The sequence below is a fragment of the Lissotriton vulgaris genome, chromosome 12 (genome assembly GCF_964263255.1).
Source record: "Lissotriton vulgaris chromosome 12, aLisVul1.2, whole genome shotgun sequence".
In the NCBI taxonomy this organism is placed as follows: Eukaryota; Metazoa; Chordata; class Amphibia; order Caudata; family Salamandridae; genus Lissotriton; species Lissotriton vulgaris.
This window is the reverse complement of record NC_141700.1, coordinates 148,363,675-148,652,032: the sequence shown is the minus strand read 5'-3', so window position 1 is coordinate 148,652,032 and position 288,358 is coordinate 148,363,675. Positions and strand designations below refer to the sequence as shown.

At 46.9% G+C, this 288,358-nt stretch overlaps 1 protein-coding gene across 1 annotated transcript; it reads right to left on the bottom strand.

Moving 5' to 3' along the window:
• Positions 1-109,193: 109,193 nt before the first annotated feature.
• Positions 109,194-244,542, bottom strand: LOC147673716 (acyl-coenzyme A thioesterase THEM4-like). The gene is made up of 6 exons (XM_086947635.1): positions 244,081-244,542; positions 204,717-204,876; positions 185,450-185,603; positions 174,466-174,576; positions 142,903-143,027; positions 109,194-114,862 (listed from the first exon to the last, which is right to left on the bottom strand). Exons 1-6 carry the CDS (start codon positions 244,207-244,209, stop codon positions 114,801-114,803), a joined length of 741 nt encoding a protein of 246 aa, XP_086803761.1. The 5' UTR covers positions 244,210-244,542; the 3' UTR covers positions 109,194-114,800.
• Between the last annotated feature and the right edge of the window lie 43,816 nt (positions 244,543-288,358).

The following is a 288,358-nucleotide window of genomic DNA, read 5'->3' as shown; positions in this document are numbered from 1 at the left end:
GGAGTAGCATCCTTGGACCTTAGTCCATCTATATTCCATGACATTAGGGGTATTTGGCGTGGTACGGTCGCAGCTCTATTGCCATTCTATCCCCAGGATCTAGGGCCCCCGTTGTGCCTCTCAGCTGGCTCTTACTTATAAAGGGGCCAGTTGACTCCAGGGAGGAGTATGCAGCTGGTAGGCTGGCGATGAACCTGCCAATCGGAGCTGATGTCAAAGCCTGGTTGCAAACAGGAGGTATGCACGGTCAAGTGCAGCACACTGATCGTTATAATTTTGTAATTTAAGGAAGAAAATGGTTACTATGAGGTGTGCATAGTCTACACCACTTTTGTAGGAACATATGAACATTGCTATATGGGAAACAACACTTACAACGCAACTTTTACAACGCACTACCTTTACAACGAAACCTTTACAACGCAACATCCATTACAACGCATGCCATTACAACGCAACAATTACAACGCATGTCACTACAACGCATACCAGTACAACGCATGTCATTACAACGCAGTCATTACAACACATACCATTACAACGCATACCTACACTATCCAACACTCACCATACTGTTGCACTCCCTGGAGTTAGAATAGTAATTTTTACCCCTACACTATCCAACACTTACCCTACTGTTGCACCCCCTGGAGTTAGAATAGGAATTTTTACCCCTACACTATCCAATACTTACCATACATGCAATGTAATGGTATGCGTTGTAATGGTATGCGTTGTAAATGTAGTATGCGTTGTAGTGGAATGCGTTGTAAAGGTAGTTTCAAAGAATTCGTTGTAATGGCATGCGTTGTAATGGAATGCGTTGTAATGGATGTTGCGGTGTAAAAAATGCGTTGTAAAGGTATGCGTTGTAAAAGTATGCGTTGTAACGACATACATCTTTGCTATATGTTTATGTCAAGAGTTTTCCTGGTGACATTTTGTTGCTTAATATTAAGTGAGCATTCAACTTTTGGTTGCATTGGCACGTTTATTTTAGGTCTCGCTACGGACTGCTTTGTGGGAGACCCTATTTTGCCAATATTGTTTAAGAAAAGTACATCAATGTAGTACAGAAAAAGTGGATTTGGGTAGCCCACTTCATCCATTCGACTTCACAATTTTTCCTGGTTTGTCATTGCTTGGATGGGCTACCTTTAAGACCATGGCAGTTAATGGATAATTATGTTGTCCCATTTGTGTTCCCATTGGGTTTTGTTGATGGGCTCAAGTACCCCTCTTCTGAGACTGCAGACAAATATGCGCAATGCATGCTGCTTCCCCACCACAGCAGTTGCCTGATTTTCCCTTTCGTTGACAGGAACCCAGACGAATTGCGTAATGTATGCTGCTTCCTCGCCGCAGCCGTTGCTTGATTTTCCCTTTCAGTGACAGGACTCCAGATGAATATGCGCAACGCATGCTTCTTCCCCGCCGCAGCAGTTGCTTGATTTTCACTTGCGGTGAAAACACTCCAGACAAACATGCGCAATGCATGCTGCTTTCCCGCCGCAGCAGTTGCTTGATTTTCATTTTCGGTGATAGCCAGAGCAGTGATCTGTTCGCATAATGTGTTTACACCAGGTTGCCGTGAAACGTGGCCCTACACCCAAGGTGAAAACTACGCCTTCTGGAATGATTATAGATTTGAGCTCACTCTCAGCATCTGCCTGGAGGATTAGAGGGGGAGTTGGTCGCAGCTTCAAAAAATGTGTCCCAGATACAGGGTCGGATTGGGATCACAATTTGGCCCGGGCAATGACAAAAAAAGTGGCCCACATTTGCGGGGCGGAGCCCACATTCGCAGGGCATGGCCCACATTCACAGGCGTGGCCCACATTCACGGGCGTGGCCCACATTCGCGGGCATGCCCTTTCAGGAAACACACAAGGAATGTAAGTGGGAGGATATTGTTCTTGGGAAGGACACAGGGCCATGGTGACAATGTCCTACAAGCTGAGCACCTGAAAATCAGACAAGTCCCTTTCTATTACAAAATTATTCCCAGCCCCTCCTGTGCAGGAGCATCTGAAAACAGTGTGGCCCCTTTCTATTACTTATTTATTTATTTAAAGGTTTTATATAGCGCTGGCTAGACCCGGAGGTATCAGAGCGCTTTACATGGGTATCAGACAATAAATTGCAGGTTACAGCTATACAAAGGTTACACAGTTATTAGAGCATGGCAATTTTATTTTTATGTAAGGTTGAGACAAACAAAAAGGAACATATAGGTAGAGGAAAATGCTGAAAAGGGGAGATATTCCAGGGAGTAGGGGGGTTAGAGCAGGGGAAGTAGACAGAGAGTGGAGGAGGGAAAGAGGAGGGGAGGGTCAGAGACACGGCATGGCAAGAGGAGTGTGACAGGGACACAAACCGGTAGGCGAGTCAAAGCTGCGCCCAAAGTCCAGTAAGCTGTGAGCCCAGGGGGAGCGGTATCATTTCCCCATCTCTGTTGCGAGAGGCTCCTGAGGCGCAGTGGACTCTCTCAGAGGGGTCTCTGAGACTCCAAGGCCTACATACTGGATCCTTCCCCAAAAAGGGGCGAGGGAGTGCTTTGGCAAGGGGTGCCATACCATGCCTCAACTGTGAGTGGCACCCTTGGTGCTGTGGACTCTCTCAGTGGGTATTCTGAGACTCCAGTGAATATAACTTGGCTCTTTCCCCAAAAAGGGGAGAAGGAGTGCTTAGTCAAAGGGCACAAATGGACAGGGGGTTAGGTGATGAAAGCAGGCAAGGGGAGATATTCTGGGGAATGGGGAGGTAGGCGCAGGGGAAGTAGACAGAGAGTTGAGGAGGGAAAGAGGAGGGGAGGATTAGAGACACTGCAAGGCAAGAGGAGGGGGAGGGTGACAGGGACAAAATTATTCCTCAGCCCTTCAGGCTAGGAGCATCTGAAAACAGCGAGGCCCCTTTCTATTAAAAAATGATTCCCCAGCCCTCCAGACAGAAGCACCTGAAAACAGCGAGGCCTCAGCTATGTGTAAATTACTCATCCCTCCCCAGCCCTTCACTGCCTCAGGGCAATGGCTTGGCAGGAGAGCGGCTATAGCAAAAACATAGCTTTTGGGCCATCCATGGGCCTGGGAGTGGGGGCTAAAGTGAAGATGGAGCAGTTCCCCACATCACCGGCCCCCATAGTTAGACCCATTCTTTTTCCCCACTATGCCCTGAATGAAGGGCTGTGGGCGAGGTGTTAAAACAAACACTTTTTCTGGGCTGCTGTGGGCCCAGGGGGCCGAGGTGAAAATGGCTCATAGGCCTGAGCAATACCTGGCCCCCTGGGAGGCCGAATTTTGCACACAATCACCCCTCCCCAGCCCACCATCAGTGATTACTTGACAGGGCAGGGGGTCAAGGAGAGGCCACAGCTGATCACTGAACTGGCCCAGTTCTAACTAAATGATCTCCCTGTGGGTTTGGTCTCCCGTACTCAGAGGGGAGCTTACAAATACAGCTGTAGGCTAACTAAATGCTCTCCCCCATCGGTTTGGTCTCCCCCTATTAGGCTTATGGGAAGGGGGAGATCATCCCGATGGGGAGATTAAAACGACGGAACACCGGAAGCTGCTTTCCTCTCCCGGTCAGTGCTCTCTGTGGACTGTAAAGGGGGAAAAACCGGCCCACAGAGAGCACTGAGACACCGGCCCTTCGGCCCATGCCCGAGTGCCCGCAGTGCCAATCCCCCCTGCCCAGATATAATTTCCTGAGTGGCTGCAGCTGGGTGCTTACATTTTCGCTTTACAATTGCAGAGGAAGAGCTTGTGACTCCACGCGGAAAGGTGTCTCGTGCAATAATTACACTCCATGCTGTTCTTGAAGCGTAAAAGGCCATTTATTAAGACAGGTTGTCAACACAATATTTCAACCAAAACATCACCTTAAACTGTAAACAACCCCCCCAAACCTTACAATCTTCATCCATTCTTCTCACTTTTTCTGCACACTTCCAGTTCCCTTCTGTGACCTCTTCCAACTCTCCATTCTCCTCCTCGCTTATCTTTCAAAATCCTCTCCTGTATCACCCGCCAACTCACTCTTGCATCCTGCCCCCCTCACCATTCACCTATTTCTCACCCCCCCCCCCCGGAGGGGTGGGTGCGCCCGTCCGAGACTCCCCACCCCTCCAAAAAACTGCATAACCCAAACCTACGCAACCTGTCCTAAACTGGCACGCTAATAAACAAACCATCCCTACCCTCAAAACTTGCAGGGTGGGTGGGTGGTCCAAAAAATGTACTCCCACCCCTGTGGTATCGGGCACAGGAAAAGGATGATTCTCCTCCCCTGGCCCTTATAACCTGCCCCTTATCCCCACCCCTTAACCCGAAAAGGCGCGTCCTTCCGTCCTATCGCACGAAAACTCCAGGGGAAGACTAGTCTGCGACTTTACTTCCCCCTGGGGCCGCAATGCTGCAGGAAGATGTCAGGCGCAGTCTGCTGGGCCTGTTGCGTCAGTGGACAGGTGGCAGACGTAAATTAGTAGTAAAATGTTGTCACAGCTATGCTGAAACTACTATTGCCTTTCTTATAGTATTCTATCTGATGCCCATAGTGTTATTCTGCACGGGGCGGAGTTTATAAAATTTGAAAGTTCTAGCTTGCATATGTGGACTCATTCAACCTCAAAAGATTTCCGACCCCCCCCCCCCCCCTCCAAATCCGTGCACCAATAAAAATTATGCTTTTCTGTCTTCTCTGCCATACCCGTAATCCTGAAGTCTGTGCGTTGTCTGAATTGCTTACAGTGCGCAAACAGACAGAGTTGTGGCTGTTGTGTGATTTCTGCTAAGGAAACAATTTTTCAGGTCTTGTGCTCCCTGAAAAACAAATGTTGTTTCATGAGCGTTCCCACACTTACTGAACACCTGTTCTAGTGTGTTCTAAGTTTGGAAGTACAGTGTGTGTGATTCACCACCGCAGCAAATACCACACAGCTGCAAACATTTTCCTACGGTGCAGAGTGATGGTTGCCAATGTAAACATGAGCAGAAGATCCTGTAATTGCGACTTGTGTTCCAAGTTTATGCACACGTCATCATTTTTACAGCCGACAGGTACATTTACATGTGGGAAATATTTTGGGAATGTCCCCCTTTAGACTAAAACTCATGTAGTACTAGGTCAAGATCATATTCACCGAGAACAGCATCTTCAGTTCCAAATGTTCCCCTCAGCCACAGTTCAAAAAAAAGGGGCAGATTTACAAGCCCCTTGCGCCTCTTTTACGCCGCCGTTGCGACACTTTTATGATGCAGCGGCGGCGCAAAAAATGCGTCATGATGCGGGGTAATTACAACGTGACGCATCTCCCAGATGCGTCACGTTGTAAAGCCCTGCACCAGAAGGAGGCGTTCCATTGAAGGGGGAGATTTCACTCAGTCACTTTTGAGCCCATGCTGCGTCAAAGCCCTGCGGCTGCTTGAAGCAGGCATGAGGATTGATGCAGCATTGTAACAATAGGGCCCCCAGAGCATTGCTTGAGCTGCGTCGCGCTTGCGACGCAACTCCAGCAATGCGCCGCTTTTACGGCACAGATGATTGACGCATCTGAGCCGTTTTTGCCCCATGGTGCGCCACATTGTAAATGCGGCGCATTCAGGGTGGCGGAGCTGCGGCGCACAATAACTGGCGCATCCCTGCTGATATGCAGGGATGCGCCAGTTATTGTAAAGCTGCCCCAGTGTCTCGCTTTTCCTGTCTGCAAAAGACACAGCTACATCTGTCTGGACAGCCCCAGGGAGGAACTTCTTAACTACTGAGAGGCTGATGGGGGGGAGTTGGGGGATGGCACATTGAAGATGTGATTTTAGCAGGTGTGCGCCTCTGTAACACCAGCTGGCCTGGTGGCTGCGGGTGCTGCCTGCCTCACATGAGACTGACTGACTGTCACCCAGCCCTACTGGCCTTTTGGGGCACTGGGCTGTTGCAGAACCTCATTTCCCCATCGGCAAGCCCACCTAGTTATTAGGACCAGATGTGTGGTCTTTCCCAATACTGATACCGAAGGATGGAGAACGCATAATATAAAGTAGCAAGCAGCCTACAAAACCCTACCACCTCGAATACACTCGTATAAATGACATTGTTGCAGATATAGTTACATTCAACAATGTTTCATTTATACCAAGCATGTACGTGTTAACTGATCTACAGCAACCTGCATCCATGGGGTGAACAGAATTTTAAAGCCAAAAACCGGGACATTTCCCAAAAGTAGAAGAAGGACGACAATTTTACTTCAACCGCGTGCACGGAATGACAGTGCTCCTTAGCAGCGAGTTACAGGAGAGGCAGTAAGAACATAAATAAAATGCCATTTTAAAGCCAGTAGCATGACTGTTAACTAAATTGCATTCTTATAACAGCTGCTAATTATCCCTGCTTTGCAAAACATTAAAAAAGGCACCTCCCACTGTTTTCAGCCGACCCTCTCTAAAAACCGAGACATGACCGGGACATGAGCTAAATGTCCTGAAATCTGCAGGCAGGCCCGGACTGGCCATTGCGGGCACCGGGCAATCCCCCGGTGGGCTGCATGGGTGGGGGCTGGTTTTTGGCCCCTGGGGGTCGTTTTTGTTACTGGGCCGTTTTTGCAGCATAGCTGCAAAAACGGCCCTGAAACAAAAATCGTCCGAAAACCGGCCGGGGCAAAGAGCGCAGTCGCACCCCCAACCCCCAAGGGGGCGGTGGGTACCGGCTGAGCACTTTGCCAGGGCCGGTTACGGTTCCCAGTCCAGCCCAGTCTGCAGGGGCAGAGGGTGGAAAACCGGGACGCCTGGACACCCTACACATCCCACATCAGGGTCGGATTGGTAAGGCGGGCAGCCTGTGGGGGTCGATGTGGGCGGTGTCTTCATTGTTCAGAAGTCACCAGCGGCCCAGTGGGTGCCTGAGTGGCCTTTCTGGAGGAAGATGGGCGTCCATTACCTCCTTTTTACCAACAGGGCAGAGGTGTCACGCCCTTTCTTTCACTCTGCCAGCCTATTAATGTATGTATGTTGAGCGGGGGCAAGGGGCCTGAGCAGAAGTGGCCTCACATGTTTTCCGATGTGTCCATTGTGAACTAATCCGTGAATTTTTTTTTCTATTCAAAGAAAACATGCCTTTGTCAGAAAACATCCTCCCCCTTTCTGTTTATAAAACTTCGCCGAAGCAGTGTTTTGCGGAAAGGCAATATGCAAAAGTGTGCCACTTTTTTTTTGCGTGCCCGGGCCGATTTTTAATCCCAATCCAATCCTGTCGCAGATAGTTGAATTCAGTCTTTGACATGGAACAAACAAAAGTACAAGGATTCCTTCTCTTACACTAGTGCCCTCCCGAATCTATCGCCGCAATAGCCTCGTTCTGAGTTTGAAATCGGACGCAAAGGTGTTCCACGCAATGTTCCGGCAGGTCTGAGTTGCTTGCATGCATAGTGTCCTGCAGGCAACACCTGGTGGACCTACTGCTTGTATAACACTACGTTAAAGGGAAAAACATGAGCTAAAAGCAGATGCAAAGACCCTTTCAGCACCTTACTCCACATTGCATGAGGAAAAAAACGTCAGACCAGGGTCAAAAAATCGACCCAATTCCAGTGCTTTAAATGGGCCAGTACTCACTAGTACTGAGTACTGGCACTTTTTCATTTTCTCCCCTTGAGTACTGGCACTTTTCCTCGAACAACGAGAGTACTGGTACTCATGAGGGCCTGGCTTTGATGCGGATGTTGTTCCGTTCATTGATCACCTTGGCGGAGCCTTCAGCTCTTAGCCACAGTGGAAGCCTGGGCGGGGCCATAAGCAGCTACTCTTGTCACCAGGACACAGTGATCGCATGTACTGCTCCGGAAGTCATCAGAGCAGAGGCGTGGCCGCACCGAGGTTAGGTTATCCTTTCTTCTAACACAGCCGGTGTAGACAGGAGGCAGTAAAACCTCTGGACGAGGGTGTGAAAGGCATTGTTCACAGTAACACAGGGCGGCAATGACGCTTCTGTGGCAGAAATCTCTATAGGTAAACTGCTGCTATTAGACTTTTTAACACAAATTCGCTCGCACATCTATCAAAAGACAAAATATTGGGCACAATGTAAAGTCAAATACTTGATTTTGTGCATCTTCAAAACACATACAAGCATTTTTTCCAGTTTAAAAGATATTGTTGCCTGCGGTGGGTATTTTCAATACACTTGGACCAGTGCTTTAAATGGGAAATTAGAAGTGCCGGTACTCACTAATTAGACTGGGTAGGTATTAAGGGGCGTGTCTGGGGGCGTGTCTTGAACCAGGAATTTAATAATAGGCATATAAGTAAACTGTAACCCAAATGCTCCGATTGTCATGTAAAGCGCTTAAATGCCCATGGACCCAATTCGCGCAAAATCAAACTGCCTCCTTGCATAAGAGGCATGGCAAGCATCAGCTTCTATGTCATACGTGCAGAGCCTAATTTGTGACAGTTTGATATTGCGCGAATTTGGGCCATGGGCATTTAAGCGATTTACATACAATCAGAACATCTGCATTAAAGCGTACTTTTTAAGACCTCTGTAAGGAAGTTGTCCAGAACCACTGGATGATGAGTGGACGTCGGAATTCGACCCTGGTTCTTGTCGGAATTCGACCCTGGTTCTTCAGTTCCACTCTCGGCACCTCTGACCATATCCTCATTCTTGTCGCTATGTCAATGAGAACCAGAGCCACAACTAGAGTCACATTTCAGGAGGGTGGGCGGGCTAGTTCTTTCAGGAATAGGCAGCAGAGATTCGGGGACTCTAAGAAGTGGTGAGAAACAACAAAGCCTCATTAAAAAGCAATCGGTCTCTTAAAGACCTGTGAAGTACTGGGGTGCGGCTGTGTGCGCGCCCCGTAAGCTGTCTCATCCCCGGGCTGCCACACGACGGGGGAAAGGGGGTGGGGTGTCTGAAGCCTTTGATCCTAATGAGCTTGCTCGCCTGATGAGAACCGAACACTGCAGTGCAGGAGCACCACCGCGCAGAAAAACACAGGCTGTGGCTGTTGCCAGCCGGAGCAGCACCTCAACACGCACCATCTGTTGCACCTACCCGTACGTCAGGGCCTGAGCCCTGCTGCTTTATGGAGTACTGGTACTCTTCTTGAGGCGAAAATAAGTTCCGGTACTCAGGGGGGAAAAACAAAGAAGTGCCGGTACTCAGTACCGGTGAGTACCGGCCCATTTAAAGCACTGGCTTGGACAGAACAAAAAGTTTGCAAGTTTGCGCTTGCTTTCACTATCTGTAACCATCGTTCTACAACTAAATTGCCTATTTGCATGCGTAAACAATATGGGATCTCCTTACCAAACTCACTGATCCCTGTTTATCGATCTTGAACGGAAGAGAAGGAGGGAAGCCCAGTGAAAATGTGATGTGCTCTTTCAACCGAGATGTTTTCTGCTAGCGCTAAACCATCTGGGCTTATGTGTCACAAGGAAGTATACAGCTGTATTTTGATCAAAGTTCAATAAATGTAGTTCATGACTAGGAACAGACATGTAACTCACATTCATGGTTGGAATGTATTGCACACTGATCGGACGGCAAAAGCAGGAAAACAGAAATATTGATCCTACTTTGCACCCCCAGGTGGTCCTTGGTACAAGTTATTTTGGTACAAGCACAGAAAACGAAAGTAATTTGTAATAAGCCCTATCTTCTGACCGGGACTTCATGTCAGTAGTCATATTTTGATTCAGAAAGATCCTCTTGCCATTTGTAATGTGATGTGAATGTCTGTTGCTTTTTTAAAGTATTTATTTCATCAACGAATACAAGAATACATTTGACATTTACTATATTAAGTATATGAGGCATATCATATAAGTTATTATCTAAATTAACATACCTGGGCTCACCATAAATACTGCAAAGTAATGTCAACAAGATTTTAAAGCAATTCAAGTTATCCAATGGAGTTGTTTTTTTTATCATGTGTACTGTGTTAAAGATAATGGTGTCTATTTTAATTACACAGAGTGTAATCCACAGCTTACAGCTGATGTCTCCCATCATCAGCCATTAAGCTACCCCGTGGACATGTTCGTCTCCACTGAGACTTCCCTTAAGCTCCAATTCCGGAATTTAACCGCCACCGTTGCGGATTCTGAAGCAACTCTCTGTGCCCTGGTCGAGGAACATCCCGGAGCACGAAACGCCACATTGTTGGCTTTCACAACCACCAGCTTGATTCCAAGGTATCCTTTTAACCCGCAACCTGATGCCAACCAAGTCCTTGAACCAACTTGACTCACTCGGAGTCTGATCAAGGCTTAAATGTTATCACACAGGCAATTTTATTGATTAGTCCTGATGATGATCCCTTTCATGTAGGAGCTGGGATCGAAACGCCGACTTTCTCACACAGTGCTACAATTTGACCATTGTGTTTATTGTATGTGGTCACTGTTGTTTTGAGCTTGCAATATTATGTAATAAGATGCAAGCCATTATTGGCTCCAAAGTTATTGCCTGATAATTTTCTTATCTCTCCTATTTTTCTACCCTTTCCTATACAATCTTTTTTCCCTCTTGTCGGGTACAGGCTTGTGCCCCTCTGTAATTGTGTGTTTTATATCTTTTGAATAATTGAATATTATCAATCTAATAAATATTCCATGCCCGGCTGGGTATGTGAATTACCTTTATAGTACTGACTGAAGTCTATAAATAACTCTTTGACCAATTCTTTTTTGCATAGGACCATTGTCTTTTGGAATCATTTTAAGTAAGGCCACCCTTCCCATCACCGGGAGAGGGAGCGTTGACCAGAACGCCATACACCCCTTCAGAGCTCTTATACAGCGCCCCACATTCCCCTCCAGCAAATCCGTGTTATCATGATAGATTCGGACCCCCAGGTAGGTGAGGCATGTCGGGTCCCACGTTATCTCCCTAGCTAACGTCGGTGGCTCCATGCATGGGCGGACCGGAAAAAGGCACGGCTTACGCCAGTTCACCTTGAGGCCGGAAAGTTCTCCATACCGCGAGAGAAAAGAAATTGCTCCCTGCAATGCTTCTCCTGTGTTCTCCAGGAAAAGGAGCAAGTCATCCGCGTGCAATGATATGTACTGTGGCGTGCTCTTGAACCTCAAACCCCGAAAGATGCATCCTGATCGTGCTCGAATCGCGAGGGGCTCTATTGCTAGAGCAAATAGCAAAGGAGATAACGAGCACCCCTGCCGAGTCCCCCTCAGGACTGGATATTGGGTGGATATCACGTCCCCCAATCGCACTCTGGCCCTCGCCAAGGAATACAATACTCTCGTCCAAGTTCCAAATTGTGTGCCCAACCGGAACCGGTCCAGTACCCTGTAGAGAAACGCCCATTCCAGGCTGTCAAAAGCCTTTTCTATGTCTACAGAACGGACCGCTGGGAACTGCAGATCATGGTGGTCCTCACCTAGAACTGGCAACAACCTTCGTATGTTCGAAGCAGTATTCCTAGTGGGGATGAATCCCGCTTGGTCCGCATGGACCAACGTGGTCATATGCGGCAGCAGTCGGGTCGCCAGTATCCGGCTCAGAATCTTATAGTCCACCGTCAGCATGGACAATGGCCTGTAAGAGGTTACATCTGCGACCTCTCGTCCCGGTTTTAATAGAGGGATAACCAGCGCCTCTCGCATTGACCCAGGTAATTGGCCTAATTCCCCGGCTTCTGTAAAGACCTCTCGCAAGCGGGGCGCCAAAATGTCTATGTATTGGGGATGAAATTCTATGGGCGATCCGGCCACTCCGAGAGTTTTGTTCCGGGCCATGTGTTTTAATGGCACTCCGGATCTCAGCCAATGTTATGCCCTGCCCCAGGAGTTTTGCTTGTTCCTCATCAGTTACGGGACAGGGACCTCAGCCAGATACACTTCTATGTCCACTCCCTCAACTCCTAGGTTGCTCTTATACAGAGACTCATAATAGTTTAGAAATCGGGAAAGCACCTCCGCTTGAGAGTAGACCATGTCTCCTGCATCTGTTTCTATCCTCATGATTGGACCTCCCCTCTGTATAGGGTTCGCCAGCCTTGCTACTAACTTTCCTACTTTATCCCCTTCTGCATGAACCCTTGCTGTGTAACCCTTGTGATCAAAGCATCGCAACCACTCAACTTCGACACTACCATTTCCTTAGCCTCCAGAAGTTCTGCTTGCAATGTCGGTTGTTTTCGCTGTTGCTTTTCTATCTCCCTCACTTTGTCCTCTGCTTTTGCCACCTCATTGAGCACTACCTGGAAAGGGACACCCGCTCTTATCCAGATTGGCACTCCCCTGGCGAAGGCCGAGTACGACGTATTGAAGACCTGTCCTCTCCACCTACGTTGCAGCGCCTGACCCTCTGTTCTAGTAAGATGGGTTTCTTGTAGCAAGGCTATTTGAACACCCCTCCTCACGAGATACGCGTGAACCTTGTGGTGCCTCGTCATTGTATTCAGACCCCTTACGTTCCATGTGATACATCGTAAGTCAGGTAATGGGCCCATTGTGTCTATCCTTCAGCCTCCTGTTTCGCCTTTTACGTGTGCCCACATCGCCTACACCCCCCCACACAATAACTCCCCAATCAACACCCCCTTCCCTCCCCCCCAGAACAGGACCTAATATCAAACTATCAGTCCCCATCCAAACCTGGTAACAACTCACACAACTATATCCTGTAGTAGCCACTACAGACATTCCTTAAGGGCAATTGAGGGGTACTTGGCACCAACAGGCGGCAGCACGCGCCTCAGGCCCCGCCACCCTCGATCCCATATTTAACTCGTTGTGTATGTCCTCCACTTCTTTGCGAACCAGTTATCTCTGCCGTCGCTGCCAGCACCCCTTGTTTATCAGCGGCTATTTGTGACAACTGTTGTTCCCGCAGGTTCTTGTTCCTTTTCCGTATTCTTTGGGATTTACACATCTGGGATGGTTTAGGCGGTTCAGATTGTCGATGGCCCCTCCGGTTCGTGCCCGCTCTATATGTTTCAAGCCATGCCCACACCTCTTCAGCTGTGAAAAAGAACTGCGTAGTGCCATCAACAATAATCCGTAACTTTGCGGGGAAGATCAATGAGTACTGGATCCCTTCTTGCCTAAGCTCTTTTTTAACTGCCAAAAATGAGGCCCTGCGTCTTTGAATCTCCTGCGTATAATCCGAAAATATCGTAACTTTGCTATTTCCCACATTGAAGGGCCCAGCCGTGCGTGCACTTTGGATCAGCAGGTCCCTATCTTTGTAGTGGAGTAGCCTGGCAACTATTGGTCTAGGCGGACTGCCAGGCAACGGTGGCCGAGCTGGGACCCTATGGGCTCGTTCAAGTGTGAAGTAGGTAGACAGCCTCTCTGGTGCCACCTCGGTCTTGAGCCAGTTCTCCAGATACGCCAGCATGTCAACTCCCTCTGTCTTCTCCGGCAGACCCACTACAAGTATGTTATTACATCGATTTCTGCTTTCGGAGTCTTCTGCCCTCTTCTCCAGTGTCGTTATTCGTTCCAGAGCGTCCCCCAATTTTATTTCCATGGCTGCGTGGGCCGGCGTCAAGTCCCGGATGGCCGCCTCATTCGTCTTCACTCTGTCCACCAGCTTAACCTGATCCACACGCAGGAGACCCAGCCCCGTTGCCATCTGTGCAATGTATTGGTGGAGGGCTTCTTTGGTTGCAGCTATAGCTTCCAAGATCTTGTCAAGGTGTTGTCGTAGCCCTGAGTCAGACATTGCTTCCTCGTGCTCCCGCTCTGCCCCACGATTGTCTTCCGACCCTGTGGCCTCATCTTTCTTGCCTTTAGGTTTCATTTCTGCTTGCGTGTTGCCACTCCGTTTATTGTAGGTAGGCCGCTAATCACGCGGTCACTCTGGTTTTCACCCCTCTGCGCAGTGCCTCAGTCGTCTTTGGCTGCACTGCTCTTATGCACCACAGTTCCCAAGTGCCCAACAGTGCACCACCAGCAGATCTTGGCCCCTATCAGAATGTTCCCTGGGTTACTCGCCACCTCAGCACGTGTGTTCTGCAGTCATCACCTATAATGCCCTGGTTGTTCGTGTCTTCCCGCGTCTGATACTGCGTATATTCTCAGGCATTACTGCTCCAGCACCATCGCCGCTTTTCCGCATTCAACGCACGCCTCAGCAGTCACACTGTCGGCACCTCAGTTGCTCTCTTGGCCCGAATGTCAGTGTTCCCTGCACGATGATATCTCCCTACAGCATGACGCAGGACCCCTCCCCTTCACGTGCAGAGTCTCTTAGCATCACAGGATATTTTTTACAAGTTTATCACGCAGTGCATGGGGTGCAGTTCTTGTTCCTCTAACCTGCTGTGTTCCGGTGCCGGACCCCACACCCTCAACATCCTCTCCTGTCGCCGCACTGGGCCTGCACTCTGTGCCTGCAGCAGTTAGCCTTGCGCTCTAGCCCCCGTTCATGCAGCGCTGCGTTCCTGCGTCCCGCTCCCACCTCCGCAGTACAGGGCCCTGGCCCGCAGCGTAGCACCTCAGCTGGCGTATCACGTCTCCTTTCTGCTTGGCGGCTGCAGCCAGTCGTCCCAAGATGCTGCTTCACTCAGGGATCTTTGTGCGTCCCAGCTAAGCCCTGCCAGGCCTGTGAGCTCCTTGGTGCGTGCGCCGGTCCCCAGCTGCTCCGCTTCAAACCAGCTCCCCGCTTCCTAGGCGGTCCACTCAGGTGTTTCTCCGCTGGTCTCGCGCCGCAGCTGGGGTCCCCGATACCTTCTTCTGCCGCCCGTGTCTGGCCAGTCTCGTACCTCAAGGGCCGCACATCAGCCCGTCCACCATTTTGACGTTCCTCTGCAGCCTGGAGATCTCGCCGGGCACCAAGATTCTTGGGTTGTCGTGGGCACACCTTCCTCCGCCGTCTCAAGAGAGCGGCTCCCTCAGCACTCCGCGCCTTTCCTGCGCTTTCGCTGCTGTCCGCTCAGGAGGTTCCGTGATGCAGAGCCCCTGTATCCTTTATGTGCTGCCGCCATCTTGCCGTTCTTCACAAAGCACCGCCACTGTTCCCGCTAGCACCTGGGTTGCGCAGGAGACTCCGATTTCTCCATACCTGCTTAGTTACCCGTTCCCAGCCTCTCCGACATGTAGAGGGCTGGGTTTTTCAGTCGGGCATATGTGCAAAACAGGATTATTTCAGGGATCGGGCACGGAGCTACCAGCTCACGCCGCCTCTCCCATCGGCGTCCAAGCCACGCCCCTGGGGCCATTCCATAATATAAATGTACTTCTCCTCCAATTGCTGGCCTCTGTATCTTGGGCCCTGCATTTTCTCTGGCTACATTCTACCTTCCATGACTGCTCTCTGCACTATGGGGTCTGCTCCTCCAACAGATACTCTTCTGAGGGCAATGCCTTTGCCTCGTAGGGCTACATTCTACTTCCAATAGTTGATCTCTATAGCTTTTGGGGTCTGCACCTCTAACTGCTTTATGCAGCCTGGCTGTGCTCTCTAAAGGCTAGGACTGCTTTGTACCTCCTATACTTGCTCCCAGTAGTGTTTGGTCTCTACCTCACATGACTACTCAGTAGTGTTGGGTGTCCACCCCTCATAACTGTGCTGTAAATGGTGGAGTCTTTGCCTCATAGGACCCCATTCTACCTCTTGTTGTTGCTCTATGAAACGTGGGATTCAGCACCTCCTAACTGCACTCTCCCTCGTCTCGCTGCTCACTGTAGCATAGGGTCTGCGCTTGCAGTGACTGCTCTCTGAGGGGCTGGGTTTTTGCCTCATATGACTGCATTTTGCCTCCTATGGTTGGCTTGTATAGCATGTGCTTCTGCACATCCTTCGACTGCTTTCTATCCGCTGTGTTGCTGCTTCTATAGCAGGGCGTCTGTACCGCCAATGGTAGTTCGCTCTCGCCATATTGGGAGAAGAAGCAGTGTTGTATGTCTATCAGGATGTCAAACCTGCAGTTTGTAAGTTGTTGTAGACTCTTTCAATATTTCTCCTAAATTAATCATAGCGTCCCCTGGTTCTGCCAGGCATGATGCAAATTGGCTTCTATCTTGGAGTAGTAATCATCTTTCATTGGCTGAGGGGGTTTCAATAAAAGTATAGAATGCAAGCTTGTGTTTCCGCAAGCTTCGCTTTTGTTTGTCACTCATGCTTTTGTGGCATTTGAACGGCAGCAAAACCCTTAGATGGCAATACATTTTTATTGTCTTTAAAAGTTTAATGGCTCTTACACGTTTGTAAGAAGAATTAATTAAATAAAAAGAGTATGCAGGTTTGCTAGTGCCAACTCTTCAATCCCTGATGGCACAGGATAATGTGCTGCACTGATAAACACTTATAAGGTCAAAAAGGCTAGACCTATTGGCTATGCCAATGCTTGTTCTTGGTGGTGACCAGCAGAAGGAAAAATACATCAGAGCGTTTTATTTAAATAGTTTGGGCATTCTGATGTCCTTACTCCAATGGGCACTACTCCATTAGCTAGTCAGAGTAAGCTCTCGGTGGCAGAGTATTGGGGACACTGTTGTAAGCATGGGCGGAAAATCCGTTCCGCTCGCGGATTTTGCGGATTTTCGGGAAATCCGCAATCCGCGAGATTTGCGAATTTCCCGCAAAATCCGCAAATCCGCGAGCAGCGGATTTTGCTCGCACTGTTCGCGTGAGTTCGCGCCCCGCGAATAAGTGCAAAATTGCAGAAATACGATCTTAGCAAAACTGAAAGTAACTACTTACCAGGTTCAAAAGTTCAGGCTCATCATTAGTAGCCATTTCCTGTAGTGCTTCCTGAGGGGCCCCTCCAGAGTTCAGTTGCCAGTTGAAACTATTATGTGACCCTGCTCTGAACCTCAGAATAGTTACACATATGCCACAAAGGTCCTGAATTACAGCTAAGGGAGACAAGCAGGAGCCAGGCTGGAAGTTAAAATCCATTAATCAGCCCCTAATTCATTATTGTCAGTTGGGGCAGGGCAGGTGTTGTAACTAATTTTGCAACAATGAAAGCACTTAGCAAGTGCAAAAGATCACTAATCAGGGCGCACTAAGGAAGCAGGTGCCAGCTAAAAAAATATTCTGTGACACATTAATCAGCCCCAAATTAATTCAGGTCACTTGAGGCAGGGAAGGTGTGCTTTGCTTTGCCGAAAATAATGTACACTGGACAACCAGAGGGTGTGGTGATGAAACAGAGGGTGGCATGGGTGGGCCAGAGGGTGGCATGAGTAGTCAGAGAGTGGCAGTGGTGACAGAGAGTGGCAGTGATGAAGAAGAGTGTCCCAAACAGGCTGGACACGTAGAAACAACAAGTTCGCGAAACTTGCGACCCGACAGGTAAGTTCGCAATTTGCGACATTGTACAAAACCCTCGCGAACTGGCAGAAACCCGCGCAAACACAAAAAAAAAAAAATCCGCAAATTCGCGAGAATTCGCGGATTTTGCGGATTGCGAATCCGCAAATCCGCAAAATTCGCGAACGCGAGATCCGCAAAATTCGCTCATGCTTACACTGTTGCCAGAAAGATGACTGTCTGCCCAACTCAAAATAGAGCGGGCTGACCATGGGTTCGGCCCGCCGTTTGTAATGGAGCACCATGAATGCCAAACTCTAAATTGACCCCTTAGGGGCTTATTTGAAAGCCCTTGCGCCACTGGCGAGTCCTTTTTAATCAGTGGCGGCTCCTCCATCATGGCACAGGAGCATCGCCCCATTGCTTTTGAGTAGTGGGGCAAAGGAAATATAAAATAATAACTTTGAGTTGTTATCACTTTTTTTTTCCTTTGCGGGTGGGCGGGACTGGTCTGCTCTCAGATCAGGGAAGGGGGGGGGAGTGGTTTGGCCACTCCTAAGTGCTCAATGACTTCTTGGCTGGCCCTCTTGGGCTGCCCAAACCAGTCATGCACACTTTCCCATTCTCCATGCAGGCTGCAGTACAGCCCGCTTGGAGAACATGCCCAGGCCCCCATTCTCAGGTTGAGCGTCAAACCAGGACGCGTTGCAGCATTGTGATTGGTCAGGGGAGCCTGGGTGCTTACCAATCACAACCCTTCATTGCAGTGTTGTGATTCGTCAGGGGAGCCCGGCTGTTCTTCCCGGCTGCTGGCTTCCTGTCCCACGAAGAGAGCAGGAGCAGAGATGCGGAACCCGGCGGCAAGGTAAGTGTATATTTAATTTTTCTTTTTTTGTTGCGCAACCCTGCATACGCGCCCCCCAAACCCACTCCCGCGCCTGCCCCCACCACTCGCGAGTCATGCCGTCAGCCCCTGCATTTAATGTGGAAAAAAGTGACGTATTGGCGGCACAAGAGGCTTGTAAGTAAGCCCCTTAGCTTTGAAGCTAAAAACGGAGAAAATGTTTGGTATTATTCACATTGCATCCCTATTGTTCCCTCAGCTCAGCCAATGCAACAACCACGAGGATTGCGCCATTGCGGCCCCCAGGGGAAGTAAAGGTTGCAGATCAGTCTTCCCCTGGGGAATTCGCTCATAGACCGGAAGGACAAGGTGTGGGGTGGGATTAGAGGGGCAATGGGAACAGGAGGGATCTGGGAGAGCTTATAAGGTGTTGGGAGAGGAGAAACAGCCTCTTCTTAACACCTAAGCACCACCAGGGGGACATAAGAAAACATTGTGGTCGGTTGGCAGGTGGTTGGGGCAGGGGCCGATTTGTCGATCGGCGGGGGGGGGTTTGTTTTGTAGCTGCGGTTTTTAGGGCGTTGTGCGGGAACGTTTTCTGGGGGCTATGGTCTCTGGTGACCTGCTATGGTCAACTGTATGCTGTGCGGGTCCGAGTGGGCGGTGGGAGGGGCTGTGGCCAGCGTGCTCATCGGGCGGGTGAAGGGCCGGCCTGCAGGTATGTGCTGGGGTCAGCGTAGGTGCTGCTGTGGTCAGGCGCATTCTGGAAATATGGCTGTGGCAAGTTTGGGGTGGGCACCCTGTTTTGCCGTCCGGCAGGAGTTTGGGCGAGGGGAGGCAGGTCCTGTTGTGCGCTTTTGCCACCTACGCGATGTTCGCTTCCTTTGTCTTAGGGGGCGGCGGCCATGTGGCACGCGTGGGCCGGTGCTGGGAGGGAGGTGGCCCCTTGGCGGGCGGGGCTCGCGATGTGACACGTTTGGTCTAGGCTGGCCGTGTCGGGGGTCGGGCGGCGGCATCTATCAGCCGGCTCTGGCATCTCTGCCCGGTAATGATAGCGAGCTGGCTGCCCTAGAGGGGAGTGGGGGGATGCGGAGCAGGGTTCAGCTGGAACATATTTTAAACAAAAGCACAGGGATCAGCTGGAACGTACTTGGGCTCGCGGGGGCGGGGGGGCTGCTGCACATGTTTGGAATATACAGGCCCCCTATCGCGAACCCGCACCACTTGGGGGGAGGGGGGCACGTGCCAGGAGACGGCGCAGGGGAGGCCCCAGGGGGCTGAAATGCAGATTCTTCTCATCCATACAGTTAACCCAGTGGATAAGTAGAAGTAGTGGTTGATTTATACCAGTTATAGTGAATGTCACCACTGGAGTTCGGCTATGCTAGTTATTGCAGGGGCCTTGTTTTGGGGATTTCTGAGCGGGAGGGCCATGGGAGGCGGTCGGGGCACACAGGGGATGTTTTTTGGGGCACTGTGAGTAGGGGGGAGGGATCGCCAGCACGGCGTGAGGCCCGGTAGTGCTCGGGCCTCATCTGGTTGGAGTGACCTGGTGGGGGGGGGACTAGGACCGGTATTGTGCCGGCAGTGAAGGGGATGCCAGCGGGGTGCACAACGGCCTCAAGACACTGGCCGGAAGCAGCAGGGGGGTCCGCGGCAGCCTGCCCCTCCATAGTAGGATTGCGCAGCACAAACATTTCAGCGTTATGGATTTTTCCGGAAGTTACGACCACAGTGTGTGACAGTTGGCATGCGGCATGGAGGTCTGCGGATGAGTAGGGGGTTTGTGGACATGGATGTGGTGGGATGCCGTAGGAATAGGGAGTGGGTTTGTGGAGTGAAAGATGCAGTGCAAATGAGATGGCGGTTGAGTGGAGTTGCCAAGTAGGGCGGGGGGGGGTTCCAAGTAATTTGTCTGTTTTGTGTTGCTCCAGGAGACAAGTACGGGTACAGGCAAGTGCGGGGGACGACGACAGCAGGGAACACCAGCGCCTGAGCAAGAGAAGGAGGTCCTGGATGGACTCTCAGGTACGGGTCTATGGATGGGGCAAAGGGGGAGCTGCATGAACGGGGGCTATGGCTGGTTGGCAGGGGTGCATTGGGCAGTGATGGATGAAAGGGGAGGCAGGTGCTGCTCCGGCAGGCTGCTGGGGTACTGTTTGGGGTCAAGTGACGGGTAGGCATGGGACTGGACAGGGGACTGATGGAGCACACCGGTTGCTGGAATAGAATGTTAGGTAATGGTGTTTATTGGCTCAGCATGGTTGGAATTCTTTGCCAGGGGTCTCGGGGCATTCTTAGAGCGAGAGGAGCGCTTGAGGGCCTGAGGTGCCGGCTGCCACACAATCGGTTATGGGTAGAATAAGTGGCAGGGGGGGTGTACACGCACTGTACCGGTCTTGCCTGCAGCTGAGGCATGCTGATATTGGGTGCCATCAGGCTGGGTTGACTTGCAAAGTAGAGATTTGGATAATCCACTGATGTGCAGGGGATCGACGGGGTTAGGAAGTCCATCTCTGTTGTTTGAGGCCATGGGTCCATGGCGCTCGATGTCGTAGGGAGAAAGCTGGGAATTCGGCGCAGATGCAGGAATTGTTCTGGGGGGGTTTGCATGGGTCCAGGGACGCCGGAGCGGGATTAGGTGGCTGCGATGGGGGCCCACCCGGGGGGGTAGGGGGGACATGGATGGCTGACACAAATGCTGCAGGTGCTGAAGACTGGCGTAAGAGTGGTAGGGCTTGAGGTTTGTGCTATAGTGTGAGACGGGTTTTTGACTGATATGCTGTTCCCCATTTATTTAAGTATAGTTTTATATAGAGGTGGCTGGACCCGTGGATATCAGAGCGCTGTGCACACATGCTGTAACGAACCAGGGTGGCGGGGTGTGTGAATCGGGTGGGGCTTTGGGGTGCAGGCGGCTTTACAGCATGTCGGGTCTGAGAGTGCTACACATGGGAGGGGGGGGGGGGTAGGCTGGGTGTCCGGCAGGGTATTTTTTCATGGGCGCACAGAGTGTGAGACCAAATGGTGCAGCAGGAGTGTACGTGGCAGGGTAGGTGTAGGGATGGTTTGGGGATGTGTAGTGTGGGGAACCTGCGCACGGAGCAGTGGCGGGAAGACTCTGTCACTGTGCTATTCTTAAGAGGTAAAAGGGACCTGGGAGTTCGTTAGTTTCCCCCTGGAGGCAGGTTTGCTGTGGTCAACGTGGAGCAGCGGATGAATGGGCAGTGCCTAGGGTGACCGGTGTTGTGGTGCCTGGCGTGCTTTGGGGTACATAATGGGGCACCTGATTCTCAAGCAGGGCGACTTTGGTGCTTTGAGGCACTGTGTGAGGATGGTTTATCTGGGTGCCTGGCATTGGGGTGGGTTTAGTGGTTATGGTTGGGGGGCAGTCTTCAAGGGCACCGAGATGATTGGCTTAAGATTGAAGGTGTAGGGCTGGGGGTGTTATTTTTCCGAAGGCGGAAGATGGGATTTCAGTTCTGCAGGTCGTTCTAGGCTTCATACGGAGGAGGGGCTGCCTACGGTGGCGCACAGTTTTGGTGTTATGGGGGCTGTTGCAGCGATGACAGACGGAGGGCCCTCGGGGGGGGGGGGGGTAGCGGCTGCAGGATTCAGGGCTGCGGGTGTCCGACAAGGTGTTTCTGTGATGACGTGGCAGATTGGACACTTGCCGTACAGGGCCTAAGGGAAGAGGGATACACTTCATGTAAGACTAATTATTCTTTTCTAATACAGGAGTTGGGAGTGGAGCAGGACCCCAGGCGGTTGCCTGGCAGGGGTGGCACATTCTCCTGGGCAGGGACCGACGGAAGAGGCGAACTAGCAAGATGCACAAGTGGAGTGGTGTGGCTCACTGGTTAGAGGCAGCAGACCCGGAAGCAGAGGACGGCCCAGGACCAGGGTTCAATTCCCGACGCGGCAGGGTCGTGAACCAGGGTCAGCGGACTCGAAAATTCTCACCTCGGTGCCTACTCTAACCAGGGATCACACTCAGCAACTCTGGGCATTAGCTTGCCTCATCTCCACAATGGCCCCCCACAAACGCCAGGGATGCCTGGTTTCACCTTGGAAATACCCAGGAGGGAACATCTCACAGGGAAAGCCAGGACGGGTTCCCCAGCGGTCTATAGCGCCAAGACGCCTCTGGGTAGCAGTGCGCTTTACAAGACACACATATTTACATTTACATTTACAAGGGCTGTACAATGATGAGGGATTCTGAGGGATGTATCTAGGGGTTTGTGGCCTGGACGGTTGACAATGTGTTGAGAAATAAGGAGTCGCCCAGATCTGAGGTTTCAGGTGGGAGACAGACGTATGCTGGGATATTGTGGGTATGGCTTTACACTATGATGCATGGAGGGGGACATGGTGCAAGGAAGCAGATAATGGTGGCGATTGGGTCACTGTGATGACTTGGGGCCTTGCAGCAGAGTGAGTCACAGGGGGGGGCTATTGACGGACGCAGTTACAGGTGAGGGGGGTTGTGCTGGGAGGGGTGGCACCTGCATGGACAGGGTTGGCCCGTCCACAAACTTTACTGGTTCCTTTGGGTGCGGGTCCTGTTGGTGGATGGTCATTCACTGGGAGGGGGGCTCTCGTCACAAGCAAAGTTTTGGCCCAAATATTCTGAGCGGTTACCACGGGATGAAGGCAGAGAGGTGGACTGGTCGCTCAACGCGAGAAGGGCACGTGTCACAAATTTTTTTCGGTCCCATCAAATCTAACTGTTTACAATGGTGGCGACCAAGAGGGTGGATGGTTGTCCATCATGAGGGGGACACTTGGCACGAATAAAGTTTTGACCCCAGAATCCTATCTGGCTACATTGAAGGCAAGCAAAAGGGTGGATGGTTGTTCACCGATGAAGGGGCGCTCGTCGCAAGCAAAGTTTGGGTCCAAATTCTTCTGTTACACTGGTTGCATGCAAAAAGGTGGATGGTTGTTCACCTCGAAGGGAGGACTTGGCACAGGATAGGTTTTGGCCCAAGAATCCTGTCTGTCTACACAGGATGCAAGCAAGAGGGTGGATGGTCATTCACCAAGGAGGGGGCGCTTCTCGCAAGCAGAGTTGGTCCCGCAAAAATCTTCTGTTACATTGAATGCAAGCAAAGGGTGGATTGTCGTTCACCACGAGGGGGGAACTTGTCACAAACGAAGTTTCGGTCACATCGAATCCTATATGTTCACAGTGGAGGTGAGCAAAAAGGTGGATGGTCGTTCATCGTGAAGGGAGTACTTGGCACTAACAAGGTTTTGGCCCGGGAAACCTATGTCTATGCTGGACGAAAGCTTACCGGCTCCAGGAGGGGTCGCAGAGACGCAGCAGACGACGTTGCTCACACCGCCTTTGCCACACAGTGCCGCTGGGTCCCTGACGTTGTGGTCGCCCCCGCCGCTGTGCAGCGCCATCGCACGGCCGCGGAGCGGAGCGGACCACAACTCCCAGCGAGCCCTGCAGCATCCTCCGCCCACTTCCTGCACAAGCGCCAGGAGGCGCTACTAAAGGCGGCAGCTCCCGGAGAGGAGCGGGGGTCTGAACGAAAGCTTACCGGCTCCAGGAGGGGTCGCAGAGACGCAGCAGACGACGTTGCTCACACCGCCTTTGCCACACAGTGCCGCTGGGTCCCTGACGTTGTGGTCGCCCCCGCCGCTGTGCAGCGCCATCGCACGGCCGCGGAGCGGAGCGGACCACAACTCCCAGCGAGCCCTGCAGCATCCTCCGCCCACTTCCTGCACAAGCGCCAGGAGGCGCTACTAAAGGCGGCAGCTCAGGGAGAGGAGCGGGGGTCTGAACGAAAGCTTACCGGCTCCAGGAGGGGTCGCAGAGACGCAGCAGACGACGTTGCTCACACCGCCTTTGCCACACAGTGCCGCTGGGTCCCTGACGTTGTGGTCGCCCCCGCCGCTGTGCAGCGCCATCGCACGGCCGCGGAGCGGACCACAACTCCCAGCGAGCCCTGCAGCATCCTCCGCCCACTTCCTGCACAAGCGCCAGGAGGCGCTACTAAAGGCGACAGCTACCTCCGCGTCGCGGACGCGCGCGGGCGGCGCCGGGCGGAGCCCGGGCAGAGGGCGGGCCGTCTAAGGCCGTCCAAGGACGACCAGGGACGGGACGGGCCACGTCTCTTTCATCATGGGTAAGCGTAAAATGGCTACAGCGGCGGCAGGCGAGGGAAATGCGAAGGTGCCTAAATACACTACCAGCATAATCACTTACTTAACATCTAAGGTGGGAGAATTGTCCACGCAGATCGCTGAATCAGAGCGTGAGCTGGGGCTTGCTTCTAGCCCTGGGGCTGCCAATTCATCTAATGTATCTGCCTCTACATTAAACTGTATTCCGCTGGAGCCACGGGTCATTATTGAGTCATGTAGACCTACTTTGCCTCAATCTGCCACAGTTCTTCCGTTCCCAGCTTTGTCCGAAACTGTGATACCAACACTTCCCTTGAGCACGGGGGGTGCTGAAAGGTTGGCAGTTAGTCAGTCTGGTCTTCAACAGCCAACTTATGTAACTGAGGAATGTATCTCGGCCCTACTAGAAAAACTGTTCACAGAAAGACTGGAATCTGCCTTGATCCAGATTGCCTCTGACATTACCGAGACTTTGAAGGATTGTGTTAAGAACCTTATGGCAAAATGTGATCGTATTAACGATGCTCTAATTTCTCGGGCTCCACCCCCTTGTATATCCACATCATCTCTCCCTGCAGTTGTGCAGGTGTCTGCCCCTAAGGGTGGGGGTCAACCCACAATCAGGTTGGCTAGCCCCCCTATAGTTACCATTGATAACCTTGTACACAAAAAAGGGAAAGTGGATAATGGAATATATATTCCCTCAACGGAGGCTGCCCCCCAAGTAATTACCCCCGCAAATCCAAGAAGCCAGCAGGAGGTTGTGGTAAAAAGGGTACCCCCAGTAAATTTACCGCCAGAGGCAACACCCTTTGTCGCAATTCTAGTTAACGTGCCAAAACTTAAAGAGGGGGAGGTGGAACAACATGATACCCTTCTTAGGGATGTAAAAAAATGGTGTAATGCTAATTGCACAGGAGAAAGCAATATTGCTGACAATATTCTGACAAGCAGAAGGGTTAACTGGGTAGGCACAAGTAAGAAAAAGGCATTGGGAGACTGTGTCATTGTTAATTTCAAATCCAGAAACGTCGCTTGTCGACTCTTTTGGGATGATTCCCCTTTGGACCCTGTAAGCAAAGGTGTCCGGGCTATGCCTCTTGGCTTTTTTTATCCTCGAGTTCAAAGTTTGAGAGGTGTGGAGAATAACACGACATACCCTAATGAAAAATCTTGGGCGGAGGATAAACTTATTTCATCTGTGGTAACTAATGATTGGGTCACTAAGCCAACTAAGGGGATCGGTTTACTTAATGCTGAAAGGAGCTTTCCCACAAATGATTTACTGTTGTCAAATAGGTTTGCGGCCCTCATTGATAGAATAGATACTGAATGACTAGTGCCCGCACATGAAAACCCGACTGCCCCATGTTTAGGTTCTGCAGAGGCCAACACACCTGAGGCCATGGTCAAAACTGTTACAGACGCCCCACTATTAGTGGGCGAAGGGCACATCAGGTTATTATCTTGGAATATTGCGGGCCTACGGGCAAAGCAGGATGACCCTATCTGGATACAACAACTGAAGGATCATGACATAGTTGCCTTGCAAGAAACTTGGTCACAAGATAAGGGATTTTGGCTTGATGGTTACATCTCTTTTTTTGTTGATGCCCAGAGCTCCATGGCGGGAAGGGACAGAGGGGGCCTGTCATTTCTTGTTTCAATTAAATTGGCAGGGAAGGTCAGAGAAATACCCAGTTCATCTCCTTTCTTCCAGTTGGTGGAAATTTGTTTGCTTGATAAGAACAAGATTTTGTTCATAAATTGTTATAACTCAACCCAAGGGGGGGCCCCCAATGCTGTTTTAGATGGCCTATCGGCCTTTTTAACGAACTATATGTCAAATCAAACCACTTTTGTTCAGCTAATTATGATGGGTGATTTTAATGTACACTTATGTAAGTTTCACTGCCACATTGTAGATGATACCGGCCCAGACCACACATCATTGCCTCACTTTGAACATAGCCCCAAGGGCGTGGCAATGGAAACTCTGTTATCATCCAATGACCTATATGAGCCAGGGTTTGAAGACCACACAATTCGAGTGCCCACGTATAACGCGAGGGGTAGCGAATCAATCATTGATTATTTCTTTATGTCCCCGGGGCTCTTACGTTATGTTTTGTTTTACAATGCTTTTGTAAGTGGGTACAGTGACCATAATCCGGTGCTGTTGGTTTTGGACACTCTCTCTGGTTTATGTAAAGGGGAACAAATGACTAGTTCTGCAAGGGACGTAAGGAGTAGTGACCAGGGAAGGCGCCTGAAATGGTGCAAGGTATGTCCGGAGGACTTTCCTGGCCAGATTGAACAACATATGGCAGTTGAAATTGAGAAATGTCGGGTTGGAGAGAGTAGGGGGGGGATGTTGTTGGTGCCTTCGAAGCTATTTGTACAAGAATAGATAAAGAGCTTACAGCAAAACCTAGGAAGGGCCCTGCCCCAGTGTTTAGGTGGTTTGACCACACTTGTTCAAAGGCTCACTCGGCACTGCTGAGGGCACTTAAACAATTGCCCAGAAATAGGTCTCTGGTGGCCCAGTTGAGAAGAGAATATGCAATGGCGGTTAAATTACGGAAAAAAAGCCATTAAAGATGAAGCCTGGGATTCTTTAATGGATTCCACAACTCTCAATCAAAGCTCCAAATTCTGGGCCATAATTAATAATCCCTTGTTTGCTAATACCAATAACTCGGACCTTGATATAAATATCCCAGAAGCAGTCTGGATAAACCACTTCTCCCATATATATGGCTCAAATGAAACAGTTGAGGCCTTTGCAATACCATACTCCTTATCCTACCCTACCAAGCTAACTTTTAGTAAATCAGAAGTAGAGTTGGCAATTCTGGGCTCTGCTGCCAACAAAGCTCCGGGCCCGGATGGGGTACCTCTGGACCTCTACAAATGCAAACCTGAGCTGTGGGCGGAGATCCTGGCTAATGTTTTTAATTGTGTACATGAGGGGGGCTTGCCAAAAACCTGGGCATGTTCAATTATAGTACCCATTTTTAAAAAGGGCCAAAGAAGTGATCCCAAGTGTTTTCGTCCAATTTCTTTATTGGATTCTTCGATGAAGATATTGGGCAAGGTCCTGTTAGCTAGAATTAATACCTGGTCCCTAGAGAATGACATTCTAGTAGACACCCAGTACGGGTTTCGTGCAGGCAGAGGGACAGAGGACCAATGCCTCAATCTTCATCTGATGATCTCGAAATACACTATTGCTAAGAAGGGTTCAATTTTTGTTGCGTTTATGGACCTGTCCACAGCTTTTGATTTAGTTAATAGAGCTCGGCTGTGGACCATGTTATTAAAATTGGGTTTGGATCCACCCCTTGTATATTTTTTGGCTGAACTACATAAGGATTTAAAAGCCTCTATTAGGATGGACCAAAAGGGGAATTGTACAGCCTGGTTCAAATCGAGTAGGGGGGTGCGGCAGGGCTGCATTCTTGCTCCCATGCTGTTCACCCTCTATATAAATTCACTTGAGAAAACTCTTTTAAATGCCACCTTGGACATTCCGCGTGCAGGGGAAACTAGAATTCCCGTTCTCCTGTACGCGGATGACGCAGCCTTGATAGCGCGTACGCCCATTGGTTTACAAAGACTTTTAAATGGTTTTAATGATTTTATGTCTTCACTGGACTTAGTGATAAATAACTCTAAATCGCACGTCATGACTTTTGGGACTGTTAAAAATAACTCTAAACAGTTCTATTGCAATGGTGACGTGATCACTAATGTCATAACTTTTACTTATTTGGGTGTGATTTTTGACTCCAGAGGAAGCTGGGTTCCCCAAATCACAGCTAAAACTAAAGCAGTTAGGAGTTCGGCTAACGCCATTTTAAGTTTTTCCAGGAGACTGGGCGGGAAACCAACTGGTGCTTTATTAAACATCTATAGGGCGAAATCTGTGGCAATAGCCAGGTATGGTTCAGGTTTGTGGGGGTATGTGAACGGTGAGTCGGTCCAGAGGGAAGAAAATAAGTTTCTTCGATCCATATTAGGGTTACCTCAATCCACAGCCACGTTTTCAGTCCACCAGGAACTTGGTCTAGGGTACATTTCTGACACTCTCCTTATGGCCCCAATTTTGTTATGGATAAGGACCTGGACCAACACCAATCTAGGCCTGAACCATAAAATTTTGGTGGACTCTCTAAAATTGGACAATTTCAATAAGATAGTTTGGCTTTCTTATATTCAGAAGTGTTCTTTGGTCCTTGGACGTCCCGATATTTTTTCGGCCCCTCAAGGCCTAAGGAAATCTGATTTGGATTGGGTTAAGCTCAACTTTATTAAAATTAAAAATATGGAGAGGGAGGAACGACAACTGACCAAAACCACGGTCAGAGCTCATTATCTGACCATCACTTCCCTCTCTATACAACCATACCTTACCACTGTCAACATCCCCTTTCACAGGTGGCTTCTGGTTAAACTCCGGTTTAATCAGATCTATATGGTGCTCTGTGATAGTCAATGCTGGTATAGGGAGGAGGACGCCCCTGTTTGTAACTGTGATAACTTTTCAGTACAAGATAATATGCACTTTATGTTGTTTTGTCATTTCTTTACTGTGCCCAGGCAGAAATACCTGGTTCCATTATTGAAGGATAAAACCTTCCAACAGGCAAAACCAGCCCTCCTGTATCTTCAACTTTTGGATTCTGCTTTGGCTATGTTTAGGGTGGCCAATTACCTTGTTGCTGCAGTTAGGATCAGGAGGAAAAGACTTAAAATTTAATACATGGGTTTTTGCATGGAAGGCTAAATTGGATAATGTTTTGTGTATTTGTAATTTTCTAAAAGCGTAATATGTACTCCTACTTTTAGCTGTATTTTTTAAATATGAATTATATGATTTTTATTGATGCTTTTTAACTTTTTAATAGTGTGATTCTGTAAATAGTACTGACTCAATGAATTTGTATTTTCTCAAGTTGTTATACTGTCACCTTTATATGAATGTAGAATGCTTTTATGATTTTTAACTAAATCGAATAAAGTGGTTTTTGACTTTGACTTTATGCTGGATGCCAACAAAAGGGTGGAATGTCGTTCACCAGCAAAGGGGGCACTTGTCGCAAGCAAAGTTTGGCCCAAAATGAATCTTGTTTGCACGGGATGCAGGCAGAGGTGGTGGATGGTCGTTCACCACGGGGGGCTCCTTTTACAGACGAGGAGTGGCTTGCAATATGTGATTTGTTTACACGGGACGCAGTGACAGGCAGTGGAGGGGTTGTTCCACGCGATGGGGGGCTCCTTCCCGGCCCCGGTTTGGCCCGACGCAATGTGTTCTGTAAATTTGAGTACAGGGACAGGTGGTGGATGGTCGTTCCCCGAACAAGGGGCGGGGGGGGGGTCCTGTCACTGACAAGGTTTTGCCCAAAAAAGGTTTTGGTTACACAGGTTACAAGCAAAAGTGGGCATGGTCTTTCACTGAGAGGGGGGAAATGTTCCCAGATATGGGATTGCCTTGGATATGTTATTTGTTTGCGCGAGACACATGTGGAAGTGGTGGCTGGTCGAACACTGGATGCCACAAGGTGGCGGATGCATTTGCTGCACAGGAACTTGGGGTTTCAAGTGGTGCTGGGCAGGTTGGCACCTTTCGCGAATGACGGTTGTCCCATCAACAGTGACTTATATAGAACATACGTTTGGGTGGTGGGTTGGTCGTCGACCGGGTGTCGCGGGGTCTGCGGACAGGAGGCGAAAGGTGCCTATGAGTGAGGGGTGGGGCAGTGAACCACCCTACGGGGGTTCCCTGGTTGGCGGTTCTTTGGAGGGGTGGTGAGTCACATACAGGCGGATCCTCCCCTCGAGGGGGAGAACGGTACACGGGTGACTGATAGCGGGCGCGGGAGGCAATGAAGGAAATTCAACAGAGGATGCTCAGAGGGCAAGTGAAGGTGAGAATGGGGAGAGGAAGGAGGTCACCGAGTGAATGAGGAAGAGTCAAACAGGTGAGATGGTTTTGAGAAGGAGGAATGGAGAATGATTCGGTATGGGGTGGGGAAAGTATATTTATTGCATTTATGTACTATGTCTAAAGGATTGCAACCTTGTCCTAATAAAATGGCCTTTTACGCTTCAAGTAACAGCGTGGAGTGTGGTTCTTGCACGAAGAAATGTGCTTAGTCAGGACGGAGAGCATTGTGGGCGTGGACTGCGTTGCTGCAGAACAAGGCGTGTTACCACTAGGAGTAAAGGATCATCATGACTGGAGCTTTGAGAGATAAAATAAACACCTAGTTCCTCACCACACACAATAATTCTTTTTTCATCCAAAACTGCAGCACTGAAACAGCCCTACTGCAAGTGGTTGATGACGCGCTGAGGATACTCAATTTGGGGGGGTCCTGTCTTCTAATTCTCCTAGACCTTTCTGCAGCCTTTGACACTGTCAATCACAACACCCTCCTCAACACTCTTCAACAGAGAATGGGCATGGAGGGTACTGTGCTTAAATGGTTTGCCTCCTTCCTCTCAGATAGATCCCAAATGATCAAAATAGCGAACAGTCTTTCATCTTCTGTGGCGGTAGGTCAAGGTGTTCCTCAAGGCTCTATACTTGCACCCACTTTGTTCAATCTCTATTTAGAACCACTGGGAAATCTCCTAAGTAAATCCGGGATCCACTATCATCTCTATGCAGACGACACTCAAATCTACCTCAAGGTTGCCTCTACTCACTATCTCTACATCCTAAACTCTACTCTCGACTCCATTCAAAACTGGATGTCAACTCATCAACTGATTCTGAATCCCTCCAAAACTGAATTCCTCCTCCTCTCCTCCTCACTCTCTCCTCCCCCGGTTCAATCATGGATGGATCAGATGAATCTACTTAACAATAAACCCATCATTGTCGACAGCGCAAAATCCCTTGGTGTCATTCTCGACAATAAACTCAATCTATTCTCCCACATCAATTCCATTGCAAAGTCTGCTCGATATCAACTGTGCCTTCTTTTGGGAATTCGTCGCTTTTTCCCAGAGCAAGACCTTAAAACCCTGGTGCAATCGCTGGTCCTCTCCAGACTGGACTACTGCAATTATCTTCTTACTGGCCTCCCCAAATCCCACTTGCCCCCCCTTAGATCTGTTCTCTTTTCAACAGCTTGTTTCATTTAAGGGGCCAAAAGAAGCGACCACATCGCACCGATGTTATCCACCCTCCGCTGGCTTCCCATCGAGGCTAGAGCTATCTACAAGACTGCCTGTATCACCCACAAAGCCTTGCACTCCTCCTTGCCTCGCTACCTGGTGATTAAACTGAAACTCTCTGGAGGCTCTAGACCATCACGTAATGCGGAAAATCTACTGCTTGGACCTCCCACTTTCAAGAAGGAAAGATCGATGGCCCAATCCTTTTCAGGCAACGCGGTGAGAATCTGGAACTCACTTTCGCCTCAGCTCCGGACCACCACCTCCTCCCAGGTCTTCAAAACGGACCTCAAAGTTCTCCTCCTCCAAAGGCACCCCCAAAAGTAATTCACGCCCTCTCTTTTATCTGAAGGAAGACCTCCCATTACTGAAAACTCTATTCTCCATGACTATGGAAATGCCTTCCCAGTGTGTTCTTGTGGTTGGAGTGTCTGCCATTCATTGCAGTATTATCCTTGTACCTGTGTTTGGTACTCTTTTGTAAAATGCACACACCACTTTTCTCTTGTAACACACTGTTTGCTACCTCTCACATTTTGTTTGCTTTTGATACTTGCACAAGTGCCACCATTGCCTATGTAACGTTTGTTCTTGTGCCTGAGTGCCTAGCATATATTGCAGTATATTACCTCTAATTGTACTTTGTTTTCTCTTGTAACCTGCACACTTGTCACTCTTTCCTCCTGTAATGCACTGTTTGCTACCTCTTGTATTTTGTTTGCTCACAATTGTCACTTTTACCTCATGTAACTTATCGTCTGCTTTTGTAATTTGTTCACTTGTAATTTTCTGTTCCTATTGTGAAGCGCTCTGACTTCTTCGGGTAAACGCATAAATAAAATAACATGCCGTTTATGAAAAATATAGCATAATATCTCCTTTTACCGCAGCCTGAGAAGGATTTTACATGCTTTCACAGCGAAAAATGATTATTATTTTTCATTTGTGATCGCATTGACCTTTAATCTTCCGCCAGACATGGCCGATCCAGGACACCATGAGTTTCTAAATCAAACAACGTTTGAGTTGTATTATGCGGAAATGGGTTATTTTTGTGAAACAGTGCCCTCCACAGACAACAATTGGAAATGCATCCGAAAGAACCATTGTGCGTTTTAATTAGGGCGTGCATTCAAATCAACGTCTACCAGGACTCATTTGGGCAATACCCGAAGGAAGAACAGGTTACTGAATAATGAGAACAACTACAGCAGCAAAGAGTAGGCAAAGAGTAAAGTACGTGAAATGGGTTACTCGGGATACTTAGAAAGAGAATGAATGTCGAGATTCAGGGGAAGATCGTTTTGAGATTACTAGATGATTCGTGACGGCTACTGTATATTAAATATGGCTTCCTGGTGTGCAGTGACTTGCATACTTATTTGTATAAACCTGTCAAGCCCTGGTAAAGAGCTAAAGTGTTTTCGGTGGAGAAACAGCTCACTACTCGTGAGGTATCGGACCAGGAGTGACAATTTACTCAGATTAATTTGGACTTCGACTCCTTCCCCAGATCGGAAAAAACGCTACTGCAGCCAGTGACATGGGTCTTGTGGGGTTTAATAACTTCGGGGATGCGTTGTGCCGCTTCAATGCAAACTCTGGAGTTAGTCGAAGTTTGCTAATCGTCTATTTTAAGAAAGTACTAAATTATGTCAATGCATTTGGATTCGTTGTGGTATTAGTTTAGTTGCAGAGTTTCCAATCAAAATAAAGTAACTTTGTTTATTTCCATTACTAAAATGTTTATGGATTTTCACAACTCCTACATTATGCTATGATTGTGTTTTAACTTGTGTATTTCAGTGGGGCAATAAATAAACGTAACTTGGGGTCACAATGTAGGTAACCCCGCCTGTAACTAATGAGCCAATGAGAGACTGAAACAAGCAAATTAATTCATGGTGTATTAATGTATTAGGTGTACGTTTTTTAGTAGATGCAGGGCAGAGGCTATTTAAAGCATGCAGAAAGCAGGCAATTGACCAGGACCCCCACTTTTCAAGGACCCCCATGAGAATAAATGTTGGAAATTGGGTTACTGGTTAAGGGGGGTAAAACTCTGCTCAAGCATCAGCCACAACATCTATCAAAGTCACAAGCAAACCTCTAATGAACCTGTGATCAACCCTGCTTGGCACAAAGCAGTCAGGCTTAACTTAGAGGCAATGTGTAAAGTATTTATCCATTACATAACAATGAGGTAATCCAGTAGACCGTAGAACCTGGGTACTGTGTGATACAGAAAGGAGTGGTCCTAATGGGTGATCTAGAGATATAGCAATTTAATTAGCCTATCCTGACTCTAAACTAGTAGTCAAACGACCCTAATCCAAGGTGCAGGGGAACGTAACATTTCTAAGTAGAGGGAAGGCCAAGAAAACAGCATTCAAGGATCGACTTGACAACAACGCCCACAACAGCAAGGAACTTTTCAACATCGTCAAGGAATTTACCAATCCCTCGGCCAACTCCAACGACATCACCCCCTCTCAAGCCCTCTGCGACTCCCTAGCCTCATTCTTCCACAACAAAATTGCAGACATCCACAACAGCTTCGACAACCAACCCGGAGACCAACCCACCCAACCATATGCTGAACATTCTCCCCCCTTGAACACCCTCAACGAGTGGAACCCAATCTCCACTGAGGACACCATCCGCCTGATGAACTCCATCCACTCAGGATCCCCCACAGACCCATGTCCTCACCACATCTTCAACAAAGCAGACTCCGTCATAGCACCGCACCTCCGAGATGTCATCAACTGCTCCTTCAACTCCGCCACCTTCCCGGAAAGCTGGAAACACGCTGAACTCACCGCCCTTCTGAAAAAACCCACAGCGGACCCCACCGAACTCAAAAATTACCGCCCCATCTCGCTCCTTCCATTCCCGGCCAAAGTAATCGAGAAAGCTGTCAACAACCAGCTCGCCGCTTTCCTCGAAGCCAACAAATCCCTCGACTCCTCACAATCTGGCTTCAGAGCAAAACACAGCACTGAGACCGCCCTCATCGCAGCAACAGACGACATTCGAACTCTACTGGACAATGGAGACACAGTCGCCCTCATCCTCCTCGACCTCTCTGCAGCCTTCGACACAGTCTGCCACAGCACCCTTTTACAACGCCTCAGAAATATCGGAATACAAGGAAAAGCACTGGAATGGATCACCTCGTTCCTCTCCGGAAGAACCCAGAAAGTCCGCCTCCCACCATTCAAGTCAGAGGCCACTGAAGTCATCTGCGGCGTACCACAAGGATCCTCACTCAGCCCCACCCTTTTCAACGTATACATGAGCCCCCTCGCGGCCATCGCCCGCCAACACAACCTCAACATCATCTCTTACGCGGATGACACTCAACTGATCCTTTCTCTCACCAATGACCCCAGCACCGCCAAAACTAACCTACACGAAGGAATGAAAGAAGTTGCCGAATGGATGAAACACAGCCGTCTGAAACTGAACTCAGATAAAACAGAAGTCCTCATCTTAGGTACATCCCCCTCTGCATGGGACGACTCTTGGTGGCCGGAAGCCCTTGGAAAAGCACCCATCCCGACAGACCATGCACGGAACCAAGGCGTTATCCTGGACTCTTCACTCTCAATGAACAGACAAGTCAGCGCCGTATCCTCATCCTGCTTCAACATTCTCCGCATGCTCAAAAAAACATTTCGCTGGATCCCCACCGAAACCAGAAAAACAGTCACCCATGCTCTGGTCACGAGCCGACTGGACTACGGAAACACCCTCTACGCAGGTACTACTGCTAAACTCCAGAAGAAACTCCAACGAATCCAAAACGCCTCAGCCAGGATCATATTAGACATCCCGCGCAACGAACACATCTCTGGCCACCTGAAAGACCTCCACTGGCTACCCGTCAATAAGAGGATCACTTTCCGACTGCTAACCCACGCACACAAATCACTCTACGACATCGGACCAGAATGCCTCAACTCACGACTGTCCTTCTACACCCCCTCCCGCCAACTACGTTCTTCCAGCCAAGCCCTCGCCACTGTACCTCGCATCAACAAGACCACCATGGGAGGCAGATCCTTCTCATACCTGGCTGCTAAAACATGGAACTCACTCCCCACTTACCTTCGCCTTACCCAGAACCACCTAGCATTCAGAAAGCAACTTAAAACTTGGATATTTGACAAGTAATCCTCCTCCCCTCCCTAAGCGCCTTGAGACCCTCTGGGTATGTAGTGCGCTATATAAATTCTTTGACTTGACTTGACTTGACTACCACAATTGCAACACAAAAAATCAATAGAGATTAATTCAAAATTGTGTTGACATTAAATACATATACATACACTTCAGTATTGATAGCGGTTGCTCCATAATGTGAACTGCAAGTGCTTGAAAGAAGGGCTTGTGCATAAGTAGAAGAAATTAGAAAGAATACAAAATAGTTACAACGAATTGAAACCATTAACAAGTAGCATCTCAGCCTGCCTGACACCCTTTCTCTTTCGATTAAATCGCTTTCCATCCATTATGTGTTGGAACAGTGTTCAAATGATTACGGTTCCTCTGTGGATAGTTAAGTCAGTCCAGCCTATAGGAATGAAGATGTCGACGTTTCGACCCAAAATAGCGGAAGGCCAATTAAAACCTTAATGACGGGTCTTCATCAGGACAGTTGGAAGCAATCTAGAAAGTGGGCGAGAATACCGGTCAATGGTATATTGAAGATGAATGTAACGTGAAGATACACTCTTCCCTAATGATCATGTTCACCTGGAATAAACATTATTCTAGTGAGGAAGTTAACTTGATTACACAGTGAATCATTTCTTGGGGATCAATGTGCTCATAGGCAGCATCGTAGTTTTAGAAACATTCAGTAGACAAGTCTGCTTTAAAAAATACACAAAAGCTAAGTTAACTGATATATATGGAACGTCTCGCAGCAGCGCAGGCGTTCGACTCTGCGGAGCCGCTTTTCTGCAGAGAGAGGAGCACATGGCGTGTTCATTGAGGTGATGCACTCTAGCTGAAATGCAGCATTCAGCTCTTGAATCTCTGAAGTGAGAGCATAGAGAAACGAAACATATGATGCATTCATTTAGATGACACACCCTAGCTGGAATGCAGCATCCAGACATCTCCGACTTGAGGCCAGCCTCGTGCACGCTGACGGTAGTTTAGTCTATGTCAGTGTAGGTATAGCTTTGTGCCAGATAATGGTCTTGACCCCCTTTATGTATACTGACATTATTCTGTCTGATTTCATTACTGAGTGGTGTGTGGTTGGTAATAGGGAGAAAGGGAGTGGAGAGGCGTAAGGCAGTAGTTATGTAATCAGCTGAGATGGTAGGCATGACATCTTTGTAAACATCCCCTAGTGTTTTTAGAGCGTTCATTATTTCAAATATTGTAGTAAAACGATGAAGGTTGAGATCCAAGGATTAGATCATGGGATTCCCATTTTCATAAGGGGTGATGTGCAACTCACAATTCTGGTATAGTAATCTGAGATAGTAAGTTTCTTTGCAGTAATAATTTTTTTGTGTTTTTTGAGACAAGAAAAAATAACTGTATATAGACATAGGAGAGTATGGACTTTGTGTAAAAAAAAAAGAGTAGGTCAGATTCAATTGAGTCAGAAACTATGGTATTAGCCACTGCGTAAGGTTGTCTGATTGGCAGTCAAGACTTGGTATGTATGGTATTTAAAGGCAGTTTATGTAGGTTGTTAACTTAATTCTGGAGTCTGATCTGATATTATTCTCACTTTGTTTTAGGTTTGGTGACCATGTTAAGACCACACAAAACGTGTAGGCTCTTGACCTTGAAAAGAAGATTTAGTATTGGAAAGCATCAATATGCAGTCATGCTGTATCACTTACCACAGAAAGACAATGTGGTAGTAAGATGTCACCTTAGGTGTTAGAGGTGTGCATCATTATGACATAATAGTAGGTAGACAGCACTCTAAGTACCAAATCAATAGGAGTGTTTAAAGTCTCTTGGGAACATACTTACATATAGGAGCAAAAACTGTTGTAAAATTACATTTGGGGCAATATCAACAAAAGTTTGGAAACATTTGCAGGATTCAAAAGCCACACTTATGTGCAAAATCACTTATATGTGCAAAACTTGGGGTTAGTTCACACAGTGTTGTGTTTTCCTTCCCTTCAGCTGTTCATCCTCATAAATGAAGTATTTTAAAGATGTGAGTCAACCTCGCAAAAGGGTACAGGCAACACATCTTATTCCCACTGCCTTGCTTTCTTGGAAATGTTTTGGCAATTTAGCTTTAAATAAAACACAGATCAATTGTTATTTAGCCTCACTCTGCGTCCTACTCTCCATTCATGCTTTCCTTTTCCAATCACTAGTGAAAAATATGTACATTTGTAAATGCACTTTGGGACGAGAAGGCCCTCTCCATGGTATATGGGTGTGTACCCCTAAATGACCGGCTCCATGTGTATCAGGAATCCTCACTGTTCTTTTTGGCTCTTGTGCCACTCTAATTTATTTTGTAGCCATGTGCCTGCTTTCCTGTGGCTCGCGTGTGGCTCGCCAGAAACTCAAGTGAGGTGAATGATAACAGGATTACCTTTAAAACTCCATGAAGACTTTGTTAGCAAGAGACTGCTGATTAGTTCTTCATGAGCATTGCCATTTGATTGATGATAGTAGTGATGGATGGTACTGCAGGTTTTTGTTGTGCAACGATGTGGAAGTTTCTTAGTCAAACCTGCCATTTTGATTGTCACACCTTATTATTACTCCAGTGAAGCTGCCGACAGCCAGGTGCAGAAACTCACACATCATTGTGTCCTCGTAACGGGTGCTCCAGTTTGGAGACAGCTCAGTGCTATCTGCTGTGAGAAGCATCACTTTACACAAAGAGTGTGTGTGGGGAGCAGCCTGTGGAGGATGAAAGAGAACCACCCGAACCAGTTCTGACAAGGGAGCCACATCCCCTATCTAGAAAATGTGTATAATAGTGGCACCAAAACCCCCTACTTTGACCAATTCCAGTTCTTCATCACCAATGAAGGGAGTGCTCTGCAGTGACTGAATGTACATTTGACTTGTGGGTAAAAAGTTAAAAAGTACCTTCTTTTTCCAAAAGCAAAGCAATGGGCTGGACATTTAAGTTAGTATGTCTGTTGGTTGATCTTTGTGCTCATGCCCCTCATACTAACTCCCTAAGAAGCCTGTGACAGTTCTCCCTCGCGACCCTGAGAGTCAGGTGTGAAAGGCTTGACTTGACTCAGTTTCCAGAGCCTCAGGGCAAATCCCAGACGGATTCACATATGGCTGGGTACAAACTGAGGTGGCCAAGTGGGCCAAAACAATGGATTTGGATAAGTAGCTCTCTGGCAGTATTATATTTTGCAAGAAAAGGTTAATTTGGATGGGTGCACAGCTATTTTGGAATGATTTTATCTGTTTTTGGGTTCACCGCAGGTGGCGTAATTACCCCTAAAAACGCCTTTATCTAACTGATATGAACGTGATGCCAATGGGTCACTGGGACCATCCCTGTGGGAACACCGATTTCTCCTCTTATGACCTCAGAGGCTTCCACACAATGTTGTACATGATTTTGAAAGTGTTTATTTTTTCTTCATAAATTTCTTTTTTTCAAAAACAGTTCATTTAACTCATTTCATTATTCATATATTCATCCTTGAGGCATCATGTGAATTGTATCCTATCCAATGCATTTCGGGCCTATATGTGGCCCTTCGTCAGGGAACAATGATGCCTGACTTTGTTCGTGTGGGGTTAAGCGCTGGTGTGGGATCTTCGAATAGAAGAAACCCGCGTTGTGCGGGCATCCAAGATCCCACACCAGCGCTTAACCCCACACGAACAAAGTCAGGCATCATTGTTCCCTGACGAAGGGCCACATATGGGCCCGAAATGCATTGGATAGGATACAATTCACATGATGCCTCAAGGATGAATATATGAACAAGGAAATTAGTTAAATTAACTGTTTTTGAAAAAAAGAAATTTATGAAGAAAAAATAAACACTTTCAAAATCATGTACAACATTGTGTGGAAGCCTCTGAGGTCATAAGAGGAGAAATTGGTGTTCCCACAGGGATGGTCCCAGTGACCCACTGGCATCACGTTCATATCAGTATTATATTTTGCCCATAAGCTTTGTTTATTTAAGGATTTGAATTACCTCCTTACAGTATCCTATGTGAGAATACGGGGGCATATTATCAAGCCTGTGCGCTAAAATTATCGCCGCTTTATCGGCCGAAAACGGCTGATAAAGCGGCGATAATGGGCTTGATAATATGCTCTATCGAATTCCAATCGAAGCACATGTTAGATGTGAAGACATCTAATATGGGCTTCGATTGGAATTCCACAGAGCATATTATCAAGCCCATTATCGCCGCTTTATCGGCCGTTTTCGGCCGATAAAGCGGCGATAATTTTAGCGCACAGGCTTGATAATATGCCCCCCAGTTTGTTAGGCTCTGTGTATTCTCAATGTCTGCATATTGTTCAGGATAACTCTGACAGTATGAGGACTTGTGGAATTCTTTTTTAGAAATGTGCTGTTGATTGATTCATCTGGGATGTTAGAATTTGCATCGCTTTGTAGATTGATTGTACCGTTTTATATTATCTTCTACAATTGTTTGGAGTCTTTTGCACCAATGGTCCTATGAGAAGGTGTCATTATCGCTTGCTAGGTCCCTCTTTCTTTGTCTTAATTAGAATGTTAAACCTGTTTCTAAGGCTATTCTTATGATCTAGGGCATGCATCAGAGTTGATTTTGTTACTGTGCATTCATTATCGAAGTAGTATATTTCTTCTCTGTTTCTTAGTTGAGGTTCTTTTTGTGGCGATTTAGGGCCTGATTTAGATCTTGGCGGACCTGGTCCCACCATCTATTTGTCAATTGTTTCACCGCCTGCCTCCTTGGCGGTCCGTCTACTCTATTTAGATGTTGGCGTGTCTATGGACGAAAGGCTGTCTGAGTGCCGCAGACACCACCAGAAATTATCACTGAGTCAACCACGGAATAGGCAGAAGTGGCTCACTGCAGGAGTCCAGTCAAGATTACCGTTGGGCCAATCACAATGTGCCTTTCCGTCGAGAAAACTCTGGTGGGGATACCTCCTACTTTGAGTTGGCGTAACTGAAGGAAATTAGGTAAAACAAAAACCTTTTTTAATGTTTCCCACTTCTGTTTCCATCTTCAATCCCATTGTCCAGGTCCTCCCTTGGCTAAGTCTAGCTGACAATGATGGTAATCAACTCTGTTGTTGCGGGTATGTAAGGTAAGCTACTTTTACACTTATCTTACTATGAATTGTGTGTGGACAGTTGCTTTCACCTTGTGTGTTTTTACATTACTCTTTCATGCAAATATTTTTATGTGTAATGCATTAGTATACATTTTACTACTTATCATCGTAAAATAAACACTCCTGTATTGACATAAAAAGAAATATATGTTGTTGTGGTGGTTGTGGGTGTTGTGCTTGTGGTACCTGTGGGTGTGCATTCAATAGTGTATATGTGTGTTATTTGTGTGCAATGCCATATGTAAAACAAGCATTGGAAATGCAATAGGGCTCGCATTAGGAAAGTTTGAGCTATTGGTTATATAAATGATTTGTTTTTTTATTTATGTGTTATTTTTTCAAATAGTTAAATTATTAGCTTTGTCATTTACAATGCCAATAGTTATAACTTTCGCAAATGTGACACCAATAGCATTTGTAATGCAACATGTTTTGTGTTTACGTGACTTAGATGTATTGATATTACAAATAACAATGCTTTTAATTTCTTTAAATAATTAATACTTAAATAATTTATATAATTTGTAATGGCAGAGGGGGAGATGTGTAGAGGGAGATCCTTATTTGACTGAAACTAGACAAAGCAAAGTGCAAGCCATGTTTTCATCACTTGCCTTGATATACAGAGCGATGCTTTCTTTCAGAGGGAACCACTGCTGCAATCTTGGTATGTGATGGGTTACTTTTAACCAAACGTTTGAGCTTTATGGTGGGATACACTGCAGGCGCGGTGCGTCCATTGGGGCGTAAGGGCGTAGCCCCACTAAGCTCCATGGACCCACCGCATCGTAACTAATATACAAATGCTAACATTAAAATAATTGCGCTACCCGCCGGCCGGGAATCCGGGAGACTCCCGACTTTCCCGGAGTGCGCGCGGGGGGGTGGGGGTTTGGGGATGGCTGGGCCTGCTGCGCAAGTGTATTTTTGGGCAGAAACTAGCCCGCGCATGCGCAGATTGTTTCCTCTGTGCAGTTCCCCTTAGAGAAAGGACCAGGGGGCGGGCCGCAGCCCCCGGGGTTAAACAGGGCGATTGGGCGAGCAGTCATGGTGCCCCCCCCCAGCCAATCCGATTGGCTGGTCAATACTAAAGCCGGGGTCCTGCAAGGAGTGCTGGACGCAGAATTAGTTGTTTCTTTAATCAATAGTCTAATCTGTAAGCAAATGCAATTTAATATATTGCTTTTGGCCACGTACATATGTCAAAGGTCGTCTGCGTAGAAATTTGACCAGTAGCGAATAGACAGCTATTTTGGACCTAGACGCACTTCCTTGGCATGGTTCTCTTTACCCTTTCAGACACACATTAACTCCGCAAGCTGAAATGACTTGAGATAGTTCAGTGTGTTAAAGCATCTGCTGCAGAAATGTGTGCGTCTATTCCAGGTCACCCGTTTATTTCACGGCACGAAGTTGTAAAAATGTATACATGACTTTGGTATGAATATGTACCATCAAAACTGCAGGGCCACACCAAAGGGGAGAGGATGTGGTCTGACGGTTAGCGCGGCCAACTTGGGTGCTGTGAAACCAGGTTCGAGCCTTTTATCGAGCCATCAAAATTTATACATTGCTTTGGTGTTAAATAAATAGATGTTTTAAAAAACAAATAAAAATGATGTTCCGACTAAGGTGTGAAATTGGTGTCGAATAAATACATGTTTTAAAAACAGTTAATATTAATCATGTATCATTGGTGCTGGAGTACAAGGTTCGAGACTGGTATTGAACACTGACAAGCTGTGTGCAAGTTATATGGTCATAAAAATACATGAATGATGGATGGATGCAGGGTGGGTGCATTAATGATTGTTGGGTGGGTGGATGGGTGCATGGATGGATGCATGCATGATGGGTGGATGCATGAATGAATGATGTATGGATGCAGGATGGGTGGGTGGATGCATGAATGAATGATGTATGGATGCAGGATGGGTGGATGGGTGGATGGGTGGATGCATGAATGATGTATGGATGGATGCATGCATGATGGGTGGATGCATGATGGATGGGTGGATGCATGAATGAATGATGTATGGATGCAGGATGGGTGGGTGGGTGGATGGATGGGTGGATGCATGAATGATGGATGCATGCATGATGGGTGGATGCATGATGGATGCATGAATGAATGATGTATGGATGCAGTATGGGTGGGTGGGTGGATGGATGGGTGGATGCATGAATGAATGATGTATGGATGCAGGATGGGTGGGTGAATGGATGGGTGGATGCATGAATGATGTATGGATGGATGCATGCATGATGGGTGGATGCATGATGGATGGGTGGATGCATGAATGAATGATGTATGGATGCAGGGTGGGTGGGTGGATGGATGGGTGGATGCATGAATGAATGATGTATGGATGCAGGATGGGTGGGTGGATGGGTGGGTGGATGCATGAATGATGTATGGATGGATGCATGCATGATGGGTGGATGCATGATGGATGGATGGGTGGATGCATGAATAAATGATATATAGATGCAGGATGGATGGGTGGGTGAATGGATGGGTGGATGCATGAATGATGTATGGATGGATGCAAGGTGGTGCGGGCTCGCTCGCTTGCGGTGCAATATGCAAATTAGTTTACGCCTCACCACTTTCAAATGTCACCAGCCGCCCCTGGGATACAGTATGCTTGGAGCTTTATGGTGGGGTACAGTACTGATGTTAGGGAGTCAAGGGCGCCCTGTTGGATGAAAGTGCTGGACGAATAAGATAACTACAGTACAAAGATGAAGTGGGCAAACATCACAGTATGTAACGTGCTTGGTGCTTTAACAGATCGTAAACTCCTTGGTTAAAAAAAGCTAAGTGCATTCAGTGCGTTAGTGGTCCCAACACCCCGCCCCCATCTGGAGAAGTAATATGACGCTGCTGGCGCTGGCGCTGGCCAACCCCACGTCTAACAAGGTGTGGGAAAGCAAATGGCTTGCAAATACAGGGAAGCAGATAAAAAGTTAAGTAAAGCAGTAAGGCGAAGAATCTGGGAAGGAAGCGGCATAGTCCACCATAATTTTAAACTCGGGGCAGACAAGCCCTCCATTATGTGAGGAGTCTCAAAGGGACACACACTCGAGTCCAGAACAAGAGAAAACAAGCAGCCGGGGGGCGGTAAACTCCTTGGGTAAACAAGAGCAGTGTGGCGGGTAAACAAGAGCAGTGTGGCGTGGAAATGGTGCTAAGAAGTGTGTTTGCAGCCAGCATCCTTTTAAATTGTCTGCTAGAAAGCTCCCAGGCCCTTCCCTAAAGAATGCCGTCCCTTGAAGTACGTGTCTGCTGCGTAGTAATAGACCGGGTTGCTCTGTAGAAGTGATGTGCCTGCCGCGCGCCCTCGAGCATAATAAAATCTACTGCTTTTTCCTCTATCCCGCAGATTGTACTCTGAAGCGGGTTTGTTCACAAATAACAGTTTGTTTGGGAAATAATGGGTGTTGCACAGCTAACGGAGAGGTATGTCCTGCCTCGTGTCTCAGTGGTAGTTGGAAATATTATTGTTGTAATGCAATGTGTGTTGTCTTTCCGAATCTCCTATCCGTACTCGACCTTTGATCCGCCTGTGCTTGAAAGCTGATGATACGCACACATTAAAATTACCTCTCAAGTTTCAACATGCTTCCACTGTTATAAATAGGCGTTCAACAACCAACGAGGGAGGAAGGGTGACGAGACACATGGGGAGCAGCAGGCCGAGCAGTGAATAATATGGGGAGGAGAAATGCCGGCCTGAGGCAGAGCACACGCTGAGAAGCTTGTTGGGAGGGGGGCTGGGCTGACTTTGATTTGGTAATGCGAGGCAGGCAGGCAGGCGGCTGGTGGCATTGTGCACGCGCTTTTTAGGGCTTGCGCTTGCGCAATGACCTAAAAAGCATATGCACTTGAAGGAATCGCCAGTGGAATCGCCAGTGGTGGTTAAACACTGGATAAGCCACATTAGAGCTTCGCCAGCGATGCGCAGAAGCGCATCAGCAGGCGAGCCCTAAAAAGGGGCATAACACAGTGCCTACATATATTTTAGAAGCTAACACAACATATATGTTTAATAACACATAAATCAGTAGTACTTACCAGTTTCCACTCAGCCGGGAATCCGCTGCTATGACAACAGCAGCCTAATGGGGTAATCTAAAAAGGCTCGTCGAAAAACCGCAGGCCTGACGGCGATGGAGTACTGTCAGTCAGCAGAGGAGTCTCCCGCACTGATGGAGGTGCGCTTCTTACACAACGGTAAACAGTCTGTTGATGTGGATAGCAGTTCAACCAGCCCATATCTAAATATGGTAGGCGATACTCAGCTTTATGGAGTACTTGTAGCCACCGCTACGTAAGGACAACAAGAGTTACCCCAATACCTAAATCAGGCCCTTTGTACACCAACCAGGGATATATTTCACCAGTCAGTTTTTTGTATGTTTTGATAAAGCCTACTGGATCTTTTTCAGCATCTAGTACTTGCGCCATGTGTACCAGTCTTTGCGTGATACAATGCAAGTCTTCTGGTACGGATTTAGGCAGCCCATCCTTACTGTTCGATGCCCATTGTAGTTTTGCTCTGTTCCTGAACTCCATTTCCATACTGATATATGGGTCTTAGGATGAATCTTTGTTGCCTCCTTTGGCCTCCTGCTGGGGTTTGGCTGCGCACGTGGTGTCGATTAGGTGCTGGGCTCCGGTGGAAGGCTGTGGTGGGTTGGCTGCTCACAGAGTATACGTCACAGGGTCTGGCACGATTACTGACCATTGTTTGACTTTATTATCACTCTTTATTTTCTTCCTTTTCAATGGTGAACGCGTTTCGGTTTCACTTGGGCTTACTTAGGACTTCCAAAATGATTGAGCATGAAGCAAAGAAATTAAAACTGCTGTTCCACATGAAAAGACAACAAACAGATCTTATATAATCCCGACCAATAGGAAACTTGAGAATTTTTTTCAAAATGAACGGCATTCAGTAAGGTGGTTTGATCAACATGGTAACGAAATTCATTTAAAAAACAGTGAGGAAAACGTGTTAATGGAGAAAGTTCCTAAAGAACGAAATAAAAGGTTTTCAAGTGTATTGAAGCGTTGCTGTAGAGTGTTTTTTTCCAGACATGAGTTAAGGCTTTTTAATGGTTTTCAGAAAGTTATTCTCTAATCTTGTAGAAGTCCTTAGGAATGTTTGCCCCAATGCGGTTAAAGCGCTAACGTCCATTGTCATTGTTCACAATTTCCACTAGACAATTCTCCTTTAGTTCATCCATAAATGTGACATTCCTTGTGGAAGTCACAATTCTCATGCGTAAGTAGCAAAACAAGAAACTTAACAACCATTGAGTAATAGCTAAGGGGCACATGCATCAAGATATTTAGGAATCACAAACGGTGCGATTCGGTAAAATCGGCCGTTTGCGATTCCTAAATACCTTTTTAGGATGCATCAAGCATTTTAGGAAAAATCGCTATTTTTAGCGAATTCCAAAAATGCGATTGCTCTTAAGGAATCGCAAATTTGCGATTCCTTAAAAGCAATGCATGATTAATTTAAAAATTGCGAATTCGCAATTAGGGGGGGGGAAATTACCACGAGGGTGAACCTCGTGGTAATTTGCGAAAAAGCTTTAAAATGCTCAAATTAGCTTGTAAACACTGTCATGTTACAGACACACATGTCCCTAGGACATGTGTGTGTGAAACATCCATTTAAAAATACAGTTCAGGGGTGCAGGGGGGGTCCTTTGGACCCCCCCCTGCACCCATGGAATGCATCAACATTTTGCGAATTCCAATTTGCGAATTCGCAATTCCCATTGATTCCTATGGGCCTTTTGGCCCATAGGAATTGCTAAATCGCAAATTGGAATTCGCATAATATTTGCGATTCGGTAAAAAATGCGATTTTTACCGAATCGCAAATTTTATGCACTTTCAATAATGCATCCTGTTTTGCGATTCCTTATTTGCGATTCGGTAAAAATCGCAAATTAGGAATCGCAAAACCGGACTTTGATGCATGTGCCCCGTACACTTCATTGAGTTTGGCAAACCTTCTTCGCTTCTTCGCACACCACTAGTTTCAATATAACCTGTGTTTTTTCAGGTTTGGAGTGTCCAGAAATCGTCCCCCTCATCTTCTTTCGATCTGATAGATGTTTCTGTGGTCAATCTTCTTGGTAGAACCAAGCTAGGGCGCTCGACCTCGGACCTGGGGATCTGGGTTTGAGTATCGGTAACGACGCCTAAAACGTCCTGTGATTCGGGGCAAATGACTTAATCTCCCCGTGCCTAACAAAAATGAATGTGTGCCCTCATGTAACGTAACTGGTGCTATGTAAAGCGCTCTGATACCCGATTCGGGTCAAGTTTGCACTATATAAAACTCTTTAAAAAAAATTAAAAAATTACACTCGATGTAAGAATCCTAACTCTATAGTCTTATAGTGCCTCGATAGGGAAAAAATCGCTGGCGACATCCTCTCCAAAAATCCTTCCTCCTCTTACCTCTTCACCCACCTCATCCAAATCCTTGTTCAGAGCATTGTGGATGTCATGGCTGCCGGAGGCTTAACTGGCAAGCAACAAAAATCGAAGGAGAGCATGTGCCTAAGGGCCAGATGTACATAGACTTCCGTTTGCGATTTCCAAATAGCACATTTTTGCGATTCACTATTAGGAAATCACAAACAGCCATGTACAGGATTGTGTTTTACACTGTTGGTGATTCCCAATGGGCAGCAAGGGGCCTGCCTCATTAATATTCATACGACAGGTCGCAATTTGTGGCCCGTTGGGAATGGCTAGCACTTACAGGGATGGTTGCCTGCTGAAGTCAACAGACCACCATGTCTGTGGCTGCTTTGTAAAGAATCCATCATTTTTATTTCAAATGCAGCCTATTTTCCTTAAAGGAAAATGGGATGCATTTAAAAAAGAAAAATCTAAAGTTTCCTTTTCATTTTTTAAGAGTAGGCAGTGGTCAGTTGGACCACTGCCTGCTCTTAAAAGATGTTGGCGCCCACATACGGAAAGGGGAAGGGGTCTCTTGGGGACCCCTTCCCATTTTGAATGGGTTACCACCTCCTTCACAGAGTTAGTAAAGTATGAATGTTTTGTGACTGCATTCTGGTCGCAAAACATTCATACATGCCCCTGAGACTCGCTATTAGGAAGAGATGCCCTTGGCATGCCCCTTTCTAATAGCGACTCGCGAACCCAATTTACGATTCTGTAATAGGTTACCAAATCGCAAATAGAGCTTTACACATTTAAAAATAACTTTTCCAGGTCGCAAACTGGCAATTTGCGAGCTGAAAAAAGCTTCATGCGTCTGGTCCTAAGGAACAAGGAGCTGCCTGTCTGATCCAAGGGATGGTGAACCTCTCAATATGAATACTTGGGACACTGCAACGGTTTGATCAGACGACAATAATGAACCTACCACCTGGACTTCCACGAGGCGGAAGCTCAGAGAGGATGAAGCGAATCACGTGACGCGAGATTCCCAGTGTGTACAAGTCAGACCCTGCACTGTGCTAAAGATGTGGGAAACGACCCAGTAGCATAGCAAGAATGCCATGGGCCCTGGTGCAAGCAAGGAATGTGTCCCCTTCGACTGCTGTTGAGGCAAGGAAATACAACAATTACATTGGACGCCTTTGGGCACCGGTGCCACTGCATCTGCTGCACCATTGGTAGCTACGCCCCTGGAACAACCTGTGACCCGAGAATTACCTGACGATTGGACGCCTGTGGAATTTAAGTAATCCTGTATGAATCCTGTGTCACAGGCACTTATGATAGGACACCTCTGGAATATGCCCGCGCCGCCACAGTAATGCACCATCTGCTATACGTAAACGGCCAATCTCTGAGCCTTTTGCATAATCCATAATCCTGTCTCGAAAGGACTCGTGCGTGCCCAGCTTGTAGTTTCAGGTCATCCTTCCCTGGGAAAGGTGCCAGCAGACTAATCACTCTTAATCTAAAAATTGGTCTTGGGCACCGCATCGCCCAGTAATGCTGAGCACAGAGGTTTGTGGCTGGGCTGCTTAAAAGGGAGGAGGGGTATCCAAAGGCTTTTTGGTCGTTTACTATTTCCAAAGATGTACTTTGGCTGTGAAAAGCCGTAAGAATAAAGCCATATGCAGCTCGCGCTACACCACACATGCATGCACGTATGACCCCATCCGCCATATCTGTTCACCTGTGCAGTTTCCTGCTTCATTCAGATTCCTCACTCTCTACACTATTTTTTTTCCTGGAGCCAGTCCCCTACAGTGTTGTCTCCATTATTATTTTTTATCCGTTGAGGTATATCATGCCATAAAATCCTTATTTTAAAACCTTGGGTCTTTCACCAGAGCGGTATCGACATACACAGACAAATATTTTTGGGGTGAAGTCATCCAAAATGAAAGCGTAAAATGGGCATGTGTGCAACACATTAACTTAGCTACTTATATCACTCTTGTTGCTGATGCAGAGCTGAGAAGGCTGCCCTATGGAGACAACATATTTAATTCTTCATTCAATAGAAGGAATTTTACTGTAAGTAGCAGAAATCCAGTACTTTACTTATTGGTCTTTGCAAGCTCAGCTGCATGGGGCAGGTGTGAGTAAACCCCTAGAAGGGTATGCCACACGGTACCATGGCCTCATCCACTGGAGTCTAACAATATTTAGCATCTTGGTCGGCTTTAAATAGTTGATTGTGCCTCCATGCAACAATGGACTCTCCAGTCTAGAGAAACATTTTAACTGAGGTCAGTCAGCTCCTCTGCTCTAGCTTCTGTACACAGGTATCCACCACATTTAAGAGGAGACAGAGATGCCGTGTTTCCCCATTCCAACCAAGCATCTTTAGTTTACTGAGCCCAGGACGGATCACGCCATTGTTGGACACTAGTAGCATAAACATAATCACGAACATCACCCTTCACGTCACTTGGCTACAAGTCATCCTTGTCCACTCTAGCACAGTGACTCTGAATATAAAATTTCCTAGCTAACGTAACGAAAAGTTTCAATTCTATAAAAAACAAGCATTTGCAATGCAATAGGTCTCGTAGCATTAAAGTTTGAGTTACTGGCATTGTAAATGACAATGCTTTGCATTATTTTTTTTTTAATTTGCAATTGGTATATAAACATTGTTTGTGAATGGTTAGCTGTTGCTTATGCTAAGCAAAGTTGGCAGTAATATAGAGTGCTAGTCTTGCTTGTTATAAGCATGCTGATTTAAAGCGCTCTGATACCTGCACCGACGGCAGGTGGTGTGTGTTCCTGGTGGAAGCGTGCACTGATGGCTGGTGTTTTATGTGCCTGGTGAATGCGTGCACAGATGGCTGGTGATGTGTGCCTGTTGAAAGCGTGCACTGACGGCTGGTGGTGTGTGTGTGCCTGGTGAAAGCGTGCACCGATGGCTGGTGGTGTGTGTGTGCCTGGTGAAAGCGTGCTCTGATGGCTGGTGGTGTGTGTGCCTGGTGAAAGCGTGCACTGATGGCTGGTGGTGTTTGTGCCCGGTGAAAGCGTGCACTGACGGCTGGTGGTGTTTGTGCCCGGTGAAAACGTGCACTGGCGGCTGGTGGTGTTTGTGCCTGGTGAAAGCATGCACTGACGACTGATGGTTTCTGTGCCTAGTGAAAGGGTGCACTGACGGCCAATGATGTGTATGCCTGGTGAAAGCGTGCGCTGATTGATAATGGTGTGTGTGTCTGGTGGCAAAGCATGCACTGACTGCTGCGGGTGTGTGTGTCTGGAAGCGTGCACTGACGGCTGGTGGTATGTGTGCCTGGAAGCGTGCACTGAAGGTTGGTGGTGTGTGTGCATGGTGGAAGCGTGCACTGACAGCTGGTGGTGTGTGTGCCTGGTGAAAGCGTGACAGCATTGTTCACAAAACATCCACGAAGCGAATTACTTAACACATATTTTTTCACAAGTGTAGTTTCGGAGAGCCTTTGACGTGGCATGGTTGTTCTTCAACATTCAATTGCTTAGTAGCTCTGGACATAAGGCCACATCTTTCACCAGGGACCGATGGGAGCAGGAAAAAACAGGCCAGGGTATACAAATTAAATTGCTCTCAATACCTAATCTAATAGCAAAATAAAAGCGTCCCACGTGAAAATCTGAAAATAGGGCAGTTTTGAACTTGTATACACACGTTGTATAAGTGTTGGCAGACGAAATGTAAAAAAAAAAATATGTGCTTTGTACTTCATAAGGCATGGGAGACGGCATCGTGCAGGCAATGTTTGTTGCAACATTCGGAGAATCAACAGTGAAACCTGTCCCACTAGACCATAAAACAAGCCCACAAACAGAGACAAAACAAGATGAGCCTGCAGTGTGCTTAGAAAAGAAGGAAGCAGGACGTGTTTGTTATTTAAAAGGGTTTAAGTGACACAGGCCAGACGGAAAAAAAACACATGCCAAAAAACTAAACATTCTGAAAAATAAAATCTCAAGAGTGTTTTTTTAAAACAGCTGGTGGGGGGCGGCCAGGACCCACCACGGTAGTGAAAGCAGGGGCACCGAGGACATCATATACATGTCAGCTGCATTGGGACACTCTAACCTACACTGCATGCTTACATCACAATACATATAGACTGCAATTCTGCACTGCGTTAGAGTCATACGAGCTCAGCTTGCTCACATCATGAGACATGCATATCGTATATGCAAAAAAACATAGAGCACTGCATGCTCACTGTATAAGACAAACACAGTACAAGTGGTTAATGCATCTTACATTGCATAGTTACAGTATGAGGCTTTTATACTTCCTGATGTGTGCACCTCTCAAAGTATCTTTAGGAATAAAGGAAAGCAACAATGTACCTCAGACACTTTGTTATACTTTGATTTATGTATCACTTGATACCTCTCACGAGGCACTAAATCACCTTGGTTGATGGGTCGGACGCTACACCCTAGGTGTGCTGAGTTGGAAGCCTGTCGAGTTGGAGTGTGGTCTGTGTGTGAAGTGTACTTGTGCAGTGTGTGATCAGAACATATTGAAAACTGCATATGAATACACACACATCATAAATATGCTTTCGACTTAATTACAAATATCCTCACAAATGAAAACATGCAACAAGAGACGATCCACAAGAACCATGAACTGTTTGCGTTGTGACGTGTACAACAACGCATTATTGTAATGAGGGAGAGCTTAAAACTGAATACACTCGATAACAGTGAGCGATAAGAATAAAAACTCTTGCTTTGGAGTGTACACATCTCTTACTAACATGGCAATAGTTAACTTGACAGCTGCCTGACGGTCATCTTTCCTAATGCAGGCGCCCCTGTACACAGAGTAGTACAATGCACTACTCCGAGAAGTTTACTGAACTGAAAGCGGCATTTTTTTCAGTCACCACAATGAGTGTCCGGTGTAGGAGACCCACACACAAATGTGCACAGAACATATTCTTAAAATAACGCCTACCACAGATGAATCAGAAGTTAGAAATGTCTAGTAAGTACGGCCCCACACCAGGATTCATTTCCCACGCTCAAAACAAGCGCCTTTGGGTGACCCTCCAGGCACCAACTTTTCGTGAAGACTGAGTCAGGTAGATACTCGCAGAACAAGTATACTGGAGTTACAGCGAATCCAGTGCACTCGCATCCCAAAAGGGGCCGGATGTTGTCTTTGGTTCGGTCTCCTGGTTACACACTCGTTCCACAACTGACACATGTACTGAACTTAATATCCTTTTACACGAGCATCAGAGGGCCAAACACAGCATGGATGCAGAGGAAAGCCAAGGTGAATGTGCAAAGGAATGAATCCGAGCAAAGACAAATCTTAGTAACAAGTTGTACCAGCATCCTTCGGCGTGGTTCCACGGCTCGTTTGGTGACATCACGGCGGGACCGCCAACCTTGACCACGACCCATCCCGCAGCTACGTGTCGGGGTCCAGTAGAGTGAATGTAAACCTTGGCCGAAAAAATGGCGGCCGCGGCTGGAAACAGGAGTGCGTCCTCTGGTTTGCAAGCGTCCGGCGGGTCAGGCTCCGGGAATGCGAGTGGTGCCGAGCCTGGAGGTCATGCTGGCCTCCGCGATCCTGGCGGTGGTGGCAGGGAGCCGCCCAGAGCTGACTGGAGGGGCAAGCAGCTGCGTAAAGTGCGGAGCGTGGACTTGGATAAGCCCGAGGGCACCGCAGGGATGGACCCTACAGATGCCCCGCTGTTCTTCCTGTCCGGTGGAGGCGGATTCCAGCCCGTGCTCCCGCAAGCCGGACGTAGAGCTCAGGAACTCGACACCGAGGACTGCGCCGGGGGTCCGGCTCTCACTGGAAGGTAAGAAGCGAGCGGCGCAAGCAAGTCTGCTGTGGCCGGGGAAGCATGTGGCTAGGAGGAGCAGACAGTGTGAAGTGCTAAAGTAATGTCAGTGAGCGGCCCTGATGTGGCATCGGACAGTGTGAGCTGCTCATGGAGGCTCGCATAGACTGGGAAGAGGGGTCACATTGTGGGGAACTGAATCGTGGTTGAAGAGCGATGGGTGCTGGAGGGGAGAGCAGACAGTGGGGACTACTTTGGGGTACCGTACTGGAACACGGAAGAAGGGTCGGACAGAGAGGGGTACTGAAATATGTACGGACAGGGTGATAAAGTGCACGGGATGAGCGTGAGGGAAGATTCAGGCGGCGGAGGGGGGATGGAAAGTGAAAGTAAGCAGCAGGCTTGCAGTGGAGACAGGAGATGGGTGTGCTCGTGCTGTCTGCGCACGGCCCGCGCCGATCCGATTCCTGAGCCTGCGCGTGCCCATCTCCTGTCTCTTGGGAAGCAGAGCCGGTAACAATAGGTCTCTGGCGAAACCGCGCTTTCGCGCGATAATCGCCACGAGACCTCAAAATGGAGGCATGGATTAGGATTCTATTTCTCCACTTTAATATATCCAGCAGCCATTAAACATCATGTAGATCTCAACATTAAACTTTATGTCCCATGAGTCATTGGGGCAAAAGAAACAAAAACAGTCTATCCAATCCAAATGCCGCAGTTTCTCTCAACATTCTCTGCAGACGCTCTATCCCCCTCTTTCTTCCTCTTAGGGGTGTTCAGCCCCAATTACTATGATCCTCAGTTCTATCATTTACTTAATGCTCGCCTCCATCAGAGGAGCGAGTTGCCACACATCTGCGGGAGAGATTTCAACTGTGTATTGAATACCAACTGTGATCGCTCAAGGGCCCCCTGGCTTTACTCTCATTAGGGATTAATTCTATGGGAGACTTCGTTCGGGATGGTTTAGTGCATAGTTGGGAGACAGTTCGGGAATGGCCTAGCACACCAACAGCCCTTACTCGATTCCACTATCAGAGTCAGGCACATGCTACAAGACTTGCCGGCGGATTACTTGTTTTAGCCCCTGGACGTGGCAGCATTGTCCCACCTAATGAAGGAGAATGCCCCACCGGACTAATAGCGGAACTTTATGCATTTGCGCAGGAGGCACGTAGGCCTGGACTGACGAGGCTGGAGCGGCAAAGGGATTTGGGCAGGAATATTAGGGAAAAACATTGGCAATATTGCTGTGCTGTAGTTGTCAGTCTCACTAAATGGAAGACATAGATTGATACATTTCAAATACATTAATTGAGTATATTACACCCCAGGACTCTTGCATAGGTATGGCTTCCGAGATTCCGCTGAATGCCATTGTTGCGGCAAAAGAGTGGCTGGATTCACGCACTTTGCCTGGTTTTGTGCCAGTGTGCCTGAGTTCTGGCATACAGTTTTTAACAAATTAGAAGCCATCACGGAACTCACCCCCATGTTGGCGTTGTTGATTTATGATAGAGAAATAGACAGGGAGATTAGGTGACTGGTCGCCATTTGACTATTATTAGCTAAGCGACAAGTTTTAACGCGCAATTGGATGTGTACAGCAAGCTACTTCCTCCCCAGAGTCGAACCAGGAACCATTTGGGTCCATATCAGACTTACCTGAACTGTACGGAAACAGGAGAGACTGAAGGTGAGATGAGGTAACTACAGAAGATGCGCGATGTGCTGGGAATGCATAAATCAAAGGTGATAGCTTTACTTCATTTGTTCATAATGATATCCATATGCCATGGGGGTTGTGACTTCTAACTTAAAACGTCAATCATAATTTGTTGTTATCTAATGAATACTTGTATTTCTATTACATAATATGTACGAGTTACTCTCAGAAGGCCTGAAACGCCGATCTTTATGTCATTCACCCTGACGTACACCATACTGTGCTTTGTTTTTTCATTGGCCTGTGGTGTATATTTTAAAACTGTAATTGTATAATGTATGCATAGCCCAGCCTGATTGTATGCTTTATATGATTTTTATTATAAATAAAATTTAAAAAAACAGACTCTGTTCCTACAACTGTATTATCCCCAAGGTTTATCAAACAATGTGCCAAAATACAATAACTTAGACATTTCTAGTAAGACAAGACATCATCAACTATTCATTGTTTGCATGAAACTACAGCTACATTATCTGAACTCATTCTTACTATACCATTATATTATGTCAGGTGGGCATACCAATGTAATCAGAAGAGTGTGGGTTAATCCTCGTCTCTTGTCCTTAATACAATTGAAAATTTCGGTTTCGATAGCTAGGAAATTTTTCATTCTATGTCAGGACTGGAGGTGAGGATTAGGCTAGTTTAAAGCTTTTTCAGATTTGAAATTGGTTTGAAATAAAATCTTTTAAAAGTAGAATCTGAGGACCAGTCTGCTGCATTGAAAATGTCCTCCAATCAAGCTCCAAATGAAAATGTTTTGGAGACCATGGCCCCTCACACAGAATAAGCTCAGAACTGGGAGATATGGATACCAGCTTCTTGCATGGTCCATCCGACCCACCTGGCAATGGTAGGGTAAGAAACCGCTTCATGAGGTTTAGTGAGAGCAATGAGTAATTGTTTTTCACCCCGAGAGCGAAGATCTTCTGTCATAGACTCATAAGCCTTTACCAACCTAGCAACACATAACTTTGAAACATCTGGTAAGACTGGGCATGACACAATTTTTGAATTACATTCGCCTGGAAATGTGAAAAGTCACTCCATCCGGAGTGAATATTCTACCTGTTAAATCCAGGGCTCTCATATCCGAGACTCTTCGACAGGAGATCAAACACAACAAGGTGGCTAACTTTGCAGACATCTGTTTCCTTGACAGGTACGTATTTGAAGGCCATAATTTGAACAGATGTTTAACCTTATTAATTTCCCATAATTTAGAATACCTGGTTTTTGATGGAACAGACAATCTAATACCCCTCAGAAGTTTACAGAACAAAGGATGCTCCCCAACTGTGTGCCCGTTTATCGGCGATTGGGCAACCGAAATGGCCAATCTAGAGGTATTAATGGACCTATAACCCAAGCCATCAGTAGTTAAGGCAGCCAGAAAATTCAAAATGTGGACAACGTATGCCCCAAGTGATCCTGTTGCCGTTGAGTACACCAACCCAACCATTGAGATCAGGCAGAGCGGTATCTTTTATTCAACCTATCTGTCCAGGCCTTGGCAAGCAATGAAGCAGTCTCTCGTGAAATGCCTGGTACTTTTCAAAGTTCCTGATAATCTTCCACGTCATGAAACAAAGGGAGCCTGCTAGAACTAGGTGATAAGGATTTCCTTGGCGATCCCAGAAGAGACCCAGAAACAGTAGAAGGATTGGAAACTCCCAAGAAAGTTCCATCAGAACTGGAAACCAGACTTGAGACCTTCAACTCGGGGTGATTATCATCAAATCCTCCCGTTGTCTCCAAATTGGGGAATTGGGGTGGACAATCTCATTTTCATCGTGAATGGTGGGAACTCATACCCTCTCTCTTCGCTCCAATCTTAGAGAAACGCATCGGTCAATTCTGCATTGGAATCCGGTCACCAACTGCAGTATCGGTCCAACTGATGATCCAGCTGAGAGGCAAACAGATCCATTGTGAAGGGACCCCACCTGGTTTGAATCTCTTGGAACACCAGTGGATGTAGTTTCCAGAGACCAAAATCTGATTGGCTAGGCAGTATTTCCAAAAGGTTCGAGACAACTCTGAAAGGGTCTTCAATCCTTTTCCCCCTAAATGGTTGTCCATTTTGAGAAGATCACAACATTCGGCCTTGTTTTTGTCCAACACTTCACTGGAAAGGAGCCTGCCATTGGCTCTGTGGATGACCATTTTCCTCCTGTGGAGTATTCCCTGCAGCGTGCTCCCCACCCCGAGACACTGGCTTTCGATTGTATCACAAGATTGCATTGGGAGCCAAAAATGGCATGGTCATTCCAGGCTTCCATATGGAAAACCCACCATTGCAGTTCTTTCTTTGCCTCTTTCTAGAGGGGAATGGATTGGAAATAGGTGAGACCCCATTGAAGAGGGAAGATCGTTATGTGTTGCAACTCCTGGTAGTAAGGTGGCCTGAAAAAATGGCCTGTATCGAGAATGGAAGAAGACCTTTGATGCGGGCCAGTTGATGCAGGGAGGTCAAAGGTCTAGACAGGGGTTTCCTCAGTGTGTGCTTTATTTTGTTGAGTTTGCGTGATGGAAATTTTGTTGAGTTTGCGTGATGGAAGGCTCAGGGGGGCTTTACTAGAGGCACCACAAACTCCAGAAATTGCAAGGTTTGGGATGGAATCAGGGAAGACTTCTTCTCGTTGACCACAAAACCGAGAGACACCAACAGATTGACAGTCATCTGTAAATGGTTTGACAAACGTTCTGGACATTGATCTAGATGGTTAGTCTGGCACCGCAGACTCTCAAGTCCCAAACCACAAGATTCAAAATCTTGGTAAAGCACCGTATAGTGGTTGATAGACCCAAAGGAAGAAAAGTGAATTTGAAAATCTGTGACTTCCATTGAAACTGCAGGAAGCGTCTGTGAGGGGTAAAGATAGGAATCATGAAATAGGCGTCCTTCAAATCCAAGCAGACCATCCAGTCATTTGCCTGCTATAAATCTCTGAGAAGATGGATACCCTCCATCTTGAAGTGGCGGTAAACCAACCACTTGTTGAACTCTCTCAGATTGATAATGGGACAATGGTCTCAGTCCCACTTTGTCACCATTAAAAGGTTACTGAGAATACCATAGGGATGTAAAATTGTTGGGACAATCGCACCCTTCTCCAACAGCTGAGCAATCTCTAAGCCTACTAACTCAGGTCGCACGAGAAGGATAAGGGTTTTGGTCTGTGCGGTTGGGTTGGAGAAACATAGAATTCTATTGGCAATCCCCTTCTGTTTTGAAGAACACAAGCATCTGAGGTAAGAGCCTCCCAGATGTACAAAATTCCACCAACCTGCCTCCAAGTCTGATCCCCTTGAATGTTTGTACACTCGTCTTGAGGGGTATTGTGGGTGCCATTGCCTGTGGAACCTCCTCTTGCACTCCGGCATCTGGCATAGCTCCTGGTTGGATAGAAATTGCTGATCCTGGATGAGTCCTCAATAGGTGTAGGAACCCATAGTGGAGGCTTGGTGGAAGAACGACCTCCAAGCGCCCACCACCACGACCGGCAAACACACAGGGCGTAAAAATCCTCTTAATAGATGTCTGGGCTTTTCTCAGATATTTACGAATTTGCCCAATTCACAGATAAATGGATCTCCAAAGACACTCCCCTGTGCTATGGGACCCGCTTCTGATGTTGATAACTGTGCCAGTTTAGGGTCTATTTTAATCAGGAGGGATCTACGCCTTTTCATAGAAATCGCACAGTTGGCTTTTCCCAGAAAGATTTTGGCTCTCTAAGCCCAGCTTTATAAGGCTTCCTGGGAATCTAGGGAACCGTATGCTTTGGCATCTTCAGCCATGTCCAGCATCTTGTATAGGGGCCCTGCTACATCCAGTAACGTATCCTGGCATGAGCGCCAGGAGGGAACTGTTCCCTTCTTGGGGTAACAAACGAAATTCGTCAAAAAACGTAGCCATCTTGGCATCCATTTTGGGAGTGAGGGCCACTTTGCCCTTCAAGGAAAATCTAGGACACTCGGTCCAGAGACAACTCAGTACTTCCCTGTGGTTTCCGTAACCGACCCATTATATAAAAGGCCACCTTAGCTTCTGGGGACCAGTCCGCAGAGCACAGATGTCCAACATGTCCAAATCTGGCTCTTGGGGAGATGCATCTGTAATGGGCTCTTTTTCTGAGGGAAAGGGATTACCAGAAGGACGCCAGGGTCTGCTGGAGTCGCCGTCTCCATCAGAGGCATTGGGAGACTTGGCCCTGTCTCCAGGATCTGGGTTGGGGGAGAGACTTACCGAAGACCTAGAAATCTGAGAGTCCATAGGGGGAGGTTGTGAGTCCATTAAGGCCTTCTGGAGGCATGCAAAGGCGTCTAGATCAACACCTGGGTCGTCTGCACACTTGCGCTTACGCAGTCCCCCTAGCAGCCGGATGACCGTACCGCACACTCAGAGCCTGTAAGTTAATGAACCGTCCGCGGAGTGAGCACGTTCCCGCGCTGTAAAGGAAAAGACAATTACGTTCAATAAGCGACACCAACGTTAGAGGCAAACTTCACAGTTTAATTATTGATAAGCAACGCATGTCTTAGCCACTAAATGGTACAGAAAACAACATTACAAACGCAGAGGTAAAAACACTTAGCTGAGTCTGCTGGAGCAGTGAAGAAAGAGGGGGCTAGAGCATCTGTACAGAATGTTGAGAGGAGCTGCAGCATACAGGTTGGATAGACTGTTTTCTGTTTCTTTTCCCCAGTGAATCATGGGAAATGAAGTTTAATGTTGGAACATACATAATGTTAAATGGCTGCTGTAAATAATGAAGTGAAGAAAGTTGAAGCCTAATCCTCACCTCCTGTCCGGACATACAATTGGTGTGCAGTCTACATCTCAATTCCTATGTTTTGGTCCACATTATTATAATCTTACAAGACCAAGAAATCTGTCTTTTCTATTTCCTGTGATCAATTATAGATAAAAAGTATTTCTTGTGGTAGAACATTCCATTTGCACGAGGGCCATCCTTTGAGGCTGCAGAGGGGTGTTTACACCTTTAGCCAGGTATGGCAGGAACTCAAACGGGATCAAAATGATAACTGAGTAGAGTGGGTTTCTCCAAAACTCTTTAGGATGGTAAAGTTAGCTGCAGAGGTACTGGCTTTTAGGGCAGGAGTATTCATTTAGTCTGTTGCTTACTCTGCTCTTCATCTACCACCTCCTGTGATCCAAAGGAGGCACTCCTCAGGCCAGCACAGCTCTTTACAATCACTTATAAAAGACTTTTGCCCAGACAAACCCAGTATCGGGGCCTCCTTCTCAGTGTCTAAGGAAAACCATTCCATTTGCCAACTTGTGGTATTGTTTGGTGTTTCTGCTCCTGTTACACCAGAAGGACACAGATCAAGACACAATCCACCAGGACAATGCCGACAGAACCAGTAGATTCAGGCTGGAGTCTTAAGCATTACATTAGTGTGCTTGTGTTGTTAAGAGAAGGTGGGCTCGTGGATTCACCTTCATAGCACTGTATCCATGCCAGTTGTCGACTACAAATGGGAATGCATGCTATCTGTTAGTTGGCTGAGGGCTGCAGAGAAGTGTGTGCACTATAGCAGAGTAGTAGGTTACAGGAAAAAGTATGGAAAGGCAAAATACAAACCCATCTTGTGTGTACCACTCTAGGTACCCTACACGTCCACTCTTCCAAGCCTTCTGTGACTCATTATGCAAAAATAGAATTTCATACTGTACTTATCGTTAAACTGCATAGCCAGGCCTCCCCTATGTGGTGCCAGCAATATACCATCAGACCCAGGAACTACATATCAATTTTCTGGCCACGCCTGCTGATTTCGGGGTGCGACTTTGACAGGGTCGCTTCTCTGAGCATACATGCCTTGCTGAAGAGGCCAGCTGGGCATTGTAAATGGAGATCTTGAGCAATAATAAAAAACAAAAAATGAATCCACAACACACCAGGACAAGGGGATGCAAAGGTGGAGCCTCAAGCACAATGCAGCGGACTCCTCCTCCTTTGACACTCATCTGTATCTCAAGACACCAGATAATAACCTAGTCCAGTGAGCAGTCAGCAGCCCCCACTCACATATATCCCCAGTTCAACTGAGATATGACATATAAATGTAGCAATTGGAGTGATTGTGCAATCGATCTATGGTTGTGGACTCTTTGAAGCGGTTTCTCTGGCTAGTGTGTCTTCCACTATGTATCACGCTCTTCAATTTTCTGTTGCAACTGGATTCCTCTCGTATTGACCCCTGAACCTCTCATACCATACCTAAGCCCCTCTCCTGTTCATTCCTGCCCTGACATGGTCCTTTCTTCATTACCCTTTCATAATCTCTCCCTATGTAACTGCACATCAGATGCCTGCAGCTAGCTACCCCAATGCACTATCAAACAGCCTTGTGAAACCCCAGTGTTCGGGGAAGACTGCTCCATCCACATGCTGGTTTCCCATTCCTTTCATCTTGCACCCTTTCAGTGATCTCAACTGATACTTTTCTGTCTCTTACCTGTCCGCTGTGAAATTTGAGAAATGTCATAATGCTATCAAAACTGCCAACATAAAGTGAGCATAATGGAATCTGCACGCACAAGTCACAGTCTGTGCTTCCTTCCTGGCATCCTCACAAAAAGGGCAGTGGTCTCTCCTGGCTTCTTTGAGGACATCATTGAGACAATTAATAATAGCACCATTCTTTTCAAAACCTGTAAGTACCATTATGATACATGAAAGTTGAGCAATGCCTTTGGTCATTCACGATTTTATAGTTCAGAGGCACTGATTTGTCCATTAAGCGGTTCAGGCTCAGCGCGTTGGTTGGATTATAGAATGATCACGTTTTAATGAATAGAGGTGCGTTTAAAAGCGCAACATCAATTGAATATTCAGCAGACTAATCACTGTGATTCCCTACCACCGTTATCGATCACAGATGGTTTCAACGTGAACTTATTCACCATAAGTACATAGAAAAACCCTTGGACATTGTGGATGTTAATTTGCTATCGCCGACCAGGTGAGAGTTTTAAAAGAAATCGTTTTCAAGGACTCTGCATCTCCAAGAAGTGCACCGAATAGCCAGGACAGGACATAGCCCCTGACGAAGGTAAAGTTAATTCCCGAAATGCATTGGGCATTGGGCGGTAATACGAGGTGGTGGCAGCATTCGTTACCCGCTCGTGAGTTGGGGCAGACTGTGAGTCATTCTCTAATGTGGATTTCTCTTCTACTTCTTACCTTTGCCGCCAGCTGATTTTTAAAATTCTAATTGCTTGCACTTTTTAAAATATCATTTTAAATCTTTGTGTGCTTGGTGACATTAACGTATCTTTGTAACGCTACTTCCGCCCCAGTCCACCACGGCTCTTTGTGCCGTTTGTTGTGGAGGGCAGGGCAGGACGCCATCTTGTGTGAGTCCCGGATCCCGGTGGGACCGTAGGCAGTGGTCTAGCTGGTGGAGGGGCTTGGGGCATAAATTGACAGGCAGCGTGGGGCCCGATGCTGTAATACGAGGTGGTTCAGAAAAGGGGGTGGTGATGGACAGAGTATCTGAATTAAACAGAACACTCATACCCAGTCAACAGATCAGGGCTTGATCCATCACCGTTTTTTAGCTCACTGCACCATCCCAGCTCAGAACCTGGCTATATGCAAATTAGTCTGTCCCTGGCCCAGTGCATCATGGGAACAGGGCAGACCAAACTACCAAGCCAATTCTTATACTGGGAAGGAAACAAGCTTCCGGGGACCGGTTTCTGGCATTACAGCCGTCTTCGGCCTGGCTTGCTTGAATCCTGATGGTGCAATGAGCAAGGGACTCACATCTGAGTATAACCTTCCACGCTTATGGTGGACAAAACGATTCAGAAAAGGGGGTGGTGATGGACAGAGTATCTGAATTAAACAGAACACTCATACCCAGTCAACAGATCATGGCTTGATCCATCACCGTTTTTTAGCTCACTGCACCATCCCAGCTCAGAACCTGGCTATATGCAAATTAGTCTGTCCCTGGCCCAGTGCATCATGGGAACAGGGCAGACCAAACTACCAAGCCAATTCTTATACTGGGAAGGAAACAAGCTTCCGGGGACCTGTTTCTGGCATTACAGCCATCTTCGGCCCGGCTTGCTTGAATCCTGATGGTGCAATGAGCAAGGGACTCACATCTGAGTATACCCTTCCACGCTTATGGTGGACAAAACGATTCAGAAAAGGGGGTGGTGATGGACAGAGTATCTGAATTAAACAAAACACTCATACCCAGTCAACAGATCAGGGCTTGATCCATCACCGTTTTTTAGCTCACTGCACCATCCCAGCTCAGAACCTGGCTATATTCAAATTAGTCTGTCCCTGGCCCAGTGCATCATGGGAACAGGGCAGACCAAACTACCAAACCAATTCTTATACTGGGAAGGAAACAAGCTTCCGGGGACCGGTTCCTGGCATAACAGCCGTATTCGGCCCGGCTTGCTTGAATCCTGATGGTGCAATGAGCAAGGGACTCACATCTGAGTATACCCTTCCACGCTTATGGTGGACAAAACGATCCAGAAAAGGGGGTGGTGATGGACAGAGTATCTGAATTAAACAGAACACTCATACCCAGTCAACAGATCAGGGCTTGATTCATCACAGTTTTTTAGCTCACTGCACCATCCCAGCTCAGAACCTGGCTATATGCAAATTAGTCTGTCCCTGGCCCAGTGCATCATGGGAACAGGGCAGACCAAACTACCAAGCCAATTCTTATACTGGGAAGGAAACAAGCTTCCGGGGACCGGTTTCTGGCATTACAGCCGTCTTCGGCCCGGCTTGCTTGAATCCTGATGGTGCAATGAGCAAGGGACTCACATCTGAGTATACGAGGTGGTGGCAGCTCCTCGTTACCTGCTCGTGAGTTGGGGCAGACTGCAAGTCATTCTCTAATGTGGATTTCTCTTCTACTTCTTACCTTTGCTGCCAGCTGATTTTTAAAATTCAAATTGCTTGCACTTTTTAAAATATCATTTTAAATCTGTGTGTGCTTGGTGACATTAACTTACCTTTGTAACGCTCCTTCCGCCCCGGCTCTTTGTGCCGTTTGTTGTGGAGGGCAGGGTGCCATCTTGTGTGAGTCCCGGATCCCGGCGGGACCGTAGGCAGCCGTCTAGCTGGGGGAGGGGCTTGGGGCATAAATTGCATATGCCCGCCCGGACGCGTGCAGCGAGAGCGCCGCTGGCGCGCCGAAGGAGTGCGAAAGGAGAGCCCGTCTGCGCCCGTCCTCGCTCAGGACGCGCCCAGCGCCAGTCTCCCTGCCCGTTTTTCTACTCAGCTGATGGCTGTTAAGATAGGGTACAGTCGTAATGAGCTAATGGTGCTAAATTCAGCTAAATGTCGAGGGGACAGACACTGGGAAGCTGCTGATTGCACCTCCAAGGGCTACCCTTCTTGCCGTTTTCGCTTCCACCCCGCCACAGCTGGCCCTGTCCCGCAAATTATCAACCATTCCACGATTTCAGCTGTGTTAATCAATGCCCGGTCCTTGGTTAAACATGCGGCTGATGTCTTTGAGCTTCTGGCAGATGTCCAACTTGATCTACCCTTTATCACGAGACATGGGTAAATGGTTCCTGTGCCCCGGTGGTGGAGCTCGCCATTCCCAGAGGCTTTAAAATTATGTGGGCGGACCGCTCTGTGGGGAGAGGAGGCGGAGTTGCTGTGGTATTTAGGGATAATTGGGCCTTTTCCTATGAGCCCTCAACAGATCTGGGTGAAGGGGAGGCTCTTCATTTCTCTCTTGCTCTCACCCCTCAATTTACGTTGGCAGGTACGCTGGTGTACTGGCCACCAGGATTTGCAGGGCCGTTTATTACTGCTTTGGAGGACGTGATTGTGCCTCTCTCACTGAGGTTTCCTAAGTTTCTCCTTCTTGGGGATTTTAATATCCATGCAGACGTTCTGGACTCTTCGGAATCAAGATGCTTAGCTGACTCCCTGAATCTTGCTCAGCTTAAACAATGGGTTAAGTTGTCTACGCATGTCGGGGGGCACCTACTTGATCTAGTCTGCTCCAATTTTAGCATTTCTCTGTCCTGCCCTGAAAGTGTGACATGGTCCGATCACAATTTGATCAGATTTTCCTGGCCACTAGATAAACCCGCTGGGGTCTGTGCTATCTCCCCTAGCGCTTACCCCTAGAGGATTATTCTATTTGCACTCTGGGATACTTTATCCGGGAGCCGACCACTCTTGGGCTCTGAGGTATCAGATGCAGTGCAGAGTTTTAATGCCTGGATTGGGAGGGGGCTGTGTCCTCTATGAATCAGGGCTCTGGTCATAGAGGGCATTCTACCCCCTCTAAGCCATGGTTTTCTCACGCTCTGCGCGAAATGAAATTGGGCTGTAAAAAACTTGAACGGTGTTGGAGACTTGGCTATCAGCCCGCTGCTAAGACAACTCTCTGTGCCGCCCAGAGAGAATATTATGCTGCCATTAGGACAGCAAAAGGCATCTATTATGCAGGAAGGATTGCCAAGGCTAATAATAACAGCAAATACATTTTTGCCATCGTTAGGAGTTTCCTCTCACCGTGTGCTGAGCAACCTCTGTTGCCTTTCTCTGAACAGTTGTGCGAGGATCTGTCCTCTTTCTTTACAGATAAAATAGTGAAGATCCAGGACAGCCTGCGCATAGCATGCCATAATCAGAGGACCTTGCCTTTGCTGCCCTCTTTGCCTTCCCTTAAGTTCCCCAACTATCAATTTGGGGAATTTTCTCCCTCCTGAAGCGGACATACTGGCCGTTTTGAGGTCCATGAAATCTGGGTCTCCCACCGATCCGTGTCCGGCCCGTGTGGTAGGAGGGGTGGCAGTAACGGTATGTGCAGAGGTTACTCAGATTGTTAACCTCTCCTTTACAACTGCTACAGTTCCCATTTGTTGGAAGCAAGCCAAACTATTGCCACTTTTAAAGAAATCAGATCTGGACCCATCAGTTCCGTCTAACTATCAACCTATTTCCCTGCTAGCCAAGGTTTGTGAAAAAATGGCGTTTCGCCAGTTGGACGCTTTTGTGGAGGCCTCAAATGTTTTGCACCCTGCTCAGTCGGGCTTCCGTGCTGCTTATAGCACTGAAGCAGCACTGGTAGAGATGGCAGAGGCTATTCGGGAGTGCCTGGACGGAGGCGGCAGAGGGGCATTGGTTTTGTTAGCCCTATCTGCCGCCTTCGACACGGTGCCCCAAATCCGCTTCTTCTCGCCAGGCTGTCTGCTATCGGCATCACTGGTTCCGCCTTACAGTGGCTGACATCATTCCTGAACAATCGGACCCAACATGTGTGGATGCCGCCATACACGTCCTCTGCCAGGGCACTTTCTACGGGGGTGCCTCAGGGGTCTACTCTTAGCCCCCTGTTGTTTAATATTTACTTGACCCCTTTGATTTTCCTGGCAGAGCAATTAGGTGCAACAATAATTGCCTATGCCGATGACACCCAGCTTTTGTTTACTTGGCCAAGTGATAATCTGGACACCTCCGGTGTCCACCTTTGTCTCTCATCGGTCTTTCGTTGGCTTGCATTTGCCCAACTGAAATGCAATGAGGAAAAATTAGAAGTCCTCCTCTATGGTGATTTTCCTACTAACTTTAGAGAACTGCTGTGGCCACCGACGCTCCTTGCCCTAACTCCATGGGTAGCCCGGCAAAAAATTTGGGAGTGTGGTTTAGTGAAAACCTTAAATTTGAGCACCACATAAAAAAATTAACAGGCGTCTGCTTTGGCACTCTCAAAGCCTTACGCAGATTCTTTCCCTTGCTCCCGAGGGAAGCCAAAGAGTCAGTGTCACATGCCCTTATCCTTTCTCGGCTAGACTACGCGAACGCTCTGTTCATTGGCATTCCAGCTTACCTGATCAAGTGTCTTCAGATCATCCAGAATGCAGTGGCTAGACTTCTTTTTAACATCTCGAGGAGGTCCAGCGTACGGCAATATTTGCGTAGTCTTCACTGGCTGCCTGTGGCTCAACGGATTCTATTTAAATCTCTGGTTCTTTCTTTCAGAGCCACGCATGGTCAAGGTCCTCATTACCTGAGAAAGCTGCCTTAGGTCGGCCAACTAGTGTCGGATGGCCCTTCCACGATTCCAGCGCACTCGGCTAGGCGGTCAATCTATCTCTGTAAAGGCAGCTAGAGCTTGGAACGCACTTCCACTGCACCATCGTGCCAAGATATTTTTGTCTTCAAAAAAGCACTAAAAAAACATCTCTTTACCATGGCATTCTAATATCCATTTCCACCCATTCTGCCTCTCTGCACGAGCTCGGTCCTGGATACTCTAGAGTAATTGAGCGCCCTATAAAACTGTTTATAACATAACAGGACAACAATCAATCAATCAATCAATTAAAATACTTGTAAAGCACTCTACTTACCCGTGATGGTCTCAAGGCAGTGTGGGGAGGGGGTGCCGCTACTACTCGAAGAGCCAGGTCTTGAGTAGGCTTCTGAAGGTGAGCAGGTCTTGGGCAAGCTGTAGGTGGGTGGGGAGGGAGTGCCAGGTCTTGGCAGTGAGGAATGAGAAGGATCTGCCGCCAGAGGTAGTTCGCTGGATGCGGGGGATGGCGGCGAGGGTGAGGCCGGTGGAGCAGAGCTGGCGGGTGGGGGTGTAAAAGCTGTCTGCTGTTCAGGTAGGCTGGTCCGGTGTTGTGGAATGCTTTGTGTGCGTGGGTGAGGAGCTTGAAGGTGATCCTCTTGTCGATGAGGAACCAGTGTAGGTCTCTCAGGTGGGGGGTGATATGGTTGCGGCGGGGGACATTGAGGATTAGTCGGGCGGAGGAGTTTTGGATGCATTGGAGTCGTTGTAGGTGTTTGGCCGGGATTCCTGCTTAAAGTTCGTTGCCGTAGTCCAGCCTGCTGCTGACAAGGGCCTGTGTCACTGTTTTTCTTGTTTCGGTTGGGATCCACTTGTAGATCCTGCAAAGCATGCGGAGGGTGTTGTAGCAGGAGGAGGAGATGGCGTTGACCTGCTTCGACATAAGGAGGAGTCGAGGATGAAGCCTAGGTTGCTTGCGATGTCCGTGGGTGTTGGTGCTGCTCCCAGCGTGGTCGGCCACCAGGAGTCATCCCAGGCGGAGGGGCTGGGTCCGAGGATGAGGACCTCCGTCTTGTCCGAGTTCAGCTCCAATCCGCGATGGCCTTCATTCCCTCGTGGAGGTTGGTTTTGGCGGTGTGCGGGTCCTTGGTGAGGGAGAGGATTAGCTGGGTGTTGTTGGCGTAGGAGATGATGTTGAGGTCGTGCAGGTGGGCCACTTGGGCGAGGGGGCCATCTAGATGTTGAGCAGCGTCGGGCTGAGGGATGATCCCCGGGGTACGCCGCAGACGATGTCGGTGGCTTTGGATCGGAAGGGAGGGAGGCGGACGCTCTGGTTTCTGCTGGAGAGGAAGGAAGTGGTCCAGTCGAGGGCCTTCTCTTGGATTCCGGCTTCTTGAAGGCGTGTCATTAGTGTGAGGTGGCATAATGTGCCGAAGGCGGCTGACAGATCCAGGAGGATGAGGGCTGATGTTTCGCCGTTGTCTAGCTGGCGCCTGATGTCATCTGTGGCGGCGATGAGGGCTGTCTCAGTGCTGTGGTTTTGTCTGAATCCGGACTGGGACGGGTCTAAGATGTTGTCCTCGAGGTGGTGGGCCAGTTGAGTATTGACAATTTTCTCGATGACCTTCGCCGGGAACGGGAGCAGGGAGATGGTCCGGACGTTTTTGAGGTCCGCGGGGTCCACCTTGGGCTTCTTGAGGAGGGCGCTGATCTCAACGTGCTTCCAGCTTTTCGGGAATGTCGCTGTCTCGAAGGAGATGTTGATGACCTTTTGTAGTTGGGATGCGATGGCTGCGTCTGCTTTGTTGAATACGTGGTGTGGGCAGGGGTCTGACGGTGAACCGGAGTGGATGGAGTTCATGATCTTGCGTGTCTCGTCGTAGTTAACGATGGACCAGGAGGTCAGGTGGTTGGTACGGTTGGTGTTCGCAGGGGGGGTTGTGGTGTCTGGCGTAGTCGGGGCAGTCGTGGTGTTGAGGCTGTCGTGGATGTTGGCGATTTTGAGGTGGAATAAAGTGGCCATTGAGTCACACAGTTCTTGTGAGGGCGGGATGTCATTGGCGTTGGGGTTGGAGAGTTCCTTCACGATGCTGAAGAGCTCTTTGCTGTCGTGTGCGTTGTTGTCCAGGCAGTCTTTGAAGGAAGATCTCTTGGCTAATTTGATGAGGTGGTGATGTCTGCGGGTGGCGTCCTTGTGGGCTGCGAGGCTGTTCGGTGTGCGTTCTTGGAGCCAGTTCTTTTCCAGTTTCCGGCATTCATGTTTGGAGGTCTGGAGCTCTTCGGTGAACCAGGTGGCTTTCTTGCTGCTGTGGTTGTTGGAGGGTTGCTTGAGTGGGGCGAGGGTGTTGGCGCAGTCGTTGATCCACTGTCTGAGGTTGAGGGCGGTGGCATCTGGGTCGGTGGGGTCGGTGGGCGGGCTCTGCGTGAGGGTGGCGGTCAGCTGGTCTTCGGTAACTTTGCTCCAGCAACGACGGGGTAGCTGTTGGGTGCAGTGGTGGGTGGTAGGTTTCTTGAAGGTAAAACGGATGCAGAGGTGGTCGGTCCAGTGGAGTTTGATGGTGTGGTTGAAGGTGGTGTGGGTGCTTGTGGAGAAGACTGGGTCAAGCGTGTGGCCAGCGACATGGGTGGGAGCGGTGATGAGTTGTCTGAGGCCGAGGTTGGCAAGGTTGTCGATCAGGGTGGCGGAGTTGGCGTCGTTGTTGTTCTCGAGGTCGAAGTCCAGGTCCCCCGTAGTTCGTGGAGGTGAGTGCGTGGGTGCTGGCCAGGTCGGCGATGGAGTCGGTGAACTGTGCCCGGGGTCTGGGAGGTCTGTAGACGAGGGTTCCTCTGAGGGTGGTGTGGGGGTCGGTGTGGATCTGGAAGTGCAGGTGTTCGGCGGTGTTGAGGGTGTCATCTGCGTGAGCGGAGACCTTGAGGGTGAACTTGTGGGCGATGGCTATTCCTCCTCCAACTACGTTGGTGCGATCTCTGCGAGTGATCTTGTAGCCGTACGGGATGGCTATATTGATGTCGTGCGCCGAGGAGTCCTTCCACCAGGTCTCAGTCAGGAAGACAACGTCTGGGGCGGAGATGTCAAGCAGGTCCCAGAGCTCAACGGTGTGTTCGCGTGCGGAGCGGGTGTTGAGGAGTATGCAGCGAAGGTGGTTGGGTTCAGTCCTTGGATGTTTGGTAGCTCTGTCCCAGGTGAAGCTGCAGATGCGGCAGGAAAAAGGTCAGTGGGTGCGTTTCGGGGCGGCCTGGAAGCAGCTGTGGTCTCATCCGGTGTTGAGTGGGAGGAGGGCGCTGGCGCCGTATCGGAGTCTGACGTCCGTGGGGTCCAGGGGTTCTGGCGCAGGACTCGTTCCAGGCGCGGACGGGCACAGATGGGCTTGCCTCTGGTGTGCCTCCGGCGCGCCAGCAGTGCAGCCGCACAGCGGCCGCCGTATACGGCGGGGAGAGAGGATCAGGAGGGAGCGCAGCGGCGAATGGACGGCGAGAGGGCGTGGCCGGAGGGGAGCAGTGGCGGGAACAGCAGAGGGATTACAGAAGAGAAGGGGAAGGGGGGGAGACGCGCTGGACGCAAAGGGAAAAACCACTAAAACACAATTACGAAATACAGAAGGCACAAAAGTTCAGAGTTACAGCAGCGAAAAAACGGGGCAACAGTGACCCACAACCAGGGGCACAGTGCAGCAGTCAGGCAGCAACGAGCAGGGGGCACAGCAGGCGCAAACTCACAGCGGAGCGGCAGCGAGAGGGGAGAGGTACTGGCACACAGGTGGAGCTGTGCGGCAGGAGGGGAACGACCTGGCCTGCAGGCAGGGCCAGGGGTCCTTTACCTATACGTACAGAAATCCGGGTTAGACTCTCAAGCGTCCACCCGAAATTATCAAAGAGACTCAAGTATAATAGGCGCGTGCTTGCATGCTAGTTAACTGATAAATGGCTTGTTCAGAAAGGACCACGTAAGGGATAATTGGACTTTTTACAACCCCAACAGCTTACTCGCTCAGCTGCTATATTATACATTTTTGCAACTTACAGATTCCTCTAGGGGGACCTGCCAAAGTGCTAAAAGTGTAACCACCTATTTAAAGAGATTCTGTGGTAAATCTACACAAGCATTTTTCAGCAAATGGGCATTCTTCTGATAAAGACGATTAAGTCCTAAGGAAGGCGTAAAGCAAGCAGAATACGTATCTATTAGTTAGTGTGGCCACCTATAAATATTGAGGGTAACATAGAGCAAGGTCAATAACTTGAATTTAGCAATAAGATCTCTAATGGTCTGACAGAACTCACAAAATCTTGCCGGAAATATGATTCAAGTGATTAAGAGTCTGTGAACCGCAAATCTCCATCAGTGGACACAAATTATTGAACCCCTCTTAGGGATACCAAATGTCATCAAGGACTCACAGATCCTGTCCAACGTGGGCGTTTCATTTAGAAATTTGATTTCAAGTATGTTAGTTCAGTTGGACTAGCTAAAGAGAACCAGCAGAAGAACTCCATTAATGTACTAGGTTGGTAACCAAAAACCTAGGACATGAGTACCGCGTGTTTGGGGGCAAGGGGTGATCTGGTGACCTTCACCAGTCTACCTTTCCATACGGATGCCAACCTGCCCAACTTTAATCAAATCTTCAAAACCCATATCTTCTTAATATTGGCTCTTTTAAAGAATTTTATGCTTTTTTGATATTGCCTTGACCTAGAGCCACGAATCCTTTAAAAAAGAATGGAAAACAAGATAGAAATCTGAGACGGGTGTTACCCATATTCAGTTCAGCTTATTTTCTAACACCCAACCACGCCCCTGCAGTGAGTCTGTGCTCAAACATCACCTTTGTCCACATTATTTACCTCACCTGTAATGCACTGAATAATTTTCAGATCTACTGCTCTACTTCATATTTTCATATTTAAAAGGATAATCTTAAACTTTCCTGTCAGCTGGGATTTCTCCTGTGAGTTTCTTCACGGCAGTACTGTCCAAAGGCAATGGGATTTCACATTTATAAAGCCTAAATGGAGGATTTCTGTGTTCAAAGTGGGTACTACTGCGGCCAGAAGAACAAGTCAGAAGATGACCCTCATTTGGAGTATGACAACTGCTTTTATCCACATTATGATGTACTCAAATGTGACATCTGACAAGGCTTCTCCTCTAGAGGCGAGAACAAGAACCAAGAAAGTCATATATTTCAAGTCCAAGCATGTTGGGGCTAACCAAGGAAACTGTTCGAGTCTTCTAAAGATTCATCTTCTGTAAAAGCTTCAGATCGATGTGGCCCGAGGGGATGGAAACTGCTAAAGTCTAGGTCCAACCAACCTCTACTTCATCATATGTTGGGGTACACTCCCACTCTGACCTTGAGTCCATGCACTGCTCGACCTTATCAAGGAATCCCCTTTGAGGCATTGGCAAATACCATGCCCCCAATTTTGAAGTCAGGGTCAAAATCTTAGGGGCAGATGTATCAACATCCAGATTTGCGATTCTCAAATAGTGATTTTTTAGAAATCGCTATTTGAGATTAGCAAATTGGTATGTATGAGGAAAATCGCATTTTTTTTGCGATTTCTTAAAATTCCTCAATTGAGATTAGCAAATTGCGAATCGCAATTAAGGAATAATTTCCCATTCATTCCTATGGGCCAGGAGGCACATAGGAATGAATGTGAAGTATTCTCAATTTGCGATTCACAATTTGAGAATCGCTAATTGAGAATCATTTTAAGGATCCAAGAGTGTCATAATGACACCCTGATGCACCTCTGAAAATCACATGTGTGCGCAAATGGCGCACATACGTGAGGGCATGTATGTGCGCCACATGGCACCTTCACAAATGCAAAAAAGTGCTTTTGTGAAAGAAATCGCAAATTACCACCAACTTCAAGTTGGTGGTAATTTGCGATTTCTTAATGAGAAATCTCACAACTTGGGTGCTTCATACATTGCATTTAAATTCCTTTAATGAAATCCCAAAATAAGGAATCGCAATTTTGCGATTCCTTATGTTGCACTCAAATTTCCTACATACATACCATTTAGCGAAAATGAGTTCGCAAACGCCGAAATAGCTTCATAAATATGGCCCTATGTCCCTTCTCGCCTAATAACAGCTTTAATGTTGGTTTTACTAGCTATGAGGGTATTTTGTTCCGTATTGATGCCTCGGACTCTCCTGCCATGGACATCAGACCTCTGATGTCATGCACTCATGTACAATTTTCTAAATAATATTGGTGTTTTTAGATGGCATGTTTTTCATTGATCCATGAATGTATGTGTTTTTTACTATTACTATCTAAATGTCTTTTTATTGTATGTCATGATGTTTATATGGTCATATTTGATGATGTATGTATTTGTTTTTAATATATATTTCTTTGCTGTAGCTCTTTTGAAGCTTTTATGATTTCAATTGAAATTGAATAAAGCTTACTAGTGAATGAACGATGTACTGCTCTCTAGATGTTAAGCTTGACTGGAGGAAGGAAAGATTATCCAAATCAGGTGATTTTCTTTTTATCCTTAACAGAGAATAGAAAATAAATAAATAACTCGAGGTTTAAAAAACATCTTAGAGAAAAGAAGGAGCAGAAGAGCGCAGTGAGCAGTAGGCATTGAAAAAGTATGCTGTCCTGAAAGAAGTGTAAATCTACTCAGCCATCACCCTTTATCTTCCACGGATATCTTTCAGGGCATGCTGATACATGTGATGGACTGCATACTGACCTCTAAGCAGGACATGAAGAAACCATTGATATATACCATTTGGGATCCCATGTTGTCAGTTTTTACCAGAATATGAGCCACTCTTTTCGGGAAAGAACCTTTACATAGCATGTCATTACAACACAGCCATTACATTGCATGTCACTACAACGCTTGTCACTACAACGCAGGCATTACAGCGCAAGTCATTACAATGCATACCATTACAACGCATAGTACCCTTGAACTATCCTACACTTTCCCTACTGTTGCACCCCCTGGAGTTAGAATAGTACTTTTTACCCCTACACTATCCAACACTTACCCTACTGTTGCACCCCCTGGAGTTAGAATAGTACTTTTTACCCCTACACTATCCATCACTTACCCTACTGTTGCACCCCCTGGAGTTAGAATAGTACTTTTTACCCTTACACTATCCAATACTTACCCTACTGTTGCACTCACTGGAGTTAAAATAGTAATTATTACCCCTATACTATCCAACACTTACCTTAAATGCAAAGTAATGTTATGCATTGTAATGGTATGCGTTGTAATGGTATGCGTTGTAAAGGTATAATGCAATGTAATGGAATGAGGTGTAAAGGTAGTTTCTGAAAATGCGATGTAATGGCATGTAATATAAAAGAATGTGTTGTAAAGGATGTTGCGATTTAAAAACTGTGTTGTAAAGGCTTGCATTGTAAATGTATGCGTTGTAGCGCCATACATTCCTGTTTTCATCTAAACATACAATTGAGAGGATCTGTTCAGCAAATAGATTGACAACAGCTTGAAATCAATTATATCAGATACAGTGAAACAACCAACCCACCTATGCCCTTTAAATACTAAAGTCAAATTTGTGCAAGAACAAAATTCACCCCTCTGTTGCTGTAGCCCCATTTGCTCCCCACTGCAGCATCCCTAGAGAGAGCAACAGAGGCTGAGATTAGATATTGAGGTGGAGTTAACTTTAAATCTCTCAACATCTCACAATTTTCCATGCAGTCTGAAACCTTTGGTAAGCAGGGCAGGTGACTCCTATTTTGTCTCAAATTGAGATGAAATATCATTGAATAAGTGGGGGATAGACACCTTGTCATCATAGCTCATTCTGGAATTTATGGTAAAGCTTCGACGACTACCACTGGCTCAACAAACTGAATCCACAATGCATCTTCAGCAATTGTAGATTGAGCGCTGCTCCCTGGTTACCAAGGAAACAACAGAGGCCTTCCCCAGAGAGAATCCATGGGTCTACTCCAGCTTTTCCCGATGGAGGGGGGCGCACAGGATCTCAGTCCCATTGTGAATTTAAGATTTGTTAATATATTTTTTATTTTAAACAGTCCTTCAAGAAGATCACCTTTTTGGAAGGGGAGCTACCTACCGGAAGTTAAGGTAATGCGACAGCTAGAATTAACAAGCATTTGCAATGCAATAGGTCTCGCAGTATTTAAGTTGGAGCTTTTGGTATTGCTTTTGATATTGTTTTTCACAATCTATTGTAGTACTCCTAAATAATTTTTCCGTTAAACAAGAAAAGGTAGTAGTGTCCAAAATGGAAAAGTCCGCAACATTCATTGGAATATTTTAGATAGTCATAAAGATGGAAACGCATTATATAAATAGACAAAGTCAAATTCTAAAATGGTATATACTGGGTGCTCCAGAAACTCAAGGCGCCTACTACCTGGAGGCGCTATATTGATGTACAAGAATGTACAGCCAAAAATAATGCTTTGTATAGGTGAGGTTCTAATTACAGCACTCCAAATAATTAAATTCTTTTAGTCTTTATCTGCGCATTGCACAAATGAATATATATACTATTGTCAACAGTAGGGTCAGAAGGTAGGGTAAGGATAGTGACTATATTCACATCAGCATGTAGGTCAGGTAGCTTGACCGGTGAGACCACTGAAATCAATGGTGATCAGGTTTTTTTTGGAAGGTATGATGGTGTTAAAGTCTGGGAGTCCCAGTGCTTAATTTGAGCCAGTGGTAGTGGAGCCCACCAGCACTCAACTATGGGCTCCAGAACTTATCTTCCCTCATTAGGTACTGACCAGGAGCCTGAGAGGGGAAACACAGAAAAGGATGTGAAAGACTGAAAAAACGGCAATAAAGGAAGAAAGCAAGAACCTGCAAGAGTGAAACAAAGGGGCAGAGAGTGGCTCAAAGAGGCGTGTGGTAAATTCAAGACTATGAAGCCTTGGTATCTGGCACGCCGACACTGAATTGCACTGACCGCGGACTTCTGAGCAGTGCTTCAGCACCGGCACACATTATTTACCAAATTAAACACTGACTATGGGATGCATTTCAATTGGTTGCAGGTTAGATGGGTCCAAGGAAGGTGACACCCTCCCACCCACACACACCTCCACATGTGGGTGAGTTTAAAGATATGTATTCGTGGACGATAACCAATCCGAAAACATGAGTCTGTCCCATGCATGCTAATAGACGCGATTCAGGCTGCAGACTCCGGATTTTTTTAAGCCAAAAATGGCTTTATTTTGGCAGTTTCATGCCTGAAATTGAAATTGTCGCTTCTTCAGTAGAAGTCAATATGGGCAATACATTCTCCCAATTTTTTTTTATCTCCAACTTTACTCTTCAAAAATGTTGCTGTCTCCTTGGCAGAGTTAAAAATTCTCCTTTTCACAGATGTTATCATAACTGAAGACACGTTGATTGGCTGTTTCCTTCTGAAATTGTCTCTTCTTCAGTAGAAATAAATTGGGGAAATACTTTCTCTCAAATATGTTTTCTTTATTTTTCAAATCTCCCACTTAACTCATCTACAATGCTGCCAGGCATGCTGTCCTTGGCAGAGTAAAAAAAATCCTTTTTGCCGATGATATCTAACTTAAGACTCATCGAAAAGTAAGGCGAAGGCAACTTCCAACACTTGGAAACACAGGCCGGTTCGTAGCAGCAGAGAGAGAAGCAGACAAAGCTGGCAGACATCGATCCGAGCTGCACAGCAAGGGGGGGGGGGGCGCGGGGAGGAAAATTAAGGGCCGAGCGAACACTTGTTGCAGTGTTTCAAAACCCGACAACAAACCTCTGGCTCTGGAGGCAGAGCATCCCGCCTCCCGGGTCCTTCTTTTACCACTACATGTCCCACCCCCCCAAACCCCCTTCTCGTACCCCCAGTCCACAGTGTGACTTTGAAAGGAAAATTACTAAATCTTTCCTAGCACTTGAGAAATGGCGGCCACAGACCCTCGACTCTTAAAGACCCGAACTGCACCCACACTCTCGCGGATCCCTGCAACGCCTCTACGCTCTTTAACACTCATTTGTCGCTATTCTACCAGCCCCAGAACTTGGGAATTCACAGCAGTTTCTCGCCCCCTCTTGTCCTCTGGAAGCCCCTAGACACGCCAGCCTCCTGCTGACGTAGGAAATCCCCTGGACCCCTCAGCCCATCAAAGCGCTGGACCTACAACAATATCCACACATCCATGGCACACGTCACAGGACGTGACCTCATGAAAGGTGGCTTGCACCATCTGACTCATTGCCTCCCCTCACTCACCCCTTAGATACGACTGCCTCAGAGAAGCCAGTGCATGAGCAGCGTTCTGTCTGGGATTCGATCTCGCCCCAGAGAGGCCAAAGAGTGAATGTGTAGCTCCTTTTGCTCCAGTTATAGCGCACCCAGTAAAATAAGTGGGGGGACGCCGTCCACCCGCGTGGTACCCCGGCTCAAGCCCTGCACACATTCCCTCAACTCTACTCCGTCATCCCCGGTAGCCCCTCAGATCTTTTAACAGCCCCTGGCCCCTTCACCTCTCCGATTCCACCCCCACATACGTCATCTCTTACCTGCCGCGACGAGAGCTTCAGACAGTAGAGACAAGTTCACCAGAAATGTGGGCATTGTCCGGATCCATGAACGGCAGCTCTCCGTGGTGGGGGGCTGAGAGGGGGGCACTGCTGAGGAGGGAAGGATACACCGGTTTTCAATCGATATTAAGAGGTAGTGAGAGATATATATAGCACTAGGCATCCAGGCATCCTTTCCTTCAGTTCGACGACGCAAGACATCCAGAACCCCAGTTTACCACGGCGCCCGTCTCTGCCTCGGTATGTATTGCGATTTAGCCCAGCATGCGGAACAACTATAGCCTAATAGAAGCCAGACTTTGACCATTCTCAAACCTTCCCTCCCCCCTCCCCTCAGTTTTAGCTTTTTCCTGGCATTTCTCACCCGGACTCTAACCTATGTTTTAGGTCTGCTATTGTCCCGAGGCCTTTCATCATTAAGGAAGGACACACTTCAACTACAGAATTCCAACTATACGCGGGCGCCTTATACCTATTAGGTATGTAGTGTTACTTAATTTAGGAATCAAAGTAATAGAATGATAGTAATAGCCGGGCGTCATTAAATATTTTCTCACCTGGTTGCCTCTATGAAAACCCCTCTTACCCCACCCTTTTCTATCTTTGCATTATTTTAGACTGCCATCGCCTATGGCACTACAAACAAACAAGATATGAGGCCATAGAAACCCAGACAATATTGGACTGTCATCGCGTTTCTTCATAATCTTTATACGAAGTTACAGCCACTCATTAAGAAGGTAAATAGGCTAACATACTATTTATGTCACCACTCTGGTAGATCTCTTATCCCCCCTACTGGTAAACATTCGACATGACCTCTTCTTTATTTCAGTGTTGTATATCCATTGGCACGAACTAAGTATCTCTGCAAATCCTTCAAGAATTGTATCAACAAATATACTACGGACAATAGCAAGGTACAGACATCATGATTAACATTGACATGTCTCCCTACATTAAGAATTTTTCTCTACCACCAAGTACTACTGATATCTGTTTGCAGTCGAGATGTAGAGTCTAATATAGAAAACCGTGCATTCAAACAATTACATCTATGCTGAATAAATAGGACGTTAGTCAAATAACTACTTAGTAAAAAACTGTCTTACAACATGAGAATATCAGGCAATGATATATTTAACTAAGAATTGAAATATCGCTTTAACATAGGTAACTTTTCAACCTATCGCTATTTTCTACCTGTCGTTTGGCGACTTCCATATCCTTTTACCATATCACGCTACATAATGGCTGTTCTTCTTATTTAGTGATGTGCAGAATACGGTGCCATCCAGTTGTTATAACTTCCCTACGAAATATATTCAAATAGGAGAATACCATTTTTCTATGTAAGTAATTACAATCAAGCTACTTACAACCGTTAGTGTGGTCAATATTCCAAATGTTTATTCTTACTTAATTTGGTGACATAAAATGACAATCTTAACTACAACCTAATTATAATTATCAGTGTAACAACCATTTAGGCGTTTCCTTTTCTTTTTCATTCTTCTATTTTTCTTTATATTCTTGCTAATCTCTATTATGTCTATGAATTCTATCATAGAGCTATTTCTTTGGTATGCCTTTGTTCACCCTTCAGTGCTATCAATACTCAAAGATATTTGGTGAAATACAACCAATACATACTAAGGATGTAACTGTCTCAAATCAATTATGTTTAGTACATCTATATATCAGACAATAGATCATCCTATGTAAACATAATAATGTTTTCTGTACAATATGTAACTGCTCTTTGATATAGTATTAGGAGACATCATTCGAATCAGAGTTTAGACAATTTATGTCTAGTATGTATTTATATGAATTAGACCTAGGCCCAAGGCTCCTACATGGTATTTATAATTATAGTATGACACCACTTATGTACCAGTTTGTGTGACTTGATTTTTATATGTTTTTCAGTGTATGTCCTTGTCCTAAATGCAAATGACGGACTCCTGAAGAAGGCAATAGCCGAAACGCGCGTAGAGTCTCCACCCACCGCTTTGCTTACTCCACTAGCCCAACCTATCATCCTAGTCATTTGTACTGTTTTCTGTTTTCCCCTTCTTTTTCGTGTTTTTGATTATATGTAGATACTTCTCTGGAATCACAATATGTATGTTATTGAATTTTTAAGTGATCATATGTATTTTTATAAATGAAAATTTTCAAGAAAAATGAAGAAAATATTTAAATAAACCACAAAAATAATTTTTATATATAGTATGCTTTGGTTCTATTAATTTGGTTTCATGTCACAACATTCATCTATTTAGTTCATTGGTTCTCTTGGGCTTTTTGGCTTAAATATTAAGTTCACTACTGTTCGTTCTTCCCCAAAAAAAAGAGGAGGGAAGGAGGGCCACAGACAAGGGAGTGAGAAAGAGGGAGGCAGTGCTGGCAGAGGGGGCCCTGATGATAGAGTGACGCGGAGGGGTCACTGCTCACGTCACGCGGAGAGGGGACGCTCTCGGGCTGGCCCTTCTGTGAGAGTGGCGCGAAGAGTGACAGTCCCAGCAGAGCAGCTCTCTTAAGGTGGCCGCGCTGCTGCGCCAGCCCCGCCTGCTATGGGATGTGCAAAGCCCATAGGATCCTGTGCCGAGAGAGGGAATGAGGGAGAGGGGAGGGGAAGTGTGCTACAACTTCTGGGAGGCAGGAAACATGTGTAACAACAACTGCAGGGGGAGGGGAGTGGTAACAACTTCAGCCACAGAGAGAGAAGCGAGTGATTCCAGAAAGTGCGTGACAACACCAAGCATAAGTGTGGGAAACAAAAACTCTAGATGCCGAGAAAGGGGCAATGCATGCTAAGCGGAGTAATGTCTACATACAATACGCCAGATAGAGAGGTTTGGAGAGTTTAACAGACTTACAAAAAAGGAATATTACACCATGGACTAAATCATGGGTACTCGCCAACATTTCCTGGGGGAGGGGGCGCGAAGTACTGTACAGCAAACGCGATCGCGTGCGCGTTTCAAATCGCCTTTAACAGACTTACAAAAAGCTCTGATGATGCACCTCAGGCACGGGCTCACAGCTGTTATTATTCACACTGGCCAATCCTAATAAGGCTGAGGATACCACAGAGCCCAAAGACTCAGTCTGTGCCACCCTATGAGGAAGAGGAATGGATTGGAAGGAGCAAGGTCTAGTGGAGAGCCCTACCGATACTCCCTGAGTAACATGTGAGTAAACAGCTGTGTACCGATTGGGTCATTGCCGGTGTGCATAAGCAATACGGCTTCCCCCATATGCAACGAGAGGGCCGTTGTGACTTGAACTGTATTGCGAGTACCATGTGGGAAGCACCAGGTCCACATCGCCGCGTTGCCGTCACCCGGTATACCAGACAGTGCCACCTCTGAGTTATTTGTTGCCAGGAGTGTCAAGACTTGTAATGTCCTTAATAGGCTACCCCATATGCCAGGAGCGGCAGCCGTGCTGAAGGCGACTGCAACAGAAAAGTGTGAGCTTCAGCAAAGAATATTGCATCAACCCCATATGCCAGAAGGGGCTGGCGGCACCTGACTGAACCACCAGGATCGCGAAGGGGTCTGCCTGAGATGTTGCAGTCTTGCTGGGCTCCATTCAGGAGCCAGAGGATCGAATTCGCCCTTAAGGGAAAGAGTTACATACCTTATCTTTGAGGAGAGGTCATCCTAACGGTGGGACAAGCCGGTAGCATGGCTTGAGGGGAGAGAGCCCACGTCTGCTGGCTCAATTTTCCGTGGGACGCCTGACTTTGCCAAACAGTATACAGGCTTGTGAGTGCCCGCGGAGAGGGCACTCGCCGCACCACTGGAAGTTTTTATACCACCAGAGCACACAACAAACGCATAGTTTTCAAAGACGGCGGCTGCCTCCGCAGGCCACGCAGAGCCCCGCTCCGTTTTCTATGTTCATTCCGGCCCGGCTGCTATGTATGGTAATGATAGAGGAAAGCAGGAAGTAATAGGCGGAGTCCCCGCTGCACGCTGGTCGATGGGATCGCTGGAGGTCCTCCCCCCCCCCCCCCCCCCCCCGGATGGGAGACAGCCGGGGTGAGCTGCGGCAGCGCGCAGGGCCATAATTTAAGGTATTTATTTTATGACTGTAAAGCAGGAACCATGCCAGGCGTCAGAGCACTTTTCATATTTATTCCAGCGTGGGGAGCTATGTGACCCCCTCAGGGGAAGGGGGAATGCCTGTATGTGTGCGTGTGTGTATGCGACAGCGGAGGGGTGGGGGGGACGTTTCCCCGTGCGTGTATGTGCGCTTGTGTATGTGTGTAATGCTGTGTGTGCATGCGTGCAGGGGGGGTGTGCCTGTGTATGTATGCTTCCCAGGAGACAGCCACGGCCAGCGCGTTCGCACGCGCGTGGGCTGCGCCGATCACCTTTTGCGAGATGCGCGCGGCCGGCACTGTCTCCTGGGAAGCACAGTCAGCAACAAAAGATCTCTGGCGAGACACAGCGCTGACGCGCTGTGTTTTCGCTACGAGACCTAAAAAGCAGGTTTTTTCACTTCTCAGTTCACGAAAGATCAACCGGTACCTGAATTTGAAGATGGTCCCCTCTGGGTTGCGATCTTCATTTATGGTTTTTACACCAGTGACATCTATCAGCCAGGAGCTCCACAACTAGCAATATTTGGAAGACTTGATAATGATCTCATAAAAAAGAAGCTGCGAAAGCTGTGCAAGCTTGTCCATTGCTCTCCTAGCAATTGCCTTCCAAACGTCAGCCAGATAAAGTATTTATTTCTAAAAGAAAATTATTTAAAAGGGGAGGGAGGGATGAGATTGCTTTTTGACTGTAGAGTCTGAACTAGGAATGTAGGAAAATAAGTTCTGACCTATGGATTGCACATTAAGTGCTGCACAGACCATTAAAATATTTTTTTTTCACAACTTGTAGCCAATGTAGGATACTTAGTGCAGGAACAAAGACTAAGACAATAAGTCTAGTGAAACTAGAGCAAAGGGGGCGTTATGTCTTCAAACCTGTGAGGAAATGGCTTCCGGATATCAAATGATTTCTACCTTGCTGCTTAGTCAGACAGCAGTCTTCTATTGCAATACCCTAATAGCTACTGTGGCCATCTCTACAAAGGTAATCGCGGATGTTGTTTCCAGTCCACACATTCATTTGAAAACCATGTTTATAATGGGTGTTGTTATCCTGCTCCCGCTGAACTGATTAGACAAACAGGCCTGAAAGAACAAGTTACTTACCTTCGGTAACGATATATCTGTAAGAAACAGTAGTTAGTATTAGATTCCTTACCTTAGAATATCCCCAGGCGTCAGTCTGGATCCGGAAACTTTTGCGTAGCAGTTCCCCTTGCGCGTCTGCAGGCGTCCCCTGCGGCTCCGCGTCCGTCATCGTGATGACGTCGCGGGAGTATATAGACGCCGCCTCCGCGCGCTGACGTCAGTTCTTTGTACACAGCTTTTCCGCGCCAGAACACGCAGAGCCATGTAAGAACCAACCCTGGTGCCAATTGAAACTAGGGCCCTGACAGGGATGTCCTTAACCCTAGGTATCAGTTCGCAGAACGGGGAGGATGGGTGGGGCGGTAAGGAATCTAATACTAACTACTGTTTCTTACAGATATATCTTTACCGAAGGTAAGTAACTTGTTCATCTGAAAGAAACAGGTTAGTATTAGATTCCTTACCTTAGAATAGATACCCCAGCAATACCAACCCCGGTGGTGGGTCTGCGAACCAATACAATCCTACACCAGAAAGTCCTGGAGGACAGAACGTCCAAAGAAGCCATCCCTCCGGACTTGACTGTCCAGGCAGTAGTGCCTCGCAAATGTGTGCAGCGAGGCCCGTAGCCGCCTGGCAAATGTCCTGCAAAGGGACTCCCCGGCCCAGGGCAGTAGTAGCCGCCGTGGCCCGAGTGGAATGGGCCCTCAGCCCAACAGGAGGCTCCTTCTGAGCCAAAGAATAGCACGCTTTGATGCACAGAACGACCCACCGAGAGATGGTCCGTTTATGCACCGCCCGTCCCTTCTTCGCACCCACGTAGCCAAAAAACAGTTGGTCATCCACCCGGAACTGGCGTGTGCGATCCATATAAAATGAGAGCGCACGTTTTGGGTCCAGACGATGGAGCCGATCTTCATCCTTTGAAGGATGCGGAGGCGGGAAGAAGGAGGGTAAGGTGATGGACTGCCCGATGTGAAAAGCAGAGACTACTTTGGGCAGGAAAGAAGGTCTAGTTCTCGGAACCACCTTGTCTGGATGAATGGACATGAAAGGAGGTTTGACAGAAAGAGCCTGGAGCTCACTCACTCTCCTGGCAGAGGTGATGGCAACCAGGAAGGCCGTCTTTAAAGTCAGGAGACGTAGAGGACAGGAATGAAGTGGCTCAAAGGGAGCACACATCAAGAAGGTTAGAACCAAGTTCAAGTCCTACTGAGGCATCACAAACGGAACAGGTGGATACATGTGTGTGATGCCCTTCAAGAATCTTGTTACAATAGGGGACTTGAACAAAGAAGGTTGATCAGGCAGCCTCAGAAAGGCCGAAAGGGCAGAAAGGTAGCCCTTGATAGTGCCCAGAGCAGAGCCCTGCTGGGCAAGAGAGAGAAGAAAGAGGAGAACCTCGGAAAGAGGGGCAGAAAGAGGGTCCACAGCCTTTGCTGTGCACCATGCCACAAATCTGTTCCACCGGCAGGCGTATACCGACTTAGTGGAGGGACGCCTGGCTGCCAGAATTACATCACAGACTTCAGGAGGCAAGTCAAATGGCCTCAACTGTCGCTGCTCAATCTCCACGCATGGAGGTGGAGGCTGGACAGGTTCGGGTGGAGGACCGTCCCCTGCTGCTGCGACAGAAGGTCCTCCTGAAGGGGCAGGCGGATCGGGGGACCGACTGACATGCTGAGTAGCTCGGGATACCAGTACCTTCGAGCCCAGTCCGGAGCCACAAGGATGACTTGGGCCAGGTCGCGCCTGATCTTCTTCAGCACTCTGGGCAGAAGTGGTATAGGCGGAAAGGCGTATAACAGACCGCAACTCCACCTGCGCCGAAAGGCGTCGCCGTCCGAGTGCCGTCTTGGAAACTCCAACGCGCCGAACTGATGACATTGCGCGTTCTCTTCTGTGGCAAATAGATATAACCAAGGCTCTCCCCATCGCAGAAAGAGGCCTTGCACCACATCCGAGTTCAGACGCCATTCGTGATCCATCGAGCACCGACGGCTGAGTTCGTCCGCCCTGGCGTTCAGAGAACCTGCCAGGTGTTGAACCATCAGAGTCACGCCCTGATGTTCCAGCCACTGCCAGAGGCGTAGAGCCTCCTGGCACAGGGTCCACGACCCCACCCCGCCCTGTTTGTTGCAGTACCACATGGCGGTGGTGTTGTCCGTGAACACCTGCACTACATTCCCGCTGACAAAGGGGAGGAATGCCTTCAGTGCCAGACGAATCGCCCGTAGCTCCAACAGGTTTATATGGAGCCGGGACTCCACCGGAGACCAGATGCCTCTGATCTCCGCCTCTCCCAAGTGGCCTCCCCAGCCCTGGAGGGACGCGTCCGTCACAACAACGTGCTCCGGTTGGGGAAGGGAGAGGGATCTGCCTCTGACCCAATCGCGGTCCGTAAGCCACCACTGCAGTTGTCTCGCAGTGCCCTCCGAGATCAGGACATGGTCGGACAAGTTGCCCTGATGCTGGGCCCACTGAAACTTCAGGTCCCACTGCAGAGCCCGCATCCGCCACCGGGCGTGATGCACCAGAAGGATGCAGGAAGCCATCAGTCCCAGCAGCCGCAGCGTCAACCTGACCGAAACCCGGGATAACGGCTGAAAGATGGGAATCAAAGCCTGTATATCCTGGACCCGCCGTTCCGGAGGATAAACCCGAAACTGCGCCGAGTCGAGAACCGCTCCGATGAAAAGGAGCTTTTGAGAGGGACACGGGTGTGATTTCGGCACATTGATGGAAAACACCAGCTCGTGCAGGAGGTCTGCCGTCATCTGAAGGTGGTGGACGACTGTCTGGGGCGAGCCCGCCTTCAACAACCAGTCGTCTAGGTAGGGGAAGACTGAAACCCCTAACCTTCGCAGATGGGCTGCGACCACCGCCATCACCTTTGTGAACACCCGTGGGGCGCTGGTAAGGCCGAAGGGGAGCACGATAAACTGAAAGTGCTCGTGGCCTACCGTGAACTGCAGGTAAAGCCGGTGGGCCGGCAGGACGGGGATGTGAAAATACGCATCCTGCAAGTCCAATGCTACCATCCAGTCTTGCGGGTCTAGAGCAGCCAAGACCTGAGCCAAAGTCAACATCTTGAACTTCTCCTTCTGGAGGAAGCCGTTGACGTTCCTTAGATCCAAGATAGGACGTAGGCCCCCTTTGTCCTTCTTGGGCACCAGAAAGTAGTGGGAATAGCAACCACGTCCTACTTCTGGCCCAGGAACGCGCTCGATGGCCCCCTTGGCCAAGAGGGCCGTAACTTCCTCCTGCAGAAGTGTCAAGTGGTCCCCCGACACACGGTGGTTCTGCGGTGGCATGGCTGGAGGAGTGGTCTCGAAGGGGAGGGAGTAGCCCCTTCGGACGAGCTGCAGCACCCACCTGTCCGATGTTATTGTGCGCCAGTGGGAGAGGTGATGGCGAACCCTGCCACCCACTGGCGTCACATGGGCCTGAAAGCACGGACTAGGAGGATTTAGTGGCGGATGCTGCGGGGGGAGGTGTGGTCTGACCTCGCCGCTGTCCCCGACCGCCACCACGGCGGTTTCCAAGGCCGCCTCCGCGTTGATAAGTCTGTTGCGGCGAGTGGCTGGCAGTACGTGTGGGACCGCCCCTTCCTTGGCCACGAAAGGAGCAAAACGAACCCGTTTGCTGGCGCTGGGTCGAGAGACCCAAGGACTTGGCCGTGACCCTGGAGTCCTTGAAGTGCTCCAGCGCGTGGTCCGCTTTGTCGCCAAACAGGCGACTGCCATCAAACGGCATGTCCATCAATGCATTCTGGACATCTGCCGAGAAGTTGGCGGATCTCAGCTAGGCGTGGCGACGAATCGCCACCGTCGTGGACATCGCTCTGCCCAGTGTGTCGGTCGTATCAAGACCACACCCGATGGAGTATCTTGCTGCGTCTCGGCCTTCAATCATAGCCTTGCCGAGCTTAGCCCGTACCTCCGGCGGGCATTCAGGCAGCAGGTCCGCGACCGTATCCCACAGAGAGTGGGTGTAGCGGCCCAAGAGGCATGCGGTGTTGCAAGACCGCAGTCCCAGACTCAGGGACGAGAAGACCTTCTTACCATACTGGTCGTACCTCTTAGATTCCCGGTCGGGTGGGGCCGACGGGAATGCGGTCTGGGAAGTCGAGGCCTGGATCACCAGACTCTCAGGGGTGGGATGGGTGGACAAGAACTTGGGGTCATCCGTACACGGACGTTGGCGTCTGGCCACGTTCCTATCAACAGGCGAACCTGAAGCGGGCCCGGACCACGTGCCCAAAAGAACGTCAGTCAAGGCCTCGTTGAACGGCAGCAGTGGCTCCTGTGGGCATGACTGCGGTTTGAGGACCTCAGTGAGGATTTTAGTCTTCACGGCCGCGACGGGGAGCTCAAGGTGTAAGGCCTTGGCAGCCCTCATCAACACCACTGAATAAGCTGCCCCCTCCTCCGAAGCCACGGAAAGAGACGAGACAAAGCCAGGGTTGGGGGAGTCATCCAGACCACTGGCGTCACCCAAGTCACCCGTCCAGTCCACTTGTACTGACACTCGCGGGTCAGAGGGTCCTCAGACCCCTCCCAATCCTCTCCGTATTCTACATCCTCACCATATTCGGAATCAACAATGTAGACCGGCTCCCCGGGGTCCACAGGCCCCATCGGCGTCGGACTCGGCGTCGGGCGACGCCGGTCCGACTCCGCGTCCGGAGTCGGAGAGGGAATGGGGGCGGCGCCGCCCGGCGCCGGGGAACCGACGCCGCGCGGGGGCGGCGCCTGGGGCAGCCCCGATGGAATCGGCGCCAGAGAGGCCGTTTGACCAGCCGGCGTCGATCCAGAAGGCCCCTGCAGTGCCGGGGCCAGAGCCGTCGGCGGCGCCGGGGCCGGAGCACCCGACGGCGTTGAGGCAGGAGCACCCGACCCGCTAGGGCCCCCGGACGGGACCACAGGGCCCGAAGGCGCCGTAGGCCCCGTTGGAGAAGACAGATTCCTCATGGCCATGAGGAACTCCTCTATCTCCTCAGGCGTCGCGCCTTGCCCAGGGACCGTAGGGTATGGAGCAGGCCGCGCCGGTGGCTCACGCGGAGCCGCGGGGGTGGGGCCACCCGAACCCCCGGCCGCATCGCGCGAGCGTCGGGGGAACGCGGGGGTACGATGACGCCCCGACTTCTTATGTTTCTTACCTGAGGAACCAGAGGAATGGTGACGACCCCCGGAGCGCTCGTGACGGCTCCGCGACCGCTCCCTCGAACGCTCCCTTGACCTCCGGCCGGACCGGGACCGCTCCCGACGCAGGGCCGACACCCAGAGCTCGAGCAGCTTGCGGGACCGCTCTAGCTTTATTCGTCAAGGCCCGGCAATCGACGCAGGCGTCCACATCGTGGTCGGGGCCCAGGCACCGGAAGCAGAGTCGGTGATGGTCCGTGACCGACATCGTGCGGTCACAGTCATCACAGTTCTTAAAACCAGGCATCCTACCGGCACCGTAGAAGAATCAAGGATTCAAGAATAAAAAACTTGGTCAAAGACCGGAGTACTGCACTTCTCGGATCTGCGCTAACTGGCGCGGAAAAAAGAAGAACTGACGTCAGCGCGCAGAGGCGGCGTCTATATACTCCAGCGACGTCATCATGGTGCAATGTCTCCAGATGTTAGTGAACCGGGAGGAAAGGACCAGAATTTCATATCAGAGTCCATTTCTTACCAGAATATGGACTAGACTCCATGGGCCGTATTACACATGGCTGCGCCGGCGCTAGTTGTCGCTGTGCGCTAGAGTATGTGCCCGACCGCATTACAGAGAATCGGTTTGTAATGCGCTGTGATGTTGGGCGCAGACTTTGAGCTCTGTGTTTATGTGCGTTTGCGTCTGTGCGCATATTGTACTAGCACGCAAACGCACATAAACACAAACATACTCTGGCGCACAGCGACAACTAGCGCCGGCGCAGCCATGTGTAATACGGCCCTAGGTGTCTGTTGCAGCTGCAGCAGACACCTCTTTCAGAGGAAACAGAACTTACCCGTAGAGCGTTCTCACTCCGGGTTCCGGGTTCCTGATCTTTAGCGGACTCTCTGCACCACAAAGAGGTTTTGCAGTCAAAGGCCACCAGCTGGTCCTCCAGGCCCATTGAGCAGGCAGTTACTCAACATAGAGCCCGATTACGAGTTTGGAGGTGCGCCAACCTCTCTGCACGTTCAAGTGGTCAGATTCGATGATGATTCCTGTTGCACCGCATGGGGTGACACATGTGGTATTCAGGTTTGTTACAATGATCTGCAGCATTTCTCATCAAACTTGCAACCAGAAGATATGCACATTTGATGGAGCCCAGTAGCAGGGGTTTTGCATCAAAGGCTGCGACTTGTTCTAGATGTTTTCAATTATGGACATTAGATTCGCCTTGCTGATGACATGGAAGCAGAAGCAGCAGCAAAAATGAGCACAGACATAATATACTGTTGACTTTCAAGAAATCATGCAGTATTTATGAAATTCTGGAGAAAAAATATAAAATGTAGTGTTACAAGTATACCTTGTTGCATTTCTATAGCACACAAATATGGGTTGGGATTATCCTTTTGAACAGCTGTCTTGAGTGGAGGAAAACGTCTTGCAGTGATGGTTGTAGGTTTGGATTTTTGTTTCTGACTGTACTGGGAACTCACCCTAGGCCCGAAGCCTGTCCTTGACGTGCTGTAGCAGCAATGAGACACACTCACACAGTATCATGGTGTGAGCTACAGACCAGGTACGGTCTATACCCGTTTATTACACAGCCTCCGGCCACGCCTGTCGAGAGGATGTACAGGTGCAGTTGCAGGGCATATCAGAATCGCTGGGGCGGTGCTTGCTGATTGTTACATCCCCCCCCCCCGAAGTTGGCATTGGACTTTGCTGTCATACTTGGCATGCAACGCTTCTGGGTCTTTGGCTCGGGTTGAGGTTGTACCGTTGAGGACAGGAGCAGTTGTTGCAGTTTTCAGACTCCTGGTTGCACTGGGAGGTGTCGATAACATTGTTTCTAGGCATGTTTGGCTCAGAAGTAAGAGTGCTGGCAGTTGGCTGTTTGGGGGCTGCCTGCTGGTACGAACCATCCCAATCACTCTCTTGCTCCTCAATTTCTGGAGTTGGCTGTGCTGGAAAATCCACTCTTGGAACCATGACACATTTATGGCGACTGTCTCTTGTCCCTTTTGAGTGGTGACCATGGTGCCATCTGAGCGGATGACTGTCCGTGCGCCTGGTTCGTATGGTGTTCAAAGCTTCCATCTGGGTCTCATGTCCCTTATCAGGACCTGGTCCCCGTGTGACGGCATCCTGGGCTTCAGCTGGGACATAGAGACGTCTATCCTGGAGAAACTGGAATGGTGTCACACCTATGTCCGTTGAGCATAAGGAATCACGGTGACTGTTGTGTGGTACAGTGGAGAGTTCCTCTGTATTCCATTAGGAACTTGTGCATGGTCAGCTCTGGATTGGCGCCTTCTGCAACAACGATTCTCAGTATTTTATTCAGGGTGCTCATGAAGCGCTCGACTTTGTCATTCGCTTGTGGCCGTTGAGGGGTCATTCAGCGGTGTCTGATCCTCATGTTGTCGAGTAGCTCTTTGAACTCTGACCCCTGGTACGGCAGGCCATTGTCTGCCTTTATTTCTTGCAGTAAGCAAAACAGTGCAAAAGGCCTTTCCAGCACTGGGGCTACGCTGGCAAGCCGTTGAGTCTCTCACTTCGACGATGGGGTACTTAGAGAAATTGTCGACCAATACTGCTGTAGTGTGTCCATCTGGGAAGCTTTCAAAGTCTAGGTTCACTTTAGACCACAGAGTAGTGCTCAGTTGCTCTGTGAGGATGGGCACCAGCAGTTCTTGGAAGCTTGTGATCTGACATAAGGGACAGCGTCTCGCGGCCTCATGTAGGCAAGCTTCCAGCCCAGGGAACCACACCTTTGCCCTCATCCTGGACTTCACTGGCACGGTCCTATGGTGGCCTCCATAAGCTAGTGCCGGTACCTTATCTTTCAGACTTTTGGAGATGACAATGCGTTCCCCTCATAGCACAAGACCTTCAGGTGTGGTGCTCAGTTCATCATGCACTCTCCACAGTTCTATCAGGCGCTACCTCTCTGGGCAATGCCAGCTGGTGGCATCTCTCAGGAAGTTCTGCCAAGAGTTTCATTGGAGAGCGTCTATGACTTTTACTACCACTGAGTCGGACGTTGGGCTTCACTGATTTCCTGGTGGCTAAGTGCCTGTAGGGACGCACCTTGCGTCACTATGCTGATGTATTCTTCAGCGGCATCCCAGCCGTTGTGATTGTTGTCAGCATGAGCGGGTGGATTGTGGCAGAGAAAATCAGTCAGGTTGTTAGCCCCAGGTTGCTAGATTACTTCCATGTAGTGGTGTTGCAGCTGGATGGCCCAGCATTCAATCCACAGGGAGCAATGCCCACTTGCTTGGTTCCACCTCTTGGATGAGTATGGCTCCAAGGCCAACTGGGCTGGCATCAACCATGAGTTCAGTCTATCTCTTAGGTTTGAAGTAGACTTTGTTTTTTTGCTGAGTAAGACTTCTTTCACTTTTCAGAATGCCTCTTCCTCCTTCTAGCCCCACTGCCATGGGGTGTCTGTCTTTGTCATGGCTTGTAGGGGCTCAGCGATGGCTGCCAGGTTTAAGAAGAACTGGCCACAGTAGGTGGCCATGCCTTTGAAGCTTTGTACCTCGAAGACTGTGGTCGGTCCTGGGGTTTGTGTGATGGTGTGTGACTTGCGGGAGTCAATCTGTACTCCCTGTTGGTTGAAGACGTATCTGAAAAATTTGGTTCAGAATGAAAGAACACTTTTCTCTGTGGAGGTTGATACCATGTTCTGAAAGTCTCTTTAGCGTCGTTCATAAGTGCCTATGGTGCTTTTCAGCGGTTGCAGAGTGGATTAGCTTATTGTCACTCACATTCATGACTCCTTGTAGACCTAACAGCTTCTCCCTGATGGTATTTTGGAAGACTTCTGCCGCCGAGGATGTCCCAAGGTTCAATCGTTTATTTCTGCGCAATCCTAGATGTGTTGAGAATGTGGTGATATACGGCGTTCTTCTGAAAGAAGTAGCTGTGGTATCCTTCATTTAGATCTAGTTTAGGAAACACCTCAACCCATTCAAGTCAGCAATGGTGTTGTCCATTGTCGGCGTGATGTGCCGTTCCTATTTGATGGCTTGGTAGGGAAGTCGCATATCAATGCAGAATTGTATCTTGCCAGGCTGCTTTGGCTTCTCTGCAATAACCACTGGGGACACCCCCAGTATTGGGTCCCATACTTTTTCGATCACTCCCAAGCTTTTGAGTTTGTTTAGTCCCTGTTCTACCAGTGGCCTCAGGTGGAAAGGCACATGCCTGTGGTGGAGGGTTATCAGACAAACAGATTTGTCGATGTGTAGCTTGATTGCTTGGGCCTTCAGGCACCCAAGCCCTTGGAGCAAGTTTGGAAAAACTAGTCCTGGGTCTTTTGCTATGTGGCTGCAAATGATGGTATCAGCTTCTTTGTCGACGACGTGGACAGTTGCTGTGACCTTCGGATTTTGCGATTTTATCGGTATCGTCATTTTTCCTTTTAACAGGATTGGGGATTGGCTTTCATACGTGAATATTCTAGTATTTGTTGATGCCAGTGGTGGTCTTGGTATAGGGTGCTGATACTGCTGGATACCCATTACATTCACTGATGTGCCAGTGTTGAGGAGGGCCTTGATGTTAGATCCTGCAATATCAGCAATGCAGGTGGGCTGAGGCCGTCTGTGTTATTTAAGGTCATTTGTGAATGAGATGAGGAATACATCATCCAGCGAGGAGTCCTCCTGACAGTGTCAATGCATGAGGACAGCTTGACGGAACTCAGGGATTCAGGGTTGTCGATGGATAGTTGTCTGATAGACGTAGTTTGAGTTTTTCTTCCCCATGTACCTCTTCCTTTAGAGCTCCCTCTGCAGACGATGGCAAAGTGGTTTAACTGGCTGCATTTGGCCCATTTGCAACCTTGTGCCGGGCATTCATCCAGGAGGGGTGCACCATGGCTACAGTATCCGCTGTCTGGCCATGACAGAGGGGGCATAGACATCTTGGCCTTCCTTGTCTTGGCATCAGTGTGCACGGTGTCTGCTCATTCCACCTTTATAGTGGGGGTACCCTTTGGTTGTTGTGTGATCGCAATGTCAATTTCAACAGCTCTCACTGCAGACAGACCGTGAGACCTAGCCAGGATCAGGATATCATCTAAGCTGATATTGGATTACTCATCCTCATCCCAAACTCTAAGCCTGGCCTTGTCGCTCTCCAGCAGCAATGAGACACACATACACAGTATCATGGTGTGAGGTAAAGACCACATGCGGTCTCTGCCTGTTTATTATATAGCCTCCGGCCATGCCTGGCCAGAGGAGGCACAGAGTGCAGTTCCTGGGCATATCACCAGAGGCAGTGCTTGGTGATTGTTACATTACCCAATTGATAGACTGGCAAAAGAGATGTTTATTAGCACAGTACATGTTGCAGTTCACCGAGAGGAAATAAAGTGAAAAACTATGTTTCCAAAGGAACAAAATAAGATGTTTTTATTTTAGGCAGATTGTTTTCAATCTTGGAAGTTGTTTCGCACAAAAAATTTAGGACAAATGAAATTTAAATAGCTTTTACTGCTTTTATTGAATGAAAGGGCAGTTTTAAATAAGGAAGGAAGTACTACTGCTTTTCTTACCAGAACTGTAATAATTTAAAAAACAAATGTAATTTTTTAACAAAAAAATTGGTAGTTATCAAATTCAGAACACATATATAATAGGCATAAACAGCAACACTTTATTTAAGAATTAACAGATTATTTAGTTTGTGGTGATCAAAATGCCCACTGTTACCTGGTATATTTTAATCATCGTTGTATAATATACTGAGAACACTGTTTGCTAAATATCCAATAACACAGATTATATGAACCGAATATGGTTTTATCTTTGGGAGTGGTTTTCTTATGGTGAAACAGTACCATGATAAAAAACAAAATTGATAAATGTAACTTTTTTTGTGAAAAATACTATTTTTCCATATGATACGTCCCAGTACAGGAGCTGCCACTGTACCGAAATTACGTCGGGCGGGAACGATTCTGCATAAGCGAGAATTTAAAACATACACATCCTGCTCCCAGTTTCCAGTTTCGGGACCTAACATGAACAGTTGGCAAGATGTAACTTTGGTCTGTAGAATTACATACTGACGGGTGATAGTTCACAAGGTATTGTGATTAGGTCTCCTCGGTTTTCTAGCATCATGAGGTGTTGGGCACCTCTGAAGAAGGAAACACAGCAGGCGTAGGCTTTAGAGGTAACTTGTTTTAATGTAGCTTCTTCCGTAGAGACCTCATCCTCCAAACAGCAGCAACAACTGACCAACTATTCAAGTGATACCATTCCTAATAAGAACATTCTGCTATGGAACAGGGAGCCTTGGAGGCAAGGATGAAACAGGATGACAAGCATGAAATGGGAGTAGGACACCACATCAACTGTTGGAAAAACGCTTTAACTTGAGCTCTTCTACCTTATGATGTAGATGTATCTTTGGTTCTGCTTCATTGAACACTGAAGTGGTCAGAAAGTTTGATGGATTTCTATTCAGGTGAAGCGGTTGTCTATCTCTTATCTGTTCAACATAAAAGTTTAACAGCATTTGTTTTTAACAAACAGGACAGGTAAACTATGGCCCTGTTTGGAGATGATCTGCACGAGACAACTTAGAACCCAATTCAGCAACTCTTATTGTTTATAATCAGAACTGGTCAACTACGTTTAGGAAAACTGATCAGGGGAATCTATCGTTTTTAGGGCGAGGCCTCCGCCACTGCCGCAGGCAGTGGGTGGAGTCCGATTCCCTCTTGTAAGGAGCAGAAAAGCGCTTGTAAAATGCCAAACATTCCATTCTTTTTTAGGTTTAAAGCATTTTTATTAAGACAAAAAAACATGGGGGAGGGGAATAGGAGGTTAAGGTTACATACAGCACAATAAAGGAAGAAGTGCATCTCGGGAGCGTTGGCGAGAAGTAGTCCGGTGGTCCAGAAGAAAAATACAGCAAATGTAAGGCAAATAAGCAATCTGTGTGACACTCGCGTGCACCTCAACACCCCATCTAAAGCCGAGCGCGGATAGCCATCAGTGACTCATCAAAGCACAACCCAGTCCCTTCGATCCCCCACCCCCAATAAAAGAAAGAGAAAGAAAACAACACCCCAACTCCCCCGTCCAGTGGCCCTGTACTAGTATAACCCGCCCCAATCAGCCCACCCCCCATCCCCTAAGATCCTGTCCCCGTGCAGTCTAATCCACCGGGGTCGTCGGTGGCGTCAGCCTAAGAAGTCGAAGGTACCTCGGGCAGGTGAGCTCCCGGAATTCCGTGGACAGTAGTGCTAGGAAGGGTTGCCATAGCTCCTCAAATTGATCTACATCCCCAGCCACTGTAAGCGACATCTTCTCCATTCCCAACACCTGCCAGAGCCTATGCAACCAACCCGTAATGGAGGGGACAGTGGTGGTGCGCAGTGGACAAGAATGTTCTGGACCGCTGAGCCCAGCGCAATTGCAATCTGTCTACCCCTGCGGGACTTCAACGGATACATTAGATCATTGGGAAGGCCTAACAAAACATACGCTGGGATGCGCGGCAGCTCAATCTCAAAGTGCTTATCCACCTCATCCAAAACCTCCTTCCAATAAGCGGTCAGCACCGGGCAAGCCCAAAGAATATGTGAGAGGGTTCCCTCCTGTCCGCATCCCCGCCAGCACCCCTTGTCAGTGTGTCTATGCATTTCATATAGCCTCTCCGGGGTGTAATACCAATAAGTAGACACCTTAGTAAAGGTCTCCGTAAGTCCCGTGTGATATGCAGAGTGCCGTGCCCGATATGCAATTTTGTCCCACTCCTTATGGCTGAGTGTCCTACCCAATTCTCTATGCCAGCGCTCCCTCCCCGGGTTATAATAGTGGAACGTCGGGGGCTGAAGGAATTTATACAAATCGGTAATCAGCTTGGCATCCGAGGTCCGAGTCACCAACCACCGCTCATACGGTGTGATTTGGCGAGCAGCGGTGTCGCGCACCTGGGGTTGGAGAGCCCAGTGCCGGACCTGCATATAGCGCAGTCTGTCCATCTCCGTCAGGCCGAATTCCTGCCGAAGTTGTTGAAACGGAATCACGCCTTCCGGCCCGTAGATCTGGAAGAGCGCCCTACAGCCCGCGCTCACCCAGTGGGAGAAGGCTCCCGGCTCCATCCCTGGGGAGAAGTCCGGGTTACCCACTATGGGTGTGAACGGCGAGGGGAAGGTGGTCAGGTCATGAGCCTCGCAAACTGCATCCCACACCCTCAGGGGGACCCGCGTAACAAAAGAGGCGTAGAGATTAGCAGGGCGATGCGCGCGGCGTAAGAACAAAACCTCTTGGAGGGTGCGGCCCGCCACCGCCTGGTCTTGAAAAAGCCAGTGTTTGTCAGACTCCCACCTGCTCCACTCCACCAAGTATCGCAGTTGCGCCGCCTGAAAATATTTACGGAGGTCCGGGATACCAAGACCCCCCGCCTCCGGAGCAAGCGTGGAGAGGACCCTCTTCATCCGCGGCTTGCGGCCTTGCCAAACGAAGCGGGAAATGTCAGCCTGCGTTTGTCTTATCCAACCCACAGGAGGTTGGAGAGGCAGAGCGCGAAAGAGGTACAGGATCTGGGGCAGCACCGTCATCTTGACCGCCGCGATGCGACCCAGCCAAGACAGAAGGCCCTTGTTCCAGCTGCCAAGTTCCTCCTTGATCTTCCTGCCGAGGGAAGTGTAATTGGCTGTCACCATCTCAGGCAGTGTGGGCGCCAGCAGGATCCCCAGGTATGGCACCGTAGACGAGGACCACTGCATGGGGAAAAGGCGCTGAAGGTCCCTCCTGGTATCCGCCGCCAGGGACACATCCAACGCCACCGACTTGCTCATATTCATTTTGAAGCCCGCCACACGCGCAAAGGCGTCCAGTTCCTGGACGCAAGCAGGGAGCGACCTCCTGGGGTCGTCTAGGGTCAGCAGGACATCGTCCGCGTAGAGGCTGACCGTGTGGACATATTGGCCCATCTTGACCCCAATAGCGTCCGGGTTGTCGCGAATCCTCTGAGCAAACGGCTCCATGTAGAGGGCAAACAGAAGCGGCGATAGGGGGCAACCCTGTCTCGTGCCGCGTTCGATAGCAAAACTACCGGAGCTACACCCATTGACCCGCACCGACGCCGAAGGACGTTTGTAACAGTTGAAGACCATGGTGCGGAACTTCTCACCGATACCCAGTTTCCTGAGAACCAGCTCGAGGTACGGCCAATGAACTCTGTCGAAGGCCTTCTCCGCATCAACTGATAGCAGCATCCTCTCCCCCGGGATCCGCGAGGCCTTCTCTAGTACATGCGTCACACTCTTGGTGTTGTCAACCGTCTGTCTACCGGGTACGAAGCCAGCCTGGTCCGCCTCCACCAGTCCCGGTAGGTGTAGACCAAGCCTGGACGCTAGAATCCCCGTATATAACTTGAGGTCGACATTTAAGAGCGAGATGGGCCTGTACGAACCACACAAGGCTCGGTCCTTCCCGGGTTTCGGGATGACCGATACCGTTGCGTTCAGGAGGTCCGGTGGGATGGCGCCAGGCTCGGAGAATGAATTAAACAGTCGAGCCAGGATTGGGGCGACAGTGTTGCAAAAGGTCTTATAAAATAAGGATGTGTAGCCATCCGGGCCCGGGGCCTTACCATGCTTCAGTCGCGCTATAGCGGAGATTACTTCCTCAACATGGATGTACCTCTCCAGATGGTTCGCCTGGGCGGGATCCAGCACCGGGAGGGCCACTGACTCCAGATAGTCCTCGGCGTCTCGCGGCGATGAGGGCTCCCCAGCATACAGCGCTTCGTAGAAGCTGCGAAAAGCTTCCGCCACCTCTGCGTCACCAGAAACAACAACCCCATCCGTGCCCACCAGTTCCTTCACGACACTACGCTGCTGTGCGACCCGGAGCCGGTGGGCTAGGAGCTTACCACACCTGTCCCCCCCCGAGTAGAAGGCATGCTTCAGGCGAAGAGCGGCATACTCCGCCCTATCAAGATCCAGTGCCGACAGGAGCTTCCTCGCCGCTTTCAATTGCCTCCAAACTCTCAGAGCCCCTGTGCGGCGATGGACCTGCTCAAGCTCCCGGACCTGCGCGGTCAGTTCGTCCCTCTTACGTTGCCGTTCCTTATTTTCGGCTGAGGAGATGGAAATAAATTCCCCCCGGAGGACCGCCTTCAAAGCCGCCCACTGCGTTGCTTGGGACGTGTCGGAGTTGCCATTATGAAGCAGATAATCCTGTATGACCTCCCCTATGCGCTTCACAACAGACTTTTTATGTAAAAGGGTATCGCGAAGACGCCACGTCCCCCGAGAGGGAGAGGCCACCGGCCACTTGAAAACGCCGGAAACTGGCGCATGGTCGGACAGAGACAGGACCCCAATGTCCGCCGCTGTGGCGGCAGTGCACATTGGCCCACTCATCAGGAGGTAATCCAGCCGCGAGTAGGTGCGGTGCGCATGGGAAAAGTAGGAGTAGTCCCTATCAGTGGGGTGTATAGAGCGCCAGAGGTCGTGCAGATCCATCTCCACAATCCGATCCTTCACCGCACGGGAAAGTTCCCCCGTCTGCGGGGAGCGTTGAGCCGACCTGTTCATAGCAGAGTCGAAAACAATGTTAAGGTCTCCCCCCCAGGATAACATGGCGGTCGGGAGAGGCAGTGACGTCTACCAACACTGAGTCCAAGAAACGATCCTGGTGATCATTCGGGCTATAAACTAAGCCAACCGTAAAAGCTATCCCCCCTAGGCGCATGCGATATGCAAGGAGCCTCCCCTTCTGTTCAGCATGCTTGTACAGAACCTCCCCTCTAAAGGAGCTCGCTAAAAGAATGGCTACTCCCGCAGTCTTGTTCGCCGCCGAGGAGAAGAACTGAGTGGGGAACTTGGCAGAGCGCAGCCTATGGCAATCCCGGGACAGCAAATGAGTCTCCTGCAGGAGGCATATATCCGCCTGTGTCCCCTCCAGCAATGAGAGGATCGCCCTTCGCTTCACGGGGTTATTCAGACCCTTGACATTAAGGGTCACTACCTTTAAGGGCAGCATTCCACCCGGGGATCAGAAACGCTATGTAGCAAGCAAGGGATCAGCAGGCGGGGCGCATGGGTCAGGCGCGCGGGAAAGGCCAGGACAGGCCAAGCGTGGGCATGGACAACATCGGGCGGTACCTCCCCAACAGCAAAACAACCTTTACACCCTCCCAAAACACACCCATGGCAACTAGCCAAATACAAACTTAAACACCCCATTGTCTCAGTCAAGCCCCAAAACGGGCAAGTCCGTAGAAAACAGCAAAGTGGACGTTCAGCCACTCACCTCCATCCGCTTCCCCCCCGACCCCCGGCCCCAAACCCAGCATCGTGAAGGCTAAGAACATCTCCCCCCGGAGTGAATTTAGGCCGTCAAGGCCACGCCGTTGGAGTCGGCCCAGTCCCTGGCCGCCGCCCTCAAAGCATCAGCCATGTCCGCCCTGATAGTAGGGGAATCAGGACGCCCTGCACTCGCTGGCGACTGTCTCCTCGTTGACCTCCGTCGGCTCCGTCTCTCTGGGCGCCTCCACGACGGTGTAGCTCCGTCCTCCTCTGTAGCCGTGAGCCCCAGGACCCCACAGATGTCTTGTAGGGAGCGTAGCTGGTGCAGCACCCCGTTCCACCTAAAGATCAGACGGAAAGGGTGTCCCCAGGAGTAAGGCGTCTCGTGTTCGCGCAGAAAGTCAGTGGCAATCCTGAAGGACCTGCGCTTCTGCAGCGTGATGGCGGACAGGTCTTGGTAGAGCGCTACAGGCCGCTCCCTGAAAGTTAGAGGCTGCTTCTTTCGGGCCTCCGCCATGATGCGTTCTTTCAGCGGGAAGTCGGGCAAGAATGCCAAAATGTCCGGTGGGGGCGCCGATGACTGGCGCTGTCGACCAACCCTATGCGCTCTGTCAATGCGGACAGGAAAGTCTGCATCTTCCCCCAGGATCTCTCGGAACAGGTCCTGCAGATAGGCCACCAAGTCGGCCCCCTCGTCCGCGGATGGGACCCCACGCACCCGGATGTTGTTCCGCCGGGACCTGTTCTCAAGGTCTTCAGAGTGGGCCTGGAGCTCAACACATTGCTCCCGGAGGCGGAGAACGTCCTGTTGAAGATGGACTATCTCTTCGTCCCGGCGCTGGGCCGCCGTCTCTACTGTTTCAACTCGCTCGCCGAGGCCCTCCACCTCCCTGCGCACTTCACGGACCTCACTGGCCACTTCCCTCTTCAGCGTTTAAAAGTCTTCCTTGAGGGAGCTAAACAGTTCCTCCATAAAGGACCTCGTGACCGGCGGCTCGCCCCCAGTCGCATCCGCCGAGGCCCGGGAGGACCCCGGCGACGGCTGTGCTCTGTCCCGCAGCTGCTGGGCCCTGCCAAGCATATCCGGCAGGGTACGGTCCCCCTTCCTCGAGCCGCCCCTCCCAGTCATCGTAGTCGCTGCAGTGGACGAGCGGGCTCAGGTCCGGCCGCCTCAGGGTTGCCCGGTCTCCGGCGAGCGCCAGATGCGGGGACCGCTCCGCAAGCAGGGGTGCTGCGTCACAAGCGACAAAATGGCGGACCAGTCCGGGCACTGCCAGTCGCGGCGTCCAGCCAGGGCGGCGACCGGGAGCCAAAGCAGGGGTCACCCTTCAGCACGTCCCACAGGAAGTTAGTATAGTAGCGGAGGCGACTGCAAGCACCCGCCAGCCAAGGGCACCGATGGAGGCTACCAACACCAGTCCCTCGGGGACAAGATGGCGGCAGGGCGGGGCCGGGTAGAGCGGCCCGGGCTGGCGACACCGCCGGTGCCCCCCCGGAACACAGCAATCAGAGAAGTTCCGCAGCCAATGTCACACAGTTTCACAGAAGGGCCTGAGTGGGCCGATCCCAGCATTGAGGCCCCCGGTCGTCGTTCACGGGGCCGGGGCCTGCACAGCGCAGTGTGTCGCCGTCGCTAGTCGGGGGGCCAAAGCGCAAATCTCAAATCCAAAGTCTTCCGTGCCGCCAAGACCCCGCTTGTAGGGCTCCGCAATCCTCCGACACGCGGCGGGTCCGATCCTCTCCGGGTCGTCAGCTTTCAGCACCAGGCCCAGCTGAGGCGTCTGGACAGCACTGCAGTTCGCTCCGCCTCCCAGGCTCTCCTCCGTTCCACGATCTTTGACCAAACTTTTGAGGTGCTTCCTCCGAGGCGATTAGGGCCGAAGTGACATCAATGTGCGCGCCAAGTACTCCGCCACCCTCCTCTCACTCGCTGAGCATCAGCGGGGGGAGAGAAGCGCAAGAAAGGGGCTCGAGCTGAGCCGGGCCGGAGGAGCTACGGGAGGAAGCGTCCGCTCACCCCGCCATCTTGGCCACGCCCCCTCCATTCTTTTTTTGCCATCTGGATGGCAATTGGGCCTCGCATGCCTGTCTTTTTAGAAGACAGCACGCATAGGCCATTTGATGTAGAGTTGGTTAACGTCCTGCATTTTCTGTTCGTGCACGAGCAGCAGAAGGCCATATATCTTCAATTATCTCGTAGTCAAGGCCGAGATAATTGAAAACATGCCTGCAGTGGCGCGCCGCGCGAGGCCGAGGCTTTTTTTTTATGATGTGCGTTCACAGGCAGCTTTGGGGAGGTGCGATTGAAGTGCAAAAACAAAGCACCCATATCTGATGCAAGGCCTGAAGCAGGGATCGCTGCTGCCACGTGGCAGTCTTTGCACTGCAAACAACCACAGAACGAACAGAGAGGAGGTAGATGACTGCAAACCTTCTCAAGACATTCAGGTGACAGCAAGTTATGATTCCCTCATGAAGAGCTCTCGTATAAGCTGAATGACCGGTGCACTGACCTGCTGCTTGTACACTGAGCTCTGTCCCTTGCTGCTTTCATGGAGACGGTGCGGAGGGGAAGGCTGAAAGGCATTATGAGTGCAGCTGACCCCGCCTTGTGCTACTCACACACAGGGCCATGAAGAGAAGGATTCAGGGCTCAGAAGCATCTGCAGCAGAACTGTCCAAATGTGCCCAAACCCCCAAGTGTAGTGCGAGCGAGTGAAGCATGCATTTAAGGAAGAGCGGGGAAAGGTTAGTTCGGTATCTTCGTCCTGGAAAGGAGCTTCTCTAGGTTTAGTAACAGGTCACACATTGGTCACCAAACAGATAACAGAAGTGATGAATGCATTGTATTGTAATTGGTTTTGTTTGTAGTGTTTACTACCCCTGAAAAGCTCTACACGTGTGTAGCATGCTACAGAGGAGCTTAAGGCGAGTGATTGCAGTCTGGTGAAAATAAACATAATTTTTTTTATTTTTATACATTGCTAGCAACAAAAAAAGCCACATATATAAATGCTAAAATGATTTTGGGTATTATTTGGGGAAAAGCTCCTTTATATCTTAATACTTGAGCTTTTTAAAAAATAACAAAAAACTTCATAACTGCTGATTGACTGCAGTGGCCAGTCAGCCATAAGAAAGCCATCTTTCATGATTTCGAGGACCTGCTTATTTCAGAAAGTCCTCATTGTGTAAGGCAGAGGCATTGTGGACATGGGCAGGAAAAACAAACAGCATTCGTGTGCAGAAAGAAAAAAAACTTCCTGCTGGTCAGGGTTGTTGACTTTTTTTTGTTTTGAAGAAAAAAATGACTTTAAGGGTTTCTTTCTGCAAAGGAAATTGATAATGAAGACCGGCCAGGGCAGCTAGCTGGCATTTGAGTTTTGCTAAAAGTACAACCATTGTACCTTGTATGTCATAGTATGGGCATCTGTCTTTCAATGGAGGGTATAGCCTCCGTCAACATGGAGGGCTGGCGGGTTCATCATATTAACTCTTTCAGAAATGTCCTTTATTGAAGTTTGCAATACTAGAAGTAAAACCTTTCAAAATACACTTTTCATGTAAGAGGCAACCATACACAGCACAAAAGGGGCCATGTTCGAATTGTATCGAAGTCTGTGAAATACTGTTTAGGGGGTTTCCAGAAAATAGAAACTCTTGGTCGTGAAAGGTTGGGTTTTGGGAATTAAAATGTTGTGATGATTCATTATGTTAGGTCTAAGCTGATTATTGCATACGGTCAGTCGGTCACATCATCCACCTTTCATTCCCGCCAGGCAGAACAGATAATTGAAATGATTTCACTAACAACAAAAATATATTATTGTTTCAATTCCAACCTTGACTCCAGTGATGTCTTCTTTAGGTGAAGAAGCTCTCCATGAATACCTCAAGACTAAAGCTGTAACAGTGGAGTACTAAGTCAACTCTCCAATATGCACATTGTCTTTCACAGACCATGATCGAGATGATTGAGATTTTTATTTCACTCCAGTCAGCGCTTAACATGATCCCCGGGATTTTGTTGCCTGAAAAAATGCAGCAGTGGTGAATCGGACTGCAGAATGGAGTGACAGTGAGTGCAGAGTGACAGTGAGTGACAGTGAGTGCAGAGTGACAGTGAGTGCAGAGTGACAGTGAGTGACAGTGAGTGCAGAGTGACAGTGAGTGCAGAGTGACAGTGAGTGCAGTGAGTGCAGAGTGACAGTGAGTGACAGTGAGTGCAGAGTGACAGCGAGTGCAGAGTGACAGCGAGTGCAGAGTGACAGTGAGTGCAGAGTGACAGTGAGTGCAGAGAGTGCAGAGTGACAGTGAGTGCAGAGTGACAGTGAGTGCAGAGTGACAGTGAGTGACAGTGAGTGCAGAGTGACAGTGAGTGCAGAGTGACAGTGAGTGCAGAGTGACAGTGAGTGCAGAGTGACAGTGAGTGACAGTGAGTGACAGTGAGTGCAGAGTGACGAGTGACAGTGAGTGCAGAGTGACAGTGAGTGCAGAGTGACAGTGAGTGCAGAGTGACAGTGAGTGCAGAGTGACAGTGAGTGACAGTGAGTGCAGAGTGACAGTGAGTGCAGAGTGATGAGTGACAGTGAGTGCAGAGTGACAGTGAGTGCAGAGTGACAGTGAGTGACAGTGAGTGCAGAGTGACAGTGAGTGCAGAGTGACAGTGAGCGCAGAGTGACAGTGAGTGCAGAGTGACAGTGAGCGCAGAGTGACAGTGAGTGCAGTGACAGTGAGCGCAGAGTGACAGTGAGCGCAGAGTGACAGTGAGTGCAGAGTGACAGTGATCGCAGAGTGACAGTGTGCGCAGAGTGACAGTGAGTGCAGAGTGACAGTGAGTGCAGAGTGGCAGTGAGTGCAGAGTGACAGTGAGTGCAGAGAGTGCAGAGAGTGCAGAGAGTGCAGAGAGTGCAGAGAGTGCAGAGTGCAGTGAGTGCAGAGTGACAGTGAGTGACACTGCGTGCAGAGTGACAGTGAGTGCAGAGTGACAGTGAGTGCAGGGAGTGCAGAGTGACAGTGAGTGCAGAGAGTGCAGAGTGACAGTGAGTGGCAGTGAGTGCAGAGTGACAGTGAGTGCAGAGTGACAGTGAGTGACAGTGAGTGCAGAGTGACAGTGAGTGCAGAGTGACGAGTGACAGTGAGTGACAGTGAGTGACAGTGAGCGCAGAGTGACAGTGAGCGCAGAGACAGTGAGCGCAGAGACAGTGAGCGCAGAGTGACAGTGAGCGCAGAGTGAGTGAGTGCAGAGTGACAGTGAGTGACAGTGAGTGCAGAGTGACAGTGAGTGCAGAGTGACAGTGAGTGCAGAGTGACAGTGAGTGACAGTGAGTGCAGAGTGACAGTGAGTGCAGAGTGACAATGAGTGCAGTGAGTGCAGAGTGACAGTGAGTGACAGTGAGTGCAGAGTGAGTGCAGAGTGACAGTGAGTGCAGAGTGACAGTGAGTGCAGTGAGCGCAGAGTGACAGTGAGTGCAGTGACAGTGAGTGCAGAGTGGCAGTGAGTTCAGAGTGACAGTGAGTGCAGAGTGACAGTGAGTGACAGTGAGTGACAGTGAGTGCAGAGTGACAGTGAGTGCAGAGTGACAGTGAGTGCAGAGAGTGCAGAGTGACAGTGAGTGCAGAGTGACTGAGTGCAGAGTGACTGAGTGCAGAGGGACAGTGAGTGCAGAGTGACAGTGAGTGACAGTGAGTGCAGAGTGACAGTGAGTGCAGAGTGACAGTGAGTGCAGAGTGACAGTGAGTGACAGTGAGTGCAGAGTGAGTGACAGTGAGTGTAGAGTGACAGTGAGTGCAGAGTGAGTGCAGAGTGACAGTGAGTGCAGAGTGACAGTGAGTGCAGAGGGACAGTGAGTGCAGAGTGACAATGAGTGCAGAGTGACAGTGAGTGCAGAGAGTGCAGAGTGACAGTGAATGCAGAGAGTGCAGAGTGACAGTGAGTGACAGTGAGTGCAGAGTGACAGTGAGTGACAGTGAGTGCAGAGTGACAGTGAGTGCAGAGTGACAGTGAGTGACAGTGAGTGACAGTGAGTGCAGAGTGACGAGTGACAGTGAGTGCAGAGTGACAGTGAGTGCAGAGTGACAGTGAGTGACAGTGAGCGCAGAGTGACAGTGAGCGCAGAGTGAGTGAGTGCAGAGTGACAGTGAGTGCAGAGTGATAGTGAGTGACAGTGAGTGCAGAGTGACAGTGAGTGACAGTGAGTGCAGAGTGACAGTGAGTGCAGAGTGACAGTGAGTGCAGAGTGAGTGCAGAGTGACAGTGAGTGCAGAGTGACAGTGAGTGCAGAGTGACAGTGAGTGCAGAGGCAGAGTGACAGTGAGTGCAGAGTGACAGTGAGTGCAGAGTGACAGTGAGTGCAGATGCAGAGTGACAGTGAGTGCAGAGTGACAGTGAGTGCAGAGTGACTGCAGAGACAGTGTGTAAGGGTGCACATTGTGTGAGTGTGCAGAATGAGTGTGCAGGATAAACAGTGTGTGACTATGCAGGGTGACATTGGGAGTGTGCGGGTGAGCAGTGTGTGAATGTGTAGGGGCAGTGTGTGAGTGTGCAGAAAACACCACACACACATAACACACACACAAACCACACACCTCACTCTCTCAACACCACACACTCGTCACCACTCACCACAACACACTCACCACCACACTCACTCCCCAGGCTCACCCCCACAGACTCACCACCACACACTCACCACTACACAGAAAACAAGACACACAACAACACACCCCCAGCCGTCAATGAATGCTTTCACCAGGCACAAACACCAACAACCATCAATGTACGCTTTCACCAAAAACAAACACGACCATGCATCAGTGCCGCTAAACACCGACGCACACAACAAACAATGTCAGTGCAACTTTCACTAAACACACACAAACACCAACAGCTGACAGTGCACCAGCCACTCTTTCAATTGGCACAATCATCAGCAGCTGTCAGTGCACATTACCATTTACAATGCCATTATCTCAAACTCAAACAAACCCGAGCCCTAATGCATTCCTAATGCTTGTTGCTTTCTAGTTTTCAGCAGTCCATAAAAGTACTGTGTGGAGACTCTAACCTAGGTTAGCCTAATGTTTTTCAATTGCTTATTAATTTAACTAACCAAAGGAACAAAATAAGATGTTTTCATTTTAGGCAGATTGTTTTCAAGCTTGGAAGTTGTTTCGCACAAAAAATTTAGGACAAATGAAATTTAAATATCTTTTATTGCTTTTGTTAAATGAAAGGGCAGTTTTAAATAAGGAAGGAAGTACTACTGCTTTTCTTACCTGAACTGTAATAATTTAGAAAACAAATGTAATTTTTTAATAAAACAACTTGTAGTCATCAAATTCAGAACACATATATAATACGCATAAACAGCAACACCTTATTTAAGAATTAACAGATTATTTAGTTTGTGGTGATCAAAATGCCCACTGTTACCTGGTATATTTTAATCATCGTTGTATAATATACTGAGAACACTGTTTGCTAAATATCCAATAACACAGATTATATGAACCGAATATGGGGCATATTATCAAGGGGGTTTATCTCCGCTTTATGACTTTAAAAGCCAAGAAAGCGGAGATAAAATTATCTCCCTATTACCTAGCTGTTGCTAACACCAGTTAGCGACAGCTAGTAGGAGATAGCGACCATCTTGGGCCCCACTTTGCATGTCAGTGATATTTATCACTAATGACATGCAAAGTGGCGTGCCAAGATGTTAGCGACTGGAAACAGTCGCTAACATCGCTATCTCCTATTACCAACTTTTGGAGATATTCGCGCTAAGCACGAATATCTCCAAAAACTAACGCCTGCCCCTGAGCAGTTCTTAGCCATGTTATCCAATGGTAGGTGGATAACATGGCTAAGAGCATTAGCTCGGTAATGCATGAATATCGCTGACTTTTCAGCTATATTCATGCATTTTGGCCGATTTTTATCGCTTAGGAGATAAACCTTGATAATAGCAAGGTTCCTAAGCGATCAAAATCGCCGCAGCTCGGCGATAAAAATATTGCTGCTAAGCCAACATAGCGATAATTATCGCTAGTTGTTGGTAATATGCCCCATGGTTTTATCTTTGGGAGTGGTTTTCTTATGGTGAAACAGTACCATAATAAAAAACAAAATTGATAAATTTAACTTTTTTTGCGAAAAATACTATTTTTCCATATGATACGTCCCAGTACAGGAGCTGCCACTGTACCTAAATTACGTCGGGCGGGAATGATTCTGCATAAGCGAGAATTTAAAACATACACATCCTGCTCCTAGTTTCCAGTTTCGGGACCTAACATGAACAGTTGGCAAGATGTAACTTTGGTCTGTAGAATTACATTCTGACGGGTGATAGTTCACAAGGTATTGTGATTAGGTCTCCTCGGTTTTCTAGCATCATGAGGTGTTGGGCACCTCTGAAGAAGGAAACACAGCAGGCGTAGGCTTTAGAGGTAACTTGTTTTAATGTAGCTTCTTCCGTAGAGACCTCATCCTCCAAACAGCAGCAACAACTGACCAACTATTCAAGTGATACCATTCCTAATAAGAACATTCTGCTATGGAACAGGGAGCCTTGGAGGCAAGGATGAAACAGGATGACAAGCATGAAATGGGAGTAGGACACCACATCAACTGTTGGAAAAACGCTTTAACTTGAGCTCTTCTACCTTATGATGTAGATGTATCTTTGGTTCTGCTTCATTGAACACTGAAGTGGTCAGAAAGTTTGATGGATTTCTATTCAGGTGAAGCTGTTGTCTGTCTCTTATCTGTTCAACGTAAAAGTTTAACGGCATTTGTTTTTAACAAACAGGACAGGTAAACTATGGCCCTGTTTGGAGATGATCTGCACGAGACAACTTAGAACCCAATTCAGCAACTCTTATTGTTAATAATCAGAACTGGTCAACTACGTTTAGGAAAACTGATCAGGGGAATCTATCGTTTTTGCTTTCTAGTTTTCAGAAGTCCATAAATGTATTGTGTGGAGACTCTAACCTAGGTTAGCCTAATGTTTTTTAATCGCTAACCAGTACGTTGAACACTGAGATTAGTTCATTTAAAGCGGTTTCTGGGACTGTCCTGTCTATTCCTTAGTGTTGAAATAGCATAAACATTGCAAGTAATTTAACCCCTTCCATGCTCATGAGGAACCCCAGCCGTCATGCACTACGGTGCTCGTGTGCTGATGACGGCTGGGGTTCGTCACGGCCCGCCCCTGTTCGTGCTGTTTACAGCACAGCAGGGACATCGCGGCCGCATCGTAGGGGTTAAGACCAGAATGACACTTAGCTTACATGTTGGTCTGTTGGCTGTGTAGAAACCACTTTTCTTCTCACCGAAGATGAGACGGACCAAATTGAAATTAAATTAGAAAAAAAGAGGGACACATTGGTGCCCTCAAATTCCCAAGAGGAGCATGTTACAATATGGAAACTTGATCATAACCATCATCTGTGTATGGAAGGAAAGGCATAGCTGATAGGTGTAGAGTAGAACGCAAATAACCCAACAGGCATGCCGCTTTGTGCACCATCGATGTGAATGGCTCTTTTTTCTTTACCATACGCCATTAAAAGAGAAATGTGACAAGAAAGAAGTAACAGGGAAAGCCTCCAACTCTTCAATGCTATCTCATGAAAGACTAAGGACACGTACCAGTTGTGACCTTGCTGACATCGATCATTAGTCAGAGAAGAAAATATATTATGTTGCGCTTATTAAAACATGAATTCCTTCTAGGTGTGTCAAACACCCACTGCTGACACTGATGGGTAATCTGCAGTTCATAAATTTAAACCCTAGTGAGACCAAGTCAGCCTTTCATCCACCTGAGACAGAAACACTTCAGACCTTGAAACTGGGTAACAGGACATCTTCTCTCAGGTATTACAATCACTTTACAAAAACAAGCAGACCGAAAACAAGGTACTTTTGCAACATTGTCTTCCTAACTTTTGTAACACAAAATCACCTAACTAAACCGCATAGCTTGGTGTGACAGTGCAACCTTGTCAGAGTCAGGCAAACTACCCGCAGATATTTCTCAACAACATATTAGGATTCACTTTACAACAGATGGCTGCACAACTCCGATCTGGTGTGTTGAGGTTGATGTAGAGCTTGGTGGTAATAGAAAAAACATTCTATATGCAGAGGAAGTGCTGAATACTTTGTTGGATTTTCTCAATTTGCAGAAATAGTCATTAAAATCCCTTAATATAGCAGGTTGTAAGCAACAAAATATATTACAAATATATTACACCTATCAAAATAAAATACGTGTGTTAACTATGTTGCACCCATCCTGTTTCGTTACAACAAACATTTTTCTTCCTTTCTTCTTAACAAATTTACATAACACCACACATACAATTTAAGCAGGGACAGGTACATTCCCAATTCTTAAAATAAAATACAGTTTTCCTCAAAGTCTCTTCATTAAACTTTGCAATTACATTTTCGCGGAGTCGAACAGCGTCATTTTCTAAACACTTTTCAAAGTACCAGTTCATAATTTAGTAACAGATCCAGAGATGGGTGTGGGAATCAGGTTCTTGCTTCTTTGATTTACCCACTGCTTGGTGAGTGTAGGACCTCCAGGCAGACTGTCGGCTCCACAGTCTCCAGAGGCCCCTACTACTGCACTTTTGCCCCACATTAACAGTTCAGATGCATCCTTCCTTTCCACGTCTCCTATACAAGTGCCTATAATGTGCACAAGAGCCTAGTCAAGAAGAAGCAGCGCGGAGAAAGAGTTGCAGTATCACAGAGGGGGTACTAAATTATGAAAATGCTGTCCCAAGCTCATACCCGTGGCATGCATCTCTTTTGCGGAGAAGTCGGCTGATATGTATCGAGCTAGTCCTCTTACGTAAGTGCAAAAATTAGTTAGAGAAGTCGCGAATGTGGTCTGTTTGTTCTCCTTTAAAAAACTCTATTTGCGCCGGATGATGTCTGGGTTTTGGAGACGCCTTGAGATGATTCACTTTGCAGTGCAGCAATAAACAAGGCAATTTATTCATTCAAGTTATTAACCCCAGAGCACTGCCTTACTTCCTACCACGTTTGTTGCAGCCTATTAAACCACAACCTTAAATGATAGCTCCAGAGGGAATGAGTGATGTGGTGAGGGTAAAAATTGGATTATTACTTGGGGTACGCGACTACCCACCTCAAATAATAATCACAACTCTTGTTAGAGTGAACCCTTAAAGTCGCTAAATTAACCTGAGCTTAACCCCCGGTAGGTAGGACACAGAGCAGATAGGCTTAACTTTGGACAATTAGAAAAAAAGTAAACAATTTAATGAGCAAAATGACACCAAAATGACAAAAATCCAATAGGGGGAAACGGAGATATGATTTTTTTCAAATGTAACTCTAATAGCGCCACAAAGTGCCAATAATAGCCAATGGTCGCAGTAGACTGGAACCTATGAGGCATTACAATGGAACCCTGGTCAGATACACCCAGTAGCTTGGTCCCAGTGAAAGTCTGGAAGTCAAAAAAGACACTGCCACAACTTATTGTGATAATAGTTACGCCTATGAGCTAATGGATTTTTTTGTTATCATGAACAGGGCTTCTAGTAGAAATAATTTGTTTCACAAAAGACTGTATTTTTTAAATTATGGCAATTAAATTAAATAAGGGTTAACAGAGCCAAAAAATTGGGGAAAAAAATCAAAGTCCTAACCCAAAAAGGGACGTAGTCATTTTTTTGAGGAAAAAGCTGACTCTGTGGGACAAATCTGAAACTGAAGCCACCGCTGTTGAACTGCTGGTCAGATACAGGCTGGTCCCACTGACACCCTAGAGATTTTAAAGTTTTATCTTGAAAAAGTTTCTAAGTCCCATACAGAAAGGGGCTTTGTCATTTTTCTGAGAACTGGAGCCTTTCAAGGGGGTGAATCTGAAATTTCATCCCAACCAGTGGAAATGCTGGGCAGGTGCTTGTCAGAGTAGGCCCCCTTCCCTCTGGCTAAGACATTTTCAAACTTTTCCAAACTTTTTCTTTGTGCCCAAGCAACTACAGAAACACACTTCAAAGCCTCCCGTCCTGTCCTAACCCAGACCTAAGGGATGACACCTAGAAACACTAAGAGTGCCAGGCAAAGTGCACCTGCAAAGTCCAGGCCAAGTTTCAATTGCCACTGGTCAACTGGGAAATGCAGGGAACAGGACTCATGCAACTTTTTGTGTCCCTGCGGTCTCACTGGAAGCCAGCCAACGGGCCCTTGGAGCCCACTTCTTTGCCCATGACAAGATGCGCTGCAGGTTTTGCATTGCAGCAGTCAGGCTACTCAGGGTAGGCTGATACCATGTTTGCATTTCCTCTATTGTGGATGGAGTAATCAGTGCAGCAAAAAGAGGGTCCAGCAAACAGAAAAGGCGGATTTCCTACTGTCTGGAATTAAGATAACATGCACTGCCCATGCAAGCACCACTAGAAAAGGAAACACCAGGTGCTGATTCATGAGACTATTGTATGTTGTCAGATCAAACAGAAAAACAAGGGTTAAACCCTCCTGAAATTAGGAGTTTTCTTTCTCAGTTTAAAATAATAAACAATCTTTTTAAGGTACCCTGGGTATGGTGTGATATAGAATAAACTACAATAAATGCTTGACATAATATCCTCATATGTTTTTGTGGTCATTATGCTAGCCACCTCACTGCAGTTGAAACACTACCAAAATATTTTGTAAGTCCTCAGCCAAAGCCCCTCATAGCCCTGCATATCAATCCGCTCTGCATGTCTGTGGGGGACAATGAACTTCACCATGAGGCAATGGCAGTAGTGAGCTACATACCTTCAATGACAAAGATCGTGTGCCACATTCCATAGATTAAAATAAGTTACAAGGACTGGCAAAGCCAACAGGTCTCTCGTTTGGGACCGATTAGCTTTGCCACTGCCTTTTGGCGATGCGGCACAGTACTGGGGAAAAGGAGCCTTTCTTGCTGATGCACATACCTCACCATGCATGCACGCCTCTACGAAATTGCTGGGGCACCATTTTTTTAAATCTACCAATCTGAGATTGCTCTGTGAATAAGAACAGCATGAAAATGAAGCAGCACAAAGGTGCTTCAATTTAATTTTTTTAAGCAGAGCAGTAGGCAGAAATTTGATGCCTGGCTCTAGAAAAAAAATATTATTAAAAAAACAAAAAGACAGTGTGGCTTTAGGGGCATCAGCGGAGGAGCTAGTCGGAAGAGCAGATTGGGTGAGGAAGGTAAAAACAAAGGCAGGGTCGGGAGGAGGGGAAAAGCAGCGCACAAAGATGGGAGCAACACGGAAGGCAGGGGGAGACGCACACGAGGGCGAGAACAACACAGGAGCAGGTGGCAAAGCACACCAGGAAGAATGCAATAAGGAGAAGCACAAAGATTGGAGAGAGAGAAACACGGAGTATGACGGAAAAGAAACACATAAGGGAGACCGGTGGACACATACACTCGCATAGAGAACCTAACCAAAAAGAAAAAAGTAGCACCATAAACGCGAGCAATGGAAGGGCACAAGTCAACCCAATCAAGAGGGGTCTAAAGAGGCTATATATAGTGGAGGGACAAATACAAGATTGACAAGTAAAACCAACAAATAAGAAGCAAGAAAAGGAGAGGAGCAATAAAGCCAATCAACGGAAATGAATGATCGGACTCTAAAGCTCAATTAGGGCTGGGTCCGCTCCGCCCACCGGCGCACTGCCAAAGCAGTGGTTGGGCCACCCACCAAATTAGGAGTTTCCTCCTGTCTGGCGGTCTTTATTTTGGCATTCCTATAGTGGTACCTCTAAAAACAGGCACTGCAATGGGAATGCCAAAAACAGTTCCTGCATGGCACGAACTGAAAAGTTCATGCCGTGCAAGAACTGGGGTGCATGCACACAGGGGGCACATGTGTCCCGATGCATGCACCGCAGGGCGCAGACCACATGGGGGTTCCTGCAGGGCCCCCTTTGTTATCACAGCTCCAGGATTTTCATGGAGGAAGAATCACCATGATAACCATGGCTGAGAGGAAACTTGTAATATGCTTGGCACAATCACACGTGTCCCGCCAAATATATAGCTTCCCCTGACTGCTGCAACACTGCCAGGGAACGTCAGTTCCCTGGCAGCTGCAGTGGGGCAATGACAGTCCGACCGCCCTAATTGTTATAGGGCGGGCGGGAGACTGCCGCAACCATGCCCCCATGAAAATGGCTGTCCATGGACCGCCAAACTCATAATCGACCCCTTAGTTCTTGGTAAGCACACTCATAGGTCTTCTCCAATCAGCCATCTTGCGTTGTCTGGCAGGCTAGGCCCAAAAAGCAGGTCACACTTTAACCTGGCGATGAAAAGCAAAGTAATTCAAAATTCTTAAATAAGAACGCAACCATCTTCATTATGTGCTGCTAAAATGCTTCCCCAAAGGAATGGTGTAATTGACATAATTCTCAATATGCTGATTTCAGATAACAAGGCTTTGACAACTAGAGCTATTGTCTTCAATAATTTCAAAAGTGTGAGACTAAACCAAATAATAGTTTGTTGACCTCAACTCAGTTGTTACCCTGCCTTATAGGAATATAAATAATATAGGGTGCTAGCTACAGTAGGTTTGCTCGCAATAAATAAATACTAGCAGTACAAAAACATTTTTAGAAAAAAGTGTAAAAACAAACATACAACTTCATTTTTTTTACATAAAAATGGTTTAAACACTGATGAAACATGATGTTCAACATTTTGGAAATAGGAAAAATTACTATCCCAAAAAATAATACAGATAACAATACTCATTGAACACTTCTTTTGATTTCAGGCTTCCTGGCTATGAAAAAAATATGCACAGCTCCAGAAGCCACGCTTCCCAAACCGGCTATATGGATGCTCCAGTCAGGAAAAGACAAAGTTATCCCAACCTTCCATCTACAGACCCCAAAGAAGATTTTGCCACTGCCAATGTGGGAACTATATCAAAATGTTAAATGTGCAGACACCCATTTTTCCCTTCGTGTGGCATTAATACAAACGAGTGAAACATAATAATTGTGTTAGTTTCTACGGAGGGAAAAGAGAGACATCACAGTTACCTGAATATCAACTGTATCATTAAAGAATATAGCTTTCATTCCTCTCTTTCTGATCCCTTAGTATTTACATCTACACTGACACTACTTGTTTAACCCGTTGCTTGCTTATGACGGAACAACGCCGTCATGAGCCACAGGCGGCCTGTGCTCATGACGGCGTGGTTCCGTCATGCGGCTGCCGCTCCTCCCACGCAGCATTAATTCCCCGCCTGTAGAGGTGAATTAATGAGTGGGCGGGGCTGTGACGGAACCACGCCGTCATGAGCACATGCCGCCTGTGACTCATGCCGGCGTGGTTCCGTCACAATTCGCGCCGCAGCGAAGGGGTTAACCCGAGCCCAAAGCACAAACCCACCACCTGACTATTAGGCACACACAGGTAAGCAAACGCAGGTATGAGCTGGGAGGGTACCAAAGGCTAAATTGTTCAACAAGCTATACCCACAGATACACTAAGATGATTCTTAATTGATATGCAGTGTGTAAAGAAAAACTCTCATGGAAGGATAGGTGACAGAATACATTTAAATCCAAAAGAAAGTAACTAAGTGCAGCAACAGCAGGGAGGTTGGATCCATGGCTGGTTGTCGACTTCAAAACAGTACATTTCTTTCTCTTTTTCATCCAGTTGATGCTGGCTGCAGACAACAGAAGTTCTGGTTACCATTTCTGAAGTCTAGGGATCCAGCTGTAAGGGGCTGTCCTCCCCCCTCTTCCAACTGAGTAAGATGAACAGAGCTTGAAAGAAAAGTAAAGAAAGTAAGTGTAAGGACAGAGAAGACAATAAGTTCAAGAGTTAAATTAGGAACGTTTGCCAATGGGACACACGGATCATTCACTATTCAGCTTCCTTTGCATGCTACTAAATGATAGCCTTGAATCCTAGACTACACGAACCTTCTTTCTTAGAATAACGTGGGCCGTTGACAAAAGTCAATGTGGAACTGATTGCTGAAGTTCATCTAATGTCTACTTGTCTATGTAAGCTGAAAGTTATGATACAGTAAGTGGACTGTGTGCGATAACAGCATTCTAGGCCAAGGATTGGCATTACTAGTTATATTTAGGCTGTCCGGTTTTAGGTTTACACCTATAATAACTGATAAAACCCCACCGGAAGGGAAATAACCCTCACCAGTGTAATGATATAAACACTGAAAAAACTCCTGCACAACCACAAACTAAATGCCATTTAAAGGAAGGACAAGTAGAGGGAAAGAGTCATTTGTATTTCTTCCTGAAGAGGCCAATACAATGTAACTTTGTTATAATAGGTAGCAGTAAGAAAGACTAGGCAAGCATTATTCTGTTTGTGTTTTGTTATTTAGGGATGTCTCTAAAATATTGTTTCTTCTTCCTTTTTTCAGTTTTGTGGTTTTTGGTCTAAGGATACAGGGGTTAGAAGCCTGTTTTAGGTGTTGTTTATTTATTTTATAAACTGTAGAGAATCAGGAAATATCAAAATCATATTTGATTTTTTGGCTACATTTGAGTCTTTCACTGATAGGAAAAAATTAGGTTTCATGAGAATCTTTACCAATATGTACCATCACATTTACCCAAAGAGAATGGGTAAAATCTTTCATTCATGAGCCCCCTTTTCAAGTGAGTCAGTATTGATAGTAGGTGAGTTGCCAAACACCCCAGGCTTTAAACATTCAATGCAAGGTATAGAGACAAGTATATGTGAAAAGAGTGCAATCACAGCATCTGGGATACTGGTGAAAATATGGCATCAAACTTTTGGAAAACATGGAAAGCAGTGTCACTTGGAATGTTGCTGCAAACAGTTCAAACAAAGTTCAACAAAGATTGGAGTGATTTTGTTGTTATTTGCAGTGACTCAGCTACGCCCATGAAAAAGTTGTGTGATAACCTGTCACAATCGATACCTGAGCTTAAGTGCTTCCCTGTAAGAGATCCTTGCCACTTGGTAGATGTTATGCTGAAAGCATCTTTACAATCTTCAGAGTTAATGAAGAATGCTATTGACTTTTTAGTCCATTCTGGTGCACTGTTTTGTTATGCACAGAAACTAAAATGCTAATATTTCAAAATTTTGCGCTTTGTCTGGCATCAAAGAAAGAGTCATCCCAACTGTGTCACTTAGCTGGTGGTTCTCATTCCTAGAGGCCATGAATGCTACATTATCCATGTGGCAACTGTTTACAGAACATTTTGCTGAGTAATGATGACAAAGGCAAGAAATGTGAGGATCTTCGATCACATATGGATAGTGATTTGAAACAAAGTACACTCTACTGCATTCTTAGATTTTCACAGGAAAGCATGACTGCTGTAGTGGACATAATACAAAAACTAGAGTCTGAAAACACCCTTGTCTACCAAGTGTTCAGCATAATTGGTGTAGATGTGAAACATCTCCTTGAGAGTAGGCTAGGCGACATTTTAGTGGCTTAGGCACTGCAACATATTCCATGTTAGAGTGCTTGCCACTTGGTAAGCATAGAAATGTTGAGGAGCAATTCAGAAACTTTTATTTTACAATGTATGAAAAATAGCCCTTCACCAACCATGGCATTTGAAGTCATTAAAGCCTCATTGTAGTACTCTGCACAAGTTATAGAACCCTTCTGTAAAGGGAAATTTTCTCAGGAGTTTTCAAAAGTGCTGCCTCATTTTTTACCTCAGGTAGTTACAATAGCAATGGTCAGAGTCTATCGATTCACTGGAACATCAAATGTTAAACAAGCAATTAATCAGGTATGGAACAAAAAATTGTTACACCCAAAGTGTGCTACAATATTTATTCATTACTTTAGCACAATATTAATCGAGTACCCAGCTCAAATCAATGGGTACCTAGATTTAAGAAGTATCAATACATTCAAACATCAAAAATACATCATTCAATTACGTCATTGAATCATATATATGCCTGTGGGCATTGCTCTCATATAGATATAACACTTTAGAGCTTCATATGGAGGAAAGAAACAAACATTTTTCACCAAATATTGACATTTGCGACGCGCTCAAAGTGATAGAAATAGGGAAACAGTTAAGTGGGATAGGTGTGATGGGAAAAACGTGAGGACTGGGTAAAGGTGGTTGTGACTTTGAAACAATCACAGTGGTATAAAATAGGCCCTTTACAGTCTGTAGTTCGATCTGTAGTTCCAATATGCTCATATACATAGGATCCGTTTTACTCCGTTAATTAGTCCTATGATTAGAGAGTGGATGTAACCTGGTCTACGTTTCGACCCCCTGGTTAAAGGGTAGATTTTGTCCTCATGCTGGGGTCTTCTTCAGGACAAGGAGGAACAGGAGCGCCTATGGATAGTAATTCTTAATGAGTGTATCATGTTGTAAAGGGACTTAAAAGCACACTAAAGGAACATATCAAGGTTGAAGATTGCTTACTTTATCAGAGGCCCTTAGGTGGCCATTGTGGTGGGACCGTCAAGGGTTCCTTTCTTTTCAAGTAGTGATCCCGCAATCATCTGAAAGGGGAGTATTAATTACTAACAGAGATTGTTTTGGCGTGTATACGCGTTAATTATCTAAAGATCCTAAAGGGGTGCTTACTGGGATAGAAAGCCTTCCATCCAAACGGTTGTTTCTTCTCTTTCAATGGTCACAACTAGACCGACGTTTGTGCGGTAATGATTCACGCACCCCACGCGGTTCTAGAGGGGAATGAAAGGAAAAGTAGCCAGGTATTAATGGCAAGTGCCTAGGTAATTGGGATGCACAATGTTATGCCAATGGTGGTAAATATACAATGTTAGCCCATTTTTAAAAAATCAATGGGGAACCCCATAGGTTGTGCATATAAGCCCTGACAAACAGCGTTGGTCATGAAATAAACAATGGGAGGCAAAGTTACGACCGCCGCGGTCATGTAATCGTGAAAAATGGAGACCGAGTGGTGTCTCCGTGAACACTGTTACAACGGCGAGCGTTGATTGTACAACCGGGTCCTGGAATAGCTCACCGTTAGATTTGACAGACGTTGGTTCCTACACGATGCTTCATCCTCGCTCGAAGGGCCGTGTGTGATCAGCCGCGAGGTGCAGCCGCCGGATACTTCCTAGGGGCTCGTCTGCGTCCAACCAATCAGAGGGCATTACCGTTAGGGAGCGTGTGGAAACCTCCGCTGCTCGCTGATTGTGTTAGGGACTGTCGGAAGGGATTAGTGTCGACTTTACTGACAGAGTGTCAGTTGCTGGTTTGGAATAGTTATGCTAAAACGGTACATAGAGTATTTAGGGTGTATTGACACAAAGAGATTCCTGATTACTGTTTACTGGAGTGAAGCAAGGCATCACCACGTTGGGATGCATGTGCCTCAGTGGACAGATTCTTATAGGAGTTGTACAGTAGTTGTCTTAGGTAAGAAATATGAAAAAGTGAAGCATCACCTCGTTAAATGCATAAAATCAAATGCTTGTAGGAGTGGTCATACCATATACTTTGTACAGTAACAGTCTTAAGCAAGAAATAACAGGTAACATTATACAGTGTGTCTCTATCGCAAAAGTTAAGCGGTAACTTAAGCTCTTACAAGTAGGGAACCCAAGTATGAGAACAAGTAAACAAAGTTATTTCCACATCCCTGCATGTATTATACCTTTCAGCTGAGTAGTGCCATTTGTGAAAAATTGGCATCCTGTTCATTAAGGCCATTTTGGACAGAGTCAAAGGACTGCATCCACTTGCATTCACGTAAATTCATGATTGAATCCAGGTCACCACCCCGGGCCCCAAGTGTGATCTTCTCAATGACAACCCATTTGAGAGATTCAGGTGTGTGTGCCATTGTCATAAAATGTTCCACTAAGGGTGCTCCTGTAGTTTGACACCTTATCCTACTGCAGTGTTGTAGTATCCGTTTTTTTTACCTTTTGTTTAGTCTGTCCTATGTAAATGTGCCCACATGGGCAGAAAATGGCATAAATCACTCCCTGGCTGTTGCAGTTGGTCAGTGTCTTCAGATTGGTAGTTAGATTATTGTGCGTAATCGCCTTAGTTTCTATACACATAGCGCAGGCTTTACATTTGGTGCACTTGTAGTTGCCCACTACAATGGGGAGATTCCACATGGTTTGTATACTTGGTACCGGAGGGGTGTCAAGCAATGAACGGACAACGTAGACCCGGATGCTTTTTGCTCTTTTGAATGCATGCATCGGAGGGTCCGGTGTTTCTATTGTCTCTGCTACAATGTGCCAATGTTTATTGATTATTTTGCGAAATTCATTACTCTTACTACATTATGTAGTGACACAGATCATCTTGTCTTCAGGTGGTGCACGGTCTTTGGGTATCAATAGGGTTGCTCTATCACTGAACCAAGCTCTCTTGCGGGCTCTCTTGACCAGTCTCTTGGGATATCCTCTATCCATTAATCGAGAGATAAGTTCATCACACTCAGCAAAGTAGTCATCCTTCAAGGTACAGTTCCTCCGGATACGGAGGAACTGTCCGAAGGGAAGGTTGTCTCTTAAAGCCCTGGTATGATGGCTTGAGTATCTTAGTAATGTGTTACGTTCTGACTGCTTCCTATAAAGTGTGGTATATAGTAGTCCTTCCTGTTCCTTAATACTAAAGTCCAAGAAATCAATAGAGTGGTTGCTGTTACTACTGGTGAATTGGATATCTTGTGATTGTGTATTCAACCATCGGATGAATTCATCAAGGTCTTCCTCCTGTCCACTCCAGATCATCAAGATGTCATCGATGTATCTACGATATTCCATGATTTTGTTGGCAAACGGATTATGGGGTGAGAGAATATGGTCCTGCTCAAAATCACTCATGTATATAATTGCTAGGTCCGGGGCGAATGCTGCCCCCATCGCCACTCCCTTGCATTGCATGAAATACTTGTCCTGGAATATAAAAAAGTTTTTGGTCATTGCGATCTCCAAAAGATCAATCAAAAATTCTGTAGGTACCTCCGCTGGTTGTGGCCTAGTAGACAATGCTCTTCGTATAGTTGTTAATGCTGGTATCTGTGGGATACTCGTGTAGAGTGACACGATGTCCATTGTTACAAGGAGTTGGGTGTTCCTATCAAAGGGTCGTTGATCCATAAGGTTGATGACCTGCATTGTATCCCTCAAATAGGTGGGGGTTGCCTCCGCCAAGGGTTTAAAAAAAATGTCTACATATTTACAGAGTGGTTCCAGGAGGGATCCACACCCTGAAATGATCGGTCTTCCCGGTGGTTTGGTAGGGTTTTTGTGAACCTTTGGTAGCACATAGATGGTAGGGGTGCGGGGTTGATCCACATTTAAAAAGGCATATTCTTTTTCAGTCAGAAAACCAACATCCTTAGCTTTTTCAGTCAACAATTGAATTTGACGCCGGATCTCCATTGTGGGATTCATGGCTATCGGCCGATAGCTAGCCCCATCACATAATTGGGAGTGAATTTCTTGTCTGTAGTCATCAACATCCATGATGACTACTGCTCCCCCCTTGTCGGCTGGCTTAATAACCAATGTTTTGTTCTCCTTGAGTTCTTCAAGGGCCGCTCGCTCATTTTTAGTGATGTTATGTTTCACGTATTGCTTAGTAGTGCAAGTCTTGAGCACATCCCTGAGTACCAGACTCTCATAGGTCAAGATCCGATGATCGGTCATTGCAGTGTGAGGAGTGAAGGTAGAGGGTGGTCTTAGGTCAGTGAATGATCTATTAGCGAAGGGAGTTTTATGCATGAAGAAGCTTTTAAGTCTTATCTTGCGAAAGAATTTTGTTAGTTCAGTTTTGAGGTTGAACAAATTCGCATGGATGTGGGGACGAATGATAAGCCTTTACTTAGGATCTTCATCTGGTCTTCTGACAGTGTTTGGTTGGACAGATTCATGATAGGATTCTCTTTAATCACCAACGGTAGGTTTTTCTCCTGGTGTTTATCTCTCCGTGGTTGTCCTGCTGGAATCTCACCTGCTTGTTGCTGTATCCCTGTTGTCTCGAATCGTCCCAATTCCGAGGGTTTTTGGGATTTTGGCCTCTGGTCGGGCGTCTGTTCCATCCGCCTCCTCTCCCACGGGGGGGCCTCCAAGAGCTGTCCTCTAAAAAAGGCTGTTGTTGCCTGCTCTGTGGGTCCTGGGGCGGTTGATACCACTGGTCTTGATTCTGATAGTTCCCACTGGTTCCTGCTCCCTCGTTGTCACTACTTCCACTGTAAGAAGAATCTGTGAAATTCGTATACCTTCTGCCCCCACGTTGGCCACCTCTATATCCTCCTCTTCCCCTATTGAAAAAGCGGCCCTGATTGTCTTGCTTGAAGTAGTCTTCAGCCAAGTATGGATATGTTTTTTTCTTATTATAATATTGAATATCTTTCGCCAATTTTTCAAGTTTCTTGTTTTGTGATTCAACGTCAAAGTCCTTGAGAGTTTTGTTCAATCTCTCAAGTGTTTCCTTGGCACTTGCAAAGGCTGAATGGCTCGTTATTTCGGCTCTTAGGTCAGTGATTTCTTTGGTTAACTGTTCAACCTGGTCCCGTGCTGTCTCTACCCCTAGCACCATCCAGTGGCGAGAACAGTTATTCGCTACAAAGCTGAACCCCTCTTTAAATTTCGGATTGTCCACAAATATTGCTGGTTCATTACGAACCTGTAGGCCTGTTGGTATTACATTCGCTCTGAGGTACCCTGTGAGGAGATGGCCATATAGTTTGGTACGCACAAGCTTCTTTTCTAGCCGTTCTAATTTGTTGATTTTCTCGTTGAGCGAGAAATCAACAGTGGTGGTATTTGTTGAAAGGAAAGCAGACCCAGTGTCACCCCCAATAAGGTCTCTGATATGGTCTTCACTATAAGAAAGGGTTTCAGACTCAAACATGATATAGCCCTCAATCTAAACAAAAATGCATGAATGCAAAAATTAAATATGAAAAAAACCCTCGCAAGACAGCTCTTGCACATAGAGTGATGAGTTACAATGGGGTACACCCTAAGAACTCTCTGACCCGGGTCAGTAAAGGTAGTTACAATAGCAATGGTCAGAGTCTATCGATTCACTGGAACATCAAATGTTAAACAAGCAATTAATCAGGTATGGAACAAAAAATTGTTACACCCAAAGTGTGCTACAATATTTATTCATTACTTTAGCACAATATTAATCGAGTACCCAGCTCAAATCAATGGGTACCTAGATTTAAGAAGTATCAATACATTCAAACATCAAAAATACATCATTCAATTACGTCATTGAATCATATATATGCCTGTGGGCATTGCTCTCATATAGATATAACACTTTAGAGCTTCATATGGAGGAAAGAAACAAACATTTTTCACCAAATATTGACATTTGCGACGCGCTCAAAGTGATAGAAATAGGGAAACAGTTAAGTGGGATAGGTGTGATGGGAAAAACGTGAGGACTGGGTAAAGGTGGTTGTGACTTTGAAACAATCACAGTGGTATAAAATAGGCCCTTTACAGTCTGTAGTTCGATCTGTAGTTCCAATATGCTCATATACATAGGATCCGTTTTACTCCGTTAATTAGTCCTATGATTAGAGAGTGGATGTAATCTGGTCTACGTTTCGACCCCCTGGTTAAAGGGTAGATTTTGTCTTCATGCTGGGGTCTTCTTCAGGACAAGGAGGAACAGGAGCGCCTATGGATAGTAATTCTTAATGAGTGTATCATGTTGTAAAGGGACTTAAAAGCACACTAAAGGAACATGTCAAGGTTGAAGATTGCTTACTTTATCAGAGGCCCTTAGGTAGCCATTGTGGTGGGACCGTCAAGGGTTCCTTTCTTTTCAAGTACCGTATTTTCCGGCGTATAAGACGACTTTTTAACCCCGTAAAATTTTCTGGAAAGTCGGGGGTCGTCTTATACGCCGGGTACCAAATTTTATGGTATGTTTTCATGCGCTTTTTCATAGCGAGGACTTCACTCGAAGGTGTCAGACCGCTTCACAATAGGAAATAACAAGAAACAACACACCTTATGTTAAAAAATACAGCCACCGGCACTGGCAACGTCCACACCCAGCCCCCGCGCCATGAATTGTGCAAGTATCGAAAGCGAGCGTTTTTTTTCATAGCGAGGACTTCACTCGAAGGTGTCAGACCGCTTCACAATAGGAAATACCGTATGTAACAAGAAACAACACACCTTATGTTAAAAAATACAGCCACCGGCCCTGGCAACGTCCACACCCAGGCCCCGCGCCATGAACTGTGCAAGTATCGAAAGCGAGCGTGTTTTTCATAGCGAGGACTTCACTCGAAGGTGTCAAACTGCTTCACAAGCGAGCAAATGGCGCCATGAGTCTTACCTCGACTGCCGCTGCCGCTGTACACGCGCCTCCAACCGCTTGCACATCCCCAGGCAGACGAGGCAGCAGGACGAGGCAGCAGGACGTCAGAAATACGGTATATGGTAACGGGCAGCCAGCGCCGAAGACGGCAGCGGCCGGTGTGTTGACACGTTTGGCACGCGCTCCTCTCTCCTTGACATGGGCGTGGGCATAGAAAGGGGACTGTAGAATGTTCCCGAATGTTCCCGAAGGCAGTAGAGCACTTGCCGTGATTGGCTGGTTGTTGCGAAGAGGAAAGGCAGTCTGGTGAGCAGATACCGTATTTGCCGTACTGTACATGTGGTGTTGAAGACAGTTTCTGCACCTGTTCATACTGTACAGCACCAGTACATCCAGTGCAAATGGGTGACAGTCAAGAACCCGGCAAGGCTCCAGCAGCACATCTAGTGCAAATGGCAGACAGTGAAGAACCCGGCAAGGCTCCAGCAGTACCGGTACATCCAGTGCAAATGGCTGGCAGTCAAGAACCCAGCAAGGCTCCAGCAGTGGCAAGAAGAAGGAAATATGAAGCCAGTTACAAACTTAAAGTTGTGGATTTTGCCACGGAACATAATAACTGTGCTGCTGCAAGACAATATGGAGTGACAGAAAAGATGGTTCGGGCCTGGAGAGCAAATGAGAAAGCATTACGGAGTATGCCAAGGGGTAAGTGTGCATTAAGAAGAGGCACCCCACATTGGCTAGAACTCGAAAAGCATGTAGCAGACATGGTGGCCGAGCATCGGCAAAGCGGTTATGTCGTGACCCGAAATAAAATCCGATTGGTTGCACTTCAGTGGGCCAAATCTAACCCAGATCTCTGCAACAGATTTAAGGCCACTGTATCCTGGTGTACCAGATTCTTGGGAAGGCACAATCTGGTATTGCGGCAAAAGACAAAAATTGCCCAAAAATTACCTGCGGATCTTGATGCCAAAATGCATAGCTTCCATCGCTACGTTATTAGGCTGCGCAATGAACATGGCTATGCGCTAAGTAGCATCGGAAATATGGATGAAACTCCAATGAATTTCGATATGATTGCCAACAAAACTGTCCATCAAAAAGGTGAAAAGACAATTTTAATAAAAACAACAGGACATGAGAAGTCCAGTTTCACAGTGGTACTAGCATGCACAGCTGATGGCGCAAAGCTGAGACCAATGGTTATTTTCAAAAGAAAAACAATGCCGAAACTCAAGTTTCCTGTTGGTTGTTTTGTGCATGTGAATGAGAAAGGATGGATGGATGAAGAAGGGGTAAAGCTATGGCTTGATAATGTATGGAGCAGGCAACCAGGTGGACTTCTACAAAGACGTAGTCTACTGGTGTGGGATATGTTCAGGGCTCATTTAACTCCAAGCACCAAGCAAAGGCTGGCAAGACTAAAAACAGATGCTGCAGTTATACCTGGAGGATTGACATCGTTGGTGCAGCCACTGGATGTGTGCCTAAACAAGCCATTTAAAGATCGCATCCGAGAACAGTGGAATGAGTGGATGGTTAGCGGTGAAAAAACATTCACAAAAGGAGGAAACATGCGTGCTCCACAGTTGGATGTTTTGTGCACCTTTGTTATAAAGGCCTGGAACGACATTGATGCAGAAACTGTAATAAAGTCTTTCAAGAAGTGTGGCATATCAAATTCATTAGATGGTATGGAGGACGACTATTTGTGGCAAGGTGAAGAGGATGCCGAAGAAGAGACCACATCATCTGATACGGAATTGGTACCAGATCCATACGATGACTGCCTTACAGATGTACCACAAGATCTCATTGACTTACTTATGAGATCAGATGACGAAGAGGAGGATTTTGAAGGCTTTTAAAGGGAACGTTGTAAATCCTGTAGAAATCGCTTGGATTTATGAAAAGTTATGGAAAGTTTAATCCACTTGCACTGTTTCATGCACTAATTTATGTTTACTGTACCGTACATGTTTCATGACAAACAGGTAAATTCAGAAGTGAAAGTTTTTCATATGGTTCTAATTAAAAATATTGCGAGTAAAGCAAGATTGTTTATACAACCAATTTGTTTGAGTTCAGTCTTTGAGTTTGTAAAATAAACGCTTACCATAGGTAACACTGTCCACTGATAAAGCCTTACTGCTCACCCACAGGGAGGAGGACTAGAATCACTAATACGGTAAGTTCAAAATACCGGTACATTCTCGGAATGGCTATGCAGGACTGCGTTGGACTGCGCTGGAAGTGGGGGTCGTCTTATACGGCGAGTATAGCACAAAACCTAAATTTTATCAAGCAAAGTAGGGGGTCGTCTTATACGCCGGGTCATCTTATACGCCGGAAAATACGTGATCCCGCAATCATCTGAAAGGGGAGTATTAACACCTTGGCTGCTAGGCGTTTTCCCCTCCGGTGCTGACTTTTGATTATTTCCATTCTTTCATGACGAGCTCAGCTCGTCATCAGCACAGCTCAACTGTGCATCATGACGAGCTGAGCTAGTCATGAGCATCGAAAGGGTTAATTACTAACAGAGATTGTTTTGGCGTGTATACGCGTTAATTATCTAAAGATCCTAAAGGGGTACTTACTGGGATAGAAAGCCTTCCATCCAAACGGTTGTTTCTTCTCTTTCAATGGTCACAACTAGACCGACGTTTGTGCGGTAATGATTCACGCACCCCACGCGGTTCTAGAGGGGAATGAAAGGAAAAGTAGCCAGGTATTAATGGCAAGTGCCTAGGTAATTGGGATGCACAATGTTATGCCAATGGTGGTAAATATACAATTTTAGCCCATTTTTAAAAAATCAATGGGGAACCCCATAGGTTGTGCATATAAGCGCTGACAAACAGTGTTGGTCATGAAATAAACAATGGGAGGCAAAGTTACGACCGCCGCGGTCATGTAATCGTGAAAAATGGAGACCGAGTGGTGTCTCCGTGAACACTGTTACAACGGCGAGGGTTGATTGTACAACCCGGGTCCTGGAATAGCTCACCGTTAGATTTGACAGACGTTGGTTCCTACACGATGCTTCATCCTCGCTCGAAGGGCCGTGTGTGATCAGCCGCGAGGTGCAGCCGCCGGATACTTCCTAGGGGCTCGTCTGCGTCCAACCAATCAGAGGGCATTACTGTTAGGGAGCGTGTGGAAACCTCCGCTGCTCGCTGATTGTGTTAGGGACTGTCGGAAGGGATTAGTGTCGACTTTACTGGACAGAGTGTCAGTTGCTGGTTTGGAATAGTTATGCTAAAACGGTACAGAGAGTATTTAGGGTGTATTGACACAAAGAGATTCCTGATTACTGTTTACTGGAGTGAAGCAAGGCATCACCACGTTGGGATGCATGTGCCTCAGTGGACAGATTCTTATAGGAGTTGTACAGTAGTTGTCTTAGGTAAGAAACATGAAAAAGTGAAGCATCACCTCGTTAAATGCATAAAATCAAATGCTTGTAGGAGTGGTCATACCATATACTTTGTACAGTAACAGTCTTAAGCAAGAAATAACAGGTAACATTATACAGTGTGTCTCTATCGCAAAAGTTAAGCGGTAACTTAAGCTCCTACAAGTAGGGAACCCAAGTATGAGAACAAGTAAACAAAGTTATTTCCACATCCCTGCATGTATTATACCTTTCAGCTGAGTAGTGCCATTTGTGAAAAAGTGGCATCCTGTTCATTAAGGCCATTTTGGACAGAGTCAAAGGACTGCATCCACTTGCATTCACGTAAATTCAGGATTGAATCCAGGTCACCACCCCGGGCCCCAAGTGTGATCTTCTCAATGACAACCCATTTGAGAGATTCAGGTGTGTGTGCCATTGTCATAAAATGTTCCACTAAGGGTTCTCCTGTAGTTTGACACCTTATCCTACTGCAGTGTTGTAGTATCCGTTTTTTTACCTTTTGTTTAGTCTGTCCTATGTAAATGTGCCCACATGGGCAGAAAATGGCATAAATCACTCCCTGGCTGTTGCAGTTGGTCAGTGTCTTCAGATTGGTAGTTAGATTATTGTGCGTAATCGCCTTAGTTTCTATACACATAGCGCAGGCTTTACATTTGGTGCACTTGTAGTTGCCCACTACAATGGGGAGATTCCACATGGTTTGTATACTTGGTACCGGAGGGGTGTCAAGCAATGAACGGACAACGTAGTCCCGGATGCTTTTTGCTCTTTTGAATGCATGCATCGGAGGGTCCGGTGTTTCTATTGTCTCTGCTACAATGTGCCAATGTTTATTGATTATTTTGCGAATCTCATTACTCTTACTACAGTATGTAGTGACACAGATCATCTTGTCTTCAGGTGGTGCACGGTCTTTGGGTATCAATAGGGTTGCTCTATCACTGAACCAAGCTCTCTTGCGGGCTCTCTTGACCAGTCTCTTGGGATATCCTCTATCCATTAATCGAGAGATAAGTTCATCAGACTCAGCAAAGTAGTCATCCTTCAAGGTACAGTTCCTCTGGATACGGAGGAACTGTCCGAAGGGAAGGCTGTCTCTTAAAGCCCTGGTATGATGGCTTGAGTATCTTAGTAATGTGTTACGTTCTGACTGCTTCCTATAAAGTGTGGTATACAGTAGTCCTTCCTGTTCCTTAATACTAATGTCCAAGAAATCAATAGAGTGGTTGCTGTTACTACTGGTGAATTGGATATCTTGTGATTGTGTATTCAACCATCGGATGAATTCATCAAGGTCTTCCTCCTGTCCACTCCAGATCATCAAGATGTCATCGATGTATCTATGATATTCCATGATTTTGTTGGCAAACGGATTATGGGGTGAGAGAATATGGTTCTGCTCAAAATCACTCATGTATATAATTGCTAGGTCCGGGGCGAATGCTGCCCCCATCGCCACTCCCTTGCATTGCATGAAATACTTGTCCTGGAATATAAAAAAGTTTTTGGTCATTGCGATCTCCAAAAGATCAATCAAAAATTCTGTAGGTACCTCCGCTGGTTGTGGCCTAGTAGACAATGCTCTTCGTATAGTTGTTAATGCTGGTATCTAAGGGATACTCGTGTAGAGTGACACGATGTCCATTGTTACAAACAGTTGGGCAGGGATGTGGAATTCCTATAGCCCGACGCCCAGGACATATTGTTTGGGGTCAAGGGCAACAAGTTTTAATGTGTATTTTGTCCTTGGGACAAGTAGGTCCAACCTCTTACAGCACAAACCCTTTGGCTGCCAGTTTGCAGTACCACATTAAGAGTCAGGGAAGGGCACTGCCTGCAGTTAGGTTAATGTTTGTGTGCATATGTTAATGCTGTTCAAACTTTTATTTATGGTTCATTAATTGAAAGCCTTTAATATTAGGGTGAGCGCTCTAAGTAAATGTAAGTTCTTACTGCACTACTGACAGTGATTCTAGTATAATAAAAATGTGTACACACGGTTTCAAAGTTTAGCAATATGAGGCTATGCATAATGCTCTGATTAGATGCGCATATTAGCAGAAGCTTGAAAGCAACATTAATGATTCTTTGCTTTCAATATAAAATGTTCCTAAAAAAATGAAAGTAGGGGAAAAAATATTTAGCTAAACTGCTGTAAAATTTCAGGTACCCTTTCTTTGCAGAATCATTTAGCAAAATGTGTTGATGCATGCTAGTATTTCCCCCAAAAATTCATATTGCAAAATCAGTGTAACCAGTTTCAATAAGGTTATGGGAAACAAAAGTAAATCAGCATTGGCAAAGCCAGTAGGTCTGAAATTGGTGGTCGGCCTTTTAGTTTTGGCAATGTGTGACTTGTTTTGGCATGGTTTTTGTAAAACCTTATTGATGTGATAGCTTCCAGGCCCTCACAATTATAACAAACATTGGCAAAAGCAAAAAATAGTTTTTGTTCTCAAAAAAGCACACACTGCCATATTAGTTATTGGCACTGAACAAAACTACTCTGTGTGCTGATATGCTCCTTGTAAAAGAAAGAATGCTGTCACCACAGTGAAGCCAGCCGATACAGAGAGAGAATTTTGATAAACACAAACGGTCATGGTTAACACCAGACCAAATTAGGGGCCCAATTATTAAAGAAAGTCTCAAAAGAGCACCCTTGAATTAAGTGCAGCTATGTCTTTCGTTACTTCACAAGAATTTACAGAAGTAGGGCAAGAAATTGTACTCCTAGAAAATATTTGTGAACTGCATTTTAGCATGAGCAAATATGCATGTATAGATTTGCTAAGGCAAAAACCTGAGTGTTTGCAACTTCATTTTCCCTCCAACCACTTTTTTCCCAACTCTGAAAAAAGGTTTACCTCTGCCATTGTCAGGAGTAAATTTCCAACATTTCTCAGTATGGGAAAATATTAGAGAAGAGTTGTTGAAAACCCTAAAACATGCAAGTTAGTAGGTTTGCATAAACTCAAAAGGACATTCCAACCCTGGATCTATTGCTTGCCACTACCTTCAGTCCCAGTATGTAGATCTGCGGAAACATGGCAATATAAAGGGAATGCTAGTATTCAAACACTACTATGGTATGAGCCCTGCATAATCGGAGAGGCTATATGAGAGCTCTTATAAATTGAGATTGGTGCCATAATGTGTTGCTGGCTCTACATGGCAACAGAGGAACAAGTGGATTTTGTTACAGGACAAGTAGATTCATGAAGCAACTTGCCCCATGGACAAGTAGATATTTTACTAAATTCCACACCACTGGTTGGGTGTTCCTATCAAAGGGTCGTTGATCCATAAGGTTGATGACCTGCATTGTATCCCTCAAATAGGTGGGGGTTGCCTCCGCCAAGGGTTTCAAAAAAATGTCTACATATTTACAGAGTGGTTCCAGGAGGGATCCACACCCTGAAATGATCGGTCTTCCCGGTGGTTTGGTAGGGTTTTTGTGAACCTTTGGTAGCACATAGATGGTAGGGGTGCGGGGTTGATCCACATTTAAAAAGGCATATTCTTTTTCAGTCAGAAAACCAACATCCTTAGCTTTTTCAGTCAACAATTGAATTTGACGCCGGATCTCCATTGTGGGATTCATGGCTATCGGCCGATAGCTAGCCCCATCACATAATTGGGAGTGAATTTCTTGTCTGTAGTCATCGACATCCATGATGACTACTGCTCCCCCCTTGTCGGCTGGCTTAATAACCAATGTTTTGTTTTCCTTGAGTTCTTCAAGGGCCGCTCACTCATTTTCTAGTGATGTTATGTTTCACGTATTGCTTAGTAGTGCAAGTCTTGAGCACATCCCTGAGTACCAGACTCTCATAGGTCAAGATCCGATGATCGGTCATTGCAGTGTGAGGAGTGAAGGTAGAGGGTGGTCTTAGGTCGGTGAATGATCTATTAGCGAAGGGAGTTTTATGCATGAAGAAGCTTTTAAGTCTTATCTTGCGAAAGAATTTTGTTCGCTCAGTTTTGAGGTTGAACAAATTCGCATGGGATGTGGGGACGAATGATAAGCCTTTACTTAGGATCTTCATCTGGTCTTCTGACAGTGTTTGGTTGGACAGATTCATGATAGGATTCTCTTTAATCACCAACGGTAGGTTTTTCTCCTGGTGTTTATCTCTCCGTGGTTGTCCTGCTGGAATCTCACCTGCTTGTTGCTGTATCCCTGTTGTCTCGAATCGTCCCAATTCCGAGGGTTTTCGGGATTTTGGCCTCTGGTCGGGCGTCTGTTCCATCCGCCTCCTCTCCCACGGGGGGGCCTCCAAGAGCTGTCCTCTAAAAAAGGCTGTTGTTGCCTGCTCTGTGGGTCCTGGGGCGGTTGATACCACTGGTCTTGATTCTGATAGTTCCCACTGGTTCCTGCTACCTCGTTGTCACTACTTCCACTGTAGGAAGAATCTGTGAAATTCGTATACCTTCTGCCCCCACGTTGGCCACCTCTATATCCTCCTCTTCCCCTATTGAAAAAGCGGCCCTGATTGTCTTGCTTGAAGTAGTCTTCAGCCAAGTATGGATATGTTTTTTTCTTATTATAATATTGAATATCTTTCGCCAATTTTTCAAGTTTCTTGTTTTGTGATTCAACGTCAAAGTCCTTGAGAGTTTTGTTCAATCTCTCAAGTGTTTCCTTGGCACTTGCAAAGGCTGAATGGCTCGTTATTTCAGCTCTTAGGTCAGTGATTTCTTTGGTTAACTGTTCAACCTGGTCCCGTGCTGTCTCTACCCCTAGCACCATCCAGTGGCGAGAACAGTTATTCGCTACAAAGCTGAACCCCTCTTTAAATTTCGGATTGTCCACAAATATTGCTGGTTCATTACGAACCTGTAGGCCTGTTGGTATTACATTCGCTCTGAGGTACCCTGTGAGGAGATGGCCATATAGTTTGGTACGCACAAGCTTCTTTTCTAGCCGTTCTAATTAGTTGATTTTCTCGTTGAGCGAGAAATCAACAGTGGTGGTATTTGTTGAAAGGAAAGCAGACCCAGTGTCACCCCCAATAAGGTCTCTGATATGGTCTTCACTATAAGAGAGGGTTTCAGACTCAAACATGATATAGCCCTCAATCTAAACAAAAATGCATGAATGCAAAAATTAAATATGAAAAAAACCCTCGCAAGACAGCTCTTGCACATAGAGTGATGAGTTACAATGGGGTACACCCTAAGAACTCTCTGACCCGGGTCAGTAAAGGTAGTTACAATAGCAATGGTCAGAGTCTATCGATTCACTGGAACATCAAATGTTAAACAAGCAATTAATCAGGTATGGAACAAAAAAATGTTACACCCAAAGTGTGCTACAATATTTATTCATTACTTTAGCACAATATTAATCGTGTACCCAGCTCAAATCAATGGGCACCTAGATTTCAGAAGTATCAATACATTCAAACATCAAAAATACATCATTCAATTACGTCATTGAATCATATATATGCCTGTGGGCATTGCTCTCATATAGATATAACACTTTAGAGCTTCATATGGAGGAAAGAAACAAACATTTTTCACCAAATATTGACATTTGCGACGCGCTCAAAGTGATAGAAATAGGGAAAGAGTTAAGTGGGATAGGTGTGATGGGAAAAACGTGAGGACTGGGTAAAGGTGGTTGTGACTTTGAAACAATCACAGTGGTATAAAATAGGCCCTTTACAGTCTGTAGTTCGATCTGTAGTTCCAATATGCTCATATACATAGGATCCGTTTTACTCCGTTAATTAGTCCTATGATTAGAGAGTGGATGTAATCTGGTCTACGTTTCGACCCCCTGGTTAAAGGGTAGATTTTGTCCTCATGCTGGGGTCTTCTTCAGGACAAGGAGGAACAGGAGCGCCTATGGATAGTAATTCTTAATGAGTGTATCATGTTGTAAAGGGACTTAAAAGCACACTAAAGGAACATGTCAAGGTTGAAGATTGCTTACTTTATCAGAGGCCCTTAGGTGGCCATTGTGGTGGGACCGTCAAGGGTTCCTTTCTTTTCAAGTACCGTATTTTCCGGCGTATAAGACGACTTTTTAACCCCGTAAAATTTTCTGGAAAGTCGGGGGTCGTCTTATACGCCGGGTACCAAATTTTATGGTATGTTTTCATGCGCTTTTTCATAGTGAGGACTTCACTCGAAGGTGTCAGACCGCTTCACAATAGGAAATAACAAGAAACAACACACCTTATGTTAAAAAATACAGCCACCGGCACTGGCAACGTCCACACCCAGCCCCCGCGCCATGAATTGTGCAAGTATCGAAAGCGAGCGTTTTTTTTCATAGCGAGGACTTCACTCGAAGGTGTCAGACCGCTTCACAATAGGAAATACCGTATGTAACAAGAAACAACACACCTTATGTTAAAAAATACAGCCACCGGCCCTGGCAACGTCCACACCCAGGCCCCGCGCTATGAACTGTGCAAGTATCGAAAGCGAGCGTGTTTTTCATAGCGAGGACTTCACTCGAAGGTGTCAAACTGCTTCACAAGCGAGCAAATGGCACCATGAGTCTTACCTCGACTGCCGCTGCCGCTGTACACGCGCCTCCAACCGCTTGCACATCCCCAGGCAGACGAGGCAGCAGGACGAGGCAGCAGGACGTCAGAAATACGGTATATGGTAACGGGCAGCCAGCGCCGAAGACAGCAGCGCCCGGTGTGTTGACACGTTTGGCACGCGCTCCTCTCTCCTTGACATGGGCGTGGGCATAGAAAGGGGACTGTAGAATGTTCCCGAAGGCAGTAGAGCACTTGCCGTGATTGGCTGGTTGTTGCGAAGAGGAAAGGCAGTCTGGTGAGCAGATACCGTATTTGCCGTACCGTACATGTGGTGTTGAAGACAGTTTCTGCACCTGTTCATACTGTACAGCACCAGTACATCCAGTGCAAATGGGTGACAGTCAAGAACCCGGCAAGGCTCCAGCAGCACATCTAGTGCAAATGGCAGACAGTGAAGAACCCGGCAAGGCTCCAGCAGTACCGGTACATCCAGTGCAAATGGCTGGCAGTCAAGAACCCAGCAAGGCTCCAGCAGTGGCAAGAAGAAGGAAATATGAAGCCAGTTACAAACTTAAAGTTGTGGATTTTGCCACGGAACATAATAACTGTGCTGCTGCAAGACAATATGGAGTGACAGAAAAGATGGTTCGGGCCTGGAGAGCAAATGAGAAAGCATTACGGAGTATGCCAAGGGGTAAGTGTGCATTAGGAAGAGGCACCCCACACTGGCTAGAACTCGAAAAGCATGTAGCAGACGTGGTGGCCGAGCATCGGCAAAGCGGTTATGTCGTGACCCGAAATAAAATCCGATTGGTTGCACTTCAGTGGGCCAAATCTAACCCAGATCTCTGCAACAGATTTAAGGCCACTGTATCCTGGTGTACCAGATTCTTGGGAAGGCATAATCTGGTATTGCGGCAAAAGACAAAAATTGCCCAAAAATTACCTGCGGATCTTGATGCCAAAATGCATAGCTTCCATCGCTACGTTATTAGGCTGCGCAATGAACATGGCAATGCGCTAAGTAGCATCGGAAATATGGATGAAACTCCAATGAATTTCAATATGATTGCCAACAAAACTGTCCATCAAAAAGGTGAAAAGACAATTTTAATAAAAACAACAGGACATGAGAAGTCCAGTTTCACAGTGGTACTAGCATGCACAGCTGATGGTGCAAAGCTGAGACCAATGGTTATTTTCAAAAGAAAAACAATGCCGAAACTCAAGTTTCCTGTTGGTTGTTTTGTGCATGTGAATGAGAAAGGATGGATGGATGAAGAAGGGGTAAAGCTATGGCTTGATAATGTATGGAGCAGGCGACCAGGTGGACTTCTACAAAGACGTAGTCTACTAGTGTGGGATATGTTCAGGGCTCATTTAACTCCAAGCACCAAGCAAAGGCTGGCAAGACTAAAAACAGATGCTGCAGTTATACCTGGAGGATTGACATCGTTGGTGCAGCCACTGGATGTGTGCCTAAACAAGCCATTTAAAGATCGCATCCGAGAACAGTGGAATGAGTGGATGGTTAGCGGTGAAAAAACATTCACAAAAGGAGGAAACATGCGTGCTCCACAGTTGGATGTTTTGTGCACCTTTGTTATAAAGGCCTGGAACGACATTGATGCAGAAACTGTAATAAAGTCTTTCAAGAAGTGTGGCATATCAAATTCATTAGATGGTATGGAGGACGACTATTTGTGGCAAGGTGAAGAGGATGCCGAAGAAGAGACCACATCATCTGATACGGAATTGGTACCAGATCCATACGATGACTGCCTTACAGATGTACCACAAGATCTCATTGACTTACTTATGAGATCAGATGACGAAGAGGAGGATTTTGAAGGCTTTTAAAGGGAACGTTGTAAATCCTGTAGAAATCGCTTGGATTTATGAAAAGTTATGGAAAGTTTAATCCACTTGCACTGTTTCATGCACTAATTTATGTTTACTGTACCGTACATGTTTCATGACAAACAGGTATATTCAGAAGTGACAGTTTTTCATATGGTTCTAAAAAAAAATATTGCGAGTAAAGCAAGATTGTTTATACAACCAATTTGTTTGAGTTCAGTCTTTGAGTTTGTAAAATAAACGCTTACCATAGGTAACACTGTCCACTGATAAAGCCTTACTGCTCACCCACAGGGAGGAGGACTAGAATCACTAATACGGTAAGTTCAAAATACCGGTACATTCTCGGAATGGCTATGCAGGACTGCGTTGGACTGCGCTGGAAGTGGGGGTCGTCTTATACGGCGAGTATAGCACAAAACCTAAATTTTATCAAGCAAAGTAGGGGGTCGTCTTATACGCCGGGTCGTCTTATACGCCGGAAAATGCGTGATCCCGCAATCATCTGAAAGGGGAGTATTAACACCTTGGCTGCTAGGCGTTTTCCCCTCCGGTGCTGACTTTTGATTATTTCCATTCTTTCATGACGAGCTCAGCTCGTCATCAGCACAGCTCAACTGTGCATCATGACGAGCTGAGCTCGTCATGAGCATCGAAAGGGTTAATTACTAACAGAGATTGTTTTGGCGTGTATACGCGTTAATTATCTAAAGATCCTAAAGGGGTACTTACTGGGATAGAAAGCCTTCCATCCAAACGGTTGCTTCTTCTCTTTCAATGGTCACAACTAGACCAACGTTTGTGCGGTAATGATTCACGCACCCCACGCGGTTCTAGAGGGGAATGAAAGGAAAAGTAGCCAGGTATTAATGGCAAGTGCCTAGGTAATTGGGATGCACAATGTTATGCCAATGGTGGTAAATATACAATGTTAGCCCATTTTTAAAACATCAATGGGGAACCCCATAGGTTGTGCATATAAGCGCTGACAAACAGCGTTGGTCATGAAATAAACAATGGGAGGCAAAGTTACGACCGCCGCGGTCATGTAATCGTGAAAAATGCAGACCGAGTGGTGTCTCCGTGAACACTGTTACAACGGCGAGGGTTGATTGTACAACCCGGGTCCTGGAATAGCTCACCGTTAGATTTGACAGACGTTGGTTCCTACACGATGCTTCATCCTCGCTCGAAGGGCCGTGTGTGATCAGCCGCGAGGTGCAGCCGCCGGATACTTCCTAGGGGCTCGTCTGCGTCCAACCAATCAGAGGGCATTACCGTTAGGGAGCGTGTGGAAACCTCCGCTGCTCGCTGATTGTGTTAGGGACTGTTGGAAGGGATTAGTGTCGACTTTACTGGACAGAGTGTCAGTTGCTGGTTTGGAATAGTTATGCTAAAACGGTACATAGAGTATTTAGGGTGTATTGACACAAAGAGATTCCTGATTACTGTTTACTGGAGTGAAGCAAGGCATCACCACGTTGGGATGCATGTGCCTCAGTGGACAGATTCTTATAGGAGTTGTACAGTAGTTGTCTTAGGTAAGAAACATGAAAAAGTGAAGCATCACCTCGTTAAATGCATAAAATCAAATGCTTGTAGGAGTGGTCATACCATATACTTTGTACAGTAACAGTCTTAAGCAAGAAATAACAGGTAACATTATACAGTGTGTCTCTATCGCAAAAGTTAAGCGGTAACTTAAGCTCCTACAAGTAGGGAACCCAAGTATGAGAACAAGTAAACAAAGTTATTTCCACATCCCTGCATGTATTATACCTTTCAGCTGAGTAGTGCCATTTGTGAAAAAGTGGCATCCTGTTCATTAAGCGGTACAAAAGGGGGTGGTGATGGATGGAGCATCTGAACCAATCAAACACTCACACCCAGTCAACAGATCTGGGTTTAATCCATCACCGTTCTTTAGCCCACTCTGCCACTCTGTTCATTAAGGCCATTTTGGACAGAGTCAAAGGACTGCATCCACTTGCATTCACGTAAATTCAGGATTGAATCCAGGTCACCACCCCGGGCCCCAAGTGTGATCTTCTCAATGACAACCCATTTGAGAGATTCAGGTGTGTGTGCCATTGTCATAAAATGTTCCACTAAGGGTGCTCCTGTAGTTTGACACCTTATCCTACTGCAGTGTTGTAGTATCCGTTTTTTTACCTTTTGTTTAGTCTGTCCTATGTAAATGTGCCCACATGGGCAGAAAATGGCATAAATCACTCCCTGGCTGTTGCAGTTGGTCAGTGTCTTCAGATTGGTAGTTAGATTATTGTGCGTAATCGCCTTAGTTTCTATACACATAGCGCAGGCTTTACATTTGGTGCACTTGTAGTTGCCCACTACAATGGGGAGATTCCACATGGTTTGTATACTTGGTACCGGAGGGGTGTCAAGCAATGAACGGACAACGTAGTCCCGGATGCTTTTTGCTCTTTTGAATGCATGCATCGGAGGGTCCGGTGTTTCTATTGTCTCTGCTACAATGTGCCAATGTTTATTGATTATTTTGCGAATCTCATTACTCTTACTACAGTATGTAGTGACACAGATCATCTTGTCTTCAGGTGGTGCACGGTCTTTGGGTATCAATAGGGTTGCTCTATCACTGAACCAAGCTCTCTTGCGGGCTCTCTTGACCAGTCTCTTGGGATATCCTCTATCCATTAATCGAGAGATAAGTTCATCAGACTCAGCAAAGTAGTCATCCTTCAAGGTACAGTTCCTCTGGATACGGAGGAACTGTCCGAAGGGAAGGTTGTCTCTTAAAGCCCTGGTATGATGGCTTGAGTATCTTAGTAATGTGTTACGTTCTGACTGCTTCCTATAAAGTGTGGTATACAGTAGTCCTTCCTGTTCCTTAATACTAATGTCCAAGAAATCAATAGAGTGGTTGCTGTTACTACTGGTGAATTGGATATCTTGTGATTGTGTATTCAACCATCAGATGAATTCATCAAGGTCTTCCTCCTGTCCACTCCAGATCATCAAGATGTCATCGATGTATCTACGATATTCCATGATTTTGTTGGCAAACGGATTATGGGGTGAGAGAATATGGTTCTGCTCAAAATCACTCATGTATATAATTGCTAGGTCCGGGGCGAATGCTGCCCCCATCGCCACTCCCTTGCATTGCATGAAATACTTGTCCTGGAATATAAAAAAGTTTTTGGTCATTGCGATCTCCAAAAGATCAATCAAAAATTCTGTAGGTACCTCCGCTGGTTGTGGCCTAGTAGACAATGCTCTTCGTATAGTTGTTAATGCTGGTATCTGTGGGATACTCGTGTAGAGTGACACGATGTCCATTGTTACAAGGAGTTGGGTGTTCCTATCAAAGGGTCGTTGATCCATAAGGTTGATGACCTGCATTGTATCCCTCAAATAGGTGGGGGTTGCCTCCGCCAAGGGTTTCAAAAAAATGTCTACATATTTACAGAGTGGTTCCAGGAGGGATCCACACCCTGAAATGATCGGTCTTCCCGGTGGTTTGGTAGGGTTTTTGTGAACCTTTGGTAGCACATAGATGGTAGGGGTGCGGGGTTGATCCACATTTAAAAAGGCATATTCTTTTTCAGTCAGAAAACCAACATCCTTAGCTTTTTCAGTCAACAATTGAATTTGACGCCGGATCTCCATTGTGGGATTCATGGCTATCGGCCGATAGCTAGCCCCATCACATAATTGGGAGTGAATTTCTTGTCTGTAGTCATCGACATCCATGATGACTACTGCTCCCCCCTTGTCGGCTGGCTTAATAACCAATGTTTTGTTCTCCTTGAGTTCTTCAAGGGCCGCTCGCTCATTTTTAGTGATGTTATGTTTCACGTATTGCTTGACGGTCCCACCACAATGGCCACCTAAGGGCCTCTGATAAAGTAAGCAATCTTCAACCTTGATATGTTCCTTTAGTGTGCTTTTAAGTCCCTTTACAACATGATACACTCATTAAGAATTACTATCCATAGGCGCTCCTGTTCCTCCTTGTCCTGAAGAAGACCCCAGCATGAGGACAAAATCTACCCTTTAACCAGGGGGTCGAAACGTAGACCAGATTACATCCACTCTCTAATCATAGGAAAAATTAACGGAGTAAAACGGATCCTATGTATATGAGCATATTGGAACTACAGATCGAACTACAGACTGTAAAGGCCCTATTTTATACCACTGTGATTGTTTCAAAGTCACAACCACCTTTACCCAGTCCTCACGTTTTTCCCATCACACCTATCCCACTTAACTGTTTCCCTATTTCTATCACTTTGAGCGCGTCGCAAATGTCAATATTTGGTGAAAAATGTTTGTTTCTTTCCTCCATATGAAGCTCTAAAGTGTTATATCTATATGAGAGCAATGCCCACAGGCATATATATGATTCAATGACGTAATTGAATGATGTATTTTTGATGTTTGAATGTATTGATACTTCTTAAATCTAGGTACCCATTGATTTGAGCTGGGTACTCGATTAATATTGTGCTAAAGTAATGAATAAATATTGTAGCACACTTTGGGTATAACAATTTTTTGTTCCATACCTGATTAATTGCTTGTTTAACATTTGATGTTCCAGTGAATCGATAGACTCTGACCATTGCTATTGTAACTACCTTTACTGACCCGGGTCAGAGAGTTCTTAGGGTGTACCCCATTGTAACTCATCATTTTTTACATCTTCAATAACTCTGGGTGCATATGCACCCAGTTCAACGTATATATCGCAGAACCTGTCGCAGAGAATCACAATCTTCAGGTGCACCAGTATTGGCATGGAAAGCTATGTCAGTGGCCAGAGTTAGAAAATGGTATACTTGCTAATTTGGCGTGGCCGGTCTCAAGGGCCTTTTCACAGATAAAAGTTTACATGGGAAGGAAAGAGTGAGTGTGCACGACCAAAGACTCACTGAAGCATTGCATGGTATACTATGATGTTTGTTTTTTAAACATGTATTTGGACCTCATTTACACTGTACATACATGGTCTATATACCATGCACTATCAGTGCAGAAAGAAAGTAATAGTAAAAGCAAAAAGTTCCATAAACACAGAAAAACACTGTTTCTGTAGTTTTTAATGGCACGAAAATGTGTAACCACTGATAACCACTGTTTTTTTAAGGTATTGAAATAAAAAAAAAAGAAAACACAGAACCCCCCCCCCCCCAGAATTTACCAAAAATAGAAACTGAAAACAGGAAAGCCTAGTTATATTTGAGAGAATAGCAGTCATTCTTCCAGCTTATGATTAAAACACTCAACAAATTGGTCCCTCTCCCTGGCTGTTTTTGACCCCGGGGATCGTCAACTCCCGGGGCAGGCACAGCAAGAACGGAGGATGGGAGACGCCGGCCCACCCTCATGGAACAATTAATGGCACTAGGACCACCACCACCCAGGGCCGGATCCCTATATCCCGAGGTGCCCACTCTCCGGAAAAAGTTGTTTACTGTTGCTTGCCGGGAGCTTTGACAGCTCCCACCAAGTGACAGCAATCAGTAAGTTTGCTCCCAGCAGGCGAGAGCAGGAAAACTGCTACCACTGTCAACAGATAAAAAGATTGCTCACGCACACAGGGAGCAGCATTTTTTGCTCCTCCCTCCGTGCATGAGCAATGTCGGCTCCCACTGGATTCAGGGAGCTGGCAGGGACTGTGGAGGCATTAAGGCTCCCCTAGCAGTACCTAACACTGCACATCTATGATGCATTTCAAGCACATGCATTTTGTAAACAGTTACACCCATTAGCTGGACACCAGGTGTGCAAAACTTGGTAGAAACGTAATATGGTACTTGCCCGCCACTATGCTAACTATAAAACAAACTAGCACACTCATTGGATGATGTCATCAGTGATGTCATTTGAGATGTTAAGAGTGATGTCATAAATAATGTCATAGAACATGTAATGAGGTATGTAACATGTGAGGTCATAAGCAGTGCATGGCGGAGGTGCAAGTTATAGGTAGCTCTGCTAACTATAACTAGTGAGTTTATGTGTTTTGTGCTTTACTGGAGAGAACTCAGGGCACAAAGTATCTCTGGAATTCAGGGAGTGGGCGCTGCTCTTTTCTGGATTTCACCTTTTAACACCCGTCTGCATTAGGTTAACGGAACAAGCAAATGTACCCATGAATCAACAACGAAGGACCCGTGAATATTTTGCAGCATCAAATAAGCCATTTATTCTAGGATTAAATGTGATATTGAGTGTAAAGATGTGGAATGTAGCTAGAAGTCTGACCAACAAGCCGAAAGCAAGTGCTCTAATCCCAGCTTCCATAATTAACTAAAATACTGTGTGTTCCTCGACAATTCATTGTATCTTCATATGCAAAAAGTTGTAAATATGTGCAGTGCAGATGCGCAAAAATAACTGAACTGATTGTAGAGTGAAGCTCTCTGATGTTAACTTGTTATTTGTAATATTTCCCTGCTTTAATTATTTTTTCTAAAAATGTTTTACATACATGTGCTTTTAAGGTTTGGATTTATGAACTGAATAAAGAGTTAAAGAAAGACTACAGTCAATTAACTACCTGAACTCAGCCGTGCCACGTTTCTGGCACCCTCCAGCTTCAGTCAAGTCTGTCTATCTCTCTCCATTCCCTACTTCGTGAACACCTTGAGCTGGGACAGGGCAGCAGCAAAGACTGCTGATGTGTTTGTGGTATTACCAGGAGCTTCCTCTCAGAAGGAGGACATTTAATACCAGCATCACACTGGCAAAATGGAGCGCTATGGACATAAATCACACGTTACAGTGGTCATTCAAATACGTGAATATGTATATCGCCGCTCATAGACTGCTTGCTGCTGACATAGGACATATATGTGAGCCAAAGGTGACAAACTCCAGACAGCTTCTGTCTCAGCAATTCATTCTTCAGGCGTTGATAAGCGGGCCTTCATTTTGTTTTTGTTTTTTCGATCCCGCGAGAGTCTCACGCGATCGCTGTATTTTTTTGCTGGGCTGTTTTTTTTTATTTTGGACCCAAAGGGGGTCGCTCTGGGTCCCCTCCATGGCAACCTAGGGGGGCAGGGTATTTGCAACCTGCCCGCTTTTATTATTTTGTTTGATAACAGTTCAGAACAGGGGACTAAATCTTCGGGTCCTGTAATGGCTGTCAGCAACATTTTTCTCATGTTGCTGGAAGCCAATCAGAGCACTCACTCTCAAGGAAGTCTGACTCCCACTGGAGCAAGGGGGCCCAAAGGTAATAAAGCTCCTGGGGCCAATCTGAATGGTCCACTTTTAAATTGGTGCTCCTGCAAGACTTTCTCGAGATTCCTGTGGACCCAACTGTCTAAATATACAATTATTTTTTACCCTACATTTCTCAAAAACTACTGAACGGATTTACACCAATTCACAAAAAGTACAATTAGTGGTGAAAGGCCTGTTACACTAAAAGCAGTGCGACTCTCTCAAAATGTGAATTTCTGCCTTGTACAGAACACACACACATACATCTAGCCTCTTGAAATGCTCCAAACAGTGCTAACCATCCTTCATCGCAGTTTATAACCTGCACTAAGTGTATCATGGACCGATGTGTGAATAAGTGTACTCTTCCTACTATCCTCGCACCAAATATTGGAAGTGAAGAGAAACAAGGGGAGTGTGTATGCTGAAACAGCAATCAGCTTTCAGAGCCAGGCCAGGGTACCCTCAAAGTCTGCAAATAGCGAAGAGGAGCAACTTGATTGCCTTCTTACCACTGGCCTCGTTATGGAGGATGGTGCCATCTGCACTTTTGACTTGACAGGAGAGGAAGATCTTCTTCCCTTCAGTTTTTTCTATCTTGCCTTCTACCACGATCACAGAGCCTAGAGGGATCGGGCTGGGAAAAAAGGAAATAAGAGGTTATCAAAAGACACATGGAAAGAAGGCCACAAAAAATAAATGTAAGAAGCAGGCGAATTGCCTTTCGTCTTCAAGCAGTCAATTTGTGGCCACATTTTTATTTGTGATGCACATGTATTACATTGATATTGTTACATTATTCTGGAATACAACATCTGTCAATAGATGATTTGCATGATTAAGAGACAAAGTGCATGTCCTGCCTGGAATCCATAATGCTACCATACCTCAAACAACTAGATGAGAACAAGCAACCAGGGTATTGAAGAATCAAGAAACACGTGGCAGCTTTTTGGAGATGGATAAGATCCTTTCCAGCCCATTTGTTACTCAGTAAGGGCAAAATCACAGGATTTGCCATTACAAAATGATTTTTAGATTTACTAAAACACTTTGCAATTTGGTAACATGTTACTGAATCATAAAATGGGCTTAGAACAGCATACCAAATCACTATTTGGAAGGTGCGTGCTCAGAGTATTCTTTCCATTCAAAAACATCTTATGGTATGTTTCAATTTCTTGGCACGGAGTTGAGTGTGTAGCACAATCGCAAAAGAGAAGAAATCCTTTGGGGACCACTTTCCCTTAGCGGATGTATTTTAAAGTTTTTGGGGGACCAGGCAGTGGTTCAATGGACCACTGCAAACTCTCAAATAAATTTTAAAGAAAGTATAAACTTTTCTTTTTATATGCAGCTTCTGTATCTGCCATGGGTTGAATTCTGAAAAAAGTTTACTTTATTGAAACGCAAACATGGGCATGTTTGTCTGCTGACCCATGGAGACCACCATCCCTGTGATGCCATCCAATCACCCTGAGTCTCATTTTGCAAAATACTGTTGAGCCATCATTCAAACTTGATGTCACTTTCCTTAGTGAAGTCCCTCTTAGAATGTAAGCGCCTGTATTTAGAGTGAGGTAACTGAATGTTAAGACTGAGTAGACTCAGAAGCTTAAATGGAGCATGGTTACACTGAGCCCAGTATTCAATAAAGAATGAAACAACCTGCCTGCAGTCTTGGATTCACTGCTGCACCAACACTACAAGCGTTTGGGAACGAGCTTGACGAAGCTGAATACTGGGCTGATTCCCACATTGGATTACCTGCAGTTAGTGGTTGCTGTGTGCCACATCAACTTCATCACCATTTTGGAGCCCTATGGTACTTTAATCTTGAATTGATTGGTTGTGAAGGAGGAAGGTTTGGCAGACATGCTTTGCGGGTGTTGTGTGAGTTTTGTTGTGAGGTGCTCCTACACAGGTCACACAGCAAGACCCCCTGAAGGAGGCCATTTTAATGACAGTTTCCTCTTATTCAGACAGATCAGGCAGACTTCCTTTACCATTAATTGAAGTCGCTAAGGATTCATGGGATGAATTTAATGTTGCATGGATGAGTGTTGCAGGGAGGGGCGCTATTACCGAGAAGACGTGGTGTGTAGCCAATTAGTCTGATGAAGATCTTAAACTGGTCAAGTTAGGAGCCATGAATGGGTGGCTGGAGAAAGATTCATTAAAAAGAAATGTGTGTAACTTATGGGGTGAATGAATGAAATGTTGATGAGAGGTTCTAGAATTATTCAACCAAAGGATTTGAGGACTAGGTGTGTACAATTATGTGGCAAGGGTCATCTTGGTATTGTCAAGAGTATGAGAAGAGTTAAGGATGTTTGCTGGTGGCCCGGAATGGATACTGAAATTGAAAGGGTGGTGAGATAATCCTTTAATTGTTCTAATGTAGGTAAGTCACAGATCACCTTAAAGCCTCCTTTATGTCCCGTTCCTGATACTGAGATGGCCTGGGATGTGTTAGGTATAAATATCATAGGACCGATTGTGGATAAAGATGGAAAGTGCATTTATATTTTGGTTGTTATGGATTGTCCTTCCAAGATCCAAAAATACATTTTGTGCGGTGTTGTGATGCAAGTGCTGTGGTTTTATGGATGGGAACTTCTTAAGAGAAGATTTACTTAATAAGAAGATGATAATGAATAGCGGTGCCCAATTTAAAGCAGAAGGAGTAGAACAATGTTAATGCACAATGGAATTCAGCCCAAATTCACGTCAGTTTAACATCCCGAAGGAAACGCTGAAGTGGAGAGATTTAACAGTGTCATGGAAGGTGTTTTACAGATGGCGAGAAGTAGAAGGAAAGATTGGAGAATGGAGGTAGGAAAAATGTTATGAATGTCCAGCATCACTTGTACGGTCACAGTGTATAAGTATTTACTATCATTAGAGGACAAGTTCCATTGACAAATTATAACTTGGATTGTTTGTCAGGGTCAAGGTTTATTTATTTTATTTTTATTCATAAAGTTTTACATAGCGCGAACAAGATCTCGAAGGATATCAGAGCGCTTTACAAAAAGGGTGGAAGGAAGGACATAAAAGCAATGCCAACATCAAGTAAAAATACAAAAACAGGAAAAATCGCATAATTACAAGGCAAATTAGACAGCAAGAGTAATACAGTAAACAGGTATATAGCAGCATCAAGTGTTGGTACAATGGATGTAGGATCAATAGCTTCGAGCAGGTGAACCTAGCCCAATTAAGGTAAGAATGTATTCATTAGGAATCTTTTGGCTTCCAGTTTGAAAGCAGTAGTTGAGGAGATTTTGCGTACTTCCAGTGTAAGAGAGGTCCAGATCTTTGGGGGAGCGCCAGAGAAGGCTCGGTGACAAGTTCTCTTTTTGCTAAGGATGAGTTGTTGCAGGAGGAAAGTGTTAGCGCTTCTTGAGGCTCTACCACCACAGGATAATTCAAGCTTTTGCGCTAGGTACCTGGGAGTTTTGAGATGCAGAGCTTTGGGCGCCAGAACAGCAATATTTAACTGAATTTGAACTTCGTAGGGCACCATTTAAGAGATTTTAGGACTGGGGATATGTGTTCATTTTGTTTGGTACCAGTCACCAATCTAGCCGCAGCGTTCAGTGATGCCCTTAGTGGAGCCAGGATGTATTTGGGAAGGCCACAGAGCGTAGCGCTGCCGTAGTCAAGCCTCGGCAAGACAAGCGCTTGGACCACCTGCTTGAAATCGGTTTGTGGAAGGAATGGTTTGATATTTCTAAGTGTCCTCATCAAGTGATTAGATTGAAAGAGTGATAACCATATGTGGTGATTGGAAATATTGGTAAGGCACAGGAAAGTTATAAACAAACCCATGGGGCAGGAGATGGTTCAAAGAGTGCATTTTTGGAGGTTAGTGAATGGGTAAGTGTAAAGAAACGGGGAAGGACTAGAAAAGGTGGCAATGCCATTTCTAAACCATTACAGGTTAGGGAAATGTTTCTTAAATCCTCTAAGCTCAGTGGTGAGCTTTCGACACACGAGCAGCATTGCAAAGTGCAGGAAGCAGTCAGTGTGTGTTGAACATAGTCTGTTGGATTCAGATTGCAGTGGTAAGCGAAGGTAAACTTGGTTGGGTGAAGAGGAAAAGAAGTGTGTGGATGAAGTAGAGAGAAGCTGAAAGATATAAACTGGTGAAAGGATGAGAGATGAGTGGTCAAGTTCACCTAGAGATGTGGTGGTTCAAAATACATGTGCCCACAATATTAAGTGTCTGGGTATCTGAATTATTTAATTGGTTAGGAATCTAAGATCTCAAAGAGAACAACTCCAAACTTATATTATGGTAACAATTTAATGGTCTGACCTAATGTTTGATATTCACATTCTGTAATACTATGCATGTGTTAATTAATGTTTTAGTTTTAGCTAGCTGCATAGTTTATTCAGGGGAAATATTAGTTGTTCAACGTAAAAGGAAAAGATGTGATGTGTCGATCATACTTAGTTGATGTCACCATTCTTGGTGATGTCACTCTTAGAATGCAGACGCATGTATTCTATGAGATAATTAAATGCTAAGGCAATTTAGATTAAAAACGTAGGTGGAGCATGTCTGCACTGTACCCAGGTTTCATTAAAGGATGAGGTAACTTGCCTGCAGTCTTGAGTTTATTGCTGCACCAACACTATACATACCTCATGAATATTGATGAGTTAGATTGGATTGTGACCCACTACAATTCAGAATGTTGTGAACAGACCCATTAGTACATGGGGGCGTGGCTTGGACGCCGATCGGGATGGCGGCGTGAGCTCGTAGCTCCGCGCGGATTCCCGCTAATTCTCCTGTTTTTCGGGACCCCAGGCGACCCGGAGAAGACGTTCCTGCCCTCTGAAGTGTAGGGGGACATCTGGACATAATCGGTTGATTGCTGGGGGACTGCTGGCCCCGAGGAGATCGAGGAAGAGGCGGCCGAGGTGTAGACCAGGGTGTGAAGAAAATGGCGGCGAGGAAATCGGATGGTCCCGAACTACAGCCCTGAGTCCGGCTGTCGCCAAGCAGAGAGGGACCCTGCACCCGACTGCCCGACGCACTGGGATTGGCGGCGCGAAGCCTTGAGACCGGGGGACGCTGCCCGATTCACCCAGGGGACCCGGGGCCCTCGTCGGCTGCCGTCCCGTGACTCATCCTCCCCCCACCGGACTAGTGGGGGTGACGGACCGGAGCTCATCCGCCTGGTCATTGCTCCTGAGACCATTGGCGGTGACATTGTGCTGCCTGGTGCCCGGTGCTCGGCACGGGCCCACGAGAGCGCCCCACAGACAGGGTGGCCGGACTTGTGACGCAGCGCCCTGACATGGCGGCGATCGGAGGGCCGACACCCGGGAGCCGCGAAGGGGACTCGGCGACATCGACCCGGTTGAGTGAGAGTCCCTCCCCGGAGCTTGACCAAGAACAGCGGCTGAACCGGCGCTTGGATGCCATCCTTGAGGCGATCACCTCCACCAAGGAGGCGTTACATAACGACATTGCCCAAGTGGCCACGGGCCTGGGGCTGCTACGTGCGGATCACGCGAAGCTGGCGGATCGGGTCAAGGATCATGACCAACTGTTGCTGGACCTGAAGCCCTCGGTGGTGACCGCGGAGCACAGGATTACAGACATTTTGGCCCGGCTGGACACTCTGGAACGGAGGGCGGAGGATGCCGAAGGCCGCAATAGGCGGAACAACGTGCGGGTCGTAGGCCTGCCGGAACGGATTGAGGGGGAGGATGCGGTGGCCTATATGGAGAACTGGTTCCGCACTGTGGTGGCGCCGGAGGGGCTTACTCCATTTTTCACTCTGGAGCGAGCCCACCGGGTGCCCGCTCGCCCGCCGGGGCTTGGCCGCCCCCCCCGTCCAATGGTGGTGCGGCTCCTCCATTACAAAGACCGAGACCTTCTCATCCAGCGGGCCAGGATGTCGGGTCCTTATGGGGTGGAGAACAGCAAGGTGACGATATTTCCGGACTACACGCAGGCGGTCCAGAAGGACAGGGCATCGTTCCTTGCTGTGAAGAAGGAGCTCAGGGAGGAAGGCATTCAGTACTCCTTGCTCTACCCGGCCAAGCTGCGGATTATCTTGGATGGCACCACACACTTTTTCCAAACTCCGGACGAAGTTTGGCACTGGCTTGAGTTGTACAGAGCGGGGACGGACAGGACACACCAAAGTAGGCGAGACCAGCCCAAGCAGCCCCGGGTGCGGCAGTCACAACGTATCAGGTCCCGCAACAGGCGCCAGCGGGAGAAGCGGGAGGCCCAAATGGTGGCGGAGAAGAGGGACGCACTCGCGGCGACGGCGGCCATTACAGGGTCGCAACAGAATAGTGAACGAGCCGAAACGGACTCGGGAGGAGAGGGCAGCAGAACAGGAGAGGAACTTTCGGAGGCAGAGAGCCAGAAGGGGCCGTCAGTGACCCCACAGACTTCGGATAATATTATCTGCGGCTAAGACGGACTTTGGTCTTGATCGGGACTTCATGGTAGGGTGATATCCTGTTGCCGGGTGGGGGTACGGAGTGTATCTGAGGGGATGAAGGGCGGACGCGGGCTCCGCTGGCTGGGGTCGGCGGCGACTCACCCCCCCTAGGCCCTTAAGGCCGACTGTGGTGGAGACCACAGGGTAAGTGTGCGAGTAGTTGGTTCAAGGTTTGGATGGGGGCGGCCATTGGGTTCGTATGCTCTGTCCTGGGGAGTGGGGGTTGGGGAATGTTTCAGTTTTGGGGTTGTTGTTGGGGGGGGGGCAACTGCATTGGGGGGGTCATGGACCGTTGGAGTGTGAACTGGACTGTACGGACTTGGAATGGGGACATTACCTAATTTGAAATGCCTAACGTGGAATGTCCGGGGGCTGCGGACTATGGTGAAACGTCGCAAAGTGCATGCATACCTGGTACGCAGGGGGGTTCAGATAGCTATGCTCCAGGAGACTCACCTCACTAAAAAAGAGTGCGCTGCCTTGCAGAAAAGATGGCGGGGCCAGGTTTTTGGCACCACTTATTCAGCGTATGCCAGGGGGGTCTTGATCTGGGTGAGGGCGGGGATCCCCTTCCAGGTCCTGAATCAGGTAATAGATCCGGATGGCAGGTTTGTAGCGGTGGAGGGGAGACTGTATGGACGGGATGTGGTTTTATGTTGTGTTTATGCACCTAACACTGACCAAGGCCGATACTTTGATGGCCTCTCGGGGTCCTTGGCCTCTTTCCTGGCGGGTCCGATAGTATTAGGGGGGGACTTCAATTCGATTACGGATGTGGCTCTGGATAGGTCCCATCCCCCCCTGGTAGACTCTCCTGTGCGCAGGCTGGCCGCGCACAGGAAGGACTGGCAAGAACGGTGGGGGTTGCTGGATGTCTGGAGGGAGAGGCACAGGGGAACCAGGGATTACTCCTTTTATTCTGCCTTACATGATTTACATGTTAGGATTGATTCGGTGCTTTGTGGGGGCTCCCTAGCACCATTGATCACCCATGCTGAGTACCTTGCTAGGACGATATCTGATCATAACCCCCTGTTGGTGCATATTCAATGGCAGAGGGAGCGCTCAGTAATTCCAACATGGCGGCTTCGGCCGGAGACGCTAGAGGATTCTGTGTTCGACGATGCGGTCCGGCAGGGCATTGATAGTTATTTTGGTGTGAACGACGGAACGGCGACGAGCAGGTCTGTTGAATGGGATGCAATGAAAGTGGTGGTGAGAGGGGTGTGCCTGGGTAGGTTCTCGAATGCTCGAACGACTGTGCTGAATGACCTAATGAAAGCGGAGGAGACTTTGAGGGACCTGGAACGCCGCAGGCCAACTAGGCCAGATTTACAGGCCCAGTTACTGGACGCGAAGGAAGTGGTAGCCGCGGAGACGGAACGCTTGAGATGCTATGATTACAGGCAGTACATGATTAGGGCGCACGCAGAAAGGGACAAGGTGGGTACCCTCTTGGCCAGATTAGCTAGCCCGGAACTTAGGGGTTGCCCGATCCTCAGCATTATTGACGCACAGGGAGAGATGGTGTACTCTCAGGCAGCTGTAGTGGACCGCTTTCGGGGTTACTATGAGGAATTGTACCGGAGTCAGCTGGGAGTGGGGGTGCAGGACATCGTGGAGTACCTGGGGGAGAGGCCGCTTTCGGTCTTGGACGAGGGCGACGCGAAGGACCTGGGTAGCCCGATCACGCTAACGGAAATTCGAGTGGCTATCAAACATATGGCCCGTAACAAGACACCGGGGGTGGACGGACTCCCAATCGAGTTCTATCAGCACTATGTAGACGCTCTGGCGCCCAGGCTGCTGGTGGTATATACGGAGGCCTTCGAGAAGGGGGTGTTGCCTGCCTCCATGCGGGAGGCCTTGATAGTACCACTCCTCAAGCCTGGCCGGGATGCCGCGGACGTGAGGTCTTATCGCCCACTGTCCATGCTGACGGTGGATTACAAGATCCTGAGTCGCATCCTAGCCACTAGACTGGCTCCGCACATGACGGGCCTGGTGCACAGGGACCAGGCCGGGTTTATACCCACGAGGAGCACGGCGATGAATATCCGCCGCCTAGTGGGAATAATGGACGCCATCTTGGAAGGGGAGGGGTCGCCAGCGGTACTGTCCGTGGATATTGAGAAGGCCTTCGATAGTTTGGAATGGCCTTTCCTGGATGGAGTGCTGGAGCGGTTTGGCATGGGCGATGGGTTTAGGAGGTGGACGAGGGTCTTGTATAACTCGGCGACGGCGAGGGTACGATTGGGCGGCCTGGTATCCGCCGCGTATCCGGTGGGCAGGGGAACACGACAGGGATGCTCTCTCTCCCCTCTATTGTTTGCCCTGGCGATGGAACCCTTGGCGGTCCATGCGAGGTCCGGCGACCGTTACGCGGGAGTAGTGGGGGATGGGCAATGGCATTATATATCGCTTTATGCGGATGACCTGCTCCTGTACCTAGCAGACACCTCGGGGGCATTGGTCGGAGCGATGGCTCTGCTGTCCGAGTTCGGCCGATTGTCGGGCCTTAAGGTCAATTGGGCAAAGACCTGCGTGTTTCCGCTGAGAGCGGGATCGCCAGCCCCTAGCAGCGACCTGGGTGTGACGTGGGAGCCCTCTTGCATCGTCTACTTGGGTGTCCGCATCTACCACTCGGCCGCCGACCTCCTGGAGGGCAACATTGGCCGTTGTGTCCGGTCACTGCGGGGTAGCTTGTCTTTCTGGTCGACCCTACCGCTGACAGTCCTGGGCAGGATAGCATTGTTGAAAATGGTGGCGCTCCCGCGCTTCCTTTATTATTTCCGAACGCTACCGGTTTGGATTCCCCAGGGGGTGTTTAGGGACCTGCGGTCAATGATTATTGGCTTTCTGTGGGGGCATGGTCGTCGCAGGGTAGCCTTGAGCACGCTCCTTCGCCCCAAGCTGGAGGGGGGCATGGCTGTACCCGATCTTGAGCTATATTACTTAGCGGCGCAGTTGCAGGTCCTAACGCAGAATGTAGCCAGGGTGTTCCGGGGGCCGGAGGAAGACCGGGGTCGGGGGATACAGCGCCACGTGCTGTCGTACATCATTATGCAGCAACGGCTCGAATTACGGGCCCTCACCATGGAGGAGCGGACGCTCCGGCTGTGCTGGCAGAGGAGCCTTCGGAGAGCGAGAGCATCGCGGCCTTATGCCCCGGAGATCCCGATCGGGATGTTGACAGCTTTGCCGCACGGAGGGGACTGGTCCCCGCTGATGGATTGGGAGGACGCAGGGTTGCAGGTGGTGGGTGACTTGTATATAGATGGGGCGTTGGCACCGTTCGACGTGCTCCGGGACCAGTTCGGACTGCCTGAAGGGGGCTTCCTACTGCACGCGGCTATAGTGGCTGCCGTGCAAAAGCACTGGAAGGAGGGGCTCCTGGAACCCGCGACGACTATGGCATGCCAATATGTGGTGATGGCGGCTGGTACATTCAAAGCTGTGACGTGCCTCCATAACAGGATGCTGAACGATGGGCTGGAACCACTCCATGGGCTCAAGGCTAAGTGGGAGGAGAGCGTTGGCCGGCCCATACCGGATACGGCATGGGGCCATATCCTGCGACGCACGTGGAAGGGCACTAGGAATGCGCGCTTTCAGCAGGTCCATTTTTATGTGCTCCATAGGGCCTACCTGACCCCAGAAAAACTACAGCGGCACTTTAGGGTGCCGGATGCCTGTTGCCCCCGGTGCTCGTCCCTAGGGGCGGACATGGACCACTTGTTTTGGGGGTGCCCGCAACTGGGAACTTATTGGGCGGAGGTAGGGGACCTCCTGAATGAAGTGACTGACAGGGAGGTAGACTTCGACATGGCGACGTGTCTATTGCTCTGGTTCCCACATACTAAGCACACCAAGGTGACCAGTAAATTTATAGATCTGGGTCTGATATTGGCTCAAAGGGAAATATCGTGGCACTGGAAGGCCAGGGGGGGTCCCTCACTGCGTAGGTGGAAGAATGAGTTGCTGCGATGGTCTGACTGCGAGAGCGTGCTCCGGATGAAGCAAGCAGTGAAGCTGGGGAATGAGAAGGCTCTGGATGCAGCGCGTGCGTGGGAGTTAGTGGTACAGGCTCTGCGGGATGCTTTGGTTGAGGATGAAGACGGCGAGGACTAAGCCGCTGGACACCGCGGGGCGAACACAGGAGTATGACATCACGCACTGTAGTGGAACCATCCAGTTCATTAGAGCGAAACACGCACCTTAGCAGTTGCCAGGGGGGGGGGGGGCGTTGGGGGGGTTAGTTGTAGGGGGGGTTGGGGAGGGCCGGAAGCCGTTGGAGGGTTGCTGGTGGAGGCCTGGATCCACTGGGACTGGGGGTATTGAGTGGCGGGCGGATTGAGTGGTTGGAACGGCCTGGCACGAAGGCCCGAATAGCCTAGAGCAGGCCCCGATGGGGGCGATTACGTTGATATCTCGGAGTTGGCTGACGGGACTGTTGTTGCGGGTGGGGGGGTAAAAGCAGATACTTAAAACGACCTTTCGCCAGGGTCCCAATGGGACGTACACTGTGTTGTGCTCCTCCGGAGCGATCTGATATGCCGCCCGGCCTCCGGGATGCGGGCTGACTGGCTGTGTACAATTGTGAACTGTTACTAGTGGGAGGGGCCCACAAATGTACTGGCTGATTACTTTCTCCTGCTGTTTATAACTCTGCAATAAAAATATATTTAAAAAAAAAAAAAAACAGACCCATTAGTACATAATCTGGTTTGCAATATTGATTTCCATGAGCAAAAAAAAATAGAAAAAATAAATACATTTGGTGAACAATATGTTACCATTATTGAGTATGGAAATTCCTTACATCAGGCCCTTGGTGGGAAGCCTAGAAGAGCAGAATCTATTTATAAAAGTTATTCTACAGTGGTATAAGACAGCTTGGACAGTCTATTAATGTAACTTCTAAAGTGATCAGAGCTTCAACAACTATTTCCAAACCTCCTGGTGTGAGCTGTACAGATCAAACGTACCCCAAATTTCAAAGTCAAGTTGAGGCTTGCTGGCAGTCTCATAGTTTCATTATAATCATCAAGGCAAGGTCTAGAACTAGGTGCTTGACTGACGAGCAGCTCAAAGTCCAGGGTCCCTTTCTTTCCTGACAGCTGCAAAATCCACCGAATGTAGAAATGTCACTACACCCCAAACAGATCAATGTTTCTAGGGGTAGTTATGATGAAACTGTCAGGAGTGCAGAAAGAAAACGATCACTGGAACTTGAATCACTTTCAAAATTCTTTCACATTTTAAGGACATAGGTCAAGCACCAAAAGTAAAGAATATGCACATCACTAGTCCTCCCATGTCCCTTCATCCTGTTATATATATAACAACTTGCAGTTTCCAGGGCCAAAGTCCTTTTGATGAAAGGTATTTTGAAAGCAAAAATAAAGCGGTTGTTTACACCAGAAACATTTAATGACTTATCAGCTACTTCAGGAACAAATAATCTCTGACGAGGACTCAATTTTGTTATTGGACAGTTTTCATGTTAAGTTCTGGTGTTAGAAGAAATACTTTTGTCTAAGGAGTGGGCAGAGTAGGACAACTAGACAAGTAAAGTAGAAGATGTGCTGCCACGGTCGGTTTTAATAGTATAAACTAGTTAATTTGATTCAATTTTCATCTGCTCAGTACATAGCAGAAACACAAATGTTGGTTAGTCAGTTGTCAACTGGCTAATTGCTTCATCAGGGCTTCAATAGATATGGAAGAGGGAGCCAGTAGACTCATAGGCCATGGTGCAGCTCCAGCAAGATATATTATGTTTGACAAGGGAGGGTCATCAAAGAGCATCAAGGTATTGTGAGCCTCAGTTTTCTGGTTCCATCTTTTTGGTTCCCATACCCAAGAAAAAATGGAAAAAGAAAGTGCCACTGGCAAGTCAATTGGCTAAGAATAGATAAAGACTTTGAGGTTCTCAAGCGTGAAGACAATGTTCTATTCAACAGTGGCCTCAATTACCTGTCAGAGTGAGGTGACCTTGGGAGAACAGTACAGGTAAGGAGACGGGTGCTTCTCAGACGCGGCCTCCACAAGGTGCATTTCTTCTCCTAAGCGACTACAATTGATCTAAAATTCCTTCAGTACACAGCTTTCAAGTTTGCGTGGAGTAAATGTCCACAACCTTTGGAATACCTAACTAACGACAAGTGGGCCACAGCCACAGATACAAACTCTACAACCTGTTTAAAAAAGGTAATTAAAGAAAAATAACTTCTCCTCATCCACCTTCCTGCCCCAGCAAATCTCCGACTCCGATATGCAGAGCTAACTTACAACTGGGTTCCTCCAAGAGGATCTTCAACCACCATTGCACAAAATAACTATACAGGAAAGGATATGGATTTACTTGTGGGTCGCATGCAGTTGCATTTCTTAAAAAATAGTGGAAAATGAAAAAGTGACCCTTTAATCTGTAAACATGTTGAATTAGTAGGGGTCATATTCTGTCCTCTCTAGAATTGGAAATTGTGTATTTTCACATTTCAACAATGCAACTACACTGTAAGTCTCAGATTTAAAATACAGGCAGCCGGCTGTTATTCTGTGCAATATCATCCTGGTTGAAATCAGTGGCAAATGTATTCAACAAAAATATAGCCGGTGTGGTCACTGTAAGAAATTGGGTTCTTCCCCCAGGTAGCTTGGCACAGAGCAGTCAGGCTTAACTTTGAGGCAATGTGCAAAGTTCTTGTGCAACACTTCAAACAGTAACACAGTGAAAACACACCACAAAAGGATTGCACTCCAAGCTAAAAAAATAGTCATTTTTAATTAATAAAACAAGACCAAAACAACACAAATCCAATTAGTAGAACCGAAGACAAGCTATTTTAAAGATTTTAGGGAAAATAGAGCCAAAAAGCATAAGGTGCCAAATGTAGATCTCTGGTCACAACAGACCGGGACATAGTCATAAGTACAGGCTGATTGCGATGGAGCAGGACCAGCTACAGGGACCCAGCTATGCCTGCTGAACAAAGTTCTGGTCTGCAGAGTGTTGCGAGGATCCTCGTTGTAGATGCGTTGAGCAGCTAATATAACAGTTTTGAGGTGTGGCCAGGCTACAATGCGAGGTGCAGCGTTGTCATTGAGGATCCCATTTAGTGCTTGCTATGTGAAGTCCAGCTTCGAGGGTGCGTTGCACAGTTGGGCGATGTGTTGGTTCCGAGGAGCTGCAAGACTTTGTAGGAGTTTGGTATTGACGCCGAGGCAGCAGTCATCGAAGGATGTGAGGAACTGCAGCAAGAAAGTATCGTACAGCGGTGGCTCCGAAGAAGCTGTGGAGGCGTTCCAGGTCTTTGCAATGAGTGCAATCCACGCAGCAGCGGAGATGCATCAGTTCTGCCTGGGGTTGTGCCGCACAGCAAAGGAGAACCTTTGGTCCTTCTGGGTGCACAAAGGCTGGTAAATCACACTAGGCCCACTTTGAAAGGTCCAGAACGGGTGTGGCATCACTTTGCAAGGTAGACTCACTTATTGCACAGTCCAGGTGCAGCGTTGCTGGAAGCCTGTTATGGCCCAGAGGCTTCAGATCAGGAGGCCAGTCTACTAGCTCTTGGAGTCACTCTGGGGTTCTCTGTTCAAGAGATGCAGGTCCAGGCCTTCTCAGCCAGGCAGGCAGGAGGGAGAGTCGCAGGTCAGCACAGCAGGGCAGCAGTTCCTTCAGGTCAGCTATTCAGCAGAATGGCAGTCCTTTCTGCAGCACAACAGTCCTTCTTTCTGGCAGAGTATCCACAGTTCCAGAAGTGTACTGAAGTGTTTATGTCTAAGGTTCAATATTTATACCAAATTCTCCCTTTAGAGTAGGAAAAAAGTGCGCAGGTGGCCTGGCTTTCGTGCCCAGGCTGCAGCCTTTTGTGTGAAGCAAAGACAATAAGGTGATGGACGGAGCGATGAAACATTTCACACACTCACCCCCAGTCACTATTAGATTTGGGTTAAATCCTTTATCCTTCTTCTGCTCACTTCACCACCCCAGTTCAGGCCCAGTCATATGCAAATCAGTCTTAACCCTGTTCCCATGGGAACAGTCCAGCCCGAACTGCAAGGCCAGTTCCTCCCTGAACCAGGCTAGATTGAATCCAGTGGCAAAGTGGGCAAGGAACCCACGTCTGGGCATACCCTGCCAACTTACGGCGAACAAAGCCAATGCAATAAGATGATGGAGGGAGCAATGAAACTTTTCAGACACTCACCCCCAGTCACTATTAGATCTGGGTTAAACCAATCATTGTTCTTCTGCTCACTTTGTCACCCAAGTTCAGACCCAACCATATGCAAATCAGTCTTGACCCTGTTCCTCATGGGAAGAGCCCAGCCCAAACTGTCAGGCCAGGTTCCCCCTGGACCGGAAACAAGCATCCTGGGACAGGATTGGGGTAACACCCCTCATCAGCCAGTCTAGCTTGAATCCAGTGGCAATGTGAGCACGGAAGCCAAGTCTGGGCATACACTGCCGCAGATTCATTACCTTAGAATTATCCCCAGGCAACAGACTGGATCTGACAACAAGAAGCTGCTGAAAAGTTGCGACAAACTGATAAGAAAACTGATGATAAGAAAAAGTTTGAAAATGCATTAGCTGTTGTCGATAATGGCATGACCACATTGTTTACTCGTATTTATTCATTGAATTACATTGCGTCATCTGCATTTGATAATATACAAAATGACATGTCTGCCCTTTTATATAGTCAAAGTCAGTTAAGATCAATTCTGCAATTGAGTTGGACATTGCATTGTTTAAAACCAAACCGAGTGCTATGGAAATATCTAAATGCAACAGAACTGTTTTTTCCTTATAACTTGTCACGTATGCCAAAGGGCATAGTAAAGAAACAGGCAACTTATCCTATGCTCAATATGCAATGTTTACAGAAACTGCCTTAAACTGTTGCTGAAACACCTTCAGATATATGGTTAATCCATGGTTTCATTTCTTTCAGGATTTCTGCGTTTCATTTCTTGTCTTGTCTGAAACACTTTTAAGTAGGTAGATCTGAACGGTTGGGCTGTAACTTTCTGCAGGACACCTGGTTTCTTCCTTTCGCTTATAAATTGTAGGAAAGCAGGATCTGCTTCTTATGGTTACCCCCACTTTTTGTTTGATGTTACACTGTTTTTGACTAGTCTGACTGGGATCCTGCTAATCAAGACCCCAGTCTATCTGCTTTCTCCTTTAAAATGTTATGCATGTACTTTGGTACACTCCAGATTGGATACTGGGGTAACCTTGTCAGTCCCTTGTATATGGTACACATGTACCCATGGGCTGAAGGATGTATTATGCCACCCATGAGAGGTCATTCAAAATGGAACTAAAGGCCTGCCATTACAGCCCGTGTAAGCTGGTGCTTGCACCTCGTACTTTAGATATAGGTTTACTATATCTATAGGTCACTACACTTAAAACCTATCAGTCACCCCTCTAGCACGCCTTGACATACTGAAGGCAGGATGCTGGGTTTTTCGTGAGAGGGTGCCCCTGCATGAGCAAAGCCCCTCTGCAGCCTTCGGAGACCATTCTCCCGGGTTGTCGGTGATGCAGCCCGACATATAGGTAGAGGCGCATTATAGGCTCCCATAAAATGCTACCTAATAAACCGCTGCAACAAAACATGTCGTGATTGGTGTCAAACACCTTGGAATCATACCTCCAAAAGGGTTAACCGATGTGGGAGGTATGATTTCACCCCTCTGAAGCGACCTTCTTGGGGTCACCGGTCTTTCGGGTACCAGCCTTCTCGACCCAGGCAGCACAAAAAGGTTTCTGTCGACCAGAGACACATTTCTGCCCTCCTGCTGCTGAGTCAAGCTCGAGCAGAAGAAGACAGGACAATAGGCATCCTGTTTGTGTGACAACCTCCCAGACAAGATTTAGTGTATTGGGGCTGGGTGGGTGCACTTCCAAAGTGCCTGAAACGCTGCACCTGGGGCACACTTGGTTCCCTGTGCATAGACCAGTTCAAACCAGTCCTAGGAGCGGTTGGCTCCTGCTCTGGCACGAAAGTGGAAAAAGGACATGGGAGTATTCTCCCCACTGTCCTGACCATCCCCCGGTAGGGTTCGCTGAATCTGTCTAACCCTCTCCCGTGGGTAAAAAAGGGCTTGCATATCTGTAGGATCCTAGATGCGATGTGGAAAAGATTCTGAACAAGAAACCACTGAACTTCGACTGTCTGGACACACTGGACTTCGCTGTACTTCGACTAGGCCCAACTTAGTCTTTCTCTCCGTCCAAAGCATCGTCTGTGCCCGTGCGCCATCCAGGCTTTGTGCAGATCCTGTGGAGCATCAAAGACATCTGAAGTATCTCCCTTGGGGCGAAGGAGTCACTCACCTGTATTTGCAGGCATTGTAACACAACTAACCGGTCTGCTGATCATGAGCTCCTACGGACTCCGAAGGCTCCAGCAACACAGGAGGTGGATTCCTACATTCTTGGAGGTCGAGTTGGCCGCTCACCGAGTTTGAGGCCAGTATCCCTTGTGGGGACCGCATAACCCGAACCCTTGTCCACTGCGTACTTTTGCCATTGCACACGCTTGGTGGCATTCCCAAACTAAGTGCATTGGACTATTGATAGTCACAACCTCTGCGCACATTTCTTACAAAGGACTTCGGCCTCCTCGCACTCTGTGCCCTACAAGCTATGACTTTATGAAACTGCTAGAGGTCCCCTCTCGACTCCTATGCCTTCAACCTGTGGGTCCATTTGAGGGACAACACTTATTTTCTTGGGCTCCAGGCCTGCCCTGACTCCCCTTGCTGTGCTGAATCTCCTGGTCGATGCTGGGCAAGACCATGACCTTTCTCGACCTTCTTTGTGGGTTGCCGCTGCCAAGGCTTGTTGGTGCTCCTGCCGGACCCGACCCCTCAGCATTCAACATCCTTCGTGGTACACCTCGTATCCAGCTCCTGGTCGTCCTCGACGTCTCCCGGTCCCCATGGCAGAGTCAAGGTCTTCTTCACACCTGAAGCATCCGACATCGGTGGGAATTCGTCTACCGAGCCCCTGGTCACTCCTGAGTGACACAGACTTTGTCCCCTCTGCTTTCAGGTTCCTTCCTTCAAGAATCCGCCTGTGGGTGCCACTGTACACGTTTCTTCTTTCAAGCAGTGCATTTCTTTGAAGGCTCCCATTGAGAATGACAGAGGGTTCCAAAGCCACTTCGACCCTATGCAGCCGGCTACCCTGGGATAGGTAACTGGTACTTCGGTATCCACGGGTGGGGTGGCTCTCCAACCTTATATGTTCTAAAGGGTTTCTTCGTAATCCACTGGGAAGGGTCCTTAAACACTAAAACTGCAACTGCGACCCTCCCATTTAATTGTACGTAGCACACGGTCGTGGTCTCCCACTGCACCCGTCCTCTGTGGGGTCCCTACTTACTCACCTTGGGTGGTTCCTTGGGGTCCCCTCAATTCTACACTCTCTAGACACTGTCTTGAATCGGGTCGTGGTTTTTATACCACTATTTTAGTATATGGTTTGGGCTCCCCATGGAGCCCACTGTGTATTAGTGCTACTTACGTTTGTTTCTGTGCTACAGTATTGTGTCCTTTCTGTTTATCTGCATGTAGCCGATACTGGGCCCAATGTAGGTCAACATTTACCGACCGGTAAATGGCTATTCTAGATGTAGATGGCCTATTTTACCGACTCGGTAAAATACCGAATCGGTATTTTTACCGATTCGGTAAATTGGAGATGTAGGTGGGACTCTACTGAGTCCCACAGGCCTTACCGAATCGGTATTTTACCACCCAATCCAATTGGGTGGTAAAATACCGAATCCAGGTGTGCATGCACATGTGTGCATGCACACCAGTGCCATGTGACACACAGACATGCCCTTAGGGCATGTCTGTGTGCCACATGGCACACGTGCCTGAATTCAGGGTGCTAGAGGGTGTCAAAGTGACACCCCCTGCACCCCTACGCAAAAATCGGTATTTACTGAATCGGTAAATACCGATTTGGTAATGACCATTGATTCCTTTGGGCTGCAATGCCCGTAGGAATCAATGGGCTTTACCGATTCGGTATTTACAGAATCGGTAAATACCGAATCTTTACGATTCGGTATTTACCGAATCTGAAATACCTACATTTCCCCCCTTCTAATTTACCACTTCTTAAATACCGAATCGGTATGATTCGGTATTTTAGAAGTGGTAATTTAGAATTACCTACATCGGGCCCACTGTGAGGTATTCAAAGTGTGTTATAATAAATACATATTTTTATGACTACTCTGGTTCTCCTTTCATTTAACCAATACATTAAGGTTGCATTCAGGTAAAACAAGCTGCTTAACATTCCTTCAAGACTAAGCCTGAATGCTGCTCTGCACAGCTACCACTTGGATAGCTTTTTAAGGTTATCTTTGACCTCTTAAATCACGATAAGGGTTGCTTGGACTGGTGCAAGGTGCCCACTTTAATTAGTGGACATCATATACCAGGCCAACTTCTCACAGAAATGTATGAATGGTGACAAGAGTGTTTTTTAGTGGGGATCAACTTGGATTTCCTTGAGCCATTCATTACTTGGTAAAAAGACAGCACTGCATGGAGCATGAATTGCGTCCAAGGCCAATTTGACATGTTATTTGAAGGGAGTTCCCATCCCCTTGATCAAGCTACTTTGTTAGTTACTTTCTGATGGAAGTTTCTTGATTCTGAGCAACCAAGGTTGCCGTCGATTGAAGCTAGGTGTTCCTTACAATGTTTCCAAGGTCATGACTTGCTGTATGAATGTATTATATCCACCTACACACACAGCTGAGGAACTTATCTTGTGGCCAACAGTCCTTATTTCTAAAATTAACTTTAATAGGTTAAGCCGGCTAAAAGCCTTATTGTTTTAAAAAAAGTGACACTAACATTTGACTGAGAAACTGTTTGACCCCCCAAGTTGCGCTGTGTTCCTCAGAAGTACAATCATTGTTGGCACTTTGCCACTACATTTTGGTGAACTTGTGCATCGCATTTTGAATGTTCCAAACAGTGCTGGAGTTGTGCACTTTTTAAAAACGATGGGATCTGGATTTGTTTCGGCATTTCAGACTGTACTTGGAGTGATTCTGTCTTTTATACACTCACTCTTTTCAAGCATGTTTTGGAGGCATGCTAATGGTATGATTCCTGTTGATTGCTGTTTTGGTTCTATTTGTCTTGTCCCGCAATAGATGTTCCACAACAAGGCCAAATGGTGATGGAATTGCCACATGTCCGTCTGTGCCATGAATGCATTGTGCAGTAGTTTAGATTCTTTTTGTTGCTGGAATTAACCGACAATTGGTCTTTGTCTTTCTGGCTCGTGTGGTTTCAGAGTGTACAGTCTGTGTTTAGCTGCATCTGGTGCTCCTTGAAATGAGCACTAGACACCTGCCTTGTAATGCAATTGGTGGAAACTATGGACATGAATTTGCTGGTGGATCCATTGAGGGTGCACCCCTGGTGCTGTCCTATGTTGCTGCCAAAATGCCTATTATGAGGTACTCGTGCAAGATTGGATGGATGCTTCTGCTTCAGGATCTATGGCATCTAGCTTCTCGTCTGCGGCTACACTTCGGGAACCCCTGCCTTTGGCTTTTGCTGACGAGGCTGGTACTGACCAAGTTGGTTCTGTGGAAGATGCCTTCAGGCTAATGTAGATCGGTCGACTGCAGATACAAGTTCCTTTCGGGACCCAAATGACTTTCTGGACTTGGTGGACCTTTCCGGGATAGCGTTCTGTAGTACGGATGCCTCATAGACCCTTTGAAGTTGGCTTTTTTTATTGATTTTATTTTTTGTAGTTTGCAGGATTTTTAATTGCCATTTTTTATAGCTTTCTATTGTGCTTACATTATTAAAGTTTTACATTTTATAATGCTATGCCTTTTAAATGCCTTTTGATTAACTAGCATTTAGTGAATACGACTTCTTTCAGACCAAGGGGAGGGTGTGGCATGGCGCACATGTATTCTCCATTTTAGATTCAACTCCTTAGGTTGATATCTCTTTCTTGTGGTGCACTTTTCCACACCTTTCTGCTAATGCGTGAATGTGCTGTTTGTCCATCCGGGAATAGACACTGATGCCCTGTAGGCTGTACAGATAGTTCCAGAATCATACATGAAGAGCACAATGCAGTTGTTTTCCTTTCTTTCTGTGCTCGCTAGGAGACAGTTAATTTTAGCTAGACAAAACCAAATGAGCTGCTATGAACCTCTGCATTGTTGGATAAAACAGCGTTTTACGATATAAAAGGCTTCGGTGCTACGGCTCATTGAGAGGAACATTTCCATGCAAAGATTATCATGAAACAGCTGCAGACTGTGACTGAACTGCAGCCCTTCTGACTCTCACCTCCATCCTACTAAGGAAGATAACCTGTGCACTGCAGCTGTCTTCTTGATACCTGAGACCAAGGTATGAGGTTTAGGCTATGCCAATTGATGTGGCAGAATGGTGCTCTCTTTAGTATAGTATTAGATACAGATACGAGTAAGCAAACTGTAGTAAGATTACTTTTCCAGTTCGGTCTTTGCTCCGTCATTAGCAACAATTAACATGGTTGAATTGTTCATATTGTTTACCATTCTACTGAAGATGATTACAGTAACATTTCTCACGCCTCCAATAATTGCAGCTCATGCTTTTTATGCAAGAATACAATTATTTCAATAAATCTTTGAAAATGTATTGTGGTATCTTTACGGTGTTTACCTTGGGCATACAAGAGGGGCTAAACGAAAGGGTTGGATCTGTTTCCACACATTCTTTGAAAATCAGAGTATCATGTTCGAGGTTGCCAACAACATCTGAGAGGTGTGGCGCAGCGGCTGACTCCGGAGCATGGGTTAACTGTTCGATCGCCGATGGCAGCTCAGCTCAGCATCATAGGACTCTGGGCAATAGCTGACTTAATCACTCCAACGGCCATCTAGCACCTTGAAACCCTTAAGGGAGTGATATGTTTGTGTTTTACAAATAGAATTTATTTATATTATTACCCTGGTTGGTTAAGGGGTTGGGTGTGGTACTGTGAACTAGCCTAAACCCCTCCATTCTCACTGATGGTATATGTGGGCTAAGATTCTATACTATAAAGTTCGTTTTGGTGTAATACACCGACCTACTATATTTGTAGGAATGGTATAACAATTCTCACTCAAGTCCTGTCTGCCATGGACCCAGGAGACTGGATGATGGTGCTGGACTTGCAGGATGCATATTTCCACATTCCCGTCCTGTCTTCCCACAGACCTTACCTGCAGTTCACAGTGAGCCAAGAGTACTTTCAGTTTGCCATGGTCTCATTTGGCCTTACCAGTGTCGCACAGTGGTGGATGCAGCTCATCTGCGGAGATCAGGGGCACCAGTTTTCCCCTATCTTGATGACTGGCTGTTGAAGGCGGGCTCGCCGCAGGCAGTCGTCCCCCACCAACAGACTACGGCGGACCTCATACACTTGCTAGGGTTCCCTATCAAGGTGCCAAAGTCACACATACCTCCCTCTCAGAGGCTCTCATTCATCAGAGCTCTTCTGGACACGGTGCAGTTTCAGGCTCATCCTCCTGAACGACAAGTCCTGAATATTCAGGCTATGGTACCAATATTTCAGCTACTATCCTGGGTTTTGGTGAGACTGACTCAGAGGTTGTTGGGCCTCATGGCCCCCTGTATCCTGCTTGTGGCACAAGCCCACTGGCGTATGCGGGCTCTGCTGTAGGACATGAAGTTCCAGTGGGCACAGTATCGGGGGAATCCCTCCGACATAGTCTAGAATTCGAAGGGAACTGCAAAAGATCTGCAGTGGTCTTTAGCGAACTGCAATTGGGTCAGCGGCAGACCCCTATCCCTTCCCCAACCAGATCTGACAGAGTTGACAGATGCATTACTCCTGGGATGGGGCAGCTGTCTGGGAGAGATGGAGATCAGAGGCCTCTGGTCTCCGGCGGAATTCGGACTCTACATCAACCTACTGTTGCCCTGGACAATCCAGCAGACATTGAAAGCCTTTCTACCCTCCATCAACAGAAGGCTAGTGCAGGTGTTCACGGACAACACCACTGCCATGTGGTACTGCAACAAACAGGGAGGGGTGGGTTTGTGTAACCTTTATCAAGAGGCCCTGTGCCTCTGGACATGGCTGGAACATCACAGCATTTTCCTGGTGGCTCCACACCTGGCGGGCTCTCTGAACACCATGGTGGATTAACTCAGCTGGAGGTGCCTAGTAGATCATGAATGGCATCTCCATCGGGAGGGGGTGCAAGGCATCTTTCAGCAGTTGCAAGACCCTTGGTTAGATCTGTTTACCACTGCATAGAACGAGCAATCTCAGCAGTTCTGCACGTTAGAGTTTCCAAGGCGGTTCATGCTGGGAGACTCTTTTTGTCTTGAGTCGAGCTCAGGCCTCCTGCATGCCTTTACACTCATTCCACTCCTGTCCAGAGTTCTCAAGAGGATCAGGAATGACAAGGCCCAAGTCCTACTTATGGCTTCAGAGTTGGCTCAGAGAGCTTGGTATCACAAGCTGTTGAGCATGGCCATCGGTCCACTCTCTTTCAGCTGCTACACAACTGTCCCCTCAGGCTTCTTACTATCAAGACGGCTTTCCTAGTGGCGATAACATCTACCCAGAGGGTGAGTGAGCGCCAGGTCTTTTAATCTAAGCCTCTGTACCTAACCATCTTCCCAGACTAGCTGTTTCTTCGCACAAGAGTTCCTTTCTCTCGAAAGTTGTCACTCCCTTTCATGTAGGCCAGTCCATCACCCTGCATACCTTTTATGCTCCACCACATCCCTCTAAGGAAGAGGAGCAACTCCATCAACTGGACCCAAAAAGAGCATTGTTGCTCTACCTTGACTGCACAAAAGATTTCTTGGTGGATGAACAACTCTTCGTGGGGTATGTCGGAGCCAAGAAGGGGAATGCTGTGCAGTAACGGCCCATCTCCTGATCGAGCTCTGCATTAAAATCTGGCATGCACTGGCCAAGAAGCAACCCCCTGAGGGTTTGCATGTCCTGGAAATCTGCCTGCAAGCAATGTGGGCTTCTCTGTGATTCACCAAGCACTACTGGCTGGATGTTCAGGTCCATCGAGATGGGCAATTTGCCCGTTCGGTCATGCAGGACTTTCTAGAGTGAATTAGTTCCCCAGGCCCACTTCCGGGGAGGTATTGCTTGGGTATCTATTCTAAGGTAAGGAATCTGCAGCTAGAAGTCTCTATCTGATGATAAAGTTGCTTACTTTCGGTAATGCCTTGATTTATTGGCAACTGAACTTCCACAATGAGCCATACCACTTACATTGGCTGTAGATTCAAATGTATTTTGGATGGTACAAGGTTAAAAACATTGAAGGAATTTTAAATAATAGACAATCCATCAACAGATTAATGGACATATATGATTTTGTTGACTGCTGGCATTCTCTAAATCCCGATGACTAGAGCTCCACCATCTACTCTTATCCACATACAAAATATTCCTGAATCTATTTATTTCTTACTTTTAAGCTTACAGTCCATTGATTCCGACATATCATAAAACTCTCTGAAATCAAAATCCCCTTGTACCCCAACTCAGTCTGAGGATTCCACAGAGAGTAGCTCCCAAATGGACCTTTGAGAGACCCTTGCTATTAGGGCCACAGTATGTAAATAATGCAAGATTGGATTCCACATTTTTTTTACAACAATGTTGAATTGGCTGATCCACATTTTGGGGGTCATTAGGATCGCGGACGGACTTGAGTCCGTCCGCGACCCCAGAGCATGAGGGAACGTCCGCATGGGCTGCGGCGTTCCCTCTGTGCAGATTAGGATGTGACCGCCAGGGTGGCGGTCACATCCTCTATTTTTAACATTGCGGCGGGTGGAGCTTCAAGCTGCACCCGCAGCAATGTTAAAAATGCATGCACAGCATTTACGTGCACAAAGCGGCAGGCACCGCGCGGTGCCTGCTGCATTGTGCACGCAAATGCAGGGTGGTACCATAGGTACCCCCCATGTGCACCCCCCACTACACCTAGGGGGCCCACAACGGGCCCCCGCAGTGCAGTTACACATGCTTTTCCACGGCGGAAAAGCCGCCGCGGAAAAGCATGTTCCCAAGCACATCCTAATCTGGCTGACGGTGTCTGAGAGACACCTTCACCATTTTAGTGCTTTTTCGCCGCGGTTGTAAGCCAGCCGCGGCGGAAAAGCTGCGGACCTAAACCATGACCCACCAGCCATCCTAATGTGGCGGTGGGTCCTGGTGGGTCCGCAGAGGATTTTTAGCATCCTCCGGGCCGGCGGTGGCTTCCGCCGGCCCGGAGGATGCGGAAAATCCTCCATCCTAATGACCCCCCATGTCTGGAATGCTGTCAAAGCCGGCATTCGAAGAGACTAGTTTGAGCAACCAATCAGAAAACAAAAGGTTGTCCAAGCAAATTTCCTGTTCGGTGCTTGGGCTAAACCTGAAACAGGGTTCCCTGTAGATCGCTCTATTTCTCACGGATATCACTCGGCCCAGGAGGATCCATCCTGGCTTCTTAGACATCCATCTAATCAGAGAATTATGGTACAGCCGGCTTTAGCCTTGCAAAATATTGATTTTATCCCACTGAAAAGAGGCCAGGAAACTTAACGCTTGTGGTAGGCATATTTCTCTTCTTTTAGATCTGCCCTGTGATCTCTGAACACGACTTGTGTCCTCGCCAGCGTCTCCCACACCTTGTGGGACTCAGTGGCATGCCTCTTCTCCTTCCTTCCAGAAGAAGCCCTGAATGCTCTTGTTCTATTGGTACAAGATGGGCAACAACCTACCAAACTTAGAATCCGCTGTGGTATGGATGCCAAGGATTCTGTTGGTCGGGCTATGACCTCTTCCATAGGTCTACATCAGCGTGCATGGTTGCGTACCTCCAGGTTTTCGGAATTCTGTGCAAATTACTTTGATTGACATTCCTTTTAAAGGCACCTCCCTTTTAGGTGTGCATGCTGATTCGGCTTTACGTCAGTTCAGGGATCGCGGTACTGAGTCTTAACTCCGTTGTTTGTACTAGGTTTTTCAGGAACAATTTGTTTCCCCTTGTTAGTGTCCTATCAGCCTTCATAGGGCAGACTACTTCTTTCCCTTCCAGGGTTACAACCAGGATGGTGTTCCTGCTCGCTGCAGGTGCTTTTCTACTATTTTATGCTGTCAGTGACAGGTTTAGTTTCTAGCCATCTGAAGCATATCTTACTTTGCTGCCTCCTGGGAGCCTGTTTTTACAAGTTTGCTGCTTGACTTTTTTCCTACCTGAGTCCTTACTCTATGGCGGGTATTCTGTTTATGTTGTGCTGATGCACTGGAGTCCTGTTCCCTGTTTTTTGGGGGCCTTATTTTGTATGGTTTATGGGCATTTTGTGAGCTATCTATATACTTAGTATCCCTTATATCGATTTCAACGTCATTGTTTCCCTAGTCCTTACCTCCATATGGGCCATAGTGGTACCACAGAAAGGCAGACTCTTTGCCCTGGGTTGCTTTCGTTCCGGTCTACGACCTTCTTTGTGCTGGACCTTCTCTTTGTTCTGGTTTGCTCGGTGGGACACACCGATTTTCTGCTACTTATCTTCTGTGTTCCTATTGGATCAGGTCTAAGGTTCCACAAGTCCACTTCCACCTTACGGTGTATTCACTTTCTCCAATGCCCTTGTGGTGAAGTGGGTATCCTAGTACTTTTAAGATACTTCTTTGAAATCTGTTCACTGTTTATGCTAGCACATCTAGCATTGGTGCGGTTTTATCCCAGATCCATGGTGGAATTGAGAAGAATGTAGCCTTTTCATCGTGCTCTCGAACGTAAACTGAGAAGAAGTGCTCAGTTACTGAGCACGAGCATTGGCAGCAGCTTGGGTGGCGGAATATTTCAGGACATATCTGTGGGGTGTGAACATCATAATGATGAAAGATCATGAACCATTGATGAAAGTCTTAACTCCTGGTGAGGCCAGAAAAGGGTCAGCCAGATTCGCAGCTCATTTATAAGAAATCATGTATTCAGTACAACACATTCTTGAGTGGCGTAATGCTCAAGCTGATGCCCTTTCATCTTTATCAGTGGATTGGAAGCTGGTTGATGGTGAGGCAGTACGCAATTCCAAGGAGGGAGACGTTGCATGCTATGGAGTAAAATGGTAAAATGGGTTAGAGAAATGATAGAAATGAAGTTTTGCAGGATGTTCTTTATGATTGTGGGGACTAGAGATCGGAGGGAGCCCACTGTTGCAGTGTCGGTGGGACCATTTGTCAAGTTAATGGATGAATTATCTGTCTGCGAAAGGAGTGCTTTAATGAGGGGGACAGATTTATACCACCTGAGAATCTTCGAAAGAAAATTATCCAGTTGGCACATAAGGGACATCTGGGACAGACTGTCTCAGAGAAGAGTGGAGAATGTTTGGTGGCCGGGGGTGGACATACAAACCTCTTAATGGGTGGAAAGGTGTCCGGTGTGCACGGCAAATGAAAAACTACTTAAAGCTGGTGTGCAGTCTGAAATGGGTCATATTCAGGATCCAAAAGAGGTATGCATACTGTTTGTCTGGATTTTAATGGCCCTCTGGCAGGTGTGAGCCAAGATCGGAGGTTTGCTTTGGTGCTAGTGGATATTTATTCCAAATAGTTGGAGGTAATTTCCATGAAGAATATTTCTACAAGAAGTACCATTGCCAATTTATGCAAGATTTCTAGGAGGGGTGGTTTCCCTCATACTTTGATGACCGATAATGGCATCCAACTTCTTCTGAATATAAGGATTTGAATTTACGGAGTTTGTATCCGCTCATGGTATTAACCATTACCGTACCACCTTTTATAACCCGCAAGGCAATGATATTACAGAAAGAATGAATCGCATGGTCAGGGGTACCGTACAGTTGGCAATGCATGGTGGTATGGATCTTTCTGTAGCAGTCCAGGAAGATGTATTGGCTCATCATACCACTCTCAATATGGGTCTCAACAGATCCCCATTTGAGGTTATAAGAGGAAGCAATGCAAGGATTAATAGGTTCTGTGTTGTTGGAATGCAGGGAGGAATGATGCGTACCTCGAAAAGGGTTTTTAGAATCTAAGATTCTTAAAGGTGATTGGGTGAAGGTCAAGGATGGTTATGTTGGCAGAGATATATTTAAGTTTAGGGGTTCGTTCAAGGTCAAGAATGTGTGCGAGTGGTATGGGGTGTTGGAGAATGGAAGCAAGTGGAACTGACGCAGAGCAGCTTTGTACCAGAAGGGAGGTGAATGTAGCAGATCGGAGGTGGAAAGTGATGAGGGTTGTAGTGGCTTTTTGCTGGCAGGAGAGAGAGTAACTAGTTCTATCAACAGAGAAGGACAGTGGACTGATGGGGCTAATGGTATTGTATGAGCTATGCAATATAAGAGAATGGATTGTCGTTGTGCGAAGAGACAGAAAGAGTCATTCATATCTGCAGGATTATGAGTTGGGTTCAGCTTGAGTCTTGAACACTGTTCTTTTGGTTTGTACTTTTTATACTTTATTTGAATATTCCACAGCCTTGTTTTCTTCCTGTACACTTCTTTCAATTCTTTTGAGAAAATGCTTATGTTTATAATTTGTTTAGTTATCTTTGTTGCATTTATTTACAGCTCTATGCACTTATTGTTTATTGTAAAATGAAAAGGGTCAGATGTGTTATAATTGAGATGTCAGAACAGAACCTTGATTTCAAAGTTCTGTAAGAATATTATACTATGAAGTATAAGCAGTTTGTGCGGAGGCTGGCGTGGATGAAGTTCCACTTCAGTGGCCTGAAATAAAGAGCTTTAAAGGGTTTCATGTGTGTGGCCCGGCTTAATTTTCACATTAACATCTTCCTGGTCACCACTAAAGCTGCCAAACAGTAAGGGATGCTTCTAAGGTTTAGGCCACAATTTAACAGTGGGAGGCACGCTCAACCAAGCACCCCAACTAGGGCTCCAGCACAGTACAATAGTCAAAGGCAGTTTCAACCTCACTCACCTTGCCAGTACTCCGGTTGTCCATTCCCAATTGGTCAATTGGTTCTGTTACACATAGGAAACTCTATCAGCTTTTTCTGCTTCTCAAAATAAAAAGGACACCAACTGTTCTGGACCCTGATGCCACTTCCAAAGCAAGAGTAGAAGGGAAAGCAGAGGCAGCAGAACTTACACTTCTTATTGTACTTGCGTCTTCCTAAGTCCAGATGCACACTAAAGATGGTGGTGGTGGGGTGTAATGTGAAGTCAGTTCAATAATACACAGCAGTGACTGGTGGCATCCTCTAACCAAATCCCAAAATTATTCCCAAAGACAAGCCTGCCGACTACTTTTCAGCAGTTCCTGCTCGTCTTCCTACATAAATCCCAAAGTATCCAGTGCTCGTAAACTCCACCCAAAGCCTGCCCTGTTGAAATGAGGATCTTCCCCACCAAACCTCCCCTGATGGGTTTTAGAAAGGAATTCTTCCCAACTGTATGCAGTGACAGGAGGGTTGAGAAGGGTCCTAGTTTAAAAAGCTTAAACATTTCAACGCTATTCTCACACTAGTACCTACTTAGAGCAATAATAATCCACATTTGTAAAGCGCGAACAATCACCCGTAAGGGTCTCTAGGTGCTTGGGGCCGTTGGGAAGATTAAGCAAGCTATTGCCCAGAGTCACATGGTGCTGGGCTAACCTGCCGCCGGAGCCGGGGATCGAACCGTGATCCCCAGATTCCAGTAGACATCTGAGCAGAGGCCGGACATCCTGATCCTACCTAGAGCAAACATCTGAGCTGAGGCGACCCATCCTGATTATCTGTGGTGCCATCTGTGTATCTCGCCACTCCCTACTCCTAAATTTAAGGGCAAGTGTCCAGTGATTACTCCCCCAGTGGTCCTTCTAGGAGAACCACCTCTATTATGTCTGATCAGAGAGGGTCTTTTCACCTCATCAGCATACAGAATACTGGCACTTGAGGCAAAGGAAGCCAGCTGCACAAAATTGGCTTTTATAACATCACCCGTCCATTAAATTTTGCAAAAATCTACATTAGCTAATGGAATAGATTTTTAGTGAATAGTAAACAAACTTTTAATTAACTTTCCTGTAATTTCCTACACGGAATTGTAAAAAAGTGGCTTTTGATCACAAGTAGGCTTTGTGCGTATGTGTTCAATTTTTAAGTATAGAATGTCTCATCTGATATTAATGCAGGGGTTGCTTAAATCGGGCCAGAGCTTTAATAATTAAATTCACAACCATGTTTCCAATGATATAAGGGTCTGATGGTGAGCTTTACTATGGCATTAGCACAATTTTGTGCAGGCTTTTAGCACCGGCACTCATTTTTGTACACCGGGGTTTATTTTTCATTATCACTTTGACACAGAGTAATAGACAGAAAGAGAAACTGAAGGCAGGGGTTGCAGGAAAAAAGGTGACGAAGCGAGATAGCAGGGATGAAAAAGAGCCAGCAAGGTTGAAATATAGAGAAAGGGAGTGTAGGGTTGTGGAGATCCCTTGACTGAAGTTTGTAGGGGTGGGGTGTGCAGCTTGTTCACTTGCAGCCAGTGCAAAAATCATAAACATTTCACCGGACCTATAGGTCTAGTGACTTGAATATTCTACTCGAAATAACTACTATACTTGACCCGTAAACAGGTCTCAAATTGTGTGATCCTAAGCAAATGTTTTTTATAGAACCACCTTTTGTTCAATACAGGAGAGCGCCTTCAAATATGTCACTTTGGTATTTATGTTATACAAATAACCCTTTGGCTTGATTTAACAGACAGAACATTTGCTCGAAGTATAATAAAAATCTAGTCCACATACAGGATACACATGACCCCTGGCTTGCCTCTTTTTCACCAATTGCATTGTCTCGATGGCGGAGGTAGGAATGTTTCTGAGTTCATGTTTAAAATCTCACTAACAATAAATGTATAACTAAAGCGTGATGTGATTGCACACTAACATTTACAAACAGTACATTTTCCATTGAAATGGCCACAAACTTTCCCAATAGCAGGCGGTTTTACTGATAAAACTATATAGAGTATGTATATACATTAATCTGTAGCAATAGGGTTTCAGCAAAAATATTTATCATTTATTTTACATTCATCATGTAACGTATTTGGATTTGTTTTCATCCTATTACATTTTCTTTAATCATGACACAGAATTATAGAAAATGTGCTTTCATAACTACTGAAATATATTTTGAAATGTGTGTACAGTTCATTTACAAGCAATTTAAATGTTTCGTGTTAGAAGAAAAACTGTCATTCTTTTTGTACGCCATGACAGTCAGACAGTTTACTTTACAAATTGTCCAACTTTACTGTAGGTGATAGAAAAGTAAAAACCAAACCTCCAGGAAAAAATAAGCAGCAAATTGTAAGACATGAGCTGACATTTGACCTTTGTGTCTGAATGCAGAGAAACTGTGACAAGATAAAAACAAGACTTAAAGACTTATCTATTGTTCATTCAGTTTCTGAGTGAACCGATCATCTGTTGTGTGTCATCTCACCAGAACAGTCCAGTAAAAACCTGACTTGCTGTAGGGAGGGGCCAAGTAGATTTCTTGAGGCCTGACTTGGTGGAATTGCACCTGTGCTCTTCACAATGTCATAGTTCCATGCCTTCTGCATCTGTTGGCCAAGGAACTACTTATAGAAAAGGGATGGGCACATTGATCTCAAAGGTGTAATGTATGAGTGAATGTGTTAGAGAAAGAGGGCTGGGGTCACATTGATCCCAAATGCATGGATCAATGTAAAAATGCAAGAGGGAAGGAGAAAAGCATACTTTTGTAGGGATTCTATTATGGTGTAAATGTAAATGTACATGTATTTATATAGCGCAAATCACTGACCGAGGTCGGTATCTAAGCGCTTGCTTTGGGAACCCGTCCTGGTATTCCCCTGTGAGAAAACCCCGGCAGGGTATCCGCAAGGTGAAAGCCAGGCATCCCGCCGCGAGGGGCAGTTGTGGAGATTAAGCAAGCTATTGCCCAGAGTCGCAGAGTGTGAACCCGTGAGTCGAGAAGGCACCGGAGCGAGAATTATCGAATCAGTGGAATTTTTTAGCCCAAGACCCGCCGAGGCGGGGAATTGAACCCTGGTCCAGGGCCGATCTCAGCTTCCGGGTCTGCCGCCTCTAACCCCTGAGCCACACTTCTCCTGACGCATAACTGCATATGCTGACTTGTGTTCTACAAAGTGCAAGCATTTGTTAGGGTTTTAATGACTGTAGCAAAACAGACTTCGGTATGCTGTGACATACCGAAATTGGACATGTGTCTCACTCCTGACTTGCTGTTCGTCAGTTTTATTTCATATCTCCTTGACCCACTATCTGTTCCCATCCTACTGACCCTCTGTGATTTTATGAAATATCTGCTCTAACCCCTACCACTTCCCGCTTTCCACCCCAGCCTTAGCTATCCTACCTCACGTGTAGCTTCTATGGATGGTGCATGAACTTAATTTTCTTGTAAATAATTGAATTACTCAAGGAGAGACAGCGTTGTATGGCAAAACTTTAAAATGTATAGATACACTTACTTTTTGTAGTTAATGTTGAGGTTGGCTGTCATCACTTTGCCATGGATTATGAGAGCACATGTGCCAGCTACTATATCTATAACTGTTGCAATGCAGCCACCGTGCATCATGCTGAAGGGATGGAAGAAAACAGCAAAAATCAACACAGATCCATTTTTAAGTGAAAACTCAATGCACACTTCAACTACTGTTCTTCTAATTTCATCCCTATCCTTTAGTCCCACAAATGAAGTTTTGGCTTTAAGATCCTCACTCCCCAGCCTCTCACATTTACCCCTTGAATCATTTTGGAGTCAGCAAATAGGTTCCGCTTGAATCGATTTTCTGCTTCTTAAATACATCAATCATGACCCAGGCAATCAAATTTTATTTTTTTTGACTCTGTGAACGATCCCTGCTGTCTATCAAATAGAGTACCAACTCCTATAACAAAATGGATGAGGGCAAGAAAGGACGGACTTCACAATCTAAAATGGTTGTGCACACACCGGAGGGCTATACACCGGATGCTGCAGACAACGACAAACGTAAAGATGAAACAAGGTCAATGATAAAATATGCAGGATTGATCGGCTTGGTTGCCCAAATCTACTGTCAAATTTTACTTTTCTCACTGACCTGTCAGACCAGCACTTGCTCGACCTGTAATTTTAAATGCAGTTCTGATAATCAGACCAGGCTATGAGAATCCACATTTCTAATAGCCGGTGCCAAGAACAGACAGAGGTAGAGAACACAACTGCCTAAACTACCCCAGTATCTTGAAACTAAAGGTTAAATCCCATGACAGTTAGATGAAGCCTACCAAATATATTTCTTGCTCCACATTAAGACACCGGTCTCAAAACTTTTTTAGACAGTTGATAAACATACGGAAGCATAGTGAACCTACAAATACAGGAACCATCTCCAGAAAAAGTATGCCTCTCTCATACCATAACAAGCAGAAACGGATCAAGGATACAACTTAAATTGGTCTGATTAACAGCCCGCTATGTCTGGCTCACAATCCCCACACCTCACCCGTTCAAACTACCCTTCTTTTCCCAACTCGCCACGTTTGCACCATCATCAGGAGTACTTGCTATGCCCAGAAGTCGAATTAATTCTTTATCTAATGGAGCATACTACTTACTTCTGAAGAAGGTACACCTGAAGTGATCCAGCAGTTAGAAGCACCTTTATATAATGAAAATGGCTTGCTTGGCTGGAAATACATGCTGAGACAAAATCAATAATAGCATCAACTTCAAGGATGTTTTGAGAGATTCCTTCATGGGAGGGAACCTTCCTCATCCATATGTAAACAATGTGGAAGATAACTATTGAATCTACTGACTAATGTATTAGCAAGGATCTTGGATCGATAGATTTCTCTTAATTGAAAATCATCACACGTTTCAATCCCTGCGATTAAGTATAGATGGCCTAGCCCACTTTTTCAATAGAAAATTGATAAACGCACACACTTTATTTGTCTTCAGGTGATAGGATTACCATTCAATGAATGGGACCTAATAATGCTAAGCTTAGAAAAAGAAAATACCAATGCAGCTTGTCATCTCTGACAGCATTGACATAAGAGGATGGATTAACGATTCGATGGATCTTCTTTTGCTGGAAGATATATTTCCTTCTGATCCTCAAACCTTTAATTGCTTTATGATCTCACTTTCTTGCTTTGTGTAAAATCCGTTAACAACCCAGGCAATAAAATTAAGAATTCACCACCAAGGAGGAAGCAGAGCCGGGGTAGGTCTCAAGGCAGACGCTGCTTCGCGTCTGAGACACTAATAGGTGTTTCGTTCTGCCGTATCCTCTTGGGGTCCGATTCGGCCCTATTGAGGGTTGTTTTCGAGGTCAATGTACAAGTGCACTTAGTTACCCGATGTTTGTGAGCTCACTTTAGCACTAAACACAAACTACTGAATCAAGTCACTGAGTAGTGTAGGTTAATGATATTAGGTCCTGAAAAAGTGCCATTTGATCAATTTTGGACAGGCATTGGCAAGAAACATGTTGACCTCATTATAAAACGAATCACTCACCTTGCTCATTAGGAACATTGTATCCTAAATTGAGCACCACATCTTTTAAATAGGGTACTGAGGTTTATTATTACATTTTTCTTATATTGAGCATCACTATACCTATTTTAATACACTTTTGGTCACCACACTACACACACAACATAACCCACATACCTACACCTCATCATACGGCAAAAAAAAAGATCTCCGGCAAAAAGACCCCTAGTGAGTGCCCTTTGGGCATTGCAGTACCGGCCCAACGAGAAGCTTGCCCAAGTGATGAACCATGACACCTCTCGGTGTGTGAGGCCACTTGCTTCTACCTAAGCCTACTATTTTAATCTGAAACACTACAATGTCCCCCTTCTTCCAAGAGGAACTGCACACCCCTGTTTATGAAAAGAATCTTAGGATCCAGCTTTAAGGCGTAGACATATGTGTACAATCGGTCCACAAGTCAAGAACACATTATTAGTGAGGGTGTGGCCTGCACTAGAGAGCATGCTTGCATCCTAGCAGTGGAGCTCTGTTCTCAGCAGAGGCCCATGCATAAGATGTTGGCGGTACAGAAGTCCCCTATGGGCCCGGACTACCAACACTGACACTGAGGCTGGGATGTTTGGGGTGACCCCAGGTAGGAGGACCAAGCTGCTAAACTAGATCTGCGGCATCATGCGTAAGATAGCGGCAGTGCAGAAGTCCATCAGCAACATGGGCTACTTGTGAGCCATATGGGTAGATCATGCTCCTGCTGTCGTGACGGCAGAGTAGCCTGCCAGTTCGGCGAACCATACACGCTCCTAGGGTAGAAGGTTTACCTGAGACCCCACCCTCCTCCTCCCTCCAGAAGTGGACCTGAAACAAAGCTACACCATTTTAGGAACATGCAGCGCCTGCGATGGAAGAGGAGGTAACCATAAATACATGGCAGCCAACTCCAGCAGTAGCAGTGAGACCCATATAGCCTGAAAACCGTATTGCTTGCTTGATGAGACCCTGATTAAAAAGGCACTCACCCGTACTACCAACCATTTATTTTAGGTTCTGGATGGAAGATCGGTTCGAGGCATGGGAGCATCTTTTGGAGATGTCATCACATGCAGAGAGGGTGAACGCTGTGACTGTTAAGAGGCACAACAGGGAAATGCACAATACTACATTATAATTACATATTTTAAACATGACATCTTTTTCTAAAAGATTACTTTCTATTTCTTACATGCCTTGCACTTACACTATAACTTACTTCATTCTGCAGGGAGGACACTTCTTAGGAAGCATAGTATCAAATAATTTGTATATTTTGTACAAGGCTAAGGAACACTGTGCACGATGCCCTTCATTTAATTGCACGGTTAGAGACAGCTCTGAGTCTCAAGACAACAGTTTCAGCATATTGCACCTTTGCAATTGGGTACAGTGTTTTTGTTATACATCTGGGCTAACTTTGGCAGAGGAGTACTTCAGCGTATATTATCCTGAAATGAAGTGCCAGAGATACCGCCTGCTGACTTTAGCCTCCCGCTGATGCCGGTAGCCTGTTGTACACCAGACAGGCTTCCCGAAACATCATACACAAGGGGTTTGACAGAGGGTACTCCCACTATGCTCTCAAAAGTATATGTAGGAATAGGATAGAAGTATACAAATGAATGCATATTAATATAATTATACTAAAACGTTATAATGTTTGAACTATTTATCTTTTTCACAATTCTGGTTACCTTGCTTTGTTTGATCCTGTTATTAATTGTAGCTCACACATTTTACAGAAGAATACAATTGCTTCAATAAATGTTTGAAAACCAACTTGTATCTTTCTTGTGTCATCCTTTGGGCATGTCTGAGTAACAATGAAAGGGTAAATCTGTTTGCACGATTTCCTTGGCGAATTAAAGTGGTCATGTTCCGAGGTTGCAGATCCCACCTGGTACGCTGGTCAGTTTAGGGGTCCAGATGGCGCACTGAGAGTTAGCTAGGAATTAGGCCGCAGACTCTGATAATATGTGTGAAATCATTACCCATATTTTGACGGTTATATTGTCCAGATATACAGTCCTACTTAACTTGTTGGAACCATATAAAATTACTAGGCACCAGGCAGATGCAGCTCTTATACGTGCTGCACCATAAAGCACCTACATTCATTAAGGCACACTGAAGATATTTTTGAGGAAGGGAAGGTGCCTGCATTGCCAAACACGTGCAGGGAGAAATTGCAGGGCTGTGGATGCACTGCCATATGGGAAAGGAGAACCAGAGCGGAAATATAGGGATAACAAATGCCAAGCATAGCAAATTGCCCTTCGATACACAGAAACCCGGAGAAACAAGACAGGAGGTGGAGGCTGTGTTTCACTGCAGTGGAATGCAGGGAACTCCATGCGTTCTGGGGAATATGCATGGGATGCCTTAAAAAATGTATCTCATTATTTTCTGATGACTTGGTGTTCCATATTAAACATTCAGACACAAATATTTCTCCACTAATCAGAGAAGTTTTGAGAAATGGCAATATGTCCGGTCTTAATGTAAAAACTAGAGCAATAAATATTCCTGCTGACACCACATCCCACAAGACCCCAGCTGAATTATCCTCTGCTTTTTAGAAATGACTCGGTGTGACACCTGTGGATTAGAATCCACAGAAACCATGAGGTAGTCGTAAGGGAGAATTATGGCACCAAGTTTATCGGAGTGTTCGAGCAAATAGAAAAAAAATTACCAATATCAATGGCCAGCAGAATAGCCCTAATAAAGATGATTGTCATACCCTGGTTGCTGTTCTGTAATACACGCCTTCAACCTTCCTCAAACAAATAAGGTGTGCCCTGATCATGCTCACCTGGGCGGGCAAATAGCACAGAGTATGGTGTCATATATTAAGATTGCTTTATGAAAATATCCGATATAGGTCTTTTTTAGTATGTCGCATCAGGGCAACATAACAAATATTAGTTTGGAACTGGGAGGATTCTCCCATATATACAAGTTGAAAGTGAATTAGTAGACCTAGTCCCACAAGAAAAAACAATTTTGGGGAATCGAAATAGATCCACTGAACAGATGAACCCTGAAGACTGATCGGTGGGGGATTGGTACAAATTAGTGTTATACTATAAAGTGGACAATATATACTCACCTGAAATTCTATTAATTTGTAACCCTAAGAGATAGGCAACATTGGAGATTGAGGCAATCACAGTATGATAAGCTTGAGACCACAAAACTTGGGCAGTTATATCAGAATAGTAGTTTACTGTCTCTTCACAAGTTGAAATCCATTATGGAGGTGACAAGCCTTGATATATTGTAATATATATTGTATACTACATAAACTTAAATAAGACGCTCAATGATGAAACAAACCAAAAGAAGTTAATGCTGGCGCAGGGAGCATGAAAGTGAGTTTCAAAGTTATACAGAGATGCTTGTAACTTTGGGAGACAAGTCACTGTCGATAAATAAGGAATATTGCGTCTACGAATATGGAAAGTGAACGAGGAGAGAAATTCCAAAACTGCTGGGCCTACGGCTAGAGATAGGAGCCTGTAGTTCATGACCTGAATACCTATTTTATTACTGTCTAAAAACAAAATAAAGTGTGAAAAAAAGGCAGAGAACATTATTGACTCAAAGACAACCCCAATGCAGTGAAGAATGGCCATAGGCCATAAATGGAGTCTGCCTGATGGTTCTGCTAATAGGGTTCTGGATTCACATCATATGCCTCCGAAGGTGTAAGAAGTTGGCCTGGTATATGCTGTCCACTAATTAAAATGGGCACCGTGCCCCAGTATAAACGACCCTTATGTATGAGGTCAAAGATAACCTTTAGAAACTTATCCTAGTGGTAGCTATGGAGAGCAGCCTTCAGGCTTAATCTTGAAGGAATGTAAAGCTGCTTATTTTACCAGAATATCAAATCCTGAATTAATAAAATGAAAGGAGAACCACACAGTAGTTATATAAAAATATGTATTTATTAATATAACACTCTCTAGTATCCTCTACCAGAGGATAGAGCACTGAGAACACAATACGAGATCAATAGAACAGTTGGAAGTAGCACAATACACAGTGGGCTCCAGGGGGAGACCAAACCATATACTAAAATAGTGGTATAACAATCATGACTAGAGCACGTAGAATCGCTGGGACCCTAAGGAACCACCCGAGGTGAGTAAATAGGGACCCCCCCGGAGGACGGGTGCAGTGTGCTGACACGACCATGGGCTCCGTCCAATTCTATAGGGAAGTCACGGTTGTAATTTTACAGTGTAAGGACCCTTCCAGGAGGACTTGGAGAAAACCCTTCAGAACATAAGAGGTTGGAGATCCACTCCACCCGTGGATACCATAGTACCAGAGTTACCTATCCCAGAGGAGCCGGGTGCACAGGGCTGCAGTGGGGTCGGAAACCGCAGTCATTCTCTATGGAAGGCTTCATAGAAGTGCTGCTGCCGTGAAGGTGAAAAGGGTCAGTGGGAATCCAAGCCTGAATTCTGAAAGGAAGGAACCTAAAAGCAGTGGTGACAGAGTCTGGGTCACTCAAGAGTGACAAGGGGCTGGGTAGACAAATGCCCACCAATGTAGGGTGCTTCAGGTGCGAAGGAGGGATGCTGGACTCTGCAGCCACAAGGACCAGGAGACGTCGACGAAGACCAGGAGTCAGATGGGAGCTGTACCACAAAGGATGTTGAGTGCTGCGGGGGTTCGGTGTCCGGCTGGCGCACCAACAAGCCTTGGCAAAAGCAACCCACACAGGAAGGTCGAGCAGGTTACAGTGTGGACCAGCAAGGTCCAGGGGACTCACCAACCAATGGGGAGTCAGGGCACGTCTGGAGCAACCAGGAAAGCCCAACAGGAATCAAGATGACCCTCAGGCCGAATGACCAGGAGTCGCAAAGGGATTGCAAAGTACCAGCCGTCGGAGCACTCAGTGCGAGGAGGCCGGAGTTCTTTGGTGCAAATACTGCTCAGGGTCAGGACTACACGGAGTCCAACGCACAAGCTCGGGAATCGCCAACAAGCATATGCAACTGCAAATAGACGCATTGCACAGGGGTTCGGGTTATGCAGTCCCCACGAGGGATACTGGCCTCAAACTTGCTAAAAGGGCAGCTCGACCTCAGGGACCTCTGTAACCTACCTCCTGTGTTGCTGGAATCTTTGGAGTCCGCCGGAGATCAGGAGCAGCAGACCGGTCAGTTGCGTTCAGGTGCCTTCGTTTGCAGGGCAGTGACTCCTTCATCCCAAGTGAGATTCTTTAGTTGTCCTCAGTGCACCACAGGTCTTGCACAGAGCCTGTATGGAGCAAGGGCACAGACAAAGCTTTGGACGGAGAGGGGGACGAACTCTGTCTGAGTCGAAGTCCAGAGTGTCCAGACGGTCGAAGGTCAGTGGTTTCTTCTTGTAGAATCTTGTCCATGTAAAATCTAAAGAGCTACAGTCAGGTAAGCCCTTTTGTACCCACAGGAGAGGGTTGGATAGATTCAGGGGACCCTCCTGGGGGAGGGACAGGACAGGGGGGAGGTTACTCCCATGTCCTTTGTCCAGTTTCGCGCCAGAGTGGGAGCCAATGGTTCCCAGAACTAGTTTGAGTTGGAATATGCATAGGGACACCAAATGTGCCCCATGTGCAGACTTTCAGGCACTCTCAGAGTGCACCCACCCAGCCCCAATACACTAAATCCTGTCTGGGAGGTGGTCACACCACCCTGTGAAAGGATGCCTATTGTGCTGTCTTTCTCTGCTCGAGCTTGGCTCAGCAGCAGGAGGGCAGAAATGTCTCTGGTCGGCACCATCCATTTTGTGCGGTCTGGGTTGAGAAGGCTGGCACTGAATGGACCAGTGACCCCACAAAGCTTGCTTCAGAAGGGTGGAATCATACCTCCTACACTGGTTACTGGTGTGGAGGTTTGATTCCAAGGTGTTTCTATGCAGCCATTTTTGAGATAGCATTTACCGTGAGGTTATAATGCACCTCCGCCTAAATGTCCAACTGAGTCACAGACGACCCGGGAGAATGGTCTCCGAAGGCTGCAGAGAGGCTCTACTCATGCAGGGGCACCCTCTCACATAAAACCCAGCACCCTGCCTTCAGGGTTGATAAGGCCTGCTATAGGGGTGACTTATAAGTCTTAAGTGTAGAGACCTATAGATATAGTGAACCTATATCTAAATAAGTGGTACAAGCACCAGCTTTCACAGGTTGTAGGAGCAGACCTGTAATTCCATTTTGTATGGCCTCTCATGGGTGGCATAATACATGCTTCAGCCCATGCAAGGCCTCTGGGGTACCTATGCCCTGGGTACATGGGTACCATATACTAGGGACTTATAAGGGTACCCCAGTATTCAATCTGGAGTGTACCAAAGTACATGCATAGAAATGTAAAGGGGAAAGCAGATAGACTGGGGTCCTGACTAGCAGGCTCTCATTCAGACTAGTCAAAAACCAGCAAAACCATACAAAAAAGTGGGGGTACCCATGCAGTCAGATCCTACCTTCCAACATAACACCCCCCCCCCCCCCCCCCACGGATGGAGTTAAGGCCCACTTGCCCAGTTGAGAGTATATTTTCTAATTGGCCATATAGGCCATATAAGGAAGGTCCTGCACTAGCCTGGATACTTCCTGTCTTATGGACCACTAAGGAGTCAGGGTTTTAAATTCTCTCCAAAATATGTATTAACTGCCAGTAATTTGGTTTGGCAAAAATAGGCTGGTGGGGTGCCTGAGTATGGAAGTAAGGCAATAACAGGGTTGTTCTCAGCTTCCTTAGAGCACTGGGCACCATAGAGGCCTTTCTTTCCATGACGGAGATATCTGGCCCTAGGGGTCAACCTCTGGCTGCCTAATGCTGGGGGTTGAGTCCCTCTGGTTGGAGCACTGGGGGGCCACGGAAGGTTTGGAACAACTTTGTCCCAGGTTTTCCTTTGCACATCAGAGTCCATCTGGGGGATGTCACTACCTAAGGGTAAGAGAGATCCCTCAGAATGTTGAGGAATATTCACCTGGCAAGTGCTACTAGACTGGGTGTCCCTAATCTGATGATGAGGGGGTTCCTCTGGGCAGGGGGGGCCTTAGGGGTCCACTGACACCCCTGACCTCTGCAGTCCAAGGCTGACTGAGGCTGGGTAGAGAGGGGCAGGATACCTGCTCCAGACTGGGCTCCTCCATGGAAGGGTCCCCTGCCCTTGGTAGTTCTGCCGGGACAGGCCTGACCACCTCCGGGGCAGTTCCTTCACAAGGGGTATGATCTGTTCCCTGAGGAAGTTGACCCTTGCCTATAGTCTGGGGGAAGAAGCCTGATCTTCATTTCCTGTGCTCTCTGGTGGACCAGTGTGGACCATTATTTCAAGCTCCACTACTCCAAAAGTTTGCTGGGTTTGGACTGAGGCCCTAGGGGTGCCACCAACTCTCTCAGGGGGGGCTTTCATCTGTAGATGAGCCTTCAGCTCTTCTTCAGCCCAAGTTGAAGTTTCTAGATCCTTACCAATAGGCAATCTACAGGCAAGTTTGGGGACAATGTCACTCTCTTTGGACCAGTGACCCCTCCCCAGCTGAGATTGACTATGACCAGGGGACGATCTGTCCTCACACCATCAGCATTAGTCCCCTGGTACTTAAATTCATGTAAAAGCTGACCTGGGGGCACCCGGGTTCCTGTCACCATGATGACACTAGCCCCTGTATCCCTATAGGCAACAGCTTTCTGGCCATTGATCAGAGGCTCGTGTCTATACTTGCCCAAGGAAATGGGACTGACAGTAAAAGTGGCACACCCCATGCCACCATCACAGACTAAAGTGGTCTGTGTGGGGAACCTGGCTAGACCAGGTTCCACCCCAGTTCCCCAAGAAAACCCAACTAAGATTTTGGGTGCACTACCACCACTTGGGGGATTACTGCCTGTAGTACCAGGAAGTGTAGAAGTAGTGTTTGGAGGAATATTTTCCTTATTGCTGACCTTAGGACAAATGGCATCATTTTCCTGTGGCCTGGCTTCTTACAGAAAAAGCAATAAGGTTTCTTTTCAGGGGAAGAATGAGTTTGGGACCCACTCCCAGAAGAGGATTTTTGGAGTTCTTCAGAGGACTTAGATTTTGACTTATCCCCACCTTTCTCTTGGGTCTTGGAATAATCTTTCTTCTGGTCACCCCCTGTTTCTTTTGGTTCACCCTGGTTCTGCCCCATTTATCTGCCTTCTTTCCCAATTCTTGGGAAGAAGTCAGATCCGAGTCCACAAGGTACTGGTACAAAACCTGGTTTTGACAATTATTAAGGACATGCTCCCACATAATCAAGTTGCACAATCTTAAATAGTCATGCACTTTGCTGCCAAGTATCCAACCTTCCAGAGCCTTTGTAGCACAATCTACAATATCTACCCAGTCATGAGTCTGTGCTTTCTGGGTGTCCATGTACTTAATCCTGTACTGTTCAGTGGTTAAGCCAAACCCATCAATTAGAGAACTCTTCGGGAATTAATATTTTTCAGCATCCTCTTCTCTACCTTTGTCAGCAAAGGAGAGCCACAAGATAGCTGCCCACTGCTCTTGAAGGACCATCTGTACTTTACAGGCCCTCTCCAAAGCAGTTATCCATTTATGGATGTCATCCCCAACATGGTAGGGAGGGACAATCTTGCTCAGGTTCCTATGACCATGCGTATACTCCTTAATCCTAGGACACTGTTGTTGCCACCATGGGACTGTAGTCCCAATCTTTTCCTAGCTGATATAGAACTAGAAATACTCCTTCAATTTCCACAGCACCCAAAATAAATTAAAAGAAAACATAGTGAACATTAAGATGAGATTTACAGATTAGAATAAAGAGTACTTAAACCTTTCAGATGAATGTGTAGTAAAAGAACACAGAACAGAAAGCAATTTGTAATTAATCACCAGGACCCAAGACATAGCATGAATCAGATTCTACTTACGAGGGTGGCCCTTCCAAGTACGGGCCTATCTGGAACACTCCGACTACTCTTTTTTCTTCACGGTTCAGAAACATGGCATATTCCAAGCCAGCTCCTTCTAAATCCAGGTTTCTGGTGTAGAGACGTGTGTTCCGTACCTCGGTTGGCTTAGTACCTGAATAGAGAAAGTGAAATGAGTCATGAGTATGTGGCTTGTATGGAAGAAAATGGGAGTAGTTGCCTAATCTGACTAATTTGGGGTTTTAATAGTGTACAATTGCTAATGATTCACAGATTTTGAGATTGTAAACTATTTGTTTTATCGGAGGTAATTGTGTGATTCTGTAATATTTAGTTTTTCTTTTTATGTATTTATTATTTTAAGAATATGAATGTATTTTAGGATTGTATTTGTATGTCTCTTTTATGGTCTCTTTTTAAAGAAATAAAGTGTTTAACTGAGCCGAAGTGATTACAGCGCACAACAGTCATCAATTGGAGCTATTTTTTACTTCTGAAAACTAGGTTGCACGTGATTTAAACAATTCTTTTGATTTTTATAGAGTGGAGAGAATTGTCACCCTCACCCTTTCCAACCTCTTTAGAGGGTGTTGTGATTTTGTGACCAGTTGGGAAAGGATGCGGCAGGAGGGAAGCCAAGGAATCGAGTTTGCGCAAACTCAACTTTTTGTGAGGCCGCTTCCTGCTCGTTAGTCTGATTGGGAATGGTCGTGGTCTGGACGCCATTATATGAACACTAGGTTGAGGCAGTCAGACACACAATATACTGATAGCACTGCAGGTTGCTGTCGGCATCAGGACTTGTGGACGTGGTGTGCGGTGTTCACCAGGTAAGGCAAAAAATAAATTGACAGCTGCAGGGCCCAGGCAGGCCAATTTTATACTTGTAATTAGGCCAGTTTGGGGTCTTATCACATGGATGGATGTCAGGGAGGGTGGCAGTCGGGCATGTATTAATTTAAGTGTGTTAAGTGGCCCCGAACAATGTCGCCCTGTGCGTCATGCTGCACCTAAGGCTACTAGAGACCCATATCACTCCTAAGGCAAATGGCCGAAGGACACTCCCACCCCCTCTCCGCGTGCAGGCCTGTAATGTACATGAATAACGTGCCTGATGCATGGTGTACCATATATGTAGCGAAAGGCACATGTTCAGGCATGGTGCAATTTGGCAGCAGTCTAAACTTCTTGGTCCCACCAGCATGGGATGAGCTCATGTGTACACTTATTGGTCGCAGCTGCATGAGGTGACATGGCCACACTTCTTGGTCACAGCAGCACACGATGAGTTATACTCACACTTCTCTTGTCACAGCGGCAGAAAGAAATGCAAAAAGAACAATTGATGGACGGAATGCTGAACAATGTCAACATTCATCCCCAGTACAGTGATCTGGGCCTAATGTTTTTTGCTCACCATGCCAATCCAGTTTGGACCCAGCATATGCAAATCAATCTTGAGCCTGTTCCCCATGGGAACAGTTAAGCCCGAACTGCCAGGCCAGGTCCTCCCCCTCATCAGCCAGGCTAACATGAATCCAGTGGCACATTGAGTACGGGACCCACGTCTGGGGATACCCTTCCCACTTTGGGTGACAAAAGCCAAAACAAATGATGGGTTGGCGTGGTAAGCAAAAAAACTATGGATTTAAACCAGATCTTTATGACTGGGGTAAATGTTTAAATTGTTCAGGATTCTGTCCATCATTTGTTCTTTTTGCTTCTCTCGTCCCAAGTGGGAAGGATATGCCCAGAGGTGGGTTCCATGCTCACTGAGACACTGGATTCAGGGTAGCTTGGCTGATGATGGGTAATACCCCGAAACCAGTCCCAGGATGCTTATTTCAGGTCGAGGGAGGACCTGGCTTGGCAGTTCGGGATGGACTGTTCCCATGAAGAGCAGGATCAAGACTGATTTGCATATGGGTGGGTCCAGAGGGGAGTGGGGAGCAAAAAAAAAACAGATCTTTGTGAATGGGGGTGAATGTTTACATTGTTCAGCATTCCGTCCATCATGTGTTCTTTTTACTGACAGCAGCAGAAACAGCTGCAATTCTGTAGTTCCAGACTGGAACCACCACTCGGAGAGTCTGATGCCCACTGATACCAGGGCAAACAGACTGTTCTCCTCAGCCCCCCAACCACCCACCCCAGAGCCAGGGTCTTTCTACTTCTAACTCTTCCTGCAAATTTACACCTTCTGAAGGGATGGCATGCTGAGTTGGCTAGGAGCCAGGCTGCTTGCTGAAGGAGAGCGGGCTCGTCTTAGCCAACTCAGGGCAGTTAAACAAATTCTTCCAGCAAGGCAATATTTCAGGTGATATCCCCACACCAGTGGGAAGTTGGTGATCAGACAGACACCAACTCTAGTTGCACAGTAGTTCTCTGAGTATGCTGTGGCGCACTCCCTTCCTTGGTCATAGAGGACTTGTAACGGGGACTACAAAGGGGACACTGGCTCCCACTTGTATAGAGTAAAGGCAAACAGGAAATGCTGATCCACTGCCGTCAACTTCAGAACACGCTTTGGACGGATCTGTTTTCAAGTATCCTTTTCAGGCAGTTCTCCGGATATAGTCTTTGCGTTAAGCGACGCTCCTCACAACAAGGTAGTCTCCAGCCTGGATCATCCATAACAGAATCACAAAGAAGTGTGAGCCTTCTGCACCTGGCCAACATCAGCCATAAAGATCTGTTCTCACCTATAGTGTTCTTTTCACTTTGAACAGCAGACTAAAGTCCCACTTTTCTCCCCCGCAATCTACTACATGGCAGTGCTATGGAAGGACTGATCACCAGCTCCTCTGAGGCAAAGGCCTAATTGCATCTCTAATGAAGCCCTGTCTCCTCTCTCCGCGCTTCAGGAATGTTAACAATACACTTCCACTATCTGGGAAATCAACTTCCCCACCTACTTGTGCGCAGGGCCAAGGCAGGCCAGTGCATTCAAAATGGATAATAAAAGCCACCATTTCTGTGGCTCAATCACACATGCAATGTATGTACCATGCAGACCACAAATGCAACATGTGCAAATTGCATTTTGGAAGTTAGTCCTAGCATGTTGGTTAACACAAAGAAGCCAAACTTTACATGAGTGAGTCTGTAGTCCTCCACTCCAGGGATACAGATAAAAAAAACTCAGACCACAACTACGGAGTCACAAAACAAGGTACGCTGCAGCAATATTTTTATGTACTTAACCCATAACAGGGGCAGTAGTTCACTCTCAGTGCAATAAGGGCCCACTTGATGCACCCCTACAGGTCGGGGGAAGTCCAGAACACTAATTGTGACAAGAAAAATGCCTGGGCCTATGCAAACACATTGGATATGTGTGAGGCTAGGGCCAAAACCAAAAACTAGGATACTAATACTCGTGGCCAGGCACTCATGGCAGGGGAACATGACGGTGTATCATGCTTGAGAAATGTCCATCCCAACACTACCCACAGGCGTAGTCCAGTCATTCAGGAAAAAATACTGATTTTGTCCAATTTTATGGCAAAACCAAAATTATTCCCAAACACTCCAAACATGGAAAGAACCTTGCAAGAGTCCCATCGATATTTATCATACAGAGGAACACTTCCTCCACATTTATGCACTGATCCCATGTCCCCCTCAGTCCCTTTGACCAGCACATTTAACACACCAGGGGCTTTATCACTACGGCAAAATACAATGGGCCCTGTTGAGCTGAAATAGGGCACACAATTCTGTTGACTGGAATTCTAGCTAATGGGTTGATATAGAGCTGCACAACCCAGAAGAGGACATTTGGGTTAGAATGTACAGAGATTCTATTAAATCAAATTCTTGTTCAGCCCCAGGAATACTAATAATTTAATTCCGTAAGTGTTTTGAGGTTTGACATGCTATTATAGAGCTGTTGATCAATTGTCCAAAACCCTTGCAAGGATCTCCGTCACGATTATACCATGGGTGATTAGTCTATAGGAAGCACAGTCATCCACTGGTTTACCAAATTTGTGAATAAGCACATAAATGTCAGTACATAAGTCTTTCAGTATACAGTATTCTTTAGGCGCTCAAATAAGTTTAGAAAGTGTCCAGATTTTTTACTAGGGAGTCTATCAAATAGTTCTGCTGGTGTCCATTTGACCTTGGATGCCTCCCGCCTTTCAAGTAGGAATTAGGTGCTGGTATCTCTTTTTTTTAAAACATATTTTTATTAGAAAGTATCAATAAAGCACATCGCTGGGTGTATTATCCATTTCATCCATAATACAACGATACATATCATATATCAAACAAAAGTGTACGCATTACAGCAATACGTGATTTACAGCATGTACCGCACATTAGCATGTGTACAAACTTGGATATACCCAGTATTATACCTCCTATTTGTAAAAAAATAAAAACCTGCGGGTCATGCCCATTCTTCGTACAGGGCTGTAAGGATATACCTCAGGCTAAGCGCCCAGAACCGAAAAATACTACATTAGCGTGTTACATAGCATAAAACTTTTGAGATAAACAAAAACTCACTGATATCCCCACCCACTCCCTCCACCCGTAGGCTCAGCAACAAGAAATTGTCCAATCATATATTTAGTCCAGCTCAGCGTAGTATTTGATATATATACATTTTAGTATTCTGGCCCCCGGCAGCTACCCATTATAGTTCACAGGACTCTATTGCAGCCCAAGTGCTGTACAACTTATGCTCCATCAGATCACGCTCTAAGGGCAGTACTCTAGTATGTCTACAGCGTCAAATTCCTCCATCAACAAATTCCATTCCATAGATATAGGTGTCTTACGCAACCCGCGTTGTTCCTCTCTTTTCAATTCTGCACATTCCGACCTGCCCCAACACATTAGTTCTTCATACCAATCTTTCAGTGTCGGTGGTCTAGCAGCTTTCCATTTCATTGTGATATTACGTTTGGCCAAAATGAGTGCTAAATTATTAAATTTAGTGACCGGTCTACCTTTCTTCCCTTTGGGGCCCAGCCCCAACAAATAGTATTCCATCTTGTTGTTATTCCTCAATGGAGCTATATTTGTTAAAATCTCCCAGACTGTCACCCAGTAGTGTCTTAGTCGTGGGCAGTTCCACAACATGTGTAGCAGATCCGCCGCTGGAAATTGACAACGGGTTTCTCGACACCTTTCTAGGGTATTCCAACATCGCACCCCATTCCTTGTCACTGAGCGCACGGTCTATGTCCACGTCCCACTTAGCACGAAGAGGTTGGAGAGACGCGACTGCACGGATGCCTTTGTATAGCCTTTTCGTTAAGTGTCGACAATTACCCATCAAATGTTGAATTGTGATCAATGTGTGCGTGGCTGTTTCCACACCCCCAGGGCCCATTTAGTACGTATGTAGTGAGAAAGACGTGCGTGTAAAATAAACAGCATGTCAGGTGCTCCGTGTTCTTGTATGAACACATTGTGAGACATCAGGTTACCCTCTCTGAAGAAATCACCCACTGTGGTCACTCCCACATCTTCCCATGAGTGGGGCTCCCCAAAAGAGGTACAGTTGGGGCGTACGGGGTTACTATCTTGGCGTATCTAAGGGAATTTCTCCAATACAACAACGCAATGTTCAAAAGATGTGGCGCCGTTGGTGGAATCTTCCTATTAGGCAACATCAGTGTATGTATCTCACCCCTCTGCCAGTCTAACTGTGTCATGTCTATTTCCTGCAGATTCCGCCCCGACAGCCAGTATGCCAGCCACTGCAACTGACTCGCGTAGCAGTAGGCCTGCAGGTCAGGGACCCCCATTCCCCCTTGTTTAGTATCTAGATGCAATTTTGTAATTCCTATACACCGTCTGCCCCTACCCCAGATTAACTCAATCAATAGAGAGGATAGCAATTTAAACGTCTTGGATGGCACCATTATGGGTAAATTGGTGAAAACGTACAATAACCTAGGGAGCACCACCATTTTGGCAATTGCCAATTTGCCTGCCACTGATACGGGTAGGGTGATACAGAATTTTATTTAGGACCTAAGTGATGTAATAGCACAATTTAGATTGCCTTCTAGAAGGTCCGTTGTATCACTATATATATGTATTCCTAAATATTTGAAAGTGCTAGGTGCGATCTGAAACGACCAGGTCACAAAGTCCTGCGAACCATCCGCAAAAAAGTAAACATAGGATTTGCTCTTGTTGATAGATAGGCCAGATAGTGCTTGGAATGCGGCAAATGCAGAAGGCACTAAGTTCCTGAAATATAATATTAAATCATCTGCATATGCAGTTACAATATGTGTAGTAGGACCCAATACTATTCCCCTGTGACCTGCAATAGAGCGCAATTTCTGTAGTAGGGGTTCTAACGCCAGGATAAACAGTAGAGGTGACAGTGGGCATCCCTGTCTGGTTCCCCGTGCAATCTCATATTGCTGCGAAATGTCTTCCTGTTCACGTCCGCGCCGTAGGGTTCATATACAACGACCTCACCCATTTTATGTATTCTTCTGGTATGTCAAATTTGGACAGAACGTGGAACATATACTCCCATTTCAGGGAATCAAAGGCCTGAAGTAGGTCCAATGAAATACAACCTACTGCATCTGCTCGCTGAAGTGTATGGGTCATTATTTGATGTAGCCTTCTAATGTTAAGAGCTGTGTTCCTGCCTGGGACGAACCTGCACGGATCGCTGTGTATCAACTGCAGTATGTACTGACAAAGCCTAACAGCCAGTATCTTGCTCAGAATTTTATAATCTACATTTAATAATGAGAGGGCCTATACCCTGTCATGTCAGTGCTATCCCGACCCGGCTTTAACAGTGAAACCACTGTCGCCTGCAGCGTGGTATGGGGAAGGGTGCCAACTTCTAAGGACAACTGATACAATCGCTGCAGGTGGGGCACTAACAGATCAACGAATGTTGCATAAAATTCAATGGGCAGTCCATCCCCACCAGGTGACTTATTACGAGGCAGGCTATGAATCGCTCTTTTTATTTCCATAATGGTCACTGGGTGTCCCAGCTCCTCTTTGTGTGCCTGCATCAGCTGTGGGAGTTATAGACTATCAAAAAATGCATCAAGTTCTGTGTCCACAATGGCATCCGGTCGGATGTACACACTTTCATATTATTCCCTGAAGGCCTCATTTATGTCTAGTTGCGTACATACCAGAACACCCTTTGTATTCTTAACCTCTAGAACGGGAACAACTGGTGGAGAATGTTTAATAATTCTAGCCAGTAGCCGTCCTGCCCCGTCTGCCACTGCATGTTGTTTCTGCACATAAAGCTTATAGTCGAAAAGCCTTAAATCTTCCAATAGTTCTGCATGTCGTATGTGAGCTTCTTGCAGCTGCCCCCTATGTGCCTCGTCTAATGTAGCCATCCGTTCCAACCTCCCCAAAGTATTTTCTATGTTAGTAAGCTGCTCCTACTCTTGTACTGATCGCTACTCCTCTCATTACGGTCTTGAAGGCGTCCCACTCTATCTGTCTGGAGGAAGCTGTATTCGCATTTTTTGAGAAGTAATGAGGTATTTTGCCCCATTGCAGCATAACCTCCACCGGATTATGATCCGATAATGTTTTCCCCAGGTGAGCAGGGTCACTAGCTGTGTCCAGTAACACAGCAGTGCAAAATATCCTGTCAATTTGAGTATCTAATTTGTGCATTGGGGAGTAGAATGAATATTCCCTGTCCCTCGGATGTGTTGCCCTCCAGGTATCCACTATCCCCCGCCCGATTGCCCAGTTTTGTGGTACCTCCGCTAGTTTTCTACTGGTTGTGTTATGCAACAGCGGGTGTGACCTGTCTAGCTCTATATTTAGTACCACATTAAAAACACCCCCTATCACCCATGGATAGCCCTCCCAACCTATCAAAAGTATATTTAAAACCTCTAAGAACTTGTCTTGCTCTGTGTTCGGAGTGTAAACAATTCCCAATACAATGTGTTTCCCATCAAGTAACCCATGTATTAGAACGTATCTGCCTTCTTTAGCAATCTTCTGCTCTATTAGTTTAAAAAGGCGTACCATTTTTTAGCCATATCGCGGCCCCCGAGCGAAGGCCGAATATGATGTGAAGAATAATTGCCCTCTCCATTTCTTGCTTAGTTTCACTGCCTCATCGCGATTTAAATGAGTCTCCTGGAGAAACGCCACATTCACTTTCCGTCTTTTCAATTGGGCTAGCAGTCTATGTCTTTTCTCGACTGAGCCAAGTCCCCGAACAGTCCAGGAATTGTACTTATAGCTATCAGGGCGTGCCTTTAGGGCTTGTGCAAGGTGGCCACCTAGGACCACAATAACTACCGAGTTGGAACAGTGTCATATTAGCTAAAGCTGAGCCCACTAAAACAATAAAACACCCCAATACTCGGGTCCCCCTATGAACAGCAGAGGACCAAACCATAACTAACAGCTCAACCGGAACTCTACTGAAACAGTGCCATAGTGCGGTCGCCAAGAGGGAGGGGGGGGCAACCACCACAGTAGTATTGGTCATATACCTTGGTCATGTACTGTACCTTGTTCTTGTTCTCTCCTTTATAGTGTCCAAGTACAGCTAAGACATGTCCTACAGCCCAAGAATGGATACCCTCAGGTCTTTCACAAAATCAGAAAGGTCCACAGACCCTTCATACATTCTTGAGCTATCCAAGGACATACAATAATGAATACTGGGCTGTGCAATATCTCCCTCAATGGTCAGACATCAGCCAAGCAAATCATTGATCCATAGTGTCCATCAATTCTCCTGTCCCCTTTTCTAAAGCAAGGAAATGATTTAACCTGCTCTGCTTCCAACTTCATATAGTTACTAATGAGAGATGATATAATGAGCCTTAGCCTCCAACTCTATCACTGCCTTTTATTCTGCCACCAATGCCTAAAACAGTTGGTTCAAATCTGTCACTCTGCTGCGTCCCTATCTGTCCTAATCAGGAATTCTTTCAAGACTATGGCTTTTGCAAATCAGACTTCTTTCACAAAGATGTTCTGGTCTGATTTTCTTCTCAGTACACTTTTGTGTGCATTCTCATAACACAGCCAAACATTCCACTGAGCCAAAATTATATACAAAGTAATATGCATTCATTTTTTCAAGCCACCCATTAATTTCTCATCTCTCAATTACCATGTATCAAGATGCAATTCTTCTCGTCTTCTAGTTTTTAGGTCTGAATTGTCAACACCAAAGGTGAGTGATCGGATATCCCTTTTTAAATATCTACCAAACCCAGCACACTAATATATTGCTCTCATTTTATCAGCCCTCCAAACATGGGTGAATCCTAAAGGTCTTCCTAGCCTTTCCTTCATCCATGCCTGGATGAAAGTTCCCGCCAATGTCAGTCCTCTCCGATATTTCAAGCAACAAAGATTTTGGCCTCTCTAAAATCTGACCCTGTAATTCGGGAAACGACAGATACTGTTATTACATACTTCCCATCACCTTGTACCACTCTGAGAATCAGTTCACGCTTTGCCCATTGGGCACACCACAAAACTACAAAGGAGAATTGAAACACGAGATAAGCCTGTGTTAGAAACAGGGGTCTCTAGTTTGGCAGTGGTATGCACCATGTCCAAGTAGGGACCCTTCCTTCTAGTCAGTGTAAGTGAGTTACACACCCAGGATAACCCCTGCTCACCCACTTGGTAGCTTGGCACGAGAGCAGGACTATCTCAGAGGCAATGTGTAAAGCATTTGAACACAAAGCACACAATAACAGTGAAAACATTACAGATGGACACCATACCAGTTCAGAGAAATAACCAATCTTTATCTAAACCAAACAAGACCAATAGTGCAAAAATCCAACATACATAAGCAAAGATATCACTTTTGAAAAGGTTTAAGCACATTTTCCAAAGAACTCTATGGGTGCGTCGATTTTAGCACAAAGTACCTTTGATGCAGCAAAATCCAGGATGAAAAACAGCCGCAGAGGAGGGAAGCTTTGGAAAACAGAAGCAATGTGTCGATTCTTCACTCCCAGGGCAATGGAGCGTCAGTTCTGCTGCACACAGGAGAAGCATTGCGTCGATTTCTTACTGTGAGGAGAATCAATGTGTCGAATTCCAAACAGCAAGCCTCAGCTCTTTATGGTGTTGCGGAGACTTGGTGCACAGGAGCAATGCATGGAAAAATCAAGCCATGCTGGGCCGATGCGGCTGCGAAAAAGGTGCTGTGTCAATTTTCACAGCAGCGGAATGGTGGTGCATCAAATTCCTTCAGCCGCAGAGCAGGGCCTTCATCGAAGTCTGAGCGGGGGTCTCGGATGTTGGAAACGAGGTGCTCAGGACTCGGGCTGCGGTGATTTCTCAGCCACATGCCAGGCACTGCATTGATTTTTTGGCTGCACAGAGGCGAAGCGTTGCTTTTTCAACCGCACAGCAAGCTTGCGGCGGGAAAAACAAGCGCAGAAGGGTGGTGCCTGGATTTACAGTCTTTTAAGCAGCAAAACCACCTCCAAGGGCCCAGAACTGGAATTGACACGACTTGGCAGATCAGAACTCCCAGCAGAGGAGTTCAAGGGCACTGCAAATGAAGTCTTTGATGGCCCTGAGACTTTCATCAGGAGGGAAGCACACACAAGTCCTTGGATAATCTTGATATCAGAATAAGACAGTACAGTCCAGTCCTTCCTGCGCCCTAGACAGAAGCAGCAAGCATCAGGCCAGCACAACACAGTAACAAGCAGAGTGGCAGTTCTCCTGCTACAGCTTTTCCAGCACTTCTTCTTGGCAGAATCGTCTCTTGATCCAAAAGTGTTCAAAACGTGGGGTTACATATCCAATACTTATACCCCTTTCCGCCTTTGAAGTAGGCATACGTCAAAGGATAGTCTTTGCACAAATCCTGCCTTGCCCTGACCTGGCTCCAGACCCCTACAGGGGTTGGAGACAGCACAACCCTATTCAGGTGTCAGTGACAACTCCTCCCACCACTCTAGCTTAGGAAGGCCCAACAGCATGGTGATGGGCAAACAGGATATGCAGGGCACACCTCAGCTCCCTTTGTGTGACTGTCTAGAGTGAAAACACAAACAGCCCACTGTCATTCTAAACCAGACGTGGATTCCACAGGTCGGCAGAGGCGCAGGATGGTAAAGCAAGACATTCTAAAATTCTAAAAGTGGCATTTTCAAACACACAATTTGAAAACCACTTTCACAGAAAGATGTGTCTTTAAATCCTAAGTTCAGGGAACCAAACCTCCAAATCTCTAGTTCTTCCCAATTGACAGTTACACTTGTAAGAGGTTACCAAGGACATTCAATGATAACCTAGGGGAGAGATAGTCCTTACAATAGTAAAAAACGAATTTAGCAGTATTTCACTATCATGACATGTAAAATACACCAGGACATGTCCTACCTTTCACATACACTGCACCCTGCCCATGGGGCTACATTGGGCCTACCTTAGTGGTGTCTTACATGCGATAAAAGGGAAGGTTTGGGACTGGCAAGTGGCTGCACTTGCCATGTTGACATGGCAGGTTAAAACTGCACTTGCAGACACTGCAATAGCAGGCCTGAGACATGTGGGTAGCACAATCAGTGCTGCAGGTCCACTACTAGCATTTGATTTACAGGCCCTGGGCACAGACAGTGCACTTTACTAGGGACTTACCAGTAAACCAAATATGCCAATCATGGATAACCAATCACAATCATATTTTACGAAAGGAGGCATTTGCACTTTAGTGCTGATCAGCAGTTGAAAAGTCCAGTCAAAAATACAGGAGGCAGAAGCAAAAACCATGCCAAGGATGCCAGACCGAACAGCCTTTTTTTGCCAGAATTTGGTATTATCTACCTCCAAAGAAATTACAGATGAATCCCACTAAATGAGTTTCCTTTACTAGACCTACATCAATGTCTTTGCAAACTAAGCATGTATAACCACGCTCTACTTTATCCAGCGTAAAAGGGCTTTCACGTTCCAAGATTCCAGTTTTAACTCTTTCATCTTACAGGTCACAGGTGTTATTTCAGGGGATGACCCACCAGTTCAAGTCATATTATATGCAGGCACAAGGTATCCAATAACCCAGCCCTGACCTAAGCCAGCCCATGTTCTCCCTACAGTATAGCACAGTGCTGTTTGTTGTTGATTTCAAACTACCCTTGAACACAATGCCCTTAGTGCACTTAAAACATTTCAACCTTAGATAAAGAGAAGCATGATTAAAAGTCAATTTTATCAATCAATTGGAGAAAGAGGATCAGAAATAAAGGAGGAGAGGTAAGACCTTTATCCTGCTAGCCACTACAAGTCCCAAAACATGTCAGTGCACAGTGGTCATAGCATTGGTGAGTTCGCGTAAACTGTCACCTGCTTACAGTCCTCAATCCATAGAAAGATTTGGACACTATCCCACCCAGGTGGAGAAGTGTGGCTCACTGGTTAGAGCAGGCAGACCCTGAAGCAGAGGTCAGACCCGGGACCAGGGTTCAATTCCCGACGCGGCAGGGTCTTGAGCTCAAATGTCCATGGACTCGATAATTCTCGCTTCGGTGCCTGACCTAATCTTGGGTTCACACTCTGCAACTCTGGGCATTAAGCTTGCTTAATCTCCACAACGGCCCCCCCGCGGCGGGATGCCTGGCTTTCACCTTGGGGATGCCCTGTAGGGGCTATCTCACAGGGAAAAGCCAGGACGGGTTCCCAAGGCAAGCGCGGAGATACCCCTTCGGGGGTCGATTCAGGCGCTATATAAGAAACATAATAATAATAATAATAAAAGCATCACGCTTCTGAGATCATTAATCTCACCCCCCCCCCCCCCCATTTGATCTAGAATTTCCCAGTACTGTGGGGGTTGAGAGCAAGCAAAGTCATCAAAGTTGGTACAGATAGTACAGTAGAAGTTGGCCTCCTCTCCACTGATCCCTTGGATTGCACCTCTTGGAGACTGGATTTAATATCAGTACGTAATCTCACCCTTTGCTAAGTATGGCGCTTACCCAATTAGCCCCTCTCCGCGGTTTACAAAACCTCAAGCCAGTCCCAAACTTTATTAGATTTCACAAAGTGCTATGTTTCACCATCAAGAAGTATCCATAGGGAGGAGGAGCTACGCCAGCAACCAAGATGGCCGCATAAACTCCCGGCTCCGCCGACCTCCGCCAGCAGCTCGTATATCCTGCAAATTATCCTGATTCCACACCGAACTCCCGTATGTATGAGGAGTAACTGACTCTGAAGGCGCAATCCCGAACTTTCTATCATATCGGGTGACAGAGATACGCCGGGTTTTATTCTCGGCCTACTCCGGAGCGGAAGCCGGGGCCTCGATTTCCAACCCATCCGGGCTGGAATTGAACAACATCGGCTTTGAACTCTGGGCTTTGTCCGGTCTCCCGAACGGAGATATAATCTTCCTGTTTTTGACGGCGATTTCATATCCTGCCTGCAACACACACGCTACGGCGTGTCATATCGTTTGCTGCGGCCCCATATCCTACGTCCGGAGACACAGTGAGCTTGTCGTGGGATTAAAGACGGGAGCCCTGATCAGCGGCAATGGAGTAACGTTGTGAGGTGAGAGCGCCCGTTGCTGGTGTCCGCTCCAGATTTGCTTGCTACCCCGGAGAAGCCGGCCTCCGGGGCCTGCATCCTGATCTGTGGCCTGCGAGGGGAGATGGAGGAGACGGAAGACTCGCCCCCGCTGCACGCCGTAATGGCGGCCATTAGAGCACTCCACTCACAGATCACCGTCAACTACCAGGCGCTGTCGGTAACAATGGAGGATCTTTTCCGGAGACCGGACAGTGGCTTTTTGCCACCATTGCAGCCAGCGTTGGCGCCAACGGAATATCGTATATCCGACTTCGAGGTCCCCGTGCAGACGCAGGATCCCTTTGGCGCTGCGGATTCCTATCCTACGGATCGCACGCCCATGAAAATTGTCTGCGTCCCCTGCTTGAACCCTGTCTCATCGAATTTCACTATGGACAACCTTGACTGCCTTACCAAGATCAGCTGTGACTATTGGAGAGTTTTATCATTCTGCCACGCTTTTCCTCGCCTGCTTTGTGTGGATCGTGAACACTTATCCTTTACTTGGATTGTTCGTACTGACTTGAATCTTCATGCAAGCATTATCGCTCTCACTGTTGCTGGGGCCTGGGTTATAAGTGCTTCAGTGAACATTCGTACTGGCCAGGGTTAACTTGTGGGGCTTTTCAGGATACGGGACAACAATTTACTCTGCTGTTGGGATTGTGACCTGTTAACTGCGGGAGTCGGGTGGTATGTTTGGCGCTTCCCCGGATTGATAGTGTATTTCGCTGCATTTATTTTGAACTTGTTTCCGGGGGTCGCATCTGGTGGGGGATAGGGGAGTCCGGGAGTGTGTTTTTCTGTTTTTCCTCCTCCGCCACTTTCTTCTTTTAGGGATGCGTTTGGGTGACAGGCACGCTGCTAGTGGGTTCGGCCGTAGCCATTGCAGGGGTGCAGGGTGGTGGGGGGATTTGTTACTTTGCCTTTGTTTTGTTCTATGGCCCCTTTTTCTTCTTTTTCTTCTCTCTTTCTCTCTTTCCGGTATTCCTCTGGGCGACAGGCGCACTGCTAGTGGGGTAGGCCGTAGCCATTGCGGGGCAGCAGGGTGGGGGGTGTGAGGGGGGTTTGTTATTTTGCCTTTGTTGTGTTCTATGGCCCCTTTTCTTTTTCTTTTTCTTGCAGGGCCCGGTAGCGATGACTTTCGGTTTCATCCTGAAGTAGATGAGTGGGCGGGGTCTGGGGTGGGTGGCTGCGATGATAGATAGGTAGCTCTGTTCTTTACTCTTAGTGAACTAACTGGCGCTTGCATTTATATTGTTGGTCTATTTTGATTCACGACCACTTTTAACACCTACCCACATTTTTGTACCTCCGAGTGTGTAGCTCCGGATATCCTGTATTTTCTTCTTTATCTCATTCTTGGGAGGGAGGGGGGGGGGGGGGGGGGTTAAATATAAAATGAAACCTTATTCATATCCTTGATTCGAAATGTTTCCGATACACCGCCTATCCTTTAACGCTGCCGGACCCATGGGTTGTCGGCTGAATAGCTGTGTTATTGGCATTACTGATCCGTGTTGCATACATGTGGTACCGGCCCCTGCTGTTGCAGGGCTACTTTTGTATCTTGTGTTGAACGGTATAATAAAGGTTTAAAAAAAAAAAAAAAGAAGTATCCATAGGTATGCGGGAACTATGTGATATACTTCATTCCTCTGTCTACCTATTTCCAATTAAGTACATCATAAGTCCTCCACTAGTGCTTACTGCCTGTGTAAAGTTTGGAAAAATGAAGTTACACATTTTTTGGGATGAACGGGCCTGCTGATTACCTTGCCTTCATCCCAATCGATGAAATTGAGGAGGCATGCTCTGAAGGCCCTCGCGAGGGGCAAGTGGTTTTGAGGCAGCACCAGGGCTTAATGTATCCCCTCGATCTAAGACAAAAAGCAAAAAGACTTCTTGGTATTAAGTATTTGGTGGAGCGGAGACACAGCAGACCTGCCCCAGATAACGACCCCCTCACAGCAAGTGCTGCCGTCCAAAAAACCTCCCTATATTCTGATGGTGACCATGGCTGATATATGAGCAGATTTACTGTTGGTGTGGGGACCTCAGGAGCAGAGCCTTACACCCCAGTAGCATCTCTTTCTTGTGGGTCCTCAGAGGGACTCAAATGGCGCACCCCTTGATTCCATGCCCACTCAAATTAGTTGTTTTAGCTCTATGTTGCCTGGTTCTGGATATTTAACAGAGATCCTCACGATATCACTCTCCTCTACTCAGAACGAGTAGGGTCACACCTATCTGGAAGGGCATGGGGGGGGGGGGGGGTGGACAACTGATAACATATGCGCAGGGCTGTCTAAATTTTTTTTTTTAAACATAGTTTTGTACCACTACCGCCAACGACTGCCAAAAGTTCTGTATTGATCAGTTTAAGTTAGAAATAGATAATGGAACCATGAGTCAATGTAATAAGTCTGTAATACATTAATGTTTATTTGGATAGTGACTACGGATAAGTGCTCGGTTGTTTATGGGCGAGATTATCTATGTCAACATGTGATCTGTATTATGTTTTATAAGTGATATATCGACCAGAAACGTTATACATTTAACACCCATGTAAAGTACCCAGGGAGCGATGACGTGTACCACAAATTTGCTATCCTCCTCGGGCAAATGCCAATGATTTATACTGTATATGTGCTTGCAGAAATGTCCTTAATATCAAATGGTCAAAAAAAAGTATTTGGTTGTCAACTTTTCCACAAATAACTCTTTCCACAGACCCTACAGCACTCCCAAAATCTACACACAATTTTGTCCAGACCGTTGTTCTGCATCTAGCTCTTAAGCATCAAGGTATTTACAAGGAGTGATGTTACAGTCGCAGGTTAACATCCTCCACACTTTACACTTCTTCCTTTCCACTGTGTCCACTCGTGAGATTTTCTCGAAATCTCTGCTTAGCACTTTGACGTTGATAGCCATTGTATCAACCTTCTGTTCAAGCACATTATGAGTATCATGCACAGCAAGCAATACATCATGGAGAAAAGGTTCTGGGTCTTCTTATCTGACATTCTGCCCAGAGGCCAATCAGCAAACCTTAGTCGATAGCCTGTCTGGTAAGAGTACAAAAAAAGGCACATTGGTTGTGTGTTCTGATAGTGTGAATACATGTTCCTTTAGCGTCAGATTCATCTATTTGGTGCGGTGGGCAATAGTACAGGTTTAGGGGCGTGATCGCTCCATGCCTGAGAGAATTGCCACTGCTGTTTATCACTCACCCAAGCCAGAGTCAGTGAGGTGGAAGGATCTCTCTATCAAGTGGCTCATCACCTACCCGGTCCGCTGCTGCCTGCACGTTCCCTGAGGTCACATCTTGTATGGTAACCCACCTACACCAGCGTAGCAGACCTCCTACTCCACTACAATAATGTCCTCATGTTCCACATTACCCTCTTTGATGTCACTGCTCGGATTGGTGTCAGTACAACGCAAAATATTACATCGCATTCCGTTAAAACTGAATTTTTACAACGCAGGATCCATTACATCGGATGCCATTACAACGCATGGCATTACATCGTAAGTATAGGTAAGTATACCTTTTTTTTTTAAATGTTATTAAGTTAATTTAATTAATTTAATTAAATTAAATTAAATACATTTTAAAATAGCCATTAATTTAATTTAATAAAATAATATCTATTTAATAAATGTAATTTTAATAAAAAATGGGAATAATTAAATTTAATTAAAGTAATAAAATTAACTTAAAGTACATATTTTTATAATTTATAATAAATTAAATTAATTGAAATAATTTATTTAATTTAATTAATTTAATTTAAAAATGTAATTAATGAAATAAAATTAATTTAATTTATTAAATATATTTTAATTAATTTAAAAATGGTAAATAAAATTTAATTAACCCAAAACACAAACCCCTGTACCCCAAAACCCAAACCCTGCCCTAAAACCTAAAAACACCCCGTACCCCAAAACCCAAACCCTGCCCTAAAACCTAAAAACACCCCTGTACCCCAAAACCCAAACCCTGCCCTAAAACCTAAAAACACCCCTGTACCCCAAAACCCAAACCCTGCCCTAAAACCTAAAAACACCCCTGTACCCCAAAACCCAAACCCTGCCCTAAAACCTAAAAACACCCCTGTACCCCAAAACCCAAACCCTGCCCTAAAACCTAAAAACACCCCTGTACCCCAAAACCCAAACCTTGCCCTAAAACCTAAAAACACCCCTGTACCCCAAAACCCAAACCTTGCCCTAAAACCTAAAAACACCCCTGTACCCCAAAACCCAAACCCTGCCCTAAAACCTAAAAACACCCCTGTACCCCAAAACCCAAACCCTGCCCTAAAACCTAAAAACACCCCTGTACCCCAAAACCCAAACCCTGCCCTAAAACACCCCTGTACCCCAAAACCCAAACCCTGCCCTAAAACCTAAAAACACCCCTGTACCCCAAAACCCAAACCTTGCCCTAAAACCTAAAAACACCCCTGTACCCCAAAACCCAAACCCTGCCCTAAAACCTAAAAACACCCCTGTACCCCAAAACCCAAACCCAGCCCTAAAACCTAAAAACACCCCTGTACCCCAAAACCCAAACCCTGCCCTAAAACCTAAAAATACCCAAACACCCCAAAACATATACATCAGTACCCCAAAACTTATACTCCTATACTCATACTTATTTAAAAAATTACTTACACGAAATAAATATTTTTATTTATAATTAATAATAATTAAATCAATTATATAATATTAAATAAAATAAAAAAAATTATATACTTACCAATACTTACGATGTAATGGTATGCGTTGTAATAGCATCTGCTATGTAATGCCATGCGTTGTAATGGCATCCGATGTAATGGATCCTGCGTTGTAATAGCTGCGTTGTAACAGCATTACGTTGTAATAGTTGCGTTGTAAGAGTAACATACCCACTGCTCACTTCTGGGGCAGGACTATCACTGGAGATCTCACCCCACTCTCTGCCTGTCCTGCTGTGTTCAAGGTTACCCCTCATCCCCCAGCCACAGATCCTTATCCCACCATCATGATGTAATACCTCTGCGTCCATCTTGTTCTCTGTAGTCCAATGGCAGCGAGACAAGGATGCTAAGGAGGGACGTATGAGCCCATCCATAGCCAGGAAGATTATTAGCAGCCACTGGGCTGTAGTACCACTGCCAGCCGCAGACTCCTAGGCAAATTGTAGATGCTCCTGCGTCCCAATCACAGTCTCCAATCCGGCTACTCAAAGAGCCAGCCAACATCACAAAACCCAGCACAGGCCCTAGCACTTGGTGCAGATGTGCAAGACTCATAAACTTGTTTCCCCAAAGGTCTCCCCAGGTCGGAAGGGTGTCTTCCACTGAGTAATGTTTGATTAGGAGTAATGTTTGATTAAATAAACATAATAATTCTATTTTAGCGTTGGGTACAGTTTAAATCCTGGCTTTGTTATACCTAAGCACCAAAATCCAGATTAAGGAGGAGACTGGAACTTGTTTGTACTGATAATTTGGTAACAAAAAAAAATATTGAAGGCTAGTTTTGGTATTGCTGTGGTCCACACATTTGAGATCAGGAAAAAATTATTTCTTATAATAATGCAGCACCAGAATGATTTCTTTGAGTCAATCAAAAATTTGGCCTTGACAGATATTCTACCTTGTTTAAGCTATTCTATGAAAGAACACTTGTAAAAATCAAAGCACCATTTTCTACGTACCCGGCATATGGAGGACAGTAGCGTTGTACGACGGAATCCTTTCCCATGACCCACTCTTTGTCATCTCCATAAACTTGCTATAGAGGGCCATCAGTTCCTTTTTCCAGCTGGAGTTGGGGAGGGAAAAATCCCTGCGAGGGTCTGCGTATGCCGATGAAGACTAAAAGTAAAAACAATGATTTACTGTCTTACCAATTTACAGCTGTGGGTAAGCTACCTCATTCCATTAGCTCTAGGCTCTACATCAACCAGTTTCCAACATGGCCCTATTTCCTTAGGGACTAAAAATCCTTTGCAGTCATGTTTACAAATCCATTTTGATATATCACTCTGTGTCAGTCTTTCTCTACAAGTGCAACAATTATTATCATTTAACCCTGTACAAGGTCAGTGTTGGGATGGAAAAGTCCTCTGGTGGCGATGGACATGCATCGTGAGGCACAACTGTACTGCTATCTTGATCCGTCAGGGTGATTTTTGTAGTCGTAGGCAAACACGGATCATGCGTTTGACAAATAAACAAAGGCATGTGTCACAGATTGCGATCTTGTTGGACTGGGAAGGGCACAGAAAGCACTACCCTCATAGATTTGGAAGGTTAATACCTTCACCAAGAGTTAAGCAGCACGCCTGAGGTGGTGGCAAGATACAGTGTAGTGATCAGTAAGAGTGAACAGGTCCTTTTTAAGCTGTGTCAATAGAGTGAGGCCTACAGGCCCACTCACTTTTTGAAGTTCCGCTGCTCTGTGCTTAGCTCACCCTTTGGCCTAATTTAGTTACATGTGAAGTGCTATGCAGCGCAGGAGTGGTGACTCTGAGTTAGATGTAGGTGTGCCTTGAAAGGAGAAAAAGACAGAGATAAAGCAATGCCGTGCGTGCATGGTGAGTGCATGTACTGGGTCTATGTGTACTTGTGAGGAGTACAGTATATGAGGGGTACAGTCGTGTCCAGAGTACGCATGGTGAAGGAGTGCGCTGGGTGCATGCAGGCCCGGACTGCCCATAGCGGGCACCGGGCATTTCCCCGGTGTGCCGCAAGGGTGGGGGCCGGTTTTAGATTTTGTTACAGGGCCGTGTAACATAATCGGCCACCCTTTGAATGTGACTTTGGAGGTATCATTCCATTTTGCTAGAACAGTTTTGACTGCTGTAGTTAATAGGAAGTCCAGGAGGTATCTGTCCTGTTGTGTGGCTACGTCAGTTGTGATATGGGCCGTGGTAGTTGTGGCGAATGTTCAGTCTAGAGTGCAACCTACAGTTTTGTTGATGAAGTTGAGCACCTTCCCCCAGAATTTGCTGACCTTACTGCAGTGATTGATGAGGTGTGCAAGGTCACCTTTTTCTGTGTCACAGTTCCAGCATCTGTCATTATCTCTCAGACCTATCGATGCTAGACGCGCTGGTGTCCAGTATGCTTGGTGTAGTAGCCAGAATTTCGTTTGTGCCAAGACCGGCGATATCATGTTTTTCGAGGGGGCTGCCCAAAAGGATTGTAGTTATTGTTCAGTGAGTTTGGTACCTAGCTGTGTTTCCCAGTAGTTGGTGTTTTTGGCGTTGAGTCTGGTGGATATAGGGCGGAGGAGTTTGTACAGTTGTGAGACCTGGTGGCCCGTCTTGTTTATAGTTTCCATGTAATGGAAGATTGAGGGTTTGTGCTTGGTTAGCTTTGACTTGGATAGGGCTGTTTTGATTGCCGGAAAATTGATAGTTCTATGTCTGGAAGAGCGTGTTGTGCTTTCAGGTAGTTGAAAGTGTGGGGAGACTCTACTGTTTCCAACTGCGCTGGAAAAGAGAAACTAGGCTTCTCCATGACTTTATGTCCAGGGGCTTGCCTCTGTATTTGATCTTGGAGTTTGCTCAGAGTGTATCCCATTGCGAGTTTCTGATGCTGTGCTCAAGCTTCTGATCTACTTTGAGCAGCGCTTGTCTTGTGATTCTAAAGATAGGGTTGTTTTTTTGTGCCGGCTTGTTGGCAGTGAGGAGAGTTAAGGGGTAAGTGTTATTTAGAATGGCTCTCTCAATAGAGAGCCAAGTTGGTGTTTATGGCTGGTTTGGGAGAACCCAGTGCATTCCTTGTCTGGCTATAAAGGCTGTCTGGAAGGTTCTCAGGTCTGCTACGTTGAGTCCCCCAAGCTTTTTCTCTAGTCTGAGTTTTTGGAGGCCTATTCTAGGTTTCTTATCTCTCCATATGAATTTGTTTAACATGCGGTCTATCTTTATGGGGAATTCATCTGTGAAAGCCATGGGAAGCATTCCTGTAAGATAGTTTACAATGGGCGTGATCATCATCTTCACTGTATTCACGAGGTGATGAACTTGGGTGACCAGGATTCTAGTAGACCTTTGATCTTATCTAGTGTTGCCTTCTCATTTTGCTCCAGGGTGATTCTCAGGCTTTTCCCGAATTGGATGCCTAGATATTTGGCAAAGCTGGGTTGCCAGGCCAGCCCTGAGGTTCCTAATATCTCTTTAGTCGTGTGGATGTTTAGGGGCATGCATTCTGATTTATCTCTATTGAGCTTATATCCTGAGTTTTTAGTGTACGTTTCGATGGTGTGCATGAGTGCTGGTATGGATTGGGTGGGGTTTTCCGTTATTATGAGTAGGTCATCCGCGTAGGCTGCAAGTTTGGCTGTAGTATTGTTAATGGTTACGCCCGCTATATTTCTGTTTGCTAGAATGTCCCTAATCAGGGGTTCGAGTGCTAAAAGGAACAGCAGTAGGGATAGCGGGCAACCCTGTCTCGTTCCCCTTTCAAGGTTAAATTGGGCCGATGTTGTACCATTTATAACTATCTGTGCTTTGGGGCACTTGTACAGAGCCATGAATTTCTTTGTGAAGCTATCTCCTAGGTTGAATGCACGCATGCTCTTTTCTAGAAACTGCCAGGATACCCTGTCAAAAGCCTTTTCTGCATCTAGCGTAATTGCTACCGCAGAGTTATATGAATTGGAGGAGTGCTCTATTATCTGGCAGAGGAGTCTTGTGTTGTCGTGCGACATGTGTGTTTTCAGGTATCCTACCTGAGTGCTGCCAATCAGCTGAGGGAGCACTTTGTTAAGTCTTGTGGCTAGGATTTTGGCGTATAATTTGCAATCTAAGTTTATCAGTGATATGGGTCGGTAGTTTTTGGGCCATTGTGCGTCTTTGCCTTCTTTGGGTATTACAATTATGTTGGCTTGTGACATCGATTCGGTTACTACCCCTTCTGTGCCACAGTGGTTGAAAACTTTCGTCAAGACTGGCAGTAGCTGGTCTTGAACCGTTTTGTAGAAGGGCGTTTCCCCCTGCTGAAAAAGAGGTTATTCAGATTTGTCCTGTGGGGAAGCGTGAGTGTAGATGTCAATAGCAATGTCGCTTTGGATAAGGTCTAGAGCATGGCTTGTAGGTTTGGTTTGCAAGATATTCTTGAGGAGGGCATCCTCAGTGATGACATTAAAATTGCGCCAGGATTATTTGGATTTGCATATCTCATGTTGGGTTGGATGTGCATCATGATCAATGAGCGATTTAACTTTTGCATCAAAGAATCGTACACATTCATCTGCTTTCTTTGGAGGGTCATCAGATTTGAAGGTTGAAGATGTGGGGGGCTTCTGGTGGTTTTAATTAGGTCAAAGAGTGTCTCTGGTCTGTTCTTGGCAGAATTGAGGAGGGTTCTAAAGTGATTTGACTTTTCACTAATGATATGTTTGTGGTAACGTTATCTTGCATATCGGAGGTATGCAAGATAATTGAAAGAGTGTGATTGTCTCCATTTCTTCTCCAGGATTCTTAGACCTCTGCTTTTGTTTTTTTGTTTTTTATAATATGTTTATTGGTATTTACATGATACAGAGAACAAAGTGACATACACAAAAAAACATGTTTTCGGGCATTCACATCGGACAATCCGGCTTTTGGTGGTAATATTGTTCGAGTCAAGTTCATCGGTTGGTTTTAAGGTCTTCACATGACTGCACCTCCTTCTTTCGCACATATAACATTGAACATTTAAGTTATCTCTGATGGTTGCGTGTATAGATGATACATAAAACGTACACAGAACATAAAGTTGGTGGGTTGCTTGTGTAGTGACAGGTCGTTAGGTGGGCCTGGAATTGTGTATAGCTGATTAGGTTCAGGATTTTTGTTCTTCATGGTGGTTTGTATGGGCTTAGAAATGGGTCTAGTTTCGACCACATTGCTCTGTTGGGGTTCTTCCATGGTGTGTGTCTGAGAGCAGGGTTGTCCGCTCCTCTGAGAAATGTCACCCAGTTCAGCCACCATTTAAATGTGACTTTGGAGGTATCTTTCCATTTAGCTAGAACAGTTTTGACTGCCGTTGTTAATAGGAAATCCAGGAGGTATCTGTCCTGTTGTGTGGCTACGTCAGTTGTGATAGGTTGCCGTGGTAGTTGTGGCGAATGTTCGGTCTAGAGTGCAGCCTACAGTTTTGTTGATGAAGTTGAGCACCTTCCCCCAGAATTTACTGACCTTACTGCAGTGATAGAGGAGGTGTGCGAGGTCACCTTTTTCTGTGTCACAGTTCCAGCATCTGTCATTATCTCTCAGACCTATCGATGCTAGACGCGCTGGTGTCCGGTATGCTTGGTGTAGTAGCCAGAATTTCTTTTGTGCCAAAACCGGCGATATCATGTTTTTCGAGCTACTCTTTTTCAGCCAAGGATCCGTTTCTGATGCCCTCAAAACTGGTCAGGCAATCCAATTACTTAAGAAACCCTCCACTAATGTGAATGACCTTAACAACTTCCACCCTATCACCAATCTACCTTTCCTCGCCAAAATCATTGAAAGATGTGTAGGCGAGCAACTCACCCAACACATCAAGGACAACAAAGACAGCTGTGGAAAGAGCAACTGAATGTATTTATGCGATGTGTAAAATGGCAACTATGAAATGAGCAACCTTTAGATTACTATCTATTAAATCCTTCTGGCTGTCAGGCCGATGTAGGTGGGTATGAACTTGGGTCTCGTCAAGGGATAACCGAGTTAATAGGAGAAAACATGATTGGTGGCTTACTTGGAATAGCCTCTGTCCAGTGCAGTGTCCCATTTGTGGAATAAACACCTTGGTCCACATACCTGCATGTATGCAGACGCATCGAGAGTCGGAGAGGGCTTCAGAGTTTGACTCATCCTAAGCCACTAGAGTGACCACTGGAGCACTCACTGTTCCTAGATGCCACCTACTGCTTTGGCAGTTTTTGGCACATCGATTGCGGAGGATGGATACAGAGGGGTGGTAGGGGATTAAAGAGTACAGGCTTTGTGCTTTGAATGATGAGGTGAGCAAATACTGGTTGCCTCCAATAGACAATGTAAATTCAAATACAGTGACAAGAACTCAATAAAAAGATTTTATCGGGGGCGTGGCCAAGATGGCGGGGTGAGCGGACGCTTCCTCCCGTAGCTCCTCCGGCCCGGCTCAGCTCGAGCCCCTTTCTGGCGCTTCTCTCCCCCCGCTGATGCTCAGCGAGTGAGAGGAGTGTGGCGGAGTACTTGGCGCGCACATTGCTGTCACTTTGGCCCTAATCGCCTCGGAGGAAGCACTTCAAAAGTTTGGTCAAAGATCGAGGAACGGAGGAGAGCCCGGGAGGCGGAGCGAACTGCGGTGCTGTCCAGACGCCTCGGCTGGGCCTAGTGCTGAAAGCTGACGATCCGGAGGGGATCGGACCCGCCGCGTGCCGGAGGATAGCGGAGCCCTACGGGTGGGGTCTTGGCGGCACGGAAGACTTTGGATTTGAGACTTGCGCTTGGGCCCCCGGCTAGCGACGGCGACACACTGCGCTGTGCGGGCCCCGGCCCCGTGAACGACAACCGGGGGCCTCAACGCTGGGATCGGCCCACTCGGACCCTTCTGTGAAACTGGGTGACATTGGCTGTGGAACTTCTCTGATTGCTGTGTTCCGGGGGGGCACCGGCGGTGTCGCCAGCCCGGGCCGCTCTGCCCGGCCCCGCCCTACCGCCATCTTGTCCCCGAAGGACTGGGGTTGGTAGCCTCCATCGGTGCCCTTGGCTGGCGGGTTCTTGCAGTTGCCTCCGCTACTATACTAACTTCCTGTGAGACGTGCTGGAGGGGGACCCCTGCTTTGGCTCCCGATTGCCGCCCTGGCTGGGCGCCGCGCCTGGAGGTGCCCGGACTGGTCCACCATTTTGTCGCTTGTGACGCAGCACCCCTGCTTGCAGAGCGGTCCCCACATCTGGCGCTCGCCGGCGACTGGGCAACCCTGAGGCGGCCGGACCTGAACCCGCTCGTCCACTGCAGCGACTACGATGACTGGGAGGGGCGGCTCGAGGAAGGGGGACCGTACCCTGCCGGATATGCTTGGCAGGGCCCAGCAGCTGCGGGACAGAACACAGCCGTCGCCGGGGTCCTCCCGGGCCTCGGCGGATGCGACTGGGGGCGAGCCGCCGGTCACGAGGTCCTTTATGGAGGAACTGTTTAGCTCCCTCAAGGAAGACTTTCAAACGCTGAAGAGGGAAGTGGCCAGTGAGGTCCGTGAAGTACGCAGCGAGGTGGAGGGCCTCGGCGAGCGAGTTGAAACAGTAGAGACGGCGGCCCAGCGCCGGGATGACGAGATAGTCCATCTTCAACATGACGTTCTCCGCCTCCGGGAGCAATGTGTTGAGCTCCAGGCCCACTCTGAAGACCTTGAGAACAGGTCCCGGCAGAACAACATCCGGGTGCGTGGTGTCCCATCCGCGGACGAGGGGACCGACTTGGTGGCCTATCTGCAGGACCTGTTCCGAGAGATCCTGGGGGAAGATGCAGACTTCCCTGTCCACATTGACAGAGTGCATAGGGTTGGTCGACAGCGCCAGTCATCGGCGCCCCCACCGGACATTTTGGCATTCTTGCCCGACTTCCTGCTGAAAGAACGCATCATGGCGGAGGCCCGAAAGAAGCAGCCTCTAACTTTCAGGGAGCGGCCTGTAGCGCTCTACCAAGACCTGTCCGCCATCACGCTGCAGAAGCGCAGGTCCTTCAGGATTGCCACAGACTTTCTGCGTGAACACGAGACGCCTTACTCCTGGGGACACCCTTTCCGTCTGATCTTTAGGTGGAACGGGGTGCTGCACCAGCTGCGCTCCCTACAAGACATCTGTGGGGTCCTGGGACTCACGGCTACAGAGGAGGACGGAGCTACACCGTCGTGGAGGCGCCCAGAGAGACGGAGCCGACGGAGGTCAACGAGGAGACAGTCGCCAGCGAGTGCAGGGCGTCCTGATTCCCCTACTATCAGGGCGGACATGGCTGATGCTTTGAGGGCGGCGGCCAGGGACTTGGCCGACTCCAACGGCGTGGCCTTGACGGCCTAAATTCACTCCGGGGGGAGATGTTCTTAGCTTTCACGATGCTGGGTTTGGGGCCGGGGGGGGGAGCGGATGGAGGTGAGTGGCTGAACGTCCACTTTGCTTTTTTCTACGGACTTGCCCGTTTTTGGGGCTTGACTGAGACAATGGGGTGTTTAAGTTTGCATTTGGCTAGTTGCCATGGGTGTGTTTTGGGAGGGTGTAAGGGTTGTTTTGTTGTTGGGGAAGTCCCGTCCGATGTTGTCCATGCCCACGCTTGGCCTGTTCTGGCCTTTCCCGCGCGCCTGCCCCATGCGCCCCACCGGCTGATCCCTTGCTTGCTACATAGCGTTTCTGATCCCCGGGAGGAATGTCGTCCTTAAGGGTGGTGACCCTTAATGTTAAGGGTCTGAATAACCATGTGAAGCGAAGGGCGATCCTATCATTGCTGGAGGGGACGCAGGCGGACATATGCCTCCTGCAGGGGACCCATTTACTGTCCAGGGATTGCCATAGGCTGCGCTCTGCTAAGTTCCCCACCCAGTTCTTCTCCTCGGCAGCGAACAAGACCGCGGGGGTAGCCATTCTTCTAGTGAGCTCCTTTAGGGGGGAGGTTTTGTATAAGTATGCTGAACAGAAGGGGAGGCTCCTTGCATATCGCATGCGCCTAGGGGGAATAGCTTTTACGGTTGGCTCAGTTTATAGCCCGAATGATCACCAGGATCGTTTTTTGGACTCAGTGTTGGTAGACGTCACTGCCTCCCCCGACCGCCATGTTATCCTGGGGGGAGACCTTAACATTGTTTTCGACTCTGCTATGGACAGGTCGGCGCAACGCTCCCCGCAGACGGGGGAACTTTCCCGCGCGGTGAAGGATCGGATTGTGGAGATGGATTTGCACGACCTCTGGCGCTCTATGCACCCCACTGATAGGGACTACTCTTACTTTTCCCATGCGCACCGCACCTACTCGCGGCTGGACTACCTCCTGGTAAGTGGGCCAATGTGCACCGCCGCCACGGCGGAGGACATTGGGGTCCTGTCTCTGTCCGACCATGCGCCAGTTTCCGGCGTTTTCAAGTGGCCGGTGGCCTCTCCCTCTCGGGGGACATGGCGTCTTCGCGATACCCTTTTACATAAAAAGTCTGTTGTGAAGCGCATAGGGGAGGTCATACAGGATTATCTGATTTATAATGGCAACTCCGACACGTCCCAAGCAAAGCAGTGGGCGGCTTTGAAGGCGGTCCTCCGGGGGGAATTTATTTCTATCTCCTCAGCCGAAAATAAGGAACGGCAACGTAAGAGGGACGAACTGACCGCGCAGGTCCGGGAGCTTGAGCAGGTCCACCGCCGCACAGGGGCTCCGAGAGTTTGGAGGCAATTGAAAGCGGCGAGGAAGCTCCTGTCGGCACTAGATCTTGATAGGGCAGAGTATGCCGCTTTACGCCTGAAGCATGCCTTCTACTCAGGGGGGGACAGGTGTGGTAAGCTCCTAGCCCACCGGCTCCGGGTCGCACAGCAGCGTAGTGTCGTGAAGGAACTGGTGGGCACGGACGGGGTTGTTGTTTCTGGTGACGCAGAGGTGGCGGAATCCTTTCGCAGCTTCTACGAAGCGCTGTATGCTGGGGAGCCCTTCTCGCCGCGAGACGCCGAGGACTATTTGGAGTCAGTGGCCCTCCCGGTGCTGGATCCCGCCCAGGCAGATCATCTGGAGAGGGACATCCATGTTGAGGAAGTAATCTCCGCTATAGCGCGACTGAAGCATGGTAAGGCCCCGGGCCCGGATGGCTACACATCCTTGTTTTATAAGACCTTTTGCACCGCTGTGGCCCAAATCCTGGCTCGACTGTTTAATTCATTCTCCGAGCTTGGCGCCATCCCACCGGACCTCCTGAACGCAACGGTAACGGTCATCCCGAAACCCGGGAAAGACCGGGCCTTGTGTGGTTCGTACAGGCCCATTTCGCTCTTAAATGTCGACCTCAAGTTATATACGGGGATTCTAGCGTCCAGGCTTGGTCTGCACCTGCCAGGACTGGTGGAGGTAGACCAGGCTGGCTTCGTACCCGGTAGACAGACGGTTGACAACACTAAGAGGGTGACGCATGTACTAGAGAAGGCCTCGCGGATCCTGGGGGAAAGGATGCTGCTATCAGTTGATGCGGAGAAGGCCTTCGACAGAGTTCATTGGCCGTACCTCGAGCTGGTTCTCAGGAAACTGGGTATCGGTGAGAAGTTTCGCACCATGGTCTTCAACTGTTACAAACGTCCTTCGGCGTCGGTGCGGGTCAATGGGTGTAGCTCCGGTAGTTTTGCCATCGAACGCGGTACGAGACAGGGTTGCCCCCTCTCGCCGCTTCTGTTTGCCCTCTACATGGAGCCGTTTGCTCAGAGGATTCGCAACAACCCGGACGCTATTGGGGTCAAGATGGGCCAATATGTCCACACGGTTAGCCTCTATGCGGACGATGTCCTGCTGACCCTAGACGACCCAAGGAGGTCTCTCCCTGCTTGCGTCCAGGCACTGGACGCCTTTGCGCGTGTGGCCGGCTTCAAAATGAATATGAGCAAGTCGGTGGCGTTGGATGTGTCCCTGGCGGCGGATACCAGGAGGGACCTTCAGCGCCTTTTCCCCATGCAGTGGTCCTCGTCTACGGTGCCATACCTGGGGATCCTGCTGGCGCCCACACTGCCTGAGATGGTGACAGCCAATTACACTTCCCTCGGCAGGAAGATCAAGGAGGAACTTGGCCGCTGGAGCAAGGGCCTTCTGTCTTGGCTGGGTCGCATCGCGGCGGTTAAGATGACGGTGCTGCCCCAGATTCTGTACCTCTTTCGCGCTCTGCCTCTCCAACCCCCTGTGGGTTGGATAAGACAAACGCAGGCTGACATCTCCCGCTTCGTTTGGCAAGGCCGCAAGCCGCGGATGAAGAGGGTCCTCTCCACGCTTGCCCCGGAGGCGGGAGGTCTTGGTATCCCAGACCTCCGTAAATATTTTCAGGCGGCGCAACTGCGATACTTGGTGGAGTGGAGCAGGTGGGAGTCCAACAAACACTGGCTTTTTCAAGACCAGGCGGTGGCGGGCCGCACCCTCCAAGAGGTTCCGTTCTTACGCCTCGCGCATCGCCCTGCTAATCTCTACGCCTCTTTTGTTACGCGGGTCCCCCTGAGGGTGTGGGATGCAGTTTGTGAGGCTCATGACCTGACCACCTTCCCCTCGCCGTTCACACCCATAGTGGGTAACTCGGACTTCTCCCCAGGGATGGAGCCGGGAGCCTTCTCCCATTGGGTGAGCGCGGGCTGTAGGGCGCTTTTCCAGATCTACAGACCGGAATTAGTGCTTCCTTTTCATCAACTTCGGCAGGAATTTGGCCTGACGGAGATGGACAGACTGCGCTATATGCAGGTCCGACACTGGGCTCTCCAACCCCAGTTACGCGATACCGCTGCTCGCCACATCACACCGTATGAGCGGTGGTTGGTGACTCGGACCTCGGATGCCAAGCTGATTACCGATTTGTATAAATTCCTTCAGTCCCCGACGTTCCACTATTATAACCCGGGAAGGGAGCGCTGGCACAGAGAACTGGGTAGAACACTCAGCCATAAGGAGTGGGACAAAATTGCATATCGGGCGCGGCACTCTGCATATCACACGGGACTTACGGAGACCTTTACTAAGGTGTCTACTAATTGGTACTACACCCCGGAGAGGCTGTATGAAATGCATAGACACACTGACAAGGGGTGCTGGCGGGGATGCGGACAGGAGGGTACCCTCTCACACATTCTTTGGGCTTGCCCGGTGCTGACCGCTTATTGGAAGGAGGTTTTGGATGAGGTGGATAAGCACTTTGAGATTGAACTGCTGCGCTTCCCAGCGTATGTTTTGTTAGGCCTTCCCAATGATCTAATGTATCCGTTGAGGTCCCGCAGGGGTAGACAGATTGCAATTGCGCTGGGCTCAGCGGTCCAGAACATCCTTGTCCACTGGCGCACCACCACTGTCCCCTCCATTACGGGTTGGCTGCATAGGCTCTGGCAGGTGTTGGGAATGGAGAAGATGTCGCTTACGGTAGCTGGGGATGTAGATCAATTTGAGGAGCTATGGCAGCCCTTCCTAGCACTACTGTCCACGGAATTCCGGGAGCTCACCTGCCCGAGGTACCTTCGACTTCTTAGGCTGACGCCACCGACGACCCCGGTGGATTAGACTGCACGGGGGACAGGATCTTGGGAGATGGGGTGTGGGCTGATTGGGGCGGGTTATCCTAGTACAGGGCCATTGGACGGGGGAGTTGGGGTGTTGTTTTCTTTCTCTTTTTTCTATTGGGGGTGGGGGGATCGGAGGGACTGGGTTGTGCTTTGATGAGTCGCTGATGGCTACTCGCGCTCGGCTTTAGATGGGGTGTTGAGGTGCACGCGAGGGTCACACAGATTGCTTATTTGCCTTACATTTGCTGTATTTTTCTTTTGGACCACTGGACTACTTTTCGCCAACGCTCCTGAGATGCACTTCTTCCTTTATTATGCTGTATGTAACCTTAACCTCCTATTCCCCTCCCCCATGTTTTTTGTCTTAATAAAAATGCTTTAAACCTAAAAAGATTTTATAAAAAAAAAATACAGTGAAAAAACTGAAAAGGGTGTCATTTAATGCTGTGGCACGTGGTGATTAGGGGGTTCAGGGAATTTTTGTTTTGGGCTTGATGTCCTAAAAGTGGCTAGAGGGAAAAGTTGTTGCTGCTAGTGATAGATAATACAGTGCAGTTGTGTTTGCAAGAGGTGGGTAACTTAATGAGGAAGAGATCTCTATCTGATGTAGTAGTCTAGCCTAAAATAATACTAAGACGTCTAGGGTTGGAAGGTGTGAGATCGTGCTTGATGACAAAACAGAGGGCTTGGTGAGGTGCAGTAAGAATTTGAGAAAGGGACAAGAAAATATAAATATTACTGTAAATCGCTTATATTGGGACAATAATGGAGAAGGTTTAGCTGGGTGCTTGGCAGAAGTATGTGGTAGTACATCTAGGTAGTTTTCAAATTGTTTATGAGAAGAAAGATAGTGGGTTTTGCAGACAAATGGGGAAAAAAGATGGAGATAGATTTGTTGGGTCATATATTGGCATAGTGTTGCATTCACTGAAAACATCGTGTTCCACAAACAAATGTATGTCTCTTTAGGATGTAGTCTGATGCAATGTGTATATAAACGCTCACTGGTGAATCTGGCAAAGCACATATTCACTCTGTGTGACCCAGCAATGGTGGAAAAGTACCATGTTCAATTTCGGGCATTTAATTATTGGTGCATGAAGTTGTAAAAGAGTTATGCAGTGAAGCTGTAAAGCATTTCGAAAAGGGATTCATAGGCTTTTAGTGCAGACACCTTTAGAATTATGATACGCCACCTGAATGAATTGGTCTTTTAATGTAATACTTAATCTGAGCATTAGATTGCTTACTAAATGTAATTATATTTACCACATATGTAACTCATGCAACTGCTACTTTGACAACTATGCAAAGCTCTCCGATACCTTCGGGTCAAGTTCGTGCTATATAAAACTCAATAATTGAATTAAATAAATAATCTTCGAGGCAAAGTCAAGATTGCATCACCGAAACAGCACTGCTACAGGTTATTGACAATGCTTTGCAAGACTTGGAAACATCCTGCTCTATCCTTGCTAATCTCTACATTGAACAGCTAGGAGCTTAATTAAAAGAGGCCGGTTTCCTTTATCACCTCTATGCGGAGGACACTCAACTCTACCTCACAGCGTCCTCTGCAAACAACATCTCACTACTTGCCGCCACCCTCAACAAGTTGGGTGACGTCTCATCACCTAAAATGGAATCCCTCTAAAACTGAATTCCTTCTCATCTCTTCCTCAAAAGCTCAACCTCCAGTTCAATCATAAATGGATAATCTAAACAGTAAACCAACCATCATGGACAGTGCCAAATCCCTAGGTGTTATCCTCGACAACGGACTACACCTCCAAATCAACACCATTGCCAAGAATGCACGCTTCCAACTACACCTTCTCCTGGGGCGCCTGCGTTACATTCCTGAGCAAGACCTGAAAACTCTTGTCCAATCTTTGGTTCTGTCCAGACAGGAATACTGCAATTCTCTCCTTGCAAGCCTCCCCAAGATCCAACTATCTCCTTTGAATTCCATCTACCACTCGGCTTCATGTTTCGTCTACCGGGCCAAAAGAAATGACCTTATCACACCTATGCTGCTAACTCTAATCTGGCTTCCTAATTACAATCGAATTATATATAAGACTGCTTGCATAAGCCCTAAAGCCATTCACACTTCCACCCGACGCTGTCTAGCAAACAAACTCAAGGCATTGGGAGGGTCTAAGCCTTCATGTAATGCTGAAAATCTGCTGCTCAACCTCCAATTTTCAAAAGGGAAAGGCTTATGGTGCAATCTTTCTCAGGTAGTGTGATTAGAATTTGGAACTTGCTACCTACAAACTTCACACCACAACCTCTTTCCAGATCTTCAAAAATGACCTTAAAACTCTTCTCTTACAAAGACATTTTTCTCAATAAGACTCCTCGCTGAGCTGTCCACCACGCATATGCCCTCACATTCAATGGTGTGACACTGACTGTCTCATGACACCCTCCAGAGCTATAACGACCTTCCGCTTCAACTATGGAAATTTATAATATGTTATAAATCGTTTTAACTTTTCTAAAGATGTTATTTGTAATGAATGTCATTCTTAAATGAATAACTCTCACCATGAGGAACCATAGCAGCTATACATATTGTCACCTACTATTTTGTTACTCTAAATTCCTCATGTAACGCTCATTCGCTCCACTGTAAAGCGTTCTGACACCTCTGGGTAATGTTTGTGCTATATCAAAACACTTAAACAAATAAAGCCGGGTCCCGCCGAGCCCCTAGCAGCAGATACACCAATGAAGCCAGGCTTACATGAGCTGTCAGAAGCTCCTGGGCTAGGAAGCAGCAGCTATTAGACACCAGCCCATTAAATGCTGCAGAGCATCGTAAAATTGAGATTCCTCACCATAAGAGACCCACCAAGACAACCCACCTAAAGACATGCTGGCCCGTCAAACAAGGGGTACATGATCCCTCAGACAAGTGTACAAGCCATACAGACTGCAGGTGCCTTCAGGAATCCTGCAGGTGGCTGACAGCGATCTCTGGGCCAGGGGATGAAAACCTTTGTTGACACAGTGAGTCTCCGCCCATCCAGGCTCCTCCACTGTCGAGAAAGAACAAAAAGAGTCTTAAGAATTTATATAAAAACAAGGGTAAAAATGATCCAGAAATCTTCTAAGTTAACTGATGTAACTATGTAACAATGTTCTGAAACTGCATCCATTCTCGTGTGAAGTGCTCTGATACCTCCGGGTCTAGCCAGCACTATATAAAACTTTTCAAATAAATAAATAAGTGCCAGTTGTATAAGAAAATTTCTTTCCAGCTGCGGCACCTAAGCAAACGGCTCCACCTACACAGAAGAATAACTTGGGAAAAAATACGGCTAACAAGGAACCAATTCTTGAAGGCTACACCAGAGTGTCTTCCGATAAGACAGACGCCACGAAAAGGACTAGCCTCAAATTTGCCCCGACACCTACCACACAGCCCCCCCCCCCCAGGAATTTAGCGTCCATTCGTCTAACAATAAGCAGGTAGTCGTTACTCAAACAACAATAATCGAAGGTTACGCCAGGGGCACGTCCCTATAATATAGATGCTTCAAACAGGTCTACCTTCACATTTGAGCTTGCACCCACTATTCGTTCAGCCCAGGAAACTATTGTCAGTCCTCCTGATGACAAGCAGCGAGTCAGCACCCAAACAGCATTTGAAGCACCCCCGGCAGTTTGCCGAGTTGAGACCGCCGCGCAAGCAGCAAATACAATCACAGGCAGCGGACACAGGCCTAACAACAATACCAATAACGATGATAATGAAACAAGCTCAAACGGGATCCAACCGAGGCAGAGTCTGGCCCCTCCTGTCCATAAACTAGAGGCCCCAGAGCCATCTAAAAAATCTGCAAGATTCCAGACAATATAGCATACTGTCTACCAGCAACTTCTTGACCTATGCTTACCTCTCCAAATGGGATCTATTTAACAGAGGGAATGGGATTTGTTGGACAGGCCTCGTGAAGGGGGCAGCTCCCTCCCTGCATGATAAGGACCGAACACCGGCTCTCCCGGTGTCACCAGAAGAACAACCCCGGCAACCCACAGAAGCAACCCGCAACCCGTCCCCAACGGGACGCCTGCTCCCGAACACCCCGACATCGGCCGGCCCGGGCCGCCCTCAGCAGCATTGCCCCGGCCCAGCCGCCATCTTGGACACTGCACCACGAGGCCGCGTGGCCTCCGCTCGACCCCAACCCTGGGCCTGGCCAGGCCCCGACATTGAGGCACCACCATCCACCCAGGAGGTGAAGAGACCACTTGGCAGGTCAATGGGAGAAAGGAGTGTCGATGGCTCTCCCCCGCCAGGTGCCGATCGCCCCCAGCCTCCCCGGGCGCTGGCTCCACCCCCCTGCTGGGTGTCTGGACTCCCTCATCCCGGACCTCCCGACCTCCAAGAGCGAGGGTCCGGACATCAAAGGAGGCCAGACCTATAACTGGGACAGCTCCAGAGCAGGAAGGCAGTTGTATCCTGGAGTCGAGAGACACGTTGAAGAACTCATCCTTGACGGACTGCTGGCGCTGCCACAGCCCTGCCCTGTGAATCATCGTTCCTGCCTGCTGGCGCTGCCGCTGCCCTCTGCAACCTACACCTTCGTCGGGACCTGCTGGCGCTGCCGCGGCCCATCCTTGTGAACCATCGCTCCTGCCTGCTGGCGCTGCCGCGGCCCTCTGCAACCTACACCTTCATAGGGACCTGCTGGCGCTGCCGCGGCCCATCCTTGTGAACCATCGCTCCTGCCTGCTGGCGCTGCCGCGGCCCTCTGCAACCTACACCTTAGTCGGGACCTGCTGGCGCTGCCGCGGCCCATCCTTGAGTGAACCATCGCCTTGCCTGCTGGCGCTGCCGCGGCCCTTCTCCAACAAGACTTATCATCCTAGCCTGCCGGCGCTGCCGCGGCCCGACCGTCCAGAACTCCGAGCTCGAGGATTGTGAGCTACCCATCTTGCCACCCCCCGTACCAGACGGTACCAAGACTGTCCCGCTACCCTTTCCCCTTCAGAGACTAGAATTGAGAGGACCCTCGTGTCCTGGCCTCACTGTATCGCTGATAACCTTGCTTCAAGAATCGTATATAAAAAGTGTTGACCTCATCCTTGTGTGGTGTCCATCTGTGGGGGGGAAGTTACTCGTCTGTACGATCGCTGGAGACGGCCCTCACTGGAGGCCTCTCCCCCTGTCCTCGGCCGACCCTCCGGGTCCCCGTCTAACATTGGTGGCCAGCGGCGCGATCCGAACCAACGCGTAATCGTACAGAGAGTAACTCACCCCACGACTCAACCACAATTACAACAAAAGAGAGCGGATCCACAGAAAAATTCCAGATGGAGAAACTAGAAGAGTACAACCACAGAGAGCTAAAACAATTTTGCATAGAACTAGGCATTGCTACCACAGGACTGAGCACGAAAGAAGACTTCAAAAAGGCCCTAGAATCTTGGGCAGAGACGGGTACGACCGTACCCCAAAACCAAAACCTCGAGGCGCCAGAAACGAGCACCACTCCGACAGAAGGAAGGAGATCGGGTCTCTCCCCGGAGGAGATCCGAGAACGAGAGAAAAGCAGACTCCATGAATTAGAGCTGGCACGACTTCGGTTGGACGGAGAACTGAAATTGGCGGAACAAAAGATAACATTGGAACACTTGCGGCTCCGAGAGGAGCGGGAAGAGAAGCAAAGACAAAGGGAGTTAGAAGAGAAAAAAATGGCCTACGAACATGAGCGCAATCTAGCAGAAATAGAGCTTCAGAAACAGAATAAAGATCTCAGGGTGCCCGAACACTCCTGGCACTACAGACCCTAAAGTCCACATCCCCAAGGATGTCATCAGAGAATATTATCGGAACGACGATATCCAGCAATGGTTCAAAGCCTACGAGATAGCCATGACCTCCCACCGGATTTCTCGAAGTGACTGGGGAGCCGGGTTATGGGGGAGGTTCGTCAACGAAGGGCGCAACGCCCTGCTACAACTCCCGGACCATCAGATGACCTCCTATGACCACATGAAGGCTGCCCTCCTCACTCGATACGGACTCACGCCCGAGATGTACCGCCAGCGGTTCCGCGACTGCAAACGGATCCCGGGTACAACTTGGGTGGAGTACGTGAACTTTTTCAGCAGAGCATTCGAGGGGTGGATCAAGGGCAGCCAGGTAACCACCTACGAACAACTCTTTAACCTCATTGTGTGGGAGCACCTCTCCAACAATTGCTTCGTCGAGCTCAGACAGCACCTCCTCGACAGTAAACTGACTGAACCTCGGCAACTCGCCGCCGAAGCTGACCGATGGGAAAGCACTCGAGTTGCCCGAAGCGGGCCCAGCGAGCCAAACAGAACCAACCAAGGTCCCCATCGCCCCCGAGGAGGAGGAGGCCAGGGTCGGGGCAGAGACGCCGTCCCGGCAGCTCCCGCCAGCAACACCCCGCCCCCGGCCGGCAGGGGAAACCCCCCGATGCGTCCAGGGTTCCGAGCCAACGTTACTTGCCACCGGTGCCAGCGGACCGGTCACTATGCCAACGACCCTAATTGCCCGAAGAATCAGAATCTTATACCCCGCCAGGTCGCTGCCGCCACCCTGGGAGAAGAGCCAGCCCCAGAGGATTATGAAGAATACGAACAGGAACAGCCCGAGTGGGAACCAGCCGCCATGTCCCTGGTCTGCCTAGGGGAAAGAGACATGATTCCACAGGCTCCCCTACCCGCCAATACGAGAAAATACAGCCAGTGGGTAAACATAAATGGGCGCAAGGCTGAAGCCCTACGCGACACCGGGGCCAGTGTGACGGCAGTCCGCTGTCACCTGGTCACCCCGGAGCAGATCTTGCCAAACGTCCTTTGCCCCGTCCGATCAGCCGACAACTCAGAGAGCCTGTGTCGGATGGCCTGCGTCCCCTTCGAGTGGGGAGGAGTGTCCGGTATGCTGAAGGTGACTGTCCGCGATGATGCCCCAGTGGACTGCCTCCTGGGAAACGACCTCGAAAGTTCCCCCTGGGCAGCCGTTGAAAGAAGGGAGCACCTGGGGATGTTGGGCCTCCCTGAGTGGGCCTGCGTAACGACCCGGTCCATGGTCGCCCGCGCCATCTCCAGTCCCGAAGAACCCAAGTGGCCAGAACCTCCTCCCCCGATCGTCCCGGAGGGAGTCGCCCTAAGCACCAATCCCCCAGAACAAAACGACGAAGGGTCCGTTCAACTCCAGGACCTTCCCGAACTGGCCCAGTGGCGTCAAGAGGGTGGTCCCACCCAGGAACAATTCCGACAAGAACAGAAGACCTGTCCCTCCCTCGGGGGACTCCGGCAGCAAGCCCTCGCCCAGAGCGCAGGAGACACCGCAGGGGCCCACTGGATTTATTGGGACAATGACCTGCTCTACAGCGAACAAAGAATTGCTGAGCTGGGGGCCAGTCGGGTGCTGGTGGTGCCCCTCCGCTTCAGAGACTTCCTTTTGAACTTAGCGCACGATGTCTCCCTTGCTGGACACTTGGGACAAGACAAAACCTACAACCGCCTGGTAACACACTTTTACTGGCCCAAAATGCGAAATGATGTCTCCAACCACTGCCGGGCCTGCCCCACCTGCCAGGCCAGCGGGAAGAGCGGCCGAAAGATCAAAGCACCCTTGCAACCCTTTCCCGTCGTCACCACCCCGTTCGAACGGGTGGGAATAGACATTGTTGGGCCCTTAGACCCCCGAACGGCCCAGGGGCACCGGTTCATCCTAGTCCTGGTGGACCACGCCACCCGGTATCCCGAGGCCATTCCCCTTCGGAGCGTGATAGCACCCGTGGTAGGCCGAGCCTTAATGGGGATCTTCTCTCGAGTGGGCTTCCCCCGGGAGGTCGTCAGCGACAGGGGCACAAACTTTATCTCAAAATACATGAGGTCTCTCTGGCAGCAGTGCAGGGTCACCTACCGGTTCACGACCCCTTATCACCCGCAAGGAAACGGACTGGTCGAGCGGTTTAACCACACTCTCAAGGGGATGATCATGGGACTGGAAGAACCCCTACGCCGCCAATGGGACGTGCTGCTCCCGTGCCTCCTCTTCGCCTATCGAGAAGTTCCCCAGAAATCCCTCGACTTCAGCCCCTTCGAGCTCCTGTACGGACACCCCGTCCGGGGCCCCCTCAGCCTGGTCAAGGAAGGATGGGAGATGGCCCCCCAGAAGACCCCCCCGGTCGTCTATAAATATCTCCTGACCCTCCGCAACCAGACCCGGCGATTCAGGGAACTCGCCAAAGCCAACCTTGAGGCCAGTCAGGAGGACATGAAGAAATGGTACCATCAACATGCCTCCTCCATCGAGTTCGAACCAGGCCAGCAAGTATGGGTGATGTCTCCAGTCGAACCCTGTGCCCTGCAGGACAAATGGACAGGACCCTTCAAGGTGATAGAGCGCAAGGGCCCTGTCACCTACCTAATAGATATGGAGTCCCCCCGGAACCCACTCCGAGTCCTCCACGCCAACAGACTCAAACCCCACTTCGTACGCTCGGAGCTCAGCCTACTAATGGCGACAGATAGTGGGACGGAAGAAGACTCCGAGCCCCTCCCTGACCTTCTGAGGACCCGTGAAAAAGATGGCTCAGTGGAAGGGGTCAGACTCTCCGAGGCCTTGTCCCCGGAACAACGCCAAGACTGTCAGGCTCTCCTACTACAATTTGCGAACCTGTTCTCCCTCACCCCAGGGGTCACCCCCTGGTGCCTTCACGACGTGGACACTGGGGATAGTCCACCTATTCGACACAGGGCGTACCGAGTGCCAGACCGGGTGCGCACCTGCATCCAGGACGAAGTCTCTAAAATGCTGGCCCTAGGAGTGATCGAGCCATCCGACAGCCCCTGGGCCAGCCCAGTCGTACTGGCCCCCAAGGCTGCCGCCACGGGCGTCGCCCCCGAGCTCCGGTTCTGTGTAGACTATCGGGGCCTGAACGCTGTTACCCGAACCGACGCTCACCCCATCCCCCGGGCGGATGAGCTGGTTGACCGCATGGGGGCTGCCCGCTATCTGAGCATCTTCGATCTAACAGCAGGCTACTGGCAGATCGGCCTCACCCCCTGGGCCCAAGAACGATCCGCCTTCTCTACCCCGGATGGCCACTACCACTTCAAAGTGATGCCATTCGGCATGAAAAACGCTCCAGCTACCTTCCAGCGACTCGTGAACCAGGTATTGGCGGGCCTCGAAGAATTCAGCGCCGCCTACCTGGACGATATCGCTGTGTACAGTCGTCACTGGGCAGACCACCTTCACCATCTCCGAGAAGTCCTGCACGCCCTCCAGCAGGCCGGCCTCACCATCAAAGCCAGCAAATGTCAGGTTGGCCAGGGGTCCGTGACCTATCTCGGACACCAAGTGGGGAGCGGTCTGGTGGCCCCCCTTCAGCTCAAGATCGCTGCCATCCAGTCCTGGCAACCTCCGGTCACCCAAACCGAGGTCCGAGCCTTCCTAGGGCTCACCGGATACTACCGGCGGTTTGTAAAGGACTATGGCAGCATTGTGGGGCCCCTCACAGAACTCACCTCCAAGAAAAACCCCAAAACCGTCAACTGGACTCCGGACTGTCAAGTGGCCTTCGAGAAGTTGAAGGCTGCCATGTGCACCGCCCCCATGCTCCAGGCCCCCGACTACAGCCGGGAATTCATCGTCCAGACGGACGCCTCAGATCATGGCGTTGGGGCAGTACTCTCTCAACTAAATGCCGAGGGAGTCGATCAACCAGTGGCCTTCATCAGCCGACGCCTGCTGGCCCGAGAGCAGCGCTGGTGCACCATCGAGCGGGAAGCCTTCGCAGTGGTATGGGCCCTCAAGAAACTCCGGCCCTACCTCTTCAGTACCCATTTCAGGGTACAAACAGACCATAGGCCCCTGCAATGGCTGATGCAGATGCGGGGGGAGAACCCAAAACTGTTGCGATGGTCCATCTCCTTGCAGGGGATGGACTTCACTGTGGAGCATCCCCCTGGCCAAGACCACGCCAACGCGGACGGCCTGTCACGCTTTTTCCGCCTCGGCGAAGAGAGTACCCAAGAAGATGGGTGACTCTCCCTGCCTTCAGCTGGGGGGGACGCATGTTGGACAGGCCTCGTGAAGGGGGCAGCTCCCTCCCTGCATAATAAGGACCGAACACCGGCTCTCCCGTTGTCACCAGAAGAACCACCCCGGCAACCCACAGAAGCAACCCGCAGCCCGTCCCCAACGGGACGCTGCTCCCGAACACCCCGACATCGGCCGGCCCGGGCCGCCCTCACCAGCATTGCCCCGGCCCAGCCGCCATCTTGGACACTGCACCACGAGGCCGCGTGGCCTCAGCTCGACCCCAACCCTGGGCCTGGCCAGGCCCCGACATCGAGGCACCACCATCCACCCAGGAGGTGAAGAGACCACTTGGCAGGTCAATGGGAGAAAGGAGTGTCGATGGCTCTCCCCCGCCAGGTGCCGATCGCCCCCAGCCTCCCCGGGCGCTGGCTCCACCCCCCTGCTGGGTGTCTGGACTCCCTCATCCCGGACCTCCCGACCTCCAAGAGCGAGGGTCCGGACATCAAAGGAGGCCAGACCTATAACTGGGACAGCTCCAGAGCAGGAAGGCAGTTGTATCCTGGAGTCGAGAGACACCTTGAAGAACTCATCCTTGACGGACTGCTGGCGCTGCCACAGCCCTGCCTTGTGAATCATCGTTCCTGCCTGCTGGCGCTGCCGCGGCCCTCTGCAACCTACACCTTCGTCGGGACCTGCTGGCGCTGCCGTGGCCCATCCTTGTGAACCATCGCTCCTGCCTGCTGACGCTGCCGCGGCCCTCTGCAACCTACACCTTCGTCGGGACCTGCTGGCGCTGCCGCGGCCCATCCTTGTGAACCATCGCTCCTGCCTGCTGGCGCTGCCGCGGCCCTCTGCAACCTACACCTTCGTCGGGACCTGCTGGCGCTGCCGCGGCCCATCCTTGAGTGAACCATCGCCTTGCCTGCTGGCGCTGCCGCGGCCCTTCTCCAACGAGACTTATCATCCGAGCCTGCCGGCACTGCCGCGGCCCGACCGTCCAGAACTCCGAGCTCGAGGATTGTGAGCTACCCATCTTGCCACCCCCCGTACCAGACCGGTACCAAGACTGTCCCGCTACCCTTTCCCCTTCAGAGACTAGAATTGAGAGGACCCTCGTGTCCCGGCCTCACTGTATCGCTGATAACCTTGCTTCAAGAATCGTATATAAAAAGTGTTGACCTCATCCTTGTGTGGTGTCTATCTGTGGGGGGGAAGTTACTCGTCTGTACGATCGCTGGAGACGGCCCTCACTGGAGGCCTCTCCCCCTGTCCTCGGCCGACCCTCCGGGTCCCCGTCTAACAGGATTAAATTGTGCTCTACCTTCCCAGGCCTGGAACATTTCAGCTTGAAGGATATTGATTCGGTTGCATTCACTTCTTGGGCACTGGTGAAGAAAACGAACGTTCAGAAATATTTCCCTTCAGTCCATTTCAGTGCAGGGTTTGGATGAAAACAAAGCACAAATAGCCCAGTGTGGCATTAAAATAGTGAAGCCTATTGAAATGCGATATCCAGAAATCTTTACGCTAGAAGCCTTGCCAGTAGATAGAAGCCATCAAAATAGGGCAGGATCCATTGCCAAAAATGCAAACAATCAGTCTTCTGACCGTACTAACACTAATCGCGGCTAGCAAAATCCTACTGTGACCCCAGGAGAAATGCCAACTAATTCCCATTTGTCAGAAAAGGGAAGAGTATGTACAGCTTATAAACCAAAAATTACAGACTGGCCTTTGCTCCCGGGCGCTCTAAATCAGCAGCCCTGGACCATACGCCTATAAAGTTAAGGATACACTTGCTCTATGCTCTTGGAATATAAAGGGGCTCTCAGTAGCGGATGATAAATAAAGAGGCCATCTCAAACCTCAGTAGGAGGGATATTGTTACACTCCAATAGGCCTGGGCACTCAATACATAATCCTGGCCTGATTTTACATCTTATGAATTTCCCTCAAATCAGTATAAACAATATAGAAAATCTAGAATGTCTTCACCTAACTGGACGTCTTTCCAATTATTATGCCACTCTTCAGCCTCCTCGTCTCATAGAGGGGTTGATGTTCTGGTTAGTAAGAGGTTTGAGGCCCAACTGGATCAAGTGGCTGCAGATCGGTCGGGTAGATGGGTGGTGGCTCAAATTTGTATTAATGATGAGAGGCACTCTTTAGTTCCTTCTTATGGATCAACTTTAGCTGACTCCCAGCTATTGTACGAACTGTCTCTTCAGTTGGCAACCATGCTATAAACTTGATAATAGGTAAGGACTTTTAACTTTATTCAGAATTCAGAAGTTGATATATGTAGTGGAACCTTCCGTCAGTGTAAATTTAAGACGAGGAGAAAAGTTTATATTTATTTATAGGATCTATAGGATCAAAGAGGAGCCTGGTTTGGTACAATCCTGGCAAGTTTCTATCCAAAGACGAGGCGCTATACTTTTCTTTACCTCTCGGTATTGCTCTGTGTCGAGGATGGACTTCTTCCTATTCTCTGGGGATATTCCAGTTCCTGCTTCCTCAATTATATTAAATTCTTTATCGGACCATGCTGCCATAAGCTTAGATTCAGGTTTCGCCAATAAGGTCCCCTCGTCTAAACTTCAGTCTTTTAATAGAGCATTATTTACTGATGAATCTTCATTGCACAAATGGAGGCGCAGGCATCTGTAATTTGAGGAAAATCAATGCACTTCCTCTTTAGATAAAATCTGGGAAGCTTTTAAAATAACTATGAGAGGAGAATTTTCCACTTTTCAAAGTTTTTCCAAAGCGTTATCTAAAATGAAGTTTAAAGAAATGTCTTCAGATCTTCAATTTGTGGACGCCGAGCTTTTCTCGGTGCTCAATGATTTACATTTTAAGGAGAGAGAGAGGGCAAAGCATAAGCTGTAGTAGTTGTTGTTGTAGACGCAAATTATCAATGCCAGAGCTTATGAGCAACAATTATATGAGGAAGGAGAAGTGGAAAGCTGCTAGCTTGGTAGGTTAGAGCCCAACAAGCCAACAATGTTGCAGATAAACTATGGGAGCCATTAACCAGCTCCTTGCTGAGGGAAGCCTTGTTAATTGAGGGTCATTTCATCAGCATTTTGCAACTATATATGCACCTGCCCAACCTTTCCATATGAGAGATATGGGCGGTTTTTAGATGCTATTTCCTCCCCAAGATGTTGTGTTAAGTGACCCTAAACCATGTCAATCCTTTAACATTATTAGAGATAGAGACAATGGTAAGAACTTCGTCAAGAGTGAAGGCATCAGCAGAAAATGGGTTTCCTGCAGGATGGTATCAGGTTTCGAATTCTGAAGTGAAAAACCTGTGATGGCCTTTTTTAATACAATATTGACGGGCGACTTCGTGCCCTCCTCTTTTAGTAAAGGCCTGCTTAAGTGCTTTCTTAAGAAAGACAAAGACCCGATGGATATAAAATCATTCCACCCAATTATGCTGCTGAATACAGACTATAAAGTCTTAATGAAACTTTTAGCAGCTAGGCTGGCTGAAGTTATGCCTTTTTTAACTGAGAAAGACCAGTCTGGATTTATCCTTGGACGTCAACTCTACTATAGTACACATTATTTAACGGAAGCAATTGAATATTTTAATCTTACTAAGACTCCTGCAGTGATCTTGTTTATTGACGCTCAGAACACTTTCGACCTTGTGAGCTGGGATTATTTGTTTTTGGTAATGAAGGCTATGGGATCTAGGTTTCAGCAAGTGCACTTCTTTATAGTGCATAGAGCTTACCTTACCCCGGGGAAGATCCAGAGGTATTTCCACGTTCAGGATGCAGCGTTCCCTAGATGCCTGATGCCTGATGTGGAACTGGACCATATGATGTGGGATTGTCCGAAACTAGGGCTGTACTGGCCTGAGGTGGGGGCGCTCCTTACTGAAGTTACTGAACAGCAGGTGGAATATGACATGGCGACGTGTTTGCTGCTCTGGTTTTCTCAACGTCTAAAATAAAAATCACTAGCAAGTTCATTGATTTAGGCCTCATTTTAGCCCAGAGGGAAATAACCTGGCACTGGAAATCGAAAGAAGGCCCGTCTAGTAGGAGATGGGAGATTGAACTTTATAAATGGGCCAGCAGTGAAAGTACATTCAGACTCAGGCACGCCACTCGAACAGCAAATGAAAAAAGCCTAGCAATGGCACGGGCGTCGGAGGAACTAGTGCAAGCTCTGAATAACTGTCAAGAAGGAGAAGAGGACTAGGGAGGGAGGGCACTGAATAGAGTTCCATGGGATAAAGTGGTAGATGAGTGATGATCCTTCGGGTTTCTTATGATTATGGTTAGATGTACACATGAACAGCCCACACCAGAAGCAGTTGGGGGTGAGGGTTGAGGGTGGGTAAGTTGGGGACTTAACGTGGACATATGGGATGACTGAATGCTTCTCACGTCATTTGTTGCCCTTGTGATGTTTAACAGATAAATGTGTTTTCTATAGTTGGGTATAGCACACTGAGTTTAATATATTGGGACACTCCTACGGAAGAGGTTGAGTGGTTGGATAGGGCTACCGAGTTGTGCTAGCACTGACATTCGGCAATTACCTATTAGGGCTGTGATAGGTTGAACGTTAGAACTGGGGAGGGGGAGATATAGAAAAGCAGATGCAAGATTGTCCTGCCGCATAGATGCATTGGTTTTCTACTTTTATGTTTCTGATATTTTCTTAGCTATCGCCGCCCGGCCTCTGGGATGTGGGCTAAATGGCTGTAGGATGCTTAATTAACGACCTGTGGACAACGACTATTAAGGACAGAAATGTCGGCACAAGTGTTTGTGTATTTTAAGATTCTGCAATAAAAACACACTTAAAAAAATGAAGGCTATGGGATTTCTATTCCAGTTCACAAGGTCAATTGTAACATTGTATCAGGGCTTGTCTGCTGTAATATCTCTAAGAGTAAGGTTCTGGATTATTTCCAGAAGTCCAGGGACACCAGGCAGTGCTGCCTTCTTTCTCCAACTCTTTTTGTCCTTTTTACTGAGCTCTTGGCTTGTTGTATACGCAAGAACCTGGGAGCGAGAGTGGCGGCTCCGGGCATATTGCAACTTAAATTATATGTGGAAGATCTTGTGTTATATTTGGCACTGGAGAGCAGGGTGCTCCAAGAATTGTTTGTTATTTTTCCCAAATGTCAAGGTTTACGAGGTATTGTGTCAACATCTCCAAAACACAGATCCTTCTTTTCAACACTGATGCTTTTGCCCTACTCTCGGATTTGCAGAATATATATCAGCAAAAACCAGAGAAGTATTTGGGCATAAATGTTTCTGAAAAGTATGAAGATCAATATGATTTAAATTACTCTGCCTTGCTCGGTAAGGTTCAGAATGTGTTGGAATTGTGGGGTAAGATGCCAATTTCAATATTTGGCAGAGTAGCTTTAGTTGAAATGCATATCTTGCCCTTGTTACATTTTTTATTACATCAATTCCTTGTGTGCTTCATAATAAACTTCAACAATGGCTGAACAGACAGATTAGTGGTTTTAAATGGAAAAAAAGAAGTCCACGAATGAGTATGATGAGGCTGACTCTACTGATGGATTAAGGAAGGTTAACTCACCCAGATTTCAAAATGTATTATTTGGGCAGCTCACCCACATTTCAGAATTTATTATTCAGCTACCTATTTGCTAAATTGCACCAGGTATGTTGATTTAGCTTAGTGCAAAACTTTTGATAATTCTTTCCTCCGCATTAAGTGTGAAGTTATTTTAATTTGTTTGCATCCCAATTTTCCCCAGGAAAAAAATCCAAAAAGGTCAGGTATCGTATGCTTTTGGTCTTTAGAACTAGCTGAAGCAACTTTTTCGCTGGCTACAAGTTCCTAATATCCATGCTGAGACTCCTGTTAAATGTTTATGCTCCGATGAATTGCTTTATTTTATTTATTTATTTTCGGTTCTTATATAGCGCAGGAATTCGATCTCCGAGGAGATATCTCCGCGCTTTGTTTTCCGAAAGCAGGGCTAGAACAGTAATATCTGTATGGCATTGCTAGGGTTACTGAGTAGAGAATAGATACGTCTTCAGACATTTCCTAAATGCGGAGAGGTTGGAATTTAGTCTAAGAGTGAGGGGTAATGAGTTCCAGAGAGTGGGGCCTTTGTATGAAAGGGCTCGACCTCCCTGTCTTTCTCTTTTGATCCTGGGGATCTGGAGCAAAGCTTGGTTTTCTGAGCGTAGGGTTCTACCTGGTTGATAAGGTTTGAAGATTTCAGTTAAATATCTAGGGCCAGTTCCAAACAAGCATTTATGGATGGTACAGCATATCTTGAATTTTACTCTCTGGCGAATGGGAAGCCAGTGTAGCTTGTTTAGTAAGGGACGAGAAGGAGATCTGGCAGGGGCATTGAGAATCAACCTAGCAGCCGTCGCTTGGGGTCGCTTCTACATTGGAGAAGCGTAACCTGGGGAAAGTTGGGATTGGATGGGCAATGGAGTTTTGATTCCTTTGGGAGCTGCTCAACTCCTTTTTCCGATATTCTTGGGGCAGAATAAGCTGGAATATTATCAGACTGTGTCCATTTTAAGGAAATACCAGCAATTGCAAATCGCAATAACCCGGGGCAGTGTGGCTCTTTTTTATCATACGTAAAACTACACTAAGCAGAGCCAATTGGTAAAATGGCTGAATTCAGAGGGAGACAACTTTCAGGCCCAGTTTCGAAGTATGCAAACCAAATGATCACAAGATAATAGGGTGAACCTAGCCCAGGACCAATGGCTGGAAGCCTCATATCTCAGTTCAAAAGTCTTACGAACCCTAATTTTCGTAAAATGCAGCTGTATACCCAATGGAAGGTATATAATACACCACAGCACTGTTACAAAAATGGATCATCAACATATCTGACCAAAGTCCTAGATGCTCTGAATCGTGTAGAGGAGTCCAAATTGTCTGCTAATGTAACAGACAGAAAACGTTTTGGGAAGATGTGCTGAGATGGTTGTGGGTTTATTTGGGGATATCATACTCAGTTGATGTGAATGCCGAATTGATAGGTTGCTCAAAGCATCCAGGCATTGTAATAACCGCTGGCGGTTTATTGCAATGTTATTGGCTAGATCGAGAATTACAGCACTTTGTAAGTCTGCTTAACCACCTAGACTGCAAATGTGGCAAGAGAAAATTAATACATGGCACTTTAAGGAGCTGCTTTATTCAAAGCAAGTTGGGAAAGGCAGACGCTTTGCTAAAATATGTAAATACTGTGCTCCATTTTTCGAGACTTGAAGTAAGATGGGAGTACAGGGGTTGGGATAGGACCAGCTTTAGCTGTTCCTTGCAAAGCTTGCAATGTGTTATTAAAAGTTTGTAGTTGAGGATCATTGGATGGTATGCACACATATTTGCTACCCTGCACTTGGCACTTTAGATTGGCATACATGACACTTTAGAAAAAAAACTTTTACTTTACACTTGGAAATTCTATAACTGGCATTTTTGAATAGGCAGAATTGTGGCTATTTATAAGGTTAGACTAGTTCTCTTACTGATACAATCAAAGCACTGGGAATTGCCCTGATTATCATTCTGAATTATATTTGCACTTTATTCTGCTTGCACTTTACACTTTAAATTCTGAAAACTGTATTGATGTCGCTACGGAAAATGTTTCTAGGCCGTCTATGTATTAAGATGTATTGTAGCTTTCTTATTCTTTGTGAACGCTTTTTTTTGGTGCACTGCTGATATTTGAATCTGTATCCATCTGCGAATCCATCAGAAACAGAAATAAAGAATCTTTTCTAAAAAAAAAAAAAAACTACACGTAGTCATGTGAACCAGAAACAGGAGGCAGGCATCAAATGGTTAAGGCAAGAAAATGCCAACTTTAAAAAAGTGCCCCTTTATGAGTTGTGACTCAACATCCGACTTTACCATGAAACAGTTTTAAACTGTGGTTTCTTAAGACACCAAACATGACTTTCCTACCTGTTCTGCCCATTCCAAATCAAACGTTATCACATATTAATGTAAAAAGGTAACCAAATGTTATCCTATGGAAGAGGTAGGCCTTGAAGTAGTGAAAAATATATTTTAGAGATTTTCATTTAAGAGTTTTTCACTACCAGGACATGTAAAAATTAAAAGTACATGGCCAACTTTTTAAATACATTGCACCATGTCCTATGGGTTGCTTGAGGTCTACCCTTGGGGTGACTTAAATGTTTTTAAAAGGAAAGTTATGTGGCCAAAACTGAACACACAGACTGCAATGGCAGGTCTGAGACATGTTTAAGGCCTATTTAAGTGGGTGGCTCATTCAGTGATGTCGGCCCACTAGTAGCATTTAATTCACATGCCCTGGGTACATGAAGTACCACTAATTTCGCTATGCCTGAAGTAGAGAGCACAAGCACTATAGCACTAAATAATAGTGATAAAGTGTGCAGATCAGCAAACCTAGGAGGAGTAAAGCACAAACATTAGGGGACGACCGCCGTAAAGCTGACAGTCTAACAGATCTCTATTGCATATTTTCATCAAATAAGCTCCTTTGAGGTAGTTCCAACAACTGTCCTCACTCATGCCATGCTGGGGTGCCTATTGAACACTCCGAATTCTTGTCTACAGAAGATAATCCTCCTTGGCATCAGTAGCAATTAGAACCAATCAAGCAGACAGGTGGTTCATGGAGAACCAAGACAACCTAATTCCCTAGTTGGAGCAGTGCTTGGAGCAGGAGGAAGAGCTTTCTCCTACATCGCGAACAAAACCTGGAACGAGCTCCCACTCGACATCAGGCTCGCTGCCTCCCAGAGCATCTTCAGAAAGTCACTCAAAACCTAGCTTTTCGGCTGAATGGAGCTGCTCAACCTCACACCCCCCCCCCCCCCAACCGCCTCCCACCCCCCCGCCAGCGTCTTGAAACCCATGCGGATGAGTAGGGCGCTTACGATTCCCTGACTGATTGATTGAGGTGTCTCTGACAAGTCGATCGCAAACCTATCAGTGACTCACAGAAACCTTCAGAGTATCTCCCAGCCTTATGTTAAGTTTTTTACTAGGAACTGCAATAAATAAGTGTTGCATTTTTCTTTTAAAGTTAAGGAAAGGTTATGGTTATGCTCACTTACTTCATTATGAGACTGCAGATAGCCAAGCCTGAGAATGAGCAGTGCGCCACTCAGATTTATAACCCATATGGGTCACAGAGGTTTAGAACTGAAGAACTACGGTATTTAACTCTTATGTAAAAGTCATAATCAATTCACTATTGGAGCACGACAAAAAAAGTATGCATGAATGCTTTTAAATTTCTCCCTTTTCAAAACAGCAGGCATCTTGTTCCCAGTGGCTGGTAGACACATTGCCATATTTATAACTGAAAAATAAATTCATTTTCTTTTAAATGGGAGAAATTTAAAGTGAAGAAATAGGTTTCTATGAAACATTGTCTAATGTAAGCCAATTAAGTCCTTTAATGTTTTAAGAAGCATATTTCTTCACTTTAATTCCTCACATTTAAACAAATGACTATTTTCCTGTTATAAGCATGGCACCATGTCTACAGGCCACTGGAAGTAATAAGCCTGCTGAAGACACTTTGACATGGGAGAAAATTACAATGATGAGTTTTATGTAAAGCATATAAGCATAAAGTCATCTCTTCAGTTGAATTTTCTCTCATTTCAAAGTGTCACTTTTACACACAGCAGGCATCTTGCTTCCAGTGGCTGCTAGACACACTGCCATACTTATAAATGAAAAATACAACCAAATTTAAAGTGCAGAAAAATGTTCCTTATTACAAACATTTTCTGCAGAACATTTTTTTGCCCTTTAAGTTTCTCCCATTAAAAAAAACAATGGTTGTATTTTGACGTTATACATGTAACGGTGCCACATATGGTGAAAGGTATGTCCTGTGCCAGTACATATGGCATAGGCTCTATCATCCATACACATATATCCCACTCATTCACACACATGTTCATAACTCCCCACAGACCATGCACTCACTGACGCACATGATAGTCCTATCATAATACCCCTAGTCACAGTATTTTGTTCAAATGATAGTAGCAGGCTCCATGGACATTAGGTTTAAAGTCAATGAAGCTGGCTAAGGCGGTGCCTGGTAACAATGCGTGAGTTACTTGGCCTGCAGTAGCTCACAACGATTTTCACTGATCATAAGTAGATCTCACTACAGAAAAGGTTGGAGACGCCTGGCCTAGAGGAATTTCCCTCTAAGAGCATTGGAAATTGACATGCCCTAACCAATGGTCGTCCTGGATTGCACAACTCGAGGATGCTGCTGAGGCATTAGGGGCATCCTCATTTACCATCCGCATTAGTGCAATATAGAATTCCCACCTCGACAAGGAAATAAGAAATGCGAAAGCTGAAGACAAATTTGAATAAAGTCTTGAGCACAATGCTGTAATACAGGAGGCACTCAGTGCATCAGAATTAACATCAAATCTCTACAATCAGAATACCAGAGAAGGATTAAGGTTAAAAAAGAAGGTAGATACAGAAATCAAATGGGTAAAACTGCATGAAACAATAAGAATAAATGACTCTAAGACGTTTTGGTGCTTGATCAATGCATGACAGCGGAAAAGCTCTCCCAAGAAACAGCAAATATCACCCAAGCCAGCTGGGCAAAATATATTGAGAAACTTTCCATTGAATGTGTCCCAACGAGTTCAACATCAGCTCCGCCTTGCCTTGAAGAAAAGGACAGCAATACCATCCAAGTAACTATCAAGCCTGTAGAAGGCAATTTGTCTCTTTAGGTCTAGTAGTGCCTCTGGCCCTAATAGCTTGCCGACCTCCATCATTAAACAAGCACCCAATATGTGGGCAAAAATTAATTCCATTCATTCAAACAGGCTTTCAAAAGAGTTGTAACACTGAGGACAACTTTATGTCTAACACATTTTATAGATGAGACCATGATGAAAAAAGACAGATTATTATATGTGGCATTTATTGACGTTGCCTCTGCCTTCGACAACGTGTCTAGAGAAACATAAAGGGCCAAATTAAAAGCATTCGTTATTCCACCTTCTCTGCTCAGTGCCATAAATGCACTGTATACGGACACTTGGGTCAAAATCAAGGTCAGTTTAAGCTGGGCCACATCCAGTAAAAATCCATTCCAATAAATGGCAAGAACCAGGGTGCATTCTCGTCCCATTGCTATTTAACCTGTACCTGGCTGGCTTGAAAGACCGTTTGAACTAGGTAAGAGTCTTCCCTCCCAAACTAGCTGGTCGAAAAATCCAAGCGCTGCAATGTGCGGATGAAACAGTGCTTGGGCAAGAAACAAATGGCCAATTTCTGTCAGTTAAACAACTTGTCTATCAATGTAACCAAGACGAAGGCTATGATAATTGGACGTAAACTGATAAGGATTGGGTCTTGGTGAATCCAAAAGAACTCAATCAGGAAAGTAGCATCTTATAAATATAGAGGATTATAGCAGGCTAGATGAAAGAGTGTAAATCGCTCCATATATTAAGGCCCAACAATCGTCCGCCAATTCCCTGCATTGGGCATTTTGTAAACTGCATAGATCTCTGTAGTGTTCCGAGTTAATGAAAGTCGTAACCGACAAGTTAATGCCGACAACACCATACGGCACACTAGTCTTTGAGTAGGCTGGCAAATTAGCTAGACAGAGTTCAAATTAATTATTTTAGTAAAATCTTGTCCCTACGGAATTGTACTACACGTGCCCAATTTTGTCTAGAATTTAATCTGGCAAGACAACACCTCCTATTGAATGCTAAGTTCCTGTCATACTCCTTAAAACTGAAAAGAAACTTTTCCCTGGGACACTAAAGCACCTCCTTTTGTCTGTCACTGCACAGGAGGATTCAGCATAGCAACGGTATTTGAAAACCTTATTGAACAACCTACAAGCATGAGCTATAGGGTATGCGCAGCTTCCAATGAAGTGTCTGTGAAACTTTTGTCAAAGCAAGAAAGAATTATCTCAGAAAACCTTGATAAGAAAGCTTTGAAGGAGAAATTCCATGGTAGCTGGGCCATTAATTTGTAAGTCCTGGGGGCCGTACAGGTTTATCTATCACAGCAAACAAGGAGATGATGGACGGAGCGCCGACCTTTTCAGACACTCACCCCCAGTCACAGATCTGAGTTGACTCCATCATCGTTCTTTAGCTCACTTCGCCACCTCAGTTCAGCCCCAGCTATATGCAAATCAGTCTTGACCATGTGCCTCATGGGAAAAGTCCAGCCGAACTGCCAAGCCAGGTCTTCCCTGAACCGGAAACAAGCATCCTGGGACCGGTTTCGGGTTAACACCCCTCATCAGCCAGGCTAGCTATAATCCAGTGGCAAAGTGAGCAAGGGACCCACGTCTTGTCATACCCTGCCAACTCAGGGCGAACAAACCAAACACAAGGAGAAGATGCATGGAGCGCTGAAACTTTTCAGACACTCACGCCCAGTCACAGATCTGAGTAGAATCCATCATCATTCTTTAGCTCACTTCGCCACCTCAGTTCAGACCCAGCAAAATGATATTCAGTCTTGACCCTGTGCCTCATAGGAATAGTCCACACCGCACTGCCAAGCCAGGTCTTCCATGAACCGGAAACAAGCATCCTGGGACCGATTTCGGAGTAACACTCCTTATCAGCCAGGCTAGCTTGAGTCCAGTGGCAAAGTGATCCAGGGACCCACGTCTGGGCATAACCTGCCAACTTAGGGCAAACAAAGAAAACACAAGGAGATGATGGACAGAGCACTGAAACTTTCCAGGCACTCACCCCCAGTCACTGATCTGGGTTGTATGCATCATCGTTCTTTAGCTCACTTCGGCACCTCAGTTCAGACCCAGCTATATGCAAATCAGTCTTGACCCTGTGCCTCATGGGAACAGTCCAGGCCAAACTGCCAAGCCAGGTCTTCCCTGAACCGGAAACAAGCATCCTGGGACCGGTTTCGGGTTAACACCCCTCATCAGCTAGGCTAGCTTGAGTCAAATGGCAAAATGAGCAGGGGACCCACGTCTGGGCATACCCTGCCAACTTAGGGTGAACAAAGCAAACACTATCTATCACAGCCCCTTGTAAGGGGCTTAAAGGAGCAACTGATGATGCTAAGATTTGGGTTGATCCCTTGAAAGCTTACTGGTGTGGTAGGAGGGGGAGTGATAGGGAAAAATTGTGCACATTGTGTCCAACAAGGGTAGTCTCTCACACATGTTGTCTGTGTTTGTCAATTGGTATTTCCTTATAGAAAATTCTGGCTTTGTCCCACTTTTAAAACCTTGAACACCTGCATGTGTATGGAGGCAGTTGAATGCTGCTTAAAGGGGGAATGCACCCAGTTGCCTGCAGGCTTCCTGCAATTCCTAAAAATTGCAATATCCACTCTTCAGGCTGCACTGAAAGCCTGAGGTCTCTCAGGTGCCAATACCGCTTCTGCCACTTCAGTGCCTTGTGGCATGTGGGTTATAGGGAATGACCATTGACTTCTCTCTTTGTGGTAGTAGCTAGATGCCCCATTTAAGTCGCTAGATGACGCAGGGATGACTGAGCGACTATATCTTAAAGAGACGTGAAGCATCAAAAAATGACAAGGGGTTGGGGGGGTACTAGGATTGATGAAAACTCTCTCCTAGTGAGGAGGTAGTCAGGCTCCCCCGTCAGCAGCTAGGGGCTGCAGAGATTATGTTTACTGTGCCGTACATAGCAAAGAAGCTCCTGGTAAACAGTCCATAATATCCTCCCACGGTGATAGCACCCAAGTACCCCCTTTTCCCACTATGGCATATAGGGACATTAGTTAGCATTTTATTAAGCACGTTAATTGGCAGCACATCTAGCACACATTCTGCCCGAAACCTACCGAACACAGAGAAGTCTCTTTCATGAGACTTGTGGCTGCTAAGCTCCACATTATATATCCATCTATGGGATCTTTGGATGGCACTAACGGCGGCACCTTAAATTGTGCCAGGAAGCACTTTTAACTTGCACTCCAATCAGCACTTTTATTGACAGTCCACACAGCAGCTATTCCCCTCGTACTCCAGAGAGTGCAGAGATTTTCCTTAAGAGACTGGTGCTACATGTATTGCACTTTAAAATCTCTGCACTAGTTGTTAAATGCTTTTCACCCTTTCGGTTGCTTTTAGATATGGTCCTATTTGAGCACGGCACAAGTCCTTAAAAAATAAGTGGGGAGGGTGGGGCCTAACCAAGTTAGGCAGTATATGCAAGTGACATCATGGCGTGTGACATCACAGTACATTACATCACGAAACATGACAACGCACATAACATGAAAGTAAGTGGCATCACAACCCATGACTTCACCAGAAGTGACATCAGACCCTAAGACCTCACACATATGTTTTAGCAGGCCTAACATGAGTACATTTGAGCACATTACAATATTTAACAAATGGAAATTTGTGTTGAGGTTGTGCCAAAATCTGGGCCTCAACTTACACATTGTTTTAAAACCCTGTACCACATAAATTGGCAACAATTAGATACATGGCAGTAAACCTGTTCTCCTTAATTAGTTACTAAGTCTGCATTTGATGGGGTTAAGGCACCTGCTGCAGAGGTCTTTGTGTGCCAACTAAGGGGCCTATTAGGATGGCGGACGGACCTGCTTCCGTCCGCCACCCCCGAGGTGGAGGGACCGTCCGCATGGACAGCGGCCGTCCCTCCAGTGCAATTAGGATGTGACCGCCACCCTGGCGGTCACATCCTGTATCTTTAACCTTACGGCAGGTGCTGCTTGAAGCAGCACCCGCCGCAAGGTTAAAAATGCATGTAAATGCTGGGGGGTACCATAGGTACCCCCCATGTGCACCCCCACCCCCGACACCCTGGGGGCCTGCAATGGGCCCCCAAACACCAAAGAACACATGCTTTTCCATGGCGGAAATGCTGCAGTGGAAAAGCATGTTGCAATGCAGATCGTAATTTGGCTGACGGTGTCTTGCAGACACCTCCACCAAATAGCCCTCCACACCCCGCGGATCAGCGGCGGACGGACCTGCCGTCCGCCGCTGGTCCCACCGCAATCCCACCGTCATCCTAATCTGGCGGTGGGTGTTTTCTGTGGCCGCGGCAGTGAATCTGCATCCTCCTGGCCGGCGGTGGATTTCGCCGGCCCAGAGGATGCGGATTCACTGCCATCCTAATCGGCCCCTAAATCTGACGGAATAAACAACAGTAATAATACTCTAGAGGTTAACTTATTTGCTGGATAGATCTGTGTTTTGTCTAGTCTCACTTTTGAATCAAAGTAACATAGATGGTTATTATATCTTCAGCAAAGCACATTATGTAGCTAGTAGATTTTTATTTTATGTAAATGGATAAGTGGGTTACTGCTTTTAAAACAGATCCTTTTGTTACTTAAAGTTTATAAATTGTAATCCTTCTAATATGGCACAATGAGCTATAAAGGACATATGGATCCTTCATCTTGCAACCCTCACTGTCTTATGTAATATATCCTGTACATTGATTTACACACACATGAATTGTTGTCAATGTATAATCTGTACATATGATCTTAAGTGCTCTGACACCCTGCACTGGTATAAGTAGTGCTAAAGCAATTAAAACAAAATAGTGGTATTTAAATTGTTATTTGTGTAAATACTGGGCCAGTGCAACACATCTGACATTCTTACAGTACATGCATGTCTTATATACAGGGGCTAAACAAAGTGAAAATCATGCCTCTTTTAAGAACATGTGAAGTGACAGGCTGTACGCCTTTGTTTCCCCTCCATTTCATTTAGGTGTGAGGTTCCCCATAGCTCCAAGCCAGACTACTCAAACAAAAGGAGGCTTGATAGGCCCTTAATTTAGCCCTCTGTTATGGGCCCTGCAGAATCTGATAACCCTTCCCCGTCTACACATCGTTGCTCCGGAGGAAAGCCGCAAACATTCAGGCGCTGCAAAATGTGTGCAAAAGAACTGGAATGGCATGGTGAGCAAAAGAACGATGGATTCAGGCCCAGATCTCTGTACTGGGGTGAATGTATGACATTGCTCTGCATTCGGTCCATCAATTGTTGTTTTTGCAGTTGTCGCCCCGAGTGGGACGGGTATGCCCTGACGTGGGTCCCGTGCTCTCCATGCCACTGGAGTCAAGCTATACTGGCTAAAGAGGGGTGAAACTCCGAAACCGGTCCTAGGATGCTTCTTTCCAGTCCAGGGAGGACCTGCCTGGCAGTTCGGACTGGACCGTTCCCATTGGCCACATGGTCAAGAATGATTTGCATATGGCTGAGTTCAAACTGGAATGGCATGGTGAGCAACAAAAATGATGGATTCAGGCCCAGATCTCTGTACTGGGTTCAATGTATGACATTGTTCTTCATTCTGTCCCTCAATTGTTGTTTTTGCAGCTGCTAAATGTGTGCCTTTTTCTGCAAATCCCACCCGAACATGTTTAGCATATTTCTGTGGGGCCCAACCTCTTGGCAAGGCAGACGGCTTCCACCCACTGAAAAGACTAGGTAGTGAGTGGGTAGACGCCGTCCATCCATGTGTACCCTCGACTTGTGCCCAGCATTTGAGCCTGATAGCTGGGCCGCCTAGGTCCACAAAGTATACCCTTGGGGGGCCAGCCGCACATGCAATTTTTCACAACACCTGGAAACTGCAGCTTCTCTGTGCAGGGTTCATTCTTTTCGCTAGGTGAAGGCTACCACCAGGTGGTGCTTCCCCTTCAAAAGCGTCTCTATCGGCAGCCTCCAAGTCAGCCTTAAAGTAAACAGGCGTGCAGTTAACAAATGTTGAGATGTATAGCAACACAGGACCAATTTTATCTGCTAGTCTAAAGTTTCCAATGAATGATCAGCCAGTGCAGCATTTGAGCAAAGGATCTCTAAGTAGCCCTAAGCCATCTTAAGCCATGATGCGTTTGTGTGTCAATCGTAAAGGTTTACATTAATACATGTTCAACCATATGTATACTGTAAAGTTTTTACAAATGTGTCGGCATATCATAACTTTAGCTGCCTGCGTTTTTACTAGTAATTATTTTTTAAATGTCACAGTTTTATGTTCCCGCTTTTAACATCAACCCCGCAGCTGGTCAATCATGCTTGCTTGTAAAGTTTTTATGAATGCTTAGTTGTATCTACATTTTAGCTGTGGCATTTGAATAGTAATGCTTTCTACAGTTGAGCAGTATTATATTTTACAGTTGTTAATCACCAACCACACTGCAAGGCTTAGAAGATCTGTGAGGGCAAGTGTCGGACTAATTGGCTACTGTAAAAATTAAAGTATGTAATGCATTATTGGTATTCTAGCAGTGGTTGGTTAATATTCTAATGATTTTGTGATAATTGCTCAATAAAATCTAAATCTACATGCAATCTAAGAATGGCAGATGTATCTGAATACAAGAGTAATCATACCAATAACCATGTACCTAGCACCTACAATAATTCTATATTAATGCCCAAATGTGTAATTGTGTGTACCCTTCGCACAGTGAACATTTAAGAAAAAGAACAGGAATTTTGTAGAGATAAACCTGTAGTATGCAAGACACTTCTTAGTGCCAGATCGTAATTAATTAGCCTGACAAGTCTATATTTAAAAAAAAAAAAAGTAATCTGTGTCCTGCAGGTAGCCCACTATATCATTTAAGGATGAATCAACCCAGAGACTAACGCCCACGGATCTCTCATGCAAATGCAATTTCTAGCATTGAAAAGAAGGTACTATAACCAGGCGAGGAGTAGGTAGGTAGCAGAGATATGCAGATCGCTGAAGCAGAAAGCTGGGCATACTCACTCACCATCAGTACGCGTGGTTGGCAGCTGCAGGGTGCCTTCGTCCTTTCCACAAGAGGGACGGCTGTGGCTCTGTGAAGGCGAAGGGTGACCCGGCACAGCCCCGGGAGCAGTCGAGCAGAATTTCGCAACATGACTAAAAGTACAGCTTTTCCGAATATGAGGCGGCTCTCCTCAAACAAGGTGTGACTGGCTGCTCACTGCGTGCTTGGATGTCATTTGCTTAGAGAAGGGATGGGAGGTGAATGAAAGTAATGGAATGCAAACAGACTCTTTATAGGAACAGACTGTAAACGATACTAGTCAGTTTGCATAGATATATCACGTAATGCCAAAGAAAATACGAGTTTTGAAATGAAGGATTTGGCTGCAGGTGTCCTGGGTGCTGTCATAAGCAGTTCCTTTCAATGACAGCCACACAAAACATAGATAGTGTGTCCTGAAGCTGCAGCGGCGAGAGACGGCTCACAGCACGTGACGAGCTGCCGGCAGGACAGAGCTGACCTCTTGTAGGGGACGTAAGGTGGTTTAAAAGGGTGGCGCTCGTGCGTCGATGAAGAAAAGCACACGACATAAAGAACGTGGATCTCGCGCATCGATGAAGAAAAACACATGACATAAAAACAATCACCTTTTAAAAATACATCAAAGTTTAAAGACAACAGAGCTACGACAGTAATTAATGTAGTCAGTAGAGGGTAAACAGAAAACTGAAAAACCCTCTGAAAAATATTTGCAAACTTTCGATAATGCTATATTAGATCGCGCACAGAGAAGTCCAAGATGGCCGCCTGATTTTCAATGGCTGCCGAACGGAATCTCCGGGTTGGTGAAATGCTAGTTAATAAGTATAGAGGGGAGCTATTTGGTAGGGGTTCTGTTTTCAAATCCCTTTGAACTTGGAAGGGGGCTCGCTTGAGCTGAACATATTTGCTGAAGGAGCTGGGCGAGCTAACACATCAAAGCGGAAGAGTTGTTCCAAGGGTCTGGATTAGTTCCAAGAGTCTGTGCAAATATTTTACAGAGAGGCTGTGATCTTAATACATAGTACCAATATCGGCAACACTCCCCATCCCTCCCACAGCAATACTTCAGAGAAATAATCAGACACAACACATTTTTAGTGGAGAAAATTGCTGCAGGTTTATTTGTATAACAAATATGCCAACATGGTGGGCTATCTTACGGGCTATCCCAGGGCAGGCAGCCCTTCGCCGCCTGCCCACCTGATGAGCCAACCTACCCGGTGGCCCTTGCCAACCAGTGTTTGTCGATTTGGGGGAGGGGATAGCTCCTCCCACTGGCGGACTGCCAGTCCACCCCTTACTCACGCCCTCCCAGCTCAGGGGGGCAGAGCATTGCAGGCAACCCCCGGTTGCTCAGGTCCACAACTGCCCGAAGGACTAACGGGGCGCCGTCGCTCCTCCAGGGTCCAACGCGAGGACCTCCCTGGGGAATTTTGGCTTTCACACCCTTACTGTGCTCCTGCAGAGGGTACCCTTCTGTACCTTACAACCTCTGGATTGCCCTGTGACTCTGCCACAGCACTGGGTGTGGCCACCGTCACCCCAGGGCCCCCACCAAAATAGACCTAGTTACCTACCCCCTGCTGATTCCAAAGCCTCCCCCAGATAGCAAAAATAGGTCCATTCCCCCTTTGGACAGGTGTATCCCCTCTGCATCTAAACACCCTGTGGACTTGGCGTGCAGTAACCCATACAGGATAAAACTAAACCACTGTTCTCTGAATATACACATGGCGCTGTTCATCCTCCTGCGCAAGGTCTCCATGGCTTCCCCTGAACACGCCCCCTGCCACTCCTGGCGGGAGGTTAATTCAGACCACCATAATTCACTGGTCCCCAGTTTGATGCTCAACTCACACCTCTGTGTATAGCGCTTGTTGGAGCATGTCCATCGAATTAAGCCAGTCAACAACCTAGGTGACGCCTTGCCCTCCCCAACTTCTGCTATTATTCCTAGGAAATATTTTTAAATAATTTGTAGCGCATTTGTGCTTTAACCCACTTTTGGACCGTAGCACACTTGTTGGATGACAGCTTCCACAACCTGCATGGCTGCCAGCTAAAGCTATAGGGCAGGGGAATTCACATATGTTTAGTGTCACTCAACTCCATGGTACTCGATTTATCGACCTCAGAAGAATGAAATGCTGAGTGGACCTACCCGGATCTGAACTTGTGACCAGGAGGTCGAATACAAGTCCTAAAAGTTCTGCCTGTTAACTTCAATCCCAGGGCCGATTTCTGTCCTCTTAACCCTTACTTGGCCATGCCTGAGCTACAAACCCACATCTAAAAGGCCTGCTAACCACCCGACCCTAAAAATGCAGTCCCAATGGTGACTGACAACTCCCAAGGAAAATGTGCATAACTGAAGCAACTGGAAGCATACAATCCCTATGATCAGGGGACATGGAGGCAACTTATGAGTAATGTACCTGCACCCTATTCCGTTTCTGGCCGCACAGTTCGATGACATTGCCAACCCCAATCCCGGGTGAAATAAACAACAGCTTTACTGCTACCAAAGTGACAGTTGCTGGTGTTAATGATGGTCCAATACGGCACCGATGCTGTACTATAGCCTAAGATCGACCAACAGGGTGTGATCCTGTGACATGATGTAGGTACCACCACCGCCACACCCCGCATGTGACTCAGCCCAGGTTTACTTTGCCATGACCCCTCCTAAGTCCTTAGAGATCCCCATAAATCACCTGCAGTGGCCAGGTGGCAGGCACCCCTACGGGACCTGCCAGACCTATTTGCTCACCAACTCTTTGCTGCCTAGCTGCACTCCCTGCTGCAGGTGTCTTGTTGCAAACCCTACTTGCCCCTCTTGCCCGTAATGATTGACCTCACTGCAGATGCGTGGTTACCTCTCATCGGGGTCGGTAGAACGTATAACCTGTGTCCTGTATGTACAATATATGTGATGTTGTGCAGGAGTAGAGGAGTCAGAACCTAATAGTAACTGTGCATAAGACGTGTGCTAGTATTCAAAACTGTGACATACAGGTTATGCATGGCATGTGCTAGTATCCAAAACTGTGACCTATAGGTTATGCACGGTGCTGAGCAGCACTACTTGGCCCAGCTCATCGACCTTACAAACCTAGGAAGCAACCATAGCTGGTTACCCCCAGATCCTTGCCTTGCACACCTTAACCCACGGAGCTCTCTTCCTACACAACTGACACCTCTGCATTCCTCCTCCGGATGATGCTCTTTGTGTTTCATGTTTGCTGGCTTACTGCTAAGTTTCCCCTCTCATGCACTGCTATATCCAACCGCTTCTCTACTTTCTCTGACCACAAGTTAAAGGATAATGTAATCACCAAACCCAATGTAACCAAAATTGCAAGCCGAACTTGTCAGGGGACATTCAACCTCCATCCTTAAAGCGCAGCAAACTTGGCAATCGAAAGTACAGAACTCACAAGCCTCTATATACTCGAACTCGAAGTGTGACAAATGAGGCAATCCAGGCCCCCAAGGCTAACAGGATGGCTTGGGCAGAAGGCAATAGTCAACAACGACTTGACTTACTCAGTGCCTGTTGTAGTGGTCCTCTCTCCAAGCCAGACAGTGCCACCTAGTGGTAAACTGTCAGCAACGCCGGTGGTGACAATTAACTGACGGTGCCTATTGCACCAGAAAACCACCTAGTCAGACTTAAGGTGAACTTGCTACTGAGATCGCAGTGGTGCGCCAATGCCGCACTTACGGAAGTCCAAACTTGACTTTCTCACCTTGTGGGTTAAAACAAGGTACAAAATTGATAAGTGCGTACCCCGTGACTAACTAGACGGAGCAAAAATGGAGCCCCCCGCCGTGTGCAAAACCCATTTTGTGTCACATATGCTGATCATCATGAAAAAGAAAAGATAACCTTGGAAAGATCAGCAAATCAAAAGGGAGAGAGAGGACTAGGTAAGCCAGTCCGGGTCCCCTGGTTATATGTAGAGATATCAATATAGGACTAGCTATGTTGTGTTAGAGGAAACTCAGAAGGTATATCTGTGGGCAAACCCTTAGGTTTGGTCATGAAGCCCTCACACACCAACCTAGTTGGTGTCATGCTTCATCATCGGGCCCACCACAGTGACACCGAATGTGTCCCGGGTGTGCTGCGACTCCAGATTACTGAGGAGCTGGTATTCTTACTGAGTGTGCAGTGTTGGTGAGAATGAAGGTGAAAGGTTTTAAAAGCTATACAGGTGGTCCCAGTTCCCGAGGGTAAGAGGTAAATTTAATACCTGGGCCCCTGTTAGCAAGATAAAAAGGCTGTGGACGATGTGGAGTATATTAGGGGCTCCTACGTCCTTGTGGTCTACATGTTTCAGCCAGGCCTTTTGATTAAAACTGGCTTTCCTCAGGACCAAATGAGTATGTGTGGGTGAAAATAAACTATATTAAGTGAAAGTGTGTGGTAAAAAAGTGTTGCACTCGCTAAGGTGCCGTACGTGTAAGAGGGGGATTCCCTCTGCTTTACTGTACATAAAAACACAAAGACAGTACAGACATACAAAAAGAGTCATTGAGAATGGTATTAACCAAAACACAACAAATAGCCGGCTTCTGGTGTGCGTGAGCGACCTAGAGCGGCAAGTAACAACGCCATGAGTGTGCCATGGCTAAGGTGAACTATGGCGGTTAAATATTAAACGCAGTGGCAGTGGTGGGCTACACAGCGAAACAGGCATAGCGTGAGGTACAGGTAAGTATGGTACATAATTCCTCACACTTGCTACTTGCTGTTAAAGCCTCATGGGTCACTTGGCAGGGAGGGAAAGAAGATCCTAAATGTTTGTAGAGGATTACAGTTAGGATAGTACCTGTGGAGAGAAATTGTTGCTTACCCAGAGCGTTGTGCAGAGATCAAGCTTACTCACGGTATTTCCGATCAGCGGTTCCTGCGACCTATCGTCCTGCTCCAGTGTCCCGAATGAGCTTTGCCAGAGTCAGGTATGGGCTTAAATAGCCGGTTTGATTGTTATCACCTGGAGAGGGGAGAGGGCGCGGTCGCGTTTCCTTTTTAGAGCGCGGGCGCTGGGAGCTAGCGGTCTGCGTGTTGCGCATGCGCGATGTGAGGTTTCCAGCGCATGCGTGGTAGAGGTGTGTGCGAGCGCTATCCATTCGCGCATGCGCCATGGTACCAGGACTAGGTTAGCATAGGTAGTGGCATGTGCGCGCGAGTGCGTGCGCAACGGGAGCAAAAAGGGAAAGAAACCCGTGTGGGTCTTTTAAAGTTTAAAAAGCAACAACAGCGATTGCAAGGTATATAGGCAAAGAAGGCAATTACAGAGTAGGGACAGACCACGAGTCTGAGCGCAGACAGGGATACTGACCAATACTTTACATAGGAGTGTTTATCTCGCCAGAGCATTCCACGGGATGGAATCATTGAGCCCCTCTATATGGGTACTTTTGCATCACGTGTGTTGAGATACTCAGCTTCTTGCTTTGAGATGTATTCTGCGTCAGAAGCCTCCTGTACTAGTTCTGTGATCTTTTTTTGTAGATCTTTGGATGGGTCTCTCAGTAATTTTCTATAGTTACGAGTGTCGCTTAATAGTCTGCGGCATTCGGTGTCATAGTCGATTTTGTTCATGATGACTATCCCTCCACCTTTATCTGCTGGTTTGATTATGCGGGTAGGGTCATTTTGGAGTTTTTTGATGATCTCCCTATCTTGAAAAGACAGATTGTTGAAATGGTTTTGGGGTTGCAATTTCTCGACTTCTGAGTATACTGCCAACTCGAAGGTACTGATCTCCACTGGCACGGTGGCAGGTGGTGGAGTGAAGTTGGATTTGAGTTTCAACCCAGTTTCATTAGTGGTTTCTGAGTCAAGAGGTTTCTCCTTGTTTTCGAAAAACGCTTTTAGCTTTAGTTTTCTAAAAAAATCACCTGTCGCTGTGGCTTGAGATACATAGGCATGACGACCAGGAAGGTTAGAACCAGGATGACTGAACACAGGAGCACCATGCGCTGTGGTAAAAACATCAGCAAACTGACCCAGCACTTCATCGTGCAAAATCACACCCCGAATGATTTCACCTGGACGGTCATCGAACAATTCGCACTTTCAGCTTGTGATGAGAAGACTCTGCTCACCAAAGAGCAACGCTGGATTTACCGCCTTTCTACCCATATAGAGGGGCTCAATGATTCCATCCCGTGGAATGCTCTGGCGAGATAAACACTCCTATGTAAAGTATTGGTCAGTATCCCTGTCTGCGCTCAGACTCGTGGTCTGTCCCTACTCTGTAATTGCCTTCTTTGCCTATATACCTTGCAATCGCTGTTGTTGCTTTTTAAACTTTAAAAGACCCACACGGGTTTCTTTCCCTTTTTGCTCCCGTTGCGCACGCACTCGCGCGCACATGCCACTACCTATGCTAACCTAGTCCTGGTACCATGGCGCATGCGCGAATGGATAGCGCTCGCACACACCTCTACCACGCATGCGCTGGAAACCTCACATCGCGCATGCGCAACACGCAGACCGCTAGCTCCCAGCGCCCGCGCTCTAAAAAGGAAACGCGACCGCGCCCTCTCCCCTCTCCAGGTGATAACAATCAAACCGGCTATTTAAGCCCATACCTGACTCTGGCAAAGCTCATTCGGGACACTGGAGCAGGACGATAGGTCGCAGGAACCGCTGATCGGAAATACCGTGAGTAAGCTTGATCTCTGCACAACGCTCTGGGTAAGCAACAATTTCTCTCCACAGGTACTATCCTAACTGTAATCCTCTACAAACATTTAGGATCTTCTTTCCCTCCCTGCCAAGTGACCCATGAGGCTTTAACAGCAAGTAGCAAGTGTGAGGAATTATGTACCATACTTACCTGTACCTCACGCTATGCCTGTTTCGCTGTGTAGCCCACCACTGCCACTGCGTTTAATATTTAACCGCCATAGTTCACCTTAGCCATGGCACACTCATGGCGTTGTTACTTGCCGCTCTAGGTCGCTCACGCACACCAGAAGCCGGCTATTTGTTGTGTTTTGGTTAATACCATTCTCAATGACTCTTTTTGTATGTCTGTACTGTCTTTGTGTTTTTATGTACAGTAAAGCAGAGGGAATCCCCCTCTTACACGTACGGCACCTTAGCGAGTGCAACACTTTTTTACCACACACTTTCACTTAATATAGTTTATTTTCACCCACACATACTCATTTGGTCCTGAGGAAAGCCAGTTTTAATCAAAAGGCCTGGCTGAAACATGTAGACCACAAGGACGTAGGAGCCCCTAATATACTCCACATCGTCCACAGCCTTTTTATCTTGCTAACAGGGGCCCAGGTATTAAATTTACCTCTTACCCTCGGGAACTGGGACCACCTGTATAGCTTTTAAAACCTTTCACCTTCATTCTCACCAACACTGCACACTCAGTAAGAATACCAGCTCCTCAGTAATCTGGAGTCGCAGCACACCCGGGACACATTCGGTGTCACTGTGGTGGGCCCGATGATGAAGCATGACACCAACTAGGTTGGTGTGTGAGGGCTTCATGACCAAACCTAAGGGTTTGCCCACAGATATACCTTCTGAGTTTCCTCTAACACAACATAGCTAGTCCTATATTCAACCTTGGAAAGATGCCACACCCGCTTCAGTTTAAGGAACCTCACTAAGCACAACTGTTTACCATATGCCTATCCCTAGAGAGGTAATAGTAATGAGCTTAGCTGGCCGAACCGCGGCTAAACTTCATTAAATGTTGAGTGCACTCAGGCCAGTCAAAAGTAAATGTAGACCCATAGTACTGCTGTGCAAGATCCTAAACCATTGGCTCTCCATGTTCCCCGTCCTTACCGAATAGTTAGGAAGCTTGCCAACTGAGGTTGCCACAGCCTGTGCCAACCCACCCTTCACCCCGAAATCTATCCTGGCCCTGCTTAACAGGTAATTATTGCTACCAAAGTCGAAGGACTCATTTTACCGGCATTAGGAGGGTGAAAGGCCAGGGGGGGCGACACACTATCTGATGAGATGGCCTATTAAATGGATGCCCCGGAGTAAAACCCCATATGCCCCATGCTTATTGGTCATGTGAGCAAGAAATGCCACCTTGCGTGCGGGGCTTGCTAAATACATTCATGCAAGTAACATTATTAATGCCTTAGCAAAAAACAACCAAAAGGATGCATGCCCCTGTCGCCAATCACCTCTGTATGCTGTGCACAAACTCCCAGAGGTCTCAGGCATATCCCATGCAAGATAAATAAGGACACAGAAGATCATTGCACTCTACCAGTGCCACAAGGAACGCGCTCAACTGCCAGCATCATCAGGAACGAAAGGTGGACCCTAACAGCAGGGCCGGCTATAGCACTGGTGGTCCCCTGAGCGACAATGTATTTTGGGCAGGCCCCGCACCCCCATGACCACCTGCACAACAAATTCCCTGCACTACCAAATACCCATCATATTAGTTTATGGTGTCACTCATAAAAGTGAAGTGTATCGGAGCACTTTACATTACACACACATTACTTCATCATGTGTAAATCATCAATGTATTGGAAACGTTACATCAGCCAGAGTGGTGGAATTTCTAAGTCATCCATTCTGATAGGCAGTAAAGTTAGGGGGAATTGGACCGGAGAAGCACAAACTCCGACTTTAATACGTAAGACCATGATAAGGTATTATCCTTAATAATTGGAATTTATTTCTGCCCCATTCGACAGTTTGTACAACATTAGGATTCTGAAGGTCTGGGGGAAAAAGCAATACGCTCTAATCTATACTTTTCTGCATTTCAGTTCTTTGATGACAGTTAACCGCTCACTGTTTATTATTAGTATTTTAACGTACAAACTAGAAGTAACAAAACAAAGTCTCTTATGAAAGCAGTAACCCCCTGACCTATTTATGTTGTGTTCACTTCGTGGGTTGCATGATACACATTCTTTGCAGCAGGCATAATAACCCTCTGCACTACCTTATGATGACTCAAAACCTCCCCAGTCAACACTCCCACTAGACAAAACTTCCTTATCTCTCCAGGAAGAACAACAATCACGGAGTAGGCTTAACATTTTTATTGTTGGCTGAAATATGCTTGAGGTCAGGCACGCTGCGGAGAGTGCATTTACACAATATAAACTAGAAAACAGTCCACAGCTGCATCGCAGTCCTGTGAGTAAACGTGCACCTCCCTGTCCAGGGTGCACTTGCCCTGCAGAAACAGCTTTCAAAATGTCTTGTCCTGCAACCCTATCGTAGCCCCTCCGTGGAACACACGCTTGAGGAGACCTAATCATCATGCCAAATTCAATAGTCCGAATGCGACCGAAGGTGTGGAGCACTTTTCAGGCCGGCCCGCTGTCCCTAGATAGGGCTGCGACGAATTGCGTCACCCAAGTACTGTCCCGCTGGACGTCCCAGGCGCAGCCGAGCAAACGCGCTACCCATCCGGGCACAAGAACGGCAGAAGCAGTACCCCGGTCGGTGGTGGCCTCTCCTGGGCAACCTCCACCCATGTGGTCCCTCCATCAGAAAGCCCCCGCAACCCATGCGCTCAGTAGGAAGCCACAACCAGACTGGGGCTGCTCCCTCCGCACACGCAAGACCTCCGGAGTCCCACCGCATAACCCAGGCTGGTCAACCATACAGCTCACAGGAAGGATGGGAGCGGACAAACTAGCTTTGTCCGCTCCCGAAGGGCTGCGTATTGAAGGCCCCGCCTGGCTGTCCCCCCCATCGTAACGGTCTAGTCTGGCCTGGGCCCCCATAGCCCACAAAGCAGGGGGGCCCCACTGCCACCCGCCCTGGAGAAGACCCGGTCCCTCCGGTGTAATAACTGCATTAACAGTAGCATGGGGTACTCAACAAAGGGAGATGCCGGGGATCGAACCCGAGGCCTCATACATGCAAAGCTTTCGCTCGACCACTGATCCCGGGCATGAAGCTCCGCCCCCAGCGAACCTCTCGACAATTGCGACTGAGCATCAGGTTGCTCGTCGCCTGAAAAACCGCCTAACAACCCGGCAGACGCAGCCTCTAGGCCCCAACCGGTCGCGATGAGAGGCTAGCGCCGAGCAACTCCCGCCACACCTACATGAGGCACCACGGGCCAGACGATGATCAAGAGTTGGGGCCCAACATACTGCCCAGATGTGTGGTGGGGGCTTAAAGTCCCCGCACTCACTGATTACGTCACTCACTGATTATGTCACCAAAGACGGCAATCGTGCTGGCCAGCGAGGCGTCTATCCTCAACAGCATCACCCCTGAGGCCCAACAGGCGCAGATGTGGGAAGGGGGAGGGGCGTGCTTGATGCTACGGAGAAGAGCGAACTCGCTCCTCAACTATGGCTGACCATGCAGGCCTGCGCGACGGAAGTTGGACCCCTTGCCCGACCCCGTTCCCAAAGCTCGCCACAATTCACCCGCCAGTACCGACCCCCGTGGACCTCCAGTGGTGGGCTGGACCATCACTTATAACTAGGCGGGGGTCCCAACCCGTATGGCCTGCGTGGTGGGACCCGGGTTGTGGGGATGCACTTCGACCAAATGCACAACCATGCTCCCCACTACATAGGCATGAATGCCCTTCCCACACAGGGCCCTCCCGGCCTCGCACAACTCTTGGCGCCCTTTGCACATACCCTGCCGCTCCACAAAACTCTTGCTCCCATCTGCCCACTTCCCGAGCCCCGCCAGGAGGCTGTGTCCACCAAGGCTGCTCTCACCGCAAACCCGCACGCAGACAGGCTCGGGGACTGGAGACAACAAACACTCACCGGGTTACCCGGGGTCACGAAAACCCAACGCGAGACCAGGACGAGCCAAACGGCGTTAGGGCAGCAAGAGAAAGAGGGTGCTCAGTGGGCGGGAGAGGTATAAGTACCTCTCCCCCTGTCCTCTCCTGCCCAGAAGTGATGCAGGCCTGGGGGATCCTCAAGGTTCCCCCCAACACCGGGAGGCTAACAGTGTGCCATCCTGTGGCACTAAGTGGGGCCGCCCTCTTAGGAGGACCCCCTTCATCGGCCCAGGGCAGCACTGCAGAGCTAACAACTTTGAACTGGGGAGCAAGTCTCGGCGTCAACATCCAGTGAGTCTGGGCAAATCATTCAATCAACCGTGCCCGAAAAAAGGAATGTGTCCTTGTGTAATGTAACTGTGCCTCTTGTACTCATGTTCATAGCTGCCAAGGTTTCAGTGTAATTATGAGTGACATTCGACGACTATGAGTGACTTTTTCTCACGCGAGCAATCCAGCAATGAAGAGGAGGGAAACATATATACATAGCAGAAATGACACCCATTTGAGCAACTAGAAGCTCTAAGAAGATCTTAAAATGCTTCAAAGCACAGGAAATGGAAAGGCACAGTGGGTCCCAACTGTACCAAACTGGATGAGGGGCTCCAGCGAATATGATCACAGCTGCCTGCTAATAAGTTAGCATAATTACTCAGAGTCACTACCATAGCTGCCAAGTTTTAACTGTGGTTATGTGTGACATTTCTATGTCTGTAGCGTGCTTATGTATGACATTCTAATGCATTGCGTGTGCCTTTTTGCGTGACACTTTACCGCCAGCTGAAAAAAGCAGTTACGTCCATGTAATGAGGTTTATCTCACACAATGTTGTGTTATGGAAGGGGCTTTAAAATACTTACAATCCTCCTGCAAGGTGATTAACCTGTTTAACATAAGCCCCAGACATTACCAAACTAATTCCTGCAAGTCTCCCTCTGACCTCGGCCTTCTGTCTATACCTTTCTTCCTCGGTCATACCTCTTTCCATTTCTTCCTTTCACTGATTATCTTATCCAGGTCTAGCCTTTTCCTAGGGGCACCATTGCCTGCTCTTACCAATACACTTGGTTCCCCTCTCCTTACTCATCTGTGGTTCTGTTTTCTCATGATGACTCGTGCAGGCGCCAGTTCCTCTTTCCTTGACGCCTACTCTGAAATATTTCACTACTGTTGTTTTTAGGTTGATCATCTTTAGTGTCAGTCAGTCAGTCAGTCAAAATACTTTATTTCGATAAATCAATATCATAAAAAGACAATAGCACTATACAAAATTTACATGTTCTAAAATACATAATTTATACAAGATAAAATCACAATTGATTTACACAGTCAGAATATTTACAAAAGCATTTAAAAATGTTAGTCTTTAAAAATACATTAAAAAAACATTAGAAAAGAGGTCAGTTAAATAGGAATACAAAGTAACATACATATTAATTCTCACATGTCATTCTCGATCAGTAAACATTCCCATAATGTAAACATAGTACTTGCTTTCATCCACTATAAAACAACATTATAGGGGTTATTGGTCATCTTCCTATTCTTAATCCTAGCAGCTCCCACTAAGAAACTGGCAACATGAAACATAATCCTAGGGGTCTGCAATAATTGTAGAAACAGAAGTGCTGGCTTTACTTGAATAAACCCCGCCTCCTTTAGAATAGGGATCAGATATTTCGCCCTTATGGCCGTGTAGTGACCACAGAACATCCTTAAATGCATTGTATTCTGGGTGGAAAAATTGTCACAAGAACACGGCATTGCGTTTTCAGGGCTACTCCAAGTTGGAAAATGACCAAGGTTCAGGTGGATCAAATTAAAACGAAATCGAGTTAAAAGGACCCGGTGATATGGTTGATTCACAATAGTTAAATACAATTCAGGGCCTTCTTGTGTACTCATAATGATGTTAGCCCTCACCGTAGGTTTTTTTAATTCCATTTGTTCCCTCTCCAGGCTTAGCATTTCTCCCATTGTACCCTTAATCAAAGCAATGTCCTTTTTAGGTTTCGCTGGGGGGCGGAGCCGTTAGGCTCCTCCTCCAGAGAAATCTGTAGTTTCTAGTATGGGTGACTTGAACACGCCTCTCTGCTTCATTGGCTAGCTCCATAAATGGAGGCTAGCCATTGGAACAGAGAGGCGTCCGTCAATGCCGGACCAGACACGGGGGCGTTCCCGAGATTCTTTGGCTTTTGCCGACGTCACGCGACGCCGGGAACGCCCCCGTGTCTGGTCCGGCATTGCCGGCACCCGCCTTCCGTCGTCAGCGTCTTTCCTCCCCCTTTCCCGCCCCCTCCCGCTTGTTTCTTGGTGCCCGCCTTCCCGGCCGTCGAATCTGTTCCTTCGTGCTCCGTCTCTCCTCCCCCTTTCCCGCCCCCTCCCGCTTGTTTCCTCATGGCCGCCTCAGCGTCTCTCCTCCCCCTTTCCCGCCCCCTCCCGCTTGTTTCCTCATGGCCGCCTTCCTCCTTCCCCGCCCCCGGAGCCCGGACACAGACTCAGCGCGGCGGCTGCACTCCACCCGGACCCGGCTCCTGGCCCCCTCACCCTACCGAAACGGTTCCAGCAGGTTTCTGGGGCCCAACACCCCCGTCCAGCAGGTAAGAACGGCACCCCGGGAGGGAGGCGGGGAAGAGACTCGACCCCACTTGCTTTAACATTTCCGTATGCATTCTATCGTTTACCTTTTCAGCAACATGGAAAAAATGTGTTTTATTTCATGGGAGTAAAGTATACCGAATTCACGCTGGTTTCTCTTTATGTTTGCGAGAGCTCCCGTTTCAACCTGCATCTTTAAAAAAATGGAAAATATCGAGAGTGCGGCAGAAGTTAAGAATATGCGGCAGCCCAGTAGATGTATTGGATTACTTTAGAAAATGTTGTTTCTGCTATCTTTTAATGTGTTTACTTTGTCGTCCCGTGTCGCAGATACAATTTTGCGCGGTTGTGCCTCAAGACACAAACCAGGCAGGGCCAGGCCCTCTCCATTTCACTCAAGTCGCCACGGGCTATAATTTGCTTGGCCCTGAAATTAACCATTTTGCATTACCAGCAGCCTAAATATTTTTCTTAACTACTGCTTTTCACCTGAAATTTAAGACCAACCCCGTTTTTAAATTTAAATGGCCACCCTCGCAGCTGTTCAGTTGTGCAGCCACAGACGCAAACACCGTGCCACGCGCCCAAATAATAGCCCACCTCACTTGTAGCACCGCGAGCCTTTTGCCCTCATTGATGGAAGAGGCGCTGTACCTGGGCACATCCTGCCGAGCTTGGCACTTTGGAGCTCTCACTGGCACCTTGCACGCGCTCGCATGACTTAACACGGCTACTTCCAATCAGCAATGTTTGCCGATTAATAAATAATTGCACTCAGTCATTGGTATGGAAGGAATTATTGTGTTCAAGGTTACTACACGCAGGTTTAGGTTACTTTACAGGTGACCCAAAGGTGTCGCGTCCCAGACCCGGTTGCATCGACTACTTCATTATGTCTGGGTGCTGTGGTAAGGAAGGGGGAAAACGAGAGCTCGTTTCTTGGCTTTTGAACGCCGTTTCTGGTTCCGTGGAAGTGCCTATGGGCGGACCTGCGAGGATGGCACAGAGAAACCTCTGTTTGGCCCTGAAGTTCCACTGAGCTTGGAAGTGGAGGAGGGGCGATCCTACGCGTGAAGGGATGGCCGGAGGCCCCCATCCTAACTGGAGGGGATGTCCTGGCCAGGAGGACTCTCTGAGAGGCCGAGGTTTCCCGGATTTCCCACGCCGGCCTGTTGAGGATTATTGCGCCCCCCTCGAAGCATTGGATGGCACGAGGATGAGAATCGGCCCGCTGATGGGTAGCGAGATGGATGCAGCGCAGGCTGTAGACGGCTTTTGGGGTTCCCTTTACACCGTCCTATGGTGAGTGAGGTGGAACGGACAGGGCCCGGTGGGTTGGTAGGATCCCTGGGCTCCAGAGAGAAGGGTGATGTTACCAGAAGGCAGAAGGATTTGGAGGGGTCCCCCCGGGACCCCGGACGGGTCTCGAGGAGGTGCGACTGGGGCTAGCCGGACTTGCTGGGTTCTTCAAGCCTCCAATGGGAAACGAGGAGGGCCAGCCCCGGAGACACCTCGTTGGATTTCGGGGATACTCAGACCATCCAGCAGGAAACAAGGTGAACTGTTGGGGGTCTGCTGTACTTCTGGTTGAGATAAGCCAGAAACTCTGTACTTTTGCAGTTGTGGACCCCCGGGGTCCTGCCCACGTGAAGAAGAGGACCCCCAAAATTTCTAGGAGAGAGCAGGTCCTGGGCAGGGGGTTCTGGGTGCTGTGGGCGTTGGTGCTTCTGCTGCCTCGACAAGCAGGTGTCCAAGCTGGCAACGAGACTTTCTACTTTGACCGGTGCAAGAAGACGGCCTCCTGCGAAGCCTTGAAGTACAACGCCTGCCTGGGGTCCCACCTGCCATACGGCCTCACCTCCACCGCCCTGGCCCAGAAGTCGAGCTCCCAGGAGGATGCGCACGACAAGCTACTTCTCTGGTCAGGTGAGCCTCCCACATCAGTGCATGCATGGCATGAGTTGTCAATAAGGCCACAGCTGCTGAGTGACCTCATACCACGTGTGTCCTTTTAGCCAAACCCAAGAAAAGCTTGCATGCTGGGACTTGTAGGCCCTTACTGTGTGCATCTTGAAGGCTGCAGGCCCGAATCGCTCTGCTGGCCCACCTAGTCTCCTATGTTTCAGAAATCGAGAATGATTGCCAATGAGAGTTATACCAGCAGCTTTTTGTTGGATGCACTTTGAGGAGCGAGCAGTGTCACTACATGTACTCATTATTAGAAGTATGTCGCCTAAAAGGCAACAGAACCAATGTTGTGCGAAACAATATTTGTATCTGTGGGTGCATTGTGCTACAAAACAGTAGTGATTAGTGCCCCTTCACGTGGCTCTCAGATATACCCAAATTTAGCCCAATTCGTCCACTGCATAGCCAGATCCACAGGCCCTCATTTTAACCTCACTCACAGGGCTTCCTTCGTGTTGCTTGTTATATTTGAAGTGGATTTTGAGCCGATGTACATCTAGCTCTTTTGTTTCACCTTCACACAGTCACTGGCCGCTTTGTAGAAGGCCGAGATAACATTTTTGTTCTGCTGGCATAATCTGACATACTTTTGATAAACTCATGTTGCACCTGTTATGAAATTTCCGAAGTTATGCAATTACACCACATTGCTCAATATGCCCCTTGATTTTACCTAAAATTTGTAGTAAGGGCCCTAGATGAATATTTATCCCTTGGTATAATGTATACTTTGAGTTTCTTACCCCAAACATAGGCCTTTATAGTAGAAGACATGATTTATGTGCCTTATTTATAGGTTTTGGTGCACTGATGTTATTGCGTTTATGTATAATGTTTAGAGTTCAGAAATCGAACTAGTGTTTTAATAATGCCAATATAGATTTTTTTTTTAGTAAGTGTGCAGCATGATTCGGTTTTAGTTTTCCTATTATTATTTGCATGCAACAAATTATTTAGGAGTTTGTTGAGCATAATTGTGTTTTGGCCCTGCACGACGTTCACTCTTGCCTTTTTTTAAGCTTTCTGAAGCTATTGGCATTGTAAATGATAATGCCATTTATTTATTTATTTTCAAAACAAACACATAAATAAAAATGTTGTCATTTACAATGCCAATAGCTCAAACTTTTCAAAAGGCGAAACCATTGCATTGTAAATGCTTGTTTGTTATAGACTCCGGGGAGGAAAAAAGCTCTGGTCTCCCTAACTTGGCAAAACTGTCTTTAATGCTAGCCCCAAAATTTTGTTAGATCTATCTAGCTGTAAGCAGTCTTTTAGAATGATATGGTTAAGGGGAATTTCCTGATTCAACCAGATCTTCAGCCATGCTAGAAGTGGGGCCATTTTTATCATGTCTGAAATAAAACCTACTCCAAGTTCAGTGTGGATTGTATATGATGGAGTAGACTGTGGTACAGAGAGAATAGCTCTTAAAAAATTATTCTCTGTAGTCTGTATACTATCCAGGGAACAGTACCCCCAAATTGAACTACCATATGTGGCCACTGCAAGGCATTTTGCTTCATAGATTTTCATTAAAGTTGCTATTGACCTTGCCCCCAATTTTTTCGAAAAGCCCTGTAGGGCGGAAGATGTTCTTGCAAGGTAAATGTTTCTGTTTTTTAACTGTGGTCCCCAGTTCCCTCTCTCATCAAAAGTGATCCCCAAATATGGGAAAGTGGCTACTCTACAAAGTTCTTCTTTGCCACAGGTAAAGGTTTTTAGGTTCTTGTTCTTTATACTCCTACCCATTATCATGATTTGAGACTTCTTGGCGTTTATCTTGAGGTCCAGGGATCCCATAAAGTTCTCAAATACATCCAGAAGGCGTTGTAAACCAACTCCGGTCCGCAAAAGCAAGACGGCATCATCCGCGTATAGGAGAACTGGAATTCCAAGTTCTTCTACATGCGGAATGTCGAGGGATCCTCCTTTAACGCGGGTTCCAGGGCATTTATGTAAATGGTAAATAGGAGGGGTGCCAGGATGCACCCTTGCCTAACACCCCTTTCGGAGTTAAAGCGACTAGTACAGCGACCGTCCGAGGTAACCCTGACGGTGGCTTGAAGGCCAGAGTGTAAATCCACCAGGAGATTTACTAAAGCCCTGTCCAGACCCATATCAAGTAGGATTTGCCACAATTTTGACCGGTTAACAAGGTTGAAGGCTGACGAGAGGTCCATGAACCCCAGGTACATGGACCCCTCCTTGGCCCTGGTATATTTATCCACTATTAAGTGCAAATTGAGACCTTGGTCTAACGTGCTCCTCTTTGGTCTAAATCCATACTGGACATTTGATAGGACCCCTTTCTCATTCACCCATTCAATCAATTTAGAAAAAATAACCCGACCCAATATTTTCACAGACGAATCAATCAGTGAGATGGGTCTATAACAGGAGAGAAACATGTTGACCACACCAGGGGGTTGAGTTAGAGTTCTGTACACTTTTATGGTCTCTAGTTCCCCTCTCACCCTTTTTTAACCAGGGAACCAGCCACGTTAATAAAATTCAGTGTGGACTGTTTTACCCTTTTTACTTTCACTCACGTTTACACTGACTACACTCCTCTATCTCCTCACTCACACCCACCATCGGCAAGGAACTAAAGAACCCCGCTAAAAGAGTACCTGTGGGTACTCCGGCAGACATTGCAGCGCCGGTCTGTTGAGGGGCAGTGAGTCGATGATGACACTGGATACCCTCCAGTAAGGGTGTGTTTCACACCTAATACTCTGGGTGTATGAGGCTCTCCAAGTTCCGACTAGGGAACCCTTCCAGTCACGGTATTAACTATACCCACCCTTATCTCCACGCATTCACACCATCTCTGGGGAACTTTGTACTCTGCTGCTAGCTCGACTTTAGGACATGTACACTGGACCCCTTTAAATATCGTCCTCCTCTGTTCCCTTGTTGTTAAAATCTCAGCGTGGGTTTGTCCCACGGAACCACTTGGGTTACCTCCGGCTGTATATAGCTGTGAGGCCCACCGGGTACCTCGAATTACTTTTTTGCATTTGAGTGTACACAATAAAATTCCATTCTCTCCCCCCTACCCTATCCACTATTCCCACCGACTCTATCCCCTGGTTGACTGTCCCACCATGGAGGACGTCCCGGGTATTAGTTTCGATGAGGAAGCTATAGCCGAAGCCTTGAGATCTACACCCTCACTCCTAGGAACATCAGAAGCAGCCACCACTGGCTCTACTAATGACGACTGGACAATACTCACCACCCTGAAAAAGGAATGGTTGAGAATTACCATACATGGACTAATGTGGACCGAGTACCTGAGAGTTAACATCGCCCCCCAGGGACTCATAGTCAACCTTTTCCCCAGGATTTTCCTTGAGGACAATCAGTTCAAAGGAGACTGGTGCCAGGTTTCCTGGAAGTGTACTAAAGACCTACTTTTCTTGATTGTCAAAACAGCTAAAAGACTGGCAGATGCCCTGCTAGATAAGATCACAGCTATAGAGACAACAATGAAGGCAGCTGTTAATAAAAACTCTAAAACAGCCTTCTCAGCCAAACTCGCAGAAATTAATCAGGAAATCGCAGACAATCAGGAATTTCTCCTCAAACAGAAACTGTCCAAACTTGAAAAAGACGTAGCAAGGTTTGACAAGGAGAAAGTCTATCCCTACCTTAAGGAAGGATACACTAATAAAAAAAACGGATACTCCTCTGATGAGAACTCTGGTACGGACAGTCGCAGGGGGTCCTCAGGTAGTGATTCCAGTACCGGTAATACCTCTAACAACAACCGTTACCCACGCCGTCCAAATTGGAACCAGGGCTTCCACCAAGGACCCATGTTCCATGGACCCCCTCAAATGCTGCCCCCTTGGCAATATCCCTTCTATCCGCAGGGACCCCCACAATTCTACCCCCAGAACCCTTTTCACGACAGAGGTTGGGGCAGAGAAAAAGGGCGCAAGCGGAGCGGCACAAGAGGGGTACAGTGGCAAGACCAGCCATCGACATCCGCCCCGATGGAGACCAGGAGTGCAGCGAGAGGGAGAAGAGTCTAGTAGTGAACCTCTCCAAGAGAACTCTCACTCCCATTGAAATGGCGATTCTTGAAAAGGGCTTAGGGTTTGTCCCTACCCCCACCCCGGACAGCTTCACAGAAATGTGCGAGATTAAACAACTCTTTCGCAAAGTTCGCCTTACAGCTTACTTTCAGGAGCAGCCATCCACTGATAAGACCGATACAGGGCTACGCAATCCCTCTACTTTTACCCCCACAGATGGGATGGTTCCCCCAGAGGTACTAACATTTGAGAAGGCTGTACTTAAGTCCTTGGAGACTAAACCAAATTCCAACAGTTTCAACAACCTGAGCAGAGCCGAAAGACAAGCAATCCTATCCCTGGGTAATGACACTTCCATCGTCATCAAACAAGCTGATAAAGGGGGAGCAACTGCCATACAAGACGCCATTGATTATGACACAGAGTGTAAGCGCCAACTAGCTAACACTACCCACTACAGACCCCTCCCAGCAGATCCAACCAACAGACTAATCACAGACATCTCTAGTCGCATCATTGAAGGCGAGACTAATGGCTGGATCTCTAAACATGAGGCAGAGTTCCTTCTGACAACGGACCCAGTGGTCCCCTATTTCTATACACTGCCTAAAATTCATAAAGGGACCAGCCCAGTGCCAGGGAGACCCATTGTCTCGGGTATTGGCTCATTACTTGAGCCATAATCAAAGTTCTGTGACGTATTCCTTCAACCTATTGTAAAGGAAATACCCTCCTTTCTACAAGACACAAGAGATGTCCTGCGCCTCATAGAGTCGATTGAAGGTAGAGAAGAGGTGGACCTATTATTAACGCTTGACGTGGAAGCCTTATACACTAACATTCCCCAAGCAGCCACACTAGAAGCCGTAGAATCTGCCCTCATGCAGCAGGAATGGTCCTCACCTACCCCAATATCATTTATCATGGCCTGCGCAAGTATCGCCCTGACGGAAAACTACTTCCAGTATGGACCACAGATGTACCATCAAATTAGGGGTACCTCTATGGGTTCGACTTTTGCTCCTAGTATTGCCTGCATTTACATGGCGGCCTTTGAGAACCAGATTATCTACCCTGACTCGAACCCCTTCAGACAACATCTTACATTATGGCGTCGTTATATCGACGACATTTTGATATTTTGGATGGGTGACCGAGAGAGCTGCAACCAGTTCTGTACCTGGATCAACCAACAGAACCCCTATTTGAAATTTACAGGTACCATGTCAGAGACAGCCCTCCCCTTCCTTGACCTCATGATACGGCTAGGACCAGCTGGTCTGAGCACCACTCTGTTCCGTAAGGAGACAGACAGAAACAGCCTCCTTCTGTTCAACAGTCACCACCCGAGAGCACTGCGCGAAAACATTCCCTTTGGCCAATTCTTGAGGGTCCGTAGAAATTGCTCGTCAAAGGATGACTGTAGGCAAGAAGCAAAAACCTTACAACATAAACTACTTGACAGGGGTTACCCCACCAAACTAGTACATGACTCCAGCAAGAGAGCCCTTAACAACCATAGGGAGGCCCTCCTTGAAGTACACCAGAGAGATCGTGATGACCTAATAACGTGCGTCACTAGTTTCACCCGAAACTCTAACTTCATTAAAAAGACAGTGAACAAACACTGGGACATTCTCAACTCAGGGGGCACTGATTTACCTAAGCCGAGGTTCGCTTTTAAACGCACGGCTAACCTAAAAGACTCCCTGATTCATACACGTCCTAAGAAACAACCCGGTGCTGGACAACGGACACTGTGGGACCTTCCACCTGTTGTTGGACACTACCCCTGCGGAGGCTGTGCGGTCTGTCCCCAGACCAAGCAGTGCAAAGAGATCCAGTTAACAGAATCTTTCCTGTGGAAATTGAATAGACATACTAATTGCAACAGCTCTAAGTGTATCTACCTTCTCATTTGTCCTTGTGGCAAATTTTATGTAGGGATGACCATGAGACAGGTGAAGCTCAGAATAACGGAGCACAAAAGCAACATTCGGTGCTCAAAGACCCACACGAGATTGTATGAACATTACCACCTACACAACCACTCTGCTGACAGCATCCAATGGCTGGTGCTTGAGTCCCAACCAGGCATGAGCAAGCAAGCCTTTTTTAGACTTGAACAGAGATGGGTTCACCGCCTCCAGCTAGACACAATAGGGCTCAATGACGCTATTCCTTGGGCGACCGTCTCAAGATAAGACCCCGTACCTAACCACTCCGTCCCGGTAGCATGCCCGGTGCGTACCCCCAAAGACCGCCCCCTAGAAAATCATCCTTGGCCAGCGCGTTTGGGCCACTTTACAACCATACTCAGTCACTGACTGCCATTTTAACAGACACTGACTGTGATTCTCCTCCCGATACAACCATTCCATCAACAGAGGCTCAACTTCTCCCATCACTACCGACTGCATGAGTACCATTCAGACACTACCTCATACCCCTCTTATAATCTGGTGGCCTCTCGCTATCTGCCCCATGAGCCTTTACCTTCGGCCCACTAGAGGGACTTCTCATGAATCTTTCTGAATAAATGAGGCTTCCTCATTACCTGACGCATAGGCACACTGCCCTGCTTTTCATTTAAAACCCACAATCCCCGCTTCACTTAGGCTCCCTCATTACCTGATCAGGCAACACTAGAGGGAAACCTCACCCCTGATACCAGCACCCCCGCCGAGATGGCAACCAATCTCCACCACCTGTTTGCAGTTACAGGGCTAGACCTCTGCACTGGGCTAGTACACATGCAGCACGCGTGATACACGCTAGTCGGCGGTTCTGCCTTGCCCGTTACTTATATTTACATTTATTATATTTACTGTACGGGCGCCCGCCCCTTTGCTCCATTCCCCTGCCACCTTGGGGGATTCTCCCCTAGCAAAATATAACTCACACTCCTTTCACGCTCCTACCAACATGGCCCCCTCTTCGAGCCGTCCGTAAATGTAAACAGTACCTGGCTAGTGGATCAAGTTTGAGCACGCGCATTAGGCGCGAGGGACGCGCCACTAACGCTGCAACTCCGACGTCATCAGGCTTCCACCTTCATAATGGCGGACACCGGTGTGAACCCTCACCAGCTGCTCTGCACCCTGACCAGGTGCCGCGAGCGTGAGGGGTAGGTGTTCCGCCGTTCCAGCGCCTTAATCAAGGTAAGCTTGTTGTTGTTTTTTCCAACCCCGAGCCTCTTGTTGTAGACGTGAGCCCAGCGCGAGTTCCCATACTCGGTGATGTTTACACCGCTTCGACCATACCCGCTGCGAGTCCCCCGAGTCTTAACACAAGTTCCCTTTGCCCCGTTAGGCAGTGGCCTTTCACCTCATTCCACACCATGCCCATCCCTGCCTGCACCTTTAGCAGCTCCCTAGGAGGTTGGTTAATTAACGTATAGATGAAAGGGCAATACCTGTGATTCTATCGGCCTCCTCCCCTTGTGGGTTCAGTCTTTTCCCTGCCTCTCTCTCCCCTTCCCTCTCTCCCCCCCCTCCTCCCTTGCCCCCCCCTCTTACCCCACCAACCTCAACGGGTACATTCCACCAGCAGTAGGTTTTACTCGACTTAAGCGACATGTGAGCACCACACATGGTTAGCCCGACATTCTTTACTTTTACATTTATCAAGAATGTAGTTCCCCTCACGGAGTGCCTCATCTCTATGGTACCGGTCTCAACCTTGTGTTGAACACTTACTGATGCGTTGTGAACCTAGCATTACTCTAATGCTTGCCCTATGTTAGAAGTAGTGGGGTTCCCTCCTACAAATATCCCTCATTCCAATTCATTGCGTGATTCCTTCCGGCCAGTGACTTCTATTTTAGGGGTGTCACCATTGAGGCCACTCTCCCCACCAGCTTACAGGGCTTTATCTTCCTGATTCTTTATCCCACCTTAAACTGCTGGTCCAATTGCCAACCCTGACCTCCCTTCCATACCCAACAGGTTCCAGTAACCTAATAGCGCTGGCCTCACGGGAGTACGCTGCGAGGCCTTATCCAATTCCCCTAGGGTAAGAACATGCTCGCTTTTTTCTATGATTGGGTGTTTTTATGATAGGTTTTGGCTTCACTCCTTAGTTCTGTTTTTAGCGCACGATGGTCACCCTCCAGTGTGAGATCCACCTGCGTCATATTTAGAAGGGATTTTGCAACCACATCTTGGTACAATTACTTTCCCTTCACACAGAAATACCCCCGTCACCCCTCACAAAGTGGAGATCTGTCACCATAGTCACGATATACCTTGGGAGCATAAAAGTCACTGATGTTATATGTGACTTGACCTGTTCTTTCTTTGTTAATCCTTTTTTCCCCTACCTCTAGGTCGCCTAAATAGAGCAGGACCCCGTGGCCCTCTTTTTCTCCGACTGAGAGAGGTTGTATTTACCTTCTACATAATGAATGAGCATTTAGTTCATATGTGTTTTTCTGTGTAGCACTGTATTTAGGTCCTGACTAATCGCCGTTCGGCAAGAGAAACATGTTGACCACACCAGGGGGTTGAGTTAGAGTTCTGTACACTTTTACGGTCTCTAGTTCCCCTCTCACCCTTTTTTAACCAGGGAACCAGCCACGTTAATAAAATTCAGTGTGGACTGTTTTACCCTTTTTACTTTCACTCACGTTTACACTGACTACACTCCTCTATCTCCTCACTCACACCCACCATCGGCAAGGAACTAAAGATCCAACTAAAGAACCAAGGAACTAAAGAACCCCGCTAAAAGAGTACCTGTGAGTACTCCGGCAGACATTGCAGCGCCGGTCTGTCGAGGGGCAGTGAATCGATGATGACACTGGATACCCTCCAGTAAGGGTGTGTTTCACACCTAATACTCTGGGTGTATGAGGCTCTCCAAGTTCCGACTAGGGAACCCTTCCAGTCACGGTATTAACTATACCCACCCTTATCTCCACGCATTCAGACCATCTCTGGGGAACTTTGTACTCTGCTGCTAGCTCTATAACAGGAGGGGTCTTGCCTGTTACCCTTTTTATAGACCGGGATGATGATGGATTTTTTCCACGAGGCCGGGATGTTGTCATGGGGTAAAGCATTGAAAACGTTACATAGGATTTTTGACCAGAATTTTGGGGCACATTTAAAAACATATGCCGGGACCCCATCAGGGCTAGGCGCCTTGTTTTTCAGGGTCAGATCTATTGCCCTTTCCACTTCTGCAGCCTCAAAGGTTACAGCAGTGCCCTCGACGTTATGAATAGTGACCTCAATTTGCAAGTCATTGCTAGTTTCTGAATATATTTTACTAAAATTTTGAATCCATCCCTCGTCTGGAATGTTTGCCTCAAGAGGGGAATTCTCCTCACCCGAAAATAATGGCTGATTTATAATTTTCCAAAATAAACCACTATTTTTAAGGGTTTCTGGGTCAAGTAGTTGGGCCCAAGCTACGTCTTTCAGCTCCTTTTTTCTATCTAGGATAGCCTTTTAGGTCTCGGCTCAACGCGCGGAAGCGCGTCTCCGCCGAGATCTTTTGTAAGCGACTATGCTTCCCAGGAGACAGTTTCAGCCACGCGCATCCTTCGAGCCGATTTGTAACTGGAACGTGCGCTGTGGCCAGGCGCTGTCTCCTGGGAAGCTCAAGCACCACACACGCATGCGCATACACACACACAAGCGCCTATGCACGCACGCACATACATACATACAGAGACACCACCCCTGACACATACACACACATGCGCACACACACAAGTGCACCGAGGCCCCCCCTCCCTCCCCCGCCGTCACCGTCGCACACATACATACACACATGAGCATACACGCACACACACAGACACACAAGTGCACCAAGCCCCCCCAGCCTTTTGGAACTTACCTGGCCAATGTCGGGGACTCTGCTCAGCACGCGGCGCCCAACCTCCTGCTGGCGCGGCCCCGGGGCTCCACACCGCTCACAGGAGCCCCGGGCGCGAGACGCATTTTACTCCGCCTGCCTCCTCTTCCGGTCTGGACGTGGCCCCGCCCCCGTCACAGGCGACCGTGCCTGACTTCCGGGGCGGCCGCGGCGGGATTCCGGGGGCATACTCAATTCTATATTTAAAGTGCCTCCTACTGTGTAATGTGACAGGCGGCCTGAAATTATGTTTTGCGAGACGTTTTTATGATGTAAACTTTTAAAAGATCTCTTTGAAAGAAGAATTTGCAGACTAAACAAAACGACGGCATTGGAGACAAACAGGAAATGTACCAGAATTTTAGAAACAAAAGACGAAGTATGGAACGAAATAGTGACAAGGAAAAAGAACAGTCTCTCACAAAAGTATGCAGAAAACGGTGAGACCTATTAAATGTAGCTCTCAGGCTCACTGCAGTAGTAATCAGTTGCAGGAAGGTATTTGCAACTTGTGAATGAGCATAGCAGCATGAATCATACTTATTAATAACCATAAAATATGGCGGACGGCGCGATACTAAAGAATCATTGTAAAGTGAGTGCAGAGTAGTAATGCAGAGTAGTAATGCAGAGTAGTGAGTGCAGAGTAGTGAGTGCAGAGTAGTGAGTGCAGAGTAGTGAGTGCAGAGTAGTGAGTGCAGAGTGGTAATGCAGAGTAGTGAGTAGTGAGTGCAGAGTGGTATTGCAGAGTAGTGAGTGCAGAGTAGTGAGTTCTGAGTAGTGAGTGCAGAGTAGTGAGCGCAGAGTAGTGAGTGCAGAGTAGTGAGTGCAGAGTAGTGAGTGCAGAGTGGTAATGCAGAGTAGTGAGTAGTGAGTGCAGAGTGGTAATGCAGAGTAGTGAGTGCAGAGTAGTGAGTGCTGAGTAGTGAGTGGTGAGTGCAGAGTAGTGAGTGCAGAGTAGTGAGTGCAGAGTAGTGAGTGCAGAGTAGTGAGTGCAGAGTAGTGAGTGCAGAGTAGTGAATGCAGAGTAGTAATGCAGAGTAGTGAGTGCTGAGTGCAGAGTAGTGAGTGCAGAGTACTGAGTGCAGAGTAGTGAGTGCAGAGTAGTGAGTGCAGAGTAGTGAGTGCAGAGTGCAGAGTAGTGAGTGCAGAGTAGTGAGTGCAGAGTAGTGAGTGCAGAGTAGTGAGTGCAGAGTAGTGAGTGCAGAGTGGTAATGCAGAGTAGTGAGTAGTGAGTGCAGAGTGGTAATGCAGAGTAGTGAGTGCAGAGTAGTGAGTGCAGAGTAGTGAGTGCAGAGTGGTAATGCAGAGTAGTGAGTAGTGAGTGCAGAGTGGTAATGCAGAGTAGTGAGTGCAGAGTAGTGAGTGCTGAGTAGTGAGTGCAGAGTAGTGAGTGCAGAGTGCTGAGTGCAGAGTAGTGAGTGCAGAGTAGTGAGTGCAGAGTAGTGAGTGCAGAGTAGTGAATGCAGAGTAGTAATGCAGAGTAGTGAGTGCTGAGTGCAGAGTAGTGAGTGCAGAGTACTGAGTGCAGAGTAGTGAGTGCAGAGTAGTGAGTGCAGAGTAGTGAGTGCAGAGTGCAGAGTAGTGAGTGCAGAGTAGTGAGTGCAGAGTAGTGAGTGCAGAGTAGTGAGTGCAGAGTAGTGAGTGCAGAGTGGTAATGCAGAGTAGTGAGTAGTGAGTGCAGAGTGGTAATGCAGAGTAGTGAGTGCAGAGTAGTGAGTGCTGAGTAGTGAGTGCAGAGTAGTGAGTGCAGAGTAGTGAGTGCAGAGTGGTAATGCAGAGTAGTGAGTAGTGAGTGCAGAGTGGTAATGCAGAGTAGTGAGTAGTGAGTGCAGAGTGGTAATGCAGAGTAGTGAGTGCAGAGTAGTGAGTGCTGAGTAGTGAGTGCAGAGTAGTGAGTGCAGAGTAGTGAGTGCAGAGTAGTGAGTGCAGAGTAGTGAGTGCAGAGTGCAGAGTGCTGAGTGCAGAGTAGTGAGTGCAGAGTAGTGAGTGCAGATTAGTAATGCAGAGTAGTGAGTGCTGAGTGCAGAGTAGTGAGTGCAGAGTAGTGAGTGCAGAGTAGTGAGTGCAGAGTAGTGAGTGCAGAGTAGTGAGTGCAGAGTAGTGAGTGCAGAGTAGTGAGTGCTGAGTGCAGAGTAGTGAGTGCAGAGTAGTGAGTGCAGAGTAGTGAGTGCAGAGCAGTGAGTGCAGAGTAGTGAGTAGTGAGTAGTGAGTGCAGAGTAGTGAATAGTGAGTGCAGAGTAGTGAGTAGTGAGTGCAGAGTAGTGAGTAGTGAGTGCAGAGTAGTGAGTGCAGAGCAGTGAGTAGTGAGTGTGCAGAGTAGTGAGTGCAGAGAGAGTGTGCAGAGTAGTGAGTAGTGAGTGTGCAGAGTAGTGAGTGCAGAGAGAGTGTGCGGAGTAGTGAGTGCAGAGTAGTGAGTGCAGAGTAGTAATGCAGAGTAGTGAGTGCTGAGTGCAGAGTAGTGAGTGCAGAGTAGTGAGTGCAGAGTAGTGAGTGCAGAGTAGTGAGTGCAGAGTAGTGAGTGCTGAGTGCAGAGTAGTGAGTGCAGAGTAGTGAGTGCAGAGTAGTGAGTGCAGAGTAGTGAGTGCAGAGTAGTGAGTGCTGAGTGCAGAGTAGTGAGTGCAGAGTAGTGAGTGCAGAGTAGTGAGTGCAGAGTAGTGAGTGCAGAGTAGTGAGTGCTGAGTGCAGAGTAGTGAGTGCAGAGTAGTGAGCGCAGAGTAGTGAGTGCAGAGTAGTGAGTGCAGAGTAGTGAGTGCAGAGTAGTGAGTAGTGAGTGCAGAGTAGTGAGTAGTGAGTGCAGAGTAGTGAGTAGTGAGTGCAGAGTAGTGAGTAGTGAGTGCAGAGTAGTGAGTGCAGAGTAGTGAGTAGTGAGTGTGCAGAGTAGTGAGTGCAGAGAGAGTGTGCAGAGTAGTGAGTAGTGAGTGTGCAGAGTAGTGAGTGCAGAGAGAGTGTGCAGAGTAGTGAGTGCAGAGTAGTGAGTGCAGAGTAGTGAGTAGTGAGTAGTGAGTGCAGAGTAGTGAGTAGTGAGTGCAGAGTAGTGAGTGCAGAGTAGTGAGTGCAGAGTAGTGAGTGCAGAGTAGTAATGCAGAGTAGTGAGTGCTGAGTGCAGAGTAGTGAGTGCAGAGTAGTGAGTGCAGAGTAGTGAGTGCAGAGTAGTGAGTGCAGAGTAGTGAGTGCAGAGTAGTGAGTGCTGAGTGCAGAGTAGTGAGTGCAGAGTAGTGAGTGCAGAGTAGTGAGTGCAGAGTAGTGAGTAGTGAGTAGTGAGTAGTGAGTGCAGAGTAGTGAGTAGTGAGTGCAGAGTAGTAAGTAGTGAGTGCAGAGTAGTGAGTAGTGAGTGCAGAGTAGTGAGTGCAGAGTAGTGAGTAGTGAGTGTGCAGAGTAGTGAGTGCAGAGAGAGTGTGCAGAGTAGTGAGTAGTGAGTGTGCAGAGTAGTGAGTGCAGAGAGAGTGTGCAGAGTAGTGAGTGCAGTGTAGTGAGTGCAGAGTAGTGAGTAGTGAGTGCAGAGTAGTGAGTAGTGAGTGCAGAGTAGTGAGTAGTGAGAGTGCAGAGTAGTGAGTGCAGAGAGAGTGTGCAGAGTAGTGAGTGCAGAGTGAGTGTGCAGAGTAGTGAGTGCAGAGTGAGTGTGCAGAGCAGTGAGTGCAGAGTGAGTGTGCAGAGCAGTGAGTGCAGAGTGAGTGTGCAGAGCAGTGAGTGCAGAGTGAGTGTGCAGAGCATTGTGTGCTGTTGAGTGCAGAGTGCTGTGTATTGGCAATGTTAATGACAATGCCATTTATTTTTGATTTAAAGAAAAAAAAAATTCATGAGCAATGCCAATAGCTCTACCTTTAATGATGCCGAGACCATTGCATTGCAAATGCTTGTTATATATGCTCCTTAAACTAGCTATATGTGCACGTTTTTTTGGCATAGCTTTCAGGGCTTTAAGTAAGTCTCCATGAGATTTGGAGCATTTTCTGTCAAACCACCTTTTACCTTGAAGCGGCTTCTGGCTTGGACCAGCCTGTAGACTATGATTAATTTCTATACAAATGTTATCAAAAGCAGGAATAACATCTTTATTTTGTGTCCGATTTGCTAGGCATATTGCCACTTCATCCTCTACCTTAATCAATACCTCTTGCAAGAATGTTTCAGGGACGATTTTTGTCCATTTTAACCTTTGCCTCTGATCTTTAACGGACACATTTAGTCCCCCTCTATGTGTCACCGTTTTCAGTGAGAGTAGGTCTGAGTACTTTAATTCCATTAGAACAGGATTATGATCACTAAAAACCGAAACCTCTGTATTGTAGTTTAAAACCTTACACAACAAAAAAGAAGACATAAAGATATAATCAATAATAGTGCCATCATCTTTACCCTTAAATGTAGGGGACCTAATTTTACCATCCCCGCAACCTGACTCATATAGATTCCATCTCTAGTGATAACAGTGCTTTAAATGGGCTGGTACTCACCGGTACTGAGTACCAGCACTTCTTAGATTTACTGAGCCAAGTACCGACACTTCTCCACTGTCAAGAAGAGTACCGGTACTCAGGGTCGGATTAGTACGTTGGGCACTGGACTGGTGCCTGAGGGCCAGCTGTGTGCTGTTTGTTTAGCAGCATGTTGGTGGGCGTTGCCGTATGTATTATTCGGCTGTGGCAATCAGCCCGATGGGGCCTGAACAGCCTTTTGGAGGCCTGCTGCAGGGGAAAGAGGGCATCTGCTCACTACCTACCCAGATGGACCCTCTCCTTGTCCTCATCACCTGGCTGCCAGGTATCGATGCTGGGTCCGTGGAGGAACGCACGCACAAAGGGCCATTTTCACCCCTTGGTCTCCCACTGGAGTCTGAGTGTCTTTCACATGACTCACCTGTCCCTGCGATTCCACCCCACCCACTGGGACATTGAGTCCTTGATGGGCGGGGATGAGGTGGTTAAGATGGGTTAAGCAGCCATCTGGGGCCCAGGTGAGGTGGGGGAGGTCAACTGGCGTTACCATTGGAGGCCAGTATTGTTCTTCCCCTGACCTCTACCCTGGCGGACTCTGCACATACTCTGGACCCTGAAGTGTTCACTGTCTGAAACTGCAAGCTCTCTGGTGGGGGGCCTCCTGCCTAGGGGAGAGGAGGGAAAATGGGGGTGAGTGAAGGTGAAGAGTGTGGGGGGAGGAGCAGAGAGTTTAATGTAGGAAAAGGTAGAGAGGCAGAAGCGGTAAGCGCAGACAGAGATATGGAAGGCATCCAGAGGGTAACGGAAAGAGATAGAGAGGCACGGAAAGGGCAGATTGGAAATAGAAAGAGTGATGTGAGAGCGTGATAGGATACAATTGGGGTAACAAGAGTGGGACAGAATTAGCTACAAACGGGAGAGAGGTGAGTGCGGGCGGGATCTCCAGCTTAGAGATGTGAAAACCGAGAGTGTGGGTTTTAGAGGAACAGAATCAGGAGGTATTTGAAACGAAATGCGTGAAATGCTTGTTTGTGTGTGTGCACCCTTGAATATTGAGGGATTGCGCCAAATGCAACCAAGTAGGAACATTAGAAATATTATGATATTAAGAAGCTGCAAGTATTACAAAATAAGAAAACATGATAATTTGGTATTTCACTTCATTTTATATAACGAGTTAACACATTATCTTTGGATTGATATATTTCTCACATGTTTAGTTCTGTCCTGCAAAAAGGTGTAAGTGCCAGAGTCTCTCTCGTCCTAGAGCACCTTATTAGCCTGAAAGTGCCAAAAGTACTGTTGATAGCTTGGCTCATTCAGGGTTTTAGTTGTTAATCTGCACAATGGAAAGTTTGAGACCACTATCCGGGACAATGGAAGGACAACATGAATACTCAATAGAAGTGTTTTTGTATCATGTCTAACTCCGCCTCTAACCCCGCCCATTAGCCATGCCCATAGCTCAATTTAATGAGAACCTGCACTTATTTTTTCCCATTTAAAGCACTGAGTGATATGTTGGTATATGTAAGAGTGTTTTTTTAAATTTTAGTCCTGTAATGCAGTATTTCTTGTGTAAAGTACTCTAATGCCCTTCTGTTGTGCATTCCAAATAACTTTCGTGCAGTAGACAGGTCTCCAGCAGTATATTTTAGATTTTGCCACTAGAGGACAGCAATCGACGCATTTTCTTTCTACACTTACTTTCACTTACTTAGTCTTTCGTAGTAATCTATGACATATTGTTGTTTTGCTGTCTAAAATGTAAGCAACACTAGTACAAAGCAGCATAATGTTGTTTAACTATGTAAATGTAAGCAACACTAGTCACTAGGCAGCGTAACATTGCTGAACGGCTAAATGTAAGCAATACTAGTCATGAAGTGGCATATAAAGTCAGTCTCAGACACCGCACAGCATTTAGTGCAGTGCGACCACCGCAGTAACTTGAAACCGCCTGCTTTAGTTCACTCAGGCTCCGTGGGTATAGGTGGTCAAGGAGCTAAAAAGTGTGTGATAATGCATTTTAATGCAGTGATGCGGACAACCACTTTAAAATGCGTTAGTCTAACTCTTGATGCGTGGTACGTGGCGGGGCTGGGTATTCTAATAAAATTGACTTGCATAGGTAGGAGAGAAGTTTCCTTTATTCTTCACAAAAGGAGGTCAGAGCCAGTGACTAACGGTCCATGACAGCAGTTTCACCAACATTCTAGACTCTAGCAAGTGAGGGGATAGGGTTGCAGAGAAAAAGGAGGTAATGAAATAACGTAATGAGAGAAGATAAGCAGTACACAGATAAATAGCGAAACAACCACTTAATAATGCTACACATCCTTGTTCTTGGAGAAACAAAATCAATAATTTTGGAAAAAATTTCCAAGATGGCAATTTCACATGTGTCTCTCTCCTTACTTGCTCAGCCACTGAACTGTTTCTACCATCCTGGGTTCAGTCTCTGAGGTATTTGATATCTGGCTCCTATTGGAGTCCGCAGACTGGGCACCTGACTTCAATCCAATCAAGTTTATTAGTTTAGCTTTACAAAAAAAACATACAATAAAACCATACAGTATGAATATGAATTAAAAAAAACTAATTTGTTGAATCACTCTGGTTCATTCCCCCAATGATACAAAAAGGTTATGAGTAAAAAAAACACTCCCAGGCACAGGAAATAGATATAGTAAAGCCGAAACACTGATCTCATTCAGAAATAGAATTATTTAAAAGGAACTTATGAAACCTTATGACAGGCTAGATAAGTGCTGCGTGCATGCAAATGTTGTCTGGATAAGATAGACTGCTCAAAAATACTTCATGAATAAATATGAAAGCTGTATAAGATGTACAAAAGTCCAACTGTGCAAAATACAAGTAATTGATAAAACATATGTATTTAAACAATAAAGTTGAATAGTGCTGTCAGGACTGTCCGTTTACCAGCTAGGCAGAAGCGTTTCTCCACAGTCCCTACACTAAAGAGAGTATTAGGGGTTAGCCCGGCTCATTTAAGCTGGAGACAGTTGGTTGCTAAAACATTACCACAACTCAGATTTGGCATGTTGCTGCAGCGAGAATTCCAACATGGCGACCGAACACAGAACAAAGTTAGCGTTCTAGTGTTTCGCTTTCTTGAAGGAATCGTTTGATAATAGTGTTCGCGCAGCTGAAGCGCGTTGCACTTCAACCGTCGTTTGTTGCCTGAAGCAGCGTTTTTCCAGAGTTCTTCGTATTTCCCTGACAGGATATTGGCGAGAGTTGTCTTCGCTCGAATTTTCCTGTATTCCCCAGTATCGAGAAGTCTGAGGTCAGTTGCGGTTTCTCTTGCCACCTCTGAGGGAGAAGTCAGGTATATTTTTTCTTCTTTTTGACTTACAGGATACCTAGCAGCTTATTTTCACAGCAGTTGCTATTCCTTTGTTCTGGAGGGTTCCAGCAATCCTGAAGTGACTCTGATATAAAATATTGATATAAAGGAACAATTCCTCTCCTGGTTGTTTTTTTGGAGAAATAGTGAGACCGTTTTCGTTTCCTTTTATATTGAGTCAGGCCAGACTATTTCTAATTTATGGAACTCAACCAGAGGAACTATTAGAAGAGCAATTTGTGCAGAACTTACTGACTGAAGTACTTGGCAGGTGCAATAACTCTCCATTCTCCTTTTGGATAAACCAGCTTTAATTAACCAGTTGCACTCTCTCTACTTGTCTTCGAGTAGGTATAAATGTATATATTTCTACTTACCATCATTCGCCACTGCAGCTTTTCCTTCAGCTTTCATTCTAAAAAGGAGATACAGCAGTAGGAGTTAGTGGTTCAGTTCCAGCAAGTTCAAAAGAAATTCTAAAGAACTATCAATACAAAGAGATAAGCTAGTCCACAGTGTAACACAGGCAGAAGGATATTGAATACATTTTACTATACATTTTCTGACTTGTGATAACACTTGTGGCATCTAATATTCGAACCAAAAAGATTGGTGCCCCGCTGGTTCTGCACTGGCTGGCCAAAAACCATAATGAACTGGACCTTAAGTGGTCCCTTCTGGAAAAAGTTCATGTCTCTCCTGGGAAAGATCCCACTGCAACTAGAAAGAAAAGAGAGGTGTTTTGGATCTTTTTTCTCAACTCCGTAAAAAGGGGACTCAATGAGCTCTGTCCGTGGGAAAATGCGATCATGTGATTGGCCCCCAGCGATAGAATGTCCCCTTGAAATCCCCGGCCGGGATTTCAGCTGACCATGTTGAAAATGTTCTACTGGGGACTAGTTTGTCCTTGTTCGTTATCTGTATGCCGTGCCATGAGGTCCCTCTTGTTCGATATCCTGGTGTCTTGGATGTCATACCTTATACGCTATGACCCGGCCGTCGTTTTCATTCCAGGCTGCCCCATAACTGTTTTATCCTTATGCTCACTTATACTTCGACTCCAAGGCCAAATGTTAGGATATGGCCGCCGTTCGTATCCTAGGCTGCCCTTTTATTGTTCCCCCTTTATGTGCATTTAGTGTCTTAGGGCCATATGTATGAAGCCAAAAATGAGTCGCAAACGCTGCGAATCGGTAAAAAGTAGCGTTTGCGACTCAAAAATCGCTAATCGCAATGTATGAAGCCAAAAACGCACGCAAAGTAAGGAATCGCAAATTAGCGATTCCCAAGCGTAGCGAAAATGCTAAATAGCGATTACAATAGCGATTTCCAAATTAACGATGAAACCTGTTAGCGAAAATCGCTAAAGTGGAAATCGCAATTTAGAAATCGCAATGGATTGTATCAAACAATCGCAAATAGCGAAATACTCAAAATCGCAAAATAAGGAATCGCAATTACCATCAAGTGGGAGCATGTTGTAACCAGGTGCAAACTATAAATTGAAGCCCAGAATGCAACACACTCCCTACCACAATGTCCGGCCTGTACATGATAGTGAGGAGGCGAAGAGTGAGAGCTCTGGCGCAGAGGAGGAGACGGCAGGAGAAGATATTCCGGTTGCGCTTCACCATCTTTCAACGCACTGAGGAGGCTATCTACACCCATTACATACTGGAGGAAGACAGCATACTTGATTGATAGAGGAACTCAGGCCCCACCTAGAACACCCCACCCGCAGGACACAAGCCATACCCACTCACATCCAGGTCCTCTGTTCACTACACCTGCTGGCCTCAGGTAGTTTCCAGGGGGTCATAGCCTCTGCAGAAGGGGTGTCACAGAGTGCCCTGTCGCGCTTTTTCCATGCGTTCCTCGACGCCATGACACATAGGATGTAACATCACATACACTTCCCCAACACCCCACAGGAACTAGCACAGACCAAGCAGGAATTTTACAACATAGCCCAATTTCCCCACGTCATAGGATGTATAGATGGAGCACATGTTGCCATTTCACCCCCCTCAAACATAGAGTATGTATTCCGGAACAGGAAATGCTACCACTCACTGAACATACAGATGGTGTGTGATGCCAAAAACATAATCACCGATATAGTGGCAAAGTACCCTGGAAGCACACATGACGCCTTCATATTCTGACACAGTGGGCTGTACCGTAGACTCTCAAGAGGGAAATTAGGAGAGGAATACCTACTAGGTAACAGCACACACTGTCAGCCCACATTTGACATGGCCAGTATGTGCATCACAGTGACTGACCTTTACACATTTCCACCCACAGGGGACAGTGCCTATGCAGTCCGGGATTTCATCCTGACACCCTACCTGAATCCTGCCACTGCTGGGGAGCGGCGCTACAACCGGGCACACATTTCCACAAGAGGCACCATCGAGAGAACATTTGGGATTTTGAAGAGCAGATTCATATGCATACACAAGAGTGGAGGAGCCCTCCAATACAGCCCTGAGACGTGCTGCAAAATTGTTGTAGCTTGTGCCATGCTCCACAACATTGCAACCAGGAAAGGGACACCTGTGGAGTTGAGTGACTCCGAATCCTCTGACGTGGAGGGACCTGGACCCATACACATGGAAGCTGGCGTAGCTGCTGCTGGCCGACAGAGGCGTGATGAGATCATGCGAAACTACTTCTAGGTGAGTGAAAATGATACACTGACAACTTCTTGCTTTGCAAACGTGTTTACTACCCAATTGCAACAATGTAACACATCCAAAACAAACATGGATGAAGTCCCCAAAACAAAAGCACATGTTTCCATCACAGTGCTACTTAATCAGTCATTAGTGCAGCAAGTGCTACACTGTTGCTGGCCCCATAACTCCCCTGTGTGGTATTTGCTTTTTGATACAGTCCCTATTGTAGTGTGGCAGGCCTGGTGCTCCGGCCACTACGGCGCCTCTCAACAGTGGGTGGTGGTGTGTTTGAGCTCTGCACCGACTGTGAGTCCTCCTCACTGGGGGTAAGCACCCCGGGTCCAGCAGTGCGCAGCGCACGCACCTCGTCAAGGGTGGCAGTTGACTGCACCACTACAGTGGCTATGTCCTGGATACCATGGGAGAATTCACGCTGTGTCTCTATGGCACGCCTTGCCAGCATATTGGTGGAGGAGGCCAGGCGATTAATAGCACGCGTGTAGTGGTCCATGTGGGCCATTTCTTTGCGCCTGGCTGCGCGTTCCGCTCTCAACTCTGCAGTCAGCTCCTGCACAGCCCCCCCGATTTCCTCCCGTATTCCTCTGTTCCCTGCCCTGATCTCCCTCTGAATGGCCTTCATGTGCTTCGCTTGCAGCCGGTGAACCTGCAGCATGTGCATTTCCAGGCCTGCGAACACAGATTCCTCCTGTTGGACATTGGAGCTGATGGCCGTGCGGGGTCTACGCCTGCCTCTGGACATTGGTCTGAACTCCTGCTGCTGGGGTACTGGTGCATCAGACTGCACATTTTCATTTTCCTCCTCATCGTCATCCATAATCCTGAATGGCCTGACGTTCCTCCTACTTTGTCCCTGTGGCCGGATGAAAGGACTGTCCTCCCCATCTGATTCATGGCCATGGCTGCCTTCTCCTGAGGCTTGGGGTCCTGTCTCAGGTGCAGTGGCTGTAGCCTTCCCACTTGCAGGTGCTGTGGATAGAACAGCACACGTTATTTTTTTTTCATTATATGTGATGTTCTAATACATTTTTCACAGTCTTCCCTGACGTTACTTGTGTCATTCACCTATCCTGACCTGAACATTTGTACAAAGTTAAAATCTGTAGCTACATTCTACATTACAGTCTATGGTGACTACATCTCCCATAATGCATTGCTGTGTCTGCCTGTGTAATTGCTCTAGCCTACCATGTGCTTCCCCTAATCCCTAGGTTGCTGCAGGGGGTTGCTGGGGGTGGTTTAGGGTGGGGAGGCATGCTCCTTACCTGGTCTTGCAGCTGGTTGTGCTGAGCTGTCGAGCACTGACACGCCCGCAACACTCTGTGGAGGCAGTGTGGCCTCTACCAGCTCCTCCAGTAGTGTAGAGTCAGGGACGTCGGAGGTTCCCCCACCGGTGAGCTGGGACTGCTCCAGCCTGGCAGCCAACTTCTCCTTGGAGCGCTGTCGCAGGTCATACCAGCGCTTCCTCAACACTTCCACTGTCCTGTGGGTGACTCCTAGGGCATTCACTTTGGCTTGGATGCCCTCCCAAATCCTCCTTTTGCTGGCTTCTGGCACCTTGTGGGAACTCCTCCCAAATAATGCCTCATGGTGTGGCACCATTTCGGTGATGAGGGTCTCCAGTTCAGCCTCTGAAAACTTTAGCTTCCTCTTCCTGCCTGCTTCCCCTTCTTGCTGGTACTGCAGGCTTGCTGGGACATCCTGTTTTCCACCTTCTGCCATGGCTCCTGACTTCCAAACAACACTCTCACACTCTCTGTCTCTGTCCTGAAGCACCTTGGGTAATCACTCACTTCCTGGATGGTGATGTCATCATTATGCATCAGGATTGCGATTGGATGTTTCCAGAAAATCGATAATTTGCGATTTTTCGCGTGGGAACATCGCAATTTAGTGATTTTCGGGCTGCGATCGCGCTATTTTGCGAATTACTGGTTGCGAACTCGCTAAATTGCGATTTTATACGTTTAAGGAATCGCTGATTTGCATCGCGCACATTTTTAGCGATTTTCTCCGAATCGCTAAAAATTTGCGATTGCGTTGTTACATTCCGATTTGCGATTCTGAATTAGCGATTCGGTAATAATCGCTAATTCAGAATCGCAAATCATTTTCTTAATACATATGGCCCCTAGTCATAGTTCATCTGTTAAGACATGGCCGCAATTTTCATCTTAGGCCACCGTTCTGATGTCCTACCTCTTTGTTCACCTATCATGTGAGTCACCGCCCCTCCCATGGGAGGCTTCTTCCGCTATTGCAGGTATTTTTTAAATTTTTTAAAAATGTTTTATTGATTCAGTTCAAAGCCACATAAAACAAACAGATTTGTATGACAATTACACAATCAAAATAATCAAATATATATATAAAAAAAACATTATATATGGGCATCAGTATCATCATAATAAACAAAAAAAATAGAGAAAAAACAGTCATTTTTTTCATGGATCCAAATGATCAATCATTAACTGCCAAATCTTATACCCTTTTTACATTTTGCTAACAGATTTAATCCGATAAAGGTTAAATTCTAAATGAAAAACATTGTAAAACTTTGCACTCACAACAACCAGCTCCGCTGCAAAACAGGCGTTGTAGCACACTGGAAAGACGCTAGGTCTTTCCAGTGGGAACCCAGTGATGAAGCATGTCACCACTAGGTGGTGAGTGAGGGTTCTTACAAAACCTTTCTTTGGTTCTCCTTCACCTTCTGTCTACCCTTTTCATCACGCCTAATAATCCCTCTTAAGTGTGGTTTTTTCTATCACTCTCCAGTTGTTTTTGTAGTCATTCCTTGGGGGTAAGAGAGTGATCTGCTATACCCTTACTCTCTTTTTGTTTAGTAGTAGTACAGGTATCTCCAATGGTACTGATCGAAAATAATATAAAACTTTAGGCAAAATGGACATTTTTAGAACATTACATCTCCCCACCAATGACAGATGTAAGCACTCAATTTTCTCAAGTTGATTTCTTATTGATTGTAAGATATCTGACCAATTCATCATGACTAGCTCTTGAAGCGACAATCTGATTTTGATGCCAAGATATTTAGCCTCTGTAGTGACCCGATTATCATTAAGACACAGTCCTGGTGAACATATAACCTGAGTTTTTTGAATATTGAGTTTATACCCCGACACTTTGCCAAATTCCTCTCTGTTCACCTATCATCTGAGTCACCGCCCCTCCCATGGGAAGCTTCTTCCGCTATTGCGGGTATTTTAAATGGCGTTTAGTTACTGAGGTTGTTCCGTGAGATCGCGTCTCCATCGTCGCGCCGTGAGAGCCTGTTATTTTTTCTTGGATGTGACTCCGACTTTTATCTACAGGTAGGATGGGCCATGACCTCTTGCTCCCTGTTTTCCTACTGCCCAAGGGAATCCCTCTCGGTCTCTACTGCCCACCGCTCCGTTTAGAACACGCCAAGTGTATTCTATTGGGGAACATCCTTTACAACGCAACTATTACCACGCAGTACCTTTACAACGCATCCTTTACAACGCAGGTGCCTTTACAACGCATGTCATTACAATGCATGCTATTACAACGCAGAGGCAATTACAACGCATGCCATTACAATGTAAGTAATATTGTTTTTAATTTAATAAATGTAATATTATATTCAATTTAAAATAATGTATATTGTGATTTAAATTGGGAAAATAAAAAAATACTCAAGTATTAATAATTTAGAGACATTTAAGTAAATATCAAAAAGTAAATAAAAAAAAATAATTTAGAGTAATATTTTATAAAAAAATATAGTAAGAATAATTTAATAATACATGTAATTTTAATTGGTTACTAATATTATTTAAAATATAAAAATACAATATTTACAAAAAATCAAATAAAAAAATGTAAAAAAAATGTAAATCAATTATTTAAGATAAAAAAGAAAAGAATAAAATTATTATTAATGTAAAGGAATATGTAAAGAAAAAAAGAAAAATTATTTTATAAATTTAAAAAGTAAGGGAAAAAAATATTAAAGTATTAATACTTTAGTTTAATAAATGTATACATCTGATAAGTAAATTATAAAATAAATTTAAATTAAAAAGAAATAAAATCGAGTTAATTTTAAAAATACTAAAGTATTATTATTCTTGTTTAATATATGTTAAAAAATGAACAGTAAATATAAAAGTTATTTATATTTATAAAGAAAAATTATGGAATTAAATTAAAAAAATTAAAATAAAAAATAAAAAAAATAAAAAAATAATCAAAAAAAATATTACACAAAAAAATGAATCTAATGTTTAAAATTAAAGAAATTATAGATTTTATTAGAATTTGAAAAAAGAATAAGTATATTATAATTAAAAAGTTCCCAGGCTATATCATATAGTTCAATGAAAAGTTATGTCCTTCATTGATTTCTATAGCCGCTTGTATGTATTCCGGAGAGCAGTTTACTAAGTTCATTTGAAGCTACATGCGGGACAGAGCAGAACCAAATGGATCAAGTAAAGAGGTATGAACAGTTTAATAGTAATTATGGAAGTTGTATTTGCATTTTTAAAATAGAACATATCGTAAAAAAAATATATTAAAACACGAACAACTTAAATATTTTAGAATATACTTATTAACAAAATATATATTTAGAAGAAAAATATTTTTAATAATTTTATTGGAACATTTGCGAAACAAAAAAAATATTTATCATATTGAAATAAATGTTTAATTCAAGTTTAATGTATAATAATACATAATAATAATACATTTTCCTTTTTTTCTGTTAGTTACAAAAGATGACGTAGACGCGTAAACGTGCATGGACGTGGCTATTTTGAAGAGCGTAGTTGGATAATGCAGCAGCAAGCAGATCTGCAATCAGGTAGGAAACATTTAAAACTTTATTTATAAACAGTTTATTGATTAGAACTATATATATTGTAAGGAGAGAATAAGGGGAGGTTGCATATGTTAGGTTTCATGTTATGCTTACTATTTCAGTATGTCGCCGATCATTTAGCTAGAGTATGCCTTTGTCGAGTCGCCTGTTTTGAGTTTGAATTGTTAAATAATGTAAATTATTGTTGATAAAAAAAGTTTAAAGTATACTTTATATAATGAAATGTAATGTTTATGGTGAAATTAACATGCGTACAAAAAAAAAGGCAAGAAGAAGATCGTATTCGTGCATTTGGGATGTCTTGGACTTATTTTTAATGGACATTGTTAAAGGATTATTCTTTTTGGATAAAACCAATTATAAGAAGATTGTATGCAAAGATTTTTTTGGCCGAATCGGTATGGATTTTGGATTTGTTTTTCGAAGGATTGGAGACGGCTTTTTTATCTATTTGGAAAAGAAGAAGATTTTTTGCTTTTTTTTCCGAAGGATTGGAGATGGATTTTTTTCCGATTTGGGAGATGGTTTTGGAAGAAAGAAGACTTCAAAAACATTATGGATTTGGTTTTTAATTTCTAAAAATGGAATTCGATTTTGGAATGCCTTTTTTTAACTCACATGGAATTATTATATTCAATTTAAAATAATGTATATTGTGATTTAAATTGGGAAAATAAAAAAATACTCGAGTATTAATAATTTAGAGACATTTAAGTAAATATCAAAAAGTAAAAAAAAAAAGAATTTATAGTAATATTTTATAAAAAAATATAGTAAGAATAATTTAATAATACATGTAATTTTAATTGGTTACTAATATTATTTAAAACATAAAAATACAATATTTACAAAAAATCAAATAACATTTTTTTAAAAATTTTGAAATCAATTATTATTTAAGATAAAAAAGAAACGAATAAAATTATTATTAATGTAAAGGAATATGTAAAGAAAAAAAGAAAAATTATTTTATAAATTTAAAAAGTAAGGGGAAAAAAATATTAAAGTATTAATACTTTAGTTTAATAAATGTATACATCTGATAAGTAAATTATAAAATAAATTTAAATTAAAAAGAAATAAAATTGAGTTAATTTTAAAAATACTAAAGTATTATTATTCTTGTTTAATATATGTTAAAAAATGAACAGTTAATATAAAAGTTATTTATATTTATAAAAAAAATTATGGAATTAAATTAAAAAAAAAAATTTAAAAAAAAATTATAACAAATATATTACACAAAAAAATGAATCTAATGTTTAAAATTAAAGTAATTATAGATGTTATTAGAATTTGAACATTTGAATGCTGTACTCATCTATGGAGAATGGATTGAAGAATAGAGAACATGGGCTTTTTTTGGAAATCGACTTTGAGAAAATATGGAGTGGTTTTCTGGTTGGATTACACTTTCCTATGGATATATTTTGGGGAAAAAGAAGAAAAAAAAGAAGATAGAAGACATCTTCAGGTAAGGTGACCCGACATTAATATTTAGAATTTTTTAAAGAAAAATGCCAATCATATTGAAATATCATAGAAATTTAGGGCAAAGCAGGAAAGTAATGTTTTTATTTTTGTTAGAAATGTAGTATGTTAGCAACATTATCAAGGTAGTCTAAAGCCACACACAAAGAAAATTGTTGTCAAATAGCCAATAGTCTCTCAGACATTTTTTTAGATTTTTTATAGATTTGTGGATTTAGACTACCTGTTAATGTTTGGGAGATTCTCATTTCTTGGAAACTTTGCTCCTTCTTCAAAGTTTCCAAAAAATGATAGAAATTTGGGTGAGGTTTTCCAATTGTATGGCTGAAGGAGTTATGCCATCCCTCTATGGTATTGTTTGTCTTTGCTTCTCCTTCTAAACAGCTCGTGTAGCAGTTCCACCACTCCACATGGAAACGTGGCTTCCTCCTGCGACCCGACCCGCTTAGATGCCCAATCCATGTGTCCTCAAAATAATTTAGTAAGGGTGCCAATTTGTCTTCATTTTGAGTAAAAAAGTCAGATTCTGTAATTGCAGTGTAGTACTCGTCTACACTTTCAGGAGGAACAAAACAAAGAGCTGTTCGTTTTTTTAGTTCGTATTGTAGTTTGCTATTCTTAGAATAATCTACAACCAGGGATGTTTTTTGTAATTTACGCAAAAATGGCTGGGAAAAATGGAAAAAACATCCCTGAATTTGGGTATTCTGTACGTTTTGGTGATCACATTGATCATTGCAAATTCAAAATCAATAATGATTTTCCTAGGACTTTTGTTGGAGGTTTTGCTTCTAATCACTGATAAAAGCTCAGTGTAGGTTGTAGATTGTTTGTCAGGTAGCAAACTGTAGACTAAGGGGATTACATTGTTGTTAATTTTAGCATGAATAGTGTACATTTGAGTGAATGGATGGGGCGTGCTTTTAAACGTCCCATCCATCATCCAAATTTTACTATTCTCTAATTTGACAAGGTTGCGGGGAGTACTAAAGATAAGTATACGTTTTAGAGGGTTTTGGTTGTCGTGCAGGAGGAAGGGTTAATTAGAAAAAGAAATAGTGAGTTCATGTGAAATGTTAATATCAGAAAAGGTATGTGGAGTGGTTGTATCTGTGTTACTTGCCTGCTTTTGTTGTTGAATTATTCTTCTCAGATTTGGAATTATAGGTATACTACTAGCTATATGACTGGGGACATGCTGAGCAACCTCCCTTAAAATAGAACCTGAAGTGTCATTGGAGGTGCTTCCAATATCTTTCATCTCATTTATAGCTTCTCTAATTTCAATGTCCATTGCAGAGGCAGAGTGGTTGTGCTCAGTTGTACTTAGGATTGTTTCATCAAGAGTAACCGCTCTGCCTTTGCAATGGCTTGAGTAATATTGCACACACCTGGAGAAGAGTGTTGCCGGTGGCAGAGGCAGCCTCCATTCACTTAGCGCTCTAAACAACCAACCAACGCACACCATGACCGAACAACCACCCCCCACCACCACCCTCCACGCCTGGACCCCGATCAGCACCGAAGACACCATCCGCACAATGAACTCCATCCACTCCGGATCACCGACCGACCCCTGCCCTCACCACGTCTTCAACAAGGCCAGCGCTGTCATCGCACCCCACCTGCGGGACATCATCAACACCTCCTTCGACACCGCCACCTTCCCTGAGAGCTGGAAACACGCCGAACTCAGCGCTCTACTCAAGAAACCAACAGCGGACCCCACCGACCTCAAGAACTACCGCCCCATCTCGCTCCTCCCGTTTCCAGCCAAAGTCATCAAGAAGACCGTCAACAAGCAGATGGCCGCCTTCCTCGAGACGAACGGATCCCTCGACCCCTCACAGTCCGGCTTTCGAGCCAATCACAGCACCGAGACCGCCCTCATCGCCGCCACCGATGACATCCGAGCCCTGATGGACAATGGAGAAACAGCGGCCCTCATCCTCCTAGACCTCTCCGCGTCATTCGACACTGTCTGCCACCGCACCCTAGTACAGCGCCTCAGCAACGTCGGAATCCAGGACAAGGCGCTGGAATGGATCATCTCCTTCCTCAACGGAAGAACACAGAGAGTCCGCCTACCACCGTACAAGTCAGAGGCCTCCGAAGTCATCTGCG

What these genes read in the sequence shown, in the direction of transcription:
- LOC147673716 (XM_086947635.1), bottom strand. Translation starts at nt 244,209, where the DNA reads ATGTTGCGAAATTCTGCTCGACTGCTCCCGGGGCTGTGCCGGGTCACC. An exon ending in TACTTGGAAGGGCCACCCTC is followed by an intron (nt 174,577 to 185,449) that starts GTAAGTAGAATC and finishes CCATCCCTTCAG; the next exon opens with CATGATGCACGGTGGCTGCA. An exon ending in CTCAACATTAACTACAAAAA is followed by an intron (nt 143,028 to 174,465) that starts GTAAGTGTATCT and finishes CTTTTTTCCCAG; the next exon opens with CCCGATCCCTCTAGGCTCTG.